The sequence below is a fragment of the Pinus tabuliformis genome, chromosome 1_1 (assembly GCF_031772625.1).
Source record: "Pinus tabuliformis cultivar Carrire ecotype Pingquan chromosome 1_1, CPIR1, whole genome shotgun sequence".
NCBI lineage: Eukaryota > Viridiplantae > Streptophyta > Pinopsida > Pinales > Pinaceae > Pinus > Pinus tabuliformis.
The window spans coordinates 378,413,688-378,702,045 of NC_142297.1; the positions used below are offsets into that span (position 1 = coordinate 378,413,688).

The 288,358-nt window shown below is 38.4% G+C and overlaps 2 pseudogenes; both read left to right on the forward strand.

Annotated features, from left to right (window-relative positions):
• The first annotated feature begins 21,293 nt into the window (after positions 1–21,293).
• Positions 21,294–180,389, forward strand: LOC149213217 (polygalacturonate 4-alpha-galacturonosyltransferase-like; annotated as a pseudogene).
• Positions 180,390–180,483: 94 nt separating this feature from the next.
• LOC149213218 (polygalacturonate 4-alpha-galacturonosyltransferase pseudogene) lies at positions 180,484–181,984 on the forward strand (annotated as a pseudogene).
• The last annotated feature ends 106,374 nt before the right edge of the window (positions 181,985–288,358 follow it).

The following is a 288,358-nucleotide window of genomic DNA, read 5'->3' on the forward strand; positions in this document are numbered from 1 at the left end:
GGGCTTGCCTATAAAAAGGAAAGGAGATCATTTGGCTATACACTTGACTTTCATGTTTCGACATAAAGAGATAAAGACATTCATAATTAGGGCAATTAGTTTTTCCACAACTCAAGGGAAAATATTTGACGAGAGCGGCATCTCATTTTTAGTTCTCCCTGTGCGGATATGGGGTGGGCGGGCTCACGCCCCAATGTCCTCCACCATGTCATATTACGCGCCAAGGCCCACGTGGGCAGTCCCCAAGTGGGCGGCACCAAAATGGTACCACCCAAAACCTTGTATGTCAGTACACCGCGCGGGGATTACGGGGCGGGCCGCCCAATGCGGACCCGACCCCCACTCATATATTTTTTTGCCTTTGTTCACGAGTTGAAATGTTTGCTGATGTACCCATGCAACCTTGGATGAAACATAGGCCGGTTTCGAACAATTTTACACTTTAATAAGATTTTGTGTTTAAAAGATGGTTTAATGGTTAGTCATGCATAGTGAATTAAGATTATTATATTTATTACTAGTAATTTTTTAAGTCTAACTATGTGTCTTGGAGAAATTGAATAAATTTGAATTAAGGATTAGTAGCTCTATTATGTTGTAGGTTATGTGTGGTATTCTATCCTTTCTTAAAGAGGTTTCATAAAGCCCTTCCTTTGACCCCTACAATTTTGTTTTTTAGGTAGGAGTTTGAGATTGTAAGTATTGTAGTCATTTTTAAAATTTCATGAATAAAGGTAGCCTTGATGATCTCATCCACAAATTAAGGCATTCTATTATGTAAGCTTATCCATGATTTGTAATTATTAGCACAAGACACCATAAAAATCATGTCAATAGTTGGCATCTTCAATATACAAGTCTCCATAAAATCTATTCACATGTTGGAAGTAAATCCAAGGATTAGACAAAGGCAAATATGATGGGATGATCAAATTCATGTATACTTTGCAAAGAAAATGTTGCAAGATATTTCAAAGATTAACAAGGTGTCACAATCATAACATAACCTTGCACTTGTTGAACCACACATGGTATGTTGAAGGAGAATGGTAGTTTTAAAAACCATTGGAAAAGCCTCCATGTACCACTCATAAATTGTTATGCCCCTGACTTGCAAGAAATTCTAGAATACCAAATATGAAATGAAATACAACCCAAAACATAGAAGAAAATGAGAAAAACAACAAGTATTCTATTATTAAGAGATGAAAGCAATGTTCACTTGCCTCTTCAAGGGGGAAACCTCCAACAGATCAGAGCTCGATTTCAAAATAAGACTCATTATTTCTCAATGGGGAGTCTTTATCCTTTATATAGGATTCATACTTACTGTGGCCTTCCCAAGCTATTGTCCTCGAATTAGAAATAATGTACATAGACTTTTAAAGAGACAACTAGTCATTGTTCTATTTCAGAGGAGTTATTCTTCTTAGACACCCATGCATTGTGGCTATAACTCCTCTTAGACACCCACTTACTGTGGCCTTGCCAAACTATTGTCCTCGCATTAAAAATAATGTACATAGACTTTTAAAGAGACAACTGCTCGCTGTACTATTTCAGAGGAGTTATTCTTCTTAGACACGCATGCGTTATGGCCATAACTCCTCCTAGACACCTTATATCGTGCCCTTGCCAAGCTATTGTCCAAAATACAATTTTTTTAGAATTTATTTATCAGTGTGCTAAACTCAAAAATATTTCTAAGCAAGCTATGATGTCCTCCTCAAAAAGCCATGACGTCTCATGATTGTTTCCCAATTACTTTTACTCTAACTACATCTCTATTTTCATTTTCAAAATGTCAATACTTTCTAAAAATACTTAAAAACAATGAAAATCCCTTGTCACAATATCTAAAACTCTAATAACAATTCAAGTAAAACACCTATTGTCTCATTATCTACTAAATGTAGTCGCTCCTCTTGAAATTGTCTTTCCTTTCAAAGTTTTCGTCCTCTCTGTTAGCTACCTATACCAATAGGTTTCATATTTCATGACTGGCAAGGGAAGGTCCAAATATGCTCTGCTTTGACTACACAAAGATCCCATATTTCCTAGAAGAAACAAGGTGTGTAAAGAGCTTCTCCTTGTTTTAATTTTGATGACCTTGGTTCAAATTTTGATGGATGATCCAACAGTTTAATCTGGATCATGCCAAGCTTTCAATTTTCAGTTGTAGATTAGAGAAAGAAATTCTGTCCAAACTGTCTAATCTTGGCAGACAAAGTAGTTCAGGTAGAGAAATTAAGGTTCCCAACAGCTTAATCTGGGACCTTGGAAGAAATAAGGGCAGAAGTAGATAGAGAAACAAAAGAAAAAGCCAAAGGAAAAGAAAAGGCAAGCAAGGGTCTGCAACTCCAAGTGCACCCTCCAAGAAGAAATAAAAAATGCTAGGCAAGTAGCTGGGTAAGTAGTTGGGGTTGCAGAAAGGTTATCTTTACCATTACAGATGTGTGAATTATGTTTTCCAAGGCAAAATCTATCAATGGACAAGGTGTTCATCTTCATCAAGTTACAGCAAGGAGCATGACTAACCTCCCTCTCCCCCTTCATTTCATTGCTAACATCCCCTCTTCAGCTAAGATCCATGGAAGAAGATCATGGTTTCATGGTGGTTCTTGTTCCTTTATAAACCGCATTCCCTCTGTAAACTTCTTTTCATTTTGATCTACTCTCTAAACTAAGTGAGTTTCAAACAAACTTAGTGAGATCCCCCTCATTTGCCCCCTTCATCCACATTAACCCCTAATTCTACTATATAACTCCCCTATCTTACCCTTTTCCCTAATAGTATTAACACCATGGTGTATAAACCCCCAAGTTTTTATAAATACCCCTCCCCTTGGCATTATAGCCATATGTTCTTTGAAAAGGGATCAAAATGACATCTGGTCACTTTGGTGAACCTATGCCATCTTACTCTCCCTTGCTACAGGTCAATCTACTCATTATACCCCTCATTTGCAGAAAAAACCATGTAAAAACCCATGTTACCCATAAAACCCTGTGAAAATGTGAAAAATGCCCGAAAACCCACTTTTTCCGCCTAAACCAAGTCGGGCGCGTATATTTGATTTTTCAAAAATACGTTTAAAAAACATTACAAACGCCTAGACCGTGACCTTTTCCCGCCTGGCGCGTTTTTCAAGAAAAGTATTATATTTTATTAAACCCGCCTGTCCGTATCTACCGGTCAACTCACTCACCCATCCGCCGTTAGATCGAGCCCATAAGATCTGACGGCCCACAGCGATATCGGGTTGGGCCCGACATCCGCCCGTTACCACCCGAGAAGATGACGAAGGGGTACGTCAGGCCTGTGCCACGCGTCCCCTTCTCGCTCTCTCGGGTCAGAGTCTGACACTAACCGTGCCGTATTTAAGCCGCCCCGAGAGACCGTGACGATTACAACACTTAACCGTAACCGCCACGGCTCTAGCCGCCTGATAGTTGGCCCACCTCAGCGCCACGTCAACTCCACGTCACCTCGCCTATGCCATTTCCTCCGTCCTTTGTCTGCCCCTTCGCCAACGTGGCTGCCACCTCATCGTCCCCCATGGATCAATGAGAACCCGCCATGTCACCCGATGATGTCAGCTGACGTCATCCGACCCTGACCCACCAATGACGTCATGCTGACGTCATCACAAAAGGGCGCCAAATTTGGGAAAAAGTCTATATTATGGCCAAAATTTGCGCTTTTACGTTCTTTTCGCTCTATTTTTCTTGCTCTGTTGCATGCCGTTCGCGTCCGATTCCTCGCCAACCTGCTAAAATCAACCAGGCGACCTCAAGAGTACCATTCCTGCCTGCTCATACAACCTCTGTTCGCTGTTCTACCAGGTATTTTTCGTCATTTTCCTCCGTACGCCTGCAGTGTCTATAAAATCTCACAGGAAGCTTAAAAGGACGTTAAACTCATAATTCACCGGTGAATTCCTCTACAGAACCTCTGTTTTCAACCACCACCTCGAAAAACACTAGCTGAGCCTTAAAATTCCCAAGTTTTGTCAAAACAATTGAGAAATGCTCGCGCAATCGTGAGGCAGTAGTTATATCCTTTAAAAAACTTGCTACAAGTGACAGAGGGAGGCCTGACAGTATTGCAGCCCCAATTCAAACAAAATTTCACTTGCTCTTGGATTAATTCCCCTCTGATACCTGTAGCTCACTTGCATTGTGATAAATCACCCCTGGACTGGTCTGCTCACTTCAAACAGTTCAATTACAGCTTAGAAGACTTAAAAACATCATGGAGACACCAATTGCACTCAATATCAAACCACTGAATGCCCCTCAAAGAGAATTGAAGTGGAAAGCATTGGGAGATGTGGATTACCAGATGATGGAGTGGTTTAGAATGGGTTCTAAGTACAACATTCATATGCTAAATGAACTGAAATCCCAACATCTGAGTGGAGCTGACATCCTGGGGATTTGGGACTCAAATTTACCCATATACAACCTTCCTCAGGCTATCCCTTTGCCTGAATTCATTCACAGATGCCAGGAGTGCTATGACCCCTGTCAAAGAGCTGTTTTGAGCCCCGCTGGCTGAATTCTATTTCATATTACCCCTGAGAGCATCAATGAGATGTTGCATTTCCATACAACAAAGCCATTGGCCCCTCTCTTCATGGAGAACTTGATAAGGAAGGGAACTAAATTGACAGATGATCAGATCATCAAAATCAATCAGTTGTTCATCACTCCAAGCTCTGAAACCATGAAAACTCTTCCCATTGGATATGTACACTTAAATGATTTGGGCAAGATGATGGTAGACTTGATCAGCTATGTCCTAGGGTTTAGGGGAGTGGAGGATGTGGATGACAGTATAATGGCAATGCTGTCCATATTTTCACCTGGAATGGCTCCTGCCATTCACTATGACTATGCCACATATATTGCAGACAGGATCCATGAGCAGCTAATAAATCTGCCAAGGGAAAGATTATTTAGGTATGCCTCATACATCTACCATTTGTTTCTGTTCTACCAATCAGATAGCTTCCCACTCCTCTTGAAGAAATTAAATGCCCAGGGGAGTCCAAGATCAGTTGTCTTCTGGACATCAGTTTTCCACTGCAGCTCAGTGTCACCATATACATATAATGAGTTTGTAGATTTGTTCATTCACCCAGCTTTGACACTATTGTATGGTGTCCCTCCTCCAAGATTGACTGATGATATGAGGAGAGTTCTCCATTTGTCTAAGAAATACAGCATTGGTGATTGGTACTTCTACCAACACCACACAGTGATCAGGATATATGGCTGTGTGTTAAAGCCATATAGATTGCCCAGGTATGTCCCAATGAGACTGTTTGCCTTGGAGTATTTCAGGCAATTTGGAAATGCTGACTGCCATCACTTTGAAAGCAAGAATAAGAAAGTACAGCTGAAGATAAGGAGCCAGCTCGGACCTTTCCTTTACAATAAGAGAGAGGAGGGATGGAAAGAGGCAGACAGAACCCTAGAGGGCCTCAGATTACAAACCAGTTTTTCTTGGGTACCCTATGACCCTAATCACTTCATTTCACTGAGAAGAATCAAATATAAACTAGGAACCTATGCACATGTGAGGCAGCCCGAGATTGAGCAGTATGCTAACACACTGAGATGGGCAGAGGGCACCTTAGAAGAGGAATTTAGTGAAGAAGAGTTGTTAGAAAAGGAAGCCAGAAACATTCAAAAGAATGCTGATCTGTAAATTGTGTACAGGTTCCCCTCACATACAGAAGGCAACTTGGGACAACAACTTCCTCATCAACAACACATCAGGCTGCCGAGGATATTACACACAGCAAGGGCAAAGAAAAGCAGGTGGAACAACCACCTCCTTTAATAGAAGAACAGGTAGAAACATTGCTGCAAGAACAGCAAGAAGAGATGGAAAAGCAAGCAGAAGGGCTGCAGCAAGAACAGTCAGGGCAGCAAGAGCAGCAACATCAAGAGCAACAAAGGCAGGAGCAACCTGCCCAGCAAGAAAAGACAGTGGAAAATCCTAAAACCACTGAGAAAATAGTGCCTCCAAGGCAAGATATTACAGCTGAGACATCAATCCTCCAGACCCCTCAGAGGGAGGATACATTCATCTTTAGGAAAAGAGACAGGGAGACTCCCCCCACAGCATCAACAACTCATGGGGAGAAAAGGCAAAGAATAAACCCCTTCTCTGAAGAAGAAATGCCAATGGGGCAGTCCTTTGGCATAGTTCCACCTAGCAGGGAAACATCAGCTAGTTCCTTCCAACAGGAACAAGATAGGACATTGGGAGGAGAGGTCAGCTCCTCAAGGCAGCAAAAGGAAGGTGGACTTGGCATTAAGCAACAGTTCATCGAAATCAAAAGGAGAAACGAGCCTATCAGGATATAGCTGTACAATCATCTGCTGAACATGGCTCCTACAAATCAGCAAAGGCTCATGTCTGCCTTTGATCTACAAGAAGGCAAAATGATCATGAGTCATTTTATGCCAACAGCACTTCAGCCACAATCTGGTTCAGATTATCTCAGGACTAACTTGGAAGTCCTTGCTAAAGACATCCACCCGATGGACAAGATTGAACTACACAAACAAACGGGTGAGATGGTCTATGCTTCATTAGCAGACCAAACCTTAGACAATTACAGGCTACATAATAGCCTTAATAATACAGCTGCTCAGTTGGAATTGGAGAAGGCATCATCCCAGGCAAAAGACAACAGAATAAGGACCTTAGAGGACATTATTATAGAGATTGGGCATGATCCCAAAGATATCAAAGGCATACAAGAGATCCTGAAATTGAGGGATGCAGATTTGGCAGCTTTAAGAAGGAAAATTAAACTCCCAGCCACTATTCACCCTCAGACTGACGATGTAGCCCAACAAAGACATGATGAACGGGCAAACACTCTGCTGGTAACCCTGTACAAGCAGTTGATGCAAACACAGGAAAAGCTAGGAGAGGCAGAAGCAGCACGGGCAGCATTACAGGCCACCTTGGCACAAAGAGAAGAAGGACAGACTTCCCAACCTCCTCCTGAAACTATCAATCTGGAAGAAGATGCCACTACTACTGCTCCTCCCTCTCAACAAACAGAAGCAACAGCACCGACTACATCAACAGCTTCACCAACAACAGAGCAGACTCATAGTCTGGATATGCAGAAGCTGCAAACGGAAATACAAGTCCTGGAAGCTCAAATGAAAGAGCTCAATGAAGTCAAAGAATCCCTAGCCAGTGTGAATGACAAGTATGATAAAAGCAAAAGAAATGTGGCTGAGAAAGAAAGGGATGTCAAAACTTTAAAGAGAAGAATAACAGAGCTGGAAAAGGAGCTCACGCTGGACAAAGTAACTGCTGAATTAAAAACTGTGCTGTGGGCCCATATTGGCCAATCCGTTACTAACCAATGGCAGTATATACAGACCATCCATGAGCAACTAGAGCTCATTCCAAGAGCACGAGCATAAATTCACAAAGCAAGGGCTACTCTAGGCAGCACGCCTGAAGTAGCAACAAGGATGATCAATGTGCTCAACCACAAAAGAAGCAGTCAGTTGGCTGTCATAGGCATATCTAACAGAACTGAGCACATCCAGTCGATTAAAAGGGTTCTCACACTCAAGAATTTGGTACAGACATTAGACAGGAGAACCCAAGACATGCAGACCAAGGTAAACAAATTTATGGAGAAGTTTCAAGTGTTGGAAAGCAGAGGGCTCCCTGGTTTACTGAACAACGCAGGGAGATTATACACCCTTGACCAATATGCCAAAAGGGTCAACACCTTTGCCACCAGCCAGATCAATGAAAGGCCCAGCAGCTCAGAGGAAACAGGGCCAGCTATAGGACAGACTATCTACAATAAGGTAGAAAGTCTATTTTTCATAATGAATGAGATCAATCATCTTTTTGATGCAGCTCCCAATTTTTTCAAGTATACAGAAGCAGAAGAGACCATGGGTGCAATCCTAAGGCATCAGTTACCTACTCAAGAATGGTGGACAAATGCCATACAAACTATTTTGTGAACAGAGTGCCATTCAACAACTTTTTGCTCATATAAAAGGTAAATACTTCCATACACATGACAGCTGCAAAGGGATCAGCATACAGTCAAGATTAAAAGCTGAGCCAACTCAGCAGAGATTTCGGCCAAAAGGAAAAATAAAAGCTACAGGTGTCCAGGCCGGCAATCTACAGCAACGCAGCTCCAAGAACGCATTATCACAGCAGTTATGCAGGTCACTCCAACCGACTTAGTAGCCTCTAAAGGCTAAAATATCTTCTGACAAAGCATAAAGACACATTTACTTTATATTCAATGCTGTAATAACTTTCTCATTTTAATATCTTAAGAGTTGGTGAGATTATTAAATCTGAGATAACTTAGAACTCAGATATTTTTGTAAAGACCGAGAGTATATATTTGCCCCTCACATAAGTTTGAGGGGTTGTTGTCGGTTTCATTTCGATACTTCAGTTGCTGTGTAATTCTCAGAAAGATAATACAAAGGGTGGATGGAATTTCTAAAGCTTTGCGTACCTTGATGCACTGTGATGGCTGGCTGAATGTTGCAGGATTCCCGCATGTTTCATAGCACAATAAGTCTTCTTTAAATCTCTGTGTTAAATGTTTTCGAGTCTTTTGTTCTCTTTCATTGTTTGAATGTTTTACACTTAATGGCAAAGTAGAAGAATAGTTCCAGGATTTAATCGCTGATTACCCTGAACTCAATCTAAGCTGTTATCCATGTTTTCTTCAGATAGAGTGAATAAGGTGTAATTCTTGATTGCTACACTTTCAAACTATATCTTTCGCTGCGATAGATATTCCCAGGAATTCAAGTTTGCTCCTGAGGCATCTATCTATTTCTCACACCCAGTTTAGTGAAAAATTCTTGAATACTTTTCACTGGTTGTTCACTTGTTCATATCATAATTTAAATTTTGTTATATGAAGTATCCAATTGGCCCTGTAACTTTCAGCAAATCACCTCAAGGTTTCTAGATACCTGTAGCCAAAGACTCCATTGCCCAATGATATTTTACTCTCTGAACACTATATCATAAGACCTGAAAGAAATCCTTCAACCAAAACACAACCAAAACCTGTGCATAATAGCTAGCCTAAAACACCATCATAACAGAGACAAATCATAAAGAGAGAGCCCTCTCTGATTACAGTTTGGCTAGAAACTGTAATCCAAAGATTGGTTAGTGGTTACCCCGGCCGTATTCCCTTGGGAGTCATAGGGAACAACCTGGGTGTTAACATAATTGGCGACTCCACTGGGGAAGCTTAAAATAATTATCGATTTCTATATATCTTCCATAGCTACTATCAAGCCTGAAATCAGTCAAGAGGCCTTAATCTGTTTCTCTATAACGTTAACAGTTTTAGGGAAGAGCTGCTTTGGGAATCTTCATCTTAGTTTTGAAATATATATAGCCATTCCAAAAAATCTTCATCCAGTCCTTTTAAATATAAAATTTCCTACAAAAATCCTAAAAAACAGTTGGAAGCTGGCTCCTAAGAAAAATCCACGGCATACTAGGGCAAATCCTGACCCTAATCCACCCATCATTGTTGATAATCCAAATACCATCCCAAGAAACATTAGGAGGTAGCAAAGGCAGGAGCAGCCTGCTGATTTGAGTCCTGAGACAGTTCATCCAAACCCTGTTCCCACTCCAATCAAGGTTTTATTTCGATCTACCCTTGATTCCCCTAGTTCCCCCTCTACACCTCAAAGCCCTCCTTTCACACCTTTATCCACTGCACATACTCCTTTAACCAACATCCTAGTTTCTACCCCTCCCATTAACCCTGTTATACCTGTTATCCCTAATGTCCCATTCGCCCCTGTCAATCCTCTAAACCCTGTAAATATGGCCAACAGATATGCACCACTGCAGATACCAGCTAATGCTGCAGCCCTACCCCAAGATTACCAAACCAAAATCTCATATTTCGACTCCACTGGCCCTTTGACAGCTGTTCAGCATGCCAAAAAGATGCAAGACCATTTTGAGACCTATGAAATAGATGATGACAGTGTGAGAATGAGGATCTTTGTCCAAAACTTAACTGGTGATGTGAGAACTTGGTTTAGATCCCTGAATGCAAACTCCATTACAACTCCTGATCAATTGTATCAAGCCTTTACTACTAGATGGGAGAAGAAGAAAGACCCCCTGCACATACTTGCTGAATATGAAACAATCAAGAGAGGTCCTCAAGAGACCGTTCTGGAGTATTGTGCTAGATTCAACAATGTGTACAACGCAATACCACAAAACTTAAGACCTCCTCCTGATTTGGCCTTATACAAGTTCCCTGATGGATTTGACCCTGACATGGCCTATCAGTTGAAGGAAAGAGAACCTGAAACCCTTGAAGACGCTCAAAAGGCTGCTGTCACAGTGGAAGCAAACCTGATTGCTAAGAGAAACAGAGCTAGGCTGGAAAAGAGGAACATTTACAAAGAAGAAACCTCAGGCTTTGATCAAAAGCTCGATGCAATACTAAATAGCATGAAGAGATTGGGTGAAAGAGTGGAAACAGTTGAGAGAAAATCATCATGGGAACCACCACCAAACAACCCTCCTAGGAATCCAAATTTTAGGAGAACTCAAAACCCAGGCATGGGCAAAACCACTGTTGATCAAGACATAAGACCCCCTTTCCAAGAAAATTATGCAGAAACTTCCACATCAACAGAACCCAATGAGGATCCTGAGATTAACTTGATGGGTCTAGATGGTGAGAGTCAAGTGTTCTTAACACAAGAAGATCATGAGGATGATGAAATCAAATTATTCCAAACTAAATCAGGTGAATCCTTTGACTTTAAGCAAGGCTATGACACTGCTGTTTATGAAGTCCATAAACAATACAAGCTGAGGAGCAGAATTGTGAATGTTAATCAACCTGAAAAGAAAAAGGATAATCAACAACCTGAAAAAGTTACAGTCATAGAACCTAATGACAAGATGACCCCATATACAGAAGAAGTAATTGTTGAGGAGATCACCGAACCACTGTCTTTAAAACATCAGCCTATGATTACTCCCCTTGCTCATCCTCAATCAACTCTTTCTCCTCAAGAAATGAGTAAAAAGGATAAGCCCCAAAGTCTAGACAAAAATCAAGAACAAGATCTAACGAACAAGGAAAGAACTGTCACCTATAACTCCAAGACGCAATCTGAAAAACCTTTTGATCTAGAAACAGAAATTAGCAAATTAAAGATAGCAATTCCTGTCTCAGAACTTGCTAAGCATGACATTTATAAACTACAGATCAAAAGGTCCCTTCAACTCACTAGTAACAAAGATGATGTCAATGTGATGGATGACACCCCAGAACTCCTGTTTGGTCCAGAAGTGGATGGAAAAACAATAGTCACAGGGGTACTGCCTTTTTATGTCAGCCTACATATTCATGACAAAATACTACATAATGCAATGTTTGATTCAGGTGCCTCTCATAACCTCATGCCGAAATCAGTAATGGAAAGATTGAATTTGGACATAACAAGACCATACAAAGACCTATTTTCTTTTGACTCCAGTCAAGTCAAATGTCTAGGTCTCATAAAAGACCTATGTGTGTCTCTAGTTCAATACCCAAACAAGACAATCCTAATGGATTTGGTAGTTGCTGATATCCCACCTAAATATGGAATGCTGCTATCAAGATCATGGGGAGCTAAACTCCAAGGTTCCCTACAATTAGACATGTCATATGCTACCATCTCTGTCTTTGGGCAACCAAAAAGACTGTACAGAGAAACGCTAATGAAATACATGGTCAGCAGTGAAGAAAAGCCTCAAAACTTTCCCATATATGCTATCCATTCGGACATAGACTCATACATTCTTTTCAATGACACCACAACTCCCCAAAAAAGTGAGGTTGAAACCAAGATATTCACACAAGAGGAAGATGCACATGAAGGTATTATCGCCCATGAAACAACAGCCAACCAAACACTAGATGTTGCTGCTGCCCTAAGTATTCAGAACATCCAATCAAATGCTAAGACCATCCTAGAAGACAAGCTAGAGAAAAACCCACAACTTCTACTCACATTGCCAGCCCATGAACAGATCATAAAGTCTCCTTCCCAACAGGATATTCTATGGTTCCTTGAATTTGATGGCTCAGTCAACAAATTAGGGGCTGGAGCTGGATTCTGGGTACACAATAAGGAAAATGGTCATGCAGAAGGCAGAGCTTATAGATTGAATTTCAGATGTACTAATAACATGGCAGAATATGAAGCCCTCTTACTAGGCCTCAAGTTAGTAAAATTCTTACAAACGACCAGGGTTTCAATTATGGGAGATTCTGATCTAGTGATTCAACAAGTAAAGGGAAATTTTGTCACCAATGACAAAAGGTTGAGGTCTTATAGGTCTGCTGTACTTGAACTACTGGACACTTTCTCTGAGTTCCTAATCACAAAAATTTCAAGGAGCCACAATCTCCATGCACATAGTTTGGCAACATTTGCTAGCACTTGCAAATTACCATTGGAACCCAATAATTGTTTTACAGCTGAAATAAAACACAGACCCTCCATTCCAAACAATGTCAAAGATTGGCAAGTATTTGAGGATGATATGCAAATAAACAATTTTTTAACCTCACAACAAGAGTTCGCAGGATTAAATATTGACACGGACAGAGCAAGTCAATCACAAATACTTGAGCCAGCAAGTCAATCACAAATACTTGACCAAGCAAGTCAATCACCACTACAATTTCAACAAATTTTTCATCCAATATCCCCTAGAACAGCAAAACAAATACTGAATCCAACCATTTTCAACAAGGAAAATATCTAGCAAATTCAACAAACTGACTGTGAAGAGATGGCCAGTATTGAAGCTGAAATCATAGAGCTAAAGGAAAATTTCCTTCCAACAGGCCTTACCCCACTAGAGGACATCTTTGACTCCAATGACATTCCTAGAAAGCCAAAAATGCAGCCCATAAATGCAGCCATTGAAGAATGCAACATCGGTACCATTGATAAGCCCAAAATAATTAAATTGTCTGCTTCCTTACCTCCTGACCAAAAGCCTAAATACATTGACCTCTTTAAAGAATTCCAAGATGTTTTTGCTTGGAGTTATGAGGACCTGAAGTCCTATGACACCTCTGTTATCCAACATACTATCCCTCTTAAGCCTGATCAAAAGCCCTTTAAACAAAAACTGAGGAGAATCAACCCAATGCTTCTCCCAGCAATGGAACAAGAGGTACAAAAAATGTTCAAAGTAGGCATTATAGCACCAATCATATTTTCTGAGTGGATCTCCAACTTAGTCCCTACAAGAAAGAAAACTGGGGAAATAAGGCTGTGTGTGGACCTAAGAAATCTGAACCAAGTGTCCCTCAAAGACAATTACCCCTTACCCAAGATGGATCACATTCTCCAAAGAGTGGTAGGGGCCTCAAGGATTTAATTACTGGATGGATTTTCAGGTTTCAATCAGATCTTGGTACACCCTGATGATCAAGACAAAACAGCATTCACCACCCCATGGGGAACTTTCAAATATGTGAAAATGCCTTTTGGATTAAAAAATGCAGGGGCTACATTTCAAAGAGCCATGGATATTGCTTTTTCCAAAGAGATTCATGACTTCTTAGTCACCTACTTAGATGACCTTACACCTTTCTCAAAATCAGACCAAGAACATCTTAAGCATTTGAGACAGATCTTCCTAAAATGCAGAAAATATGGAATTTCTCTAAATCCCAAGAAATCCCTGTTTGGTTTAGAAGAAGGCAAGCTCTTAGGACACATTATCTCAAAGGATGGCATAAGAATAGACCCAGACCGAATCCAAGCTATCCTACAAATGCCCCACCCAAGGAATGTCAAGGCGTTGCAAGGATTCTTAGGAAAAATCAATTTCTTGAGAAGGTTTATCCCAAACTTAGCAGAACTAATCAGATTATTAAACAACATGTTAAAAAAGGATTCAAAAGTAAAGTGGACTGTTGAAGCAAATAAAGCCTTTGAAGGTATAAAATTGGCCTTGACTCAAACCCCAGTGTTAACCAATCCTCAGTTTGACAGAGAATTTATCATTTTCTCTTTTGCCTCCCAGCATACTATTGCTGCTGTCTTATTACAAAAAGATGACCAAGGAAATGAAAAGCCAATTGCTTTCTTTAGCAAAGCTCTTAGAGATGCACCTCTGAAATACCAAATCATGGAAAAGCAAGCTTATGCTTTGGTCAAAGCAATCAAGGATTTTAGGATTTACATCCTTTATTCCCATGTCATAGCATATGTGCCAAATCCTATTGTAAAGGACATACTCACTCAAGAAAACCTAGAAGGCAGAAGAGGAAAATGGATTGCTAGTATCCTGGAATTTGATATTGAGATCAAACCTACAAAACTAATAAAAGGGCAAGGTCTGGCCAAATTAATGACAGAAGCAAATTTCCAAGCCCTAGATATCAATCAGCTGGACAGTGAAACAGAGCTGGCGACTCCAAAGATCAATGTAGCCTTTGAACAATCCCCCTGGTACTCTGATATCTGTTATGTGTTACAAAACCTGTGTGCTCCCCCAGGACTGTCCAAAACTAAGTGTAGGTTCCTAAAAATGAAAACATCAAGATTTTGTGTGATGGATGGCAATTTACTTTGGAAAAACCATGAAGGTATATTGCTGCACTGTTTAATGGAAAATGAAACTAACCATATCATGCAAGAGTTTCATGCAGGAGACTGTGGTGGACATTTGTACTGGAAGTCCACTGTGGACAAGATACTGAGGGCTGGTTACTACTAGCCCACCATGTTCTCTGATGTCAAGAAATTCACAACATCATGTCATAAATGCCAAATGTTTGAAGGAAAGAGACAACTGCTGCCACTTCCTTTAAGGCCTATAGCAACAGAGAGACCTTTTCAGCAATGGGGATTGGACTTCATTGGGGAAATTCATCCCTCATCTTCGGGACAGCACAGATGGATTCTAACAGCAACAGACTACTTCACCAAGTGGATTGAAGCTGCCCCATGTAGACAAGCAAATGATTCCACTATCATTCAGTTCTTGGAGAATAATATTTTGGCTAGATTTGGATGCCCGGACAAAATAATAACAGACAATGCTGCTGCATTCAGATCTAAGAAAATGGTGAACTTCTGCCATAAATTTCATATTACTTTGGGCCATTCTACTGCGTACTATCCCCAAGGAAATGGCCTTGCTGAATCATCAAACAAAAGCCTTGTAAACATTATAAAGAAGGTACTTGAAGAGAACAAAAAGAACTGGCACAAGAAACTAGTCAATGCCTTATGGGCAGATAGACTAACAACCAAGAGATCAATTGGGACCAGCCCATATGAATTGGTTTATGGACTAGAGGCCAGATTTCCCTCATCACTAGGGATACCTGTCATGAAGCTTCTTCAAGAAAGCCAAGCTGAACCAAATGATATGCAGAGAAGAATAAATCAAATCATATGCTTGCAGCAAACCAGAGACCAAGTTTTCAGCCGGGTTCAAGTGTTACAAGAAAAACTAAAGAAAGCCTTTGACAGAAGAACCAAGGCAGAAGATTTCAGTGTGGGAGACAAAGTCCTCAAGTGGGATGCAAGAAGAGAGGAAAAGGGAAAACATGGAAAATTTGATTCCCTTTGGAGAGGACCATTTGCGGTCCAAGCAGTACAAGGAAACAACACTTACTTCCTTAGGAGTCTCAATGAAACTGACTTGGATGAAGGTCCTGTGAATGGCAGGATGCTGAAGCACTATTTTGAATATTTCCCATGAGGGCAACCTGAGCTTCCCTTGTATATATGCAGATGTATATATTATTTTCTGTTTAGATTGTAAAAATGCAGTTTCCAAGTTTATTAACTGTTAGCAAAAGGCACATAGACTCAAAGATAAACCAAGGAGGAAAAGCACAGTTTTGGCATTTTAAAGCAGCATGTTTCAAGGTTTTGGCAAGAGCAGTCAAGAAGCAAGGCAATCTGACCTGCTGTTCTTGGTCTTTCAAATGAAAAACCATCCCCATGTGGAGCCACTGTTAGCTACCTATACCAATAGGTTTCATATTTCATGACTGGCAAGGGAAGGTCCAAATATGCTCTGCTTTGACTACACAAAGGTCCCATATTTCCTAGAAGAAACAAGGTGTGTAAAGAGCTTCTCCTTGTTTTAATTTTGATGACCTTGGTTCAAATTTTGATGGATGATCCAACAGTTTAATCTGGATCATGCCAAGCTTTCAATTTTCAGTTGTAGATTAGAGAAAGAAAGTCTGTCCAAACTGTCTAATCTTGGCAGACAAAGTAGTTCAGGTAGAGAAATTAAGGTTCCCAACAGCTTAATCTGGGACCTTGGAAGAAATAAGGGCAGAAGTAGATAGAGAAACAAAAGAAAAAGCCAAAGGAAAAGAAAAGGCAAGCAAGGGTCTGCAACTCCAAGTGCACCCTCCAAGAAGAAATAAAAAATGCTAGGCAAGTAGCTGGGTAAGTAGTTGGGGTTGCAGAAAGGTTATCTTTACCATTACAGATGTGTGAATTATGTTTTCCAAGGCAAAATCTATCAATGGACAATGTGTTCATCTTCATCAAGTTACAGCAAGGAGCACGACTAACCTCCCTCTCCCCCTTCATTTCATTGCTAACATCCCCTCTTCAGCTAAGATCCATGGAAGAAGATCATGGTTTCATGGTGGTTCTTGTTCCTTTATAAACCGCATTCCCTCTGTAAACTTCTTTTCATTTTGATCTACTCTCTAAACTAAGTGAGTTTCAAACAAACTTAGTGAGATCCCCCTCATTTGCCCCCTTCATCCACATTAACCCCTAATTCTACTATATAACTCCCCTATCTTACCCTTTTCCCTAATAGTATTAACACCATGGTGTATAAACCCCCAAGTTTTTATAAATACCCCTCCCCTTGTCACTATAGCCATATGTTCTTTGAAAAGGGATCAAAATGACACCTGGTCACTTTGGTGAACCTATGCCATCTCACTCTCGCTTGCTACAGGTCAATCTACTCATTATACCCCTCATTTGCAGAAAAAACCATGTAAAAACCCATGTTACCCATAAAACCCTGTGAAAATGTGAAAAATGCCCGAAAACCCACTTTTTCCGCCTAAACCAAGTCGGGCGCGTATATTTGATTTTTCAAAAATACGTTTAAAAAACATTACAAACACCTAGACCGTGACCTTTTCCCGCCTGGCACGTTTTTCAAGAAAAGTATTATATTTTATTAAACCCGCCTGTCCGTATCTACCGGTCAACTCACTCACCCATCCGCCGTTGGATCGAGCCCATAAGATCTGACGGCCCACAGCGATATCGGGTTGGGCCCGACATCCCCCCGTTACCACCCGAGAAGATGACGAAGGGGTACGTCAGGCTTGTGCCACGCGTCCCCTTCTCGCTCTCTTGGGTTAGAGTCTGACACTAACCGTGCCGTATTTAAGCCGCCCCGAGAGACCGTGACGGTTACAACACTTAACCGTAACCGCCACGGCTCTAGCCGCCTGATAGTTGGCCCACCTCAGCGCCACGTCACCTCGCCTATGCCATTTCCTCCGTCCTTTGTCCGCCCCTCCGCCAACGTGGCTGCCACCTCATCGTCCCCCATGGATCAATGAGAACCCGCCATGTCACCCGATGACGTCAGCTGACGTCATCCGACCCTGACCCAACAATGACGTCATGCTGACGTCATCACAAAAGGGCGCCAAATTTGGGAAAAAGTCTATATTATGGCCAAAATTTGCGCTTTTACGTTCTTTTCGCTCTATTTTTCTTGCTCTGTTGCATGCCGTTCGCGTCCGATTCCTCGCCAACCTGCTAAAATCAACCAGGCGACCTCAAGAGTACCATTCCTGCCTGCTCATACAACCTCTGTTTGCTGTTCTACCAGGTATTTTTCGTCATTTTCCTCCGTACGCCTGCAGTTGTCTATAAAATCTCATAGGAAGCTTAAAAGGACGTTAAACTCATAATTCACCGGTGAAATCCTCTACAGAACCTTTGTTTTCAACCACCACCTCGAAAAACACTAGCTGAGCCTTGAAATTCCCAAGTTTTGTCAAAACAATTGAGAAATGCTCGCGCAATCGTGAGGCAGTAGTTATATCCTTTAAAAAACTTGCTACAAGTGACAGAGGGGGCCTGACAGTATTGCAGCCCCAATTCAAACAAAATTTCACTTGCTCTTGGATTAATTCCACTCTGATACCTGTAGCTCACTTGCATTGTGATAAATCACCCCTGGACTGGTCTGCTCACTTCAAACAATTCAATTACAGCTTAGAAGACTTAAAAACATCATGGAGACACCAATTGCACTCAATATCAAACCACTGAATGCCCCTCAAAGAGAATTGGAGTGGAAAGCATTGGGAGATGTGGATTACTAGATGATGGAGTGGTTTAGAATGGGTTCTAAGTACAACATTCATATGATAAATGAACTGAAAGCCCAGCATCTGAGTGGAGCTGACATCCTGGGGATTTGGGACTCAAATTTACCCATATACAACCTTCCTCAGGCTATCCCTTTGCCTGAATTCATTCACAGATGCCAGGAGTGCTATGACCCTTGTCAAAGAGCTATTTTGAGCCCCACTGGCTCAATTCTATTTCATATTACCCCTGAGAGCATCAATGAGATGCTGCATTTCCATACAACAAAGGCATTGGCCCCTCTCTTCATGGAGAACTTGATAAGGAAGGGAACTAAATTGACAGATGATCAGATCATCAAAATCAATCAGCTGTTCATCACTCCAAGCTCTGAAACCATCAAAACTCCTCCCATTGGATATGTACACTTAAATGATTTGGGCAAGATGATGGTAGACTTGATCAGCTATGTCCTAGGGTTCAGGGGAGTGGAGGATGTGGATGACAGTATAATGGCAATGCTGTCCATATTTTCACCTGGAAGGGCTCCTGCCATTCACTATGACTATGCCACATATATTGCAGACAGGATCCATGAGCAGCTAATAAATCTGCCAAGGGAAAGATTGTTTAGGTATGCCTCATACATCTACCATTTGTTTTTGTTCTACCAATTAGATAGCTTCCCATTCCTCTTGAAGAAAGTAAATGCCCAGGGGAGTCCAAGATCAGTTGTCTTCTGGACATCAGTTTTCCACTGCAGCTCAGTGTCACCATATACATATAATGAGTTTGTAGATTTGTTCATTCACCCAGCTTTGACACTATTGTATGGTGTCCCTCCTCCAAGATTGACTGATGATATGAGGAGAGTTCTCCATTTGTCTAAGAAATACAGCATTGGTGATTGGTACTTCTACCAACACCACACAGTGATCAGGATATATGGCTGTGTGTTAAAGCCATATAGATTGCCCAGGTATGTCCCAATGAGACTGTTTGCCTTGGAGTATTTCAGGCAATTCGGAAATGCTGACTGCCATCACTTTGAAAGCAAGAATAAGAAAGTACAGCTGAAGATAAGGAGCCAGCTGGGACCTTTCCTTTACAATAAGAGAGAGGAGGGATGGAAAGAGGCAGACAGAACCCTAGAGGGCCTCAGATTACAAACCAGTTTTTCTTGGGTACCCTATGACCCTAATCACTTCATTTCACTGAGAAGAATCAAATATAAACTAGGAACCTATGCACATGTGAGGCAGCCCGAGATTGAGTAGTATGCTAACACACTGAGATGGGCAGAGGGAACCTTAGAAGAGGAATTTAGTGAAGAAGAGTTGTTAGAAAAGGAAGCCAGAAATATTCAAAAGAATGCTGATCTGGAAAATTGTGTACAGGTTCCCCTCACATACAAAAGGCAACTTGGGACAGCAACTTCCTCATCAACAACACAGCAGGCTGCCGAGGATATTACACACAGCAAGGGCAAAGAAAAGTAGGTGGAAAAGCCACCTCCTTTAACAGAAGAACAGGTAGAAACATTGCTGCAAGAACAACAAGAAGAGATGGAAAAGCAAGCAGAAGGGGTGCAGCAAGAACAGTCAGGGCAGCAAGAGCAGCAACATCAAGAGCAACAAAGGCAGGAGCAACCTGCCCAGCAAGAAAAGACAGTGGAAAATCCTAAAACCACTGAGCAAATAGTGCCTCCAAGGCAAGATATTATAGCTGAGACATCAATCCTCCAGACCCCTCAGAGGGAGGATACATTCATCTTTAGGAAAAGAGACAGGGAGACTCCCCCCACAGCATCAACAACTCATGGGGAGAAAAGGCAAAGAATAAACCCCTTCTCTGAAGAAGAAATGCCAATGGGGCAGTCCTTTGGCATAGTTCCACCTAGCAGGGAAACATCAGCTAGTTCCTTCCAACAGGAACAAGATAGGACATTGGGAGGAGAGGTCAGCTCCTCAAGGCAGCAAAAGGAAGGTGGACTTGGCATTAAGCAACAGTTCATCGAAATCAAAAGGAGAAACGAGCCTATCAGGATACAGCTGTACAATCATCTGTTGAACATGGCTCCTACAAATCAGCAAAGGCTCATGTCTGCCTTTGATCTACAAGAAGGCAAAATGATCATGAGTCATTTTATGCCAACAGCACTTCAGCCACAATCTGCTTCAGATTATCTCAGGACTAACCTGGAAGTCCTTGCTAAAGACATCCACCCGATGGACAAGATTGAACTACACAAACAAACGGGTGAGATGGTCTATGCTTCATTAGCAGACCAAACCTTAGACAATTACAGGCTACATAATAGCCTTAATAATACAGCTGCCCAGTTGGAATTGGAGAAGGCATCATCCCAGGCAAAAGACAACAGAATAAGGACCTTAGAGGACATTATTATAGAGATTGGGCATGATCCCAAAGATATCAAAGGCATACAAGAGATCCTGAAATTGAGGGATGCAGATTTGGCAGCTTTAAGAAGGAAAATCAAACTCCCAGCCACTATTCACCCTCAGACTGACGATGTAGCCCAACAAAGACATGATGAACGGGCAAACACTCTGCTGGTAACCCTGTACAAGCAGCTGATGCAAACACAGGAAAAGCTAGGAGAGGCAGAAGCAGCACGGGCAGCATTACAGGCCACCTTGGCACAAAGAGAAGAAGGACAGACTTCCAAACCTCCTCCTGAAACTATCAATCTGGAAGAAGATGCCACTACTACTGCTCCTCCCTCTCAACAAACAGAAGCAACAGCACAGACTACATCAACAGCTTCACCAACAACAGAGCAGACTCATAGTCTGGATATGCAGAAGTTGCAAACGGAAATATAAGTCCTGGAAGCTCAAATGAAAGAGCTCAATGAAGTCAAAGAATCCCTAGCCAGTGTGAATGAAAAGTATGATAAAAGCAAAAGAAATGTGGCTGAGAAAGAAAGGGATGTCAAAACTTTAAAGAGAAGAATAACAGAGCTGGAAAAGGAGCTCACGCTGGACAAAGTAACTGTTGAATTAAAAACTGTGCTGTGGGCCCATATTGGCCAATCTGTTACTAACCAATGGCAGTATATAGAGACCATCCATGAGAAACTAGAGCTCATTCCAAGAGCACGAGCAGAAATTCACAAAGCAAGGGCTACTCTAGGCATCACGCCTGAAGTAGCAACAAGGATGATCAATGTGCTCAACCACAAAACAAGAAGTCAGTTGGCTTCCATAGGCATATCTAACAGAACTGAGCACATCCAGTCGATTAAAAGGGTTCTCACACTCAAGAATTTGGTACAGACATTAGACAGGAGAACCCAAGACATGCAGACCGAGGTAAACAAATTTATGGAGAAGTTTCAAGTGTTGGAAAGTAGAGGGCTCCCTGGTTTACCGAACAACGCAGGGAGATTATATACCCTTGACCAATATGCCAAAAGGGTCAACACCTTTGCCACCAGCCAGATCAATGAAAGGCCCAACAGCTCAGAGGAAACAGGGCCAGCTACAGGACAGACTATCTACAACAAGGTAGAAAGTCTATTTTTCATAATGAATGAGATCAATCATCTTTTTGATGCAGCTCCCAATTTTTTCAAGTATACAGAAGCAGAAGAGACCATGGGTGCAATCCTAAGGCATCAGTTACCTACTCAAGAATGGTGGACCAATGCCATACAAACTATTTTTTGAACAGAGTGCGATTCAGCAACTTTTTGCTCATATAAAAGGTAAAGACTTCCATACACAGGACAGCTGCAAAGGGATCAGCATACAGTCAAGATTAAAAGCTGAGCCAACTCAGTAGATATTTCGGCCAAAAGGCAAAATAAAAGCTATAGGTGTCCAGGCCGGCAATCTACAGCAACGCAGCTCCAAGAACGCATTATCACAGCAGTTATGCAGGTCACTCCAACCGACTTAGTAGCCTCTAAACGCTAAAATATCTTCTGACAAAGCATAAAGACACATTTACTTTATATTCAATGCTGTAATAACTTTCTCATTTTAATATCTTAAGAGTTGGTGAGATTATTAAATCTGAGATAACTTAGAACTCAGATATTTTTGTAAAGACCGAGAGTATATATTTGCCCCTCACATAAGTTTGAGGGGTTGTTGTCGGTTTCATTTCGATACTTCAGTTGCTGTGTAATTCTCAGAAAGATAATACAAAGGGTGGATGGAATTTCTAAAGCTTTGCGTACCTTGATGCACTGTGATGGCTGGCTGAATGTTGCAGGATTCCCGCATGTTTCATAGCACAATAAGTCTTCTTTAAATCTCTGTGTTAAATGTTTTCGAGTCTTTTGTTCTCTTTCATTGTTTGAATGTTTTACACTTAATGGCAAAGTAGAAGAATAGTTCCAGGATTTAATCGCTGATTACCCTGAACTCAATCTAAGCTGTTATCCATGTTTTCTTCAGATAGAGTGAATAAGGTGTAATTCTTGATTGCTACACTTTCAAACTATATCTTTCACTGTGATAGATATTCCCAGGAATTCAAGTTTGCTCCTGAGGCATCTATCTATTTCTCACACCCAGTTTAGTGAAAAATTCTTGAATGCTTTTCACTGGTTGTTCACTTGTTCATATCATAATTTAAATTTTGTTATATGAAGTATCCAATTGGCCCTGTAACTTTCAGCAAATCACCTCAAGGTTTCTAGATACCTGTAGCCAAGGACTCCATTGCCCAATGATATTTTACTCTCTGAACACTATATCATAAGACCTGAAAGAAATCCTTCAACCAAAACACAACCAAAACCTGTGCATAATAGCTAGCCTAAAACACCATCATAACAGAGACAAATCATAAAGAGAGAGCCCTCTCTGATTACAGTTTGGCTAGAAACTGTAATCCAAAGATTGGTTAGTGGTTACCCCGGCCGTATTCCCTTGGGAGTCATAGGGAACAACCTGGGTGTTAACACTCTCAAAGCCTTCTAGAGAAGCAATTTTGGTTATTTCTTTCGTACTAGGATATTGTAGATGAAGCTATGTTGGGAATGATGGAATATATTTTTACTTAATTCCCCATTAAAAATGCATTATGAGAAATATAACTACTACGCTTATATGCATGCATGTTAGCCATTTATTTGGTATATGCATATTTGGATCTATATTTTGAACTTATACAAATTATCCTTAATTATGGAAGTAGGGTTCATTGAATATTTCATTTAAAAAGAAAAAATTGCAATGGACCTTAACCCCATTGTTAAATGGTGATAATTTTGTCAAAATATTAGAAAAACCATGAAGAAATTCTACTTGGCTTATAGGGCTCCACTAACATGCAAATATTGCATGATTGAATCCTGTAATATCCCAACATCAAAATTTTAATGAGATATGGTACACTCTAGGTGTTCTAATGAAATTACTATGGGCCAATGCCATGGGCAACTGCCACATTAAATACCATGGGAAGATTCCATCCACTTTGACCATATATATATATATATATGTATATATATATATATATGTATATATATATATATATGTATATATATATATATATATATATGTATATATATATATATATATGTATATATATATATATATGTATATATATATATATATATGTATATATATATATGTATATAGATATATATATATATATATATATATATATATATGTATATATATATACATATATATGTATATATATATACATATATATGTATATATATATACATATATATGTATATATATATACATATATATATATATACATATATATATATATATATATACATATATATATATATATATACATATATATATATATATATATATACATATATATATATATATATACATATATATATATATATATATATATATATATATACATATACATATATATATATATATATACATATATATATATATATATATATATATATACATATATATATATATATATACATATATATATATATATATATATATATATATATATATATATATATATTACAAATCCTCCTGCCCAAAGATTGTTTGCCCTCAGGTAATCCACTTCTATCCACAAAAGAAGCATTTGTATATTGATACCAAGATCCCATACAACCCAATGTGTTATTCCATGCCTCCATTCTAAATGATCATGAATGGATCCTTCGATACCTAAATCCAAAACAATCCTTTGGTCAATCCTACCCCCAATGGATTCTCCTAGATCCCAATGCCACCTAAGTCCTAGGACATGTTGGTTATGACACCACCTCAGCCCTCCATCATTGCTTGTGCTTGAGGGCCCAAGTTGCAATATGCCCTTGGCTAAGAGTATCCCATCAATAGAGTTCCAACTCATAATCTCTCATAAATCCATCTCGTGGGAAGTATATAATGCATGAATCCCTGCACATGGAATAAATCTACCATGCTGATGTTGCCTAATGCTCAACTCATGTTGCTCCACCTGATCACCCATCATGATCCATTTGTATAACTCTTCCTTACTATCCCCAATGTATAATGGCAAGTTGGTAGAGCTGCAAGCCTTATCTATGTACTCTTGTAGAGGGCTACTTTGCAACTCCCAAATGTACTCCTCTTCCTGCCTTGTGAGGGACTTGAGTCGTTCCTCAACACTAGACAACTGTGTCATTGATTCAACACATACCACTATGAGGTCCTCAAATTTTCTATTCTTCTGTAAGACAATGTCTCAGGCTACCCCAACTCTCTACTTCAACATCGTAAGATCTGTGTTGAAATGCATGATCCTTTCCCAAAAGTCCTCTACTAGAAATTCTTGTGCCCTACAGAATGTCTCTATATTTGACTGCACTAGGCACCCCATGACCATAAGTTTAACTTGGACCTTTGTTTGACCCTATAGAAATGGCTTATCATGCATACTATATTTTTCATGATACCCTGCATGATCATGCTCATCATGTTAGTTTATTATTATTGGCTCCACATTTGGTTCTCCTAGAATGTCTTCTTCCTGGCCTTTTTCACATGTGGGGATAAGTTGTCCACCCTCTTTGATTGTCAAACATGGTTGTATTGGTGGGCTGTTATCTATACCTGATTTTCCATACTATTTATGGATGTTCTCTTGGATATCTATAGATTCAACTACCTCATCATCAGGAGGAATTCCCTCCTTCCCTTCCCAATTTACTTTGTCAAGTTGATTGATTATCATCGACCTTTCCTATAAGTTTCTCTGAAAAACATGGTGTTGTTCCTCACCATTTCTACTTGACTGCTTCAATCCTTCATAGGTTCTCTTCTAAAAACCAGTGAAACCAACTATGGATGAATCTTCATGATCTTCCCTTGTTTCCTCTTATCACCTTGACATGAATGGTTAAGGGCCCAAGGTCCCTTGTAGATAAACCATAGTCCTCTGATCCTTAGTGTTACAGGGAAAAGTGTCTATGTAGAATTGCTAATCCCACTAAGGTGTGGTAGCTACCTTAGAAACAAACAAAGTAAAAAGTACTTTCGTTTTCCTTTATGAAAGATAGATGAGAGAAGAATAAAGGAGACCAACCTCTGTCTTACACTTGGTTCCTTGCTCGGTTCCTCTCTCTTCTGATAGTCCCTTGCTACTTGCTTTCTCCTATACCCAGCTTCACAGAGTACCTATAGAATCAAAGCAGCATAACACTATACAAGAACATGGATCTATTATCATAAACAATCTAGGATCAGATGTAAATTGACCATACAAATGCACAAAATATAGATTACACAAGAGTATGGAGGAAAACTTGAATAGCTTTATTGATAATCAAGAAAGAGCCAAGAGAATTACAACCAGTTGTTCTGACCTAGCATCATCCTCTCAGCAAGTAAGCCCTTCTTCACCTCATGCAAAGCTTAGATCACCCAACACTATGATGTTACCTCGAGAAACCAACAACAATTCCTTACAAGATGCAAAATTCCAGCCTCCTGGATCTCTGGGATGAGGGATCCATATATAGATATCTGTAAGGGAGATGAGTCAGCTTGTGATTTGATTAGTGTCTTCCCTCTGATAGTTCTTGCTTCCACTTGGAGATTGATGATCCCTTACTCATCCTTGGTCGAATTCAGAGAGGCAAGTGTCACAGGAGAAGTTTCTAGAAGATTCTATGCTTCTCCACCTCGCAGATTGACACTACCATTTGTCTCTTCTCACCCATCGCACCCCATAGAAGGGCTTTTTGAAATGCAACACACCCACTCAGTGTACTTAGGTGAGATGCAATGCACTTTGCCTATGGAGCAGGTGAAATGATCCTGTTTTGACCAGTTCTGAGTAGTTTTTCATGGAGAACTTATGGGAGAAGCTGTAATCAGTTGACCTTGTTCCTTTAGGGGTTCAAACAACACTTTTATGGACTTAGGAGCGCTTGGTTTATGGACATTTTATGCTTAGGGTTGCAGGGCCCAAAAATGTCTATAACAGTTGCCCCCAAAAATGTCGGGTGAAATGCTTTATCATGAGGATCCGAAGTTCTTTCAAGCTGGGAGGAGACCTATAATAAGATACAATACAATACATTATCTTCATAATATTTTCATGATCTAGCTGAGGTGGGCATTCCCATGCTCAGCTTTATAAATTCATTTTCATGTACATAGGATAGACAATCGTCTGAGTGTAGACTGATGATTCTGGTAGAGCCATCATCCCTTTGATTGGATGATTATCTGTGCAGCAATGATGTACATTTGATGTCTTTATTTTCCTGAATATATATCGCAGCCCAGATGGATGAAACTAGATCCGGGGTCTTCAATCTTGTTCGATCTTCACTCAAAGTACAAGTCAGTCCCTGTGAGATATGTTCTAGAGTCGAACATGGAAAGACATCGCCTGATTACCAGCCAATGATGTAAGCTGTTAACACGCGCGAGAGGAATCACCGTTAATGATAATGACTCTCAAGGTATTGCAGTATAATTCACATGGCGTGAATAAGGGACTTGGCGTTGAACACCATGTAAAATATTTCGGTCGAAGGCCGTTGATGCAAACCTTTCGCCGGAAGTGAGAAACTTGCCATTGAGGCATGCAAGCTTCAAAGTAATGAAAGGGGTGTTCCTAGATCGACTTCTTGGATAATGAGCTGATGTCGACAAGAAGCGATCCATCATAGGAGGGCCTTAATGAATCCTACATCGATGACACGGAACGAAGCAAATGATTTTAATGGAGGTGAAAACGGTCTGGTGATATAAGTTTCAGGGTGGCGGTCATGAAAGAATGGAGCGTAAATGTATTGCAGCGGGTGAGACACAGGTGAATTCTCTGAGTGACTTCTCTTAAACATATCGGTGACACTGACATGATGGATTGGTAGCATTAACCCCAAATGTGGATGGTGTGACGTGACCATGGTGATGTGACCGGTGAATGAAACAACCCAACCCGACTTGGATGCGAAGTGAAAGTCTCATGTTCAAGAGTGACTTGCTACCAACAAAGTTGCTTCAAGTTTTCTTCCCAATTTTTCCCCAGTCATTGCTAACCAGTGCCTCTTTATTTTTTTCAAGCTTGAGGAGGATAACATATGCTTGTTCTATAATTTGCCCTTCGGGCAAACCCATCGCTATGTTTTAACGAGCCTAGCGATAGTGAAACTCGTTCTTGTCTGCTATGGACAATTTTGTTGCTATTAGGTTTTTTAACAAGTTTAACGACAAAGATAACTCGGTCCTTTTCAATTTTAGAGAGTCTGAAAAGGGACGTAAAGGAAACTCCAAGACTCATTTTTCATCATCTAATCCCTTAAGTCTGAAAAAGTATAAAACAATATAGAAGGGATGAATTTTCGATACTTTTAATGAGCTGAACAAAAAAAGCGCTCGATCTTTTTTTGTAATAATCCCTCAGGTCCAAAAAGATTAAAATCTAAAGGAGGGATAGCACTTCCAGTCACTTTAACAAGCTGGAGAGGCCAATGGCTCGACAATCTTTTCATATTTTACGAGTCAGTTGAAAAGAGCTTAAAGGAGACTCGTCTTTGAGGAACGAGTGATAAAATTGGGTAGCAACTGATTCCAGGTAAGGTTTGGAATTTTCCAATCACGGCAGTGTCACAAGGATGGCTAATAGATCACTTTTCGTAGCTGTTCCTCAAAAGGGGTAAACAATCAAATGGAGGTGAACGATCGGCCAATACAGAGTGGAGGTGATGGTGAGAACACGACCAAGGCTTTAAAGGCTAAAGTACTACATTCACGATGGTTATTTACCGGAAATTGGTTCGTTTTTTTTAATTGAGCTTAAACACTAGGGGAAACATTTGCTTATGACTTATGTTTATTTTTTAACGAGCTTGAACTATGTCCTAAAACTGCTCGATTAATCCAGTCGTTTAATAAGAATGTCTCATTTAAAATGACAATTTTTCAAATCTTTGCCCCACATCCTTTCTTTATGCAAGTTTAGAAACGACCAATCCAAAAAAAAGATAAATGATCGCTCTTCGCTTGCATGCCAAAAGGTTTGCATGCCCCCAGGTATAAAATAGAGTTTCAAGGTCACCTCTTATTCTACCGACAAAACATTTGTTTTATCAGGAAAGGTCTACCTCTTACAGGTTACCAAAGATTGTTCTATTCACACCGCAAACAAAACACTTCTTCGGCGATGTCTACCGAAATAGACAAAGGCAAGTGGCACAGACGTGTCCACCCACATAACTTTTACAAGGGAATCTTATTCTAGTCCAACCCCCTTTTCCAATCACGGATGGGAGTATCAGACTAGTCATATATCTCTCGCGGAAACCTGCCCTATACCCGAAGTTTTCCTGCCGAAGCAGACCAGGGTGCATGCCCCCTGGGTTTCAGTCACGCCCCCGAATCACTCGCGCTCATCGGGCAGACGAACTAGGGATTGATGAGACATTCCTTGCATGAAAAGACCATTTAGGGATGGTATATGACTATTTGCCATGTGTGAACCGGGAAATGAAAGCTGGTCTACGAGCTTGACCACTCTTCCTTCGTGCAGAAAACACATTACTCTAAAGAGTGAGGAGACAATGGCTCCCATGCAATAAATATAGTCTCGCCCAAGGAGTAGATTATAATCTAGGGGTCCTTAGACTACCATTACGTTCATTTGAATGGTTTTCTTTCTCAATGTTATGGGCACATTGGGAAGGATCCCTAACAGTCGATTGGTTCTTTTGTCAAAGCCTGTTAGATTTCTCATCTCAGGAAAAAGCGATGGAAAACCAAGCGCTTTCCAAGCAGCCGAGGAAAGGATACTCACAGAAGCCCCTTCATCTATGATGGTACCAGCATGACCATTTTGTATATTTGAGTAATGATTCGAAACGGTACACTAGCCGGTAAACAGGGTTTGCCTAGTTGATTCCAATCGAAGGAAACAACTAGGTTGCTTGGAGGTGGGACCGAATATATGGCCGAGTACGACTCTAATGAACTTCCTTCCTGCGGTAAAGGAATGGGTAGATTGCCCCTATGTTCATCGGAGTCTGTGCTTACGAAAAGAATTCGGACGGTGTCATCCTTGTTCTCTTCGGTGACTGTATCATTTGAAGGTGGGACCTCTGAAGGCAAGACCGGGTCAGCTGCTGCCTCGACCTTTTGATTTTCATCTGGTGTGGATTCAGATGGTTTATCTTCAATGATAGATGCTTTGGACGACCACTTGGGCGGGTCAGCCGAATTTTCAACTAGTGACGGACTCGGCAAGAGTTTCTTATATCTAGGAGGAAGTCGTAACGATGAAACCGGACGATCGTCTAAATCTCTTTTAGCCTCGTCTAAGAAGGGAAAATAGTGGACGGCGTGATCACCTTCACACAGTTTACAAGGAAATCTATATTTTCCTTTTTGTCCAGTGGCTTCACTTTCACTAGTCGATGGTGTACTTTCAACATGATCATCAGAGGTTGACGACTCCAGATTGTGCAAACGAGGAGACCAGTCCCTTAAGATCCGAGGGATGCAGGGACAATCTCTATGATAGTGTTCCCCTTTGCAAATGACACATGGTGATTTAGGCCTGGTCGGTGTAGTGTGTAGATTTTCGCTAGACGACGCTTGGTTGCCCCCTTTCACCTTTGGCTCCTTCTTCTTCTTCTCTTTCTTCTTCTTTTCCTTCTTCTTCTCACGTACTTGATTTTTGGCTTTACTAGCCCCATCAAGCGAAGAGGAAGGAGGAGAGGAAGAATTGGATGAAGTGGAGGGTTGGGGGTAACTCTGGAATCGTCTAGTTGCTGACTCGATTGTTCAGGAATTGCGGTGCTCTGAGCGATAGAGGTTGAGAAGAGCCATACGGGCAAGCCTATTGTCAATCCTGGAAGTGACAATGTGGCCATATGGGGCACACAACCATCTCCCCAAGAGGAGAAGGGATTAGGATTCCCTCCAAGGGGAATTCCTTGGTTGGTGGACTCCATTTTCTCAACCTAAGACCAGCGTAGGGAAGGTGATGATTATTCCGTTTAAAATAAATTTTTAGACGCTTTGACACAACTTGTTTTTTCAATTTTAAAGAGTTGAGAAAAAACAAAAGATGACTGTAGTCGCCTTCGATTTTTAATGAGCCTGAAGTGACACGTGCTCAGATGGACCTTTTCCGTTAAGGAGTTTGAAAAGGAACGAAAGGGACTGCTCTGGAAATCTATGTAGAGGGATTACCAAACCAATCGCAGAACTGTAGAAGATTTTTTACGGTACGGCAGTCAATCTTCATGAATGCTGTGTTCAGTGCATTGCGATCGATAGGGTGGAAAGCATGGCTTCCTATGGATAACGGATAAAGCCTATTGTGGTCTCCCAAAATATACTTGACAGTATGTGGGAGCACAAGTCCGTATTGGCACTTGTCGTCTCAAAGTGGAGGAATCACCCAACCAACAATGAAAGCAACAGTTACCATGTTTTACGACGCCGGAACACGTCTCTAGCCTAGACTTCTAGATGTTGTGCGTTAGGTTCCAAAGCGCTGTTAGATTCATTAAATTTATTTTATAGTTGATCTTGCTTAAGAAATTTTCCTTTCAGGTTCACCACGTGATGTATATATACAATTCCTAAAATGCAATCTAAGATGATAAACAATCGTTTTATCTTCTTTATGCCATGAAAATCCTAGCTACTAAGGAAAGAGAGACAATATTCTTTCAACAAAGAGCAAAGAGCACACACTATATGCACTGTCCTAAATCAAACCAATCAAACAGTCTAAATGTAAATGCACATGCATGTATTTGTTTTCAGCCCTCTTAATATGTGAGTGATAAAAAGAAAGCTGATGCGCAAATCTGAATTATTTTCAAAGCGACAATTACTAACAAGATTCTTTTCAAAATCAAAATGAAGACAATGACAACACTTTGCGATTTGGAAATGAAAACTTGCTTTCGACACTAGGAAAACTACTAATTCAGATCAAATACAATAGTAACAGGGTAATCGACTATAAAAAGCAATCAGACTCTCTTCTATGACTGAAAATGACACTTGCGACACTTTCAAATCAAGAAACGACAGTACAATTACATTACTTCTTTGCAAAGGAGAACTGAAAATGACTTAACAAATACACAAAAACATTTACAGTTCTTTGCACAATGGAGCGGAATAACAGCAAGGAAAGGGGTTTCAAATAGAGGTGTACTAACTACAGGCAGCAAATCTCATGAATAAAACTGAAAAGAATGAACACAGAAACAAAAATTTAGGAACAAGGCCTTGTCTGTTCAGCGCACTTGTAACACAGTGAAACTGAAATGCAACACACCTTCTACGCTCGAGAAGTGCGCTGAATTTGAGATTCACAGAACAGAGAGTGCGCTGGACTAGGGACGAGACTTTGCTTGGGTTCCGAGTCACAGTTTGCAGTTCAGTTTAGGGATTTTGGCCGAGCAAGTGGTAATCAGTAAATCAACAACAGGGGTAGATCTAAGGAGGTTACTAGAGCCACCACAAGGGCAATTAGAGAGTTTGTAAATCAGTTGTTTAATTCATAAACAAAACCCAAAGATTGACTGAAGCGGCATTTATCTACTTTGCATTTGCATAGCAAATGCAGTTCGAAAGCTACCTGGCTCGACTTCAGGCTAGATCTGTAAGTTTATAAATTAAACAAATGTAGATAAACGATAAATCTAGTCGCTCCCCAGTGGAGTCACCATTTTGTTACAGGGAAAAGTGTCTATGCAGAACTACTAATCCCACTAAGGTGTGGTAGCTACCTTAGAAACAAACAAAGTAAAAACTACTTTTGTTTTCCTTTATGAAAGATAGATGAGAGAAGAATAAAGGAGACCAACCTCTGTCTTGTGCTTGGTTCGTCTCTCTCCTGATAGTCCTTTGCTACTTTATTTTTCATATACCCAGCTTCAGAGAGTACCTGTAGAATCAAAGCAGCATAACACTATACAAGAACATGGATCTATTATCATAAACAATCTAGGATCAGATGTAAATTGACCATACAAATGCACAAATTATAGATTACACAAGAGTATGGAGGAAAACTTGAATAGCTTTATTGATAATCAAGAAAGAGCCAAGAGAATTACAACCAGTTGTTCTGACCTAGCATCATCCTCTCAGCAAGTAATCCCTTCTTCACCTCATGCAAAGCTTAGATCACCCAACACTGATGTTACCTCGAGAAACCAACAGCAATTCCTTACGAGATGCAAAATTCCAGCCTCCTGGATCTCTGGGATGAGGGATCCATATATAGATATCTATAAGGGAGATGAGTTATCTTGTGATTTGATTAGTGTCTTCCCTCTGATAGTTCTTGCTTCCACTTGGAGATTGATGATCTCTTACTCATCCTTGGTCGAATTCAGAGAGGCAAGTGTCACAGGAGAAGTTTCTGGAAGATTCCATGCTTCTCCACCTCACAGATTGAAACTTCCATTTATATCTTCTCGCCCCATCGCACCCCATAGAAGGGCTTTTTGAAATGCAATGCACCCACTGAGTGTACTTAGGTGAGATGCAATGCACTTTGCCTATGGAGCAGGTGAAATGATCCTGTTTTAACCAGTTCTGAGTAGTTTTTCATGGAGAACTTCTGGGAGAAGCTGTAATCAGTTGACCTTGTTCCTTTAGGGGTTGGAACAACACTTTTAGGGACTTAGGAGCCCTTGGTTTATGGACATTTTATGCTTTGGGTTGCAGGGCCCAAAAATGTCTATAACAGTTAGTTAATTATTGATGCATATTTTGTTCTTTCTTCCTCCATGAATCCCTATCAACTCCTTCATAGTGACCAACCTTTTGAGTAATTTTATGTTTTTCCTATGTTGGGTTGTGTTATATTCTTTCCACATAGTTAATAGGGGGTTTAAGGGGCACCCGTAACCCCACTTTATGGGGTCTGGGGCAGTGCCCCGAAAAATTTGGATTTTGGACCTTATCTTCGGTTGGGCGGACCCACCTATGGTTTTATGCATGATTTCTGCACATGTTTTTTTGGATGTTATGGTTTTTGGTCCGTGGTATTCGACGCGATGGTTTTTTCAGTCCATGGTATTCGATGCTTCGGCATGTATAAATATGTATTATAACATTGAAAGGAACATAATGAAAAATCAAGTTGGTAGTCCCAGTTTTGGGATCCAGGGGAAAATCTCTATGTATATGTGTTTTATGTGTTATGCTCTCGCTATTGTTTATTTTATGTGTTTTAGAATTCGTATGCATGTAATTCTTGTACAGGGTTAAAACCTAGATCCGGTATCGGAGAAATTTCGGCTTCAAGGGGAGGCCTTTATTACTGAGGGGTTTTGCTCAGGCCTATGATAGACCCTGTTCAGTGGGAGATCTACGAGTTTGATTCTGGTGGTGAAAGAAGATGGCGAGCAATGGAAAGATAGAGATAGAGAAATTTAATGGTCAGGGTTCTGAGTTGTTGAAACTCAAGATGGAGAATCTGTTGGTGGACAAAGATCAGTGGATCACTGTAGATCTGGGTACTAAACCAACGGGAGCATCCACTGAAGACTAGAAGAAGTTGGATCAGAAGGCATAGAGCACAATAATATTGTGTGTTTTAGATTTAGTATTGCTGAATGTATCAGGGGAAGCTACGACGAAGGCTTTGAGGGATAAGTTAGGGACTTTGTACTAATCTAAGTCTCTAGTGAATAAACTATTCCTGTGGAAAAACCTATATAACTTGAGGATGAAGGATGGAGAATCGATGACAGAGAATCTGAATACATTTAATAATGTGGTAAGTCAGTTAGCATCTGTTGATATTAAAATTTTAGATGAAGATAAGTGCATTAGTTTGTTGTGTTCTCTACCAGATTCTTGGGATAGTCTAGTTATTGCAATAGGTAGCTAGAATGGTGATGCCTTGTCTGTACAAGGACAATCCCAAAACAGAAAAAAAAATAAGTCATACAGTGGGAGATCTAAATCTAGAGGGATATCTAAGTCTTCAGGAAAACCTATAGAGGTGGTATGTTGGAAATGCAAAAAGGAAGGGCACTACAAAAGGGACTGTAAATCTAAAGCTCTCAATAAAGGAAAGGGATTTGATGATGCTCCTTCTGCAGAGGTGAAAACTACCTCAGATGAAGTTGGGGATGTCTACTTGGCTTCTTCAAGTACACATGTAGATCATGAGGCATGGTTGATTGACTCAGGTGCATCCTTTCACTTCACTCCCCATAGAGAGTGGTTCTACAAGTATGAGAAATATGATGGTGGTGATGTCTTCCTTGGGGATGACAAGAAGGCTAGAATCATTGGTCGTGGAATAGTAAAGTTGAAGTTGCAAGGTGGAAGGGTTAGAACACTTCCGGGTGTTCTGCATATTCCTACATTGGCCAGAAATCTGATTTCTATAAGCAACCTGGATGATGCAGGTGTAAAGACAGTGTTTGACAAAGATACCTGCAAGATGGTTCGGGGAGCACTAGTATTGATGTGGGGAGTTCGTATTGGAACTTTGTACAAGCTGCAAGGTAGTATGGCTATTGATGGATGCAACAGTTCTATGGTTCCTGAAAGTGGAGCAGAAAATCTAGTGGTCTCTGGAGGGAAGACCATGCTGTGGCATCAAAGGCTTGGAGATATAGGAGAGAAAGGCCTTCGAATACTTCATGGTAAAGGTATGGTAGGAGGTATGAGAAATAGCTCTATGGATTTTGATTTCTGTGAAAATTGTGTAAATGGGAAGCAGAATTGGGTAAGTATCCACTTTGGTGGTAAGAGGGTGAAACATATATTAGAGTTTGTGCATAGTGATGTGTTTAGACCTTTGAAGGTTCCATCACTGGGTAAGTCTATGTACTATGTATCATTGGTAGATGACTTCTCAAGGAATACATGGATATATTTCCATAAGAAGAAATCTGAAGTCTTTGACAGGTTTAAAGAATTTAAGGCTCACGTGGAAAATTAAACAAAGAAGAAAATAAAGGTGCTGAGGACAAATAATGGTGGAGAGTTTTGCAGTAAGGAATTTGAAGAATCCTATAAGAAGTGTGGTATAGCACGATATAAGACTACTCCATGTACACCTCAGCAAAATGGAGTTGCAGAAAGAATGAACAAGATGTTGATGGAAAGGGAAAGAAGCATTCTCAGTGGTGTTGGGTTAGGACAAGAATTCTGGATAGAGGCGGTGGATATAGCATGTTACCCAGTCAATAGGTCACCTTCATCAGTGTTGGAGGATAAGACTCCACAAGAGGTATGGAATGGTAAGAAACCTTCTCTTTCACATTTGAGGGTATTTGGATGTGATGCATATGTACATGTTCCAAAGGAGAAACAAACCAAGTTGGATAGTAAATCTGAAAAGTGTATCCTTATTGGATATAAGGATGGTTTAAAGGGTTATAAGCTTTGGAACCGAGTAACAAGGAAGGTTTTTTACAGCCGAGATGTGGTTTTCAGAGAGGTGAAAGATGTTATTAAACATGAATCCTAACCAAAGGAACCTTAGAAGATAGAGTTTGAGCTAAAGGAGGAAGAATCAGACTCTACAACAAATGAGGAATTAGAAGATGAATAGCCATAAACTCCAGGTCTCAAAAGATCAGTTTGAGAAAGAAGGCAGCGAAAAAGGTATAATCCATCTACTTTTTCTTCAAATCTTTCTTTATCTATTACTAACGATAATACCAAAACTATGAAGGAAGCAGTAGATTTAGAGGATGGAAAACTCTAGAAAGAGGCCATGGTTGATGAAATGGCATCTTTGCACAAAAATGAGGCTTGGGATCTAGTGGAGTTGCCGGTTGGAAGGAAACCCATTGGTAGCAAATGGCTGTTCAAGAATAAGACAAATGCAGAATGAAAGGTGGAGAAATACAAAGCTTAGTTGGTAGAAAAGGATTATTCCTAGGTGCCAGGAATTGAATTTAGTGATATTTTTTCTCCTGTTGCCAAGGTGACTTCTACTAGATTACTTTTATCTGTTACTGCTTCTTTTGATTTTGAGGTAGAATAGATGGATTTGAAGACAATATTTCTTTAGAGGTATCTAGAAGAGGAAATCTACATGAAGAAACCTAAAGGCTTTGTGGTGAAGGGTAAGAAAGAACTAGCATGTAAGTCAAAGAAGTCTCTGTATGGGTTAAAATAGTCGCCAAGGATGTGTTTTCAGAAATTTGATACATTTATACGAGGTCTTGGCTTCAATAGAAGCAAAGAAGATCATTGTGTGTATTTTAAATTAATTTGTGACCGTGATATTTATTTTTTCTTATATGTGGATGATATGTTGCTGGTTGGAAATGACAAAGAAATTATCTAGGATTTGAAGACCCGATTATCCTTGAAATTCGACATTAAATATCTTGGTGCTGCAAACTATATTTTGGGCATGGAAATTAAAAGAGATCGGGCAAAGAGGAAGCTCTAGTTAAACTAGAGGAAGTATGTCGAGACAATACTGCATAGGTTTAATATGCAGGATAGTAAACCGGTGAAGGTTCCTATTCCTATAGGTGTGAGGTTATCTGCTAAACATTGTCCCAAGACATAAGAAAAGGAAAAGAACATGTCTTGTGTTCCATATGAAGGTGCAGTCAGTAGCCTGGTGTATGCAATGGTCCATATTAGACTAGACATTACACATGTAGTGGGAGTATTGAGCAGGTTTATGTCAAAACCAGGGAAGGAGCACTGGACAGCAGTGAAGCAGGTTTTTAGGTATTTTCATGGCACTAGTGACTATGGTTTGTGCTACCAAGGAAGACTATGATTAGACAGAATGTCGGATATTCATGGCTTTGTTGATGCAAATTGGGCTGGAGATCTGGATCAAAGAAGATCTATAAGTGGGTATGTGTTTAACCTATTTGGAGGTGCAGTCAGTTGGATGAGTAAGAAGCAATTTGTAGTGGCACTATCAACTACAGAAGAAGAATACATGGCATCCACTCATGCAAGCAAGGAAGTAGCTTGGTTGTAGAGATTGTGTTCAAGTATGGGGTTAGTACGAGGAGATATAAGGATAGACTGTGACAACCAAAGTGCAATTTTATTGGCAAAGAACCTCGCATATCATTCAAAGACAAAGCACATTGATGTTTAGTAACACTTTGTGAGGGATATGGTAGAAGACAAAAAGATTTTGTTGATAAAGGTGGAAACTTTGAAGATTACTGCAGATGCATTAATGAAATTTGTGAGCTCTGAGAAGTTCTCTCGGTGTAGAGAAACAATGGGCTTTGCAGGGCTAGATAAATGACTAAGCTCTCTTGTGGCCTGTCTGCGGAAAGAAGAAAACAAGTGAGAGAATGTTGGGTTGTGTTATATTCTTTCGACATAGTTAATAGGGGGTTTGATGGGCACTCGTAACCCCACTTTATGGGGTACGGGGCAGTGCCCCAGAAAATTTTGATTTGGGACCCTATGTTAGGTTGGGCAGACCCACCTATGGTGTTGTGCATGATTTCCGCACATGCTTTTTTGGACACGATGGTTTTTGGTCCATGGTATTGGATGCGATGGTTTTTTTGGTCCATGGTATTGGATTCTTCGGCATGTATAAATATGTATTATAACATTGAAAGGAACATAATGAAAAATCAAGATGGTAGTCCCGGTTTTGGGATCCAGGGGAAAATCTCTGTGTATGTGTGTTTTATGTGTTATGCTCTCACTATTGTTTATTTTATGTGTTTTGGAATTCGTATGCAACTAATTTCTTTACAGGGTTAAAAGATATATCCTAACAAACTTCTCGAGTAGATCATAGGATCCTTTTGATCCTTCCTTCAAATGGTCAACAATTTACATCTTAGTATCTTGCATATGTGAGCATAGCCTTCTAATAATAGAGAAACAATATTTTACATGCATGTTTTGACATGGTCTAAATGAGATGATGTAATACTAGTGTAAATGTTATGGAGCAACTAAAAGATCAACTCATCACATTCCAAATTTAGTATGAATGTGGGAAAGTTGAATTCTGCCATGATTGTTAAAATTTCTACATCGGTTCTAAAAGGTAAGAAGCATGATGTTATTCAACCCTTTAAGGCCTTCCACTATCAACTACAATATCTCCCTCATAAGATCGTTATTGCAAGACAATACTCGGGATGTTAAAGCTATGATCTTGCTGAGACAAGAAGAAAATGTCAGCTTGACCTATTGACAAGGATGCTCCGAGATTTTGGGTTTTAATAATGCAAGCATAGATGGCTTGAGATTCCGACCGAGTTTCCTCCATTCTGGTTGCCCCACCTCTAAGAGCCATGTGTCTAATTCCTCCAATTTCTAAAGGTGTATGGTTGACTTTGTTCATTGCAATTAAGATCCAAGTGCAAAGAACTTAACTCCTCTTCCTTGTCCTTCCTTCACTTCCCATGGGAATTTTTGTTGCATAATGGCATAAACCATTTTTGAGAAAGACTTTCTATTCTATTATAAAGTGGTATTGCTAAGAAAAGGCCCCATGCTTCTTTTATTTTATCTAGAATTTTGTCCAAAATTTTATGAGTGTTTTCTAGGGAAAGTCACATCTCTCTTCATACCAAAGCATGAATATAGTAATTCTTCAATGGATTTCACCCCAACATAAGGTAAATACAAACTTGATTGATAATAGTAAGATGATTTTACCACCTCCTTCCTTTCCTATTCCTCTACTTTTCTTTTAACACAAAATCTCTTTTCTATCGTCAAACTCCAAAATTTGACAAACCCCTTGTCAAATGATAAAACCAATCAAAATTTTCAAAACTATAAACATGGTTTAGTCCATAACCCACCATATTTCATGCTTCCACACTGAGATTTTCAAGTGGAAAATTTGTCTAGATGGAAAGAGAATTAGTTTTCAGGTAAAGACTTAGATCTTCATACACTAATAAAGATTTTGTGGACCCAATAATTATGCCCTTGCAAGTGATCAATGGATCATGTGTGACATTGAATTTGATGTTAGAGGTTTCAAATGTATAGGCATAAGACTATATTCAACAATGATAAACCTCTACACCAATCCAACCACATAATGCAACATACTATATAACGAAAAAATACATAGCATTACTTTATTTAATTATGGTGACCCGCCACAAAATATTTTGATGAAATATAATTTACTCAATTATGCAAAAGCACGGTGTCTTTGCCTCTATTACTAACGTGTGAGTGATCTTGATGTAGTGAGATCAATTTATCTGAAGTAATAAAACAAATACTTTGGCATGCACCCAAAGAGGACCATTGTTGGCTCCTTAACTGATACTACGGTAAAAATAATCTTGTCTCATTTATTAAGAGTGATGACAACCTTGGCTCCCGTAATGAATCGATGGTCAATGCCAGAACTCAAGCCTATGAAACTTGCTCGGCTCCTTCCTTTGCTTAGAGGGTTGTGGTGACAGTGCAATGCCTAAGCTATGTCCACTTCCTTTCGCCTGGAATAGATATGGGGATGCTCAACTCCTTTCTCTACTCAGACAGTTGTTGTGATAGTGTTTTGGTCCAACCAATGCTTTGGCTATATCAACTAATCAACATGTAACACTCATACTCCCTTTCGCCTTCCATTGAAACGAATTAGAGGTTGAAACCAATCTAACACCTCTACTCATTAGATGGCTCAGTGTTCATTTTAACACACAAAATTACCCTCCTCGCGACCTCGACTGCTACTGAGAAACATCACCCTTCAGATCAGCAATGTGACTGTTTGGTTATGAGTCCCTCGAATTCCCTTCTATCAGTGGTATAGTCCCATGTGATTGACTCGATGGGTCTGCGTGATTTTTGGCCGACCTCCTTGCTCTAGTGATTTGAATACTCCCTTTCATGGTGAGGTGCCTCCCGGAAGGTGAAACAGTGGATCAGACCATTGTTGACCTGATCCATGGCTCAACAATGTCGATAGAGTGTTTTGATGCAATCTATGCCTATGGCTATTGGTTCTATCCTCAATGGCCCTCAGATTCACTTGCTAAAGAAAAAATATTCCGCCCTCTCTCCCTGTTTAACTCAGTCCCCTTTGATGAAAGTGTTATCACCAAAAATTGATCATCTAGCCTAATTTACTAGATGGATCAAAGTACACCATGTAAAGTCAATTTTACCATACTAAAATTGCTTTCATTGTGAGAAATTACTTAATAAACCACCTTTGTTAAGTAATTTATAATTAAAACCATGAAGAATAATTAAATAAATCACTATTTATTTTATTTTCTTCTAGGAATAATTAATTAAACCATTGTTCAATTATTATTCCTTATCATATTTGAACCAATTATGAAAAATCAAAAGATAGATTATTAATTATCTTATTTTTCTCTAGGAATAATTAATTAGTCACTAATTAATTATTATTCCTTGTCAAATTTGACTAAATCCCTTAGGAATAATTAAATAAATCATTATTTATTTATTATTCCTTAACCAATTTCTTGAGATGATAAATAAATCATTTATTTATTTATTATTTCTAAATAAAAGTTTAAATACATTTTCCCTCCTAACCAAATATAATAAAATATTCCAAGTGGTTATTCCAAGAATGGGGTTAATAATATTTTATTATTGCTCATTATTCGAGGATAACTCAATATTTTGTTATAAATAGAAGGGTTTTCCATTCATTATTCACTTTTGATTATTTTCGTTGTTGCACTCATTGTTGTAACTCTTATTATTTTCATTGTCGCACACCATTTCTCTGCCATTTGAGTTCCATTAAGCTCAAACATTTTATTTGTTGGGTTTTCACATTATAGAGGAGAGAGACTCTACACAAGTTGAAGACATTTTAGGATAGACAAGAACCCATCCCATAGAGGGGGACTGGTAAAATTTATTTGTTCCCTTCACAAGTGTTATAATAAAATATATTCTTTGTATATCTGGTTTCCATTGGATGATTAGAGTTATTACTGTTTCTTTTTTCTTTTTAACTATGATTCTGTCATAGGTCAGGACTTTGTTAGGTTTTCTTTCTATCATTTGTTGCAAATCTACAATGCTTAGTAGCCATTTATAACGTTCAGATTGTTTGTCATCTGCAGTCTTAAGTGGGTTCTTTCCGTACATCTTTGAGACGAAAACACTACAACAAAATTGACGACTCCATTGGTTTTTTACTTCAGATCCGGAAACTTGGGTGACCTTGAGTTTTCAGGTTAGGTTTTCTTATTTGTTTAGACTCTTAATGTTATTTGCTAGCTTTCTAACCCTAGATATGTCAAATTTCTAACTTTTGCAAGTTTTCTGCTCTTTTTTGCAGTTCACAAGAACGAGTTGCGACAGAGATGGTAGTATTTTTTGAGATTTTCCAACCGGGAATCAATAATCAGAAATCACACTTTTTAGCCCAAAAAGTGCGATCTCGAGTCTAGAGTGCATATTTCACCCCAAAAACTGTGATCCCCGCAAAAATAGGTTAGTACCTGCGATTTTAGGGTTTCCAGGTTTTTATCAGATCTATTTCTAGGTTTTGTCGACAACTGTGTGTTGGGTTGTTTGACCTCTATCTCATCCTGCTTAGGCCTTGATCTACTCTGATTTACTCATCAAAGTGGAATTTATCCCCTTAGGGTTTCTAGTACGCTTCCACCTTTATAGGAGGAGTTTAGCTGAGTAATATGTCTGAGTTTCTCCAACACTTTCAGCCATATTTTCCAGATATGTACCCTTTTCTTTCAGATCTCCACAGATAGGTTGTTTCCATCCATGGTTTCATATTAAACCTTGTTTGGTCATTGGCCTTAGGGTCCCATCAGTTTCCCTAGGATTTATGCCCATCTCCCTATCTTTTTGTAGCAATCTTCCTCTCTGCTTTTTTGTTGTTGTTGCAGGACTTTCTAGAATCCAAAGCTCTAATACCAAATGTTATGAAACCAACTCAAGAGAAGATAGAAAAGATCGATCAACGCCTTAGAATTCAGCCTTTTTGAGGGGGGAACCTCCTTTACATTACATAAATGAACAATTCTTGGATGATACAAATGAAAATACCTCATTTCTATATATAGGAGTCTAAGGGGTCATAACATAATCAAAGCCGACATAACAATAATAATGTAAGTGCACAATAATAACAATAATGGGCTTCTATGGGGCACAATAGTAACAATATGGGCACTACATGGGTACATCAATATAATAAGTGGGTTATACTAATACAATAAGGGGTTACAGTAGTAGTATAGGAGCCTAACATGTCACCCTCCTTCAAAAACCGTTGTCCTCAATGCTTGAGTAGTTCTTGATGCTTCTGTATAAAATTCTTGTCCTCCCATGTCGAATATTCAGCGGGTAAGTTCTTCCACTTGATGAGATACTCTGAAATTGATCGATTTCATAGCTGTCGGGTTCTTGTTTCTGTGACTGCTCCAGGTTCCAATATGATTTTTCCTTCCTCTTCAATTTCTGGAAATATTGTTTGAATTGGGATCTTTTGCAACTTTTGAATAAGTGGCCATACTTCTTTGTCCTTCTTCCATTCATCCCTTACTTCGTTTATCCAATTTGGTTGGATAATATAAATAGCACAAAACAATGCTTCCACATCCTCATCCTTGAAGAGACTTCCCATTCGGTAAGGTCGCCATTTTTTAAGTGCATGTAGTATTGCCAACATTTCCTTCTCATAAATAACTTGCTTGAGATGTAGCAGTAAAAACACCCAATCACCTACATCAAAACATTTTTCACTACGATGTTTATCTACCTGTTGTTTCATTTGATTTTGCATCGAAGTGATCTTTTACTGCTTGAACCTTTTTCTTCTTGATATGTCCTTCTATCTCTAGAGTTTGAGGAGTGGTAATTTCTTCCAATCCTTTACAAGATATGGTTGGATTAATTTCTTGATGCTCGATGTGATCTTTCACTTCTTGAACATTTTTCTTCTTGATATGTCCTTCTATCTTGATAGTTTTAGGAGTGGTAATTTCGAATAATGAATTACAAGATATGGTTGGATTCATTTCTTCTTTCTCGATGTGATCTTTCACTTCTTGCACATTTTTCTTCTTGATATGTCCTTCTATCTTGAGAGATTGAGGAGTGGTAATTCTTGTCAATGCTTTACAAGATATGGTCTAATTCATTTCTCCTTTCTCTGGGGTGGGGTCCTGGCGTATATATTCTTGTTTTGATATTTCTTGATCCTTTTCTTCCTCCTCTTCATATTCTATGTAAAATAATTTCTTCTCAGCACACTTATGACCTTTAGTGCATGTGCTATCACAATTGTAACAAAGCCATTTTTCTCTTTCTTCTTCCAATTGTTGTAGTGTAACCCTTGTAGGTTGTGCAAGGCTAGGAGAAACAACACTTCCATGTTTATAGTTGTGAGGGGTAAACTTCTTGGTTTCCATAATTTTTCTTTCCACTATGTCACAAAGCCCTTTTACTCTTTCCAATTGTTGTGGTGTTGCTCTAAAGAAGGTGTTGCTCTTTGTATCCTCATAATGTGCTATCATTTCCTCCGTGAAAATTGACCACGTAACAAGTTGTTTACGAGAAAAGATCCCTTCGTACCATAAAAATTGATCTGGTTCTAAATCTGAAGATGCAATACATACCTTTTGTAACAGTTGTAGACCATGTAGATCAAAATATTGCTCCATATAAAGTATCCAATTTACCGGATCCTTGCCATCAAACTTCCTCATCTTTCTTTTTCTTGATTTTAGGAGCTCGACCTTGAAACGACTGTAACTCTGTACTTTCAAATCTTTAAGTTCTGAAATTGTGGCCTATAGTATCCCTCTAGGTCCTCTTTCCAATGCCACCAGTCTGATCCAAATTGGATTCTCTAAGAAAGAGTTATGCACAATCTCCCAAGATGACCTGATTAGAGACCTTTCCAGAAGAGCGAACTTGTATGAAGTGCCACGTGTCCCTGTTTCGACCTTTGGATCTAAAAAATGCATACAAGAAACTAGAGTCCGTCCTCTTTCTGTAACTTCTTATGCAATTTCAATCTGATCCTTAGAGAGAAAGTTATGACGATTTTCCCCAGGTCATCTGTTTGGAATGTAATTCAGGAGTTTGCAAAAAGACCAACTTCCTCAGATCATATCTCCGCAAATATCACGCAAAAAGCTCTGAAATTTAGACCCAAGGTTCAGCGCGATTTCTTATCAAATGGGTTTTTTTTGTGACTTCTAAAACGTCACAGAAAAGAAGTTATAGCGAAAATGCCACGATGACCTGTTTGGAGCAGCGAAACCCTAGAATCCAAAGCTCTAATACCAAATGTTATGAAACCAGCTCAAGAGAAGATAGAAAAGATAGATCAACGCCTTAGAATTCAGCCTTTTCGAGGGGGCAACCTCCTTTACATTACATAAATGAACAATTCTTGGATGATACAAATGAAAATACCTCCTTTCTATATATAGGAGTCTAAGGGGTCATAACATAATCAAAGCCAACATAACAATAATAATGTAAGGGCACAATAATAACAATAATGGGCTTCTATGGGGCACAATAGTAACAATATGGGCACTACATGGGTACATAAATATAGTAAGTGGGTTATACTAGTACAATAAGGGGTTACACTAGTAGTATAGGGGCCTAACATAGATCCCTTGAACTTTTAAGTGTGTTCTCAATCGATTTCACCACCAACAATCACAGTGTTTGAAAATTAATTTTGGGTGGGGTTTAGTTAATGGTTTTGTTCTTCATTTAATATTATAAATTTTAGTTTATTTTCAACGATATTTTTCTTTTTTACAAACACAATCTAGGCTTATCCAATAAATACACTTGCACACACAAGCACACCTTAAGCAAAGGGTGATCCGTTTACACCCCCAAGCCAAGACTAAGCATAATAAATTTATCTCCCCTCATCAAGTCAAAGTCATATTGTTGATCTCCCGTCACCATTTTCATGTCACATGTGTCTTACCACCATTGTGCCATCAAGGTATTTGTCACAGAGACTCTTATAGCTTCTTCCCCATTTTTCACTCGGGTATATTACTCCTCCCCACATGGTTCAAGTTCATAGCCCTCTGAGTCCCCATACCAACTCTTCTCCTGGTTCATCTAATTTCAAGCCTCCTTCACCACATATTGTCACCATGTTTGGACCAACAACTAGTGTAGGAACCCAAACTGGTGTTGGCTCCAGTTCTACCCTAGTGATCACATTTAGAGGAGAAATCTCATGAATCATTCAGAAAACTCCCATACTCCCTTTTATGGCTATCTTAATTCTCCTGGATTTTAGCTAGATTATAAATGACCCAATACACCACGATGCTGGTCGGAATGCTATGCCAACTAAGCTTCTCTCAAATATCCCAAAGTTTGAGGGTAATTCTAGAGATGATCCTACTGGTCATGTTTGATCCCTCCACATGTGGTGTTCATCCAACTCCATTACCGATGACTTCATTTGTTTTCAGCTATTCCAATGCACGCTCACTAGAGACACTACAACATGGTATGTAGACTAGCCCACCACATTTCATTCCATTCAGAATTCTAGCTACCTCTCCGATATGACACTGGTAAGAATATATTGACCTCATTTCTGTAGTCCTCTGCCACTCGCCTTTCTGACCATGTTCAAGAGTGGTGTAGAAGGAGGAGCACATGTCGTGCCCCGCACTTCGAAGACCGTGTCTATCTAGATTGGTTTCTCAGGAGCCTTTTAGCACCCATTGGAATTGGTTTCTCAGGAGCCTTTTAGCACCCATTGGAAAAGATTCCGCGTCCCATTTTCCTCAGATTGAGGAAGAAGCTCTCCAAACAGCTCTAAGATATGACCTGATTTATGTGCAATCCGGTTCTGTCTATACTGTCATTCCAAACCTTCCCCGTCCTGGAGGTTCCAATGCACTCGGGTAATCTCACGTTGCCAACGGTATCATTGGAACCTTTTCACATCCTTCACCATATACTCAACAAAGTTATGGACATCCACAGGGGGGCACCAGTTCCTCCAACACTTATGCCCCTCCTGCTAGCAACATGTTTTGAGGGCCCCAACCTATCTAAGAAACCATTTCTCCTCCTTATGAATAGTTGAGCACTCCAGCCCCTCAAGCATTAACACCGCAACCTCCCATGCATCCTCAGCCCCCACAGTTACTGCCCCCTTAGGGTCAACTATTTGCACAATACAGTGTAACCAATCCCCAAAATTTGAAGAAAAATAATAAAGGGAAGGGTAACAATGGTAACACGGGTAACTAGGGTAATCACGGTAATAAACCTAGTGAATCCCAGGGGAACCAGCCTAACACCAACAACCAACAACAAGGAAGCCAACCCAAGAAAAACAAGGCTATTCGTACGAACAAGCCTTGTGCATGTTGTGGTGTACATGGACATTATACACATGAGTGTCATATCTTACCCTAGATGCACCAAATGTGGGAAGCTCAAGCAGCTTCTAGAGGCCAACAATTGCCTCAGAATCCTACACCATCTCAACCGACAGTGCTTACAAATCCTTTCCCTCAACAAGGATTTGTTTCTTCTCAACCTCACCCAGGTCAAGTAGCCCACCCTCACCAACTTTCTGGTCCTAGTGATTACCAGATCCTCATGATGAGCTATGATGAGGTTAATCCCTCCAATATCATCTTGCAAACTCGATCACGTCAATATGATAAGCCATCAACTTCATCTGCCACTGAGTCCAAAGCCAAAGCTTCTACTGAGCCTCTTACGACATCAAATGTTCCATTACAGATCCCTCAACCTAAAGTTGAGGCAACTCCCAAGATCCCAAAGGGATCATTACACCATAACACGGCTTCTAACCAAGTTGCCCATACATATAGTGTAGTAGATGACTTGACACAATCAGCTGCTTCCATGTCGATGCTAGATGTAGTCCAGTCATGCCCATCTCAAAAGAAAGCTCTAATAACTTTTTTTGATGTAGTAGATCCCTCTAACAATCAATTGATTGTCTTCCCAGTCAATACATCAGAACATCCCCCATTTCCTTCCTCCATTGCTTTCGAGGTACTAGTCCGAGTCCGTAATGTCATCATCTCTCGATGCATTACTGACCATGGTGCATCCACCTATGTGATGTTTGCTACCATTTGGAGAAAACTTTAGTCACCTAAGTTGTCCCCCTTCACCATCACTTTGCATGCTTGGTAGAAGCACTCCTCCTAGCCTCTTAGCATGTACTGCAATTATCCAGTGACCCTTGTGGGCAAGACTATCCATGTAAATATTGAGGTTATTGATGCCCCTTTAGATTACAACATTTTCTTGGGTCGTAGTTACACATATGCCATGTCAGCTATCGCATCTACAGTTTTTCGCAAGATGTGCTTCCCCCATGAAGGGAAGATCATTACCATAGATCAGTAGAATTACTACGAGTTGGCATCTGTGACGTCCCCCAAGTCCATTATCTCATCAGTGTTAGATAAGAAGTCTTCAACTCCTCTCACTAGTGTTTCACCGAGAGTCTATAAATATTCATCATTGTTGGGTTCTTTCCCTGGTCCTCCCCCTGTCATCTTAGAGCCTAAATCTTTCAGCATCACGGGTTGTCCTCAAGTAGTCTGGTACATTCGATCCACAACAAGCTCCTCCACACCGTGCGGTTACCATCCCAGCCGAGCCATCCAGATCCACCCCCCAGGACCTCCTCCATTTGTGGGTGCCTCTCCTATCTTACCCCAAGAACTGTTCCTCCAGGTATCAACCATCCAGGAGTTGTTTCGCCGGGACATTACCTTGCAGGCCAGACACCTTTCTTATTTCCCCCTCCCGCAATATTTTATGTCCCTATCATGTCTTCGTTGGTCCTTCCTAACATGACTTTAGGGATCCCTGTATGGTACATTGACCCCCCTGAAAGCATTCTTCTTGGTTAGCTAAGACCTTATCATGCTCTGACCCTGGTTCAACTGGTCCCTATGGCCCCTACCACTACTTTAGTTCTATCACAACCTCAAGAGAAAATCACTCCTATTGCGAAAGCATCTGGATAGGGGGGAAAAGCTAAGAGGAAAGAACCTAAGGACAAGGCTCCCCAACCTCCTCTAGTCCCTAAGGCCCCAAAGTCGTCACCTCCATGCGCTTTGTGTAAAGTTGTGGGGCATGCGACCAATAATTGTCCTGAGCTTCCTCATCTCAAACCTTTGGTTCATGAAATGTTTCCTGAGTCAAATATCCCTAAAGTCCATGTTAACTTACCAGGTCCACCCAAGAAACTCACAGCATTACGCAAAAATCACCCTTGTGCCCTGTGTTATCATCATGGTGACTACTCCCATTGTTTTCCTCATCTCAACGAATCTTGTGATTTCCTTAATCCACTTCATGAATATGAGACCACTCGTAATGGATCACCTTCTCCTCTTCATGTGGATTTTTGTACCAATAGTAAACCAAAATAGGGAGAATCCAGTCCCACCATTGTGATCCCTTCCCCAGATTTCAGGATGACGGACACCACAGGCCATATCCTTTACCTATCATCATCCTTGAGTTCCTTGTAGGCAATCCTTTCTAAGGTTTCTGAACACGCTTCTATTCAACCTCTTTCAATAGAATCCCAGGTCTCAACATACATAGATCCTTCATCTACTATCTCGTCATCTACCATTCCATATGATGCGTATGTGAACCTTCTTTCTCAGATTGACACACTAGGTACCGCGCCGCATGATGTAGTCAATATTCGTCTCGTCCGCTCATCTTCCATTTTGATGAGGACATCATGGAAGCTATGTCTACCCCTAATTACCCTTGCACTTAGGCAAGGGGGAATATTTTTTGGAGGATTCTAAAGGCCATTTCCTTCCTAATAATCCCAATGCAATCTACCTAAAGAAATTTTTCTCATAGCTTATCTCTTTGATTTGCATGTCTTTATTTCTATCATGAAGTTAGGTAGGATGCATCATCTCATCTGTCATCTTTTGCACCTTTCATATGGATCCATCATCCACACCATATATCGGTCATGTTGATGGTGCAAGTTGCTTCTCTAGGAATATATCCTCGATAGCCTGGGCCATTTTTACCCCCTTGCATACATTAGTCCTTTCGAACGACGTGTGCATTAGATCTGCCACCAATAACTAGGCCGAATATGATGTAGTGATAGGTTTGTTAGTAGGTTCCCTTTCTCATCACATCCTTCATTGTTACACTCATATATGTATCAATCATCTAGCTCATGCCATCCGTGCTCAGAAACTCTGGTCAAGAGTACCCCACATCTACGGTGTAGATAAACGAGTAGCACACTATCCTCTGGACCTTGACAAGATGACGATGTTCCCCAATCTGCAGCCACAAGCACTGCAGCTCGTCCTGCATTTCTTGCCGGTTTTACTGGTGCTATGTCTACATACCACATATTTTACACTTAGTACCATATACATGTGATAAAAATATGAAATGTACCATAAAAATAGTAACCTAAAATTTACCGTTTGGTCCCCATGCTTGCCTGAGTGAATGTGGCAAGTTAGGATCTCCCTGATAGTTCATTCTATTATAAGGATAATTGGCAATCTAAAGGGGCATATGATACCAATGTGAAAATAATGCAGGTTGGAACACCTCTCCGACTCCTCGTCCTCCTCTCCACAGTAGCTGCTCCCAATGGTGGATCTTGGGCTCCTGTGGGCCCCAATATTGGATCTATACATAAGGAAGGATGGTGGGTATCTTCTCAAAGAAGAATGCGCAGAGTATTGCACCAGAAACATGGTCATGGCTCACCTATATAGACCTAAGTATCATTTCACCGATGATAGAATCATCTTGGCCCACCCATAGTAGGTCCTAGCCAAAACACTCTCAACCAGTACCATCTACCCCCTAGTGATGTGGTGGAATGCATGGCTGCCCAAGACTCGTAGCACAACTACGGAAACAACCTATGTCTCTAGATGGTCTAAATCATAAATAAGTATAGTCGTGCCCTTCACATGCACACCCTGCGTACAATGGAGCTCCACAAAATTTGTAATGTTCCTCTAACAAGGAAACACTAGATGTATATCCCCCACCAATCTGAGTGGAGGGAGTCCGGTGAAGAAATAAATATCCTGTAATGTGAGCTCAATATTGTGCCCCTGCACGACAAATACCTCATGGTTTGGATCCCAATAGCTCACAATTCTCAATAGCAAGGGCTCACCCGCCCTCATCAATGGGTTCTCTACCAACCTGAGAACCCCATAGCAAGCCAATGCCCCTCGAACCCCCTAATCCATCTAAATCTCAGATCGGAGAGTATCTAAGTCTCACTCACACCAGTTGATTTTTAGCTCTACCATGCCTGAAAAACACCACATGTCTTGTCAATTGAGAGAAGAAAATACTGGTCTACAATAATGAACCTACAACCCCCACCAAGTGAGCAAACCACCCCTCTTTTTAGCCCCAAATCACAGTTTTATGCCCAGAAAGTGTGAGCTCGTAAGTTTTCACCTATTTCCTATGATCCAAATTGCACTTCTAGGCACAAAAAGTGTGATTAGACCATGAAGAGGAGCAAGGGTCTCCCAGGGAGCTACCAGAAGCCAATTGTCCACTATGATCTCAACAAGATTTAGGGGCTTTCCCTCCTCTCCAAAATTACGATAACTCACTTAAAAAATGAATTCTAATTGGAGGGAAAATGTCCTTTCATAGAAAAGTCCACAATTTTTTTGTAGGCCACTTTGACCAAATGGTAGCTTAGCTTGAGAAACCATCAACATCATTGGAAATCTCCCATCGAGTACTATAATGAGTCTTTCTCAGTTTTGGATGATTTGAACCTTCACTAGGAAGCCATTTTTCCAAGAAGGGTCACTTCGTCGCGTCTCAAAATTGGATTTCTTTATATGCGACGCTTGTAATTTGGGGACCACCTTCCCTTGGAACTTGTCATCTCATGTGTCAATTTTCATCATGTGCAACCATCATTTACTCATTTTTTCATGGTCCCCATCAGGCCTATTCTATGTGGCAGTGTCATCGAGTCACCCTTGTTTAGAGCATCCGTGATGAGTCACCCTTGCATCCATGGAGTTTGTTTTGCATCCCATTATATCATATCATAGTATTCCATCCATATTTTGATACCATTCATCTTGTCTTTCCCATTTTGGCCTCCAATCATACTGTCCGCATCCCATTCGGAGTTTAGTCAGTTGCTGCCAGGTCAACCATGAACTTTATGCTCTGAGAAGAGATGTAGTTTATTTGTACTTCAATCCCTCATTTTCCATTATACCTGGTGTAAGTCCATCACTCACATTAGTATTTTACCTGATATCTTAGTTGACAATCCTCATTGCCTCGCCTATCGTGGGCCCTATTATGTTGACATCAGCTCATTTCTTCCTTAAGAATGAACTAGAGGGTGGTGTATCTTGGTTCCAGTTTCCATTCTTGTTCGGTACTTTGGATCAAGTAGAGAGACTCATTATTTCCCTTTGACTTGGTTGTTTCATGTTCATGATCCATACACTCGATGGTCCAATGATGCAGCAGATTGTACTAGTGGTTCCTAGGTGTGCGTGAGATGTTTGAGACCTCATGAGGGGGTGGCCCTTCAGGTAGCCCCCCACATGCTCGGATGCATTCCTATTATGCTACATCCTTAGATACAATTCCGCAAATATAATGGGTTCAGTTCCTACCAATCACAGTGTTCATAGCATGCACGTCTCCTTCAGATGATCCATTTAGCTTGTTCAACATGGCTTCTTTGGTTGTTCTACCCTCCCTCCATCCCATTTTTTGAGGGAAGGGCCATTATATATCATGTAATCAATTCATATTATATTCAATCCTAGCTCATATTTTTCCAAGTTCATTATATATATGGGACACATTGTATTATTTTCTGACTCAGTTATGCCAACATGTTATGTACCATTCGGCATGTACTTCATTGCATAGTTTGACGTTTCTCAGCAAACTATTATTTTTGTACTAAGTTATGTTAGCATGTATTTGTATGCCTCCCTCACCTCATTGAGGTCTGATACCACAACACAAAAGGTGACTTGCATTGGTCTTGCCCCCTTTGTCCCTATCCTCCTGCTTCAGCTCTATTCGTCTCTCTCTCTCTCTCTCTCTCTCTCTCTCTCTCTCTCTCTCTCACTCACTCCACTTTTTTGTGTAGTGATTATGTCGTTACAACATAGTTCGATCATATATTTTCCTCCTAACACTAGTATGTTCGAGGGAAATCTATTATCAACAAAATATTTATCATCTAGCCTAATTTACTAGATGGATCGAACTACACCATGTAAAGCGAATTTTACAATAGTAAAATTTCTTTCACTGTGAAAAATTACTTAATAAACCACCTTTGTTAAGTAATTTATAATTAAACTCGTGCAGAATAATTAAATAAATCACTATTTATTTGATTTCCTTCTAGGAATAATTAATTAAACCATTGTTCAATTATTATTCCTTGTCATATTTGAACCAATTATGAAAAATCAACAGATAAATTATTAATTATCTTATTTTTATCTAGGAATAATTAATTATTATTCCTTATCAAATTTTAAAAATCCTTTGGGAATAATTAAATAAATCATTATTTCTTTATTATTCCTTAACCAATTTGTTGAGATGATAAATAAATCATTTATTTATTTCTTATTTCTAAATAAAAGTTTAAATATTTTTTCCCTCGTAACCAAATACAATAAAATATTCCAGGTGGTTATTCCAAGAATGGGGTTAATAATATTTTATTATTTCTCATTATTCGAGGATAACTGAATATTTTGTTATGAATAGAAAGGTTTTCCATTCATTATTCACTTTTGACTATTTTCATTGTTGCACTCACTACTATAACTCTGATTATTTTCATTGATGAACTCCACTTCTTTGCGATTTGAGTTCCCATTACACTCAAACATTTTATTTGTTGGGTTTTCACATTATAGAGCAGAGAGACTCTAAAGAAGATGAAGACGTTTGAGGATAGCCAAGAACCCATCCCATAGAGGGGGATAGGTAAGATTTATTTGTTCTCTTCACAGGTGTTATAATAAAATCTATTCTTTGTATATATAGCTTCCATTGGATTATTTGAGTAATTATTGTTTCTTTTTGGTGTTTAAATATGATTGAGACATAGATTAGGACTTTCGTAGGTTTTGTTTCTATCATTTGTTGTAGATCTACAATTTTTAGCAGCCATTTATATTATTGATACTATTTATTATCCACAGTATTAAGTGGGTTCTTTCCGTACATCTTTGAGAAGAAAACACTTACAAGAGAAAGAATTCTACAAAATGTGTGGAGCAAGGACCCTTGAAATCGTCAGTCTTTGGAAAAGAAATGTGGCCTTCAAGTGATCAATATCCAAGTTTGGCTATGGCTCCAACCTTAATCCTAGGATGAGCTTGATTAAACAATTTATATTCTTCCTTGGGATCAAGTTTAGAAACTCAACCTTCCAACCTTTGCAATTTGACCTCTTTTACCTCCAATGAAATCAATCCACAATTATTTCAAGGAGACACTTTAGATCTATGAGCAAGTTAAAAATGGCATTGAAAGGTAGGGTCTTCTCCTTAGATTTAAATGATCCAACCTCTTTCCAATATAGATTACAAAAATATATTCATACCATTGATCTTGAAATGAAACGGATATAATCTGATATGATACTTGTGCTCAAAATTTAGCCTTTGAACCCTTGGTGTTTGACCCACTAGAAGGAGATGAACTCTTCCATTGGATTTCTATAGACCTGTAATCAAGTTATAGTCAAGATGGTAGTACTTCCTACAACAAATCTCATAGCCTTGCAATACAATTGAAAAGAGACCCTCAAATCTGATAGGGGTTAGATCTCAACCTCGTAAACTTGAATGGATAAATATGGTAAAGTAGACCTAGGTCCAATCTAAATATTTGGAAAAGTAATGTTTTCTCTTTTGTTTGTAATAAAATAATAACTCTCAAAATAATGCAGAAAATTCTCCTTCCAATCAACCGAAAAATAGGACCAACTAGGATGATACGAAATACCATCGAAGATGGAAATGTTGGCTAGGGTGAGCATAAATTCCACCAAAGTTCCTTGCATGAAACCTCCAAATAACCCTACAAATAATTTAGAATTTTCCAATAAAACCCTCAGGCTGGCAGGATGCACAGCTTTGATACCACTGTAATTTCCCAATCATCAAAATTTTAATCAGTTTTGGTACATTGTAGGTGTTCTAATAAAATTCTTGCAGTAAAAACACCGAACACAATAAAGATCTGAGAATGCAACATCTTATTTATGTAAATATAAATAAAATTACATGCCCACAAAAGCACTACTAAAGCTCGTGCCTTGGCATGTATGGCTTCCCATCAACAGAGAAATTAAAGATGTTGAAGCACAATCTTAGATCCTCGATGGATCCACCAGAAAAATTACTCCCATGGGGTTTTCATCCTTGGGATCAAGTACAACTTTCCTTGACAAGCTCTCAACAAAAGAAAAATAGATAAATAACTCTCGATTATTACATTGTTATGCTCCTATCCCCTTTTATATGCTTCATTGAATATCTAGAGACATTATTTTATTGTTTTCACTCGAAAAACAAAGGCAAATACCATGGGTCAATGCCATGGGAAACTACCACGGTAAATACCATGGGTAGATTTTGTCCACTTTAACCATATCCACAAAAAAAAGAATATTACAAATCGATCGCTTCTTATTTAGTCTAAGAAGTTTATGTTTAGGAATTCCCCAAGATCCATAAAAGCAGAAACTTAATAGAAATTACTCATCAACACCACAAAGTATGTTATTTTTATTGAGAATATTGAGCACATGGAAAGATTCTTGTTAAAGTGGATGTTAGAGAAATCCGTAATGCATAGGTCTAACAATAACAAGAATTGTGTTACCTTTTGGGTAATTTTCTTAAGAATCCTAACTATGTCTTAAAAATGTAGCTCAAGGAATTAAATTTAAATGATATTCCTTATTGATTTTGGGAATGGGATGAGAGAGAGATAGAAGATATTGTCTATTCTAAAAATAAACATCTTTTCACTTGTATCTTTTCCATGTATAATGTCTCTTCTTCATAAATTAAATGGACAACCTTCTTTCCTTAATTCTTCATGAGAAACCATCCTTCCAAGAGGCATTCAGGCCATTTCTAGACAAGTAAGGAAACCTACTAAGTCATAGATTCGAAATCCAATGACTCTACTACCATCTCACCAAGATTTAGTAACTCTTACTCTTCTCTAAATTCTCCAAAAAATCAATGTACAAATGAATTGGAATCAGGGGCAAGAAGACCTTTTATAGGAAAAACTCTAGCTTTTTTTAGCCATTACGAGTAAATTGTAGCTTGCTTTGACAAACCATTAGCACTATTGGAATTCTCTCACTAATCTCTACAATGGGTCTTCATGTTTCTCGTAATTTGAAACTTCGCCACAAAGCCATTTTTTCTATGAGGTATCACTTTGGTGCATTAAATCAAATCTCTTAATATGAGTTACATGTACTCTCGTACCACTATTATCTTGAACTTTTAGAATTATGAGTCAAGTTTTGTCATGAGTAATCACTATTTACTCATTCTATTATGGCGTGCTGCAGTCCTTTCCCATGTGGCAGCATCATATAGTCACCTTTCTTCAAAGCATTAGAGATGAGTCACCCCTACATCTATGGAGTCTGTTTAAAGTCCCATTGAGTCCTGTTACAATATATTATCCATCTATGTGTCACATTCATCCCATTTTTCTTATATTTGACCTCCATCTATCCTCATTTGCCTTTGAAAATCCTCCGTCCAAGTAATTGACCATCCCTTATGGAATTGTGTCATTGACTACAAATTCAACCTTGCATGTTATGCTCTGACAAGGTAAATCATAACTCCACGAGTCCCCATATCTTCCAATTATCATCCCCGGTGTTAGTTTTTATTAGCCATAATACTATGATCCTTGTGCCTTTGTTGAGGATTCATAATTGCCTAAACTCTGGTGGGCCTGCTTTTGTTAACATCAACACATTTATTCTAGGAGAGTAGTCTAGAGGATGGTGTACCTTGGTTTCATATTTCATCCTTTCTTGGTGCCTCTAATCAAGCAAAGTGAATCATTATTTCCCTTTTACTTGGTTTTTTCTCGCATGCTCAAATTCAACTCATTATTGCACAATCAAGAAACATACACTTGGTGGTTAGTGATCTAACAGATTTTCCTAGATTTTCTGAGGTGTGTGTGAGATGTTCTAGACCTCATGAGGGGATGTCCCTTTAGGTAGCCCCTCACATACCTAGATGTCAGAAAATTATGATCTAGCCTCAGAAGAAGTTATTTTTATTTGAATGGCTTTGTTTCTGCTGATTGCATAACTCACAACATGAACCTCTATTTAAAATTGTCCATTGAGATATTTAAATACCTCTCCTATTCATCAAGGCTTCTTTGGTTGTGATCTCTCCCCCCCCACCCTCCCTTCACCACACCAATGTGGGGGAATTATGTCTCATGTACTCAAATCAACATATTTAATTGTATCAATCCTGGCCACTATATTCGAGGAAATTATGTATATGGGGATCATTATATCAGTGTATCATTTTTTGCCCCATTGATGCCAGCATATCATGTATCATTTACTATGTACCTCAGACCTAGATTGTTAGGCACACCATTATCATTTGTACTTGGTTATCTCATAGGTATGTGTATATCTCCCCCACCTTATTGAGATCTTGTACTCGTCAATAAAGGAAACTTTTATCTCACAGGTAGGTTTTACCCCCTCGAACTTCACTCCTTACTATTACTTGAGTGATCTCTCTCTCTCCCTATGACTTCCCTTCGGTGTTTTACGAAAGTGAAGCTACAACATATTTCCATCATATGATGTGCTCCTCAAACTCTTATGTTGGGCAACAATTTGTTATCACCCAAAAAATGATCACCTAGTCATGTATTACTAGGTTGATCAAAATGCACCATGTAGGATAGGTTTCTACATATTAAAACCTTCTTTTACCTTAGGCAATAATTTAGTAAACCAATTTCCTAAAGTATGTCGTTGCATTCTAGACTACTACATGCATGGGAATTTTAAGACAATTTTTTAAGACAAAATAAATCTTTTGTCTTAAAATTTTCAATATGATGCGCTAATAAAAAAGGTAAAGGATTAGGGGTTCATCTTTACTCTATTCATGGTTTCTTCGGGAAGTAGAGTGATGGAGGTTGACAACAACTAATGGGATTTAGGGTGATGGAGGCTGAAAACAGAAGTGTGCGTCGTGAGAGGAGCGATGGAGGAACTTTTGAAGAATGTTAATGGGTGGTAACATAGTTGGAGTACATTTCGGGGTCTCCATCGATTGTGTTTTAATATGTGTTTTTTTATTGTTTTATTTATTTTGAACGCTACTTATATACATTAGTTGTTGTTATTACCAAATTGTTGTGCTAGATTGGCAATATGGATTAGATTCACTTGAAGGATTGTTGAAAAATGTGGCAAGAAATTCTCAATTTGATTTTTCCTTGATTAAATTGAGAAAATTTGAATTTCCACATCAGCAAACAACTTGGATGCAATTAGCTTGTATGGAATGGTTTGTGTTGCCCATTTTACTTAATCAATTCGAGTTGGAGGAGTTATAGTTCAGTTAAGCATGTGTGATTTCTAATTTGTAACAGTCAAAGTTAGTTATCTCAAGTTCTTTTCAGTTAAATTATGTCTAACAGTATGAAGAACTAGTGGAAGGCTAGTTGTGCAGTGAGACTTCAGTCAAATGCAATGATCATCTAGTTAAGTGATCAATCATCCCAAAATTTCTAGTGCATGCAAACAATTTGAGTTCCCTAGCTATGGTGGAGATTCCAAGGCAGTGTAATATTAGTTGTAGACTAGTCTTGAGCATACAGGTGTTGCATGCAGTCACATGATCAACCTTAGGAATTGTGCAATCCATTTTGGAAAAAACCTAAATAATAGGGGCCTAATTTCTCAAGGAATTACACAAGGAAATAGGGGCTCAAGCAGAGGTAGAAATTGACAAAGTTTGGGTTTGAGCTTCTTAGTGAGTAGAGGGATAGGTTATTCACTTACGGGTTGTGCACAGTTGAGTAAATCAATTGTAATACATATATATTCATAAGATTGATGCAAGAAGGCATTAGAGTTATTAGAAGATTGCTTTCCCCATTAAAAATATCGTGTGCATGTATTTTATTTCTTATTGCATGTTTGAATTTTTTGTTCTAAATTGTGAATTAACTTTCATAGAGTAGTAGAGTAGGTTTTTGTCTTATGATTTTTAAAAAACCTTCATGATGACTTGCAAATATACACCATAATTTCTACATCGTATCATAGTAGGATTCACATTACAACATGAATTTCATATTTGTTTCTCAGGAGGTTCAAATTTGCAGTTCAGTGTAGCAAGAGCTCTTAGGAACTGAAAATATGACCTTCAACAGGCTGAGGCTAGAGTATTCCTTGGAAGGAAACTCTAATTTCATTGACTGCAAGGATCGCATGGAGGAGGTATTTGATGACAATGGATTGCTCGAATACATAAAGAGAGATGTTACAAAACCAGCAGAATCCGATGCCATAAACCTTGCTCAGTCGAAGAAAGTTGTATCCAAGGTGTGGATAATAATATTGGAGGGAGTATGAGACCACATTGTTAGCAATCTCCATGGGAAAGAAAATTGTTATGGAATGTGGTAGGCACTCACAAATCTGTTCTAGAATAGTAGTGACCACAAAAAGTTGGTGCTCAAGGATAAAATTTGAAATATCAAGATGTAGAAGAATGACTTTACCCTGCAATATCTGAGGAGGTTCACACAAGTTCATGATGAGCTTGTAGGAGTTGGTGTTACTCTTTCAAAGGATGACTTGGTAAGAATATCCCTTCTGGGCCTTCCCAAGAGTTGGCATACCTATCAAGATTAAGTGAACGGGAGGGAGAAACTACTGAATTGGGAACACTTATGGTATGATTTGGTACAAGAGGAAATAAGGCAGAATACTAGAGATGGGACCTCATCCAAGGGCAAGGATGAAGAAAAATTTGCATTGGTTGGAAAGGGAAAGAAGGGAAAAGGGGAAGAAATCTCAAACCAAACCAGAATCCAACCAAGGGAGAAAGAAGAAAGATTTGTCAAAAATTAAATCCTTCCATTGTCACGAATACGAGCACTATGCCATGAAGTGCCCACAGAAAGAGGCAAGTGAGAAGACCTTAGGAGGAATAGTGGGTGAAGCCTTGGATTCATAGTTTGACCTTGACTTTACCCTTATCGCATGCATGTCCAACATAGTGATGGGGAGCGTGTGGTACTAGGACTCAGGTGCATTGTTCCACATGATAGGGTGTAGAGACTTTTCAGTGACTTGGAGGAGAAATATCTCCATATGTACATCAAGCTAGGGGATGATGGAAGGTACAACATGGCTAGTATTGGTACAGTCACCTTTCAAAGAGAGTCAGGCTCCCCTCTCAGGCTCAAGGATGTCATGTTTGTTCTAGGCCTAAAGAAAAATCTCTTTTCTGTTGCAGTTTTGGAAGACCATGGTTATGACGTGATCTTCAACAAAGGAAAAACATTCCTAAGACACATAGCCATGAGACAGGTGAAGAAGATCGAGGTTTTTGTGACAAATCTATATAAGTTAGATGTGGAAGATTGTGTTGCATTAAAAACTAAGGACGATAATGTCCAGGGCCATGATGTTGGTGAAATTTATCACATAAGCCTTGGCCATTTGCATCATGGCACCTCGAATAGTATACAACAAATATCCACTAGCCTCCCTAAAGGAGCACGTAAGCAACAAGATGTATGCAAAGGATGTACCTTGGGAAAGTACATAAAATCTGAATTTCATGATCAAGACAACAAAGCGCATGCAGTCCAAGAAAGGATCGTATTTGATGTCTGTGGACCTTTCTTTATAGCCTCCACTGCCCGACACAACTATTTTGTCCTTTTTATTGATTACTTCTCACATAAGTGTTGGATCACTTCATGCGGACGAAAGATGGGACATTCTCCAAGTTCATAGAATTCAAGGCACTGCTTGAGAAAGAAACCAAGAAGAAGGTGAAAGCTCTTTGGAGCAATAATGGAGGTGAGTATGTGTTGAATGAATTTAAAAATTTACGTGTGAAAGGAGGCATTCGATGAGAGTTGAAAACACCCCACAACCCACATACGACTAGGGTGGTTGAGAGAAATATCCGTAGCATTTTGGGAGCAACAAGGGTGATGTTGCATGACCAAGGCCTACCTCTGCATTTGTGGGTTGAGGCATGAAATACAACAGTTTATTTGCAGAACTGAAGTTCTCATTGGATTCTTGGCATGATATTACACCAGAGGAGGCTTTCTCGGGAAGAAATCCGGATGTGTCACACTTCAAGATTTTTGGAGCCTCTATTTACTGCCATGTCTCCAAAGAATCAAGGAAGAAGCTTTAGTCAACAACAAAATTTAGGGTATTTGTGGGTTACACAAAAACTCCCCACAACTAACATGTGTACTTGCCATCACTCATAATGATAGTTATGTGAAGGGATGTAAATTTTGATGAGGAGAAATCTATGTGGTGCTCTCTTGAGAGGGAGATTTAGATGCCACCAAAAGATGAGATTTTAGCTCAAAAAGAGGAACCTGAAGAAGTTGTAGAGAAACCAAAAATTGTGGAGTAGAGAGTGGAGACATTCACTAAAGAAAAACCTCCAGAGAAGGCAGAAAAATAACTAAGGAAGTTGATAGACTTGTGCAAGATGCGAGGGAGAATGTGGGATATCCTTCAAATTTGTGTAAGCAAAGGAGGTCACCTGAGAGGTAAACTGGCAACATGGCTCTTATGACTGAGCTTATAGAGATTGAGCCATCCTATTTTGAGGAAGAAATAGAGAAACCTATATGGGTTGATGCAATGGTGGAGGAATATGAATCCATTGCAAAGAACCGTGTTTGGGAAAGGATACCAAGAACAACATATAAATCAATACTGGGTTTTTGATGGATCTTCAAGGTGAAGCAGGCAACAAATGGAAGAATACGGAAGTATAATCCCATATTTGTGGCCAAGGGTTACTCTCAAGTTGAGGGAATTGACTATGAGGAGACATTTTCTCTTGTAGTAAGGTACTCATCCATTAGATCAATTCTTCGTCTCGCTACACAGATGGGGTGGAATATCCACCAGATGGGTGTAAAAACAACATTTCTGAATGGGGTTATTAAGGAGGAGGTGTACATAGAGTAACAAAAAGGTTTTGAGACATTTGATCAAGAGTCTCATGTGTGCAAACTCAAGTGAGCATTGTATGATCTCAAGCAAGCACCTCGTGCTTGGTACACCAAGATCAATAGTTATCTCACTGGTTTGGGCTTCACCATAAGTGAACCAGATGTAAACCTCATCACATATGGATAGAAGGTAAATTTCTTATTATTGTCTTATATGTTGATAATTTTATTTTAACTAGTGATGAGACGTTGATCATATCTTGCAAGGAGGACCTTGCAAGGGAATTTTAAATGAAGGACATGGGTCTCATGCACTACTTTCTCAGGTTGGAAGTATGACAAGGTGATGGGTAATTATTTGTCTCTCAAGGAAAGTATGAAAATGAGATACTGTAAAGATTATGCATGGAGAGTTGTAAACCCATGGAAACACCTCTGACAAACAACTAGAGGAAGGAGGATGCCATTTCAGGTGAAGTGGATGATACCATTTATCGACAGCTAGTGGGTCCACTCATGTATCTTGTGAACATATGACCAAATATGTGATGTGTAGTCAATGAGCTAAGACACACTATGGTTAGGTCAACCAAACTATTTTGGAAGGCAACTAACCATGTTTTATGGTACCTCACAGGAACTACCCAGTTTGGGCTATGGTATAAACGAGTAGAAGGAGAGAAGTCGTGTAGCTTCACAGATGCAGGTTGGGCATGAAGTCCATTACAACGAAAGAGTACATCAAGTGTAATTTTTAGTGTTGGGTTTTTAGTTGTTTCTTGGTACGAAAAGAAGCAAATATCTATGGTTCTCAACTACAGAGAAGGATAATACATGGCTACAAGTCAAGAAGCATGTGAGGCGATATGGATGAGAAAGATACTTGTTGGACTATTTGGTCAGATGATGGATCCAATTGTGATAATCAGAGTTGCATCAATCTCTCTGAGAATCTTATATTTCATGATCAATCCAAGCATATAGATATCCAGTATCACCATTTACGAGATTGTGTCTAGAGGTAGATGATGTTGCTACACTGCATTCTGATACAGGAGTAAAATGTTGACATTTTGACAAAATCTTTGTTAAGAGGGAAGTTTGAATTCCTTAGGTGCATGATAGGGGTGGTTGATAATCCCTTTCTTACAGATAGGGAGTCTTAAAAAATGTAGCAATAAATTATCAATTTGATTTTTTTTTTATTAAGTTAAGAAAAATTGAATTTCCACATCAACAAATAGCTTGGATGCAGTTAACTTATGTGACATGGCTTGTGTCACCTGGTTTACACAGTAAATTCGAGTTGGAGGAGTTATAGTTCAATTAATCATGTATGATTGTTAATTTGTAACAATAAAAGTCAGTTACCTCAAGTTATTTTCAGTTAAACTAGTTCCAACTGCTTGAGCAACTATGGAAGGCCAATTGTGCTTTGCGAATTCAGTCAAACTCAGTGATCATCCAGCTAACTAATCAATCAACCCAAAATAGCTAATTCATTGAGAATTTGAGTTCCCTAGCTATGGTGGAGATTCCAAGGTCGTGTAACATCAATTGTAGACTAGCCTTGAGTGTATAGGTGTTACATACAGTCAGATGATCAACCTTGGGAATTTCACAATCCATTTTGTAAAAATTCCTAAATAGTAAGGGCCTAATTTCTCAAGGAACTACGCAAGAAAATATGGGCTCAAGCAGAGCTAGAAATTTTCTAAGTCTGGCTTAGAGCTTCTCAGTGAGCATAGGGATAGGTTATTCACTTGTAGGTTGTGCTCAGTTGAGAAAATAAATTGAAATACATTTCTATTGATCATATTAGTGCAAACAAACATTAGGGTTTTAAGCATATTGTTTTCCTTAGGAAAAATTTTGTGTGCATGTGTGTTATTTCTTATTTCATGTATGAAATTTTGGTTCTAAATTGTGAATTAACTTCCAGAGAGCAGTAGAGTAGGCTTGTGTCTTATTATTTTGATTAAAACTTCATGAGTAGTTGCAAATCTACACCATAATTTCTACAAGGATGGTGGAGGAAAATTACAGAATATTCGTTAGTAGACAATATGCTTACCTCAAAATATCTATGACAACTTTTGTGAGAAGAAGATGTTGAGGATAAAAGATTGGATTTTCAAAGAATTAGTCACAAAATTCATAAGGGTGGTAATTTTGGTTGCAGGTGTGGAGGTAGATGGATTAAATGTAATTTTGGCTGCATGTATGTAGATAGACAAGACACAGTTACTCCTTTGATTTTTGTCGATGATGTGTTACTATTTGGTAGATTGACCTCTTTTAATTTGTCTTTGGACTCCTTATGAATAATATTAAATCTCATATGATTTATTCTTACCCAGATGATGCATTGGTATTGCAGATTTATCATATTTTTGGTGTTATCTCCACTACATTGGATGCAGATTTTAAATATCTTAGATTTATGCTCCAACCTAATTGTTATGGAATTAAGGATTCGAGCTGAATTATAGAGAAAATCCACTGTATAATTTTATCATGGGCACACAAGAGGCTCTCCCTAGGAGGCAAATTGACTCTAGTTCGAGCAGTCCTTCAGAGCATCTCTGTATATTGGCTTCATATTTTCACTCTACCTAAGAATATCAGTAAATGTATCTTTCTAGCTTCATCTTGGCATGGGACAATCTGTGTCGTAAAGGATAGAGTGGGCCTGGTTGTTGTTTACTCTGTATGGAGGCGACGGATGACCATAATCATCTATTTCTTTTATTCTCCAGAGTAAAATCAATTTGAAATGTTGTGTTTAATATGTTCCATTTACAGATAGATTAGAACTACTCTTTTGTGGTTTATTGTATTTGGCATTAGATTATTGAATATAAAACATTTGGACCACTTCCAATATACATTGGGGGTTTGACACAAAGGATGCATTACTGTCCCAAGCTCCTTTGTTGTGATACATCCACCTCCATCCTTGTCAAAAAAGCTAAAGGCCTCCCTGAACTTAGACATAACCTCGAACCCATATTCCTTTAGTAGATAAAACCCTTCTCTCATTTTCTGACCATGCCAATCTACCCTCCATCCCATATTCTCTCATGAGCCCTGTGTAAACCACCATTTAATTCAAGGATGGGGATTTTGATGCCTACTCTAACCATATTTTTTAGATACTTTCCCCCTTTTCTTGCTTATGATTTCTTGAGTTGGCCTCCTCTAAATATTCCCTACTCTCCTTAAATTATTTGAAAGGTATCCTTTGGTTACTAACCCCACTTTCCCAGAGATCCTTGACATGTCGCTTGAAATTTTGATTCGGCCCCATGAACTATTTTATGCCAGTGAGTTGAAAGCTTTAGATTTCTTTTCCACATATTCATTCATGACCAAACACTATACTGCTAGTTCTACGAATCTTGTGGTTACTATCACCATAATTAAGTATATTGTATTTCAGAGGAGATAACAATTGTATATTGCCCTTTGCGACACTGCAAAAATATTTTGATGCACCCTATTTGTCTAACACTCTAGTATACTTTATTACCTTAATTCTCGTTCCATGTTCATCCATGTGGATGATGTTCTAGGACAACCTAATGTCCTTTTCAACTCCCTCTCATCTTCCTTGTCATGTTTTCTAGGACTTGTGTATCCAACAAGAAATTTGGGAGATGAATGACATCAAGGTAGAAAATCAAGGGGTTTTCAAGTCATTTATTTAGGGTTCCCACTAGCATAGTCCCACCATATGATTCACCCAATCCCTAAATTGGGGTTTAGTGCTATTTCAATTAATTATTAGATGATCATGGTGGGCCATAATTCCAGGTTAAATGTTATGACTCTTCATAGGATATTATTGGAGATACTTTAGGAGACACCTCTTTGGCTAAAGGGTCAAGGAAGGATTTTGACTTCAATATCAAACCATCAACCATATCCTCAACATTTGTCCCATTAACCATATCCTCAACATATTGAAACAACAATCAAGAATCCTCTCTCTCCCATGTTTTTTAGGATATATATCAATCTATGAATGCCTCTACACTCCACCAACTGTGCATCAATAAAAATTTTGTTTGCCCCATTTTCCACCAAGATGGATACACATTGTCCCAACATTGTGCCTCTGATTGCCAAAATTGTAAAATTCGGATTTTCCATGTCAAAATTTTAATTCACGACTGACTATGCATTGGAAGGCCATTAAAACAAGATTAGGACATAAAAATTGAATAATTGACACAATAACAAATATAATACATACATTGAGTTTTGTCTCACAAGGTATCTAGATGCTAATTGAGCAAGTTCACATAAAGAGAGAAAGGCAATGTCATGATACATTGTTCAATTTGTAATCAAGAGCATTATCTTGGATAAGGGAGAAGTAACATTTATTTTCTTTCTCATATACAAAGGCAAAATTATGAATCAATGTCAAATGCCTTTTGTGAAGAAATGTTGTTGTAAAGGGTGTTAGAAATCTTTCATTGTAGGCAAGGCCCTCACACCATACTATATTGTTTCAACCAAAGCATGTTAACCATGTCCAAAGATCTAAAATTTCATGAGCATGTTCAGTGAGTGACCATAAATGAGGGGTGTCAGAGTGGCTAATAATCATAGCTTATAGTGGATGATTGTCATCGTACATAACATCTATGGTCCAAGTCATTTGTTTGGTGCCCAATATTGGTGAATCATTGTATTACATCATGGTAGCATATCTTGCCTTTTTTAAAGAAAAATGTATTGAAAATAAATTAAGTTATGTCTCATGCAGATATTCAATATTGTTGTGTTGTGAGTGGTTTTCATATTATATGTATCATATATCTATAATCACTTATTTCAAGCCTACCTTAAGAAATAAACGAAGAGGTGGAGGGCCTTTTCATAATAAGGACTCCCACCAACTCCTCTCCTCGTAGCAATCTTTCAAACGTTAGCCCATATATCAAACACATGCCCTTGTTTCTCTAGTTTGGAAACCCTTGGATGGATACGACAGTGAACTCCTCCCAACCACTTCTTTAACCATCTATTGAATGCCTTTGATTGGTATGTGTAAATGACTTTGATTGATTCTTGGAGAGGTGTGAAATCTAATTTTTCATTGACATAATACAAACACCAAACTTAACCCGTGGTAGCAAAAATTTCAGCCTTACAACTCTCTCATCCAATATTAAATACTTCACTAATTAGTCAAGGGGTAATCTCCTTAACAATATATTAAATATTAGAAGCATTCATATTAATTGAAAAAATAAGAATATTATTTAATATTAAGTTATAATGCAGGTAGCTGCCAAGTTGACATATGAGACTCCGTTGTTTGTGAGACAAGGGATGCCCTCCATTCAATGCTTTAACTATTTAATCTATGGATGTGTACATACCTTAATTTCCATTGGATTGAATCTCATGACCTTTAAGGAGGAAACAATTTAACACAAATCGAACATGTAAATACAAACTTAATTTGTGTATGTATCAAAGTTACTTTGAGAGTTGCATGGAATGCTTAATTCTGTATAGAAGCAAGGGAAAAATTAAAGGGTTGATCAAAACAAACATGTATGGTCAATTATGATTATCATAGGTATATTATTTTTGTTTTCCCAATCCAGAACTTGCACACTTTGTTACTACTGTTAAAGGCATGTCATGATGGTTTAATGGTGTAACATAATGTACATTTAGTTGTGTCTATTAAAGGAATGTTAGTTTAATGACAAAAAAAATCATTTGTCAACTTGGTCAGCTTAGTGAGCTATGTGTTAATCATCTCAATGAACAAGATATAACGTCAATTAGCTTAGCCATTGACATGCACATTCCATTTTCACTATTAGTGACATGTTAGGTTGGATATTAATATGTATTTTTTATTAACATTATCTAGGAGATTAACCGAATCAACATGCATGTTTGACTACAATTGTGGGAGATACGTTAGATAGGTCAACCTCATCAAAAACATTTATGTTCAATTGCACATGTTAGAGGCATGACACAATAGTCAATTGATTAGTAACATGTACAGTTTGGTTATCACTATTAAAGTTGTGTTACATTGGTTAACTTCTTCAATGACTTGTATGTTTGGTTACAATTATTAAAGCCTCACTTGATTGTTTAATGCAGTAAATGGAGTGTAAGTCTAGTTACCATTGTCGAAGGCATGTTTTGTTGGTTAAATTATTTAACATCATATACATTCAAATATAATTGTTAGAGCCATACCAAGCTATTAAACCCATTTAAAGTAGTGCATAAGATTGATGGCGGCTTGCTTATTTATAGTGTGTTATTTTTTTTTGTAAGTCAAATATTTTTCATTAAAAAAAAAGAATGTACAACGGCATCAAAACACATGGCTTATAATTATTTATATATTTTATGTAATATGCCTTTCATTAAGAAGAGGAAACAGACTTTGGGGGATAGGGGAAATGGAATTTTCTAGGGGAAACGTCGATCTCATCTATGTCATCTTCACTCTCCCTTCCCTATCATTAGAATCCCTCTCCCTTCTTTTTTATCCACAAACACTAATAATATACTTTTTGTTAAGAAGTAGCATTGGATGACTCAGGATGAGATTTAGAGCTCATATGTTTATCTTGGGTTTCTCCTTGGGGTTTCTGAGCTTGTGTATCTTGCTTTAAATTCTTCTTAAACATCCTAACAATATCCTTTCTCATCTCTTGTTCATGAAACTTCATTCATCCTAAATTTCCTTTGAAGATTCATGTAGCCATTTTATGTCGAGGCCTATTCCTAGGGGGGCGATTGGGAGGATCTACATTTGTCAAAATACCTTTTTATTGTTGTCCCATGCCGCCCCAAACATTATAGTCCATGTTTGTAGCTAAGATATACCCTCCTCCATATGTAAAATATGTATTAGATTGACAAAAAGAGAGGACTGAGCTCTTCCATGAGCTTTTATTTGAAGATGAGAATGACAGTGAAATGTTCATTTTTAACTGTACACCTAAACAAGCTTAGAGACCCTTCCACCTCACTGGCTTAAAATATGGACTCAAACCATGGCAGAATGTGACATTTTGAAGCTTGTCACTCTAGTCCCTTTAAAAAGGAGTGACATGACACCTTTTGTGAAAGAGAAACAAGAGATGGTGGCCTCTTGCCCCTTTGAAAGTGGTGAAACATTTTAGAAAATGGGTAAATGTCTTAAAACATCATGGGAAAAGGTTTCCAAAAATTTAAGAATGATTCCATTTTATTGAATCACTACTACAAGAGACTATCGCCTCTTCCCCCTTTGAAAAAGGTGAAACTTTCTAGAAAAAAAAATATATCTGAAAACATCATGAAAAAAAGTTTCCAAAGCATTTAAAAATGATTCCATTCCATTGAATCACTACTACATGAATTCATCTTAAAATTTCATTTTATTTATTAAATTTATCATAATCAAAATTCCCCATGGAAGATATTGAGAGGCATTAGAAGATATATATATATATATATATATTTCATAAGAGCTTGTTAAAACATACCATGGCAATTTAATAACTTTATTTAAGACAGTTTGTCTCCTACCAAATAAAATTTCGAGGTGGGTGATGCCATTTTTTTTCAAACCCTTAAGGAGCACCCTCGAGGTGCTTTCAAGAATGGAAGAAAAACAATGGGTGATGCAATTTTGTTCATACCCTGGATTTTTGAATTTTGGAGAAGGTTTCAACAATTTTCTTTAAACCATGAATTTTTGAATTGTGGAGGAGGTTTCAGCAATGGAGAGGAATGTTGTGCTACTAGTATCCTAATTTTCGATTCTATTTTGATAGCGGCAGGGGATTGTTGGGGTTTTGTGCAGGGAATGGGACATCTAACTGGAACTTGTGCAGCTCCTTGATTTCGCTATGGATCCCCAGACCCACAAAAGGTTCAAACAAAGCTTTTCCTTTCCTCTGTCACCCAAAAAATACCCCTCTCTCTATAGGTTCTCGCCTTCTCTTCCAACGCAATGAAAGAGGTTTATAGCCCTATTCCAGAAATTATGTACTCGAGTAACTAATGAAAAAGCTTTAGCTATTTGACATCCCCTTTGAAATCATACATTTTCCCTAGCACATGAAACAAAAACCCCTCTAAGGCTATTTCAGCAAAGGTCGTTGATAAATATGGGGAAGAGGGAAAAAAAAAATGGACCTTGTCAACCCACCAAGCCTTGGGAATGATTGGATCCATTTTCTCACAGCGGTAAGTCTCTATCTGACTCTAGTTCTATTATCGAATTTATGTCTTTGGAAGATTTGATGGTTATTAAAACCAAAGTAAATTAAAGGAAAGGAAAAACCATAGTAAATTAAATTCAGTTTGAATCCATCAAATAAAATAGACTTCTTTCACTAAGACTAATTCTATCCTAGCTTTAACTGATGGAATGCAAATTTGGCAGCTATGAAAAATAATGTGCAGCATGCAATGAGCATGGGTACTAGAAATTACTAATTAGAGTATATCAAGGTTTCTTAAACCAAAGAGGTAAAAACAATATAAAAAGTGATGGCTCTAGGTTAAACCCACATGTGTGTCCTGATTGCCTCAATGAGTTGATATGAGAAGAAATGTTGAGATGCATTTGGCTTAGACACCAATAACAGTCATACCTATTTAAATGAGATTTTAGAACATTGTGTTTCAGATTTCAAGATCCTTGAAATGATCTTTATTTGTCATGAACCCCCTTTCCTTGGATACCAGAATCTCAAAGACGCATGAATGTTGAACCTTTACCTTCAATAAGCATCTACCCAATGGAGAACCACGAACACTATTTTTCAAACCCTCTTGATTGATCTCCAAGGGCTGAGGATACTTCACCTTTGTAGCCTTTTATACTCCTTTGTGAGACAGACAGAGCCCTAATACAAGGCTGAAGGCATGTCAATGAAATCAAGAATAATATTATATATATGAGCTTAGATGCTAGGAAATTTATAGCTTCATATATGATGTTATATAAACCTGCAATAGAGAAGGAATTATGAGTAAGACACTATCTCCAAACCAAATTCAATTCAAGGGTGTTTTCATTATAAAATATTTGACCCTAAAGCAACGAAAGCTTTGTGGCTATAGTCATGACAAAAGGCCTTAGATATATATCATTTGACCAACAATTTAACAGAGAGCTCTATCGTAGAGATGCTTGATTGATGAGGCCTTGATCTCATTTCCTTTCTAGGATCTGCAACCTAGAATTTTTCAGTAGGATTTTCAGTGCTTCAAGATGATTGATCTTTGAAGAGGAAGGAGGTCAGCGTTGTCAAAAAACTTCTTGTGATTTCCTTGCTTGGGCTTGCCCTCACCTTAGCTTTGATACCTTGCCCTCACCTTAACTTTGATACCATTCTGGCGGGGCAAGCTAAACATGACAACAATAGTGGTAAGAAGTTGTAGATTCCTATGTTGTCTGTCTTTTAGCTTCTAGAACATCATATGTTTTATTGCCAATTTCTGCTAAATTTAAAATTGACACACTGATGTGAGAAGAGGGTTTGCAATGCTAATAACCTCTTCTTCTGTCCATGTTGGCACACTCGAGTCTTGTTAAAGGACCAACTGTTTCTTATGCAAAATTTGAAGTAGATGACAATATACAACATGTTTTCTGAGAATCAAAACAACTTCTAGAAGTGTTATGACATTAATCCAACACTATGTTTATAAACCGGTTCATACTAATGGACACAGGATGTGTAAAATGTATTCTTTAAAAAAAAAAATCTATGTCAGCTGGCTTAAAGCTTACATCCTTACTCCTATCTTGAAGAAAGGGTACCTGCTTCCCTTTCACTTCATAGGTATATGAAAACCCAGTTTTGTAAGAACCCATAACCATGAATATTATACCAACTCCCTTTGGTTAGTGCATCAATAATGTAAGTGTAACACTCATCCATGTGGCAGTCACAAGGCATTTAGGTAAGGTTTTACTAGCACTGGCATCCTAGACCATTAAGATCTATCCATGGCCTCAAAATGATGTATTTCCTTTACTCAATAGAACACTCATCATTTCTCTTCCACAATCATCAAATTTTTTCTCTTCATTCTGAACGAGAAATCAATCAACAAGTCACCACTTTAAATGTTAGATAATAATATGTTTCGCTTCATCCTTGCGATTGAACTCTAGTATTCTCGCAGCTTCAGAATCACGAATCTTAAACACAGTCTCATGATGTGCATTCACGAAGGCATAATTCACCCTTGCTTTGCATCAAATTACCCCCCTAGCATTCACTCTACCTTTACATGCATCAATGCAAGGCATGCCAAGCTGGTACCTGCTTAGTTAAATTAGTAAGTTGAGGGGCATCATATATACACAATGATGCATGCCTGTTCTTCCTCTTCCTATGTCATAGTGTATGAACAATCAGCTAGACTGGTGAGGATCCCCATTAATAATAACATCTATGTTGGCATCTGAATCCGAATGATGTGTTTCCCTTAATTATATGTTTTGGTTTTTTAACCAAAAAGGCTAACAAAGATAAAGACCCTCAAATCTGTCTACTTCTGGCCGCTATGCCCATTTCCATCTAGGTTTTTATGATGTTAATGTCACTTTCTTTCTCAAAACTGCATGAAATCAGTTGATCTATCCATTTTGTAATGCCTTTGGTAAATTTTTCTATCAAATGCTCTAAAGTATATATGAGATCTAAGGGTTTTTTTGGTTGTTGCTAACTTCATATATTTATGCTAACCATGATATGGGTTTGATATGGAGGATTATGATTGAGTAAGGGTTGCATTCCTTGATATTTGTTTAGGAGGAGGAGAAGGAGAAAAGTGGTGTTAGGTTTGAGAGCTAAAAATGCCTGTGAAAAGAGGAGGTGTGTGGAATGGAGGGTGGCAGGGCTACCAGCGTGATAGAAATGGAGGATGGGGAGGTCAGGGTTTTCATCATCGAATAGTTGTGGTGGGCTTCCTTGTTATCTTTGTGGTCATGCCATTGGTTTTTCTGGCAGTTAGGTTTCGTCACTCCACATCTACATCTGCAACTGGTAAGCTTCTTCCTTCCCTCCTCCCTCACTGGTAAGCTTCTTCCTGCCCTCCTCCCTCATTAGGTTGCTTATGTCTCTTTTTCTAGGGTGGGTCAGCATTTAATTTATCTTTATTGGCAAGCATGCCCTTTCTTAATCTGGTAGTATTACAATGAAGTGTAGACTTCTTACAAAATTCAAGTAAGATCTCCATTACAATGAAGTGTAGTCATATTATACTATTTTAGAAAGATCCCTTTCATTGAGAACCCATTGAACAATGTATTTATGTGATTTGAGCCTTGGCGGGGAATTATCATCACCCTCGGTTAACCATTGAACCAAGACCCCATGGACCTACTTTGAAATTTGATTTGCCTTCACCACCCCCGGTTAACCATTGAACCAAAACACCATGGACCTACATTGAAATTTAATTTTCCCTTTAGCTTTTTTACAGGATCTGAAAGCGTAGATGTTATCAAACTTACTTTCCTCACTTATTGTCAAAAGTTTAGCACCTATAGCATTTTTCCAGACATTTTGTGAGTTTTCTTTATAGTTTTCCTTTCATTTGATATGTGTGAAGCTGTGAACTCCATCTCTGCATTAACACTATACAATACCTACCAGGAGAAAGATTCAAAGTTTGTACCTCTCTCATGCAAGAGCAAAGGTTTTACCAACTTCCCCTAGGGTAATTTCCCTTGCCAAAGATAATGAAACCATTCATCCCGATAGCAAGAAATAACAATTCTCTTTCCATTTTTTAACAAAGGGAAATGCATATGACTAGTAAATTCACTGGGCAACTGCTCGATGAATTCACTGGGCACTCCCCATTCTGAGTAGGATGGTACTAAGTGTGCGTTGGATTCTGCATAAGCTGGATGGGTATTATAAAAATATATTTGTTAACGGTTCAGTTCAACATCTTACTCATGGGAATTGAATGTCGTGGGAATTGAAGCTGGGGTGGGAAGGGTAACAATAATTCTTCCCATCCACTCATTATCCAAGCTAGATCCACTTTCTATCCATAAAGCTAAATCCACTTCTCACCAGTCAAGCTAAAACTAGTTCTGATCCACCCAACCTAGACAAAATTCACAACGACAATCTTGTTCAGCAGCGACTTTCTTCTATACATATCATTTTCACACTGTTCCCACAGTGTTCAGAGCACATTGGCAAAAACAAACGATATATATTATACACACCATTTTATTATTGATGTGTAATGAAATCTCGATCTTAGCATATGCATGATAGCAAAGAAACCCCCTTTTTAGTGTTTCGGTATTTTTATAGATATTCTTCTCCATCAAGTCTTTCTACCTGATCTTTTATGCATTTTTTGTCATTTAAAACAATAAGGAACAACTTCTCAAGAGATGGATCTATTAGAATGGTATTCTCTTTCCACATCTCAAAAACCAATTCTTTTTTTCTATGGCCATTTTGTTCTTTTTCAGGATCTGGGCAATGCACTTGCACTTACGTTAGTCTAATCCCAGAAAATAAATAGTGTCCCTAAATTGAAATTTAATTGACTTGAGTGGATTGAAATAGAGATGAATTATTGAGGATACTGGAGCTTTGTCATATGCTGAAAATCACCCTTATCTATTTATGAGTGGGGTTCACTGGAACAGGTAGACGACTAGAGAAGACAGAGTTTAAGAGAGATTATTGACTCTCTCTTCCCAAGGGAGGCAAGTATAAGAAACCTGCTGTATTTGGATATCTTAAATTTGATTTCTCCAGAGAATTGAAAATCAATTTTATTTACTAGGCAGGTGATTGATTTCATAACATCTATCACAGAGGACTCGGGAACTCTAAACTTAAATATTATTAGAGATAATTACTTATATTCCTCGACGATATTAGAAAGTCCTCTGAGGTAAACCAAAGGGATATTACTAACTTTGAGGTATGAATATTTTGGTTATTTTCTCTGTTGAACATGTAAGGAAACCTATGTGATGATGATCTATGTAGTTGAGTAGGGTTGTATTAAGCAGGAAGTGAAAACTGACATTGGCAGGGGTGCTTCTCTATTTCTAACGGTGTACATCAAGCAGAGGCAAATGACTTCTGGAGACAGCTCAGAAAAGTTACATTCGCAACAAGATGGTGTGATCTTCAATGAAGAAGGAAAGGAAAATCCTGAGGGGGGTAAAATGAATGACAAGGTGCAGAAAAAACTTCCAATGATGAAGAACTTCTTATGAGGTTTCAAGAGGATGACACAAGAAGTGAACATCGAGACGTCAAAGAGAATGCTCTTGATGGTAAGTTTTGATTTTCCCTAGTTAACTGATCTATGATGTTGGTAGCCTAGTGTAAGGTAATGTCTAGTCAAACTCCTAGGAAAATGGCTGTTGTAATGTGGACCATTTGTTGCTTGAAGAAATTCCAACAAAAGTTTCACAGAGGGTAAAATTCTTTGCTGCACTAGATCGCTACTTTTTGTTCTCATGGAAAAGGGAATTGTTATATTATTTTCCAAAATCCTTTTTGAATGTTACTTCTCCAATAGAAAAAATTTATATTTCTTAGATTTTAGCATAGTATGCTTTAATTTATAGTAGTTTAATGCTTACAACAATTGAGACAAAAGAGGAGCGAGAAAAGGTCAACAGAGCTAATTCAACAGGATGAAGAAAAATGGGTTGAGTTTGAAAACACAGCAATTAAACATTCCAAGGAGGTAGATTCTATTGTCTTGGGAAAATACAGCATTTCGAGGTAGGAGAATGAGAATGAGAATTTAGACATCACTGTTAGATTGATGCGAGACCAACTCATCATGGCTAGTGTATATTCAAGCATTTCCCAAGGTAGGAATAATCTTGATTTATACCATGAATTGATGCTTCATATTAAAGAATGTTAGCATACATTGGGTGAGGCTAATGCAGATTCTGATCTACCTCAAAGGTAATAGTTTTCACATTGGCTACTTCTAAATCAAAAGTAGTAAGTGCTTCCATCTGCATTTACTATTCATATCCATTGTTTCTTTTAAGGTTGTAGTCTGTGTGTCAATCTTTCTACTTTTAATTCTCTTTTTCATGGCTGATAATTGATATGAATGTTTCAGTGCACCTGGGAAGATCAAGGCTATGGTTCATGTCCTATCCAAGGCTAGAGAACAATTTTATGATTGTGGGACAGTAACAAAGAAGTTGTGAGCCATGCTTCAATCTGCAGACGAGCAAGTAAGGACCTTGAAAAAGAAAAGTACATTTTTAAGTCAGCTGGTAGCAAAGATTGTTCCCAAGGGCCTGCATTGTCTGTCCATGTGATTGACCATGGATTATTACTTGCTTTCGCTTGAAAAGAGAAATTTCGTAAAAAGGACAAGTTGGAGGATCCAACTCTTCATCACTATGATTTATTTTCTAACAATGTATTGGCTGCATTTGTGGTTGTGAATTCAACTGTCATGAATGCTAAGGTGAAGAGTTATGAATTTAAAATACCCTAAAGTTTGGAAGTCCAACAATTTTGTTGCATTTTACATTTAATATTTGGATCTCATTGTAGGTGATTTACTTGTGTTTGTAGGAATATCACAAACATGTATTTCATCTCATCACAGACAAGTAAAATTCCGGGGCCACGAAAATGTGGTTTTTACTTAATCCCCCAAGGAAAGCTGCAATACATGTTGAAGATGTTGATGATTTTAAATGGCTCAATTCCTCCTATTTCCTTGTGCTTCACTAGGTTGAATCTGTAGCTGTGAAAGAGTATTATTTGAAGGCAGATCACTTGACTACACTCTCAACATGTTCCTCCAATTTGAAATATATAAATCCAAAATATTTATCGATGCTAAATCATCTTCATTTCTATCTTCCACAAGTTTATCCCGAACTAGACAAGGTCCTTTTCTGGGATGATGATATTGTGGTACAGAAAGATTTGACACCTTGTGGTCAGTAGATCTTCATGGAAAGGTTAATGGTTCAGTGGAAACTTCTGGAGAAATCTTTCACCGGTTTGAAAAATACCTTAAGTTTTCCAATCCACACATATCGAGGCACTTTGATCCTAATGCTTGTGGTTGGGCATATGGGATGAGTGTATTTGATCTCAAAGAATGGAAGAAACAAGATATAACTGGAATATATCACAAGTGGTAGAAAATGGTAAGTGTGTAGTGTGGTTTATTTATGTTAATTCGTGCAATGCCTAATTTAAAGTATTTGAAGTAAATTTGAAGTAATTAGCTAGAAAACTTAATCGGTTTTTCTTTGTTTGATTTCTAAGTTTTTCTTTTATTATATGTAAGAATGAGGATAGAGTGTTGTGGAAGCCTGGAACACTACCCCCTAGATTTTCACATTGGCTGCTTCTAAATCAAGAGTAGTAAGTGCTTCCATTTGCATTTGGTGTTCATATCATTTGTTTCTTTTGAAGTTGCAGTCTGTGTGTCAATATTTCTGCTTTTCATTCTCTTTTTCATGACCGATAATTGATATGAATGTTTCAGTGCACCTAAGAAGATCAAGGCTAGGGGTCATGTCCTATCCAAGACTAGAGAACAATTTTATGGTTGTGCGACAGTAACAAAGAAGTTGCAAGCCATGCTTCAGTCTGCAGATGATCAAGTAATGACCTTGGAAAGGCAAAGTAAATTTTTAAGTCAGGTGGCAACAAAGTCTGTTCCCAAGGGCCTGCATTGTCTGTCCATGCGATTGACCATAGATTACTACTTTCTTCCTCTTTCTGCATTCCTTGTTGTGAATTCAACTCTCATGAATGCTAAGGTGAAGAGTTATGAATTTAAAATACCCTAAAGTCTGGAAGTCCAACAATTTTCTTGCATTTTACATTTAATATTTGGATCTCATTGTAGGTGATTTACATGTGTTTGTAGGAATCTGAGGAACATGTATTTCATCTCATCACATACAAGATAAATTTTGGGGCCATGAAAATGTGGTTTTTACTTAATCCCCCAGGGAAAGCTGCGATACATGTAGAAAATGTTGATGATTTTAAATGGATCAATTCCTCCTATTTCCCTATGCTTCAACAACTTGAATTTGCAGCTACGAAATATTATTATTTCAAGGCAGATCACTTCACTACACTCTCAACACATTCCTCCAATTTGAAATATATAAATCCAAAATATTTATCCAGGGTAAATCATCTTCGTTTCTATCTTCCAAAAGTTTATCCCAAAATGAACAAGATCCTTTTCTTGGATGATGATATTGTGGTGCAGAAAGATTTGATGCCCTTGTGGTCAGTGCATCTTCATGGAAAGGTTAATGGTTTAGTGCAAACTTGTGGATAAAGCTTTCACCGGTTTGAAAAATACCTTAATTTTTCCAATCCGCACATAGCCAGGCACTTTGATCCTAATGCTTGTGGTTGGGCATATGGGATGAATGTATTTGAACTCAAAGAATGGGGGAAAAAGGTATAACTAGAATATATCACAAGTGACAGAACATGGTAAGTGCGTAGTGTGGTTTATTTATGTTAATTCTATGATGCTTACTTTAAAGTATTTGAAGTAAGTCTGAAGTAATTAGCTAGAAAACTTAATGGGTTTTTCTTTGTTCGATTTCTAAGTTTCTTTTATTGTATATCAAAATGAGGATAGAGTGTTGTGGAATCTTCGAAAACTATCCCCTAGATTGAACGTTTTTATGGCTTGACCCATCCTTTGGACAAGTCTTGGCATGTGCTGGGTTCAGGATACAATCATAGCATGGACTGTTCAGAGATTGACAATGCAGTGGTTTTTCATTACATTGGGAACATGAAACTTGGTTAGAGATGACAATGACGAAGTGCAGGCCTTACTAGACAAAATATATAAAATATGATCATCCTTTCTTACAATAGTGCAATATAAATGAATAATTGTGACCTCAATATTCATACTGCAATAGATTGTCAAATGTAAAGTGTAAATGCCCTTGATTTTGGTTGATAATTCATTCTAATTCATTTGTTTTTGGAGTTCCAAAGAAGGTTTCTAGTTTATGGCTTAATGAGACAGGTTTTTGGAGGTGAAATGGCCTAGCTAGGTTTAAGATTTACAAATTTTATGTCCTCATTGTATTCCTTGATAGTTAGAAGTAAACTCCTATAAAAGTATTCTTTTCTTTGTTAGTTAATATTTATGTTTCATCAAGTAATTACACAAATTGTTCTTCCAAGAACACAAAAAAGTATGAGACACAAATATTTAGGCTTTCAAGGCAGGGCAAAACCTCTCAATCGGGGAGAACCAAACAATCCTCCTCTTATTGAATTTATTCAAAATGAAATATTGAACACAAGACCAAAGATTCCCTCCAAGTTAGCCCTCCTCTTTATGTCAAGGTCAATAGTTGAGTCTCTGCCTAGTCAAAGTTAGAAGCAGCTACTGAATTTCTGTCCTTATTGCAGGTTTAGACTCTTATTATAATACAATGACTTCCAATTACAGACTCTTTGCCTTCTATTACTAATCTTTGGCTACTATAGCAAACCCTTGACTCTTTACCACAGATATTCAGATCCTGTTGCAAATAGATAGCTTTTGATTGAGATTCGGATTAGTCACAGACTTTGGTTTCTTCAAGTGTTGTAGACTTCTTTTTATCCTTAGTTTTTCTTCTCCCGTTGGATTACAAACTTTGAGCTTTTTCACTTTCTTGGTTGCTGCCCAAAAGAGGTCGAATATAGGCTAAAATGCCTAGATATCATTCTCCATGAGCTTTGACTTAACTAAAGAAAGAGTGACTATGCCTGGATTGTTGCCTTTGTAATGTTGAAATGTCCTGCAATATTTGCCTGTGACAAGATGCAATAGCCCTAATTGGACAACACTAAAACTAGCTCAATTCAGTGTTTAACTTCCATGACCAATTCCTTCATTTTCCCATAGCAACTATGCTGCAATAGTCTCACATGGAGTGAGGGTTAATTTGCACATGGACATCTCTCTTTTGACAATGAAGGAAATGTGCTAGGCTCTCATCTAATATATGTTCCTAAGATATAATAAACTTATGTTGTATGAGTTATCATCATTATTACTCCTTAGTTATATTATATGTGCTCCCTGTCTTTGTGCTTATGGTTGAAATAAATAACTCTCCATTGGATTTCTATTAGCATCATTCAGAAACTCTTGATTGATTGATGCTCTATGAAATGCATCAACTCTGAGTTACTCATAATCCACTTCCTTGTTGAGTTAGAGGTCAACTGCCACAGTTCTGGAGTTGTTCCATTTCCTCAAGGACTTGCTAATTTGGTTTTTGTACGACTGTTAAGAATTTGTCTCTCCTTACCTGGAGTGTTCTTAAGCGTTCTTGGGTGGATTTCTACTTACTGGAGTGATTTCTCTCTCTCGTGAGCATTCTTTTCATTTGCTAGGGTGAGTTTGAGCTCAATCTTGGTTGTCAAAGAGGCCATAGGTAATAGACAAGGCCATACATAACTATATGAGATCATTGGCTTTCCAATTTCCCTTCATTCCCCTAAATCCATCGAATACATGGGTGCTAAAATATACAAGGAAAATCATTCTTGATGTGTATTTATGGTAGAATGTAATTATATTAGAATGTCGTTAAATTGGGATTCATTACTTGAGTGATTCAAATTATATGCTGTTCCATTGGTATTGGGAATCGTTACATGAGAACCCATTAACTACAATTATTCACCAATACTATCTAGAGGTTGTTCTGTACTAGAATGATGATTGTCCAGTATGATGTATAAGGAGGATAAGGTTGAAGAAATGAATGAGGAGAAATCACATTCAAGGGGCAGTGTGGATGAAATTTGTACTGTAGAAAAAGAAAATACAACAATATGGACAAATATGGACAAATTCTGATGAAGAACATGCAACATTAGCCAACTTCAATGAAAACACAAAGTGTGAATAGTTTGAGTTGTCTAATTTCACACTTATTACATATTCAACTAGTGGATCTATATCTTCTTATATTGATAATATGGAATATGAAGATTACATACAACAATGTATACACACTTTTACCTTAAGGAAAAGTTTTAGGAAAAAGACCCTCAAAGAAATCTCCCCTGAGACAAGTATCAAGTCAGTGAGCAAAAATTGTTGTAAAGATGCTATAGTCAACTATCCAAGGGTGATTTTTGGATGCCCTCACAAGAACTAAAGATTGTATCCCACTATCCAAAGGATCTTCTCTCAACTAAAAAGGGTATGCTAATAAATGCTTCTATGAAAAGGCACAACACATTTATCTTAGGCTGCGACTTTATCCATATTACCTGTGATGTAAATAGTTATAATGTCATGTTGAGCAGATTGTTGGCACACCTTTAAGAAGGTATCATTATCGAATGGGGGCTAGAAATCTAAAATGTTATCCATTGAATTAGATATAGGATTATATTTGTCTAGATGGGAAGGTTGATATAGTTTGAGCTTGTAGGAATTAATTATTGGAGAATAACCTATTGCTGAGGAGGCTTTCAGTTGAATGAAATTTTATGAACCTACTATAGAATATGTGAGATAAATTTTTTATTTTTAATATATTTTTTCCTTACACTATTTCTTATGATGGATGGCATATGATATGTAGGAAGCTTTTCACTCTATAGAAGATATTTATGGCCTTGTGTATGGTCAAGAAGATTCCTAAATCTCAAATGATGACAACATGCTATTCAAAGTTAACAAAGATATTCTTGATATTAGAAACTCGTTTGTATCATGCTTATGCATGATACAAGCTCTATATCCTCTAGAAAAGCTACAAGAAATACTTATCATAGAAGGATTTGTAGCTGATGGCATCATCTGGATTGTTGGTTGCCATTGTGAAATGGGATGAGGGAATTGGGTAGAAAAATCATATTTTAGAAACCATTTATCTTTGGTTGGGAGCTTACCCATATTGCCAATGATGTAAATAGTTATAATTTCATGTTGAGTAGATTTTTGGCACTCCTTTAAGATCGTATCACTATCGAATGGGGGGCAGAAATCTAAAATGTTATCTATTGAATTAGATATATGATTATATTTGTTTAGATGGGAAGGTTGATATAGTTTGATCTTGTAGGAATTAATTATTGTAGAATACCCTATTGCAGAGGAAGCTTTGGGTTGAATGAAATTTCATGAACCTGTTAACACCCAGGTTGTTCCCTATGACTCCCAAGGGAATACGGCCGGGGTAACCACTAACCAATCTTTGGATTACAGTTTCTAGCCAAACTGTGATCAGAGAGGGCTCTCTCTTTATAATTTGTCTCTGTTATGATGGTATTTTAGGCTAGCTATTATGTTCAGGTTTTTGGTTTATGTTTTGGTTGAAGGACTTCTTTCTTTCAGTGCTTAAGATGTAGTGTTCAGACAGTAGTATATCATTGGGCAATGGAGTCTAGAGCTGTGAACTGTTTTGAAATGCTGGAGTGAGAATGTTCAGACTGTAGGGCCTATTTGGTATCTCAACAAAACAAAATTAAACTTAAGTGGTGATGTATGGTCAGCCAACGGAAAGCAATTAAGAATTCTCCATTAAGCTGGTGATGTGAAAGTGAAACATGTTGCTCAGGAGAAAACTTGAATTCCTGGAACAAAGGTCACTGTGAAAGATATATTCTGAAAGTGTAGCAATTAAGAATTACACTTATCAAGATTATAACTGAGGAAAAACATCCATTAACAACATAGATTGAGCTCAGGGTATTCCATGAATAAATCCTGAAGGCTATTCTTTTTCTTTGCTGTTAAACACTTGGAACTTAGAAACATTTATGGTTTGTAAAAGATTAAAACACAAAACGCAGAGAGTTACAGAAAACTTATTATATTATGAGATGCACAGGGATCCTGCAGACTTCAACAAACACCAGAACGCATTCAACACTTCAGAACTTTGAGAAATTCCATCACTTTGTTTATTAGACTCTGAAAAGATTACAGCATAAGAACTTCTTCAAAGAGAAATCAACAACAACCCCTACAAGCTTATGCGAGGGGCAAATATATACAAATGGTAATACAAAATATCTATGGCGTTGAGTCATCTGAGAAATAAATATTTCACCAACTTTGTACCTAACAACAGATAAAAAGTTATTGCTGTCTTTAATACATCATAAATGTTCATTTATATCAGTCAGAAGATATTTTGGCCTTTGGAGGCCACTGAGTCAGTTGGAATGATCTGCTTTAAATGCTTGAAAATGCGATGATGTGGCTACTCCGCTGTAACTTTTCGGCCCTGTCACCTGTAGCTGTCCATCTTGACTTGCTGGCCGAGAGTTCTGCTGAGTTGGCTCAGCTTTTATCTTTTCATGCATGCTGATTTTACTAGCTTTTCATGTGCATGCCACCTCGTATTCTTGATGAAAAAACTTGAAGAATGGCTTCCTGGTCTACAGGATCATCTGTATTGCCTTTGTCCACCATTCCTGTGTGGGTAGTTGATGCCTGAGAATTGCCTCCATAGTCTCATCTGCCTCTGTGTATTTATAGAAGTTAGAAGGCACTTCAAACAGGTGTTTTATCTCATTCATTATAAAATATAAATTCTCTACTCTGTTGTAGAGACTTTGCCCTGTAGCTGGCCCTGTTTCTTCTGAGGTGTTGGGCCTTTCAATGATCTGACTTGTGGCAAATGTATTGACCCTCTTGGCATACTGCTCATGGGTCAGCAGTTTCCCTGCACTGTTCAGTAAGCCAGGGAGACCTCGGTTCTGTAACACCACAAATTTGTCCATAAATCTGTTTACCTCGGTCTGCATGTCTTGGGTCCTTCTCTCCAATGTCTGCACTAAGTTTCTTAGTGTAAGGACCCTTTTTACCAACATAATAGTCTCAGTTCTGTTAGGAAACCCCATGGTTGCTAACTGAGAACTTGTTCTGTTATTGAGCACATTAACCATCCTGGTGGCAATCTTAGGCATATTGCCTAGAGCTGCCCTTGATCTCTGAATCCCCTTCTGTGCCTTTGTGATGAGCTCCAACTGCTCATGGATTGTGTCAATGTACTGCCATTAGTCAGTAATAGACTGGCCAATATTGGCCCATAGCACTGTCTTGACCTCGGCCACCACTTTATCCAGTTGGAGCTCCTTTTCTAGCTCCTTTATCCTGTCTTTGAGGGCTTTTATTTCCCTGCCCTTTTCTGCCACAGTCTGCTTGGACTTGTCATATCTTTCATTGACTTTGGCTAGTTTCTCCCTGGCCTCATTCAATTCTGTCATTTGTGCTTCCAAGGCCTGAATCTCACTTCTCAGCTTTTGCATGTCCAGGCTTGGGGCCTGCTCTGTTGTTGGTGGTGGTGCTGAGGTGGATGTTGCTGCCTGTTCTGTTTGTTGAGGAGGAGGAACAGTAGTTGGAGCAGCTTCCTCAAGGTTAATTACTTCGGGAGGAGGCTGGGAGGTCTGACCTTCTTCTCTTTGCTTCAAAGCTGCCTGTGAAGCCTCTGATTCTCCCAGCTTTTCTTGTGTCTAGATTAGCTGCTTATATAGAGACACTAGCAAGGCTGTGGCATTTTGATCATGCCTCTGCTGGGCAACTTCATCTGTTTGAGGGTGAATAGTGGCTGGAATCTTGATTTTTCTCTTCAAGGCTGCCATGTCTGCATCCCTCAACTTCAATATCTCTTGTATGCCCTTGATATCTTTGGGATCATGCCCAATCTCTATAATTATATCTTCTAAGGACCTAATTCTGTTGTCCTTAGCTTGAGAGGATTCCCTTTCCAACTCAAGTTGGGCAACTGTATTATTAAGGCTATTTTCCAGCCTATAATTGTCCAATGTTTTGTCTGCCAAGGAGGCATACACCATCTCACCCGTTTGTTTGTGTAGTTCAATTTTGTCCATTGGGTGGATGTCCTTGGCAAGGACCTCAAGATTGGTCCTTATAAAATCTGCAGGGGACTGGGGTTGTGCTACAACTGGCAAGAAATGACTCATGATCATTTTGCCTTCACTAACATCAAATGCAGACATCAGTCTTTGCTGGTTAGTGGGAGCCATTTTCAACAGATGATTGTATAGTTGTATATTTATTGGCTCATTCCTCCTCTTAATATCAATAAACTGCTGTTTGATCCCTCCTTCAGCTTCTCTTTGGTGGCTTGAAGAGCTGACTTCTCCTCCTATTGTTATGTCTTGTCCCTGCTGGAAGGAGCTAGCAGATGCTTCTCTACTTGGTGGGCCCATGCCCAGAGACTGCCCTATTGGCATTTCCTCCTCAGAGAAAGGATTCAATCTCTGTCTTTTCTCCCCATGACTTACTGATGTGGTTAAGGGAGTCTCTCTGTCCCTTTTCCTGCTTATATCCTCCTTTTGTGGAGTTTGGAGGATCGATGCTTCAGCTGATGTTTCTTGCCTAGGAGGCACCGTGTTTTGTGCCTGTTGTTCAGTGAAAATTGGGGCCTCAACTGCCCCTTCTTGCTGTGGGGGCTGCTCTTTGTCATGCTTCCCTTCTTGCTGTAATTCCTGTTGTTGTTGTTGTTCTACCTGCTGCTGTTGTTGCTGCACCTTCTCATGAGGTGGCTGTTCGGTCTCCATTTCCTTTTCCTTGCCTTTGCTAGATATATCTTCAGTGGCTTTGGGTGCTTGCTGATTTGCAGTCGAGGAGGATGCAACTACTCCCAATTGTGTGCTTGGAAGGGAAAACACCTATGAACAAAGTTCAAGGTCAGCCATCTTCTTTAGATTCCTCACCACTCTTTGATTCAGCTCTTCTTGTGTAACAGGCTCTTCTAAGGTACCTCTCCTCCATTTTATTTGGTTTGCATATTTTTCAATGTGAGGAATCTTCACATGATCATAGCCAGACAGCTTATATTTGAGCCTTCTGAAAGTTATGAAGTGGTTGGGGTCATAAGGTTTCCAGAGGAAACTGCTTTGAAGGCCAAGGGACTCAAGCATCCTGTCTGCTTCTCTCCAACCTTCCTCCCTCTGGTTATAGACAAAGTGCCCAAGTTGGTTCCTGACTTTCAACTGTGCTTTCTTGCCTTTGCCTGAAAAGTGAAGCACATCAACATTGCCAAATTGCCTGAAGTATTCTAGGGCAAACAGCCTCATAGGCACATATTTGGGTAGTCTGTAGGGAGGCAATTCACACCCATATATCCTGATGATGGTGTGGTTCTGGTAAAAGTACCAGTCCCCAATGCTGTATGATTTGGATAGCTGCAGGATCCTTTGCATGTCATCAGTGAGCCTTGGAGGAGGTGAGCTCATCAACATAGACATAGCTGGGTGGATAAAGAGATCTATGAACTCACAATAAGTATAAGGAGACTCGAATCTACAATGGAAAATAGAGGACCAATAGACTACTGATCTTGGATTGCCCTGGGCATCCGCTCTTTTTATTGGAAAAGAGAATTTCTGATGTTGATGATATAAGATTGAGTGGTAAATGTAAGAGGTGTATATGAACACCTTTTCCCTTGCCAGGTTCATTAATTGCTCATGTATCTTGTCTGATATATAGGTGGCTTAGTCATAGCAGATAGGAGACTTTCCAGGGGCAAACATAAGCATCATTACCAGCACAGTTTCATCAACAAACTCAATTGAATTGTAGCCCAAAGTGGGACTAATCATGTCTGCAAGATCTCTGCCCAATTGGTTGAGGTATACCTGATTGATAGGAGGATACATCATAGAGTCAGAGTCAATGTATAGCTGATTTAACTTAGTGATCTGAGCATCTGTCAATCTGGCTCCTTGATTTATCAAGTCTATGAGTGATAGAGGGACCAGTTTCTTCTCAGTCCTGAAGCAGAGCATCTCTTTGATAGCTTCTGGGGTGATATAAAACACAGCTGAGCCTGAAGGGTCAAGAACTGCCCTCTGAGTGGGGTCATAGTTTTCAGCACACAGGTGGATCAAATCAGGGAATTGTCTAACCTGAGGGAGCTTGAAAATAGGGAGGAAAGACTCCCATATGCCCAGCACATCTGTTCCAGTCTCATGCTTGGCCTTCAATTCATTGAGAAGGTGGATGTGGAACTTGGTCCTCATCAGCATTTCCTCTGAAATCTGATAGTCCATGTCTGCCAGAGGCTGCCATTCCAATTGTCTCTGAGGGGCATTCAATGGAGCAACGTTTAATGCCACCGGGGCCACTGGTGGATCCATGGTTTCTCCTAGGATTATAGATAGGTGTTGTTATGCAGAACAACACAAAGGAGTTTTCTTTATCAGAGAGATGTGAATTATTCAGGTTTGAAGGATAAATGATCAGCTGCAGCAATTGAAATACTGCTTTAAGGTGCAGATAAGACTATTGTCTGGTCTTAATCTTTCTCTTATAGCAGGCAGGTGTAGTTTGAGTGGCCGGTTCGCGATTGCGCGAACAGAGTGCGGTTTTTTGGTGAAATTTGGGCAAACAAGGCTCAGCTGATGATTTTCGACCTTTCAGTTGCAAATGGGTACTAGATACAGGGATTTTGCCGGTGAATTTGCAAGTTTCTTCGTCTTTTAAGCTTTTTGAGGGAATTCACAGACAAATTAGGCGCATGAAGGATTTATAAGGGTAAATACCTGGTAAACAGCGAGCAACGGTCACGAATGTATGTAGAAATGGCGCGCCGGAGGTCTCCAAATCGATTTCAGCAAGGTGGTGCAAGTTTGGACGTAAAAAACCATGCAGAGAAAGCAACAGCGCTTTGGCAAAAAGTATGAAAAACGCGAAAAATCGACCAAAATATGGATTTTTGGCATATTGGCGCGTTTTTTGGATGACGTCAGCATGACGTCATCAGGTGGGGTCAAGGTCGGATGACATCAGCATGACGTCATCGGGTGAGGTGGCAAGGTGTGATTGGTCCACGGGGATAATGAGGTGGCAGGCATATCAGCGCGGGGGCGGACGAAGGAGCTGACGCGACGGCGGGGTGGCACTGACGTGGGTCTGACGTGGTGGTGACGTTGGCCGGGCGGATCGACCGAAACCGGAAACGGTTAGCGGTTTCTCATCGCACCGCTTTTGATACGGAAGGGGAATTGTCAGGCGTACCTCCGATAAGCTGTGGGGATGACGCGTGGCGGAGGCCTGACGTCACCCTTTGACAGATATCGGAAGGTATTTGTTGGATGTCCGGGCCGGTCCGATATGGATGAGGACCGTCGGATCAAAGAGGTCCGATCCGACGGCTGACGGATCAGTGAGGTGATCGGACAATATGGAAGGAGGCGGGATTATTTTAATATTTCTTTCGGGATCTGCGCTCGGCGGAAACCTCTTGGGATATGATGGATTTGTAATGTTTTCCAATGTAAAAATAATGCGGCCCCGACACTTTGGATAAGCGAATAAAAGTGGGTTTTGATGTTTATTTTGCAATTTAAAGCGGGTATGGGTAAAAAAAAGGTCTTTTACAAGGTTTTCTTTAGCAAATGAAGGTTTTAATGGGCCAAATGAATTCAGAAGAGGGGAGGGGGGTTAGACTTAGGTTTATCAAAGTGACCAGATGTCATTTTGATCCCTGACAGAGAACATATGGCTATAATGCCAAGGGGAGGGATATTTATACAATGCTTGGGGTTTATACACCATGGTGTTATAATACTAGGGAAAGGGTAACATAGGGGGTTTATATAATAAAGTTAGAAATTAATATGGATGAAAGGAGTGGATGAGGGGAGATAATACTAAGTTTATTTGAAAATAACTTAGCTTAGGGAGTAGATCAAAATGAAAAGAGTTTTAGACAAGAAATGTGGCTTTTAAAGGACTAAGAACCACCATAAAACCACCAATTCTTCCATGAATCTCAACTGATGATGGGATATTAGTAATGAATGAAAAAGGGGAAAATTTGGGAAGTTAGACATGCTTCTTTGCTTGCTGCAACCTGATAGAGAAGAAGGACTTCTCAATCCATTGATTTTGCTTTGTGAAAATAGGTTAGCACACCTTCAACTGTAAGGAATGACACTTCTGCAACCCCATCTGCCTACCCATCTACTTGCCTAGCATTTTTTATTTCTTCTTGGAGGGTGCACTTAGGCTTGCAGACCCTTATTTGCCTTTTCTTTTCTTTGGCTTTTTCCTTTTGATTTTCTATCTAATTCTACCCTTATTGCTTCCAAGGTCCCAGATTAAGCAGTTGGGAGCCTTACTTTCTCTACCTGAGCTACTTGTCTGCCAAGATTAAACAGTTTGGACAGACTTCCTTCTCTATTCTACAACTGGAAATTTAAAACATGGCATGATCCAGATTAGGCTGTTGGACCATCCATCAAAATTGAGTCTATATCAAGCTATATGCACAGTTTGTCTTCTCTTGGAAATATGTGATCTTTGCATCATCAAAGCAGAGCATATTTGGACCTTTTCATTGCCAATCATGAAATATGAAACCTATTGATATAGGTAGATAACAGTGGCTCCACATGGGGATGGTTTTTCATTCGAAAGACCAAGAATAGCAGGTCAGATTTCCTTGGCCCTTGACTGCTTTTACCAAAACTTGAAGTATGCTGCTTTGAAATGCCAAAATTGTGCTCTTCTTTCTTGGTAGATCTCTGAACCTATTTACCTTTTGCTGATAGTTAGGAAGACTTGAGAAGCTGCATTTTTACATCTTAATAGAAAATAATATGTACATCTGAATATGTACAAGGGCAACTCAGGCTGCACTTATGGGTAGTAGTCAAAATAGTGCTTCAGCATCCTGCCATTCACAGGACCTCCATCCAAATCAATTTCATTAAGACTTTTAAGGAAATAAGTGTTGTTTCCTTGTACTGCTTGGACAGCAAATGGTCCTCTCCAAAGGGAATCAAATTTTCCATGTTTTCCTTTATCTTCTCTTCTTGAATCCCACTTGAGGACTTTGTCACCAATGTTGAAATCTTCTGCCTTAGTCCTTCTGTCAAAGGCCTTCTTTAATTTCTCTTGTAAAACTTGGACTCTGCTGTAGACTTGATCTCTAGTTTGCTGCAAGCATATTATTTGATTGATCCTTCTTTGCATATCATTTGGTTCAGCTTGGCTTTCTTGAAGAAGTTTCATGACAGGAACTCCTAGTGATGAAGGGAATTTGGCTTCTAAGCCATAAACCAACTCATATGGGCTGGTCCCAATTGATCTCTTGGTTGTTAGTCTATCTGCCCATAGGGCATTCACAAGTTTCTTATGCCAATTCTTTTTGTTCTCTTCTAGCACTTTCTTTATAATGTTTACCAGGCTTTTATTTGATGACTCAGCAAGGCCATTTCCTTGGGGATAGTATGCAGTAGAATGGCCCAAGGTAATGTGAAATTTGTGGCAGAAATTCACCATCTTCTTGGATCTGAAAGCAGCAGCATTGTCTATTATTATTTTGTCAGGACAACCAAATCTAGCCAATATGTTATTCTCCAAAAACTGAATGATTGTTGAATCATTTGCTTGTCTGCATGGAGCAGCTTCAATCCACTTAGTGAAGTAGTCTGTGGCTGTTAAGATCCATCTATGTTGGCCTGAAGATGAGGGATGAATTTCCCCAATGAAATCCAAGCCCCATTGTTGAAAAGGTCTTTCTGTTGCAATAGGCGTTAAGGGAAGTGGCAGTAACTGTCTCTTTCCCTCACACACTTGACATTTGTGACATGAGGTTGTGAATCTCTTGACATCAGAGAACATGGTGGGCCAGTAGAAACCAGCCCTCAGTATTTTATCCATAGTGGACTTCCAGTACAGGTGTCCACCACAGTCACCTGCATGAAATTCTTTTATGATATTGTTAGTTTCATTCTCAATTAAGCAGTTTAACAATATCCCTTCATGGTTTTTCCAAAGTAAATTTCCATCCATCACACAGAATTTAGAAGCTTTCATTTTTAGGAACCTACATTTAGTTCTGGACAATCCTAGGGGAGCACACAGGTTTTGTATTACATAACAGATATCAGAGTACCAAGGGGATTGTTCAAAGGCTACATTGATCTTTGGAGTCGCCAGCTCTGGTTCACTGTCCAGCTAGTTGATGTCTAAGGCTTGGAAGTTTGCTTCTGTCATTAATTTGGCCAAACCTTGCCCTTTTATCAGTTTTGTAGGTTTTATCTCAATATCAAATTCCAAAATGTTGGCAATCCACTTTCCTCTTCCACCCTCTAAATTTTCTTGGGTGAGAATGTCTTTGACAATAGGACTTGGTACATAAGCTATAACATGTGAATAGAGGATGTAGATCCTAAAGTCCTTAATGGCTTTTATCAATGCATAAGCTTGTTTTTCCATGATTTGGTATTTCAGAGGTGCATCCCTAAGAGCTCTACTAAAGAAAGCAATGGGTTTCTCACTTCCTTGGTCATCTTTCTGTAATAAGACAGCAGCAATAGTATGTTGGGAGGCAAAGGAAAAAATGATGAAATCATTATCAAATTGAGGATTTGTTAAGACTGGAGTTTGAGTAAGGGCCAATTTTATACCTTCAAAGGCTTGATTTGCTTCAACAGTCCATTTCACTTTTGAATCCTTCTTTAGCATGTTATTTAGCAATCTGATCAGTTCTGCTAAGTTTGGGATAAACCTTCTTAAGAAATTGATTTTTCCCAAGAATGCTTGCAATTCTTTGATATTTCTTGGGTGGGGCATTTGTAGGATAGCTTGTATCCTATCTGGGTCAATTCTAATGCCATCTTTTGAAATGATATGTCCTAATAGCTTACCTTCTTCCAAACCAAACAAAGATTTCTTGGGATTCAAGGAAATTCCATATTTCTTGCATGTTAAGAAAATCTGCCTCAAGTGTTTCAGATGTTCTTGGTCAGATTTTGAAAAAGGTGTGAGATCATCTAAATAAATGACAAGAAAGTCATGAATCTCCTTGGCAAAAGCAATATCCATTGCTCTTTGAAATGTTGCCCCTGCATTTTTCAATCCAAAAGGCATTTTTACATATTTAAAAGTTCCCCAGGGGGTTGTAAATGCAGTTTTGTCTTGATCATCAGGGTGTACTAAGATTTGATTAAAGCCTGAGAATCCATCAAGTAATGAAATCCTTGAGGCCCCTACCACTCTTTGGAGAATGTGATCCATCTTGGGTAAGGGATAATTGTCCTTGAGGGATACTTGATTCAAGTTCCTAAGGTCCACACAAAGCCTTATTTCACCAGTTTTCTTTCTTGTAGGGACCAAATTTGAAATCCAATCAGAAAACCTTATTGGTGCTATGATGCCTGCTTTAAACATTTTTTTCAATTCCTTTTCAATTGAAGGGAGGAGCATGGGATTAATCCTTCTCAATTTTTGTTTAAATGGCTTCTGATTAGACTTGAGAGGGATAGTATGCTGGATAACAGAGGTGTCATAGGATTTTAAATCCTCATAACCCCATGCAAAGACATCCTAGAACTCTTTGAAAAGGTCAATGTATTTGGGTTTTTGATCAGGGGGCAGAGATGCAGATAGCTTTATTATCTTGGGCTTATCAACCGTGCCAATGTTGCACTCTTCAATGGCTGCATTTAGGGGCTGCATTTTTGGTTTTCTAGGGATGTCATTTGAGTCAAAGATGTCTTCTAATGGAGTTAGGCCTGTTGGGAGAAAATTGTCTCTCAGCTCTATGATTTCATCCTCTACCATAGGTGCTTCCTCATGACTGGTTTGCTGAATTTTTTGTATGTTCGCCTTGTTGAAAATAGTTGGATTTAGCATTTGTTTTGCTGTTTTGGGTGATATTGGGTGGTTAGTCTGTTCAAACTGTATTTGTGATTGACTTGCTCCTTCAAGTATTTGTGATTGACTTGCTCTATCAGTGTCAATATTTAGTCCTGCAAATTCTTGCTGCAAGGTCAAAAAGTTGTTTATTTGTGCATCATCTTCAAATACTTGCCAGTCTTTGACATTGTTTGGGACAGAAGGTCTGTGTTTTACCTCAGCTGTAAAGGAGTGGTGGGGCTCAAAAGGCGACTTGCAGGTACTTGAAAATGTGGCTAAACTGTGGGCATGCAAGTTATGGGTTCTGGGAATCTTAATAATTTGAAATTCAGTGAAGAAGCTTAGTGTTTCAGCCACAGCAGACCTATAAGATCTCAGTCTCTTGTCATTGGTGACAAAATTGCCCTTCACTTGTTGGATGACTAAATCTGAATCCCCCATAATTGAGACCTTTGTGGCTTGTAAGAACTTTACCAGCTTGAGGCCTAGTAAAAGGGCTTCATATTCTGCCATATTATTAGTACACTTGAAATTCAGTCTATAAGCTCGGCCTTCTGCATGACTGTCTTGTTTATTATGTATCCAAACTCCAGCTCCTGCCCCTAATTTGTTGACTGACCCATCAAATTCAAGGAACCATAGGATCTCTTGTTCCAGGGAGAACATAATGACCTCCTTGTGTGCTGGAATTGTGAGTTGAAGCCGTGTTTTGCCATCTGGTTTGTTTTCTAGGGCAGTCTTCTCACTTGATGGAACCTATTCGCTTTCTTGAGCAGCAGCTGTGTTTAATGTTTGCTTAATCATTGTTTCTTGGGTAACAGTTTGATCATTGGTGTCTTCCTCCTGTATGAATGTCTTGGGTTCAACCTCCTTATCTGAGAGAGTTGTATTATCATTGAAGAGAATGTATGAGTCTATGTCTGAATGGACAACATATATGGGAAAGTTTTGGGGCTTTTCTTCACTGCTGACCATGTATTTCATCAATGTTTCTCTGTATAATCTCTTTGGTTGCCCAAAAACAGTGATGGTGGCATATGACATATCTAACTGCAGGGAACCTTGAAGTTTACCCCCCCATGACCTTGATAACAGCATCCCATACTTGGGTGGGATGTCAGCAACTACAACATCCATTAGAATTGTTTTGTTTGGGTATTGAACAAGAGACACACATAGATCTTTTATTAGGCCTAAGCACTTGACTTGGCTGGAATCAAAGGAGAACAGGTCCTTGTATGGTCTGGTAATATCCAGGTTTAGTCTTTCCATGACTGATTTGGGCATTAGGTTGTGAGAGGCACCTGAGTCAAACATTGCATTGTGTAATATCTTGTCATGAATATGCAGGCTGACATAGAAAGGTAAAATGCCTACACCTGTTGTCTTTCCATCCACCTCAGGGCCAAAAAGTAGCTCTGGGGTATCATCCAACACATTAACATCATCTTTGTTGTTAGTAAGTTGGAGGGATTTCGTGATTTGTTGTTTGTAAATGTTGTGTTTGGACAACTCTGAGAGAGGAATTGCTATCTTTACTTTACTAATTTAAGTTTCAAGGTCAAAGGGTTTTTCGGATTGGGTCTTTTGGCTATGGATGACATTTCTTTCCTTGTTCACTAACTCTTCTTCTTGATTCTTATCTTGATTTTGGGGCTTGCCCTTCTTGCTCAACTCTTGAGGAGTGACGCTTGGGTTAGGGTGCAAGGATGATGCATCCGTGGGCTGCTGTTTTGAAGAAGCTAGTTCAATGACTTCTTCAATGGTTACTTCTTTTGTAAGCGAATCTGTTGGGTCATTTGGCTCTGTAGCTATGGATTTTTTGGGCTGCTGATTATCTTTTATCTTTTCAGGCTGATTTACATTCACAGTTCTGCTCCTTAGCTTGTATTGTTTATGGACTTCATAAACAGCAGTGTCATAGCCTTGTTTAAAGTCAAATGATTCACCTGATTTGATTGGGAACAGCTTGATTACCTCATCCTCATGGTATTTTTGTGTCAAAAAGACTTGACTTTCACCATCTAGACCCATTAAATTAATCTGAGAATCTTCATTTGGTTCACTTGATGTGGAAGTTTCAGCATAGTTTTCTTGGAAAGGGGGTCTTATGTCTTGGTCAGCACTAGCCTTGCCAACGTTTGGGTTTTGAGTTCTCCTAAAATTTGGATTCCTAGGAGGGTTGTTTTGTGGTGCTTCCCATGAGGAATTTCTCTCCACCGATTCCACTCTATCCCCTAATCTCTTCATACCAGTGAGTATTGCATCCAGTTTTTGATCAAAGGCTGAGGGTTCTTCTTTGAAGGTGGTTCTCTTTTCCAACCTTGCTCTGTTTCTTTTGGCAATCAGGTTAGCTTCCACTGTGACAGCAACCTTTTGGGCCTCTGCAAGGGTTTGAGGGTCTCTTTCTTTTAACTGATAGGCCATGTCAGGATCAAAACCATCAGGAAATTTGTACAAAGCTAAATCAGGAGGGGGTCTTAAATTTTGTGGGATTGGGTTATATACATTGTTAAATCTTGCACAATATTCCAAAACAGTCTCTTGGGGACCTCTTTTAATGGTGTCATATTCCCCAAGTATGTGCAGAGGATCTTTCTTTTTCTCCCATCTGTTAGTAAAGGCTTGATACAGCTCATCAGGAGTTGTGATGGAATTTGCATTCAGGGATCTAAACCGAGTTCTTACATCCCCAGTTAAGATTTGAACAAACATTCTCATTCTCACACTGTCATCATCTATTTCATAGGTCTCAAAATGGTCTTGCATCCTTTTGGCATGCTGAATAGCTGTCAAGGGGCCAGTGGAGTCAAAATATGAGATTTTGGTTTGGTAGTCTTGGGGTAGAGCTGCAGCATTAGCTGGTATTTGCAAGGGTGCATATCTATTAGCCATATTCACAAGGTTTGGGGGATTTACAGGAGCAACTGGAATGAAAGGAACGATGTGTGCCATAGGGGTAACAGGTGTAGCAACACCTAGAGTGTTTTTCAAGGGGATATGTGCAGTGGGTGAAGATATGTAAGGAGGGCTTTGAGATGTAGATGGTGAACTGGGGGAGACAAGGGTAGACCTAAATAAAACCTTGATTGGGGTTGGAACTGGTTCAGGGTGGGTTGTCTCAGGAGTCAGATCAGTAGGGTTTTCTGCCTTTGCTGCTTCCTAATTATTCTAGGGATTATATTAGGATTCTCAGACACAGCTGGTGGATTTGGGTCAGGATTTGACCTAGTGTGTCTAATTTCCATTTTAGGAGCCAGCTTCTGAATTTGTTTTCGGTATTTACTAAGATATTTTTAGGATTTGTTTAAGGGACTATTTAAGCTTTTTAGAACCACTGTCTATGGATAGACAACAACTTGAAAATTATGCTTAACTCCCCAGTGGAGTCGCCATTTATGTTAACACCCAGGTTGTTCCCTATGACTCCCAAGGGAATACGGCCGGGGTAACCACTAACCAATCTTTGGATTACAGTTTCTAGCCAAACTGTGATCAGAGAGGGCTCTCTCTTTATAATTTGTCTCTGTTATGATGGTATTTTAGGCTAGCTATTATGTTCAGGTTTTTGGTTTATGTTTTGGTTGAAGGACTTCTTTCTTTCAGTGCTTAAGATGTAGTGTTCAGACAGTAGTATATCATTGGGCAATGGAGTCTAGAGCTGTGAACTGTTTTGAAATGCTGGAGTGAGAATGTTCAGACTGCAGGGCCTATTGGGTATCTCAACAAAACAAAATTTAAACTTAAGTGGTGATGTATGGTCAGCCAACGGAAAGCAATTAAGAATTCTCCATTAAGCTGGTGATGTGAAAGTGAAACATGTTGCTCAGGAGCAAACTTGAATTCTTGGAACAAAGGTCACTGTGAAAGATATATTCTGAAAGTGTAGCAATTAAGAAATACACTTATCAAGATTATAACTGAGGAAAAACATCCATTAACAACATAGATTGAGCTCAGGGTATTCCATGAATAAATCCTGAAGGCTATTCTTTTTCTTTGTTGTTAAATACTTGGAACTTAGAAACATTTATGGTTTGTAAAAGATTAAAACACAAAACGCAGAGAGTTACAGAAAACTTATTGTATTATGAGATGCACAGGGATCCTGCAGACTTCAACAAACACCAGAATGCATTCAACACTTCAGAACTTTGAGAAATTCCATCACTTTGTTTATTAGACTCTGAAAAGATTACAGCATAAGAACTTCTTCAAGAGAAATCAACAACAACCCCTGCAAGCTTATGCGAGGGGCAAATATATACAAATGGTAATACAAAATATCTAAGGCGTTGAGTCATCTGAGAAATAAATATTTCACTAACTTTGTACCTAACAGCAGATAAAAAGTTATTGCTGTCTTTAATACATCATAAATGTTCATTTATATTAGTCAGAAGATATTTTGGCCTTTGGAGGCCACTCAGTCGGTTGGAATGATCTGCTTTAAATGCTGGAAAATGCACTGATGTGGCTGCTCCGCTGTAACTTTTCGGCCCTGTCACCTGTAGCTGTCCATCTTGACTTGCTGGTCGAGAGTTCTGCTGAGTTGGCTCAGCTTTTATCTTTTCATGCATGCTAATTTTACTAGCTTTTCCTGTGCATGCCACCTCGTATTATTGATGAAAAAACTTGAAGAATGGCTTCCTGGTCTACAGGATCATCTGTATTGCCTTTGTCCACCATTCCTGTGTGGGTAGTTGATGCCTGAGAATTGCCTCCATAGTCCCATCTGCCTCTGTGTATTTATAGAAGTTAGGAGGCACTTCAAACAGGTGTTTTATCTCATTCATTATAAAAAAAAAATTCTCTACTCTGTTGTAGAGACTTTGCCCTGTAGCTGGCCCTGTTTCTTCTGAGGTGTTGGGCCTTTCAGTGATCTGACTTGTGGCAAATGTATTGACCCTCTTGGCATACTGCTCATGGGTCAGCAGTTTCCCTGCACTGTTCAGTAAGCCAGGGAGACCTCGGTTCTGTAACACCACAAATTTGTCCATAAATCTGTTTACCTCGGTTTGCATGTCTTGGGTCCTTCTCTCCAATGTCTGCACTAAGTTTCTTAGTGTAAGGACCCTTTTTACCAACATAATAGTCTCAGTTCTGTTAGGAATCCCCATGGTTGCTAACTGAGAACTTGTTCTGTTATTGAGCACATTAACCATCCTGGTGGCAATCTCAGGCATATTGCCTAGAGCTGCCCTTGATCTCTGAATCTCCTTCTGTGCCTTTTTGATGAGCTCCAACTGCTCATGGATTGTGTCAATGTACTGCCATTGGTCAGTAATAGACTGGCCAATATTGGCCCATAGCACTGTCTTGATCTCGACCACCACTTTATCCAGTTGGAGCTCCTTTTCTAGCTCCTTTATCATGTCTTTGAGGGCTTTTATTTCCCTGCCCTTTTCTGCGACAGTCTGCTTGGACTTGTCATATCTTTCATTGAATTTGGCTAGTTTCTCCCTGGCCTCATTCAATTCTGTCATTTGTCCTTCCAAGGCCTGAATCTCACTTCTCATCTTTTGCATGTCCAGGCTTGGGGCCTGCTCTGTTGTTGGTGGTGGTGCTGAGGTGGATGTTGCTGCCTGTTCTGTTTGTTGAGGAGGAGGAACAGTAGTTGGAGCAGCTTCCTCAAGGTTAATTACTTTGAGAGGAGGCTAGGAGGTTTGACCTTCTTCTCTTTGCTTCAAAGCTGCCTGTAATGCTGCCTGTGCAGCCTCTGATTCTCCCAGCTTTTCTTGTGTCTGGATTAGCTGCTTATATAGAGACACCAACAAGGCTGTGGCATCTTGATCATGCCTCTGCTGGGCAACTTCATCTGTTTGAGGGTGAATAGTGGCTGGAATCTTGATTTTTCTCTTCAAGGCTGCCATGTCTGCATCCCTCAACTTCAATATCTCTTGTATGCCCTTGATATCTTTGGGATCATGCCCAATCTCTATAATTATATCTTCTAAGGACCTAATTCTGTTGTCCTTAGGTTGAGAGGATGCCCTTTCCAACTCAAGTTGGGTAGCTGTATTATTAAGGCTATTTTCCAGCCTATAATTGTCCAACGTTTTGTCTGCCAAGGAGGCATACACCATCTCACCCGTTTGTTTGTGTAGTTCAATTTTGTCCATCGGGTGGATGTCCTTGGCAAGGACCTCAAGATTGGTCCTTATATAATCTGCAGGGGACTGGGGCTGTGCTACAGCTGGCAAGAAATGACTCATGATCATTTTGCCTTCACTAACATCAAATGCAGACATCAGTCTTTGCTGGTTAGTGGGAGCCATTTTCAATAGATGATTGTATAGTTGTATCTTTATTGGCTCATTCCTCCTCTTAATATCAATAAACTGCTGTTTGATCCCTCCTTCAACTTCTCTTTGGTGGCTTGAAGAGCTGACTTCTCCTCCTATTCTTCTATCTTGTCCCTGCTGGAAGGAGCTAGCAGATGCTTCTCTACTTGGTGGGCCCATGCCCAGAGACTACCCTATTGGCATTTCCTCCTCAGAGAAAGGATTCAATCTCTGTCTTTTCTCCCCATGACTTACTGATGTGGTTAAGGGAGTCTCTCTGTCCCTTTTCCTGCTTATATCCTCCTTTTGTGGAGTTTGGAGGATCGATGCTTCAGCTGATGCTTCTTGCCTAGGAGGCACCGTGTTTTGTGCCTGCTGTTCAGTGAAAATTGGGACCTCAACTGCCCCTTCTTGCTGTGGGGGTTGCTCTTTGTCATGCTTCCCTTCTTCTTGCTGTAATTCCTGTTGTTGTTGTTGTTCTACCTGCTGCTGTTGTTGCTGCACCTTCTCATGAGGTGGCTGTTCAGTCTCCATTTCCTTTTCCTTGCCTTTGCTAGATATATCTTCAGTGGCTTTGGGTGCTTGCTGATTTGCAGTCGAGGAGGATGCAACTGCTCCCAATTGTGTGCTTGGAAGGGAAAACACCTGTGAACAAAGTTCAAGGTTAGCCATCTTCTTTAGATTCCTCACCGCTCTTTGATTCAGCTCTTCCTGTGTAACAGGCTCTTCTAAGGTACCTCTCATCCATTTTATTTGGTTTGCATATTTTTCAATGTGAGGAATCTTCACATGATCATAGCCAGACATCTTATATTTGAGCCTTCTCAAAGTTATGAATTGGTTGGGGTCATAAGGTTTCCAGAGGAAACTGCTTTGAAGGCCAAGGGACTCAAGCATCCTGTCTGCTTCTCTCCAACCTTCCTCCCTCTGGTTATAGACAAAGTGGCCAAGTTGGTTCCTGACTTTCAACTGTGCTTTCTTGCCTTTGCCTGAAAAGTGAAGCACATCAACATTGCCAAATTGCCTGAAGTATTCTAGGGCAAACAGCCTCATAGGCACATATTTGGGTAGTCTGTAGGGAGGCAATTCACACCCATATATCCTGATGACGGTGTGGTTCTGGTAAAAGTACCAGTCCCCAATGCTGTATGATTTGGATAACTGCAGGATCCTTTGCATGTCATCAGTGAGCCTTGGAGGAGGTGAGCTCATCAACATAGACATAGCTGGGTGGATAAAGAGATCTATGAACTCACAATAAGTATAAGGAGACTCGAATCTACAGTGGAAAACAGAGGACCAATAGACTACTGATCTTGGATTGCCCTGGGCATCCACTCTTTTTATTGGAAAAGAGAATTTCTGATGTTGATGATATAAGATTGAGTGGTAAATGTAAGAGGTGTATCTGAACACCTTTTCCCTTGCCAGGTTCATTAATTGCTCATGTATATTGTCTGATATATAGGTGGCATAGTCATAGCAGATAGGAGACTTGCCAGGGGCAGACATAAGCATCATTACCAACACAGTTTCATCAACAAACTCAATTGAATTGTAGCCCAAAGTGGGACTAATCATGTCTGCAAGATCTCTGCCCAATTGGTTGAGGTATACCTGATTGATAGGAGGATACATCACAGAGTCAGAGTCAATGTACAGCTGATTTAACTTGGTGATCTGAGCATCTGTCAATCTGGCTCCTTGATTTATCAAGTCTATGAGTGATAGAGGGACCAGTTTCTTCTCAGTCCTGAAGCAGAGCATCTCTTTGATAGCTTCTGGGGTGATATAAAACACAGCTGAGCCTGAAGGGTCAAGAACTGCCCTCTGAGTGGGGTCATAGTTTTCAGCACACAGGTGGATCAAATCAGGGAATTGTCTAACCTGAGGGAGCTTGAAAATAGGGAGGAAAGACTCCCATATGCCCAGCACATCTGTTCCAGTATCATGCTTGGCCTTCAATTCATTGAGCAGGTGGATGTGGAACTTGGTCCTCATCAGCATTTCCTCTGAAATCTGATAGTCCATGTCTGCCAGAGGCTGCCATTCCAATTGTCTCTGAGGGGCATTCAATGGAGCAACATTTAATGCCATCGGGGCCACTAGTGGATCCCTGGTTTCTCCGAGGATTATAGATAGGTGTTGTTATGCAGAACAACACAAAGGAGTTTTCTTTATCAGAGAGATGTGAATTATTCAGGGATGAAGGATAAATGATCAGCTGCAGCAATTGAAATACTGCTTTAAGGTGCAGATAAGACTATTGTCTGGTCTTAATCTTTCTCTTATAGCAGGCAGGTGTAGTTTGAGTGGCCGATTCGCGATTGCATGAACAGAGTGCGGTTTTTTGGTGAAATTTGGGCAAACAAGGCTCGGCTGATGATTTTCGACCTTTCAGTTGCAAATGGGTACTAGATACAGGGATTTTGCCGGCGAATTTGCAAGTTTCTTCGTCTTTTAAGCTTTTTGAGGGAATTCACAGACAAATTAGGCGCATGAAGGATTTATAAGGGTAAATACCTGGTAAACAGCGAGCAACGGTCACGAATGTATGTAGAAATGGCACGCCAGATGTCTCCAAATCGATTTCAGCAAGGTGGTGCAAGTTTGGATGTAAAAAACCATGCAGAGAAAGCAACAGCGCTTTGGAAAAAAGTATGAAAAACGGGAAAAATCGACGAAAATATGGATTTTTGGCATATTGGTGCATTTTTTGGATGACGTCAGCATGACGTCATCAGGTGGGGTCAAGGTCGGATGATGTCAGCATGACGTCATCGGGTGAGGTGGCAAGGTGTGATTGGTCCACGGGGATAATGAGGTGGCAGGCATATCAGCGCGGGGGCGGACGAAGGAGCTGACGCGACGGCGGGGTGGCACTGACGTGGGTCTGACGTGGTGGTGACGTTGGCCGGGCGGATCGACCGAAATCGGAAACGGTTAGCGGTTTCTCATCGCACCGCTTTTGATACGGAAGGGGAATTTTCAGGCGTACCTCCGATAAGCTATGGGGATGACGCGTGGCGGAGGGCTGACGTCACCCTTTGACAGATATCGGAAGGTATCTGTCAGACGTCGGGGCCTGTCCGATATGGATGAGGACCGTCGGATCAAAGAGGTTCGATTCGACGGCTGACGGATCAGTGAGGTGATCGGACAATACGGAAGGGGGTGGGATTGTTTTAATATTTCTTTCGGGATCTGCACTCGGTGGAAACCTCTTGGGATATGACGGATTTGTAATGTTTTCCAATGTAAAAATAATGCGGCCCCGACATTTTGGATAAGCGAATAAAAGTGGGTTTTGATGTTTATTTTGCAATTTAAAGCGGGTATGGGTAAAAAAAAGGTCTTTTACAAGGTTTTCTTTAACAAATGAAGGTTTTAATGGGCCAAATGAATTCAGAAGAGGGGAGGGGGGTTAGACTTAGGTTTATCAAAGTGACCAGATGTCATTTTGATCCCTGACAGAGAACATATGGCTATAATGCCAAGGGGAGGGATATTTATACAATGCTTGGGGTTTATACACCATGGTGTTATAATACTAGGGAAAGGGTAACATAGGGGGTTTATATAATAAAGTTATAAATTAATATGGATGAAAGGAGTGGATGAGGGGAGGTTATACTAAGTTTATTTGAAAATAACTTAGCTTAGGGAGTAGATCAAAATGAAAAGATTTTTAGACAAGAAATGTGGCTTTTAAAGGACTAAGAACCACCATAAAACCACCAATTCTTCCATGAATCTCAACTGATGATGGGATATTAGTAATGAGTGAAAAAGGGGAAAATTTGGGAAGTTAGACATGCTTCTTTGCTTGCTGCAACCTGATAGAGAAGAAGGACTTCTCAATCCATTGATTTTGCTTTGTGAAAATAGGTTAGCACACCTTCAACTGTAAGGAATGACACTTTTGCAACCCCATCTGCCTACCCATCTACTTGCCTAGCATTTTTTATTTCTTCTTGGAGGGTGCACTTAGGCTTGCAGACCCTTATTTGCCTTTTCTTTTCTTTGGCTTTTACCTTTTGATTTTCTATCTAATTCTACCCTTATTGCTTCCAAGGTCCCAGATTAAGCAGTTGGGAGCCTTACTTTCTCTACCTGAGCTACTTGTCTGCCAAGATTAAACAGTTTGGACAGACTTCCTTCTCTATTCTACAACTGGAAATTTAAAACATGGCATGATCCAGATTAGGCTGTTGGACCGTCCATCAAAATTGAGTCTATATCAAGCTATATGCACAGTTTGTCTTCTCTTGGAAATATGTGATCTTTGCATCATCAAAGCAGAGCATATTTGGACCTTTTCATTGCCAATCATGAAATATGAAACCTATTGATATAGGTAGCTAACAGAACCTACTATAAAATCTATGAGCTAAATTATTTTTATTTTTAATATTTTTTTTCCTTATACTATTTCTTATGAAAGATGGCATATGATATGTAGGAAGCTTTTCAGTCTATAGAAGATATTCATGGTCTTGTGTATGGTCAAGAATATTCCTAAACCTCAAATGATGACAATCTACTATTCAAAGTTAACAAAGATATTTTATATATTAGAAAGTCATTTGTATCATGCTTATGCATGGTGCAAGCTCTATATCCTCCAGGAAAGCTACAATAAATACTTAGCATAGAAGGATTTGCAGTTGATGGCATCATCTGGATTGTTGGATGCCATTTCTATTATTCCCTATGATCACAAGCATGGGGCTCACCATTTTCAGCTGAAGAATGAGAAGGAAAGAAGTTCAAGAATGGCTAGTCTTCTAAGTTTTGGGATTTAGTTGGGATTCTAAAATGGATACCAGAGAAGTGGTAAGTTATTTAAATGGAAAGGCCTAAGCTCATCTGTCACTGTTTGAGATGTTTGCATTTGTGTAGGTTTTTCTAGTATAAATATTATATTTTATGCTTAGCTCAAGGAGTTTTCTTCCAATATGTCTAATAATAATATACTTTTTGGCAGTTGTCGCACTCAACACTTCTATCTGAAGTGGTACGTAATAGGTACAGAGATTATTAAAGAGTTTATTTTTGAAATTAAGTCTTCCCTTGATGCTGCTGAGAAGTCAGAGCACGCATATATTCTTCTAAGCAATTTTTATGCTTGTACAGGTTACCTCCCATATGTCTTTCCATATGTACCTTGTACCTTGTTACCTCCCAATGTACCTTGTTACCTCCAAACTTGCAAGTAAACTATTACCTTCCATATGAAGAATTATTAGCCACTGAGACAGAAATCAATGTTTCACCTGCCAAAGGTCCCAATGTTCAACATTGTAAGATCTGTCTTGAAATGCATGATCCTTTCCCAAAATTTCTCTACTAGAAATTCTCGTGCCCTGTAGAATGTCTCTATATTTGACTGCACCAGATGCCCCATGACCACAACTTTAACTTGAACCTTTGTTTGACCCTCTAGAAATGGCTTATCCTGCATACTATATTTGTCATGATACCCTGCATGATCATGCTCATCATGTCGGTTTATTATTATTGGCTCCTCATTTGGTTCTCCTAGAATGTCTTCTTCCTAGCCTTTTTCACATGTGGGGATAAGTTGTCCACCCTCTTTGATTGTCAAACATGGATGTATTGGTGGACTGTTATCTATACCTGATTGCCCATACTCTTTATGGATGTTCTCCTGGATATCTATAGACTCAACTACCTCATCATCAGGAGGAATTCCCTCCTTCCTTTCCCGATTTACTTTGTCAAGTTGATTGATTATCATCGACCTATCCTGTAAGTTTCTCTGAAAAATATGGTGTTGTTTCTTACCATTTGTACTTGATTACTTGCTTCCTTCATAAGTTCTCTTCAAAAAACCAGTGAAACTAACCATGGATGAATCTTCATGATCTACCCTTGTTTCATGTTATCACTTGGACATGAATGGTTAAGGGCCCAAGGTCCCTTGTAGATAAAGCATAGTCCTCTCATCCTTAGTTCATTATTGATGCATATTTTGTTCTTGCTTCCTCCATCAATCCTTATCAACTCCTTCATAGTGAGCACCATTTTGAGTAATTTTATGTTTTTCCTGAAAAACTTCTTGACTAGATCATAGGATCCCTATGGTCCTTCCTCCAAATGGTCAACAATTTACATCTTAGTATCTTGCATATGTGAGCATGGCCTTCTAATAATAGAGACACAATCTTTTGCATGCTTGTTTTGACATGGTCTGAATGAGCTAATGTAATATTGGTGTAAAAGTTATGGAGCAACTAAAAGATCAACTCATCACATTCCAAATTCAGTATGAATGTGCCAAAGTTGAATTCTTCCATGACTGTTAAAATTTCTACATCGGTTCTAAAAGGTAGGAAGCATGATGTTATTCAACCCTTTAAGGCCTTCCACTATCAACTACAATATCTCCCTCATAAGATCATTATTGTAAGACAATACTTGGGATGTTAAATCTATGATCTTGCTTAGACAAGGAGCAATTGTGAGCTTGACCTCTTCACAAGGATGCTCCGAGAGTTTGGGATGTATTAATGCAAGCATAGATGGCTTGAGATTCCAACTAAGTTTCCTCCATTCTGGTTGCCCCACCTCTAAGAGCCATGTGTCTAATTCCTCCAATTTCTTAAGGTCTATGGTTGACTTTGTTCGTTGCAATTAAGATCCAAGTGCGAACAACTTAGATCCTCTTCCTTGTCCTTCCTTCACTTCCCAGGGGAATTTTTGTTGCATAATGGCATAGAGAAAAGGCCCCATGCTTCTTTTATTTTATCTAGAATTTTGTCCAAAATTTTATAAGTGTTTTCTAGGGAAAGTCCGATCTCCCCTCATACCAAAGCATGAATACACTAATTCTTCAATGGATTTCGCCCCAAGGTAAGGTAAATACAAACTTGATTGGTAATAGTAAGATGATTGTATCACCTCCTTCCATTCCTATTCCCTTTTTTGTTTAACACAAAATCTCCTTTCTATCGTCAAACTCCAAAATTTGAAAAACCCCTTGTCAAATGCTAAAACCAATCAAAATTTTCAAAACTATAAACATGGTTTAGTCCATAACCTGCCATCTTTCATGCTTCCACACTGAGATTTTTGAGCGGAAAATCTGTCTAGATGGAAAGAGAATCAATTTTCAGGTAAAGACTTAGATCTTCATATGCTAATCAAGAGTCTGTGGACCCAATAATTATGCCCTTGTGAGTGATCAATGGATCATGTGCGACATTGAATTTGATGTTAGAGGTTTCAAATGTATAGGCATAAGACTATATTCGACAATGATAAACCTCTATGCCAATCCAGCCACATAATGCAACATACTATATAACGAAAAAAGGCATAGAATTACTTTATTTAATTATGGTGACCCACCACGAAATATTTTGATGAAATATAATTTACTCGATTCCGCAAAAACACGGTGTCTTTGCCTCTATGACTAATGTGTGAGTGATCTTGATGTAGCGAGATCAATTTATCTAATGTAATAAAACAAATACTTTGGCGTGCACCTAAAGAGGACCATGGTTGGCTCCTTGACCGATGCTACGGTAAAAGTAATCTTGTCTCTACTATTAAGAGTGATGACAACTTTGGCTCCCATAATGAATTGATGGTCAATGCCAGAACCGAAGCCTATGAAACTTGCTCGGCTCCTTCCTGCACTTAGAGGGTTGTGGTGACAGTGCAATGCCCATGCTATGTCCACTTCCTTTCACCTAGAATAGATATGAGGATGCTCAACTCCTTTCTCTGCTCAGACAATTGTTGTGATAGTGTTTTGGCAACGCGACCAATGCTCAGGCTATATCAACTAATTAGCATGCAACACTCGTACTCCTTTTCACTGTCCACTAAAACGCATCAGAGTCTGAAACCAATATAACACCTATATTCATTAGATGGCTCAGTGTTCATTTTAACACACAAAATTATCTTCCTCGCGAACTCGATCGCTACTAAGAAACATAATCTTTCATATCAGCAATGCGATTGTTTGGTTATGAGTGCCTCGAATTCCCTTCTATCAGTGGTAGAGTCCCATGTAATTGATTCAATGGGTCTTCGTGATTTTCGGTTGACCTCCTTACTCTAGTGATTTGAATACTCCCTTTCATGGTGAGGTGCCTCCCAGAAGGTGAAATGGTGGATGAGACCATTGTTGACCTGATCCACAGCTCAGCAGTGTCGGTAGAGTGTTTTGATGCAATCTATGCCTATGGCTATTGGTTCTATCCTCAATGGCCCTCAGATTCACTTGCTAAAGAAAAAATATTTTGCCCTCTCTCGCTATTTAACTTGGTCCCCTTTGATGAAAGTGTTATCACCAAAAATTGATCATCTAGCCTAATTTACTAGATGGATCAAAGTACACCATGTAAAGTCAATTTTACCATAGTAAAATTGCTTTCATTGTGAGAAATTACTTAATAAACCACCTTTGTTATGTAATTTATAATTAAACCCATGAAGAATAACTAAATAAATCACTATTTATTTTATTTTCTTCTAGGAATAATTAATTAAACCACTGTTCAATTATTATTCCTTGTCAAATTTGATTAAATCCCTTAGGAATAATTAAATAAATAGTTATTTATTGATTATTCCTTAAGCAATTGCTTGAGATGATAAGTAAATCATTTATTTATTTATTCGTTATAAATAAAAATTTAAATACGTTTTCCCTCCTAACCAAATATAATAAAATATTCCAAGTGGTTATTCCAAGAATGATGTTAATAATATTTTATTATTGCTCATTATTCGAGAATAACTCAATATTTTGTTATAAATAGAGGGGTTTTCCATTCATTATTCACTTTTGATTATTTTTGTTGTTGCACTCATTGCTGTAACTCTTATTATTTTCATTGCCGCACACCATTTCTCTGCCATTTGAGTTCCCATTAAGCTCAAACATTTTATTTGTTGGGTTTTCACATTATAGAGGAGAGAGACTCTACACAAGCTAAAGATGTTTTAGGATAGACAAGAACCCATCCCATAGAGGGGGATTGGTAAAATTTATTTGTTCTCTTCATAGGTGTTATCATAAAATATATTATTTGTATATCAAGGTCCCATTGGATGATTGGAGTTATTACTATTTCTTTTTGTTGTTTAACTATGATTGTGTCATAGGTGAGGACTTTGCTAGATTTTGCTTATACCATTTACTGTAAATCTAAAATGTTTAGTAGCCATTTATATTGTTCAAACTGTTTGTCATCTGTAGTCTTAGGTGGTTCTTTTCATACATCTTTGAGACGAAAACACTACAACAAAATTGGCAACTTCATTGGCATTTTACTTAAGATCTAGAAACTTGGGTGACCTTCAATTTTCAAGTTAGGGTTTCTTATTTGTTTGGACTATTAATGTTATTTACTAGCTTTCTAACCCTAGATATGTCAAATTTCTAACTTTTGCAAGTTTTCTGGTCTTTCCACATGTCACAAGAATGAGTTGCGACAGAGACGACAATTTTTTCTCATTTTTGCAACCAGGATTCATGGATCAAAAATCACACTTTTTAGCCCAAAATGTGTGATCTCGAGTCTAGAGTGCATATTTCACCCCAAAAACTGTCATCCCCGCTAAAATTAGCTTAGTACTAGTGATTTTAGTGTTTCCGAGATTTTATCAGATCTGTTTCTGGGTTTTGTCTCGTGTGTTGGGTTGTTTGACCTTTGTCTCATCCTACTTAGGCCTTGATATACTCTGATTTACTCGTCAAAGTTGAATTTATCCCCTTAGGGCTTCTAGTACGCTTACGCCTTTATAGGAGGAGTATAGCTGAGTAAGAAGTCTGAGTTTCTCTAGCACTTTCAGCCATATTTTCTAGATATTTACACCCATCTCCCTATATTTTTGTAGCGATCCTCCTCTCTGGTTTTTTGTTGGTTCTACACCAATTTCCAGTAGCCTAGCGTCATTTCATCCCAGTCACACCAACACTTAGATCCCTTAAAATTTTTAGTGTGTTTGCAAATTCATTTTGGGTGGGGTTTAGTTAATGGTTTTGTTGTTCATTTACTATTGTTAATTTTAGTTTATTTTCAACAATATTTTTTGTTTTTTACAAACACGATCTGGGCTTAATCAATAAATACATTTGCACACACAAGCACACCTTAAGCGAAGGGCAGTTGGTTTACACCCCAAAGCTAAGACTGAACATAATAAATTTATCTCCCCTCATCGAGACAAAGTCATATTGTTGATCTCCCTTCACCATTTTCATGTCACATGTGTCTTACCACCATTGTGCCACCAAGGCGTTTGTCACAGAGACTCTTATAGCTTCATCCCCATTTTCCACTCGGGCATATTACTCCTCCCCACTGGGTTCGAGTTCATAGCCCTCTGAGTCCCCATACCGACTCTTCTCTTGGTTCATCTAATTCCAAGCCTCCTTCACCACATATTGTCACCATGTTTGGACCCACAACTGGTGTAGGAACCCAACCTAGTGTTGGCTCCAGTTCTACCCTAGTGATCACATATAGAGGAGTCATCTCATGAACCGTTCAGAAAAGTCCCATACTCCCTTTTATGGCTGGCTTAAGTCCACTGGATTTTAGCGAGTTGATAAAGGACCCAATACACCACGATTGTGGTCGGCATGCTATGCTGACTAAGCTTCCATCAAATATCCCAAAGTTTGAGGGTGATTCTAGAGAGGATCCTACCGACCATGTTCACTCCTTCCACATGTGTTGTTCATCCAACTCCATTACTGATGACTTTATTCGTTTTTAGTTGTTCCAACGCACGCTCACTAGAGATGCTAGAAAATGGTATGTAGACTAGCCCACCACATTTCATTCCATTTTCATGATGCTTGTTAATTGTTCCTCTCATATTTCTAGCTACCTCTCTGATACGACACTGGTAAAAAGATATGGACCTCATTTCGTCAGTCCTTTACCACTCGCCTTTCCAACCATCTTCAAGAGTAGCATAGAGGCAGGAGCACATGTTGTATCCCATACTTTGAAGACCGTGTCTATCTAGATTGGCTTCTTAGGAACCCTTTAGCACCCATTGGAAAATATGTCGTGTCCCATTTTCCTCAGACTAAGGAAGAAGCTCTCCGAACCACTCTGACATATGACCTGATTTATGTGCAATCTAGTTTTGTTTATACCATCATTCCAAACCTTCCCCATCCTGGAGGTTCCAATGCACCGGGGGAATCTCACGTTGTCGATGGTATTGTTGGAACCCTTTCACATCCTTCCCCATACACTCAACAAATTTATGGCCATCCATAGTGGGGCACTAGTTCCTCCAACACTTATGACCCCCCTGCTAGCAACATGTTTTCAGGGCCCCAACCTATCTACCAAACCATTGCCCCTCCTTATGAACAGTCGAGCACTCCAGCCCCTCAAGCATTAACACCATAGCCTCCCATGCATCCTTAGCCCCTGCAGCTACTGCCCCCTTAGGGTCAGGTGTTTGCACAACAGAGTGCAACCAATCCCCAAAATTTGAAGAAAAATAATAAGCGGAAGGGTAACAATGGTAACAAGGGTAACCAAGGTAATCAAGGTAATCAACCTAGTGAATCCCAAGGGAACCAGCCTAACACCAGCAACCAGCCACAGGGAAGCCAACCCAAGAAAAACAAGGCTATTTGTATGAACAAGCCTTGTGCATGTTGTGGTGTACATGGCCATTATACACATGAGTGTGCTATCTTACCCCAGATGCACCAAATGTGGGAAGCTCAAGCAACTTCTAGAGGCCAATAATTGCCTCAGAATCCTACACCATCTCAACCGACAGTGCTTACAAATCCTTTCCCTCAACAAGGATTTGTTTCTTCTCAACCTCACCCAGGTCAAGCAACCCACCCTCCCCAACCTTCTAGTCCTGGTGACTACCAGATCCTCATGATGAGATCTGATGAGGTTAATCCCTGCGATATCAACTTGAAAACTCGATCGCATCAATATGATAAGCCATCAACTTTGTCCGTCACTGAGTCCAAAGCCAAGGCTTCTACTGAGCCTCTTACGACATCAAATGTTCCATTATAGATCCCTGAACCTAAAGCTGATGCAATTCCCAAGATCCCAAAGTGACCCTTATGCCATAACATGGCTTCTAACCGAGTTTCCCATAAATATAGCATAGTAGATGACTTGTAGCAATCACCTGTTGCCATGTCGACGTTGGATGTACTCCAGTCATTCCCTTCTCAAAAGAAAGCTCTAATAAGTACTTTGGGTGTAGTAGATCCTGTTGACGATCATTTGAAATCCTTCCTAGTTGATACATCAGAACATCCCCCATTGCCTTGCTCCGTTGCTTTCTAGGTACTAGTCCGAGTCTGTAATGTCATCATCTCCCGATGCATTACTGACGATGGTGCATCCACCTATGTGATGTACACTACCATTTGGAAAAAACTTTAGTCACCTGAGTTGTACACCTCTACCATCACATTGCATGCTTGGGATAGACACTCCTACTAGCCTCTTAGCATGTACCGCAACTATCCATGACCCTTACGGGCAAGATTGTCCATGTAGTTATTCAGGTTATTGATGCCCATTTAGATTACAACATTCTCTTCGGTCGTAGTTACATATATGCCATGTCAGCTATCACATCTACGGTTTTTCACAAGATGTGCTTCCCCCATGAAGGGAAGATCGTTACCATAGATCAGTTGACTTACTACGAGCCAACATCCATGATGTCCCCTAAGTCCATTATCTCATTGGTGTCAGATAAGAAGTCTTCAACTCCTCTCATTGGTGTTTCACCAAGAGTCTATAAAGATTCCCCGTTGTTGGGTTCTTTCCCTCGTCCTCCCCCTCTCATCTTAGAGCCTAAATATTTTAGTGTCATGGGTTGTCCTCAAGCAATCTAGTACATTCGATCCACAACGAGCTCCTCCACACCGTTCAGTTACCATCCTAGTCGACCCATCTAGATCCAACCCCCAGGACCACCTCCATTTGTGGGTGCCTCTCCTATCTTCACCCAAGAACTGTTCCTCTAGGTCTATACTGTCCAGGAGTTTTTCCGCCAAGACATTACCTTGCAGGCCAGATACCTTTCTTATTTCCCCCTCCCGCAATATTTTATCTCCCTGTCATGGCTTCATTGGTCCTTGCTAACATGACTTTAGGGATCCCCATATGGTACATTGATCCCCCTGTAAGCATTCTTCCTGGTCAGCTAAGACCTTATCGTGCTCTGACCCTGGTTCAACTGGTCCCTATGGCCCCTACCACTACTTTAGTTCCATCACAACCTCAAGAGAAACTCACTCCTGTTGCGAAAGCATCTGGACAGGCGGAAAAATCTAAGAGGAAAGAACCTAAGGAAAAGGCTCCCCAACCTCCTCCAGTCCCCAAGACCCCAAAGTCGTCACCTCTGTGCACTTTGTGTAAATTTTTGGGGTACACGACCAATAATTATCCTGACCTTCCTCATCTCAAACCTTTGGTTCATGAAATGTTCCTTGAGTCAAATATCCATAAAGTCCATGTTAACTTACCGGGTCCACCCAAGAAACTCACAACGTTATGCAAAAATCACGCTTGTGCCCTGTGTGATCATCATGGTGACTACTCCCATTGTTGCCCTCATCTCAATGAATTTTGTGATTTCCTTAAGGCACTTCGCGAATACAAGGCCACTCATAATGGATCACCTTATCCTCTTCGTATGGTTTTTTCTACTAATAGTAAACCAAAATAGGGGGAATCTGGTCCCACCATCGTGATCCCTTCCCCAGATATCGAGATGACGGACACCACGGGCCATATCCTTTACCTGTCATCATCCTTGAGTTCCTCGTAGGCAATCCTTTCTGAGGTTTCTAAGCACGCTTCTATTCAACCTCTTTCGATAGAATCCCAAGTCTCAACATACATAGATCCTTCATCTACTATCTCGTCATCTACCATTCCATATGATGCATATGTGAACCTTCTTTCTCAGGTTGACGCACTAGGTACCGTGTCGCATGATGTAGTCAATATTCCTCTCATCCACTCCTCTTCCATTTTGATGAGGACATCATGGAAGCTATGTCTACCCATAGTTACCCTTGAACTTAGGCAAGGGGGAACAATTTTTGGAGGATTCCAAAGGCCATTTCCTTCCTAATAATCCCAATGCAATCTACCTGAAGAAATTTTTCTCATAGATTATCTCTTTGATTTGCATGTCTTTATTTGTGTCATGAAGTTAGGTAGGATGCATCACCTCATCTATCGTCTTTTTCACCTTTCATATGGATACATCATCCACACCATATATCGGTCATGTTGATGGTGCAAGTCGCTTCTCCAGGAATATAGCCTTGACAGCCTAGGCCATTTTTACCCCCTTGCATACATTAGTCTTTTCGAACGACGTGTGCATTGGATCTACCACCAATAACCAGGTTGAATATGATGTAGTGATAGGTTTGTTAGTCGATTCCCTTTCTCATCACATCCTTCATCTTCATGTTCATTTATATTCATTGATACTTGTCATGCAATTGAATGGTGTGTATCATGTGCATAACCAAGTCATATTTAGAAATATTTGCATGTTAAGCTATTGGTATGTGAATTTGAAACCATTACTTTTAGTCAAGATCCTAGTGCCAAAAACAAGTATGTGGATACCATTGAAAATAACATTCTAGATTGGGATTTATCACATGTATACCACAAAATACAACCATAAACAAAACATGTGGTGAACCATCATCGTCATATAGAAATGCATAATCATATTATGTATCATATAAGTGTTCGGAGCCCATAGCTCTAAATACATCTGACATGCCTATAACATGTTACAAAAATCAAAATCAAAGGGACCCACATGTCCCCATATCTAGTCACTATCCAAAGGATCACACACCAAAGGCTCTACCCCACCTGCATGTAGATGATGTACTGCATGACCAGCCATCGCCATGTAATGCATGATACCTCACCACTCTAAGGGAAGGTCATTACAATCATATATGTATTGATTGTCTAGCTCATGCGATCCACGTTCAGAAACTCTGGTCAAGAGTACCCCACATCTACGGCGTAGATAAACGAGTAGCACACTATCCTCTGGACCTTGACAAGATGATGATGTTCCCCAATCTATAGCCACACGCACTGCGTCTCATCCTTCATTTCTTTCCAGTTTTACCAGTGATATGTTTGCATACCATATATCTTACACTTAGTACCATATACATGTGATAAAAATATGAAATGCACCATAAAAATAGCAATTTAACAATTACCGTTTGGTCCCCATGCTTGCCTGAGCGAAAGTGGTAAGTCAGGATCTCCCTGATAGTTCATCCTGCTATAAGGATAATCATCAATCTAGAGGGGCATCTAATCCCAATGTGCAAAAAATGCGGGTTGGAATACCCGTCCGACTCCCCATCCTCCTCTCCACAGTAGCTGCCCCCAGTGGCGGATCCTAGGCTCCTGTGGGCCCCCATATCGGATCTATACATGAGGAAGGATGGTGGGTATCTTCTCAAAGAAGAATGCACATAGTACTGTACCAAAAACATAGTCATGGCTCACCTGCATAGACTTAACTATCATTTCACTGATGACAGCATCATCTCAGCCCACCCATAGTAGGTCCTAGCCAAAACACTCTCAACTAGCATCATCTGCCCACCAATGATGTGGTGGAATGCATGGTTGCCCAAGACCCGTAGCACAGCTGCGGAAACAACCTATGTCTCTAGCTAGTCTAAATCACCAATCGGGATAGTCGTGCCCTTCACATGCACATCCTATGGACAATGGTGCTCCACAAACTTTGTAATGTTCCTCCCACATTGAAACACCATATGTATATCCCACACCACTCTGAGGGGAGGGAGTGCGGTGAAGAAATAAATATGCTATAATGTGAGCTCAATATTGTGCCCCTCCCCGACAAATACCTAATGGTCTAGATCCCAATAGCTTACAATTCTCAATAGCAAGGGCTCACCTGCCCTCATCAATGGGTTCTCTACCAACTTGAGAATCCTATAGCAAGCCAATGCCCCTCGAACCCCCTGATCCATTTGAATCTTGGATAGGGGGGTATCCAAGTCTCACTCACACCAGTTGATTTTTTGCTTTTCCATGCCTACAAAACACCACATGTCTTGTCAGTTGAGAGAATAAAACACCGGTCTACGCTAATCAACCTACAACCCCCACCAAGCGAGCAAACCACCACTCTTGCAGCCCCAAATCACAATTTTATGCCTAGAAAGTGTGAGCTCATAGGTTTTCACTTATTTCCTGAGATCCAAACTACACTTCAAGGCACAAAATGTCTGATTAGATCGTGAAGAGTAGCAAGGGTCTCCCAGGGAGCTGCCAGGAGCCAAAAATCACGAAATAAATAACTGAAATTGTAGAGATGAGTAAGGAAACTTACCTGAAAGTCACAGATCCTGATTCTGATGGCTGGTTTGTCTGCTATAATCTCCACAAGATTTAGGGCCTTTTCCTCCTCTCCAAATTTATCACAACTCACTTAAAAAATGAATTCCAATTAGAGGGATAATGTCCTTTCATAGAAAAATCCACAATTTTTCTATCACCCGGTTTGAGCAAACAGTAGCTCAACTTGATGAACCATCAACATCATTGGAAATCTCTCATCGAGTACTATAATGAGTCTTTCTTAGTTTTGGATGATTTGAAACTTCACTAGGAAGCCATTTTTCCAAGAAGGGTCACTTCGTCACCTCTCAAAATCAGATTTCTTCATATGCGATGCTTGTAATTTGGGGACCACCTTCCCTTGGAACTTGTCATCTCACGTGTCAATTTTCATCATGTGTAACCATCATTTACTCATTTTTTCATGGTCCCCACCGGGCCTATTCTGTGTGGCAGCATCATCAAGTCACCCTTCTTCAGAGCATCCGTGATGAGTCACCTTTGCATCCATGGAGTCTATTTTGTATCCCATTATATCATATCATAGTATTCCATCCATATTTTGATGTCATTCATCCTGTCTTGCCCATTTTTGCCTCCAATCATACTATCCGCATCCCATCCAAAGTTGAGTCAGTTGCTGCCAGGTCAACCATGCACTTTATGCTCTGATAAGGAAAGTCATCTATTTTTCCCTCAATCCATCATTTTCCATTATACCTAGTGTCAATCCATCAATCACATTACTATTTTCCCGCATACCTTAGTTGAGTATCCTCATTGCTTGACCTATCGTGGGCCCTATTTTGTCAACAACAGCTCATTTATTCCATAAGAACGACCTAGAGGGTAGTTCATCTTGGTTGCAGCTTCCATTCTTGTTAGGTACTTTGTATCAGGTAGATGGACTCATTTTTTCCCTTTGACTTGGTTGTTTCATGTTCGTGATCCATACACTCGATGGCCCAATGATGCAACAGATTGTACCAGTGGTTCCTAGGTGTGCATGAGATGTTTGAGACCTCATGAGCGGGTGGCCTTTCAGGTAGCCCCCCACATGCTCAGATGTGTTCCTATTATGCTACAACCTTAGATGCAATTTTGAAAATATAATGGGTTCGGTTCCTACCAATCACAGTGTTCATAGCATGCACATCTCCTACAGATGATCCATTTAGTTTTGCAGATCCCTTCCTTGTTCAGCATGGCTTATTCGGTTGTTCTACCCTCCCTCCAACCCATTTTTTGAGCGAATGACCATTATATCTCATGTAATCAGTTCATATTATACTCAATCTTGGCTCATATTTTTCCATGTGCACTATATCTATGGGACACATTGTATTATTGTTTGACTCAGTTATGCCAAGATGTCATGTACCATTCAGCATGTACTTCATTGCACAGTTTGATATTTCTCAGCAAACCATTATTTTTGTACTAATTTATCTCCGTGGGTATCCGTATGCCTCCCCCGCCTCATTGAGGTCTGATACCACAACATAAAAGGTGACTTGCATTGGTCTTGCCCCCTCTGTCCCTATCCTCCTGCTTTAGTTGTATTGGTCTCTCTCTCTCTCTCTCTCTCTCTCTCTCTCTCTCTCTCCACTTTGTTGTGTAGTGATTATGTCTTTACAACACAGTTCGGTCATATGTTTTCCACCTAACACTCGTACATTGGGGGGAAATCTATTATCACCAAAATATTGATCATCTAGCCTAATTTACTAGATGGATCGAACTACACCATGTAAAGTGAATTTTACAATAGTAAAATTTCTTTCACTGTGAAAAATTACTTAATAAACCACCTTTGTTAAGTAATTTATAATTAAACTCATGCAGAATAATTAAATAAATCACTATTTATTTGATTTCCTTCTAGGAATAATTAATTAAACCATTGTTCAATTATTATTCCTTGTCAAATTTGAAAAATCCCTTGGGAAAAATTAAATAAATCATTATTTTTTTATTATTCCTTAACCAATTTGTTGAGATGATAAATAAATCATTTATTTATTTATTATTTCTAAATAAAAGTTTAAATATTTTTTCCCTCCTAACCAAATACAATAAAATATTCCAAGTGGTTATTCTAAGAATGGGGTTAATAATATTTTATTATCGCTCATTAATCAAGGATAACTCAATATTTTGTTATAAATAGAAGGGTTTTCCATTCATTATTCACTTTTGACTATTTTCATTGTTGCACTCACTATTGTAACTCTGATTATTTTCATTGATGCACTCCATTTCTCTTCCATTTGAGTTCCCATTAAGCTCAAACATTTTATTTGTTGGGTTTTCACATTATAGAGGAGAGAGACTCTAAAGAATATGAAGACGTTTGTGGATACCCAGGAACCCATCCCATAGAGGGGGACAGGTAACATTTATTTGCTCCCTTCACAGGTGTTATAATAAAATCTATTCTTTGTATATATAGTTTCCATTGGATTATTTGAGTTATTATTGTTTCTTTTTGTTGTTTAACTATGATTGTGGCATAGATTAGGACTTTCGTAGGTTTTGTTTCTATCATTTGTTGTAAATCTATAATTTTTAGTAGCCATTTATATTATTGATACTGTTTATCATCCACAATCTCAAGTGGGTTCTTTTCGTACATCTTTGAGAAGAAAACACTACAAGAGAAAGAATTTTGGAAAATCCATGGAGCAAGGACTGTTACACAGTAATTTGTCACCGCCTTCACTTCCGGTTCTGTCCACTGTGTCATGTCTAAAGTCAAACATGCTCATGATAGACAAATGCTCTCCTAAATTGCCGATTGACCCACTTTTCCAAAGTTGTCTGCCTCATCATTGTTATAGACATTTTTGTGCCTTGCAGCTATAAGCATGAAATGTCCATAATCTAAGGGATCCAAAGTCCCTAAACATGTTGTTCCTACCCCTAGAGGAACAAGGCTAACAAACCATAGCAATTCACAGAAGTTCTCCACCAGAAACTGCTCAAAAACAAGTCAATTCAGGATCAATTCAGAGGCTCCACTAGCTGTCTGCGCTGAAATGGAAAGTCTGCACTGGCTACCTGAACTGCAACGCAGGTAGAAGCACTACCAGGGTGCGCTGAGCGGGAATTGACAAATGGCAAGTTCATTCAACAAGGTATGAAGACCCTGGAAGCTTCCAGAATCTTCCTCAATGACACTTGCCTCAGTGAATTCGACTAGTGATGAGTAAGAGGTTCTCAATCTCCAAGTGGAAGCAAGAACCTCGAAGTGGAAGCAAGAACTGAAAGAGGGAGAGGACACTAGTCAGATGTCAAGCTGACTCATCCTCTCTCCAAACATCTATATATGGATCTCTCCTCCATGAGATCTAGAGGCTGGAATTTTGTTATTGCAAAGAATTGTTGTTGGTTTGAGACTGGAATCATTGGGTGCTTAATGCTTTGAAGGAAGGTGAAGATAGGAATTTCATTTGCTGGGAAGGAGATGCTGGATTGGAGCCCTCTGGGTTGTATCTCTTCCTGAACCTTGTTATTCATCAATAAAGCTATCTTGGTTTCTCCTATATGCTGATGTGTCTTTGATGTATGATTGCATTAGTATGTTTAGTTTATTTCTAATCCTGAACTAGTTATGAATATGAATCTATGTCTTTGTGTAGTGTTCTCTTCTTGTGATCTTGCAGGAACCTGTTGAAGCTGGGCGAGTGAGAAGGCAAGTAGCTGGGAACTCCCAAAGAGAAGAGAAACCGGATCGAGGGACAAACGGAAGACACCGGTTAGTCCATCCATCTCTCTTCATTCTTAATTCATAAAGGAAGAATACTAGAATAGCTGTTTCTGTTTGTTGCTAAGGCACTGTCACACCTTAGGTGGATAGGATCGTCCTACATAGGCATTTTTCCCCACAACAAATTGGCGACTCCGCTGGGGAAATCTGTTTAGTCATTTTATTTGTGTTTCCATCATTGTTTGTTTCATAGACTCAACAGCAACAATCGAACTGCATCTGCTATTCTCAGATGCAAAGTAGACAGCTGCTGCTTTGATCCAATCACTGGATTTGTCTATGATCTGAACAATGGACTCACAAATGATTTGATGATCCTATGTGATAGATCTTAGCCCTTCTTCAAAGCATCCCTTTGATTGTACCTTGCTTGTTGCTTTTATTTGGCCTGAAACCGTAGATTAATCAGCAAACTGTGACCCAGTGAGAAACTCTCGTTTCTCCTTCAGCGCAGACCCTGTGAAAAGGTTATGCATTTCAACGCAGGTCCCGTGAAGGCTACCTGCGCTGAATGTCAAAAACTCTGTGTTGAGGGTGCGTTGATCCAGTTAGGCCTTGTGCAGCTGGGGTTCTCTGCTCTGTTTTGCATTGTTTTGATCTTTGATTTTTGCAGCTTGTAACCAGCATAGGTACTTGTCTGATAACTCCTTTTCTCTGCTTAAATTCCACCTCCTTTTGTACAAAAAGACTGTGAGTGTTTTTATGTGTTTGTGGCGTCATTTATAGTTTTCCTTTGCAAGAGTGAAATAATCATCCTGTAGCCCTTGATTCAGATCTGTTGATTGTGATCTTAGGAGAGAGTTCATTGGTTGTTTGCAGTTGATTGTACATTTACTTTTTCTTTTGGTTTGAGTTTGTCTCTTTTAAGTGTCGAAACAAGTGTTCATTTCGAAAAATCGTTAAGTGTTGTAATCTCTTCTACCCTTTCTGATTTTGAAAAAGTAAACTTGTTTGTATTTGTCATTTAAAATCAAATTCAAAGTTGTACAAAAAGCTTTCTTTTTAGGCATCAATATTAAGAGAGCAGAAAAAAAACACCTGCATTGTGCATTTGCATCTTGATAGTTTGCATGTTTGATTTAGGAAAAGTGCATTAGAGTGTGCTGATTGCTCTTCGAGAAAAGATGGTGTCTTTCTTTTCCCTTTGTAGCTAGGATTTTCATTGTTGAAAAGATATAAAAGCTTGCTTATCATCTTTAGACTGCATTTAGGAATTGTATCATACATCTCGTGGTGAACCTCAAAAGGCAAACTTCTAAAAAGATCAACCTAAAATAAATTGAATGAACTTAACAACGCTTTGTAACTTAACGCACAACATAGAGGTCTAGGCTAGAGACGTGTTCTGGCGTCGTAAAGCCTGGTGACTGTCGATCTCGCTGATGGTGGGTGATTCCTCCTGAGGGACGATAGTGCCAATACGGATTGTGCTCCCACGTACCGTCGAGTATATATTGGGAGACCCCTATAGGCATAAAACCTTTATCCTTAGGAAGCCGTGTCGGCCGCCCTACTGATCGCAATGCACTGAACACAGCATTCAGGAAGATCGACCGCCCGTACCTTAAAAAATATTCTGCGGTTTTGCGAAAAGTTTGGCACACCCTCTACCTAGAACTCCAGAGTAGTTCCTTTTGGCCTTTTTCAGACTCTATAACAAAAAAAGTCCATCCGAGCATTTGTCACTTCGGGCTCGTTAAAACATTGAAGGAGACTAGAGTCATCTTTAGCTTTTTCTCGACTCTTTAAAAGTGAAAAAGCAAGTTGTGTCTAAAAGCGTCTAAAAAATTCATTTAATTCGGAAACACACTTTCCCCTTTTTTATTTTGGTTGATCGAGTAATCCGCAACCGTGGAAGAAAGTCAATTGAAACCCCGTCATTCGTGGAGGCTTACGAGTCAACCGTCTTTGTCTCCGGAATCGAAAACAGTACGGACAAAGCGAACTCGTTTAACCGGTTCGAAATCTCCTATCAAAGTTAGAACAATTGTTCCAATGACATCTGAGATTCTGGTTACTCCAAACATTTCTGGAAACCCTGCCTCTACAGAAGAAGTTCAACAGCCACAGAGGGACAGTGATACTGATCCTAGTCTGAGAACAAACACTTGTGTTACTGAACCAGTTCCATCTGTAACCGGTTCAGAGAGTCTTGTTCTTCAAACATCTGTCGCTGTTGATTCAACCCCTTCTTCGGCACCAGAAATATTTTACGGACCTGACGGTCTTCCCCTTCCACCTGGTTTGATTGTGATAGAGGAAATTGTAGAAGATCCGCAAGCAAGTACTCCAACACATTTTGGAGTCGGGGTCACTCTATTTCCTTCGACATCAGAAGTTAGTCTACCACCAGTGGAAGTTCCTGTAGAATCGCTAGGTAATCTCTTGGATAGACTCAAAATGTCTGAACAACCGTCAACATCTAGGACTGTGTCGAATGACACAGCGACAGCAGAACTCCCTGCCATCACTACGACAATGTTTGCCGGCATACCATCTGTCCCGACTAGCTCTCAACTGCTAGAAGGAGTCCACCCAGGGACTATTTCGACAGTGTGGTCCGTTCCAGTTTGTTCCTCCGGAATAATATCCGGCAACTCTTATGTTGAAACTCACCAAATTGATCCATTTGGAGGTCAATTTGGGCAATCCAGTCCCAAAGGACAAACAATCCCCTTGAGTTCCAGATTGCCACCATATGGGGGGCAGTATGCCCTTTCATTACCCCCTCCGGGAGGGTATCCATACGGGAGTTCACAACAGTATTCAGGTTATATTGGAGTTACATCAAGTGGTTGGGTACCTATGCTACCTCAACAACCAAGGGTTGTGTATTCTATGCAACAATGTATACCTATGTCGAACATCCTGACCACACCGGTTATTGTGACAGTGTCGCAAGTTCAAACGTTGCCTGTTGTATGTCAACCTCAAATTTCTCAGGTTGTAATGAAACAACCACTTGACCCTGTGACTCAACCACAATCGCCTACTGGTGGGGCGACACAGGTCCAAATGGGTACAATTACCCCACACCTTGGTCCAATGGTTAGTATAGCACAACAGAACATGGCTTCGCAACCGTGGCTGGTGCAATATCAACAACCACAATTCCAGCAAGTATACCAAGGTTTTGAGCAGCAGATCTTTGCGAACAGTGGACAACCGTACATTCAAAACGGTCAAAATAAACCACTTTACAGTGGTCAAGTCCACCAACCGTATCAGTCAAACCAACATCAATTGCATTATGCTGGTATGCAAAGGCCAACTGCTTAGGCAATTCCATCGTACCCTGGGTATGCTTCACCTAACCTGAATCAACAGTTACCATTCATGGCAACTTTAGAGTTACCCGATTTACACCGGTTAACAAACGATCCAATTTCTTACGCCCCTTGGTGGCCAGCGATTCCTCACAAACTTCCTTCAGACATTCCTAAATTTAATGGAAATCTGGGTGAAGATCCATCGAATCACGTGATGACCTTTCATTTATGGTGTTCATCAAACACTTTAAACGATGATTCGATAAGGCTTCGCCTCTTTCAGAGGACGTTAACGGGTCCAGCGGCTAAATGGTATATTGAATTACCTAGAGCTTCATTCGACAATTTCAGCACCTTAGCCACGACATTCTTAACCCATTTTCAATTACTGATAAGGTATGAAATGGGAATGGAAATCTTAACCAAATTCAAACAGACAACGGCCACTCACATATCTGATCATATACATGAGTGGCGACGTCATCGTAGGATGGTAAAAACGTACATTCCCAATCAGTTATTAGCTGAATGGTTTATCAAGTTGTTACTTCCTGCTATAACGAAAGATGTGGCAAAGGGGGGAGTCGTAACGGAAGAGCAAGTTATCGCTCGTGCGCAGTATCTAGACTTGGTCTATAGTCAGTCTGGCACGCTCTATGAAAAAATACCTGACGCCCCTAGACCGGAATTTTCAATTCCTCCTCCTCCTAAATCAAACAATGACTCTCATGCCGGTGATGGCGTGATTGGCACAACAAATGCGAAATCAACAAAGGCCAAATCCAAGAAGGCCCGTAAGATTTCAGATCAAAATGCAAAAGACGAAATTCTTGCTTCGGAAGTAAATGCCGTATCAGCAGATAAGGGCAAAGAAACCAAACAACCAGGAAGCAAGAAAAAGCAAAACAAAGGGAAGAAGAAGAAATAGGGGGAGTCATCTCCTGAAAAATCTTCTTCAAACCCTCATGGAGATAGGAAACCCCCCTTCGGGTGTCAGATATGTGATGAGAATCACTGGACGAGAGATTGTCCGTACAAAGCTGAGCTTAAAAGGTTCTTTAAGAGTTCACAAACCTCAGCTGTGTTAACTGATCCGTTTCCAAATCCAGGACAAAATCTGGTTGATAGTGGAAATGCTTCCCCGTCGCAAGTGCTTATGTTGTCGATTTCCAAGCAACAAAATGATGCTTTGATTTCGACAAGGAACAAAGATTACGGGAATCCGCAGCTGTCGAACGACAAGGAAAAAGATCAACCAAGCAGTTCGACAACAACTTCGACAGAAGTTGTACCACCCATCATTCCTGAATTAACAATAAAACCGCCAAAGGGAGTAGTACACAAGTCGACATTTAATCCTCGCGCCAGAGCAGCGCAGCATTATAACATAGTGGAAGATCTGGCCCAATCGCCATCCGCTATGTCGACTCTTGAAGTACTACAAAATTGCCCATCCCAAAGGCGGGCTTTGTTATCAGCCATTGGTGGGGTTGATCCTAAGGATTCCAATCTTGTATCCTTTGACCACAAAGGATATGATCCTCAGTTACCAGCTCAACTAGCTTTCCTTATCCAAGTGAAAGCCCTCAACAAAACTGTTCATTGAACAATTATTGATGAGGGGGCATCTACATGTATTATGTCGATGAATTGCTGGAAATCTTTACGATCTCCAACCTTGTCGCGATCTTCGACGACATTAAAAGCATTCGACGAAAGGACATATACCCCGTATGGTATCCTAAATAACTTGAAGGTTGAACTAGGGGGAAAAACAGTAGAAATAGATGTTGAAGTCATCGATGGGAATCTTGATTACAACATCCTACTGGGAAGACCGTGGATCTACGCCATGGCAGCTGTTGTGTCGACCTATTTTAGAAATATCGCATTCCCCTTTCAAGGAGGAATTACGATTGTCGACCAAAAAAACTTCCTCCCTAATGGTTCTCAAGTTACGGGAAGCATTCCAATGATCCATGGGAGCAACAATTTGCTTCAAGATATTGGAGTAGGCCTACTAAAAGACCCCACATTAACGGGGACTTTCGCACTTCCACCTCCAATCTATATAGGAGGGGTAGCGTTGGTAGGGGCCTGCAATATGATATCTTCCACGAAGATCTCAGAAGACGATATCGACATGGATCATGCAATGGTTTTGCCCCCAAGCCCAATGGAAATATTGTAGCAATCAATGTTTCTGGCATGGGAGGCGAACCCAAATCAACGCTCATCAAGCGTTTGGGTAGACAGGTCTAGAGAATATGGTACCCCATTAGATCCTTGGTCGCGAGTGCATGGAACCGACGAAGGAATTCTACAATCAATGTTGATTGAGGGGGCACCATGGAATGATTGCCACCATCGTTCCCTTCTTCCGGATTATGAAGAAGATACTCAACATGACCTTTATCACCCTTCAGTTTTTGAATTCCTATCAAATACTGTAAATACGGTGGATTCCGAGCGAAACTTATCCAATATTGAAGAGACTATAGCCATAAATATCTCGACTAAAACAAATGTTGTAGAGAATATTTATGTTGGCAAAGGTTGTTCTCCTTCAAAACTAGAAATATATAACGCTCTTTTTCGCGAGTTCAAAGATGTCTTTGCTTGGTCATATGATGAAATGCCAGGCATTGACTCGAGTATCGTTGAACACGAAATTAAGATGTATCCAGATGTCAAACCAGTAAGACAACGACTCAGGCAGGTGCACCCCAAGAAATCCACTGCCATTAAGGCAGAAGTTGAAAAGCTTCCCCATGCTGGTTTCATCTACCCGATTCCTCTAACCGATTGGGTATCGAAAATTGTCCCTGTTATGAAGAAACAAGGGACAATTAGAGTGTGTGTCGATTATAGGGATGTAAACCAAGCTTGTCTGAAAGACAACTACCCTACGCCCTTCATCGACCAGATAATTGATGAATGCGCCGGATGTGAAATCTTTTCATTCATGGATGGATTTTCCGGGTATAATCAAATAAATATCCGCCCACAGGACCAGTCAAAGACTGCATTCATTTGTCCGTGGGGCACATTCGCTTATCGAAAATTACCCTTTGGTTTAAAGAACGCAGGGGCGACCTTTCAGAGGGCAATGAATTATGCCTTCCATGACATCAAGAACATCGTTCAACCATACCTCGATGACCTTCTGGCTCATTCGCGAAAGCGGACTGATCATCCGCAGCATTTAAGAGCGATATTTCTACGTTGCCGACACTACAAGATAAGACTCAATCCGCACAAATGTGTATTTTGCGTCGGTTCTGGTCGTTTACTTGGCTTTGTAGTCTCTAAGTATGGGATTCGTCTCGACCCTTGCAAGGTTCAGGCAATCATTAATTTGCCTCCACCTTCAAATTTGCTTCAGATTCAGAAACTCCAAGGGATAGCAAACTTTCTGAGGAGGTTCATTCCAAATTACGCAGAACTTGCTAAAGGTTATACTCGTCTTTTGAAAAAGGATGTACCTTTTGTCTAGGATCAGGTGGCGCAAGCTTCTTTTGACGCTCTAAAAGAGTCTCTAGTAAGAGCATCATTAATGTATGCCCCAGACTATCAAAGAGATTTTAACCTGTATCTGGCTACAGCGGATATGACCATTGCGATTGTTTTAGTTCAAGAAGTCGATGGAATTGAACATCCTATATATTATTTAAGTAAAAACTTGAATGATACAGAAAGAAAATATTCTTACGTTGAAAAGCTAGCACTCGCTGCTGTTCAAGCGATACAAAGATTTCGACATTATGTCCCCTTTCGGAAAACTACCATTCTATCAGATTGCAACCCCATGACTTATATATTGTCGCGACAGTTGCTCGGGGGAAAATATTCAAAATGGATAGCGATCCTTCAAGAGTTTGATCTGGAATTTGTAAAATCCAAATCAAAGAAAGCTTTAGTTTTCGTGGAATTATTGTGCAATCTCCCATCGTCGTCCAACGATGAAACATCCGAAGAATCAATCGTGGACGAAAGTTTGTTTCTGATATCCACAAGCGATGAGTGGTATGGAGATATAATCGTTTATCTCCAAACCCAAAAATTCAGGCCTAACACCTCTCACTCAGAACAGAAACGTATACGATACCAAGCAAAAGACTACATGATCGTCGGTGATACGCTTTACCGTCGTGGTATCGATACAGTTCTGAGAAGGTGCCTCACCCATGAGGAGGCCGAAAAAGCCCTGAATGAGTGTCATTCAGGCGCGTGTGGGGGGCATCAATCTGGATATGCTACAGCATAGAAAATCTTACGAGCAGGATACTTCTGGCCAACCATGTTCAAAGATTGCATAACCGCAGTCAGAAGTTGCCATGCTTGTCAAATTTTTGATAGCAAAACCAGAAGACCACCCGCACCTTTACAGCCAATAGTTGTTGTTGGGCCTTTCACCAAATGGGGCATCGATTTCATGATGTGTAACCCCACCTCGACCAGGGGGCATGGGTATATTATAGTCGCCGTTGACTATTTTACCAAATGGGCCGAGGCGATGCCTACATTAGATAACAATGGTGAAACAGCTGCCCTTTTCTTTTTCAATCATGTAGTTTCCCGATTCGGCGTACCACAGGCTATAGTTACGGATCATGGATCGCATTTTCGCAATCACATGATGGTTGAATTAGCTGCCAAGCTAGGGCTATCTCATGACAGCTCTACCCCGTATTATCCGCAAGCCAACAGACAGGTTGAAGCGATCAACAAAGTCCTGAAGTGTATGTTGCAAAGGATGATCGGAGTTCACAAAAGAAGGTGGCACCTAATCCTGTACTCAGCCTTGTGGGCTTACCGAACATCGGTAAGGAATGCGACCGGATTCACACCTTTCCAACTAGTGTATGGCCTGGAAGCAGTCCTACCAATCCAGTGTGAAATCTCGTCTCTTAAACTTGCAATTGATCTCCTCCCCGGAACTTCAGAAGAAGAGGCCCGTTTCTTGGAATTAATCCAATTGGATGAAACCCGTCGTGATGCTGCTTTGGCTAATGAAGCCCATAAGAAACGAGTCAAGGCGCAGTTCGACAAAAATGTCAAACCCCGTGTCTTCTCAGAAGGTGACCTGGTCTTGCTTTATGACCAAGAATAATTGGGAGCAGGTAAATTTAATTCTTTATGGATGGGTCCCTATATTGCTAAACGAGTGTTAGCAAAAGGAGCCTACGAGTTAATGGATTATGACGAAATTCCACTGGCGCAGCCCCGTAATGGGTTGTACCTCAAGCGTTACTATGCTTAAATAGTAACCTGTATGCTTTTGTTGTATTTTGTTTTCGCTAAAGTGTTTGTTTTGGTCGAGTAATCCACCTTTTTTACATTCATTGCAGATGTCAAACCTTTCGGAGATATGTGTTGAATATGTCGACGAAGCGAGTCATAGTTTGCGGAACCTGTCCTCCGCAGCCTGGGCCATTTTTGATCCAAGTGGCGAGTTAGTAAGTTTTAGAGCTGTATGTATCGGGCAATCAACGAATAATATCGCTGAGTATAGCGCGTTGATAGAACTACTCTCTGATTCCATCACCCATGGCATACGCCGACTAATCTTCAGGCTAGACTCACAACTTGTAATTCTACAACTCAATGGTATATATTCCATCCGCAACCCAGCTATTTATCGTATGTTCCTAAGGGTTAAGATTTCGGAAAGATGGTTTGATTTAATTCAATACCAACATATTTCCAGAAACTTAAACACATTAACCGACTCATTAGCAAACTATGTGTTAGACAGACATTTGCGACATTTATAAAAAGAAACACATCATCAATGTTGTACATATGGATCATATAACTCAACCAGAATAAACCCCGCAAATCAAAATATATATATATAAGTTGTTTATCGTTTACACATAATGTTCTGTAACCAAGACAAAAATCGGTCACATGACCCAAAAACTCAAAATGTTAGGGGGCACGCTAGCCTAGTGATGCTCATGATAGCACGTCACGGCTTGTGCAATCATGCGTAAGAGACGAGTCTATCGTCTAGGCACACCAGTAGTATGCCGCTGCAACTGTAGAGGTAACTCGTCGATCCTAACATCCGGAATGCCAAGAGTAAGGCTCTCAACCTGCTCCTGCACAGCTGTAAGGGTCTCGGCCACATCAAGGTCGCGAAGAATAACCCTCCCAGCAGTCTCCCCTGCTGGGGCAGCGACTGGCACTCTCGGGCGAATTGCTGGACGAACGCGACCAACATCTCCATGCACACATGAGTTTGATTAAAGTCTCGATAGAATAAAGCACAAGGACATTACAGATAAAAACAGTAAACAGTCATATGGTCGAAGATTTTACCAATAGCGCCCCACTGTTCGCCATCTGGCAGTACCAAATCCGGATCACCTCGGAAATCCATCCCAACATATGGATACTCGGAATAGACCATCTCCTGACGCTCGAACCACCTAAAGAAGGTATCAGTGAAATAAATCTGAGAATGACCAACATGCCTAGACATGTGATCAACCCATCTCTGCATGCATGGCTCGGTAGGAGAAGGCAAGTCGAGTGCAATGTACTGAGGCTGCATCAGTGGTATCTTCTCCAAGGCAAAGGCAGTCAAAATAGAACCAAATCCAAAGTTCTTCAACTTCCCGTCCTTTACCTTGGTCAACTGACTTTTCATCTGAAGAAGTACTGCATCACACCAGTTGAATATTTTCGGTTGGAGGCACTCCAAGGCGTGCTGCACATAGGATCTGTTGGCAACATGAAGAGATGCACTACCGGCCATCCTACCAATAATATACAGAATGGACATGAGAGACCTGTCAGCAATCTCACGGATAACTATCTTGCCGTCTCTGCTCGGCTGAGATCCTTCCCTGCAATACTGGCGGACATAATCTCTCACAAAGTCACTCCCTCGGGCCGAACCTGACAAAGAAATGGGGGCACCCTGCCTCGACAAGCCAGTCAAGAAGTAAATGTCTACCACGGTCAAAGGGATAGATTTGCTCCTAATCTGAAATACTTGGTTGATAGGATCCCAAGCATCAAGCATATACTGCAATAAGGAGATCTGCTGTCTCATACTAGAGATACGGAAGAACTTCAGCAGACCACAGTTCCGCAGCGCGTTCACCGTGACAGGGTCATGTAAGGCAATCATGTCCTCTTCTTCATGTTCTCATTCTCGCCATGTAAGGGTCATTTTGCTCCAATAATCTCTGAAAAACAAACATGAGAGGAGTTAGATCCTGGATTTGATGAGAAACGGGCAAAATTTTCATCAAAAACTGTGCAACAAAACTATTTTTCTATGCCCAGCGCAACTAGCCAGTGTTCCACCTGCGTTGAAGGTCAAACTGCCTTCAGCAGCTTGACATTCAGCGCAGGTTTTGAGTGAACTAGGTGCGCTGATGGCAGAGTGACCCAATAAAACCCCAGGAGCTCAGGAAAACAAGAAAACAAGCACAGAATGCAGAAAAGAAACCATGAAATGAAAGAGCTCAAGTTTAGCTCCTACCTGGTCCAGACGGTGCCGAAAATTGTCCGCAGAATCTCCCGGAATCAGCTGATGAAAATCAAGGGGAATGAGGCACCTCCAAAGCTCCAACAAACCAAGTTCAAATGAAATGGTAAAATGAGAGGTAAAAACACTTTTTAATTGCTTTTTACGTAGTTCAAAGCGAAATATTAGGGTTTAATCTCATTTTCAAGCAAATGTTATTCATTTCTAACTAGTTTGATGCAGCAATTGAGGATACTGTACTATCTTTGAAAAGGGCAAAGCTAGTCATGGTAAAAAATCAAAATTTGGCCATATAATCGAGCAGTTTTAGCACACAATTCATGCTCGTTAAAAAATAAACGCAAGATCCGAGCAGTTTTATCGTATAGTTCATGCTCGTTAAAAAATAAACATAAGATCGAGCAAGTGTTTCAATCCGTGTTTAAGCTCGTTAAAAAATGAACTACCCGGTAAATAACCACCGTGAATGAAATATCAGCAGCCATTAAAGCCTTGGTCGTGTTTGCCCATCACCTCTACTTTTCCATTGGCCGATCGTTCACCTCCATATGATTGTTTACCCATTTTGAGGAACAACTGCGAAGAGTGATTTCACTAGCCATCCTTGTGACACTGCCGTGATTGGAAAATTCCAACCCGTACCTGGAATTAGCTGCTAACCCGTTTTATCACTCGTTCCTCAAAATACGAGTCTTCTTTAAGCTCTTTTCATCTGACTCGTAAAATATGAAAAGATTGCTGAGTTTTGGCCTTCCAGCTCGTTAAAGCGACCAGAAGAGCTATCCCTCCTCTAGATTTTAATCTTTTTGGACCTGAGGGATTATTGCACAAAAAGATCGAGCACTTGTTTTGTTCGGCTCGTTAAAACTATCGAAAACTCATCCCTTCTGTATTGTTTTATATTTTTTCGGACTTAAGGGATTAGATGACGAAAAAGGACTTTTGGAGTTAACTTTATGTACCTTTTTAGACTCTCTAAAAATGAAAAGGACCGAGTTATTTTTGTCGTTAGACTCGTTAAATGCATTAAATAGCGACAAACTTGTCTTTAGACGAGAACGAGTTTCACTATCACTAGGCTCGTTAAAACATAGCGATGGGCTTGCCCGAAGGGCAAGTTATAGAACAAGCATATGTTGTCCTCCTCAAGCTTGACAAAAATAAAGAGGTACTGGTCAGCAATGACTGGGGAAAATTGGGAGAAACTCAAGAAAACTTTGATGGTAGCAAGTCGCTCTTGAACATGACACTTTTCCTCCGTACCATAATCGGGTTGGGTTGTTTCATTCACCGGTCACATCACCATGGTCTCGCCATACCATCCATATTTGGGGTAATGCTACCAATCCATCGCATAAGTGTTGCCATATGTTTAAGAGAAGTCGTTCAGAGAAGTCAACCATGTCCCATCCACTGCCGTACATTATCCTTCATCCTTTCATGACCGCCACCCTGAATCATATGTCATCATATCGTTTTCACCTCCATCAAAATCATTAGCTCCGTTCCGTGTCATTGATGTGGGATTCATTAAGGCCCTCCTTTGACGGATCGCTTCTTGTCGACATCAACTCATTATCCAAGAAGTTGATCTAGGAACAACCCCTTCAGTACTTTGAAGCTTGCACGCCTCAATGGCAAGTTTCTCACTTCCGGTGACAAGTATACATCAATGACCTTCGACCGAAAGATTTTGCGTGGTGTTCGACGCCAAGTCCTTTATTCACACCACGTGAATTGTACTGCAGTACCTTGAGGGTCATTATCATTATCGGTGATTCCTCTCATGCTTGTTAACGGTTTACCTCATTGACCAGTAATCAAGTGATGTCTTTCCATGTTCGACTTCAGAACATTTCTCACATGGATGGACTTGTACTTAGAGTGAAGATCGAACGAGTTTGAAGACCCCGGATCTAGTTTCATCCATCCGGGCTGCGATATATATTCAGGAAAGATAAAGACATTGACATGTACATCATTGTAGTAGATAATCATCCTACCCAAAGGATGATAATTTCATCAAAATTATCAGTCTACCATCAGACGATTGTCTGTTATATGTACAGAAAAATGAATTTATAAAGCTGAGCATGGGAATGCCCGCCTCAGCTAGATCATGAAAGCAGTATGAAAAATAATGTATTGTATTGTATCTTATTATAGGTCTCCTCCCAGCAATGAATGAACTTCGGATCCTCCTGATAAAGCATTTCACCTGATAAACGTCCTCATACTTTAGGGGGCAACTGTTATAGACATTTTTGTGCCTTGCAGCTATAAGCATGAAATGCCCATAATCTAAGGGATCCAAAGTCCCTAAACATGTTGTTCCTACCCCTAGAGGAACAAGGCTAACAAACCACAACAATTCACATAGGTTCTCCACCAGAAACTGCTCAAAAACAAGTCAACCCAGGATCAATTCAGAGGCTCCACTAGCTGTCTGCGCTGAAATGCAAAGTCTGCACTGGCTACCTGCACTGCAACGCAGGTAGAAGCACTACCAGGGTGCGCTGAGCGGGAATTGACAAATGGCAAGTTCATTCAACAAGGTGTCAAGACCCTGGAAGCTTCTAGAATCTTCCTCAATGACACTTGCCTCAGTGAATTCGACTAGTGATGAGTAAGAGGTTCTCAATCTCCAAGTGGAAGCAAGAACCGACAGAGGGAGAGGACACTAGTCAGATCTCAAGCTGACTCATCCTCTCTCCAAACATCTATATATGGATCTCTCCTCCATGAGATCTAGAGGCTGGAATTTTGTTATTGCAAAGAATTGTTGTTGGTTTGAGACTGGAATCATTGGGTGCTTAATGCTTTGAAGGAAGGTGAAGATAGGAATTTCATTTGCTCGGAAGGAGATGCTGGATTGGAGCCCTCTGGGTTGTATCTCTTCCTGAACCTTGTTATTCATCAATGAAGCTATCTTGGTTTCTCCTATATGCTGATGTGTCTTTGATGTATGATTGCATTAGTATGTTTAGTTTATTTCTAATCCTGAACTAGTTATGAATATGAATCTATGTCTTTGTCTAGTGTTCTCTTCTTGCGATCTTGCAGGAACCTGTTGAAGCTGGGCGAGCGAGAAGGAAAGTAGCTGGGAACTCCCAAAGAGAAGAGAAACTGGATCGAGGGACAAACGGAAGACACCGGTTAGTCCATCCATCTCTCTTCAATCTTAATTCATAAAGGAAGAATACTAGAATAGCTGTTTCTCTTTGTTGCTAAGGCACTGTCACACCTTAGGTGGATAGGATCGTCCTGCATAGGCATTTTTCCCCACAACAATCATGGATATTGGTTTAATAAGCACGCTGAAAGGCACACATGAACGGACTGATCACGCTGCCGGCACGAAAGTACATGTGATTCTCATGATGGCTCGATTTTATGCACCAACACGGTCTATGTGGTCTCTTCAGCGATGATATGACTATCTACACTGATCATTTGCAATGTCACTACCGAATATCAGTTTTGTGCTCGCGATGATCCAGATTGGGTGAATTGTTCCAACTGTCGGCCTTCCAAATGACTCCAGACCTAGTTTTTGGCCTTGTTTATGTCGCCCTCCCTTCCCTGGTGTGCTAGTTACATCAATTGGGCTACCTTCCGTGATGATAAGCTCACTCTTCCACCTTTCATGGAGGCTCCTCCTCCTATTTAAACACTCACCTTTGATATGATCAGCTAGTTGGCTTGTTGATAGTTGGGGAACTCTTGATTGTATAGCGTTGTTAGTGCTTTGATAGGTAGCTGGTGTGAGTGTGATAAGTGTGAGAGTGTTGTTTGAGGAAGGTTTTGAAGTGCACTTGATTCCATGTCAAACTTGTGAGAGAGAGAAACTTGTTTTGGGAGATTTATCATCCAAGAGTGAATGCTTGAAGAACATGCTGGCTGGACCCTCTTGAGAAGGCTTTTGACATCAATACTTTGGTTGTAAGATTACTCTTATTTTATTATTAATTAAATTAATGATGTTTTCCTATGTATCGTATGCAATGTACTTGATAGATCATGACTTCTTGACTTTGTGAGTAAATGGTTTATTGTTGTTGCCAGATTACGTGCTTTGTTGCATTTCCTTTACTTTGTTTCAGGTTGATTACTCATTGAGGAAGCGGATGCTGGAGTAGTGCAACAGAACTCCATTGACCAACAGTTGAGGTAGGCCTCCAACTTGAACTGTTTAAGGAAAGCTATCGTTGATCTGTCCTTGTTTGTGACTAGACCCACTCTAGGGCTAGAGGGGTTGCCTCTGTCGACAGAGGGAACACTTTCCTGCATCACAAATTGGCGACTCCACTGGGGAGTCTATCCTATGTTCTTCTCTTTTCTCTTTTTTTGATTTTGATTTTGGCCTCCCTTGAATTTTGGGGATTAATTATTAGTATTTTGAGTTTCCTGGGTTGATCTGGGAAATACCTCTACTTGATTGAAGGATTGATTGTATTTGATTCGGGACTTTTGATTTTCGTATCATTGCTTTTGAACATCATCACAAAAATAATCCTAACAGTTGCGATGTCATCGCAAATTTGTAACCTTTTTACCTGCGATGATCGACAACTCTTGAAATTGCATCGCGGAAAATAGATGTTTTTCTGTGATCATCTCGATTTGACTATGTAAAACTTGTGTTGATCATCTCGGGTTGTCAGTGTATGGCTTGTGATGATTCCTGAAAAGTTGTTTTTATAACTTTACCTCTTGAATTCATCAATCTTGTTTATCCCCTGTTGTTTCTTGTCTCTCATTAGCTTGTTTTAATTGCCTTTGGTTAGGGTATTGTCTCTTTGATTTCACTGAGTGAGTCTTGTGTTATTTTTTTACTATGTGACATAGTCCTTTAGAAGTTCCATCGAGAAACCATTTTCTTGGGTTACTTTTCTGTTCAAGGTTCATCCACAACCTTCTTGTGATTTTCTTGAGGCTCTTTCGCTGCTTGTTTTCTTGCTGGTTGATTTTTAGTGTCGATTATTGAACCAATTTTTTATGTTGATTCAATTTCTTCACTACCAAGCATAGATCACAATTGTTTTGATCGATCAGTTCACACTTGCTTGTTTGCTTCTTTGAATTTGAAACAAAATGAAAATAAATTTTTTTCATTCATTTAGCATATGAAAGTGAGAGTACATTTACATTATGAATTTTCATGTTTGAAAAATTGAAAAGTGAATGAATAAATCTTTCATTAGTAGTATCGATGCATCGTGAGATTAGTGTACTGATGCATTGTGTTTCTTAGTGTTTGCACTCACTTGTTTTGGTTTTCTTGGTTTGGGAATGGTCTCTCTACCCTCCCGTAGGTAGGTGTTCATCGAAGGAAAAGGATTTTTCATCCATGCTAGCTGCATCCTAGGATTTATTATATACATACAGTAAGGCTTGAAAACTAAAACATAATACAAGGTCAACTTTAAAATGAACTAAATGAATCTAAAAATGCATTAGAACATAACACACACTATTTAGAGGTCTAGGCTAGAGACATGCTCCGGCGTCATTATACCTAGTCACTTTTGTTTCCACTCAAGGTTGGGTGATTCCTCCTTCTATGACTCAATAGTGGTCTAGTATGGACTTGTGCTCCCATGTACTGTCAATTATATGGGGAGACCCCACTAGTTAATCATCCTTTATCCATAGGAAGTCGTAACTGCCTTACAAGCCGTAACGCACCGAACATAGCATTCGGGAAGATTGACTGTCGTACAGAAAGTCCTTGGTTTTCATACGACTGCCAAGGTGTATATGTAGCTTTACAGATTATCTAGTAAACCTTCTTCCTAGTTCTCCATAATCACTTTCACTCCTTTTTAGACTCCCTAAAAGAAAAGGTTCATATGAGAACTTGTCTTTTCAGGCTCATTAAGCCTCGAAAGAGATAGAGTCACCTTTCATCCTTTTCTCGACTCTTGAAACATGAAAAGGTCAAGTTTTATTCCTGCGTCACAAAATTTACTACCCATGAAATATTCCTCGTAAAAGTTCGAGTTCTTGGTTGTGATAAGTGTGTTTTTCAGGCTCGTTCTCGATGCAACATTCCCTGAGTCTACTAGCCAAGGTTTTCCCCAAGATGGAAATCCTGGTCTATTTCCTTCATTTGGAAATGTCGGTGCTCTGTATATGGCAACAATGTGCTTGCCTCGGTTGACCATCAGTTTACTTGTATGGTTGTTTTCAACCTTGGTGGTCCCAAGTGCCATAACTCCTATTCCAGCGTCTCCTTCATTTGAACCATGACATGTTGATTCCAAGGCTGAGCCTACACCTTCTTCTCATGTTCCTTTCTCCTCCTCTCCTCCTTCACCTGGTGAAAGTTTCACATCTAGTAACCAGGAGACTAAGAAGAAGAAGAAGATGATGAAGAAGTAGAAGAAGCCTAATAAGCATGAGGCCACCTCTGCAGTTACTGCTCCAAGTCCATCTCAGGTTAGACCACCTTCTGCTCCTCCGCGGAAGGTTAAGTTTCCTTGTAAATTGTGCAAGGGTGACCATCTTCTTTGTGATTTTCCTTGCATTACTAGGATCTTAAAAGTATGGTTTCACGATCTGACTCATCCCTCATTGTCCTCTAAAGCTCATGATGATGCTACCCTATCAACTTGAAATGGTAAAAAGAAAGGGAAGATCTCTTCAGACCCTCCGCCCATTAACAAAGAGATTGACTTAAATTCTTCTCTTGTCCATTCTCCTCTTTCTGAACCTGTCTATGCTAAGCCTGGTCCAGACCAATCATTGGTCAGTGAGAGTATCAACTTGGGTTCACCACTTGTTGATCACCCTATTTCGGAAGAGTTTCATGCTCGCGTTCTTCTAATCTCATCAGATTCTCCCGAGTCTGAAAATGACCCTCCTATCCCCGCTGGTCAGAAGGGTCCTTTCTTGGTTCCTGTAGAGCAGGGGGTGATCATATGATTCCCCCACTGAGTAGTTCAGTTGTTTCCTTTGACTGGAGTCATTTGACCGCCTTCCACCTTCCATCCCATGTGCCTTTCCAGATTACACTACATGCCTACGATAAGGCAGTACCTGGCACTGTCTTGGATGAGGGTGCATCTGTTAGTCTTATGCCTTCCAATAGTTGGCAAACTTTGGGCTCCCCACAGCTTGTGCCAATCACACAGAATCTGTTAGCATTTGACAGAGGAACCAGTTAACCGTTAGGGATCCTTCCTAAGTTCCCTATTACTTTGGGAGGCAAAACCGTCTATATAGATGTATTGGTAGTCCAGGGTGCTTTAGATTTCAGTCTTCTCCTTTGCCGTGACTATATTTATGCCATGGGGGCCCTTGTCTCTTCAATTTTCCATGTGGTCTATTTTCCACACAGTGGAAGAATGGTGAATATTGATCAATTGTCATTCTTTAGTCACTTGATGCCTCCTGCACCACCATCATCCCCTCTTGGTTCTTGCTCGTAAGCAGTACCTTCTTTGCCATAGGTCAATTATGTGGCTACCCGTTTTGTCTCGGCCTCTGCTGATGATCATGCTGATGGTATCATACATCATGTACTGGGGGCATTGGAACCTGATCTGTCATTAGTGCCTCATGACATGTATTCCTCCCAAAGTGTGGTTCTTCCATCCCGCGAAGACCTCTTGGGAGCCATGTTCTCATAAGGCCCATGAATAGGTGTCTGAGGATAGTTTTGATCTCGTGTCAACGTCATTTAAAAATGAAGCAAGGTGTCCGAGGATAGTTTGTTCCTATCTGTTATAGACATTTTTGTGCCTTACAGCTATAAGCATCAAATGTCCATAATCTAAGGGATCCAAAGTCCCTAAACATGTTGTTCCTACCCCTAGAGGAAGAAGGCTAACAAACCACAGCAATTCACAGAAGTTCTCCACCAGAAACTGCTCAAAAACAAGTCAATTCAGGATCAATTCAGAGGCTCCACTAGCTGTCTGCGCTGAAATGCAGAGATTACATTGGCTAGGTGCACTGCAATGCAGGTAGAAGCACTACCAGGGTGCGCTGAGCGGGAAATGATAAATGGCAAGTTCATTCAACGAGGTGGAAAGACCCTGGAAGCTTCCAGAATCTTCTCCAATGACACTTGCCTCAGTGAATTCAACTAGTGATGAGTAAGAGGCTCTTAGTCTCCAAGTGGAAGCAAGAACTGATAGAGGGAGAGGACACTAGTTAGATCTCAAGCTGACGCATCCTCTATCCAAACATCTATATATGGATCTCTCCTCCATGAGATCCAGGAGGCTGGAATTTTGTTATTGCAAAGAATTGCTGTTGGTTTGAGATTGGAATCATTGGGTGCTTAATGCTTTGAAGGGAGGTGAAAAAAGGATTTCATTCGCTGGGAGGTAGATGCTAGATTGGAGCCCTCTTGGTTGTATCTCCTCCTGAACCTTGTTATTCATCAATAAAGCTATCTTGGTTTATCCTATATATTGATGTATCTTTGATGTATGATTGCATTAGTATGTTTAGTTTATTTCTAATCCTGAACTAGTTATGAATATGAATCTATGTCTTTGTGTAGTGTTCTCTTCTTGTGATCTTGCAGGAACTTGTTGAAGCTAGGCGAGCGAGAAGGCAAGTAGCTGGGAACTCTCAAAGAGAAGAGAAACTGGATCGAGGGACAAACGGAAGACACCGGTTAGTCCATCCATCTCTCTTCATTCTTAATTCATAAAGGAAGAATACTGGAATAACTGTCTCTGTTTGTTGCTAAGGCACTGTCACACCTTAGGTGGATAGGATCATCCTGCATAGGCATTTTTCCCCACAACAAATTGGCGACTCCACTGGGGAGATCTGTTTAATAATTTTATTTGTGTCTCTATCATTGTTTATTTCATAGACTCAAGAGCAGCAATCGAACTGCATCTGCTATTTTCAGATGCAAAGTAGACAGCTGTTGCTCTCATCCAATCACTGGATTTGCCTATGATCTAAACAATGGACTCACAAATGATTTGATGATCCTTTGTGATAGATCTTAGCCCTCCTTCAAATCATCCCTTTGATTGTACCTTGCTTGTTGCTTTTATTTGGCCCGAAACCGTAGATTAATCAGCAAACCATAACCCAGAACCCAGAAACAACTCTCGTTTCTGCTTCAACGCAGACTCTGTGAAGAGGTTCTACATTTCAACGCAGGTCCCGTGAAGGCTACCTGCGCTGAATGTCAAAACCTCTGTGTTGGGAGTGCGCTGATCCAGTTTAGGCCTTGTGTAGCTGGGGTTCTCTGCTATGTTTTGCCTTGTTTTGATGTCTGATTTCTACTGCCTGTAACCAGCACAGGTACCTGTCTGATAACTCCTTTTCTCTGCTTAAATTCCTCCTCATTTTGTACAAAAAGACTGTGAGTGTTTTTATGTGTTTGTGGCGTCATTTACAGTTTTCCTTTGCAAGAGTGGAATAGTCATCCTGTAGCCCTTGATTCAGATCTGTTGATTGTGATCTTAGGAGAGAGTTCATTGGCTGTTTACAGTTGATTATACATTTACTTTTGCTTTTGGTTTGAGTTTGTGTCTTTTAAGTGTTGAAACAAGTGTTCGTTTCGAAAGTCGTAAAGTGTTGTATTCTCTTCTACCCTTTCTGATTTCGAAAAATTAAACTTGTTTGTATTTGTCATTTAAAAGCAAATTCAAAGTTGTACAAAAAGATTTCTTTTTAGGCATCAATATTAAGAGAGCGGAAAACAAACACCTGCATTGTGCATTTGCATCTTGACAGTTTGCATGTTTGATTTAGGAAAAGTGCATTTAGAGTGTGCTGATTGCTCTTTGAGAAAAGATGGTGTCTTTCTTTTCCCTTTGTAGCTAGGATTTTCATTGTTGAAAAGATATAAAAGCTTGCTTATCATCTTTAGACTGCATTTAGGAATTGTATCATACATCTCGTGGTGATCCAAAAAGGCAAACTTCTAAGAAAGATCAACCTAAAATAAATTGAATGAACTTAACAACGCTTTGTAACTTAACGCACAACATAAAGGTCTAGGCTAGAGACGTGTTCCCGCGTCGTAAAGCCTGGTGACTGTCGATCTCGCTGATGGTGGGTGATTCCTTCTGAGGGATGATAGCGCCAGTACGGATTGTGCTCCCACGTACCGTCAAGTATATATCGGGAGACCCCTATAGGCATAAAACCTTTATCCTTAGGAAGCCATGTCAGCCGCCCTACTAATCGCAATGCACTGAACACAGCATTCAGGAAGATTGACCGCCCATACCTTAAAAAGTATTTTGTGGTTTTGCGAAAAGTTTGGCACACCCTCTACCTAGAACTCCAGAGCAGTTCCTTTTGGCCTTTTTCAGACTCTATAACGGAAAAAGTCCATCCGAGCATTTGTCACTTCGGGCTCGTTAAAACATCGAAGGAGACTAGAGTCATCTTTAGCTTTTTCTCGACTCTTTAAAATTGAAAAAGCAAGTTGTGTCTAAAGCGTCGTTAAAATTTATTTTAAACGGAACAATCACCCCTTTTTCCTTGCGTTGATCTTTAGGTTGAGAAAATGGAGCACACCGACCAAGGAATTCCCCTTGGTGGAAATCCTAGTCCCTTCTCCTCTTGGGGAGATGTTGGTGCGCCCCATATGGCCACATTGTCGCTTCCAGGACTGACAATTGGCTTGCCGGTCTGGCTCTTCTCAACCAATGTCGTTCAGAACACCACTATTCCTGAACAGTCGAATCAACAGTTAGAGCAGACCAGAGTTACCCACTAGCCTTCTACTTCATCTAATTCTTCCTCTCCTCCTTCCTCTTCGCTTGACGGAGCTGGTAAAACAAGAAACAAAGTTCCTAAGGAGAAGAAGGAAAAGAAGAAGAAAGAGAAGAAGAAGAAGGAGCCAAAAGCGACTGGGGGCAAACAAGTGTCATATGACAAAAATCCACACACAGCACTGACTAGGCCTAAATCGCCATGTGTCATATGCAAGGGAGACCACTTCCACAGAGATTGTCCCTGCATCCCTCGGATACTAAGGGACTGGTCTCCCCGTTTGCACAATTTGGTGGTGTCAACCTTTGATAGCCATGTTGACAGCACACCGTCAACTAGTGAAAGTGAAGCCACATGACAGAGAGGGAAAGCTAGATTTCCCTGTAAACTGTGTGAAGGCAACCATGCCATCCACCGTTGTCCCTTCTTAGACGAGGCTAAAAGAGTTTTGGAAGATCGCCCGGTTTTACCAGTGCGACTTCCTCCTGGATATCAAAAACTCCTGCCAAGTCCTTCACCAGTTGAGAACCCGTCTGGCCCGCTCAGGTGGTCAGATGAAGCACCTATCATTGAGGATGAACCGTCCGAATCCATACCTGACGAAAGTCAAAAGGTTGAGGCGACAGTTCACCCGGTATTGCCTTCAGAGGTTCTATCTTCGAATGATACCATCACAGAAGAGAATAAAGACGACACTGTCCAAATTCTCTTCATCAACACAGACTCCAACAAACAAGGGGGCAATTTGCCAATTCCTTTATCGCAGGAAGGAACTTCGTCAGAGTCATACCCGCCCATATATTCGGTCCCACCACCAAGCAACCTAGTTGTATCCTTCGATTGGAACCAACTAGGCAGACCCCGGTTGCCAGCAAGCATACCATTCAGAATTATCGTTCAAATATACAGAATGGTAATGGCTGGCACGATCATTGATGAGGGGGCATCTATGAGTATCCTTTCCTCTATTGCTTGGAAAGCGCTTGGTTCGCCAGTGCTTTTGCCTGAAATGAGAAATCTGATAGGCTTTGATAAAGGAACCAGTCGACCTTTAGGGATCCTCCCCAATGTGCCTATCACATTGAAAGGGAAGACCGTTCAAATGAACGTGATGGTCGTTCAAGGACCCTTGGATTATAACCTACTCCTTGGACGAGACTATATATATTGCATGGGAGCCATCGTCTCCTCACTCTTTAGAGTAATGTGTTTTCCGCACGAAGGAAGAGTGGTCAAGCTCGTGGACCAGCTTTCATTTCCCAGATCACGCGTCGCAAATAGTCATATACCTTCCCTAAATGGTCTCCTCACGCAAGAAATGTCTCAACCTATGGTCCGTCCTCCTGATGAGCGCGAGTAATTCGGAGGGATACGACTAGAACCCAGGGAGCATGCATCCTGGTCTGCTTCGGCAGGAAAACTTTGGGTATAGGATAGGTTTCCGCGGGAGAATATGACTAGTCTGTACCCCGCCCATGCTAGAAGAGGGTTATTCTAGAATAAGATTCTTTTGTCAAAGTTATGTGAGTTGACAGATGGAGTCTCTCACCTTTGTCTATTTCGGTAGACATTGTCGAAGAAGTGTTTTGTTTGAAAGATTAATAGAACAATCTTTGGGTAACCTGAAAGAGGTAGGCCTTTCCTGGTAGAACAAATGTTTTATCTGCAAATTGAGGGGTAACCTTGAAATCATACTTTATGCCTGGGGGCATGCAAACCTTTTGGAGTGCAAGCAAGGGGCGACTATTTATTTTTTAAATTTTTAGGTCCTCCCTTTAAACCTGTAGGTCTAACCCTTTAAACTCGTAGGATTAGTTGTTTCCGAACTTGCATAACGAAAGGATGCGGGGCATAGATTTGGTAAGGCGCAAGCTCCATAAAAAATGGCATCTTACGTGAGACATTCTTATCATATGACTGGATATTCGAGCAGTTTTAGCACACAGTTCATGCTCGTTAAAAAATAAACGCAAGATCCGAGCAGTTTTAGCACATAGTTCATGCTCGTTAAAAAATAAACATAAGACTGAGCAGTGTTTTTCCGCGTTTAAGCTCGTTAAAAAATGAACTATCTTCCGGTAAATAACCACCGTGAATGTAACATTATCAGCCATTAAAGCCTTGGTCGTGTTTGCACCGTCACCTCCACTTTTCCATTGGCCGATCGTTCACCTCCATATGATTGTTTACCGATTTTGAGGAACAGTTGTGAAGAGTGATTTCACTAGCCATCCTTGTGACACTGCCGTGATTGGAAAATTCCAACCCGTACCTGGAATCAACTGCTAACCCGTTTTATCACTCGTTCCTCAAAAGACGAGTCTTCTTTAAGCTCTTTTCATCTTACTCGTAAAATATGAAAAGATTGTCGAGTTTCGGCCTTCCAGCTCGTTAAAGCGACCGGAAGTGCTATCCCTCCTCTAGATTTTAATCTTTTTGGACCTGAGGGATTATTGCACAAAAATATCGAGCGCTTGTTTTGTTCAGCTCGTTAAAACTATCGAAAACTCATCCCTTCTGTATTGTTTTATACTTTTTCGGACTTAAGGGATTAGATGATGAAAAAGGACTTTCGAAGTTGACTTTACGTACCTTTTTAGACTCTCTAAAAATGAAAAGGACCGAGTTATCTTTGTCGTTAGACTCGTTAAAAGCATTAAATAGCGACAAACTTGTCTTTAGACGAGAACGAGTTTCACTATCGCTAGGCTCGTTAAAACATAGCGATGGGCTTGCCCGTAGGGCAAGTTATAGAACAAGCATATGTAATCCTCCTCAAGCTTGACAAAAATAAAGAGGTACTGGTCAGCAATGACTGGGGAAAAATTGGGAGAAACTCAAGAAAACTTTGATGGTAGCAAGTCGCTCTTGAACATGACACTTTTCCTCCGTACCACAGTCAGGTTGGGTTGTTTCATTCACCGGTCACATCACCATGGTCTCGCCATACCATCCATATTTGGGGTAATGCTACCGATCCATCGCATAAGTGTCGCCATATGTTCAAGAGAAGTCGTTCAGAGAAATCACCTGTGTCCCATCCACTACCATACATTATGCTCTTTCATGACCGCCACCCTGAATCATATGTCATCAGATCGTTTTCACCTCCATCAAAATCATTAGCTCCGTTCCGTGTCATTGATGTGGGATTCATTAAGGCCCTCCTTTGACGGATCACTTCTTGTCGACATCAGCTCATTATCCAAGAAGTTGATCTAGGAACAACCCCTTCAGTACTTTGAAGCTTGCATGCCTCAATGGCAAGTTTCTCACTTCCGGCGACAGGTATACATCAATGACCTTCGACCGAAAGATTTTGCGTGGTGTTCGATGCCAAGTCCTTTATTCACACCACGTGAATTGTACTACAGTACCTTGAGGGTCATTATCATTATCGGTGATTCCTCTCGCGCTTGTTAACGGTTTACCTCATTGACCGGTAATCAAGCGATGTCTTTCCATGTTCGACTTCAGAACATTTCTCACATGGATCGACTTGTACTTAGAGTGAAGATCAGACGAGATTGAAGACCCCGAATCTAGTTTCATCCATCCGGGCTGCGATATATATTCAGAAAATAAAGACATTGACATGTACAACATTACAGCAGATAATCATCCTACCAAAAGGATGATGATTTCATCAAAATCATCAGTCTACGATCAGACGATTGTCTGTTCTATGTACAGAAAAATGAATTTATAAAGCTGAGCATGGGAATGCCCACCTCAGCTAGATCATGAAAGCAGTATGAAAATAATGTATTGTATTGTATTGTATTACAGGTCTCCTCCCAGCATTGAAAGAACTTCGGATCCTCCTAATAAAGCATTTCACCCGATAAACGACCTCATACTTTAGGGGGCAACTGTTATAGACATTTTTGTGCCTGACAGCTATAAGCATGAAATGTCCATAATCTAAGGGATCCAAAGTCCCTAAACATGTTGTTCCCACCCCTAGAGGAACAAGGCTAACAAACCACAGCAATTCACAGAAGTTCTCCACCAGAAACTGCTCAAAAACAAGTCAATTCAGGATCAATTCAGAGGCTCCACTAGCTGTCTGCGCTGAAATGCAGAGATTACACTGGCTAGGTGCACTGCAACGTAGGTAGAAGCACTACCAGGGTGCGCTGAGCGGGAAATGAAAAATGGCAAGTTCATTCAACGAGGTGGAAAGACCCTGGAAGCTTCCAGAATCTTCTCCAATGACACTTGCCTCAGTGAATTCGACTAGTGATGAGTAAGAGGCTCTTAGTCTCCAAGTGGAAGCAAGAACTGACAGAGGGAGAGGACACTAGTCAGATCTCAAGCTGACTCATCCTCTCTCCAAACATCTATATATGGATCTCTCCTCCATGAGATCCAGGAGGCTGGAATTTTGTTATTGCAAAGAATTGTTGTTGGTTTGAGATTGGAATCATTGGGTGCTTAATGCTTTGAAGGGAGGTGAAGAAAGGATTTCATTCGCTGGGAGGTAGATGCTGGATTGGAGCCCTCTTGGTTGTATCTCCTCCTGAACCTTGTTATTCATCAATAAAGCTATCTTGGTTTCTCCTATATACTGATGTATCTTTGATGTATGATTGCATTAGTATGTTTAGTTTATTTCTAATCCTGAACTAGTTATGAATATGAATCTATGTCTTTGTGTAGTGTTCTCTTCTTGTGATCTTGCAGGAACCTGTTGAAGCTGGGCGAGCGAGAAGGCAAGTAGCTGGGAACTCTCAAAGAGAAGAGAAACTGGATCGAGGGACAAATGGAAGACACCGGTTAGTCCATCCATCTCTCTTCATTCTTAATTCATAAAGGAAGGATACTGGAATAGCTATCTCTATTTGTTGCTAAGGCACTGTCACACCTTAGGTGGATAGGATCGTCCTGCATAGGCATTTTTCCCCACAACACTATCTCAACCTCCTTAAAAAATGGTAACAAAGGTCACAAGCATAGTTCTCGTTCCTGTCTCAACCTCGTTAAAAAATGAAATAAGGTGCCTGAGGATAGTTATGATCTTATGTTGACCTCATTTAAAAAACGAAACAAGGAGTCATGAGGATAGTTTGTTCCTGTCTCAACCTCGTTAAAAAAATGAAACTAGGTGTCTTGAGGAAAGTTCTTGATCTTGTGTCGACCTCGTTAAAAAATGAAACAAGGGTTCTGAGGATAGTTCTTTTACTGTGTCAACCTTATTAAAAAATGAAACAACTCCCTTTCCAAATTGAGTCTTTGTTTAAGATCTTGTAAAATCCAAGTCAAGTCTTTCCAAGATCTCGAAAGTAAACCTTCATTCCATCCACCTCATTGAATGCAATGAAGCTTGGGGGGACATGTACCTCGATTTGAGTCATTATGCTGGGGGCATGCAACAAGCATAGTTTCAAGATTGTGTAAACATGAACCAAAATCCAAGCAGAATTCTCCATGGTTCAAGCTTGTGTAAAAATGAACCCCTACCTAATTTACATCTCGTGATTGCCGTTTATTAGCTAAATTCTGCCAAATGAGCCTTGGTCGTTTTTCCATTTCCACCATCTCTTTGGCCGACCAGATGCTTTCACTTGGTTGTTTTTCCTTTCCTAAGGAACTGTAACGATGAGTGGTTTTATTAGCCAGCCTCTTGACCATTACATGTTTTGAGCAGTTCCACCATTGCCAGAACTAGTTGCTACCCTTTATACCACTCATTCCTCCAGGAAGAGTTCCCTTTAAGCTATTTTCTAACTCGTAAAATATGAAAATATTGCTAAGTATTTTTCCCTTTTTGACTCGTTAAAGAGAATAAAAATGGAGATCTTCTTTCAGCTCTTTTTTTACCGTTTAAAGATGAAAAGATTTTCGAGTTTTTCCCTTTTGACTTGTTAAATGAAGTAAGAGGCGGTCGCCTTTAAGCTCTTTCCCGACCATTTAAAAATGAAAAGATCGTTGGGCCCTTATCGTTTCAGGCTTGTTAATGGTTATGAAACAACGTGATTTTGGTTGCTTTTTTACTTTTTCAGGTCGAAGTCACTAATCATGAAAAGTACTCCTTGATCGTAATGATCGGGTGGTTCTTTCGAGCATCGTTTTATACTTTTTCGGGCTCGAGAGACACAAATCTACAAAAAAGGACCCCCCCTGGAGTTTTCTTTTCTGTGTCTTTTTCAAACTCCCTACACCTGAAAAAGTCTTCGAGTTTTACCTATGTCGGACTCATTAAACCCTGACGACATTGGACTCATCACCATGACGAGACACGAGCTTCTCCTCCCTAGGGCTCGTTAAACTATTACTAGGTTGGATTCAATAATAGGTTTATCATTGATTGTCTGTGGAAATGAGTCACTCTTGAACATCAACACTTCTGCTTCTTGTCGGGTTGGGATATCCATACGTCGTCGCTTTGCCTTCCACCAGTTGGGTTATCATTTAGCCTCATTCCATTTGTTTCATGTCGTTGTCATTAAGCCTCTGATCCCATGGTCCCCAAATGCTGCCACCCTCCAGAGTCATGTTGTTGATATGTTCAAGAGTATAATCCTTCTGCAGTTTACACCTATGTCTCCTTCCTCGATACTCTGTTTCACCATCTACCTCTTGTTCCTCGTCTCACGTCATTGATGGGGGAAACATTATGGCCCTCTTGTGACGGATTGTCTCCTGTCGACATCAGCTCATTATCCTGGAGATTGATCTAGAGATCCCTTTTTGTACCTTGGATCTTGCATGCCTTAATGGCAAGTTCTTCACACATGACAGTCGACTTCCATCATTGGTCATCGATTAGGTGATTCCGCAAGCGTTCAACTTCAACTCCTTCTTCATGCTTCCTGGATTGGTGGTTTCTCTCGTGCTTCTTAATGGTTTACATCATCTACCGGTAATCAAGCGATTTTCTCTCATGCTCGACTTTAGTACCCTTATTTGCGTGTTAGAAATTTTACCTTGGTCGGTTGAGTTCAAGACCCCAGGCACAGATTACACATGCTCAGGCCGTGTGGATTGGTTTGTGATTACATGACTCATTGATGGATGGCTACGCTTATGCCTGAGTCTTCATGGATGGTTGCGACCATACCGCTATCATTTTCATGGTCTCATTAGCTGGTTGGCTGTGTCCATACTACAGACCTCTTTATACGTCTTGTGGATGGAAACACCCATGCCTAGATGACATGTACTTCACTATCAGAGATATTGTACTTGTGCCTATAGGTTCTTCCAGATGGTGTTCCAGCTCAGTTGTTTTGTAAAGCATTTCACGCCTCCCACTCTCTCGGGCTTCATACTTTAGGGGGCATCTGTTACATAGTAATTTTTCACCGCCTTCACTCCCTATTCTTTCCACTGTGTCATGTCTAAATTCAAACATGCTCATGATAGATAAATGCTCTCCTAAACTTCCGATTGACCCATTATCCAAAGTTGTCTGCCTCATCGCAGATATTGGTTTAATAAGTGTGCTGAAAGGCGTGCATGAACGGACCGATCGCACTACCAGCGCAAAAGTACACGTGATTCCCATGATGGCTCGATTTTATGCACCAACGCGGGTCTATGTGGTCTCTTCAGCGATGATCTGACTATCTGCACTGATCACTTGTGATGTCAGTGCCCAATATCAGTTTTGTGTCCGCGCTGATCCAGATTGGGCAAATTGTTCCAACAGTCGGCCTTCTAGATGAGTCTAGACCTGGTTGTTGGCCTTGTTTATGTCACCCTCCCTTCCCTGGTGTGGCAGTTCCACCAATTGGGCTACCTTCCTTGATCATAAGCTCACTCTTCCACCTTTCATGGGGGCTCCTCCTCTTATTTAAACACTCACCTTTGATATGATCAACTAGTTGGCTTATTGATAGTTGGGGAACTCTTGATTGTATAGTGTTGTTAGTGCTTTGATAGGTAGCTGGTGTGAGTGTGAAAAGTGTGAGTGTTGATTGAGGAAGGTTGTGAAGTGCCCTTGATTCCATGTCAAACTTGTGAGAGAGAGAAACTTGTTTTGGGAGATTTATCATCGAAGAGTTAATGATTGAAGAACATGCTAGCTGGACCCTCTTGAAAAGGCTTGTGACGTCAAGACTTTGGTTGTAAGCCTACTCTTATTTTATTATCAATGCAATCAATGATGTTTTCTTATGTCTCGTATGCAACGTACTTGATAGCTCATGACTTCTTGACTTTGTGAGTAAATGGTTTATTGTCGTTGCCAGATTACATGCTTTGTTGTATTTCGTTTTCTTTGTTTCAGGTTGATGACTCATTGAGGAAGCAGACACTGGAGTACCGCAACAGAACTCCATCGACCATCGGTTGAGGTAGGCCTCCAACTCTGAACTGTTTAAGGATAGCTATTGTTGATCTGTCCTCGTTTGTGACTAGACCCCCTCTAGAGCTAGAGGGGTTGCTTCTGTTCCCAGAGGGAACACTTTCCTGCATCACAAGGACCCTTGAATCCCTCAGTCTTTGGAAGAGAAATGTGGCCTCCAAGTGATCAATCTCCAAGTTTGGCTATGGGTTCAACCTCAATCCTAGGATGAGCTTGATTAAATAATTTATATTCTTCCTTGGGATCAAGTTTAGAAACTCGACCTTCCAACCTTTGCAATTTGACCTCTTTTACCTCCAATGAAATCAATCCACAATTATTTCAAGGAGACACTTTAGATCTATGAGCAAGTTAAAAATGGCATTGAAAGGTAGGGTCTCCTCAGATTTAAATGATCCAGCCTCTTTCCAATATAGATTACAAAAATATATTCATACCATTGATCTTGAAATGAAATGGATATAATCTGATATGATACTTGTGCTCAGAATTTAGCCTTTGAACCCTTGGTGTTTGACCCACTAGAAGGAGATGAACTCTTCCGTTGGATTTCTATAGACTTGTAATCAAATTATAGTCAAGATGGTAGTACTTCCTACAACAAATCTCACAACCTTGCAATACAATTGAAAAGAGACCCTCAAATCTGATAGGGGTTTGATCTCGACCCCGTAAACTTGAATGGATAAATATGGTAAAGTAGACCTAGGTCCAATCTAAAAATTTGGCAAAGTAATGTTTTCTCTTTTGTTTGCAATAAAATAATAACTCTCAAAATAATGCAGAAAATTCTCCTTCCAATCAACCAAAAAATAGAACCAACTAGGATGATACGAAATACCATCGAAGATGGAAATGTTGGCTAGGGTGAGCATAAATTCCACCAAAGTTCCTTGCATGAAACCTCCAAATAACCCTGCAAATAATTTATAATTTTCCAATAAAACCCTCAGGCTGGCAGGATGCACAACTCTGATACCATTGTAATTTCCCAATCATCAAAATTTTAATTAGTTCTAGTACATTGTTGTTGTTGTAATAAAATTCTTGCAGTAAAAACACCGAACACAATAAATATCTAAGAATGCAGCATCTTATTTATGTAAATAAATATAAACAAAATTACATGCCCACAGAAGCACTATTAAAGCTCGTTCCTTGGCATGTATGGCTTCCCATCAACAGAGAAATTAAAGATTCTGAAGCACAATCTTAGATCCTCGATGGATCCAGTAGAGAAATTACTCCTATGGAGTTTTCGTGCTTGGGATCAACTAGAGCTTGCCTTGACAAGCTCTCAAAAAAAGAAAAATACATAAATAACTCTCGACGATTACATTGTTAGGCTCCTATCCCCTTTTATATGCTTCATTGAATCTCTAGAGACTTCATTTTATTGTTTTCAATAGAAAAACGAAGGCAAATACCATAGGTCAATGCCATGGGCAACTACCATGGTAAATACCATGGGTAGATTTCGTCCACTTTAACCATATCCTCAAAAAAGAGAATATTACGAATCGATTGCTTCTTATTTAGTCTAAGAAGTTTATGTTCAGGAATTCCCCAAGATCCATAAAATCAGAAACTTAATAGAAAGTACCACAAAGTATGTTATTTTTATTGAGAATATTGAGCACACGGAAAGATGCTTGTTAAAGTGGATGTTAGAGAAATCCCTAATGCATAGGTCTAACAATAACAAGAATTGTGTTACCTTTTGGGTAATTTCCTTAAGAATCCTAACTATGTCTTAAAAATGTAGCTTGAGGAATTAAATTTAAACGATATTCCTTATTGATTTTTGGATTGGGATGAGAGAGAGATAGGAGATATCGTCTATTTTTAAAATAATCATATTTTCACTTGTATATTTTCGATACATAATGTCTTTTTTTGGAAATAATACAAAGAGGGGGGGTGAATTAGTATTATCAAATCAATTATTTTTCATTTCACAATCAGATTTGTATATGCTACTTCAGTTATGGGAAATTGTGTATATACGATACTGTGTCTAAAGCAGCCAACGTATATCAATAAACTTATGATTCATTAAAAGTTGATATTTAATCAGTGCATCAGAACTTCATTAACCATAAGAACAGTAAACAAGTGTAGTAAAATAGAACAGATCATCACACACATGGACACAAGATATAAGGTGGAAACCCAATGTGGGTGAAAACAACTTGCTGCAATTTGTCTCTATCTTCTTTTAATAAGAAACTTCATTTTACAATATTTGTGTACTAGTGCAGTCTTATACCAATATGCGGGCTTCTACCTGCAAAAGGCTACTACCTTCTCTCGTTCTCCAGCTTCTCCTCGAAGGGAGCTACAACCCCCTTAGCTCTTGTACAAGCTGATGTACTAGTATGTAGGTGCTGACCTACAGAAGGCTACAACATTCTCTTTTCTTCGAGGGACCAAGTTTCATAAATTTTCAGACTGGATCCATGAATAACATCAATCAAACATCAAATATATCTACATCAACCAATCTCATTTGCACGAACCAAAAACTGATTCAAACAATCACTTATTTGAATGTTGTACCATGAAAACAGTAACAGTAACTAGACACCAATCCTGAACCCAGAACACTATAGCAATAAACAGAAGTAGCTAAAACATATTTTATGAGACATACGCTACTTCAATATGTATAACCTACGTGCATACATGAGTTTATTAAGGAAAACCTGGATATATGTTATTTTGACTTACTAAACTAGCGTGTATATGTGCCTTTTCTGTGTTGAACCTGTATATAGATCTATAAAAGATAATTTACCCTTTTCACTTATTCAAACATCAGTTATACCCAGATTATCATATTTATAGATCAAGTCATGCACCAAATATAACAGATTGAAATCACAAAGAGATACTACTATTCAAACCTCAAGATCTTGACCCAACAATAAAAATTACGCTTCTTCTAGTGCTCAGGTTCCTCCTTCGTTCAGATCTAGTTATGCACCATAACCCAATTCTAGATCTTGCTCTTCATAAGATATTAAATACTTAAGTGAATTCCTTTACCTAATGATCTCTTCTCCCTTTTATAGTCTTAGACCTTATTCCATACCATGCTCCAAAACCATAGAGAATCAATACCATGGTCCCAATACCTGGGTTCAACACTTTGGAGAAGATGCCATGGTCTAGAACCATAGGTTGAAATACCAAGGAATAAATACCATGCAGCAAAATTTTTTTTTCCCACATGTACACGTTTTTCCTTTCATGAAAATGAGTGCATACATATACGCGCCTTTTGATCATCTAACTCGCGTGTATACGTGACTTGGTTAAGAGGAACCTGCGTATATCTCTTTTTCTTTCATTCTGAGAGCCTGAACAGTGATTTGTTATTTGAGTGATTTGCCATCAAGGACAACACCTATGTCATAGTGCCAAACCTGTGTCATAATGCCAACAATCTCCCCCTTTGGACTTGATGGTAACCCCAAGTCACTCAAAGTCATTCTCCCCTCTTTCATCAAGTGCAAAGGGTTATGCTCCTCCTGACTATAGGCAAGGTCTACAAGAAGATGTTCTACAAGAAGAAACATGACTTTATACATCATAAATGACCTTCCTATCATCAAATACTCATACATACATCCATCTCCCAACTAAGTGGGGATATACCAATATTGACTCAACTACCCAACCAAGTGGGGATACACCAAACGTTTACACAAGATAAAACAAGAACATTACATCATCCATCCCAGGCATAGGGGGAAACCAAAGTAGGTCATTACATGACCTTGATAAGAAAAGAAATACATGACATAGAGACGAAATATCTACAACAAGACTATGATAGTTATCAACATCTGTCAATCATCATTAAGACCAACAACCATGTTCTCCCTCGGCACCTGTTCCACATGAAACCAAAAACAACTGTGAAATTAAACCAAGATCATCTAAGATAATGCAAAAAATGCATTATTAGAAGAATATATGCTCCCCCTGAACTTGTGCCAGACAGTCTCTGTCAGACCCATATCAGACTCTTTTCATCCTGAGCCTGGCCCACTGTTTGTCTTCAAACCAACATATACGCGACTGTATCCACATAAACTAGCGTATGTACATGGGTCCTCCTCATGAAACTCGTGTACAACCACTTTTCTCTGAAACAGACAAGTTTCAACAGCAGGATGATGCATTAACTACTCCTAGCTTCTGTCTGAGGTATTCAAATGTCTCCCTGGGCAATGGTTTGGTGAGTATATCAGCAACCTGTTCCTTGGAGCGAACATACTCCAATTTGACCTTTTTTTCAAGCACTTGTTCTCGGAGAAAATGATATTCGATAGGTATGTGCTTGGTCTTTGAATACATGACATGATTCTTTTAAATATTTATTGCACTTATGTTATCACATAAAATGGAGATAGGTGGAGTACAAGTGATTTGAAAATCTTGCAAAGTTTGCATCATCCAAAGGAGTTGTGTGCAGCAAGATGCAGCAGCTACATATTTTGCTTCAGCTGTAGATAAAGCAATTGAACTTTGTTTCTTGTTGAACCAAGATACTAATCTGGAACCCATAAAGAATGCACCACCACTAGTGCTTTTTCTGTCATACACGCTTCCTGTCGAGTCTACATCTGTATATGCATGAAGTGTGATATCTGTATCTCTAGGATACCATAAGCCATAGATTTTTGTTCCTTGAAGATATTTGAAAATCCTTTTAACCGCCTAAAGATGTGCTTCTTTTGGATTTTCCTGGAATCTTCCAACTATTCCTACTGCGTGCATGATGTCTGGTTGGGTACCTGTCAGATAGAGTAGACTACCAGTCATGGATCTATTGGTTGGTTGATGTAGTGCTACTGAATCGTCATTTGCGCTGAGGTTACATCATTTAACCATAGGGGTACATACTGGTTTCAAATATTCCATGCCATATTTCTTCAAGATCTACTTGAGGTACTTCGTTTGTGATAGAAAGATACCATCTTTATTTTGTTGGACTTGTAAACCAAGAAAGTATGTCAGCTCACCAAGCAAGGACATTTCAAATTCTCTCTTCATTACCAAAGCAAAGTTTTGACTCATGGCTTCTTCATTGCTACCAAAGATGATATCATCAAGATACACAACAAGTATTAGCAATTTATCATTATCGATTTATATATATAGATTGCCATCTATTGATCCTTTTGAAAAGCCTTGTTGATGGAGATATTTTTCCAACCAAAAATACCAAGCCCTGGGAGCCTGTTTAAGACCATAGAGTGCCTTCTTAAGTTTGCATACAATTTTTGGATCATTTCCATGGATGAATCCATCTAGTTTCTCAATATACACTTCTTCTTCTAAGTCTCCATTTAAAAACGCAGATTTCACATCCATTTGAAATACTTTGAACTTCTGAAAGCTAGAAATAGCAAGGAACATTATTATCTCTTCAAGTCTTGCAACTGGTGCAAATGTTTCTTCAAGTCTATACCTTCTTATTTAGCATACCCTTTACAAACAAGTCTACCTTTGTTTCTAATAACATCTCCATTTTCATTCATCTTGTTTTTGAATATCCATTTTGTTCCCTATGGAATCCTTATCATTTGGTCTAGGAACCAACTCCCAAGTATTATTCTTTTCAATCTACTCAAGTTCTTCATTCATGACCTTGACCCAACATTCATCTTTGTACACTTCATTTACATTTCGTGCTTCAGTGGAGGAAAGTAATTGTAGATAGCTTGAAGCTTCTAAGATAGTTCTTCTTGTTTGTACACCTACCTCTTTCTTCCCCAATTGAGTTTCTCGATGATTCTTCTAAACTTACCTAGATGGAGTCTTTTCTTCTACCCTTATCTGTTCTTTTGGTGCCTCATAGGTTTCTTCTTGAAGGATAGTCCTCATCATCTTCGAAATATTCAAATTTTACCTGCCTATGAATGTTTCCTTCTTCATCAACCACTACATCAATGCTTTCAACAATTTTTCAAAGTATTTTATTGTAACGCTTATATCCTTTGTTATCGGGAGAGTAACCAAGGAGAATGCCTTCATCTGATCTACCTTCAAACTTCCCAAGGTTTTCATCAGTCCTTTTGATGTAACATTTGGTACCAAAAATTTTGAAGTATTTTACCGTAGGAGTCTTACCATAGCAAACTTCATGAGGAGTCCCAGTGTTGTTCACTCAGACATTTGTCTTCTTGAGAATAGTAATGGCAACAAATGCAGCTTCACCCCAGAAGGTTGTGGGAGTTCCAGAGTCATCAAGCATAGCATGAACCATTTGTTGAACCGTTCTATTCATCCTTTCCACTACTCCATTTTTCTAAGGAGTCCTTGCAGTAGAGAATTCCCTTGTTATTCCATGTTCTTCACAAAAATAAAAAAATCCATTCGAGGTAAATTCCCCTCCTCGATCAGACATGAGGCATTTGATTTTGTGATCTGATTCTTTTTCAACCAAGGCTTTGAATGCTTTGAACTTTTCAAAAGCTTCATATTTACGCTTCAAATTCCTATCCAACACATCCTGGAAATGTCATCAATGAACAATATGAAGTATTCTTCTCCTCGAGGTCACCTTTTCCTGGATGCATCACATACATCAATATCGACAAGTTCAAGTGGCATACTAGTTGATCCTTCCTTCTCAGGGAAGTTAGTTTTGGTTTGCTTGCCAAACTAACATGATTTTCATATTGTATTGTCTAGAATTTTGATGTCATGGAGATCACAAACCGCCTGATATTTGCATGATTTCTTTATCTGAGAGAATCTTATATGCCCCATTCTTCTGTGCCATAGTCAGTGTTCATCATTACTGCTTAGATAGCATCGTTGTTGTCCTCCCTTAAGAATATCTAAATTATTTGGAGTTCTTATGCCTTTGATCACTATTTCTTCTGTGTCAAGCTCACAAACAATAGATCCATTTGATCAAAATATTACCTCATTTCCTTGATCACACATTTGACTGACACTCAATAGATTATGCTTTAAGCCATCAACATTCATAACATTTCCATCTTTGACCTTTTCTTTAAAAATAACAGAACCTTTACCTTTTATGGTTGCAGGGGTATCATTTCCAAATGAGACCTTCCTTTCCTTTTCTAAGGCACTATACGACTGAATTTTTTCTTTATCACCTATCATATGTTTCGAGCATCCACTATCAATGTACCACTAATTTTCCTATCCTTCCGTATATAAGGCTATACCACATGTTTCTGGTTGCGGTTCTTTCTCTCTCCATGTTTTGGGACATAGTGAAGCTTGCTCCTTCTGAGTTGTTTACCAAAACCTATTCCTGCATTCAGAATATTCATGACCAAAGTTGCTACAAATAGAACATTCTATTTCATTTTCAAGAGAAAAAAAATTATTGTAGGTCCTTTTCATGATCCGAGTGACACTCCTTTGATTTTGTGCTTCTCTAGTCATGATGGTCTTATAGGCAACACATTGAGTAGCTTTTTGTCCAAAGTTCTGACAAGAGAAAGATTGGACATTGAATAAATTCCTGCGATTATCAAACCTACCATCCAAGTGATTGTAGTTTCCATAGGTAGAATGATTTACCTGCGGTTGATTGTAAATTTTGTTCATCCTTGAAGTAGATTGCCCCCTATTTACTTGGTCATCTCCGTTCATCCTTTAAGTAGATTGACTCTAATTTACTTGGTGATCTACTTTATGCCTTTGTTGTCGATTGTCGACCTATTCACTTCTCCTTGCTGCATCTAGATAACTTTTGGAGGTGGATGGCTTTTGTGCTTGAGATGCTTCTTCAGAATATCCAAGACCTGTATTGATTAGAGGAGAGGGTTGCACTTTGATAATCTCATCTAAAGTTTCAGATCCTTTAGCAAATGTAAGATTAAGAGCTTTTGTTTTCTCAATATCTTTTCTAAGTCCCGCAATTTCACATTCTAACTTTTCATTTTGTTTTTCCCTTTCAGCAAGTTAGAATGTCAGAGTATCTATGATCATACTCTTTTCTTATAAACATATTTTAAGTTTAGAAATTTCTTCATAGAGATCATCTTCATCTATAGCATCCAAGAAATCATCATCTTCAAAAGCCATCAAAAGTCTATAATCATTACATTGTTCATCTTCATCACTAATTGAAAATTCATCACTGCCTTCATGTGTATAATAGCTCTTCTTACTTACATTTTGTTTTCTGTTCCATTTAACTGGTTCCTTACCTTTGTCAAACTTATCTTTATGAGCACACTTGGCTGCATAGTTACTGGCTCTTCCACAAGAAAAACATTTGAAAGATAGCTTACCTATGAATCTTCCAGAACCTTGTTTAAGGTTCTTGACAAAGTTTGGTTCTTCGTCTCCTTTTGAAAAATGTCCTGAATCATTGTAATCTGCTTTTCCTGAAGCTTTGAATGTAGCTTCTCTCCTATTTGTTGGTCCCCCTTTTCTCATTTCGAAAGCAGTTAGGATCTCATGCAGCTGTGACATGGTAATACTCTGTAGCTTCTGATTTTCTTCTATGGCAGAAAATTTTGATTCAAACTTAGAAGACAAAGATATTAGAACTTTTTCAACCAAAGTAACTTCTTTTATGTCTTCACCCAAATTTTTCATACGATTAACAATATCGTCTATAAGTAAGAAATAGCTAGGCATACTTTCATCATTGTGCATTCTGAGATTTTCATATTGAATTCTGAGAGATTGTAGTTTTGCACGTTTTACTTGATCATATCCTTCATAGCTCAGAACGATCTTGTCCCATATTTCTTTTGCGGTTTTGAGCTGCATAACCTTGATGAATTCTGATTGAGATAAACTCCCTAATAGAGTATTAACAACATTTGCATTTGTTTCATTCTACTTTTTACCAGTCGTATCTATAGGAGTTGCTCATGGAAATGTGTATCATGCGTCCATGATATCCCAAGCTTCTGTACCAGGAGGTTGAAGATAGGCTATGATTCTTACCTTCTAATAGACAAAGTTGCTTCCATCAAAGATTGGTGGCCTGATAGATGCCTTCTTTTAGTAGTTTCTCACGATGATAGATCTTCCTTCAAGTGATCAAGCTTTTTCTGAAGTAACTGCTCTGATACCAATTGTTGGAAATATTACTGAGAGGGGGGGTTGAATCAGTATTATCAAATCAATTATTTTTCATTTCACAATCAGATTTGTATACGCTACTATGTCTAAAGCAACCAGCGTATATCAATAAACTTATGATTCATTAAAATTTGATCTTTAATCAATGCACCAGAACTTCATTAACCATAAGAATAGTAAACAAGTGTAGTAAAACAGAACAAACCATCACACACATGGACACAAGATATAAGATGGAAACCCAATGTGGGTGAAAACCACCTGTTGCAATTCGTCTCTATCTTATTTTAATAAGAAACTTCTTTTTACAATATTTCTGTACTGGTGCAGTCTTATACCAGTACGCATGCTTCTACCTATAGAAGGCTACTACCTTCTCTCGTTCTCCAGCTTCTCTTGGAAGGGAGTTACAACCCCCTTATCTCTTGTACTAGCTAATGTACTAGTACATAGGTGCTAACCTACAGAAGGCTACAACCTTCTCTTTTCTTCCAGGGACCACGTTTCATAAATTTTTAGACTGGATCCATGAATAACATCAATCAAACATCAAATATATCTACATCAACCAATCTCCTTTGCCCCAACCAAAACCTGATTCAAACAATTGCTTCTCTGAATGCTATAACCAGAAAACATTAATAATAACTAGACACCAATCTTGAACCTAGAACACTGCAGCAATAAATAGAAGTAGCTAAAACATATTTTATGAGATGTACGCTACTTCAATATGTATAACCTGCGTGCATACGTGACTTTATTAAGGCAAACCTACTTATACGCTGTTTTGACTTACTGAACCAGCGTGTATACGCACCTCTTCTGTGCCGAACCTATGTACAGATCTATAAAAGATAATTTACCATTTTCACTTATTCAAACATCAATTATACCCATAATATCATATTTATAGATCAAGTCATCCGCCAAATATAATAGATGAAAATCACAAAAAAATACTACTATTCAAGCCTTAAGATCTTGACCCAACAATAGAGCTTATGCTTCTTCTAGCGCTCAGGTTCCTCCTTGGTTCAGATCCAACTATGCACCATAACCCAATTCTAGATCTTGCTCTTCATAAGATATTCAATACTTAAGTGAATGCATTTGCCTAATGATCTCTTTCCCTTTTTATAATGTTAGTCCTCACTCCATACCATGGTCCAAAACCATAGAGAATCAATACCATGGACCCAATACTTGGGTTCAACACTTCGAACAACATGCCATGGTCCAAAACCATAGGTCCAAATACCAAGGACTAAATACCACGAACCAAAAATAAATTTTCCCACATGTATGCACTTTTCCTTGCATGAAAATGCATGCATAGGTATCCACACCTTTTGATCGTCTAACTGGCATGTATACACGACTTGGTTAAGAGGAACCTACATATATCACTTTTTCATTCATTGTAAGAGCTTGAATAGTGATCTTTCATTTGAGTGAGTTTCCATCAAGGAAAACACCTGTGTCATAGCACCAAACTTAAGTCATAATGCCAACATCTTTTTCATAAATTAAATGGACAACCTTCTTGCCTTAATTCTTCATGAGAAACCATCCTTCCAAGAGGCATTAAGGCCATTTCTAGACAAGTAGGGCCACCTACTAAGTCATAGATTCAAAATTCAATGACTTTGCAATGAGCTCACCAAGATTTAGTACCTCTTACTCTTCTCTAATTTCTCCAACAAATCAATGTATAAATGAATTGGAATTGGGGGCAAGAAGCCATTTTATAGGAAAAACTCTAGTTTCTTTTTGCCATTAGGAGTAAATGGTAACTCAGTTTGACAAACCGTTAGCACTGTTGGAATTCTCTCGTCGATCTCTACAATGGGTCTCCATGTTTCTCGTAATTTGAAACTTCGCTACAAATCCATTTTTTCCATGAGGTCTCACCTTGGCGCATTAAATCAAAATATGAGTGACATGTACTCTCGTACCACTTTTCCATTGAACTTTTAGAATTATGAGTCAAATTCTGTCATGATTAATTACTATTTACTTATTCTATTATGGCACGCTTCGGGCCATTCCCATGTGGAAGCATCATATAGTCACCTTTATTCAAAGCATTAGAGATGAGTCAACCCTACATCTATGGAGTCTATTCAAAGTCCCACTGAGTCCTGTTAAAAACAATTATCCATCTATGTGTCACATTCATCCCATTTTTCTTATATTTGACCTCCATCTATCCTCATGTTCCTTTGAAAATCCTCTGTCTAAGTAATTGACCATCCCTTATGGAATTATGTCAGTCACTATGAGGTCAGCCTTCCATGTTATGCTCTAACAAGGTAAATCATAACTCCACGTGTCCCCATATCTTCGAATTATCATCCCCAGTGTTAGTCGTTATTAGCCATAATACTATGATCCTTGTGCCTTTGTTGATGATTCATAATTGCTTAAACTCTGGTGGGCCTGCTTTTGTTAACATCAACACACTTATTATAGGAGAGTAGTCTAGAGGATGTTGTACCTTGGTTTCATCTTTCATCCTTTCTTGGTGCCTCTAATCAAGCAAAGTGAATCATTATTTCCCTTTTACTTGGCTTTTTTCTCACATGGTCAAATTCAACTCATTATCGCACGATCATGAAACATACACTTGGCGGTTTAGTGATCTAGTAGATTTTCCTAGATTTTCTGAGGTGTGTGTGAGATGTTCTAGACCTCATGAGGGGATGTCCCTTCAGGTAGCCCCTCACATACCTAGATGTCAAAAAATTATGATCTAGCCTCAGAAGAAGTTATTTTTATTTGAATGGCTTTGTTTCTACTGATTGCATAACTCACAACATGAACCTTTATTTAAAATGGTCCATTGAGATATTTAAATACCTCTCCTATTCATCGGGGCTTCTTTGGTTGTTATCTCCCCCACCCCCCTCCCCCCACATTTCAGCACATCAACGTGGTGGAATTATGTCTCATGTCCCCAAATCAACATGCTTAATTGTATCAATCCTGGCCATTGTATTCAAGGAAATTATGTATATGGGGGTCATTATCTCATTACATCATTTTTTTCCCCATTGATGCCAGCATATCATGTATCGTGTACTATGTACCTCAGACCTATATTTTTATGCACACCATTATCATTTGTACTCGGTTATCTCGTAGGTATGGGTATATCTCCCCCGCCTTATTGAGATCTTGTACTCATCAATAAAGGAAACTTTTATCTCACAGGTAGGTTTCACCCCCTCCAACTTCACTCCTTCCTATTACTTGAGTGATCTCTCTCTCTCCCTATGACTCCCCTTCAGTGTTTTGTGAAAGTGAAGCTACAACATATTTCCATCATACGATGTGCTCCTCAAACTCTTATGTTGGGCAACAATCTGTTATCACCCAAAAAATGATCACCTAGTCATGTATTACTAGGTTGATCAAAATGCACCATGACATAGGATAGGTTTTTACATATTAAAACCTTCTTTTACCTTAGGCAATAATTTAGTGAACCAATTTCCTAAAGTATGTCATTGCATTCTAAACTACTACATGGAGGGGAATTTTAAGACAATTTTTTAAGACAAAATAAATCTTTTGTCTTAAAATTTTCAATATGATGCGCTAGTAAAAAAGGTAAAGGATTAGGGGTTCGTCTTTACAGTATTGATGGTGTCTTCGAGAAGTAGAGTGATGCAGGTTGAAAACAACAAATTGGATTTACGACGATGGACGTTGAAACGGAGGTGTACATCATGAGAAGAACAGTGGAGGCACTTTCGAAGAACGTTAACGGGTGGTAACATAGTTGGAGTACTTTTCGGGGTCTCCATCGATTGTGTTTTAATATGTGTTTTTTTATTGTTTTATTTATTTTAAATGATACTTATATACATTGGTTGTTGTTATTAGCAAATTGTTGTGCTAGATTGGTAACATGGATTAGACTCACTTGAAGGATTATTGAAAAATGTGGTAAGAAATTCTCAATTTGATTTTTCCTTTGATTAAACTGAGAAAATTTGAATTTCCACATTAGCAGACAACTTCGATACAATTAGCTTGTATGAAATGGTTTGTGTCACCCATTTTAATCAATCAATTTGAGTTGGAGGAGTTAGAGTTCAATTAATCATGTGTGATTTCTAATTTGTAACAGTCCAAGTCATTTATCTCAAGTTGTTTTCAGTTAAACTAGGTCTAACTGTTGGAGGAACTAGTGGAAGGCTAGTTGTGCAGTGAGACATCAATAAAATGCAATGATCATCTAGTTAAGTGATCAATCATCCCAAAATTTATAGTGCATGCAAACAATTCGAGTTCCATAGCTATGGTGGAGATTCCAAGGCAGTTTAATATTAGTTGTAGACTAGTCTTAAGCATACAGGTGTTGCATGTGGTGAGCTCCAGTATTGTAGCAATAATGCTACAACTCCTGGGGCTTCCGGTCTCTCATTTTATCAACCCGGTAGTTCGTACAAACTTGGAAGCGACGGTGCTATATGCACAAGTACTAGATCTTGTCGCAGCTGTCACTTGGTCAGCTGGCACAAGTCTGCTAGGGCTCAAGCCAACTTCTATAGGCTCTCAGAAGAAGCTTGCTAATTGATTGACGAAAGCTATTCTCAAAGGAAAACTACTCTACTTGACAAAATGGACTGAAAGCAAATCAAAGCATGTAAACCTAGGAAACCCTAATTTAACTAGTCTAACCTCTACAATGCAAGAAATGTGAATGAAACTTCTACCAATGCTGATGTTACCTCTAATAAGTGCAAATGCATGGATCTAAACTACTTGCATCATGAAAGATATGTTTTTGTATTTTTCCTTTAAGTGTGTGGAATGATTGTGATCTTGTGCTAACTAGGGTTTGGTTGTGCAGATGGGATGGAGAAGGAAGGAAAGCGTGGGACAGGTTGGGGAGGCTAGGAGAGGTCCCTAGGGATCCTTATCATCCATCCACAGAGGTTACTCGCATTCAGATGCTCAGCAACCGAGAGAGTGGCCTCCTACAGGATGGCTGCAGGGGATCCTACAAGATACTCTGGTTTCTACAGGATGTCTACAAATGGCTACAGGATGACCTACCGTGAGCGTTTGGAGTGATGGAGGAGTAATGGAATGGTAGGGGGAGATGTGTAAGGTAGGAATGAGGCTGGTGATGGCTGTAGAAGTGGAAGAATAGGATAGGGAGTGGATGTAGGGAGTAGGTTGGAAGATAGAGGGCTAGGTCAATGAAAGGGCTAGAGAATGGAAGTACGTGAGGAGTGAAAGACTTTGGGAGATAACAGAGCGGAGCAGGGGTCAAAGATATGGTTGCATGCGTGATCAAGATGGAGGACGAAGTGATGGAATGAGAGAAAGCAGTGTAAATGGAACAAATGCTTATGACTGTCACCAAACCGAAATTGCATTAACCTAAACTACCTGTGCCGTGAATTCACTGAACAGCAATCCAAAACGTGGAGAGAAAGGTGTATGAAGTTGTGATGAAGGTGTGTGGTGCAGGTGTGAATGACAAGGAAGCATCTAACATGACCGTGACTATATTGCAGCAATCATCAAGTAAAGAAATGCGTGTTTTTGGTGGCTAGTCATGGACTGCACTCCAATCCCAGATGAGACGGCAGTGAGCCTTAACAACCTTTTTGTTGGAGCTCCAATCGATTATATCTATCCTCTGCTACACTACGCAAGTGGAAACAAATTCACCATAAGCAACTCCTATCTAACTCATAAAAAAGACCAACTTAACAACCTGTAATTCGAATTGCATGTGCAAATGAAAAGCTCAAAGTGCTGAAATGAAATGGAAACAACACTACAGCAGAGGGGACCTATGGCTCTCAGGTTGGGCCCTAACCTGAGAGCTATAGTCTCCTTAAGAAACTCAGAACTAGATCACAAACTGCCTTCTTTATTCATAATCTGATGTCATGCCAAATTGGCTTACAAAAAGGAACGAAAACTGAACTGTGCTCCAAAATTACAATAGCAATACGAGAGTTTCAACAACCTATCTAAGGCTAAGGCCTCTATACTTATACAAAAACGATGATCCAACAAGTGTCCTTGATTTTAGGAGCTCGGCTGTCCAACTAGAGTTTAACTGCTGATCCTGTAGGATAGTCATAACTACTGTTCCTGTAGAACAATTATAACTGTTGTTCCTGTAGGACAGCTGGCTGCTTCTTAAGCTCGGAGGGGAGATGGATTGGAGCTCGGAGTTCTTGGTGGGAATCACGAGGAATGTCCCAAGACCGTGGACATCCTCTCCTAAAAACCAGTAGTGCCACCTCATTGTCTCCTTATCTCCTTTTTCGTTGTCTCTTGCTCCCTTTTAATGCCAAAACCTGGAATCACAATGCATTAGTCACATAGATAGAGTGCCTACCCTTCTTCCTACAAACAACATGAATAAACTAAGAAATGCATGCATAAGCAATAAAAAATGAATGGTTTGAGCAAGTAGAATAGGCCAAAATGAGCCCAAATTGTACCAAGATTGGGGCTCATCAGCATGCAGTCACATGATCAACCTTAGGAATTGTGAAATCTAGTTTGGAAAAATCCTAAATAATAGGGGCCCTATTTCTCAAGGAATTGCATAGGGAAATAGGGGCTCAAGCAGAGGGATATGTTATTCACTTACGGGTTGTGCACATTTGAGTAAATCAATTGTAATATATCTATATTCATAAGATTGATGCAAGAAGGCATTGGAGTTATTAGAAGATTGCTCTACCCATGAAAAATATTGTAGGCATGTATTTTATTTCTTATTGCATGTCTAAATTTTTTGTTCTAAATTGTGAATTAACTTTCGTAGAGTAGTAGAGTAGGTCTGTGTCTTATGATTTTGAAAAAACTTCATGATGAGTTGCGAATCTACACCATAATTTCTACATTGTATCATAGTAGGATTCACATTAGAGCATGAATTTTGAATTTGTTTCTTAGGAGGTTCGAATTTGCAGTTCAGTGTAGTAAGAGCTCTTAGGAACTGAAAATATGACCTTCAACGGGCTAAGGCTAGAGTATTCCTTGGAAGGCAACTCTAATTTCATTGACTACAAGGATCGCATGGAGGAGGTATTCGATGACAATGGATTGCTAGAATACATCAAGAGAGATGTTACAAAACCAGCAGAATCTGATGCCCAAAACCTTGCTCAGTCGAAGAAAGTTGTAGCGAAGGTGTGGATAATAATATTGGAGGGAGTACAAGACCACATTGTCAGCAATCTCCATGGGAAAGAAAATCCTTATGGAATGTGGTAGGCACTCACAAATCTGTTCTAGAATAGTAGTGACCACAAAAAGTTGGTGCTTAAGGATAAAATTTCAAATATCAAGATGTATAAGAATGACTTTACACTTCAATATCTGAGGAGGTTCACACAAGTTCATGATGATCTTATAGGAGTTGGTGTTACTCTTTCAAAGGATGACTTGGTAAGAATATCCCTTTTGGGCCTTCCCAAGAGTTGGCATACCTATCAAGATTAAGTGAGCGGGAGGGAGAATCTATCGAATTGGGAACACTAAGCATGCTTTACGGTACCTCATAGGCACCACCCAGTTTGGGCTATGATATAGATGAGCAAAGACAGTGAAGTTGTGTGGCTTCACAGATGCAAGTTGGGCACAAATTCCATTAGAATGAAAGAGTACATTAAGTGTAATTTTTAGTGTTGGGTTTCTAGTTGTTTCTTGGTATGACAGGAAGCAAAGGTCTGTGGTGCTCAGCTAGACAAAAGAATAATACATGGTTGCAAGTCAAGAAACATGCGAGGCAATATGGATGAGAAAGATACTCGTTGGACTATTTGGTCAGATGATGGATCCAATTGTGATAATCAGAGTTGCATCAATCTCTCTGAGAACCTTATATTTCATGATAAATCCAAGCATATAGATATCCAATATCACCATTTACAAGATTGTGTCTAGAGGCAGATGACGTTTCTACACTCCATTCTGATAGAGGAGTAAGATGTTGACATTTTGACAAAATATTTGTTGAGAGGGAAGTTCCAATTCCTTAGGTGCAGGATAGGGGTGGTTGATAATCCATTTCTTGCAAAGAGGGAATCTTAAAAGATGTAGCAAGAAATTTTCGATTTGATTTTTCCTTGATTAAATTGAGAAAAATTGAATTTCCCCATCAACGGATAGCTTGGATGCAATTAGCTTGTGTGACATGGCTTGTGTCACCTGGTTTACACAGTAAATTCGATTTGGAGGAGTTATAGTTCAGTTAAGCATGTATGATCATTAATTTGTAGCAATCAAAGTAAATTATCTCAAGTTATTTTTAGTTAAACTAGTTCCAACTACTTGAGGAACTAGTGGAAGGCCAATTGTGCAGTGGGACTTCATTCAAACTCAGTGATCATCCAGTTAGCTAATCAATCAACCCAAAATAGCTAATTCATGGAGAATTCGAGTTCCCCAGCTGTGTTGGAGATTCCAAGGCAGTGTGACATCAACTTTAGACTAGCCTTGAGTGTAAAGGTGTTTCATACAGTCAGATGATCAACCTCGGGACTTTCGCAATCCATTTTGTAAAAATTCCTAAATAATAGGGCCTAATTTCTCAAGGAATTGTGCAAGGAAATATGGGCTCAAGTAGAGGTAGAAATTTACTAAGTCTAGCTTAGAGCTTCTTAGTGAGTAGAGAGAGAGGTTATTCACTTGTAGGTTATGCTCAGTTGAGAAAATAAATTGCAATACATTTTTATTGATCATATTAGTGCAAACATACATTATGGTTTTTAGTATATCATTTTCGTTAGGAAAACTTTTGTGTGCATCTGTGTTATTTCTTATTCCATGTATGAAATTTTGGTTCTAAATTGTGAATTAATTTCTAGAGAGTAGTAGAGTAGGCTTTTGACTTATGATTTTGATTAAAACTTCATGAGTAGTTTCAACTCTACACCATAATTTCTACAAGGATGGTGGAGGCAAATTACAAAATATTCATTAGTAGACAATATGCCTACTTCAAAATATCTATGACAACTTTTGCGAGAAGAAGACATTGAGGATAAAAGATTGGATTTTCAAAGAATTAGTCACAAAATTCACAAGGGTGGTAATTTTGGTTGCAGGTGTGGAGGTAGATGGATTAAATGTAATTTTGGCTGCATGTGTGTAGGTAGACAAGTCATAGTTACTCCTTTGATTTTTGTCGATGATGTGTTACTATTTGGTAGATTGACCTCTTTTCATGAGTGTTTAGACTCCTTATGAATAATATTAAATCTCATATGATTTAATCTTACCCAAATGATGCATTGGTACTGGAGATTTATCATAGTTTTGGTGTTATCTCCACTGCATTGGATGTAGATTTTAAATATCTTAGATTTATGCTCCAAACTAATTGTCATGGAATTAAGGATTGGAGTTGAATTATAGAGAAAATCCATTATATACTTTTATCATGGGCACACAAGAGGCTCTCCCTAGGAGGCAAGTTGACTCTAGTTCGAGCAGTCCTTCAGAGCATCTCTGTATATTCGCTTCATATTTTCGCTCTGCCTAAGAATATCAGTAAATGTATCTTTCTAGCATCATCTTGGCATGGGACGGGCCTGGTTGTTGTTTACTCTATATGGAGGTGATGGATGACTAGAATCATCTATTTCTTTGATTCTCCAGAGTAAAATCAATTTGGAATGGTGTATTTAATATGTTCCATTTACAGGCAGATTAGAACTACTCTTTTGTGGTTTATTGTATTTGGCACTAGATTATTGAATATAAAACATTTGGACCACTTCCAATATACATTGGGGGTTCAACACAAAGGATGCATTACTATCCCAAGCTCCTTTATTGTGATACATCCACCTTTGTCCTTGTCAAAAAAGCTAAAGGCCTCCCTGAACTTAGACATAACCTCCATCCCATATTCCTTTAGTAGATAAAACCCTTCTCTCATTTTCTGACCATGCCAATCTACCCTCCATCCCATATTCTCTCATGAGCCCTGTGTAAACCACCATTTCATTCAAGGATGGGGATTTTGATGCCTACTCTAACCATATTTGTTAGATACTTTCCCCCTTTTCTTGCTTATGGTTTCTTGAGTTGACCTCCTCTAAATATTCCTTACTCTCCTCAAATTATTTGAAAGGTATCCTTTGGCTACTAACCCTAGTTTACCTGAGATCCTTAACATGTCCCTTGAAATTTTGATTCATCCCCATGAACTATTTTATGCCAGTGAGCTGAAAACTTTAGATTTATTTCCCACATATTCATTCATGACCAAACATTATTCCACTAGTTCTAAGAATCTTGTGGTTACTATCACCACAATAAATTTATATGGTATTTTAGAGGAGATAAGAATTGTATATTCCCGTTTGGGACACAACAAAAATATTTTGATGCAGCCCATTTTTATAGCACTCTAGTATACTTTATGAACTTAATTCCCATTCCATGTTCATCCATGTGGATGCACTTTATGATGTTCTTGGACAAGCTAATGTCCTTGTCAACTCCCTCTCATCTTCCTTGTCATGTTTTCTAGGACTTGTGTATCCAACAAGAAATTTGGGAGATGAATGACATCAAGGTAGAAAATCAAGGGGTTTTCATGTCATTTATTTAAGGTTCCCACTAGCATAGTCCCACCATATGATTCACCCAATCCCTAAGTTGGGGTTTAGTGTTATTTCAATTAATTATTAGATGATCATGGTGGGACATAGTTCTAGGTTAAATGTTATGACTCTTCATAGGATATTATTGGAGATACTTTAGGAGACACCTCTTTGGCTAAAGGGTCAAGGAATGATTTTGACTTCAATATCAAACCATCAACCATATCCTCAACATATCGAACCAAAAATCAAGAAGACAACTGAGGTGAATCATGGGAATCCTCTCTCACCCACGTTGTTTAGGATATTTATCAATCTATGGATGCCTCTACACTCCACCAACTTTGCATCAATAAAAATTGAGTTTTCCCCATTTTCCACCAAGATGGATACACATTGTCCCAACATTGTGCCTCTGATTGGCAAAATTGTAAAATTGGGATTTTCCATGTTAAAATTTTAATTCAAGACTAACCATGCATTGGAAGGCCATTAACACAATATTAGGACATAAAAATTGAATAATTGACACAATACCAAATACGATACATACATTGAGTTTTGTCTCACAAGGAATCTAGATGCTAATTGAGAAAGTTCACACCAACAGAGAAAGGCAATGTCATTATACTTTGTTCAATTTGTAATCAAGAGCATTATCTTGGATAAGGGAGAAGTAACATTTAGTTTCTTTCTCATATACAAAGGCAAAATTATGAATCAATGTCAAATGCCTTTTGTGAAGCAATGTTTTTGTAAAGGGTGTTAGAAAGCTTGCATTGTAGGCAAGGCCCTCACACCATACAAGATTGTGTTAACCAAAGCATGTTAACCATGTCCAATGATCTCAAATTTTATGAGCATGTTCAATGAGTGACCATAAATGAGGGGTGTCAGAGTAGATAATAATCATAGCTTATAGTGGATGATTATCATTGTACATAACATTTGTGGTCCAAGTAATTTGTTTGGTGCCCAATATTGGTGAATCATTGTATTACATCATGGTAGCATACCTTGCCTTTTCTAAATAAAAAATATATTGAAAATAAATTAAGTTATGTCTCATGCAAATGTTCAATATTTTTGTGTTGTGAGTGGCTTTCATATTATATGTATCATATATCTATAATCACTTATTTCAAGCCTACCTTAAGAAATAAACGAAGTGGTGCAGGACCTTTTCATAATAAGGACTCCCACCAACTCCTCTCCTCATAGCAATCTTTCAAATGTTAGCCCATAAATCAAACACATGCCCCTATTTCTCTAGTTTGGAAACCCTTGGATGGATATGACAGTGAACTCCTCCCAACCACTTCTTTAACCATCTATTGAATGCCTTTGATTGGTATGTGTAAATGATTTTGATTGATTCTTGGAGAGGTGTGAAATCTAATTTTGCATTGACATAATACAAACACCTAACTTAACCTGTGGTAGCCAAAATTTCAGCCTTACAACTCTCTCATCCAATATTAAATAATTCGCTAATTAGTCAAGGGGTAATCTCCTTAACAATATATTAAGTATTATAAGCATTCATATTAATTGAAAAAATAATAATATTATTTAATATTAACCTATAATGCATGTAGCTGCCAAGTTGACATATGAGACCCCCTTGTTTGCGAGACAAGGGATGCCCTCCATTCAGTGCTTTAACTATTTAACCTATGGATGTGCACATACCTTAATTTCCATTGGATCAAATCCTGTGACCTTTAAAGAGGAAACACTTTAACACAAATCGAACATGTAATTACAAAATTAATTTGTATATGTATCAAAGTTACTTTGAGAGTTGCATGGAATGCTTAATTTTTCATAGAAGCAAGGGAAAACTTGAAGGGTTGATCACAACAAACATGTATGGTAAATTATGATTATCATAGGTATATTAGTCTGGTTTTCCCAATCCAGAACTTGCACACTTTGTTACTACTATTAAATTCATGTCATGATGGTTTACTGGTGTAACATCGTGTACATTTAGTTGTGTCTATTAAAGGCATGTTAGTTCAATGACAAAACCAATGGTTTGTCAACTTGGTCAACTTAGTGAGCTATGTGTTAATCATCTCAATGAACAACATATAAGGTCAATTAGCTTAGCCATTGACATGCACATTCCATTCTCACTGTTAGTGACATGTCAGGTTGGATATTAATATGTATTTTTTATTAACACTATCTAGGAGATTAATAGAATCAACACGTATGTTTGACTACAATTGTGGGAGATATGTTAGATAGGTCAAACCCATCAACAACATTTATATTCAATTGCACATGTTAGAGGCATGACAAAATGGTCAATTGATTAGTAACATGTACATTTTTGTTATCACTATTAAAGTTGTGTTAGGTTGGTTAGCTTGTTCAACGACTTATATGCTTGGTTACGATTATTAAAGCCTCACTTGATTGTTTAATGCAATAAATGTAGTGTAATTCTAGTTACCATTGTCAAAGGCATGTTTTGTTGGTTAAATGAGTTAACATCATATACATTAAATAATGATTGTTAGAGCCATCTAAGGCTATTAAACCCATTTAAAGTAGTGAATAATATCAATTGGAGCTTGCTTATTACATTGTGTGTGAGTATAGTGTGTTATTTTTTTTTTGTAAGTCGAAGGTTTTTCACTAATAAGAGGAAACAGACTTTGGGGGATAGGGGAAATGGCATTGTCTAGGGGAAATGTCAATCTCATCTATCTCATCTTCACTCTCCCTTCCCTATCATTAGCATCCCTCTCCTTTTTTTCTTTATCCACCAACACCAATAATAGACTTTTTGTGAAGAAGTAGCATTGGATGACTCAGGACGAGGGTTAGAGCTCATATGTTTATCTTGGGTTTCTCCTTGGGGTTTTTGAGCTTATGTATCTTGCTTTAAATTCTTCTTAAACATCCCAACGATATCCTTTCCCATCTCATGTTCATGAAACTTTAGCTTGCGAGCACAATATTCATCCTAAATTTCCTTTGAAGATTCATGTAGCCATTTTTCACTGAGGCCTATTCCTGGGTGGGAGATTGGGAGGATCTACATTTGTCGACAAACCTTTTTATTGTTGTCCCATGCCACCCCAAACTTTATATCCCATGTTTGTATCCAAGATATACCCTCTTCCATATGTAAACTATTTATCAGATTGATAAAAAGAGAAGACTGAGCTCTTCCATGAGCTTTTATTTGAAGATGATAATGATAGTGAAATGTTCATTTTTAACTGTACATCTAAACAAGCTCAGAGACCCTTCCACCTCACTAGCTTAAAATCTAGACTGAAACGATGGCAGAATGTGACATTTTGAAGCATGTAACTCTTGTCCCTTTGACAAGGAGTGACATGACACCTTTTGTGAAAGAGCAACAAGATATTGTTGGCTCTTACCCCTTTGAAAGTGGTGAAATTTTTTAGGAAAAGGGTAAATGTCTAAAAACATCATGGAAAAAGGTTTCCAAAAATTTAAAAATGATTCCATTTTATTGAATCACTACTACAAGAGGCTATCGCCTCTTCCCCCTTTGAAAAAGGTGAAACTATCTAGAAAAAAATATATCTGAAAACATCATGAAAAAAAGTTTCCAAAGCATTTAAAAATGATTCCATTCCATTGAATCACTACTACATGAATTCATCTTAAAATTTCACTCTATTTATTAAATTTATCATAATCAAAGTTCCCCATGGAAGACATTGAGAGGCATTAGAAGATATATATATATCTAGATATATATATATATATATATATATATATATATATATATATATATATATATATATATATAGATATATATATATATATATATATATATATATATATATATATATATATATATATATATATATATATATATATATATATATATATATATATATATATATACATACATATTTTCATAAGAGCTTGTTAAAACATACCATGGCAATTTAGTAACTTTATTTAAGACATTTTGTCTCCTACGTACCAGTCACCAAATAAAATTTCAAGGTGGGTGATGCCATTTTTCTTCAAACCCTCAAGGAGCTTTCAAGAATGGAAGAAGAACAATGGGCGATGCAATTTTGTTCATACCCTGGATTTTTGAATTCTAGAGAAGGTTTTAGCAACTTTGTTCAAACCATGAATTTTTGAATTTTGGAGGAGGTTTCAGCAATGGAGACCAACATTTTGCTACGAGTATCCTATTTTTCCCTTCTAGTTTGATAGAGGTAGGGGATTGTTGGGGTTTTGTGTAGGGAATGGGACACGTAACTGGAACTTGTGCGGCTCCTTGATTTCCCTATGGAACCCCAAACCCACATAAGGTTCAAACAGGACTTTTCCTTTCCACCGTAACCCAAAAAATGCCCATCTCTCTCTATAGCTTGTCGCCTTCTCCTCCTAGGAAATAAAAGAGGTTGATATACCTATTCCATAAATTCTGGACTCGAGTAACAGATGAAAAAGCTTCGGTTCTTTAAGATCCCCTTCAAAATCATACATTTTCCCTAGCACATGCAACAAAAATCCCTCTGAGGTTGCTACAACAAAGGCCATTGATAAATCTGGGGAAGAGGGAAAAAAATAAATGGAGCCCGTCGACTCACCAAGCCTTGGGAAAGAACTTTCAACTGTATCCATTTCTCATAGCGGTAAGTCTCTATCTGACTCTAGTTCTATTATCGAATTTCCATATTTGGAAGAATTGATGGTTATTGAAACCAGATTAAATTAAAGGAAAGGAAAAACCATAGTAAATTAAATTCAGTTTGAATCCATAAAATAAAATAGACTTCTTTGACTAAGTCTAATTATATCGTAGCTTTAACTGATGGAATACAAATTTGGCAGCTATGAAAAATAATATGCAGCATGTACTGAGCATGGGTACTAAAAATTACTAATTATAGTATATAAAGGTTTTTTAAACCCAAGATGTAAAAATCATATAAAAGGTGATGGCTCTAGGCTAAATCCACGTGTGTGTCCTGATTGCCTCAATGCGTTGATATGAAAAGAAATGTTGAGATGCATTTGGCTTAGACATCGATAAAAGTCATACCTATTTAAATGAGATTTTAGAACATTGTGTTTCAGATTTCAAGATCCATGAAATGATCTTTATTTGTCATGAATTCCTTTTCCTTTGATATCAGAATCTCAGAGATGCATAAAGGTTGATCCTTTAACTTCAGTAAGCATCTACCCAATTGAAAACCATGAACACTATTTTTCAAACCCTCTTGAATGATGTCCAACGACCAAGTATACTTCACCTTTTGTAGCCTTTTATACTTATCTATGAGACAGACAAAGCCCTAATACAAGACTTAAGGCATGTCAATGAGCTCAAGAATAATATTATATATATGAGCTTAGATGCTAGGAACTTTATAGCTTCAAATATGATCTTACATAAACCTACAACAGAGAAGGAATTCCAACTGAGACACTATCTCCAAACCAAATTCAATTCAAGGGTGATTTCATAACAGAAGATTTGACCCTAAAGCAACCAAAGCTTCCTTGCTATAGTCATGACAAAAGGCCTTAGATATAGAACATTTGACCAACAATTTGATAGAGAGCTCTATCCTAGAGATGCTTGATTGATGAGGCCTTGATCTCATTTCCTTTTTGGGATCTCCAACCTAGAATTTTGCAGTAGGAGTTTCAGTGCTTCACAATGACTGATCTTTGAAGAGGAAGGAGGTCAGTGTTGTCAGAAAACTTCTTGTGATTTCTTTCTTCCTTGCTTGGGCTTTCCCTCACCTTAGCTTTGATACCTTGCCCTCACCTTAACTTTGATACCATTCTGGCGGGGCAAGCTAAACATGACAACAATAGAGGTAAGAAGTTGTAGATTCCTGTGTTGTCTGTCTTTTAGCTTCTAGAACATCATATGTTTTATTGCCAATTTCTGCTAAATTTAAAATTGACATACTGATCTGAGAAGAGGGTTTGCAATGCTAATAACCTCTTCTTCAGTCCATGTTGGCACACTCAAGTCTTGTTAAAGGACCAACTGTTTCTTGTGAAAAATTTGAAGTAGAGAACAACATACAACATGTTTTCTGAGAATAAAAAAAAAATTTAGAAGTGCTATAACATTAATCCAACATATGTTTATAAACCAGTTCACATTAATGGACACAGGATGTGTAAAATTTATTCTTTAACAAAAATTTTCTCTGTCGGTTGGTTTAAAGCTTACAACCTTACTCATATCTTCAAGAAAGGGTACTTGCTTCCCTTTCACTTCATAGGTATATGAAAACCTAGTTTTGTAAGCACACATAGCCATGAATATTATACCAACTCCCTATGGTTAATGCATCAATAGTGTAAGTCTAACACTCATTATCAATTTTTTTTCTCTTCATTTTGAATGAGAAATCAATCAACAAGTCACCATTTTAAATGTTAGATCATAATATGTTAGGCTTCTCTCTTGTGCTTACACTCTTGTGAATCTTAAACACAGTCCCATGATGTGCATTCAGGGAGGCATAATTCACCCTTGCTTTGCATCAAATTACCCCCCTAGCATTCCCTTTACCTTTACCTGCCTCAAGGCAAGGCATTCCAAGTCAGTACCTGCTCAGTTAAATTAGTAAGTTGAGGGGTGTCATATCTACCCAATGTTGCCTGCCTATTCTTCCTCTTCCTATGTCGTAGAGTATGAACAGTTAGCCAGATTGGTGAGGATCCCCATTAATAATAACATCTATGTTGGCATTTGAATCAGAATGACATGTTTCCCTTAATTATCTGTTTTTATTTTTTAACCAAAAAGGCTAATAGAGATAGAGACCCTCAATTTTGTCTAATTCCGGCCCCTGTGACCATTTTCATCTAGGTTTTTACCATGTCAGTGTCCCTTTCTTTCTCAAAATTGCGTGAAATCAGTTGATCTATCCATTTCGTAATGCCTTTGGTAAATTTTTCTATCAAATGCTCTAAAGTATATATGAGATCTAAGGGTTTCTTTGCTTGTTGTTGAATTCATATATTTCGACTAACCTTGATATTGGTTTGATGTAGAGGATTATGATTGTGTAAGGATTGCATTGCTCGATATCTATTTAGGAGGAGGAGAAGGAGAAAAGTTGTGTTAGGATTGAGAGTTAAATATGCCTATGGAAAGAGGAGGTGCCTGGAATGGAGGGTGGTAGGGCTACCAATGTGGTAGAAATGGAGGATTGGGAGGTCAGGGTTTTCATCATCGAATAGCTGTGGTGGGCTTCCTTGTTATCTTTGTGTTTATGCCATTGGTTTTTTTGGCAGCTAGGTTTCGTCACTCCGCATCAACATCTGCAACTGGTAAGCTTCTTCCTTTCCTCCTCCCTTGCTGGTAAGTTTCTTCCTATCCTCCTCCCTCGCTGATAATCTTCTTCATGCCCTCCTCCCTCTCTAGGTTGCTTCTATCTCTTTTTTTGGGGTGGGCCAATGTTTAATTTATCTTTCTTAGCAAGAATGCCCTTTCTTAATCTGGTAGTATTACAATGAAGTGTAGACTTCTTACAACATTCAAGTAAGATCTCCATTACAGTGAAATGTAGTTGTCTTATACTATTTTAGAAAGATCCCTTTCATTGAGAACCTATTGAACAATGTATTTATGTGATTTGAGCCTTGGCGGGGAATTATCATCACTCTTGGTTAACCATTGAACCAAGACCCCATGGACCTCCTTCAAAATTTGATTTGCCTTCACCAACCCTGGTTAACCATTGAAACAAAACCCTATGGATCTACCTTGGAATTTGATTTTCCTTTTAGCTTTTTCACAAGATTTGAAGGCGCAGATGTTATCAAACTTACTTTGCTCACTTATTGTCAAAAGTTTAGCACCTCTAGCATTTTTCCAAACATTTTGTGAGTTTTCTTTATAGGTTTCCTTTCATTTGATCTATGTGAAGCTGTGAACTCCATATATTCAATAACACGGTACAATACCTACCAGGAGAAATATTCAAAGTTTGTACCTCTCTCATGCAAGAGCAAAGGTTTAACCAACTACCCCTAGGGTAATTTCCCTTGCCAAAGATAATGAAACTACTTGGTGAATTCATTGGGCACTCCTCATTCTGAGTAGGATGGTACTAAGTGTGCGCTAAATTCTGCATAAGCTAGATGGGCATTATAATAATATATTTGTTAAGAGTTCAGGTCAACATCTTACTCATGGGAATTGAATCTGGGTGTGAAGTGTAACAATCATTCTTCAGGTCCACTCATTATCCAAGCTAGACCCACTTTCCATCCATAAAGCTAAATACACTTCTCATCAATCAAGCTAAAACAAGTTCTGATCCACCCAACCTAGACACAATTCACAACAACAATCTTGTTCAGCAGCTACTTTCTGCTATACGTATCATTTTCACACTATTCCCACAGTGTTCAGACCACATTGGCCAAAACAAATGATAGATATTATACACACAATTTTATTATTGATGTGTAATGAAATCTCGATCTTAGCATATGCATGATAGTAAAGCAACCCCATTTTTAGCGTTTCAGTATTTTATAGATATTCTTCTCCATCAAGTCTTTCTACTTGACCTTTTATGCATTTTTTATCATTTAAATAGCAGGGCACAACTTCTCAGGAGATGGATTCTTTAGAATGGTATTCTCTTTCAACATATTGAAAACCAATTCTATTTTTCTATGCATATTTTGTTCTTTTTCAGGATCTGGGCAATGCACTTGCACTTACGTTAGTCTAATCCTAGAAAATAAATAATTTCCCTAAACTGAAATTTAATCGACCTGAGTGGATTGAAACAGAGAGGAATTATTGAGGATATTGGAGCTCTGTCATATGTTTAAAATCACTCTTATCTATTTAGTTGTGGTGTTCACAGGAACAGGTAGATCATTGGAGAAAGTAGAGTTTAACAGAGAGCATTGTCTCTCTCTTCCCAAAGTAGGAAAGTATAAGAAACCTGCTGCATTTGGATATCTTAAATTTCATTTCTCCTCTATTGAGAAGAGAATTGAAAATAAATTTTATATACTGGGTAGGTGATTGATGTCATAATAGATACCACAAAGGACTCGGGAACTCTAAACTTAAATATTGTTGGACAGAATGACTTATCTTCCTTATGGGTATTAGAAAAGCCCTTCGAAGTAAACCAAAGGGATATTACTAACTCTGAGGTATGATTAGTGAATATTTTGGTTATTTTCTCTATTGAACATGTAAGGAAACCTATGTGATGATGATATATGTAGTTGAGTAAGGTTGTATTAAGCAGGAAGTGAAAACTGACATTCGCAAGGGTGCTTCTCTATTTCTAATGGTGTACATCAAGCAAAGGCAAACGACTTCTGGAGACAACTCAGAAAAGTTACATTCGCAACAAGATGGTGTGATCTTCAATGAAGAAGGCAAGGAAAATCATGAGGGGTTTAAAATCAATGAAGAGGTGCAGAAAAAACTTCCCATGACAAAGAACCTCTTACGAGGTTTCAAGAGGATGACACAGGAAGTGAACATCGAGACGTCAAAGAGAATTCTCTTTATGGTAAGTTTTAATTTTCCCTAGTTAACTGATCTATGATGTTGGTAGCCTACTGTAAGGTAATGTCTAGTCAAACTCCCAGGACAATGGTTGTTGTAATGCAAACCATTTGAGACTTGAAGAAAGTCCAACAAAAGTTTCACAGAGGGTAAATTCTCATGGAAAAGGGAATTGTTATATTATTTTCCAAAATTATTTTTCAATGTTATTTCTCCAATAGAAAATTTTTATATTTCTTATATTTTAGCATAGTATGCTTTAATTTATAGTCATTTAATTCTTACAACAATTGAGACAAAAGACGAGGGAGAAAAGTTCAACAGAGTTGATTCAATAGGATGAAGAAAAATGAGTTGAGCTTGAAAACGTAGTGATCAAATGTTCCAAGGAGGTAGATTTTGCTGTCCTGGGAAAATATAGCATTTGGAGGCGAGAGAATGAGAACAAGAATTATGACTCCACTATTAGATTGATGCGAGACGAACTGATCATGGCTTGGGTGTATTCAAGCATTTCCCAGGCTAGGAATAATCTTGATTTATACCATGAATTGATGCTTCGTATTAAAGAATGTCAGCGTACATTGGGTGAGGCTAATGCAGATTCTAATCTACCTCAAAGGTAATAGTTTTCACATTGGCTACTTCTAAATCAAGAGTAGTAAGTGCTTCCATTTGCATTTGGTGTTCATATCCTTTGTTTCTTTTAAAGTTGTAGTCTGTGTGTCAATCTTTCTGCTTTTCATTCTCTTTTTCATGGCCGATAATTGATATGAATGTTTTAGTGCACCTGAGAAGATCAAGGCTATGGGTCATGTCCTATCCAAGGCTAGAGAAAAATTTTATGACTGTGGGATAGTAACAAAGAAGTTGTGAGCCATGCTTCAGTCTGCAGATGAGGAAGTAAGGACCTTGAAAAAGAAAAGTACATTTTTAAGTCAGCTGGTAGCAAAGACTGTTCCCAAGGGCCTGCACTATCTGTCCATGCAATTGACCATGGATTATTACTTGCTTGCCCTTGAAAAGTGATATTTCCTAAGAAGGACAAGTTGGAGGATCCAACTCTTTATCACTATGCATTATTTTCTGACAATGTATTGGCTGCATCTGTGGTTGTGAATTCAATTGTCATGAATGCTAAGGTGAAGTGTTATGAATTTAAAATACTCTAAAGTTTGGAAGTCCAATAGTTTTGCTGCATTTTACATTTAGTATTTGGATCTCATTGTAGGTGATTCACTTGTGTTTGCAGGAATCTTAGAAGCATGTATTTCATCTCGTCACATACAAGTTAAATTTTGCGGCCCCGAAAATGTGGTTTTTACTTAATCCCACAAGGAAAGCCATGATACATGTAGAAAATATTGATGATTTTAAATGGCTCAATTCCTCCTATTGCCCTATGCTTCACCAACTTGAATCTGCAACGATGAAAGACTATTATTTCAAGGAAGATCACTCGACTACACTATTGGCAAGTTCCTCCAATTTGAAATATATAAATCCAAAATATTTATCCATGCCAAATAATCTTCGCTTCTATCTTCCACAAGTTTATCCCAAACTAGACAAGATCATTTTCTGGGATGATGATATTGTGGTGCAGAAATATTTGACACCCTTGTGGTGAGTAGATCTTCATGGAAATGTTAATGGTTCAGTGGAAACTTGTGGAGAAAGCTTTGACTGATTTGACAAATACCTTAATTATTCCAATCTGCACATAGCTAGGCACTTTGATCCTAATGCTTGTGGTTGGGCATATGTGATGAATGTATTTGATCTCAAAGAATGGAAGAAACAAGATATAACTGCAATATATCACAAGTGGCAGAACATGGTAAGTGTGTAGTGTGGTTTATTTACGTTAATTCCTATGATGCTTACTTTAAAGTATTTGAAGTAAATCCGAAGTAATTAACTAGAAAACTTAATGGGTGTTTCTTTGTTTGATTTCTAAGTTTTTCTTTTATTGTATGTCAGAATGAGGATAGAGTGTTGTGGAAGCTTGGAAGACTACCCCCTAGATTTTCACATTGGCTACTTCTAAATCAAGAGTAGTAAGTGCTTCCATTTGCATTTGGTGTTTATATCCTTTGTTTTTTTTTAAGTTGTAGTCTGTGTGTCAATCTTTTTATTTTTCATTCTCTTTTTCATGACCGGTAATTTATATGAATGTTTCAGTGCACCTGAGAAGATCAAGGCTATGGGTCATGTCCTATCCAAGGTTAGAGAACAATTTTATGGTTGTGCGATAGTAACAAAGAAGTTGCAAGCCATTATTTAGTTTGTAGATGAGCAAGTAAGGACCTTGGAAAAGCAAAGTAAAATTTTAAGCCAGGCAACAACAAATTTTGTTCCCAAGGGCCTGCAATGTCTGTCCATACGATTGACCATTGATTATTACTTTCCTCCTCTTGAAAAGCAATAATTTCCTAAAAATGACGAGTTGGAGGATCCGAGTCTTTATCACTATGCATTATTTTGTGACAATGTATTGGCTCCATCTGTGGCTGTGAATTCAACTATCATGAATGCTAAGGTGAAGTGTTATAATTTAAATTACTCTAAAGTTTGGAAGTCCAATAGTTTTTCTACATTTTAAATTTAATATTTGGATCTCATTGTAGGTGATTTACACGTGTTTGCAGGAATATGAGAAACATGTATTTCATCTCATCACAGACAAGTTAAATTTTGGGGCCATGAAAATGTGGTTTTTACTTAATCCCCCAGGGAAAGCTGCAATACATGTAGAAAATGTAGATGATTTTAAATGGATCAATTCCTCCTATTTCCCTATGCTTCGACAGCTTGAATCCATAGCTATGAAAGAGTATTATTTCAAGGAAAATCATTCGATTACACTCTCAGCAGATTCCTCCAATTTGAAATATATAAATGAAAAATATTTATCCATGCTAAATCTTCTCCGTTTCTATCTTCCATAAGTTTATCCCAAAATGGACAAAATCCTTTTCTTGGATGATGATATTATGTTGCAGAAAGATTTAACACCCTTGTGGTCAATAGAACTTCATGGAAAGGTTAATGGTTCAGTGGAAACTTGTGGAGAAAGGTTTCGTCAGTTTGACAAATACCTTAATTTTTCCAATCGGCACATAGCCAGGCACTTTGATCCTAATACTTGTGGTTGGGCATATGGGATGAATGTATTTGATCTCAAAGAATGCGAGAAATAAGATATAACTGGAATATATCGCAAGTGGTAGAACATGGTAAGTGTGTAGTGTGGTTTATTTATGTTAATTCCGATGATGCTTACTTTAAAGTATTGGAAGTAGATCTGAAGTAATTAGCTAGAAAACTTAATGGGTTTTTCTCTGTTTGGTTTCTAAGTTGTTCTTTCATTGTATGTCAAAGTGAGGATAAAGTGTTGTGGAAGCTTGGAAAACTACCCCCTGGATTGAACGTTTTATGGCTTGACCCATCCTTTGGACAAGTCTTGGCATGTGTTGGGTTTAGGATATAATCCTAGTGTGGACTGTTGAGAGATTGACAATGCAGCTATTGTTCATTACAATTGGAACATGAAACCTTGGTTAGAGCTGGCAATGACGAAGTACAAGCCTTACTAGACAAAATATATAAAATATGATCATCCCTTCTTACAAAACTGCAATATGAATGAATAGTTGTGACCTCAATATTCATACAACAATAGATTGTCAAATGTAAAGTGTAAAGGCCCTTGATTTTGGTTGATAATTCATTGTAATTCATTTGTTTTTGGAGTTCCACAGAAGGTTTCTAGTTTATGGCTTAATGAGTAAGGTTTTTGGAGTTGCAGTGGCCTAGCCAAGTTTAAGATTTACAAATTTTATGTCCTCATTATATTCCTTGATAGTTGGAAGTAAACTCCTATATAAGTAATCTTTTCTTTGTTAGTTAATATTTCTATTTCATTAAGTAATTACACAAATTGTTCTTCCAAGAACACAAAGAAGTACGAGATACAAAGATTTAGGCTATCAAGGCAGGGTTAAACCTCTCAACAGGGGTTTCATGCGGAAAGAGTCGATATTGCAGACAAAACCGGCCTCCCTAGAAGCTAAGGCTTTCTAGTGACAAAGAAGACAAGTAAACACTACCTTTCTCTAAATATGCATTTAGAATACAAGTAATCAGGTGATAATAACATACCTTTAGTCCAATGCTTTGTAGTATTCCAGCCTTGCCGATCCGGATGAGCTCCTCCTTCTCTTCAAAACCTGCATTCACTAACAAGCCAAAAGATTAAATAGCACCTGATAAAATTAGAAAATAACACATATTCATCATACAGACCAAGGAGTATATGAAACAAATCATGAATAACAATCTGTTGAGAAAAATGAGTTCATTTGTATTAAGTGGAAACAAAAGAAACCATTACAACCTGAGCCTTGGTGTTGTGCAGGTCCCTCCTAGGGTCCAGCAAGAGTTTTCCTTTACTTTGATCAGCTCACCCACTTCCAAATAAGGCTAGGAAAGGATGGGAATCTCTCCTCTCAAGCTTTACAAGGGAGTCCTAATTCCAGCAGCATCTACCCTTAGGAATTTTCAGCTTTTAACCTCCCCTCCCTCTGGCCCAATGCCTGTATTTATAGTGTTCTAGAGGAAGTTAATCAGGTCCACCATCAATGGGATAAGCCCCTCTTTGGATGGGATAGCTCCCCTCTTGATGGGATAAGTTCCTCTTTCATAGGGATACATGAACCATCTAGAGGCGCTCCATACACATCAAACAAGCTTCTAGAATGCTCTAGAAATGACCACAAGTAACATTTTTGGAGTGAAAATTGCGCCTTTTGACCTTTACAGGAGTACGCACCCTCACCTTTACAGACAGAGCGTACAAGTACGCAGGTATTGTGAACTTGGGGTGCGTACACGCAGGTAAGGCTAAGAGAAACTGCGTACCCACAGATATATAGATTTTTAAAGACTTTCTCTCTTTCTTGGAGTTTGACATGGAGAGCAGAGGTATGAGACTTGCCAAGGAGGATAGTATGACAGTTGATGGAGCCATACTAACTGCAAATAGTCATGGTGACAAATTTTAGTGTAACAGATTGCCCCCTAAAGTGCGAAGCCTGTAGAAGATAAAGGTTTCATATCATCTAGGAAGGGTGAAGTACTTTATCATTTCAAGGATTATCTTGTGGAGAGCCTAGTCGGAACCTGCAAGTATTCAACACAAAATACATATATAAGATCATATCATCACTGAGGTAGGCATTCCCATACTCAGATTGAAAACTTTAACTAACAAACTATCTACTGCTTCGATACAGGAATGATTTTGCAGTACATCATAATCATAGACTTTGTAGGCACAGTATGGGCGCAGCCATTTGTTTATGATTAGTCTACTGTATAATGAATACAAAACTCCTCGCAGCCTGGATGGTGGAAACTAGATCCAGGGTCTTCATTTCTACTTCCCGAACAGGTACGATTCTATCCATGCGAATAAATGAGTTGATGTCGAACATGGTAGAAACCACTTGATTACCAGTCAATGATGTAAACTGTTAACAAGCATGAGAGAGACCACCAGTGATGTCAATGGTTCTCAAAGTACCCAGTACAGTGCATGAGATGTGAATGAGTGAGTTGATGTCAAACATTTCACGGAATCCTTCGATCGAAAGTCAATGATGTAAGTCGTCGTCAAAGGCGAGAAACCTGCCATTGATGCATGCAGATTTCAAGGTACTGACGATTTCTAGGTCATATTTCTAGATATTCTGCTGATGTCGATAGAAAGCGACCGGTTGGAGGCAAGCCCACAACACGAAATCATAGATCAAGTTGAAGAAATGTAGCTATAAGGACTGACTCAGGGATGGTCGAGATGGACGACGGGTATTTTGTAGATGAATGGTTTATATGTAGTGACCTCTTGAACACATAACGACACAACAGATGGCTTGGTGACATTTGACCCAAAGTTAATACCCGGCTGAAGACTTTCAATGTGGTTTGATCAACTGTGAGGCAAAGGATTTCCCAACCCAGGTGAATGAAAAGTGTCGTGTTCAAGAGTGGTGATAAGGCTTCTTCTGAGACAAAGGATAACAAATAGGCTCATTTTTCTCTCTTTTCCCCCACCATTTCTGGCAAGTACCTCTTTATTTTTTACAAGCTTGATGAGGATAACATATGCTTGATTATAAGCTCATCCTTCGGATGAGTCCAACTTAGTTTTGATTCGAACCCTAAGAAGGAGTGGTCCGTTCCTATTTGTAATCGAACAGGTCCTTTACTGTGAAATTTTAACGAGTCCAGTATAGGAGAAACTCGGCGTTTTTCATTTTTAGAGAGTCTGAAAAAACTTAAGAAGACTCCAGGTTGAACTTTTTCGTAAAGTTGTGTCTCCCAAGCCCGAAAAAGTATAAAATAATACTTGAGAGAACCGCTTGATCTTGCGACCAAGGAGTACTTTCATGATTAGTGTCTTTGACCTCAAAAGTAAAAAGCGATCAAGGAAACGTCATTTTATTTCCAGTATCGAATTTGAAACGACAAAAATCCGGCAATCTTTTCCTGTTTTTACGGTCAGAAAAGGGCTATAAGGGGACCGTCTTTTAATTCCGTTTTAACGAGTGTAAAAGAAACGCTCGGAAATCTTTTCATATTTTAGGAGTCAGAAAAGGGCTTAAAAGAGAACTCCAAGGTTTCACTTTTTCGTAAGTTTTAGCGAGTTCGAAAAAATGATAAAAATGTACTCATGGTTTTCATTTTTTCGTAGGTTTTAATGAGTTCGAAAAAATGATAAAAATGTACTCATATGGCCGACTTTCAATTTAATTTATGAGCAGGAAAAGAAGGAAAGAACTCGGCATTTTCATTTGTTTTACAAGAATGAAAGATAGAAAAATAATCTCGGTATTTTCATGAGTTTAAAGAGTCTTGAAAACAACTGAAATTGACTCGAGATAGGTTTCATTTTTACAAAAGCTTGAAACAGATAAAAACTATGCTTCAAAGTAGTTTCATTTTTGCACAAGCTTGAAACAGAAAGAAAACTGTGCTTGATGCTCCCTAAGCATAACTGCTAGAGCGCATGCCCCCCAGCTTCATTTCATTCAACGAGTTGGATGAAATGAAGGTTGAGTTACAAGATCATTTGAAAGACTCGAACTAAACTGTAAGAAAATTATGCAAAACACAGAAATAACTAACCTAAATATACAACTTAACATTTATGAGATCTAGCCAAACTCTCGACTCAATTAGAGCGGGATTTGTTTCATTTTTTAACCAGCTTGACACAGGAAAAGAACTATGCTCGGATTCGGTTTCATGTTTACGCAAGCTTGAAACGAAAAACTATGCTTGTTATAAGTTCACATGCCCCCAGCATAATGACGCAAAACGAGGTACATGCCCCCAAGCTTCATGGCATTTTATGAGGTGGATGGAATGAAGCTTTACTTTCAAGATCTTGGAAAGACTTGTGGGAGTTGTTTCATTTTTTAGTGAGGTTGACACAGGAAAAGAACTATCCTCAAAACCCTTGTCTCATTTTTTAATCGAGCTTGACACAAGATAAGGAACTATGCTCATAACTACTCTCTACAATCTACTTAACAAATAACTATACTCTAAAAACCTTGATTCATTTTTTAACGAGCTTGACACAAGACAAGGAACTATGCTTTAAAATCATTGATTCATTTTTTAATGAGCTTGACACAAGACAAAGAACTATGCTCATGACTACTCTCTACAATCTACCTACTTAACCTACCCTTGTTTCATTTTTTAACGAGCTTGACACAAGACAAGGAACTATGTTCAAAAAGTTCGCATGCCCTTAGTATAATGATGCAAAGCGAGGTACATGCCCCCCAGGCTTCATTGCATTCAACTAGATGGATGGAATGAAGGTTTACTTTCAATATTTAACTTGAAAAGGGAGTTGTTTCATTTTTTAATGAGGTTGACACCAGAAAAGAACTATCCTCATACCTGATTCATTTTTCTAACGAGGTTGACTCAGTAACAGGAACTATCCTCAAAATCCTACTTTGTACTTGATTCATTTTTTAAAGAGGTTGACTCAGTAAAAGAACTATCCTCATACTAGCCTGTTTCATTTTTTAACGAGGTTGATACAGGAAAAAACTATCCTCGTACCCACTGATCATGGCTTCCAACTGGAAGAAAGACATGTCAATGGACACACCTTGATCATGGCTTCCAAGAGATCTTCATCAGAAGGAAGAATAGTTCTCTGGAAGGAACACATGTCAAGGGACTCAAAAGGGATAAGAACATCATGTTCAAATAATCCCATAGATTTTTCCATGTCAATTACCAGATCTAAATCAACAGTGAGAGGCTCACTTACATCGGTAACTGAAAACATGGGACCAGTTGCCACATAATTAACCCGTGGCAGGGTAGATACCACTTTAGAATCAGGAACATTTAGGGGTGTTATATTATTGGTAGTTGAAACAAGACTAGGGAATGAAAGCTGGTCTACAGTCACAATACTGCCATTGTGAGGGAAAGACATCACGCGAAAGAGTGTCGATACGACAGCTTTCATTGCATAAACATAGTCTCGCCCAAGGAGTAAATTGAAATCCAAGGGACCTCGAACTACCATAACATCAATACAGACAGTTTTACCTTCCAAGGTAATAGAAAACTTAGGAAGGATCCCTAAAGGTTCACTAGTGGTTCTGTTAAAAGCTTTCAGATTCTGCGTAATAGGCGCAAGCTGAGGGGAACCCAAAGCTTTCCAAGCAGTTGAGGATAAAATACTAACAGAAGCACCTTCATCTACCTGTGTGCGATGCATGTCCCTACCACCAGCCTTGACAATGATTTGGAAAGGGATGGAGGAAGGAAGACGAGGTTCTGTCAGTCTATTCCAATCAAAGGAAAAGACCTCAGTACTTGGAGGGGGTTTTGTAGAAACAAGTGAAATGCCCCCCGGCATAGATGGTGGAAACTAGATCCAGGGTCTTCATTTCTACTTCCCGAACAGGTACGATTCTATCCATGCGAATAAATGAGTTGATGTCGAACATTTCACGGAATCCTTCGATCGAAAGTCAATGATGTAAACCGTTGTCAAAGGCAAGAAACCTACCATTGATGCATGCAGATTTCAAGGTACTGACGATTTCTAGGTTATCTTTATAGATAATGTGCTGATGTCGATAGAAAGCGACCGGTTGCAGGCAAGCCCACAACAGAAATCATAGATCAAGTTGAAGAAATGTAGTTGTAAGGACTGACTCAGGGATGGTCGAGATGGATGACGGGTATTTTGCAGATGAATGGTTTATATGTCATGACCTCTTGAACACATAACGACACAACAGATGGCTTGGTGACATTTGACCCAAAGTTAATACCCGGCTGAAGACTTTCAATGTGGTTTGATCAACTGTGAGGCAAAGGATTTCCCAACCCAGGTGAATGAAAAGTGTCGTGTTCAAGAGTGGTGATAAGGCTTCTTCTGAGACAAAGGATAACAAATAGGCTCATTTTTCTCTCTTTTCCCCCACCATTTCTGGCAAGTACCTCTTTATTTTTTACAAGCTTGAGGAGGATAACATATGCTTGATTATAAGCTCATCCTTCGGATGAGTCCAACTTAGTTTTGATTCGAACCCTAAGAAGGAGTGGTCCGTTCCTGTTTGTAATCAAACAGGTCCTTTACTGTGAAATTTTAACGAGTCCAGTATAGGAGAAACTCGGCGTTTTTCATTTTTAGAGAGTCTGAAAAAACTTAAGAAGACTCCAGGTTGAACTTTTTCATAAAGTTGTGTCTCCCAAGCCCGAAAAAGTATAAAATAATACTTGAGAGAACCGCTTGATCTTGCGACCAAGGAGTACTTTCATGATTAGTGTCTTTGACCTGAAAAGTAAAAAGCGATCAAGGACACGTCGTTTTATTTCTAGTATCGAATTTGAAACGACAAAAATCCGGCAATCTTTTCCTGTTTTTACGGTCAGAAAAGGGCTATAAGGGGACTGTCTTTTAATTCCGTTTTAACGAGTGTAAAAGAAACGCTCAGAAACCTTTTCATATTTTAGGAGTCAGAAAAGGGCTTAAAAGAGAACTCCAAGGTTTCACTTTTTCGTAAGTTTTAACGAGTTCGAAAAAATGATAAAAATGTACTCATGGTTTTCATTTTTTCGTAAGTTTTAATGAGTTCGAGAAAATGATAAAAATGTACTCATATGGCCGACTTTCAATTTAATTTACGAGCAGGAAAAGACGGAAAGAACTCGGCATTTTCATTTGTTTTACGAGAATGAAAGATAGCAAAATAATCTCGGTATTTTCATGAGTTTAACGAGTCTTGAAAATAACTGAAATTGACTCGAGATAGGTTTCATTTTTACAAAAGCTTGAAACAGATAAAAATTATGCTTCAAAGTAGTTTCATTTTTATACAAGCTTGAAACAGAAAGAAAACTGTGCTTGATGCCCCCTAAGCATAACTGCTAGAGCGCATGCCCCCCAGCTTCATTTCATTCAACCAGTTGGATGAAATGAAGGTTGAGTTACGAGATCATTTGAAATACTCGACCTAAACTGTAAGAAAATTATGCAAAACACTGAAATAACTAACCTAAATATACAACTTATCATTTATGAGATCTAGCCAAACTCTCGACTCAATTAGAGGGGGATTTGTTTCATTTTTTAACGAGCTTGACACAGGAAAAGAACTATGCTCGGATTCGGTTTCATGTTTACGCAAGCTTGAAACGAAAAACTATGCTTGTTATAAGTTCACATGCCCCCAGCATAATGACGCAAAACGAGGTACATGCCCCCCAAGCTTCATTGCATTCAATGAGGTGGATGGAATGAAGCTTTACTTTCAAGATCTTGGAAAGACTTGTGGGAGTTGTTTCATTTTTTAGTGAGGTTGACACAGGAAAAGAACTATCCTCAAAACCCTTGTTTCATTTTTTAAACGAGCTTGACACAAGATAAGGAACTATGCTCATAACTACTCTCTACAATCTACTTAACAAAAAACTATACTCTAAAAACCTTGATTCATTTTTTAACGAGCTTGACACAAGACAAGGAACTATGCTCTAAAATCCTTGATTCATTTTTTAATGAGCTTGACACAAGACAAGGAACTATGCTCAGGACTACTCTCTACAATCTACCTACTTAACCTACCCTTGTTTCATTCCCCAGCGGAGTCGCCATTTTGTCATGCGGAAAGAGTCGATATTGCGGACAAAACCGACCTCCCTAGAAGCTAAGGCTTTCTAGTGACAAACAAGACAAGTAAACACTACCTTTTTCTAAATATGCATTTAGAATACAAGTATTCAGGTGATAATAACATACCTTTAGTCCAATGCTTTGTAGTAGTCCAGCCTCGCCGATCCGGATGAGCTCCTCCTTCTCTTCGAAACCTGCATTCACTAACAAGCCAAAAGATTAAATAGCACCTGATAAACTTATAAAATAACACATATTCATCATATAGACCAAGGATTATATGAAACAAATCATGAATAACAATCTGTCGAGAAAAATGAGTTCATTTGTATTAAGTGGAAACAAAAGAAACCATTACAACCTGAGCCTTGGTGTTGTGCAGGTCCCTCCTAGGGTCCAGCAAGAGTTTTCCTTTACTTTGATCAGCTCACCCACTTCCAAATAAGGCTAGGAAAGGATGCGAATCTCTCCTCTCAAGCTTTACAAGGGAGTCCTAATTCCAGCAGCATCTACCCTTAGGAATGTTCAGCTTTCAACCTCCCCTCCCTCTGGCCCAATGCCTGTATTTATAGTGTTCTAGAGGAAGTTAATTAGGTCCACCATCAATGGGATAAGCCCCTCTTTGGATGGGATAGCTCCCCTCTTGATGGGATAAGTTCCTCTTTCATAGGGATACATGAACCATCTAGAGGCGCTCCATACACGTCAAACAAGCTTCTAGAATGCTCTAGAAATGACCACAAGTAACTTTTTTGGGGTGAAACTTGTGCCTTTTGACCTTTACAGGAGTACGCACCCTGCCCTTTACAGACAGAGCGTACAAGTACGCAGGTATTGTGAACTTGGGGTGCGTACACGCAGGTAAGGCTAAGAGAAACTGCGTACCCAGAGATATATAGATTTTTAAAGACTTTCTGTCTTTCTTGGAGTTTGACATGGAGAGCAGAGGTATGAGACTTGCCAAGGAGGATAGTGTGACGGTTGATGGAGCCATACTAACTGCAAATAGTCATGGTGACAAATTTTAGTGTAACAAGGGGAAAACCCAACAATCATCCTCTTATTTAATTTATTCAAAATGAGATATCTGGCACAAGACCAAAGAGTCCCTCCAAGCTAGCCCTCCTCTTTACGTCAAGGTCAATAGTTGAGTCGTTGCCTAGTCAAAGTCAAAAGCAGCTTCTGAATTTCTATGCTTATTGTAGGTTTAGTCTCTTATTATAATACAATGACTTCCAATTACAGACTATTTTCCTTCTAATACTAATGTTTTTCTACTACAACAAACGCTTGACTCTTTACCATAGATATTCAAATCCTACTGCAAATAGATAGCTTTAGATTGAGATTCAGCTTAGTTACAAACTTCGGTTTCTTCAAGTGTTGTAGACTTTTTTTTTATCCTTACCTTTTCTTCTCCCATTGGATGACAAACTTCAAGCTTTTTCATTTTCTTGTTTGCTACGCAAAAGAGGTCGAATATAGGCTAGAACGCCTAGATATCATTCTCCATGAGCTTTGACTTAACTAAACAAAGAGTGACTATGCCTGGATTGTTCCCTTTGTAATGTTGAAATGTCTTGCAATCTTTTCCTGTGACAAGATGCAATAGCCCTAATTGGACAACACTGAAACTATCTCAATTCAATGTTTAACTGCCATGATCAATTCCTTCATTTTCCCATAGCAGCTATGCTGCAATAGTCTCACATCGAGCGAGGGTTAATTTGGACATGGACATCTCTCTTTTGACAATGAAGGCAATGTGTTAGGCTCTCATCTAATATATGTTCCTAAGATATAATAAAATTATGGTGTATGAGTTATCATCATTCTTACTCGTTAATTATATTATATGTGCTCCCTGTCTTTGTGCTCATCACTGAAATATATAACTCTCCATTGAATTTCTATTAGCATCATTCAGAAACTCTTGATTGATCGATGCTCTATGAAATGCATCCGCACTGAGTGACTCATAATCCACTTTCTTGTTGAGTTAGAGATCAACTTTCATGGTTCTAGAGCTATTACATTTCGTCAAGGAGTTGCGAATTTGGTTTACGTATGACTGTTAAGAATTTCTCTCTCCTTACTTGGAGTGTTCTTAAGCGTTCTTGGGTGGATTTCTACTTACTAGAGTCGTTTCCCTCTCCCCTGAGCATTATTTTCGTTTGCTTGGGTGAGTTTGAGCTCAATCTTGGTTGTCTAAGAGGCCATAGGTACTAGACAAGGCCATAAATAAATGTAGGAGATCATTGGCTTTCTAATTTCCCTTGATTCCCATAAATCCATCGAAGGCATCGGTGCTAAAATCTACAAGGAAAAGCATTCTTGATGTCTACTTATGGTAGAATGTAATTATATTATAATTTTGTTAAATTTAGATTCATTACTTGAGTGATTCAAATTATATGTTGTTCCATTGGTATTGGGAATCATTACATGAGAACGCTTTAACTACAATTATTCACTAATAATATCTAGACGTTGTTCTATACTAGAATTATGATTGTCCAATATGATGTATAATGAGGATAAGGTTGAAGAAATGAATGAGGAGAAATCACATTCAAGCGGTAGTGTGGATGAAAGTTGTACTGTAGAAAAAGAAAATACAATAGTATGGACAAATATGGACAAATTCTAATTAAGAACATGCGACATCAGCCAACTTCGATGAAAACAAAAAGTGTGAATAGTTTGAGGTATCCGATTTCACACTTATTTCATATTCAACTGGTGGATCTGTATCTTCTTGTATTGATAATATGGAAGATCAAGATTACATAAAACAATGTATACACACTTTTACCTTAAGGCAAAGTGTTGGGAAAAAGACCCTCAAGGAAAACTCCCCTGAGACAAGTATCAAGTTAGTGAGAAAAAACTATTGTAAAGATGCTAGCAGTCAATTGTCCAAGGGTGATTTTTGGATGCCCTCACAAGAACTAAAGATTGTATCCCACTATCCAAAGGATCTTCTCTCAACTAAAAAGGGTATGCTAATAAATTCTTATGGGAAAAAGGCACAACACATTTATCTTTGGTTGGGAGCTTACCCATATTTCCAATGATGTAAATAGTTATAATGTCATGTTGAGTAGATTTTTGGCACACCTTAAGAAGGTATCATTATCGAATGTGGGCTATAAATCTAAAATGTTACCTATTAAATTAGATATAGGATTATATTTTTCTAGATGGGAAGGTTGATAAAGTTTGAGCTAGTAGGAATTAATTATTCGAGAATACTCTATTGCAGAGGAAGCTTTGGGTTGAATAAAATTTGATGAACCTACTATAGAATATGTTAGCTAATTTTTTTATTTTTAATATATTTTTGCCTTATACTATTTCTTATGACAAATGGCATATGATATGTAGGAAACTTTTCACTCTATGGAATGTTGGCATTATGATTCTGGTATGGCTTTATGATACATATGTTGTACTTGATGGCAACCCACTCATCTCAGATATTAAATTATAGTGTAGAGAAAAGTTCACGCACTTTTATGCAGAGAAAAGTTTATTTCATGTAGAGAAACGTTCACGCACTTATATGAACATAAAAGTTTATTTCATGTAGAGAAAAGTTCACGCACTTTTATGCTGATAAACGTTTATTTCATGTAGAGAAAAGTTCACGCACGTTTATGCAGAGAAAAGTTTATTTCATGTAGAGAAAAAGTTCACGCACTTTCATGCAAGGAAAAGCGCGTATATGTTGGAGAACTTACCTTTGGTCCATGGTAGTTAGTCCTTGGTATTTGAACCTCTGAGGAAAAGCGCGTATATGCTGGAGAACTTACCTTTGGTCCATGGTGGTTAGTCCTTGGTATTATTGAGCCCCATGTTTTTGGGCCCCTTGTATTGGTTATCTATGGTATTGATCCATGATTTTAGGAAGAAGCTTGCCTATATAAAGCAAAGGAGATCTCTTGGCTAATTAATCCTTGCAATTGAATATCTTAAGATCTGAAATATTGGGTTATTGTTTTGAAAGTTTGATCTATGAAAGTGAAGTTGAAAGTGAATCTGTGAAGGGTGATCTCTCAAGTGCTGCAGCTGCAGAAGTGCAGAGGCGCCACAGAAGGCGCAGTGCGGAGGCGCCACAGAAGGCGCAATGCGGAGATGCCACAGAGGCACCGCAGAAGGCGCAGTGCGGAGGCGCCACAGAAGGCATAGTGCGGAGATGCCACAGAGGCACCACAGAAGGCGCAGTGCGGAGGCGCCACAAAAGGCGCAGTGAAGAGATGCCACAGAGGCGCCACAGAAGGCGCCATAGAAGGCGCAGTGTGGAGGCGCCACAGAAGGCGCAGTGCAGAGGCGCCACAGAAGGCACAGTGCGGAGGCGCCACAGAAGGCGCAGTGTAGAGGCGCCACAGAAGGCGCAGTGCGGAGACGCCACAGAGGCGCCACAGAAGGCCCAGTGCAGAGGCGCCACAGAAGGCGCAGTGCGGAGGCGCCACAGAAGGCGCAGTGCGGAGACACCACAGAGGCGCCACAGAAGGCGCAGGTGCGGTGGTCGCGGCGCCATAGAAGGCGCAGGTGCGGAGGTAGTACAGATATCCGCAGATCTATACTAGTGAAGTTGCGATCCCTGCTTAAAATTTGTTTTAACTGCCTTTGACTATTCTGTAGGGTTTTGGGTGCATAACTGATGTTTGGTTACTGGTATTGAGTTCAGATAACAGCATGATTAATGACTTATCTTTATGTACTAGATCTGGTTGATAACTCTCATAATATCATTGTATATGTATGGATCTGGTGATTAGGTGATTTAGAAGGTTGTTTGATTATGAGCTTCAATGTTGTTGTTGGGTCCAGTATGAAAATTGGATGAAAAGTGGCCTTTCAGATTATGTGTTGTGCTTCAGTGTATCCAGTCTGAAAATTGATGAAACGTGGTACCTGGAGGAGAGAAGATTGTAGGCCAGCGCCTATGTACTAGTATCTAAGCTAATACAAAAGCTAAGGGATATCTTTGGAGCATTGTAGCAGGTAGCAGCCTGCGTACTAGTAAATGGATCAGCTAGTACAAGAGTAAAGGGGGTTGTAGCTCCCGTACTGGTATAAGACTGCACCAGTACAAATATTGTAAAAGGATTTTCTTATTAAGAAGAAGATTGAGATGACTTGCAGCAGGTGGTTTTTCTCCCGCATTGGGTTTCCACCTTATATCATGGTGTTCATGTGTGTGCCTTATGTGTGATGATCTATTCTCTATTACTACATCTGTTATCTGATAATATGGTTGATAATGTTCTAATGCACTCATTGAAGATCAATTAACTTAATCATAAGAAGTTGTGGAAGTAGCATATATGAATCTGATTATGGAAATGAAAAAGTTTTATTAATGCGATAATACTGATTCACCCCCCCCTCTCAGTATTATTTCCAACAATTGGTATCAGAGCAGGTCCTTTGATAGAAGCTTGATCGCTTGAAGGAGATCCGTGGAACAATGGGAAAGAAGCTTAAGAAGAAAGCACCTAAGAAAAAGAAGTCATCTCAGAAGAACTATGACAGTGGGAGAATCGATTGGGGATTAGGTATAAGAAGCTCTTCACATTCAGAATCAGATTCAGAATCATTATCAGTTATGAATATATTATCCTCTGATGTTCCAGCTATCTGTCCTTTTGGAAGAGATGAAAGTGATAGCGAAACTACTGAATTTGCTCTTATGGGTGAACAAGAAAGATATCAAATAGAGGCAGAATTTAAAAGGCTGACAGACAAAATTAGAGATCAACAAGATCTATTGAACAAAAGGGAATGTGATTTCAAAGAAGAAGCTACCAAACTAAAGGCCCAACTAGAAGAAGGAAACAAGGTAAGAAAGCTACTCAAGGACAAGGAATACCAATGTCAAAAATTGCAGCATGAAGTGACATCATTAAGAAAAGAAGTCAACGAAAGAAGCACAACCATCAAGAAACTCAAAGATAGATCCAGCTACTATGAAAATCTTGAAGCTACAATCCTCTCACTAAAAGGAGATCTTGAAGAATCAAAGAAGCAGAATACAGATCTACTCCAATCTATTGCAAAACAAGAAAACGAAGTCACCAGCTTAAAATCTCAACTAGAATGTGCCTTCCGAGTTCGTCAAATGCAGCAGGATCTGAATGAAGAACAAGAAAAGGAGATTCTCAAACTAAGGGAACAAATGGAAGAAGGAAGGAAAGTTGAAGAAGATTTGAAAAAGCAATCTCTTGAAAAGGAATAACAGCTTCAGGTTGAGGTAAATATCTTGAAAGGTAAACTAGAAGAAAAGGATAAGCTTTTACGATTTCAAGATAGTTCTAAAGTCTTGGATGATATTCTTAGTAGTCAAAGGTCTCCTGCTATAAAGACTGGTCTTGGTTTCCATGAATCTGTTGAAGGTGAATCTAGTTCACAAGGTGAGGCAAGGAACTCTAAAGAGAAATCTAAAGTGATCAACGAAGAAATGAAAGATCAATCTCATCATCAACCAAGAAAAGAGATTCCTCAAAGAAAATCCTTTACTCCTCCTATGAATAATGTTCAATGTTATGTATGTCATAATCTTGGACATGTTGCAGCTAGATGTAGAAGAAGAAGGGTTCAAGACCATTATGCAGAAAGATCATCACATTCAAGGTACTTTTATGGATATTGCTTTGCTTGCAATATGTTTGTTCAGAAAGCTGCTGATTGTTACAGGAGGAATATGAAACATGTAAGATGTTATGCATGTAACAAGCTTGGACATATAGCTAAGGAATGCAGGAACAAAGTGTGGGCACCGTATCAAAAGGAGAAAATGTCATCATCACGCTTGAAGATATGGAGGAAAAAGGAAGCACAGACAGAAAAAGGCGGCACTGCACAATGTACAGACATACCAGAATCAGAGGGAGCTGAAAGTACAAAACTTCAGTGTCCTGAATCTCATATGCAAACTCCATAAAGGAAAGTTGCATATATACGCGAGTTAGTTACTGCACAGTCGCGTATATGATTGTTTGAAGAAAGGCAGTAGGGACAGATTCAAGAGAAGGATCAGTTTTTCTCTAGTTAATAATAATGATGTGTGGATATGATGGTTAGAATTGTTTTGGTTCTAACTTGATATTGATGATGTATTGATACTTCTTATTGATATGCATGATCAAACATATGGCACAGGTTTAGAGGGAGCATATGGACTTAATGCATTATTGGCATTATGGTTAATAGTCCTTGGTGATGATACTTATATGGATAAATGATTCATCTTGCTATAGTTATGAGTTGTTCACATGGTTCTTGGATCAGATTTATGGTTGATTCTCTAATGATGCTTGCATGGGAAGCACTTAGCTTGAACTCACATCTTCTTGATGTTGAGTCACTCATATGCTGCTGTCATCATATGCATAAAGATCATATATTACAGTTATGATTCCTTTCATTCTTGGCACAAATGGATGAGGATTGTTGGCTGGATACAAGGATGATTATTCAAAGTTGCATTGTTGGAGACATGATGATAATGATCTCTTATCTATATGATGATAGGATTGTTTCATACATATGTTGATTAATGCAGATATTCCCAATTGATGATGCTTGATTCATGTAGATTTGGATGGCTATTATGTTTCTCACATAGAATGTGAAATTCTGTTGATGAGGACATACCTTGATGATTCATGCACTAATACAAGTTGTTGGTCTAGTTGCTGTTGACAGATACTATGGAGCAGATCATACAGTGTTGTTGCTGATGTTCATCTTATTTAGGTGATGTCATATCAAGACTCATGATGTAATAGTGTCATCTCTTCAGGTCATGTAACGACCTATGTTGGTTTCCCCACTATGCCTGGGATGAAGATGTAATGTATTTGGTTTTCATTTTTCTGATATATCCCCACTTGGTTGGGTGATGGATGTATGTATTGAATCTTTTAGGAAGGTCATTTGTGATGTAGAACATCCTTTTGCAGACCTTTCTTACAGTAAGGGGGAGCCTGAGCATGAACAACACTATATAGCAGAGTAGACATTTCAGCTTGTTCTCAGAAAGAGCATGATCAGATTGGTGCACCATGACATATACAAAGGGGGAGCTCATTCAGAGATTTCAACAGGTACTCAAGGGGAGCTTATAATGCATTGTTGGCATTATGGACGACGTACAGAAGGAGATCTTGGATGCTGGTCTGATTATTGCTGCAATCTATCCCTTTCACGGTCATTTATGGTGTTTGGTGGATTATGTTTCTTCTTTACAGATCTGGTTCATATTTAGGGGGAGCATGCTCTTAGGGGGAGCATAACCCTTTCCCCTTGATGTCAAAGGGGGAGAATGAGCTGAAGGTTTTGAGGTTGCCATCAAGTCCAAAGGGGGAGATTGTTGGCATTATGATTCTGGTATGGCTTTATGATACATATGTTGTACTTGATGGCAACCCACTCATCTCAGATAATAAATTATAGTGTAGAGAAAAGTTCACGCACTTTTATGCAGAGAAAAGTTTATTTCATGTAGAGAAGAATTTATTTCATGTAGAGAAAAGTTCACGCACTTATATGCAGAGAAAAGTTTATTTCATGTAGAGAAAAGTTCACGCACTTTGATGCAGAGAAAAGTTTATTTCATGTAGAGAAAATTTCACGCACGTTTATGCAGAGAAAAGTTTATTTCATGTAGGGAAAAAGTTCACACACTTTCATGCAAGGAAAAGCGCATATATGTTGGAGAACTTACCTTTGGTCCATGGTAGTTAGTCCTTGGTATTTGAACCTATGAGGAAAAGCGCGTATATGTTGGAGAACTTACCTTTGGTCCATGGTGGTTAGTCCTTGGTATTATTGAGCCCCATGTTTTTGGGCCCCTTGTATTGGTTATCTATGGTATTGATCCATGATTTTAGGAAGAAGCTTGCCTATGTAAAGCAAAGGAGATCACTTGGCTAATTCATCCTTGCAATTGAATATCTTAAGATCTGAAATATTGGGTTATTGTTTTGAAAGTTTGATCTATGAAAGTGAAGTTGAAAGCGAATCTATGAAGGGTGATCTCTCGAGCGCTGCAGCTGCGGAAGTGTGGAGGCACCACAGAAGGCGCAGTGCGAAGGTGCCACAGAAGGCGCAGTGCGGAGACGCCACAGAGGTGCCATAGAAGGCGCAGTGCGGAGGCGCCACAGAAGGCACAGTGCGGAGACGCCACAGAGGCGCCACAAAAGGCGCAGTGCAGAGGCGCCACAGAAGGCGCAGTGCGGAGGCGCCACAGAAGGCGCAGTGCGGAGGCGCCACAGAAGGCGCAGTGCGGATGCGCCACAGAAGGCGCAGTGCAGAGGCGCCAGAGAAGGCGCAGTGCAGAGGTGCCACAAAAGGCGCAGTGCGGAGGCGCCACAGAAGGCGTAGTGCAGAGGCACCACAAAAGGCGCAGTGCGGAGACGCCACAGAGGTGCCACAGAAGGCGCAGTACGGGGGCGCCACAGAAGGTGCAGTGCGGAGGCGCCACAGAAGGCGCAATGTGGAGATGCCACATAGGCGCCACAGAAGGCACAGTGCGGAGGCGCCACAGAAGGCGCAGGTGCGATGGTCGCGGCGCCACAGAAGGTGCAGGTGCGGAGGTAGTACAGATATCCGCAGATCTATACCAGTGAAGTTGCGATCCCTGCTTAAAATTTGTTTTAACTGCCTTTGACTATTCTGCAGGGTTTTGGGTGCATAACTGATGTTTGGTTACTGGTATTGAGTTCAGGTAACAACATGATTAATGACTTATCTTTATGTACTAGATCTGGTTGATAACTCTCATAATATCATTGTATATGTATGGATCTGGTGATTGGGTGATTCAGAAGGTTGTTTGATTATGAGCTTCAATGTTGTTGTTGGGATCAGTATGAAAATTGGATGAAAAGTGGCCTTTCAGATTATGTGTTGTGCTTCAGTGTATCCAGTCTAAAAATTGATGAAACGTGGTACCTGGAGGAGAGAAGATTGTAGGCCAACGCCTATGTACTAGTATCTAAGCTTGTACAAAAGCTAAGGGAGATATTTGGAGCATTGTAGCAGGTAGCAGCCTACGTACTAGTAAATGGATCGGCTAGTTCAAGAGTAAAGGGGGTTGTAGCTCCCGTACTGGTATAAGACTGCACCAGTACAAATATTGTAAAAGGATTTTCTTATTAAGAAGAAGATTGAGATGACTTGCAGCAGGTGTTTTTTCTCACGCACTGGGTTTCCACCTTATATCATGGTGTTCATGTGTGTGCCTTATGTGTGATGATCTATTCTCTATTACTACATCTGTTATCTGATAATATGGTTGATAATGTTCTAATGCACTCATTGAAGATCAATTAACTTAATCATAAGAAGTTGTGGAAGTAGCATATATGAATCTGATTATGGAAATGAAAAAGTTTTATTAATGTGATAATACTGATTCACCCCCCCCCCCCCCCCCCCCCCCTCTCAGTATTATTTCCAAAATGGAAGATATTCATGGCCTTGTGTATGGTCAAGAAGATTCCTAAACCTCAAATGACGACAATCTTCTATTCAAATTTAACAAAGATAGTTTGGATATTAGAAAGTCATTTGTATCATGCTTATGCATGGTAGAAACTCTATATCATCCAGAAAAGCTACAATAAATACTTAGCATAGAAGGATTTGTAAATGATGGCATCATCTGCTTTGTTGCTTGCCATTGTGAAATGGGATGAGGGAAATGTGTAGAAAAATCATATTCTAGAAACCATTTATCTTTCGCTGGGAGTTTACCCATATTTCCCATGATGTAAACAGTTATAATGTCATGTTGAGTAGATTTTTTGCAAACCTTTAAGAAGGTATCACTATCGAATGGGGGCCAAAAATCTAAAATGTTATCTATTGAGTTAGATATAGGATCATATTTTTCGAGATTGGAACGTTGATATAGTTTGATCTTGTAGGAATTAAATATTGGAGAATACCCTATTGCAGAGGAAGCTTTGGGTTGAATGAAATTTCATGAACCTACTATAGAATCTGTGAGCTAAATTATTTTTATTTTTAATATATTTTTTCCTTATACTATTTCTTATGATAGATGGCATATGATATGTAGGAAGCTTTTCACTCTATAGAAGATATCCATGGCCTTTTGTATGGTCAAGAATATTCCTAAACCTCAAATGATGATAATCTACTATTCAAAGTTAACAAAGATATTTTAGATATTAGAAAGTCATTTGTATCATGCTTATGCATGGCACAAGCTCTATATCCTCTAGAAAAGCTACAATAAATACTTAACATAGAAGGACTTGTAGCTGATGGCATCATTTGGATTATTGGATGCCATTTCTATTATGCCCTATGATCACAAGCATTGGGCTCACCATTTTGAGCTCGAGAATGAGAAGGAAAGGAGTTCAAGAATGGCTAGTCTTCTAATTTTTGGGATTTAGTTTGGATTCTAAAATGGATACCAGAGAAGTGGTAAGTTATTTCAATGAAAAGGCTTAAGTTCATCTATCACTATTTGAGATCTTTGCATTTGTATAGGTTTTTGATCCGGATTTAAATAGGAACGCAATAGATTACAGAGATAACCATAAATACAGAGATGCGATAACCATAAATATAGAGATGCAGCAGAAATAATATTTCATTTCATTAATGGAAAATACTGAAATACGCTTACAACTAGAAATGGAAATAAACCAGCTAGGGCAATGGTAGCTTATCTATGAGAAGAGATGTGGCGGATACATGCCTCTGAACTATTCTCCACTGTGTTACAATGAGGCTCGAAGGCCTATTTATTATTGAGAAACAATGGAAAACCCTTCACATTCCAAAACCTAACCCTAGAAGATGAAATGCCAAATTGTGGGCCCCATTTTGGGGTGAGTTGGACAACCAACTTCCCGGGGTCGCAAATTGGTCGTATTATCTCCGTTTGACGTGTATGATAGCCCGTTGGAAATATCTCTCTGAGGAATACAACGGAAAAGATTATTTTTTGATGGAAAATGTCATTTAGGGCCTCAAAACGGCTCTGGAAGTTTAGGACCCGAAAAACGGCTAAAAATATTAAATTGCACTATAATTAAGGAAACTGAAAAACTGAAAGAGACAATTGTGGGTGTCCAAATGGGATAGGTGGGTGGCCACCAACATCCACCTGGATCATTCCTCCCCCCTTAGTAAGCAATGGTCCCCATTGCGTTGAGTTCCTCCCTGAGATGAGGAAGCTTTTGTTAAGCTGGGTCTCTGGTGAGCTGTTCTGCAATCTCTGATGTGTCCAGAAATGGTGGGGAGCATGGTCGGCGATGGTCCACATTGAACACTCGGTGCAAGCGAAGGAATGGAGGAATGTTTTGCTTCAAAGCATTGTTTCCCGTAGCCTTGTTACTGGTGTAAGGACCATGTCAAAGTGGTCTGAGTTTCTGATGGGTTCTGGTAAGGCGCTCTCTCTACAAATGTAACCAAACTTTTTCGCCCACCTCAAACTTGTGTGGTACCCCTCTGGGTAAGGAGAAGTTGTTCCTATGTTCTGTCATGACTGTATCCCTCTGTTGCTGCTGCTGCATGGAGGAACCCTTTGCGGGGATCATGGATGTAGCAACGATCTTCCCCTTACTTTGGGAGCGGACCAGAGAGAAAATAAATTTCCTAGTCTGTGAGATGAGCTTGCTGCCTTTCTTAGCAGTGATCAAAGAGGTGGCGTAGGTGGAGCTACCTTTGGTATCCTGTATAATGAATTATCGAAATAGATAATGACAGCACGAGGCCTTGACTCATACACAGCATGTCGCCTCCACAAGTATGGCTGGCCTAATAGTACATCGCAAACATCCAGAGGTGTAACATCACACAATACCTCATCTGTGAAGAGCTTGATGTTGTAGGGAAGGCGGCTCTGCTGGTGAACTTTGAGATCTCGTCCTTCGTGAAGCCACCTGATACTGTATGGTTGTGGGTGTGGTGTAGTTGGTAGGACCAATCGCTTCATGACCTCCGCTGAAATGAGGTTCTTTTGGCTGCCACTGTCGACAATGAATTGCAGCGGTGAACCCTTCACCCACATCTGTGAGTGGAAAATATGTTCTCCCTCCTCTGGCTCTTTGGGCTCATTCTTCTGGATCTTGGTAGAGGCAACAGTGGCGCTAGGATCCGCATGAATGATCCACTTCCCTTTGCCATTCCCCTTGTCGAGTTCTGGCTCAAGGTCGAAACATGTATCTGATTCGGAAGCCTTCAACTCGGCCACCAGAGACTACGTGGTCCGACACTCACTTGTGTTATGAGTGGGACTCTTGTGGAATCCACACTAGTTTCTTGTGTCCTTCTTCTGCTTCGTGGTGTTGTTCTTTTCTTGCTGCTTTGATGGGCTGTCTTGGGTCACCCCGCCTTGCCTTTGTCCTTTGGGCTTCGGATTTGCAGATCCAAAGTCTTACTTCTTCTATTTGAACTTCTGCTCGATTTTGACAGCGTATTGGTATGCTATGCCGAGTGAGGAGATGTTCAAGAACTCCATCTCTTCCTGGATGTATCTGTGTAGGTAGCCACAGTATTTGAGTACGAGATGCAGATCAGAATCTTTGATACCCAACTGTGTGTGAAGGGTACGAAAGTTGTTTGTGAACTCCGGCACATCTTGGTCTCGTCCCTGTCGCAGTGTGGTCCATTTGAGGTATTTGTCCTCATAACTTTTGACAGGGTAGTATTGCTCATTGATGGCATCCCAAAAGTCATTCCAAGTGGGTGCGGCTAAAAATAGTGAGTCTGTACTTTCATCCTTCTGCTCACAGTAGGTTTGACGTGGGGGGTTTCTTTCAGAAGAGCGAAAAAAATATTTTCCCGACTTGAAAATTCATGAATAGAAAAATACCCATCTAGCAGATTTAACCATTTATCTACAGCATCTGCATCTATTTGACCCTCGAAGATGGGGATTTGGAAATTAACTTGTACCTTAAACGGTGTGGCGTTCCCAGAGTAGCTATTGGAAGCCGATGCGTCACCTGTGGGTAGCTGCTGAAGGATCTACGCAAAGCTATCCATGATCGCGTTCCTTTGTCGCTCGAGGGCTTCATCGAGCAAGATTTTGATAGGATCTCCTGCCCTCTCGTCCTTCTTCTCATCTGCCATGGGAGGCCGTCGGGATTTTCGAGGCTGGTCTTGCAAAGGTTCAACCAGTTCAAGCCCTAACTCCTTATATCCCGACCTCGTTGGGGACATGCAAAGAAAAAAAGAGAAAAAGCAGACCGCTCTGATACCACTGATCCGGATTTAAATAGGAATGCAATAGATTACAGAGATAGCCATAAATATAGAGATGCGATAACCATAAATATAGAGATGCAGCGGAAATAATACTTCATTTCATTAATGGAAAATACTAAAATACGCTTACAACCAGAAATGGAAATAAACCAGCTAGGGCAATGGTAGCTTGTCTCTGAGAAGAGATGTGGCGGCTACATGCCTCTGAACTGTTCTCCACTGTGTTACAATGAGGCTCGAAGGCCTATTTATTATTGAGAAACAATGGAAAACCCTTCACATTCCAAAACCTAACCCTAGATGATGAAACGCCAAATTGTGGGCCCCGTTTTGGGGTGAGTTGGACAGCCAACTTCCCGGGGTCGCGAATTGGTCGTATTATCTCCGTTTGACGTGCATGATAGCCCGTTGGAAATATCTCACCGAGGAATACAACGAAAAAGATGATTTTTTGACAGAAAAAGTCATTTAGGGCCTCAAAATGGCTCTGGAAGTTTAGGACCCGAAAATATACTAAAAATAGTAAATTGCGCTATAATTAAGGAAACTTAAAAACTAAAAGAGACAGTTGTGGGGGTCCAAACGTGGTAGGTGGGTGGCCACCAACATCCACCTAGATCATTTTTTCTAGTATAAGTTTATATCCAAGGAGTTTCCTTCCAATATGTTTAATAATAATATATTTTTTTGGCAGTTGTCATGCTCAACACTTCTATCTGAAGTGGTAAGTAATAGGTACAAAGATCATTAAAGAGTTTATTTTTGAAATTAAGTCTTTCCTTGATGTTGCTGAGAAGTCAGAGCACACATATATTCTTCTAAGCACTTTTTATGCTTGTACAGGTTACCTCCCATATGTCTTTCCATATGTACCTTGTACCTTGTTACCTCCCAATGTACCTTGTTACCTCCAAACTTGCATGTAAATTGTTATCTTCCATATGAAGAACTATCAGCCACTGAGATAGAAATCAGTGTTTCACCTGCCAAAGGTGCCAATTTTCAATCAAAAGCAGTACCCATAGCAACAACTCCACCTCTTGTCCTAGATCTTCTTGGTTATTTGATAGGTTTAGGCAATGCACTTGTCCCTAGAGATTAGTGAGTAGTAGGCTCTGGGTGGGTATTAGATAGTCAATTCCATTTCATTTTGTAGATAAAAAATGGAAAAAATTGGCTTTATTTTTGTTAGATGTGAATTGTATTTACTATGATAAGCGTCAACCTGATTAAAGCAACTTGTGATATTTGGTTATTGCTTTGTGCATGCCTCGATTTCCTATTTTACTTGCAACATCAGTATGTCAAGGCCTTCAGATCAATGGGAAACTTATATGGTGTGATGGCAAATTTTTTTATAGCTTGAAGCTTTAGAATAACTCTTTTGGTCTTGCAACTACTGGACCTCTACAGGTACAGTTCATATAATGTGAAAGTAGTTGAGATATTAGTTCTATTTACTGTAAATATTGCTAGTTTAATAGGATGTAGATGCACATCTATTTTGAGTCCTTTTCCTAAGTTTCATTCCTGGTAAATTAGGTGTCACCATTATAGCCTGGTAGCTTATAGCCTGGTAGCTTAGCACACGCACTGCTACCAATGGTACTATTTCAAAACATATCTCCTGGACTGGCAAATGCTCTTTTGTAGGTGGAAGTAAAAAATAATCAACAACTTGTTTGGTATTTTAATGATAATATTTCATTTGAAGTTTTCTTCACTGAGGATGGTAGGATGGAGCGTGCAACATTTCTGGATGTAATAATGAATGATAGGATCTAAATTTTAAGCTTTGGAAGTTTTCTTCATTGAGGATGGCAAGATGGAGTGTGCAATGTTTCTAGAGGTAATAATGAATGCTAGGACCATTCTCTCTCCACCACTTTTCCTATGCCTTCAACTCTATTGGATATTTAGGACCTTTGGGTCAGAAGGACTGGGCAATATGGACAAGTCTAAGAGGTCAAAAGCGGAAGAGAAAGAGCACATAGATGGTGAGCTTGTTCTCTCCATTGAAAAGCTGCAGGAAATCCAGGATGAGCTTGAGAGGGTAAGTTCTCATGCACTTTGAAAAATTCTTTTTGGGGTTATTTTATTTTATTTATTTATTTTTAAATTGGTTTTTTCTTATCTTTTTTTAAAACATTTTTCCCATTCCTTTCACTATGTATTATTTTTTTCATTTATTGGTGCATCTGTGGATTGATTGAATTTTTTCTTGTCCATGGGCTACTTGAGAATGATTTGTTACAGCCCTTAAGAGCGGGTTTGAAGAAAAGAGCGTTTTTTTCACTAAACCCACACTTCATCTTCATATTCTTTCACTCTTTTGGATATGGACATTTTGATTGGTTTACATATATTTTTTTCCTGAGAGTGTAGGGTAAATTATTTCAAGGAAAAATTGAAACTACAACATCCTCAAATTACTTATTTCAATTTTTTTGCCATATCCATTTATTTTTTGGGCGTGAGTTGGTAAAGCTTGGGGTTCAACAAATGTAATATTTTATGCGACAATTCTTCATCAGTTATAGTCTACCTGTTTACGATTAGGTTCATAATGACCTGGTGACCTGAGGCTCTCTCAATGTAGTATGCCATACTCCTAAATCCCTTTTTGTCTCAATTATAGCCTTCATGTTTATGATAAGGTCATAGTGGCCTGGTCACGTGGGTTACTCTCGGCCTAGTCATTGCCCCCAAAGGATCTAACAAGGTTGTTAGAATTAATGGCAAAAGCTCGAAATTCTATTCGACGCCCTCCCTTAGGGAAGGGTAGACCTACCTTACCTATATGGTTGTTGACAGTTGGCTTATTCTTACGTTCATCTTTTTATTAGTTTCTAGAAATATTTCTTGGAGGAATTAGTGGATAGAGTTTAAGTTGGATTCTAGATGACAATCAAAGTATTCCTACATTACATATTTGTAATTTCACAGTTTCATTCAATTGAGGAAGAACCAAATTCATTGTATCACTTTTGTTTTCCCTTTCCCCACTTATATGGCAATGTTGTAGCTTTGGATTTTATTTTTTCCTTCTACTTGTTCTCTCTGAGATTGAATCTAAATTTTCCAATACCTAGCAAAGCCTTTTTCTCTTCTATCATAGGATACATATGTGTGTAAACCTATGTAGTTGATGAAATAAGTTTGGAGTGGATTGAAATAGTGAGATTTTTCTATGGCGGTGGTGATGAATCATTTTTTCAGTTGAGCATAACATGTCTATATGATATAATGGATAAAAATGGAAAACAAAGTGAAATTTTTAAGGGTGCTTTGAACTGCTATCTTTTGGCTATTCATCTCCAGTTATGTTGAATGTTAGAAATGGGCGCCAACTTCAAAAGATTTTTTCTTTCATGAGACTGCAGAAATCGGTCTTCGAATGAATTGAACATGTCCTGGTGCACTCTAGGTTATTTTATCACTAGTCTTACATGGGATGTTTGTATTCAAATCATTCAAGTTATTATTTTCTTTAGTTATTATATGATGTCCAACTGTGTGGGGCCTTCTACATGGGTAAATTGCAATTGGGTATTATGGATAGTTGAGTCCTCAATTATTTTTGTGCTTTTCCTTTCACTATAGGGTCTTTAACGTTCATTACTGTTTGATACGCTAAGCATTAAATATCATCTGCCCTTCAACATAAACCATAAAAAATAAGGCTTTCTTTATATATAATTTATTTGAATGAAAAAAAGGGAGAGAGTTGTTGTTTCAATTTCTCTAGTGTGGCATACACCAAACTGTGAAACACATAATTTCTATTTTAACAGAATAAGCATGTAGCTCATCGAATTAAAAATTGAATTATATCAAAGCTACAAATCAGAACACCCATTTTTAAACATCCCCCTATCAGGGAACAACTTGGAAATATGCTTATTTCCGTTAGAATCGTGTGCCAAGGCTGTGATATGCAGCTTAATGTTATGAACATTGTAGCATGTTTACATGAGATCGCCATTGTGAGCAAATGGCATTCTAGGAAGGGATGTCTTCCTTGTGTAAAATCTGAAACAAGATCTTCATTAGATATATCAAATTTTCTGATAATACAACATTCAATAATCATTTCATTTTGGATCCTATGAATAGTAATAATGGGATACATAGGACTAATAATTGACCCTGGTTGGCAATGTTTAATCTCAGTAATTAGGTAGGGAAGACTGCAACTAAAGAAGGTGATGATAGCAATTTGCAACAGAAGGCCTTTGATCTAGGTCTTGCTCCAAGCATCTATTCTGTAAATTCCTCAACAGCATAGACACATTCAACCCACTTGTCCTGATAAGGTGTCCAGTACTCCACACATCAACTTTAACCCCATGAACACCCCTACACATCACAGGAGCATGGTTCAAGCCACTAAGATTATGAGGGTAAATATGAGGTGCACCAATGGCATCCTAAAAATCTATTATAAAACACTCATCTAATTCAATGTTCTTCATCACGTTATCTCACCTAAGATCCCTATGAATAAAAAAAGGTTGTGCAAAGACACAAGTGCTTGGTCACAAATTTCAGAGCTTCCACAAGCTGTTTGGGTTTGGTGTTTGGGTTTGTTCGTAGTTTTTAATTTTTATCTTTTTTCTTTAATTTAAAATCAACGACTATAAATGTAATTCTAAGGATTTCCATAACTCTTCACTTGGTTTGGTGTTTGGGTTTGTTCGTAGTTTTTAATTTTTATCTTTTAACTTTTTTCTTTAATTTAAAATCAATGACTATAAATGTAATTTTAAGGATTGGCATAACTCTTCACATAATTTTTTAAAGTGTGCTAGCTCAATGGAAAGCATCTGCTTTAGGAGGTAACTTGAATTAATCAATGATTTTGTAGTTCATTTTAATTAAATTTTTTTATATCGATTTATTTCAATGGTGAGATATTTTTGGGTCCATTGTTTTATATTGTCTCTAGAGAGACGAAAGTGATCTTTAAATAAATCTTTTATCATCTCTAGAGAGACAATAGCTAGTATTAAAGACATATTGTCCCTAATGCAAGTGTTGTCTTTAGAGAGACAAAAATGAAATTGTCTCAAGTGAGACAAAAATGAAATTGTCTCCTAAGAGACAATAATGGTTGTGTTATACACTCTCTTTATAGAGACTATTTTTTAAGAAAATAATCTTTAAAACAATATACTTTAAGACAATATTTTTTAAGGCAATAATATTTAAGACACTATTTTTTAAGACAATAATCTTTAACACAATCATTTTTGAGACACCCGCTGAAAGAGAATATTTAAGACAATAGACAATTTTTTGTGTCTTAAGTTAAGATAATTTACCCAAAAATTGTCTCAAATATTGTCTTAAAACCCTCCTTTACGTAGTAGTGTAGACTAACTGTATATCAACACATAGTCAGTCCTAGATAAATCGATAATATTGCACTGCATTTATTCTTTCCCATACCTACCATGCAATAATAATGTACTTAACCAAAACCAAAAGAAAAGAAATCGATGACACCTTTGTGTAGACCAAAAAGAAAGCAAAATCATCAACCATGACATATTTGTGCATATACTACACTGAGGAAATATTTAACTACATGTACTGCACTGAAGAAATATGAAGCAAGATATCACATAAATATCTATAAATATGTAACAATAGGTACACTTAAATTTAATTAGATACATTTAAATGAATATATACATTAAATTTAATTTTGATTGATAATTTTTTATTTAATTTGTTTATTTAATTAATTATTCAATTAACTACTTATTAGGAGATATCACGACCTGACCATAAAATCATTAAAACAAAGTAACCAGGTAGGCAGGTTTTGCTCATACATAAATCAGAATTACAATATACCAGCGTCCATCTTCTTCTATTTATAAGTAAATAGAGTATTTGGCTCTAAACTAACTATATATCAACACATAGTCAGTCTTAGATAAACAGATAATCTTCGACTACATTTATTCTTTCCCATACCTGGCATGCAATAATAATGTACTTAACCAAAACCTTGAATTGATATGGGAATGCCTTATAAGTAGACTATTTGGCTATAAAATAATTATATATCAACACCTAGTCAGTCTTAGATAAACAAATAATCTTGGACTGCATTTATTCTTTCCCATACCTGCCATGCAATGAAAATGTAATTAACCCTAAGGGAAAGAAATTCATGACATATTTAATGCCAAAATTATTAATGAGGACATATTTGTTCATATAGTGTAGTAGTGAAGCAAAAGCAATGCATAAATTTCAGATGGGAAAGCAAAAGCCACTTAGTATAGGTTGGTCTAGTTAAGTTGCCATTACATGGTGTCATAAGTTTCTCTACAATTTTTTGGTGGACTTCTACCATGTGAATTTAGGTATCACATGTCGCTTTATACTCCGGAAGGAAAATCTAGTGTGGTTATGTGAAAATCTAGTCTATGTGGTATACTTTTTAGTTATTATTAATAATAAGGTAATCTTGCATTGAATTTAGGTATCACATTTAGCTCTATACTCCGAAGGAAATGTATGTTTGGTATATTTTTTAATTATTATTAATAATGAGGGTCTTTTATGTAAGATAATAATATGTTTGTTTATGTAAGATAGGTGTTGGTAGTCTTGTCTATATATATATATATATATATATATATATATATATATATATATTTAAACTTTTTGAGAATTTATTTCAATATAATCTCTCAAATCATTATTTTCTTAGAAACGTATTTTTGCGGTTAATATTATTAAGAATCCATATAGTTTTATCTAGTATAAATTGCTTTCATGTAATAATATTAGTTGGATTCATAATAAGATTACTACTATAGATATTCGGTGGTTATTGAAAATATCTTTAAGGAAAAATAATTGAGTTCAAAATTGGAGGATTTATCTCTCAAATCAGTTGTGATGAATCTCTCATAGTACTTTATAAACCATTCATTTGAGCTTAAGCTAGGGTGGTGGAGAACCTATGGCTTTCCTCCTTATATTTTGTTTCAAGTTGAAAAGTGGTTTCATAAAGCCTTTCCTTTGACCCCTACGATTTTGTTTTTAGGAAGGAGTTTGAGATTGTAAGTGTTGTAGTCACTTTTAAAATTTCATGAATGAGCTAGCCTTGATGATCTCATCCACAAATTAAGGCATTGTGTTATGTAAGCTTATCTATGATTTGTAGTTATTAGCAAAAGACACCATTAAAATCATGTCAATAGTTGGCATCTTCAATATACAATTCTCAATAAAATCTATTCACATGTTGGAAGTAAATCCAAGGATTATAGAAAGACAAATGTGATGGTATGGATGACCAAATTCATGTATACTTTTCAAGGAAAAGGTTGCAAGATATTTCAAAAATTAACAAGGTGTCACAATCATAAGATAACCTTGCACTTAATGAACCACATATGGTATGTTGAAGGAGAACGGTAGTTTTAAAAACCATTGGAAAAGCCTCCATGTACCACTCATAAATTGTTATGCTCTTGACCTGCAAGAAATTCCAGAATACCAAATATGCAAAGAAATACAACCCAGAACATAGAACAAAATGAGAAAAACAACAAGTATTTTATTATTAAGAGATGAAAGTAGTGTTCACTTGCCTCTTTGAGGGGGAAACCTCCAACATAGCAGAGCTCAATTACAAAATAAGACTCAATATATCTCAATGGGGAGTCTCTATCCTTTATATAAGATTCATAAATACAATACCATGGGTCATTACCATGGTTCTCTCAATACCATCTATCTAATACCATGGCTCGTTTGCAACTAACTATGGTCCCTTTCTTAAATGTAGGTCAACCACTTACAATTATTAATACGAGCTTTATTGACTCTTTGACTAACTATAACTATGACTCAACCCTATTACATAAATAAAGGGGTTAGGGTTGGACCCTAACATAAATCCCAATGAGGTTTCTTGCAATCCTTATACAATGGTTGGAAAAGTAATTAGTGATGACTTGATTTTCAACCAAAATAAATAAAAAAGGGGAATTTATCTAAATGACAAGGGAGTATTAATCCCAACTAATTATGTCCAATGGAAGTTCAAGTTCATGGTTTGAAAATATCATCTAGAAAGTTATTATTCATGGAATTCCATTAAAATTTACAAGCATAGAACTTGCCAAAATTTGGAGCCCCATTTCAAATATCAAGCATTATCCACTACCCCAAAGTTGTAAAATATTCACATATGCTTGTTTTTCTACTTTCATTTTACATTTTGAATTAGTTGTAGGATTAATAACATTTCCTATGGCTTCCAAAGAAATATGTTGTTCCTTCTAAAAACCATTTCTCACAACCCTAAATATGAGAGCCTAATTCACCATGAACTATATATTTTCACAACCTACGTTACTAGGGAAACACCATACAAGATTTTCAATGTAACATTTGGAAAATTCTAGGATTCTTGTGATTGAATTCCCACCTAGGATTGTGTCTCTCTATGTGCCAAAATTGATAATCCTTCTCAGCAAGCCATGATGTCCATTGCTTATTCTTGAATTATGTTTCCTATAACTGCTACATTTATTTATCAGATGTCAATACTATATAAGAATGTTGCACACTTGGACAATGAAAATCCTTCATCGCAATATTTAAAACCATAAAAAAAAAATCAAGTAAAACACCTATTGCCTCATTGCCTCTGAAAAGGAGTCCCTCTTCTTGAAATTATCTTTCCTTTCCAAATCCTTCTAGAGAAGCAATTTTGGTGATTTCTCTCATACTAGAATATGATGATGATGATACTGTAGATGAAGCTACCTTGGGAATGATGGAAAATATTTTTTGCTAACTCCCCAATTAAAAACACACTATGAGAAACATAAATACCATGCTTATATACATGTTAGGGATTTATTTAGTAGATAAATATAGTGCATAAACACTACCTCTTGGATTTATATCTTGAGCATATCATATTATCCTTAATAGTGGAAGTAATGTTTCTTGAATATTTTACTTAAAAAATGAAATTGCAATGGACACTAATGGTGAGAATTCTATCAAAACATTATAGAGTATCTTAAGAAATCCTACTTGGCTTATAGGGCTCTACTAACATGCAAATATTTTATGATTGGATCATTGCTTTCTATTTAGTCTAAGAAGTTTATGATTAAGAGCTTTCCAAGATCTATAAAACCACAAAGTTAAAATAAATTACTCATGAAGATCACAAAGTATGCTACCCTAATTGAGAATATAGATTTTTCACTTTATCTCTTAGCAAATGCAAATATGTATGTTAATTTGGTTGATAGAGACAAATCCCTAATTCATAGATCTAATTATAACTAGAATTGTGATACCTTCTCCATAAATTTCTAAAGAATCTTAACTATGCTTTAAAAATGTATCTCCAAGCATTAATGTTGTACAAGATATTACTTATTGATTTTGGGCTTGGGATGAGAGAGATAAAAGAGATATTGACCATTCTCAAAGTAAACACTCACTTTTCCATACATAATGTCCCTTTTTTACCTCGCACCATGTACCAATTTTTTCTAATAATATTATAAAGCTTTTCATGTGCATAAATAGGGCATATATCAAAAGGTATAATGGACCAATGAGTTAGGAAATCTTCCATAGGGAATATCTTGGAAAGTATAGAAAATCAATGGATAAAAGTTTTACCTCATGTAACATGAATATCTTACTTTTATCTCCTCAAATTTTCAATGTCTAAAACATCACAAAATGGAAAAATGACTCATTCACTTCCTAAACCAAATTTTTGCTCCACTTTTAAAATGTCAATAGTATTCCCTAGGTTCTTTTGCACACTTTGAATCTCTTTGAGCTTAGATGTTTTTCAATTATACTCAAGTCACCCCTACTTGTAAAATTGGGTGAGCTAACTCATACTACATGGCCTAGTCAACTTGACGTAATCTTATTTCATATGTCCTCATTGTGTTGGAGTTAGCACGAGCAACATATATCAACATATACCATTGGAAATGTCCAAGAATAATCATTTGATCCATATATCCTATGCTCCCATTTAAACTAGATATTTAGAGTAAAAATGAATTCAAATATAAGATAACCAATCTAGGCATCAAAAGCCCAACAACAATATTTCCAACAATCGTCATCTTAAAATCTTTATCTTCAACATCTATCGTCTTCCCATATCTTTCACATTAATTAAAATAATATTTCCAGCAATCTTTGTTGGAGAAATGACATGAACCCACGATTTCCACAATTTCTATCTTGAGGACTGGGCTTAAATGGATATCAGGCACATTAATGTCAACTAAAGAGCAACCCCTAAACATGAAATACTTTAGGATAGTTTTTTGGGATTTTTACACATAACATTAGGAATTTCCCATGGTAAAAGTAGGTTGTTTGTTTGAGTTGAGCCTAATGTAAAACTATAAATAAGTATGCAATGTTCTATGATAGGTATGGCTAATAAATGGACCATGTGAAACAAACATTCCTGTAGATTAACTATTTTTGTCAATTTACAACAAGTGCACCAAGGACCTGGTTTTATGAAGGCTTCTAAGGTTAACAATATTGGGGCCTTTGGGCCTAATAAAGTATTACAGGTGCTTATCATTGAGTTCGTGATTTAGGCCTTATGCCTTGTCCTCAAGCCTTTCAGAATTAGAAAAAGCACTATAAGAACTATTAAAAATGGTGCTCGAATGTCTTAGTAATCATTTCTAGCATTGAAGCCATGATAAGTGAATTTCACCAAATTGGTCACCCAAGTAAAACTCAAACCTCAACTAAAACCTATGAATGCCATATTTATGTCAGGAAATGATTTCAGAGCGATAATAAGGTCAGAATATTATATCTCTCATGCAATGGAATTAAGGATGATGGCTCAATGTTTTATTGATGCATATATCATCGTTAATGGAGTAGGTAGACTACATTACTCCTCTAATGGGCTTCCTAATATGCCTGTAAAATTGATAATGGATATAAGTCCTATTTAATGTGCACAAACTCGAAGTAAATCCATTTACATAGAGAATTAAATAAATCAAATATTCCAAATAGTTCATATAGGCTTATTCCAATTTATGATTAGCTAGAGGATTAATTCGTAAGCAATGGGAGCCATACTGAGAGATTTAAGGCTACTGATATCGTCCAATGAATCACATTATGTAAAAAAGTTCATTGATTTTGTGTTGCATAGTTTTCTCCTTTGTAAGCTCTAATTCATTTAATGGTGTTCACAAATTCCGAGATAGAATTAGAGGATACTTTCTATATAGTGTAACAATGTCAAAGGAGAAATTGTTAATTCTCTACAAATTTATTAGTTTTTTTTTTTTTTTTAGTTAAGACTATCCTAAGTACCCATGGGGGATTTGAACTGGTGACCTATCGCAAGGAGTGTCTTAACAAGGCACCCATTCATCGTCAATCCAAAGCCCTGTGGGCTCTACAAATTTATTAGTTATGAAGGTAGGTATGAAACTATTTTTTTCTACCATATTAGGATTTTGATGCATTTTCTAAAGGGGAAGGAGATAATTTTAGCCTACTAGTTGATCAGTAGCCCTAAAATAATGGCATTTAATATCTAGAAGAATTCTAGGAATCTTGACAAAGCCTTATATTAGTTTGGGTTAATCAAAATTCTTGTTGTTGTTGAAAAAAAAATTAAGAAGTGACAATTGGGAACCTTGTTTAGTAATAAATTATTTTATTGAGGCATTAGAAGAAAAAAATATTTTTCCAAAGAGAAAAGGAAGAAGAGGTAGGGTTTTTTCAAACCCTCACCCTCAAGAAGAAAATAAAGAAGCCAAAGAAACTCTAGTAGAGAGAGGACACTAAAATCGTAGAGACAAAAGAAATTTTAAGACTAGAGTCTATGATGATATTGGAAGACGAAGATGCTACTGAAATAGAAGATACCATAAAATCAATGCTACTTTAGAAAGGATAATTTTTGAAAATAAGATATGAAAGGAAGAAGAATAAAAAGGATCATGCTAGGACCAAAAAGAAAGGTGACAAAAGAAATTACGAAGAATCCACGAGAAACTACAAAAACGACCATTGTGATATCTGAACTGAAGTAAAAGAGCATTAAAAGGAAGATTCTGTAAGGAATGAAAACACCAGAATACAAAAGAAATGTAGAAGCATCACATGGAGCATGAAAAAGGTAGACAATGTTGTTTCATTTGAGAATTTGAAAGCTACAGAGCTAAAAGAATCGGAAAGATTAGCGACAAATCCTAAAAGAAAAGGTTCAAAGGTCTATGAAACTTAGCAACATATCTATTATTATTTTGATAGTCTGGATCAAGAAGCACAAAAAGAAGAGGTAAAGGATCCCTCTCCTAAAGTCTAACGGTCAATGGAATTTAGAAACATATCTATTTTTTTTTATTGTTTGGATCAAGAAGCACAAAAATAAAAAGTGAAGGATCCCTTTGCTACTCTTGAGTGTACATTCAACAATGATATTCTAACACCTACCATTCACAATCCTATACATAATAATGATTTAACTTTTTCTAGGGATAAAGATAATATTATAAAATTAAAAGAAGAAATAACTCAATTAGAAATCCTAGAGAAACATGTGAAAGGGGAAAATGAGAATCTCAAAGAAAACAATCATAAGATACTAAAGTGAATGTATTATTGGTATCACAAAAACTCTAGGCTAAAGAAGACAAATAAAGTACTCGAACAAAAAAACAAGGGTTTAAAGACAAAGATGTTAATGAAGAATCCAATGTGGTCCATTTCCATGATAAAGAAAGGAGCCATAAGTAACTTGGATATTTTGATCCAAGCTGCTAAAACTATCTTCTGAATTGTAGTATTATCGAAATTTTTAAAAACTTTCTAACTTGCATGTGGGCTTGCAACACCCTAAGAACTGAAAATGTTGGAAAATGTTGATAGAAAAAAAATGACCTCAACAACATCAAGGAGTGATCCAGGTGGCTCGAGAGAGACACATAGGACAAAGAGGGCTTATGAACGCTCGAAAATAAAAGTTCTTAGAATTACTTCAACCCAAGACCAGAGCGTAGACTTCGTCATCTTGATCGTGGAGGTGTGAATGGTTCGTCAATCCAAGCTCGTATGAGGGAGAACAAGCCAGTCAAAGTTTTGGTCAAAGTTGGGGTGTGGGCCAGGTTTAAGTGTCCTACAATTTGACCAACCCTGAGGCATAAACCTAGCTCCCGGAATCGGTCGAAATTGAGGCCTTATTAATTTTCCCAATGACCCTTATTTTCTAAAAATTTAAAAACAACCCCCTCATTATAAATATAAAAAAAAAAAAAGAAAAAAAAATCATAAATGAGGTGGCCGGCCACCACCCCCGCCACCCCAAAATTTCATAACAAAAATATTTAAAAAATGACATTAAATTATATATTAATTATTTAAATATAGTCTCAACTATCTTATGTACTGAATTAGTGTTTATATTAATAAAATATATTCTAAAACTAAAATAAAAGGATAAAAATTTATATATTAATAATTTATTTTAATATCAATGTTAAAGATAAAAGTGCAATAATTATCATTCTATATAAATTTTGAAATTGAAGTATATAAATTTATAATATTAAAAATCGCGTAGTCTAAGAAGGTGGAGGAGTTGCCTCGAAACTGATGGAAATTCCGATTATATTTAGAGAAAATCTAGCAAGGATTTTTGTAAATCCATATTATCATTGTTAAACTTCGAAATTTTAGGTGTCCTAGATGTTTTTGATGGTGCTAAATCCATTTCCACCATCAAAAACAAGATTCAAACACTGCCTCTACAAGATTTTTTGAATTTTTTTTTGTCGGATTTTGGCCACTTTTGGCCGCCCAGGTAATTCCTTCGCCTCATTAGATGACTCCATTAAAAATTCTAAAATACGTTGATAAATTATAACTACTAACTTGTATTCTTTAAAATATCTATTAATAGTTTATGAGATTTTAGATAAACAATGATGGATGTAGTACACCGCGTGGGGATTATGGGGGCAGGCTACCCAATGCTCGACAGAAGAGTTATTTCTGCACACACAATGTGACCGAGGAGTTAGTTTACTTGGGCGAAAAAAAAAAAAGAAAAAAAAAAGAATTGAAATCTTTGTTATTATTAGAGTGAAAAATGCAAATATTTTTAAAAACAATCTATATTCAAATTAAAGTGAAAAATGTAAATATTTTTAGTTTTTAAAAATAAGGTACATTTTTAACTTTTTGTGATTATTGTTTAGAAAATTATGACACAGATCATTCGGAGTACTATATTCAGAGTACTATATTTATTTCATGAATAAAGGTGGCCTTGGTGATCTCATCCACAAATTAAGGCATTGTGTTATGTGAGCTTATCCATGATTTGTAAGTATTAGCACAAGACACCATTAAAATCATGTCAATAGTTGGCATCTTCAATATACAAGTCTCAACAAAATCTATTCACATGTTGGAAGTAAATCCAAGGATTGTCGAAAGAAAAATGTGATGGAATGATCAAATTCATGTATACTTTGCAAAGAAAAGGTTGCAAGATATTTCAAAGATTAACAAGGTGTCACAATCATAACATAACCTTGCACTTGTTGAACCACACATGGTATGTTGAAGGAGAATGGTAGTTTTAAAAACCATTGGAAAAGCCTCCATGTACCACTCATAAATTTTTATGCTCTTGACCTACGAGAAATTCTAGAATACCAAATATGCAAAGAAATACAACCCAGAACATAGAACAAAATGAGAAAAACAACAAGTATTTTATTATTAAGAGATGAAAGCAGTGTTCACTTGCCTCTTCGAGGGGGCAACCTCCAATAGAGCAGAGCTCGATTACAAAATAAGACTTGATATATCTCAATGGGGAGTCTTTATCCTTTATATAGGATTCATACTTATTGTGACCTTCCCAAGCTATTGTCCTCGCATTAAAAATAATGTACATAGACTTTTAAAGAGACAACTAGTCACTGTACTATTTCAGAGGAGTTATTCTTCTTAGACACCCATGCATTGTGGCCATAACTCCTCTTAGACACCCACTTATTGTGGCCTTGCCAAGCTATTGTCCTCGCATTAAAAATAATGTACATAGACTTTTAAAGAGACAACTACTCACTGTACTCTTTTAGAGGAGTTATTCTTCTTAGACACCCACGCATTATGGCCATAACTCCTCTTAGACACCACTTATTGTGGCCTTGCCAAGCTATTGTCCAAAATACCATTTTTTAGAATTTATTTATCAGTGTGCTAAACTCAAAAATCTTTCTAAGCAAGCTATGATGTCCTCCTCAATAAGCCATGATGTCTCATGATTGTTTCCCAATTATTTTTACTCTAACTACATCTCTATTTTTATTTTCAAGATGTCAATACTTTCTAAAAACACTTAAAAACAATGAAAATCCCTCATCATAATATTTAAAACTCTAATAACAAGTCAAATGAAACACCTATTGTCTCATTACCTCCTAAAAGCAGTCGCTCCTCTGGAAACTATCTTTCCGTTAGAAGTTTCCGTCTTCTCAAAGCCTTCTAGAGAAGCAATTTTGGCTGTTTATTTCATACTAGGATATTATAGATGAAGCTATGTTGGGAATGATGGAATATATTTTTTGGCTAATCCCCCATTAAAAACCCAGTATGTGAAATATAACTACTATTCTTATATGCATGCATGTTAGCTATTTATTTGGTATATGCATATTTGGATCTATATTTTGAACTTATACAAATTATCCGTAGTTATGGAAGTAGTGCTCGTTGATTATTTCATTTAAAAAGAATAAATTACAATGTAACTTAACCCCATTATTGAATGGTGATAATTTTGTTAGAATATTAGAAAACCCATGAAGAAAGTCTACTTGGCTTATAGGGCTTCACTAACATGGAAATGTTGCATGATTGAATCCTATAATATCCCAACATCAAAATTTTAATGAGATATGGTACACTCTAGGTGTTCTAGTGAAATTATTTCACTAAAAACACCTAGCACAATAAAGATCTAAGAATGCAACCTCTTCTTTATGTAAATAAATAGAAACAAAATTACATTCCCACACAAGACCTACTAAAGCCGGCGCCTTGGCATGTATGGATGCTCATCAGCAAAGAAATTAAATATATTGAAGCACAATCATAGATCCTAGATGGATCCACTTCACAAATTACTCCGATGGGTTTGCATACCTAGGATCAACTAGAGCTAGCCTTCCCAAGTTCACAACAAAAGTGAAATAGATAAATAACTCTCCTATCCCCTTTTATAGTCTTGATTGACTTTTTAGAGACTATATTTTATTGTTTTCCCTCGAAAAACAAAGGCAAATACCATGGGCCAATGCCATGGGCAACTGCCACATTAAATACCATGGGAAGATTCCATCCATTTTGACCATATCCAAATATATATATATATATATATATATATATATATATATATATATATATATATATATATATATATATATATATATATATATATATATATATATATATATATATATATATATATATATATATATATATATATCTATATATATATATCTATATATATATATATATCTATATATATATATATATATATATATATATAGATATATATATATATATATATATATATATTACAAATCCTCCCACGCAAAGATTTTCTGCCCTCAGGTAGTCCACTTCTATCCACAAAAGAATCATTCGTATATTGATACCAAGATCCCATACAACCCAATGTGTTATTCCATGGCTCCATTATAAATGATCATGAATGGATCCTTCGATACCTAAATCCAAAACAATCCTTTGGTCAATCCTACCCCCAATGGATTCTCCTAGATCCCAGTGCCACCTAAGTCCTAGGACATGTTGGTTATGACACCACCTCAGCCCTCCATCATTGCTTGTGCTTGAGGGCCCAAGTTGCAATATGCCCTTAGCTAAGAGTATCTCGTCAATAGAGTTCCAACTCATAATCTCTGGTAAATCCATCTCATGGGAAGTATATAATGCATGAATCCCTGCACATGGAATAAATATACCATGTTGATGTTGCCTAATGCTCAACTCATGTTGCTCCACCCGATCACCCATCATGATCCATTTGTATAACTCTTCCTTGCTCTCCCTAATGTATAATGGTATTTTGGTAGAGCTGTTAGCCTCATCTATGTACTCTTGTACAGGGCTGCTCTGTAACTCCTAAATGTACTCCTCTTCGTACCTTGTGAGGGACTTGAGTCATTCCTCAACACTAGACAACTAGGTCATTGATTCAACACATAGCCCTATGAGGTTCTCAAATTTTCTATTCTCCTGTAAGACAATGTCTCAGGCTGCCCCGACTCTCTACTTTAACATCGTAAGATTTGTCTTTACATGCATGATCCTTTCCCAAAATTCCTCTACTAGAAATTCTTTTTCCCTGCAGAATGTGTCTATATTTGACTGTAGCTTGCTCCATGAATACAACTTTAACTTCGCACTTTTTTGACCCTCCAGAAATGGCTTATCCTGCATACTATATTTGTCATGATACCCTGCACGATCATACTTGTCATGTCAACTTATTATTATTGGCTCCTCATTTGGTTCTCCTAGAATGTCTTCTTCTTGGAGTTCTTCACATGTGGGGATAAGTTCTTCACCCTCTTTGATTGTCAAACATGGATGTATTGGTGGACTGTTATCAGTACCTGATTGTCCATACTCTTTATGTATGTTCTCCTTGATATCTATAGACTCAACTACCTCATCATCAGGAGGAATTCCCTCCTTCCTTTCCTGATTTACTTTGTCAAGTTGATTGATTATCATCGACCTGTCCTATAATTTTCTCTGAAAAACATGGTGTTGTTTCTCACCATTTGCACTTGACTGCTTCGATCCTTCATAGGTTCTCTTCTGAAAACCAGTGAAACCAACTATGGATGAATCTTCATGATCTTCCCTCGTTTCCTCTTATCACTTGGACATGAATTGTTACACTAAAAAATGTCACCATGACTATTTGAAGTTAGTATGGATCCATCCACTATCATACTATCCTCCTTGGCAAGTTTCATGCCTCTGCTCTCCATGTCAAACTTCAAGAAAGAGAGAAAGTCATTAAAAGTCAATTATCTCTGGTACGCAGTTTCTCTTAGCCTTACCTGCGTGTACGCAACCCAAGTTCACAATACCTGCGTACTTGTACGCTCTGTATGTAAAGGGGTGGGTGCGTACTCCTGTAAAGGTCAAAAGGCGCAAGTTTCACTCGAAAAAAGTTACTTGTGGTCATTTCTAGAGTCTTCTAGAAGCTTGTTTGACGTGTATGAAGTGCCTCCAGATGGTTCATGTATCCCTACCTAAGAGGAACTTATCCCATCAAGAGGGGAGCTATCCCATCCAAAGATGGGCTTATCCCATTGATGGTCGACCTGAATAACTTCCTCTAGAGCACTATAAATACAGGCATTGGGCCAAAGGGAGGAGAGGTTGGAAAGCTGAACATTCCTAAGGGTAGATGCTGCTGGAATTAGGACTTCCTTGTAGAAGCTTGTGAGGAGAGATTACCATCTTTACTTGTTTCCATTGGGAGGTGGGTGAGCTGATCAGAGTAAGGGAGAACTCTTGTGGACCCTGGGAGGAGCTTGCACAACACCAAGGCTCAGGTTGTAATGGTTCCTTTTGTTACCTTTTAATACAAATTAGTCCATTCTTCTCAACAATTTGTTATTAATGAGTTGTTTCATATACTCCTTGGTCTATATGTTAAATATGTTTTATTTTATGTGATATTCAGGTGCTATTTAATCGTTTGATTGTTAGTGAATGCAGGTTTCGAATGGAAGAGGAGCTCATCTGGATGAACGGATCTGGACTACTACAACAGCGTTGGATTACAGCTAGGATCTAAACACTTGATTTCTCATATTATAAAAGCATATTTAGGGAAGGATTCCTCTTATTTATCTTGTTTGTCATTAGAAAGTCTTAGGATTCTAGGAAGGTCGGTTGTGTCCACACTAACAACTCTTTCCGCGTGACAAAATGGCGACTCCACTGGGGAATCCATGAATGTGTTTGAGTTCTTTTTGATTTGATATTTTGGTCTGAGAAAAATCGCTTGTTTTCTGATTTTTGGCTGTCTAACTGTGTATTTGGGTGGGTTAGCTTAGAGTCAATTTAGATTTTTATTTTTCTTAGCTTTGCCAGCAGTACGCAGTCTCTGAGTTTGACACAGTGCGTACTTGTATGCACTGCGTCTTTGTGCACAGGGCGTACCCGCGCCTGTGTCAACAGATCACCTGCGTACCCCTGTCAAATTTGAGAAAATTCCATTTTTCCTCTTTTGCTCTTTAGATTTTGTTTTTACTTTGTTTTTACTGCCCAGATCCATTAGTTTACTGTCAAAGATCTTCACCTGAACTTGTCCTGTTAGTGTCGAGGGTTTTGGTGGAATTCATAGGGATTTTGCCTTAGGGTTTGATTTTTAACTGGTCCTGTAGTGACTTTGGCGTTAGAGGTTGTCAAACTTTGGATCTCCTTGGTTTTGGTCAATCCTGTTAGGAGTCGGGCCTGTCGTAGAAGTCACCCTTGTGAGAGACCTACCTTTGTGTCTTCTCTTTGCGAATCTCGAAAAGTTTTTTTGTTAAAGCCTTGAGTTCCATTCTTGAGAAAAAAGAACAAAAACATTTCGATTTTGTTTTTTGGTTAGTTTATGATTCTGCATGAACTGATCCTTAGTTGCATTTTGACTGAGTAAAACATCCGGGAATCATCTTTGTAGGCTTTTGTCCTCATTATTTTTTGCTTTTAGGTAAATTTACTTTTAATTTTCTCTTGAGTGAATTTGATTTGATTGTATTAGATTTGTTAAATTTGATTTGATAAAATAGTTTTACATGCTTTATTAATCTAGGAAAAACACAAAAGTTCTTTTGGAAAAAGTTTGCTTTGGTAGCATTTGTAGACTTTTGGGAGAAAAAGGAAATTTCGTAGCGTAATTAGTGGTCATGAGTTGTGTGTTTTGAAAAGATAAAGAGAATTGTTTCTTTGATTGTCTTTACTAAGAAAGTTGTTTTCTATAAAATTTGCATTTTCCAACTCTCTTAGTTAGGAGATTCATTGAAAAAGAAAAGTAGTGTAAATCATCTTAGGTGCATCTTTGTAGTGGTTGCGAGTCGAGTCTACACACCACCAGTTTCATCTCCACTACCTTTTGTCTTTAAGAAAAACCATAAAATTAACGCTTAAAGTAAAATCAACTTAGTAACTTTTATTTACTAGGGCTCTGAAACACCAATTTAGATCAGGCTAGTGTCTTGGAGTAGGAGAGTAATTAACTCTCCAAGACAACAAAACCAAACAAGTAGCTTATCTTGTGATAGAATAAATCCAATTGTTTCATTTGTACTCTGGGAAAGCTCCTCTTAAAGGAGAAGCACGAGCTCGTGTCCGAACCAGTGAGGGGATCAATCCTCCCTCGTTGGGAACGATGCCAGACACGCACGTATTACAAACGGTAAACCTCGGATTAACCATTGTCGAGGAGCCAGGGGTCACTTGTCGGTAAACCTTGGATTATTGTCAAGGAACCGGCAAGGGGATTGAGCTTGATACTCTGCCCTTGCGTGCTGTCGGAGTGTAGACTGTTCCCCCAGGTGCATTTGTTGCGGTTGGTAACCTTAGTGACCATTATCTTTAGGATTCTACCGAGGTGACGGTGGAGGGAAGATCCCACTGTACCTGGAGCAGACGTCGGCTAGACTCACTTGGATTTTCCGGGGGGTTCACTTCACTCGAGACGGTTAAAGTGGAGGAACTTGTGCCGGTCTATTCATTAAGCAGGTTGCCGGGTAACTGTTCCACCCGCCACTTCTGTACTGAATTCGGCGATGTTGGGTTTCATCTCCAACTAGCGTTTTCGGTCTGGAAGGCTACTGTTTGTGCTTGGTTTGACGCCCTAGATTCTTTAGGCGTGTGATTCAAATTTGTTTGGTTCTTTAGAGACTTTAGGTGGTTTGCTTTGAGATTTTACTTTGTTTGCGTGTGCAGTAGTTAAAAGTTTTTAACTGTGGCGGAATTACCGAGACAGTCCCGTAGACTTCGGGGCAAGTCTCCTGAGGTTGTTTCTGTGGCCGAATTGTTGAGGAAATCCCGTAGACTTCGGGTGAACCTCCTCAAGACGTCCCGAGTCATTACGAAGGTTTAAAGGTCCTTGTAACTCCTCCTAGTGGCAGTAGAGTAGGTTCACCTGAAGAAGGAGAGTCTTCGTTGGTAGTCCACCAAGATTACCAAAGTCTAGAAACAGGTTATAATCTTGGTAGTTTTTCATCTACTAGTGATATAGGCGAAGAACCTGAAATATCTGAACCTGTTACTCCAACTTCTAGTGTACCAGATTCACCTAGGGTAGAAAGAGTCATCACCGAAAATCTTCCTACTGGTTTGATAGCTATTGAAGAACTTGCTCCAGAGGAAGAATTAGGCGTATCTATCCTTGAAGATCAACCTACTATTGATCTAAGGGAGCGTGAATCTATCTTTTACAGTCCTCCTAGAAGTACTACTTGGTACCTTTCGTTAACCAATTATTTAGACAACTCAGGGGTAGTTTTTTCTCCACCTCGTACTCCTTTTCCACCTGGAGGTATTTATACTCCTGTAAATATGTCTGGTCAGTCGTCCGTGTTCACTCAATCTCCTGAATCTTTCTTACATGGCGGTCCTTCTGTTCCCACCGGGTATCAGTCACTTTCTGGTACCTTTGCGGGGGCATCTCCTCAACCCATTGATCATGGGTTATTAGCTGGAAACAATGGTAATAAACCGTTGGGTGTAGGGGACATTTACATGATGTCAGGTTCAGTTCCCGTTTCTCAACCTCAAGGTGGTCAATTACCGCCTGGGGGGCAGCCTCAATTAACGCCTGGGGGGCAACCTCAAGGTACACAAATTGTGTCTGGGGGGCAACCTCAAGGCCAGTATGTACCCATAGTACAATACATGCCTCAAGGTCAACCCCAGCCTCAATATGTACCCCAGGGTCAACCTCAGTATCAATATTTACCTCAAGAGTATCAACCCCAAGGGTATCAACCTCAAGGGTATCAACCTCAAGGTCAAGGTCAACCCCAGTATCAGTATTTACCCCAAGGTTATCAACCTCAAGGTCAATACTCGAGTCAAGGTTATCAACCACCTCAAGGTCAGTCATATGTTCAAGGTATGGGAACTGTGCCTTTCAGTTATCAATCCTATCCTCAATCCGGTTATGGATCTCAGTATCCTCAACCTGTTACGGGTCAATACCCCGGAATGATAGTGTGGGATCCATCACAAGGTCAACAGGTGTTGCAGCCAAGTATACAGTTGTTACCTCAAACTGGACAACCCGTAGTTTCTGGTTCACCCCAGCAACCGCAACCTGTCCAGTCAAATGTTCAAACTTCTGTAACTTCGGTAGTTACTCAGCCGCCAATTGCACCTAGTACTCCATCTCAAACGACTGCTGCAACTACCGCAACATCTACCGCACTTACTTCTGGAGTATCGACAGCTCCGGTTTCTACTGTCTCTGCAACCACTCCTCAGACATCTTTACCGTTGTCTGGATCTACGATTCAAACCACGGTCCAGATGCCTGTAGGGCAGCCTGGTTTAAGTACTGTTGTAACAAGTCAACCTCAATTTACCTACCAACAGTACCAGGGACAGTACCAACTCGGTCCTGCTGTCCAACAACCGGTTTACCAGTATCAACCGTATCCTGGGTACACTTATCAACAACCTCAACAACCCCAGTACGGTCCGGTTAATCCTGGTTTTCCAGGAGGATATAATATCCCGAATGCGATTCCTGTTCCAAGTTATCCTGGATATCCTCCTCCTGGGACTGGTCTTGTGACCCAGAGTTTTAGAGATCCTAATCGGCAGTTACCGTTTATCGCAACTTTGGATTTACCAGACTTGACGCGCCTAACGAACGATCCAATTCAATATCTTCCGTTCTGGCCGCCAATGCCAAATAAGTTGCCCAGTGATATACCCAAGTTCGAAGGTAAGTCTGGAGAGGATCCGTCCAATCACGTGATGACTTACCACCTCTGGTGTGCTTCAAATTCTATCTCGGATGATTCGATCCGCTTACGTCTTTTCCAGCGTACGCTCATTGGTCTCGCGGCCAAGTGGTACATTGAGTTACCACGGGCCTCTTTTTACAATTTTAGCCAGTTAGCTACCTCGTTCCTAACTCATTTTCAGTTGCCGGTCAGATACGATAACGGCACGGAGCTATTAACTTCATTAAAACAGTCGACCTCCACTTATATTTCCGATCATATTCATGAATGGAGACGTCGAAGACGTTTAGTGAAAGTTTTTATCCCGGACCAAATCTTAGCTGAATGGTTTGTAAAATCATTATTACCGAAGATTACTGAAGATGTAGCTAAGGCCGGAGTAGTTACTGAGGAGCAAGTCATTGCTCAAGCCCAGTACCTTGACTTAGTTTACACTCAGTCGGGTACGTTGCACGAGAAGATCCCAGATCTTCCTAAGTCGAATCAAATCGCTGCTGCTCCTTCGGGGTCTCATGCTGCTGATGGCATGATTGGTACGGTGAATACTAAAAGTAAGAAGAAATCCTCAAAGAATTCTTCTCCAATAATAACCTTACCAGACTCCCCGACAGGAGAGTCTTCTCCTGAAATTACCGCCGACATTCACGCTGTAGAGTCATCTACGGCTAAATCAAAAAACGGTGGTAAGAAGAAAGGCAAGAAGAAGGATAAAGCAGACAAGGCTCCAAAGGAGAAAAAAGAGAAGTCGGAATCTAACGACGAAAAGCGCAAACCTCGCTATCCTTGTTTAATTTGTGAAGAAGATCATTTCACAAGAGATTGCCCTCATCGGGCAGAGGTTGTGAAAATCGTTAAAGGTTCCCCAACTCCTGCTGTTTTGAAAGATCCATTTCCGAAGCAGGAGAGTAAAATGATAGGTTCTTCCTCGAGTGCCAGTGAAGAACCCATATTGATGATGTCTCATGTACGGATTGCGACTCGATCGCAAGATTATGGTAGTAAGAATCCTGTTGATGGTAAAGAAGCAGAATCTTCTCATTCTAATCCATCAACCTCAGCTCCCGGTTCCGATCCACTACAGATCGAGAAACCTAACCCGGACTTGGTAATCAAACCGCCCGCCAAGGGTATACTTCGAAAGTCTGCTTTCAATCCACATGCGAGAGCAGCTCAGAATTATAACATTGTTGAGGATTTAGCTGTTTCACCCTCAGCAATGTCGGCTTTGGAAGTGCTGCAATCATGCCCAGCACAACGAAAATTACTCTTGTCGGCTATAGGAGCTGTTGATATTCAGGACCCGAACCTGATAATCTTTGATCTAGAAAATAGTACACCGCGTCTCCCTCATCAAATGGCTTTCCAGATTCCAGTGATAGTCAAAAACAGGCCTATTCATCGGACTGTAATTGATGAAGGAGCTTCTACGTGTATTATGTCGATTCAGTGTTGGAGATCGCTTGGTTCTCCTTCACTGAACCAATCCCCGACGATTCTTAAGGCCTTTGATGGCCGTGGGTTCCATCCGTTTGGCATTCTACAGGATTTGCCTATAGGGGTTGAAGGAAAAACCGTTAGTCTGGATGTGGAGGTGGTTGATGCCCCTCTAGACTACAACCTTCTTTTGGGTCGCAGTTGGTCTTACGCTATGACAGCGGTCGTGTCATCGGTCTTCAGAGTTATAAAGTTTCCACATAATGGTAAGATCGTGACGATAGACCAGCTGGCTTACTTTTCATCCGACCCAGCCTCTTCAGAGAGTATCCAGCATGTCGGTAAAACGACTATCCCTTACAAGGATGTTGGTGTAGGATTAGTTAAAGATTCCGGTTTACTGGGAACTTTTCCTTTTCCTTCGATCAATGCAGACCCTTCATTCGCATCCATTCATATGATTACTTCAGACACTATTATTTACGATGATCCTTGGATTGTCCCATCTGAATCTGAGATAGACTCATTCGGTAATGCAATGCCTTTGAGTCCATATGAAATTGCTTATGAGGCCGTGCAGTCTTTTTCCGACTCCAGTTCAACCCAATTCGACCAAATGAATGTGGTCCGTGAGGAATCACTTTTCACATCAACCTCAGAACGGATAACGTTTCCTGAAGTCGTGTCATCTGACGAACAACTTCGCGAAATCCTAAGTGTAGACGATCTACCATGGGAAGATCTTCATCATAGATCTTCGTTTTTACCTGAGGGTGATGACTTTGAAAATGATTTTTCATCAATTTTTACAGCTGAATATGTCAAGGACGCTCAGAATCCCATGAAACATCCTGATTCAGAGTTGAATTTGGGAAACATTTCCCAAACTATTGCCATTGACATTTCAGTCAAAACCGGAGTTATTGAAAACATTCATATAGGTGCCTCGTGTACAGATAACGAAATTCAAACATACAAGGTCCTATTTCAAGAATTCCGCGACGTGTTTGCCTGGTCCTATGAGGAAATGCCAGGAATTGATCCCTCCATTGTTGTTCATGAAATCAAGACCTACCCGGACGCTAAACCCGTTCGGCAACGTCTGCGTCAGATACACCCTAGGAAAGCGGCTGCGATTAAAGCAGAAGTCGAGAAGCTGTTGAAAGCAGGTTTCATTTATCCGATCCCGTTAACGGATTGGGTATCGAATATTGTTCCGGTTAACAAGAAACAAGGAACAATAAGAATATGTATCGACTATAGGGATATAAATCGTGCTTGTCCAAAAGACAACTATCCTACGCCCTATATCGATCAAATAATTGATGATTGTGCCGGCAGTGAAATATTTTCCTTTATGGACGGTTTTTCCGGTTACAACCAAATCAATATTCTACCTGCCGATCAACCAAAAACGGCTTTCATTTGTCCTTGGGGGACATTTGCTTACTGCAAATTACCTTTTGGACTTAAGAATGCCGGAGCCACTTTCCAACGGGCAATGTCTTACGCGTTTCACGACATCAAGCACATTGTGCAACCGTATCTCGATGATTTGCCTGCTCATTCTTTACATCGAGCTGATCACCTTGTCCACTTACGCGCTATTTTTATGAGGTGTCGGCATTATCGAATTCGGTTGAACCCACACAAATGTGTCTTCTGCATAGAAGTGGGACGATTGCTAGGATTTGTCGTTTCAAAAGCCGGTATCCGCGTCGATCCCTCGAAGGTCGAAGCCATCATCAAATTGCCTCCTCCTTCGAGTTTGCGCCAACTCCAAAGTTTGCAGGGGAAAGCAAACTTTTTACGTCGATTCATTCCTAACTACGCCGAGGTTACAAAGGGTTTCACCCGGTTGTTGAAACAAAACGCTCAATTTTCTTGGGATGAGATAGCTCAGAAATCTTTTGATGCACTTAAGCACGCGTTGACCCATGCACCGTTGCTGCATCCTCCCAACTACAACCAGGACTACTTTTTGTATCTCGCCGCCTCCCACTCCACCATTGGAATGGTCTTAGTTCAGGAAGATGAATTCGGAACGGAACATGTGATATATTATCTTAGTAGGACGTTAAATCCCACTGAGCTAAAATATTCGCATGTGGAGAAATTGGCCCTGGCAGCTGTTCAGGCTGTCCAGCGTTTTCGTCATTACATTCTTCTCCGTAAAACTACAGTGATTTCGGATTGCAACCCTATGATCTATATTTTGACTAAACAATTGCTAGGGGGCAAGTACTCCAAATGGATTGTTATCCTGCAGGAGTTCGATTTGGAGTTCGAGAAGTCCAAGTCTAAGAAATCCTTAGTTTTTGCGGAATTGATGTGTGACTTCCCGCGTGCTGACACGGAAACTGTGGCAGAGGAACCCATTGCGGACGAATCTCTGTTTCTTATCAGCACTTTAGATCCGTGGTATGGGGATATAATCGTCTATCTCCAAACCCAATCCTTTCGGCCCGAAGCTTCAAAGTCGGAACGCCGGAAAATTCGATTCCAGTCCCAACAGTACAGAATTATTGGAGATACTCTTTATCGTCGTGGGGCGGACTTGGTTTTTCGTCGTTGCTTAACTCATGAAGAGGCAGAAAGGGTTCTGAATGACTGTCATTCTGGAGCATGTGGCGGTCATATGTCTGGGTATGCCACAGCTCAGAAGGTGTTGCGTGCTGGCTATTTCTGGCCGTCCATGTTTAAAGATTGTATCATTGCGGTCCGGAAATGCCACAACTGTCAAGTGTTTGATCGCAAGATGCGCGCACCACCTGCTCCTCTCCACCCTATAATTGTCGTTGGTCCTTTTGCTAAATGGGGTATCGATTTTATTACATGTAACCCTCACTCGGCCGGGGGGCATGCGTATATCATCCTTGCGGTTGATTATTTTACTAAGTGGGCCGAGGCGATGCCTACATTCGAGGCAAGCGGCAAGACAGCAGCGATTTTCGTATTCAATCATATTATTGCTAGGTTTGGTGTCCCACAAGCGATAATCACTGACCATGGGCGCCATTTTCGAAACATTATGATGACAGAACTTACAAGCCAGCTTGGTTTACGTCATGATAGTTCTACTCCTTATTATCCTCAAGCAAACGGTTTGGTTGAATCCATCAACAAAGTTCTAGTTATCATGATCCGACGAATCATTGGTATTCATCGGTCGAATTGGCATAACATGTTATTTTCAGCGCTTTGGGCATACCGAACCTCAGTAAAAACATCAACAGGGTTCACTCCTTTCCAACTAGTTTATGGTTTGGAAGCAGTGTTGCCCATTGAATGCGAAATCCCATCACTTCAAATGGCTATCGAATTACTCCCAGCTACTTCCGAAGAGGAGAAGCGTCTGTTATACTTAGCTAAATTAGATGAGACTCGACGTGATGCTGCTTTGGCAATCGAGACTCACGCAAAAAGGATGAAAGCTCAGTATGATCGTAACGTGACCCCTCGTAATTTTTCGGAAGGAGACCTAGTGCTATTATATGATCAAGCTAACGATAAATTAGGTGCTGGAAAATTCGTTCCCATGTGGCATGGGCCCTACATTGTCAAGCGAAAGCTAGCAAAAGGGGCCTATGAGCTGGTAGATTTTGATGGGGACTCTTTGGGTAAGCCCAGAAATGGACTTTACCTAAAGAGGTATTATGCTTAAATGGTGGGTATGGAGATTTAGTTAGTTTAGTTAGGTTAATTTTTCTTTCTAGCTGGTATGTTTGCTTAGTTTAGACTGTGTGCTTAGTTTAGAGAGTGTGTTTTTTGTCGTTATTCTGGCTTATCTTGGTTTTACTCTTGATATTGCAGATGTCGACGCCTCTCCAAACGTACATTGGATTTGCTGATGGTGCTTGTCGTAGTACACGGAATATCTCTTCCGCAGCTTGGGTTATCTATTCGCCCTCTGACGAGTTAGTTTCTATGCATGGGGTGAGCCTCGGTCAAACAACAAACAACATTGCAGAATACAGTGCAGTGATTGAATTATTATCTGAATCTATTTCATTTGGGATTCGGAGTTTGATAGTGAGGTTAGATTCTGAACTCGTTGTATTACAGCTTAATAGAGTCTATGCCATTAGAAATCCAGTGTTATTAAGATTGTTTTTGAGGGTGCGTCTCTTGGAACGTGAATTTGATTACATTGAATATCAGCATATTCCAAGGTCTTTAAATACATTAGCAGATGCAATGGCGTCTCGAATGTTAAATAGACATTTGTAACAATCATAAATGTAAATTTATAAACATTTCATCACACATGTTTAACAAAATAAGCCGGTAATAATGATATATATAGATAGGAGTGTGTCAAAAATATACATCGTCTTCGATCATAGGTTGAAAAACACCTTATGATCGGCAAAAATGATAAGTACAAAAAACCAAAAATGTCACATGTGTCTACAAAAGTGACTAGCCAATCACTGGTGGTGCTCTCTATACGAGACCACTGCCCGCGCTACCCTACACAGGAACCTCCTGAAAGGTCCTGGGACTGCGACCACGTAGCGCTGAAGTCGGATAGGAATGTCATCTATAGTGGTCTCTGGTATACCCGCCGTCAGACGCTCTAGATCCTGTTCCAGCTCGGCTAAGGTCTCTGCGGCCGCATCCTGTGGGGCCGGTGCTGGTACAGCTGGTACTCTTCTCTCAAAAGCCCGGAGATTGGCCGGACGCCGTGGACCTACATCTGCATTTTGAAAATTTGTGCTGTCAGTTTTGAGACGATATATAAAAAACAAAAAAAAATAGATAATTTAAAAACTTGTGAAAAATGAAATACCTCTGTCGTCCCATTGTTCTCCCTGTGGAAGAACCATGTCCGGATCATTGCGAAAATCCATTCCGGCATAAGGAAAATCCTGAATCGCAAAGACCTGGCCCTCCAGCCAGTGAAAGTAACCATCAGGAAATCGAACAACTGCTGCTCCCTCATCAGGATGCCGGGCCATTACCGCAACCCATCTCGTCAACTTAGGCTCCCGAGGAGCCCCAACTGGAACTGTAAGATGCTGGGGGATCAGCATTGGAACTCTCTCTAGGGCAAAGCTCACAACTAAAGGCCCATATCCAAAGGTCTTCAGTTGTCCGTTCTTTGCCCTGGTTAGTTGGCCCTTCATATTGGCCAACACAGCATCGCACCAGTTGAAAATGGTGCCTCGGAAGCAATCTATAGCCATCCGCATTTGGGAACCAGTGGCTATGTGCAAAGCGGCAGCACCGCAAAGTCTGGTAACTGTAAAGGCAATTACCATAAGTTCAGGTCGGGATATGTATTTGATTTCTATCCCCTTCTCCTGGTTTTGATTGTTGCACCACTCTAGCCGGAGACTAGCAAGGGATTGGCCACCCGGCCTAGTCCCGAATAGAGAGAGTTGCTCGCCCCTGTTAGGCAAGCCAGTGAGAAAGTATATGTCGGAGGACTCTATCTCGAGCTGGTGTTCTCCGATGTAAAAACATTGATCCTGAATGTTCCACCTTTCAACCAGCCACTCTAAGAATGGCACCTGGGCCCTCATGCCAGGTATGGCCCAGTACTTGTAGAGACCGCATGCCTTTAAAGCATCAATGGAAGGTTGATGACCTATTGCGGCCAAATCGACATCTTCGTGTTCTCTTTCACGCCAATCTAGCATGGTGGGCAATCTACACACCAAAAAACATTAATTAGAATTCATAAAATAAAATTTGATGGTTGATTTTTGTGTTTGGGGTTTGAAAATCCGCTTTGCGCGGAGTACGCACCCCGCGTTCAGAAAACAGAGCGGCGGTACGCAGCTGTTCTGAAGGTGGGCTGCGTACTCCGACCATTTTCCCATATACGAAAATGTCGGGGTACGCAGGTCGCCCATGGGGCACCTGCGTCCCCCGAAAGGCGGACTCTAAAACCCTAAACCCTCCAAAAAATCAAACTAAAACTTGAAATGAAATTCTAAACGGATGAAATTGAAGAGGAGGATGTTGTGAAATACCTGAAAGAGACGGCGCTCGATTCTGACGGTCGGATTCTCCGCAAAGTCCACGGGAAGTTTCTTGTCAAAAGCCCTTTTCTCAACCTCAACAGTAAAATGGTAAAAATGACATGGTAAAAAGTCTTTTTATAGGTTTTTTGGATGAATGAATGCTAAGTTTGTTTATTTTTCACCATGAAAGGATATTTTTCAATGTATTTTTGCCCATCTTAAACAGGTATGAGTAATGTGTTGTTTTTGTGCAGGACAAAAGGACTTTAGGGTAAAATCATCATTTTTCACGAACCAAGACATCAGAGTCATCTTTTAAGCCCTTTTCTGACTCCTAAAACATGAAAAGATTGCCGAGCGTTTCTTTTACACTCGTTAAAACGGAATTAAAAGACGGTCCTCTTACAGCCCTTTTCTGACCGTAAAAACACGAAAAGATTGCCGGATTTTTGTCGTTTCAAATTCGATACTGGAAATAAAACGACATGCCTCTGATCGCTTTTTACTTTTCAGGTCAAAGGCATTAATCATGAAAGTACTCCTTGGTCGCAAGATCAAGCGGTTCTCTCAGGTATTATTTTATACTTTTTCGGGCTTGGGAGACACAAATTTACGAAAAAGTTCACCTTGGAGTCTTCTTTAGTTTTTTCAGACTCTCTAAAATGAAAAACGCCGAGTTTCTCCTATACTGGACTCGTTAAAATTTCACAGTAAAGGACCTGTTCGATTACAAACAGGAACGGACCACTCCTTCTTAGGGTCCGAATCTAAACTAAGTTGGACTCATCCGAAGGATGAGCTTATAATCAAGCATATGTTATCCTCCTCAAGCTTGTAAAAAATAAAGAGGTACTTGCCAGAAATGGTGGGGGAAAAGAGAGAAGAATGAACCTATTTGTTATCCTTTGTTACAGAAGAACCTTATCACCGCTCTTGAACACGACACTTTTCATTCACCTGGGTTGGGAAATCCTTTGCCTTAAAGTTGATCAAACCACTTTGAAAGTCTTCAACCGTTTCCGGGTATTAACTTTGGGTCAATCGTCACCAAGCCATCTGTCGTGTCGTTATGTGTTCAAGAGGTCTCTGCAAATAAACCATTCATATGCAAAATACTTGTCATCCATTTGACCATCCCTGAGTCAGTCCTTACAGCAACATTTCTTCAACTTGAACAATGATTTCGTGTTGTGGGCTTGCCTGCAACGGGTCGCTTTCTATCGACATCAGCACATTATCTAGAAAGATGACTTAGAAATCGTCAGTACCTTGAAGTCTGCATGCATCAATGGCAGGTTTCTCGCCTTTGACGACAGTTTACATCATTGACTTTCGATCAAAGGATTCCGTGACGTGTTCGACATCAACCCATTCATTCACATTTCATGGATTGTACTGGGTACTTTGAGAACCATTGACATTACTGGTGGTCTCTCTCACACTTGTTAATGGTTTACATCATTGACTGGTAATCAAGTGGTTTCTACCATGCTCGACATCAACTCATTTATTCGCATGGATAGAATCGTACCAATTCGGGAAGTAGAAATGAAGACCCTGGATCTAGTTTCCACCATCCAGGCTGCGAGGAGTTTTGTATTCATTATATAGTAGACTAATCATAAACAGATGGCTGCGTCCATACTGTGTCTACAAAAGTCTATGATTGTGATGTACTGCAAAATCATTCTTGTATCAGAGCAGTAGTTAGATTGTTAGTTAAAGTTTTCAATCTGAGTATGGGAATGCCTACCTCAGCGATGATATCATCTTATATATGTATTTTGTGTTGAATATTTGCAGGTTCTGACCGGGTTCTCCGCAAGATACTCCTTGAAATGATAAAGTACTTCACCCTTCCTAGATCATAAAAACCCTAATCTACTACAGGCTTCGCACTTTAGGGGGCAATCTGTTACACTAAAAAATGTCACCATGACTATTTGCAGTTAGTATGGCTCCATCCACTGTCATACTATCCTCCTTGGCAAGTCTCATGCCTCTGCTCTCCATGTCAAACTTCAAGAAAGAGAGAAAGTCATTAAAAGTCAATTATCTCTGGTACGCAGTTTCTCTTAGCCTTACCTGCGTGTACGCAACCCAAGTTCACAATACCTGCGTGTACGCAACCCAAGTTCACAATACCTGTGTACTTGTACGCTCTGTATGTAAAGGGGTGGGTGCGTACTCCTGTAAAGGTCAAAAGGCGCAAGTTTCACTCCAAAAAAGTTACTTGTGGTCATTTCTAGAGTCTTCTAGAAGCTTGTTTGACGTGTATGAAGCGCCTCCAGATGGTTCATGTATCCCTACCTAAGAGGAACTTATCCCATCAAGAGGGGAGCTATCCCATCCAAAGAGGGGCTTATCCCATTGATGTTGGACCTGAATAACTTCCTCTAGAGCACTATAAATACAGGCATTGGGCCAAAGGGAGGAGAGGTTGAAAGCTGAACATTCCTAAGGGTAGATGCTGCTGGAATTAGGACTTCCTTGTAGAAGCTTGTGAGGAGAGATTACCATCTTTACTTGTTTCCATTGGGAGGTGGGTGAGCTGATCAGAGTAAGGGAGAACTCTTGTGGACCCTGGGAGGAGCTTGCACAACACCAAGGCTCAGGTTGTAATGGTTCCTTTTGTTACCTTTTAATACAAATTAGTCCATTCTTCTCAACAATTTGTTATTAATGAGTTGTTTCATATACTCCTTGGTCTATATGTTAAATATGTTTTATTTTATGTGATATTCAGGTGCTATTTAATCGTTTGATTGTTAGTGAATGCAGGTTTCGAAGGGAAGGAGGAGCTCATCCGAATCAATGAAGCTGGACTACTACAACAGCGTTGGATTACAGGTAGGATCTAAACACTTGATTTCTCATATTATAAAAGCATATTTAGGGAAGGATTGCTCTTATTTGTCTTGTTTGTCATTAGAAAGTCTTAAGCTTCTAGGAAGGTCGGTTGTGTCTGCACTAACGACTCTTTCCACGTGACATGAATGGTTAAGGGCCCAAGGTCCTGTGTAGATAAACCATAGTCCTCTCATCCTTAGTTCATTATTGATGCATATTTTGTTCTTCCTCCCTCCATCAATCCTTATCAACTCTTTCGTAGTGACCACCCTTTTAAGTAATTTTATGTTTTTCTTGACAAACTTCTCGACTAGTTCATAGGATCCCTGTGGTCCTTCCTCCAAATGGTCAATAATTTACATCTTAGTATCTTGCATATGTGAGAATGTCCTTCTGATAATCGAGACACAATATTTTTCATTCTTGTTTTGACATTGTCTGAATGAGCTGATGTAATACTAGTGTAAAAGTTATGGAGCAACTAAAAGATCAACTCATCACATTCCAAATTTAGTATGAATATGCCAAAGTTGAATTCTTCCATGACTGTTAAATTTTTACATCGGTTCTAAGAGGTAGGAAGCATGATTTTATTCAACCATTGAAGGCCTTCCACTATCAACTACAATTTCTCCCACATAAGATCATTATTTTAAGACAATATTCGGGATGTTAAAGCTATGATCTTGCTAAGACAAGAAGCAATTGTGAGCTTCACCTCTTCGCAAGGATGCTCTGAGAGTTTGGGTTGTATTAATGCAAGCATAAATGGCCTGAGATTCCAACTGAGTTTCCTGCATTCTGGTTTCCCCACCTCTAAGAGCCATGTGTCTAATTCCTCCAATTCCTGAGGGTCTATGGTTGACATTGTTCGTTGCAATTAAGATCCAAGTGCAAATAACTTAGCTCCTCTTTCTTGTCCTTCCTTCACTTCCCATGGGCATTTTTGTTGCATAATGGCATAGAACATTTTTGAGAAAGACTTACTATTCTATTATAAAGTGGTATTGCTAAGGAAAGGCACCATGCTTCTTTTATTTAATCTAGAATTTTGTCCAAATTTTTTTCAGTGTTTTCTAGGGAAAGTCCCATCTCTCCTCATACCAAAGCATGAATACACTAATTCTTCAATGGATTTTTCCCCAATATAAGCTAAATACAAACTTGATTGGTAATATTAAGATGATTGTACCACCTCTTTCCTTTCCTATTCCCTTATTTTTTAACACAAAATCTCCTTTCTATCGTCAAACTCCAAAATTTGACAAACCCCTTGTCAAATGCTAAAACCAATCAAAATTTTCAAAACTATAAACATGGTTTAGTGCATAGGCCACCATCTTTCATGCTTCCACACAAATATTTTCGAGCATAAAATCTGTATAGATGGAAAGAGAATAATTTTTCAGGTAAAGACTTGGATCTTCATACGTTAATCAAGAGTCTATGGACCTAATAATTATGCCCTTTTGAGTGATCAATGGATCATGTGCGACATTGAATTTGATGTTAGAGGTTTCAGATGTATAGGCATAAGACTATATTCAACAATGATAAACCTCTACACCAATCCAACCACTTAATGCAACATACTATATAATAAAAAAAAACATAGCATTACTTTATTTAATTATGGTAACCTGCCATGAAATATTGTGATGAGATATAATTTACTCGATTCTACAAAAACACTAATGTGTGAGTGATCTTGATGTGGCGAGATCATTTTATCTAATTTAAGCAAATAAATACTTTGGTGTGCACCTAAAGAGGACCATGGTTGGCTCCTTGACTGACGCTACGGTAAAAATAATATTGTTTATGCCAAAACTGAATCCTATGAAACTTTCTTGTCTCCTTCGTGTGCTTAGAGGGTTGTGGTAATAGATATGGGGACGCTCAACTCCTTTCTCTACTCAGGAAGTTGTTGTGATAGTGTTTAGGCAATGCGACCAATGCTCACGCTATATCAACTAATCAGCATGCAACACTCATACTCCCTTTCGCCTTCCATTGAAATGAATCAGAGGCTGAAACCAATCTAACACCTATACTCATTAGATGGCTCAGTGTTCATTTTAACACATAAAATTACCCTCCTCACGACCTCGACTGCTACTGAGAAACATCACCCTTCATATCAGTAATGTGACTGTTTGGTTATGAGCGCCTTGAATTCCCTTCTGTCAGTGGTATGGTCCCATGCGATTGATTCGATGGGTCTGCATGATTTTCGGCCGAACTCCTTGCACTAGTGATTTGAATACTCCCTTTCATGGTGAGGTGCCTCCCGGAAGGTGAAATGGTGGATTAGACCATTCATGACCTGATCCACAGCTCAACAATGTCGGTAGAGTGTTTTGATGCAATCTATGCCTATGGCTATTGGTTCCATCATCAATGGCCCTTAGATTCACTCGCTAAAGAAACAATATTATGCCCTATTTCCATCTAACTCGGTTCCCTTTGATGAAAGTGTTATCACCAAAAATTGATCATCTAGCCTAATTTACTAGATGGAACCAAGTACACCATCTAAAGTCACTTTTACCATAGTAAAATTGCTTTCATTGTAAGAAATTACTTAATAAACCACCTTTCTTAAGTAATTTATAATTAAACCCATTAAGAATAATTAAATAAATCACTATTTATTTGATTTTCTTCTAGGAATAATTAATTAAACCATTGTTCAATTATTATTCCTTGTCAGATTTTACCCAATTATGAAAAATCAAAAGATAAATTATTAATTATCTTATTTCTCTCTAGGAATAATTAATTAATCACTAATTAATTATTATTCCTTGTCAAATTTGACTAAATCTCTTGGGAATAATTAAATAAATCATTATTTATTTGTTATTCCCTAACCAATTTCTTGAGATGATAAATAAATCATTTATTTATTTATTATTTCTTAATAAAAGTTTAAATACATTTTCCCTCCTAACAAAATATAATAAAATATTCCAAGTGGTTATTCCAAGAATGGGGTTAATAATATTTTATTATTGCTCATTATTCGAGGATAACTCAATATTTTGTTAGAGGGTTTTTCCATTCATTGTTCAATTTCCATTATTTTTGTTGTTGCACTCATTGCTGTAACTCTTATTATTTTCAGTGTTGCACACCATTTCTCTTCCATTTGTGTTCCCATTAAGCTCAAACATTGTATTCGCTAGGTTTTAACATTACAGAGGAGAGAGACTCTACACAAGCAAAAAACATTTTAGGATAGTCAAGAACCCATGCCATAGAGGGGGATTGGTAAAATTTATTTGTTCCCTTCATAGGTGTTATAATAAAATATATTCTTTGTATATCTGGTTTCCATTGGATGATTGGAGTTATTACTGTTTCTTTTTGTTGTTTAACTATGATTGTGTCATAGGTCAGGACTTTGCTAGGTTTTGTTTCTATCATTTGCTGCAAATCTACAATGTTTAGTAGCCATTTATATTGTTCAGACTGTTTGTCATCTGCAGTCTTAAGTGGGTTCTTTTCGTACATATTTGAGACGAAAACACTACAACAAAATTGGCAACTCCATTGGTTTTTTACTTTAGATCTAGAAACTTGGGTGACCTTCAATTTTCAGGTTAGGGTTTTTTATTTGTTTAGAATCTCAAGGTTATTAAGTAGCTTTCTAACCCTAGATATGTCAAATTTCTAACTTCTGCAAGTTTTCTGCCCTTTTCTGCAGGTCACAGGAAGGAGCTGCGATAGAGACGATAGTTTTTCTAAGATTTTCCAACCGAGAATAAAGGATCAAAAAATCACACTTTTTAGCCCAAAAAGTACGATCTCGAGTCTAGAGTGCATATTTCACCCCAAAAACTTCGATCCCCCCTAAAAATAGTTTAGTACTTGCGATTTTAGGGTTTCCGTGTTTTTAACATATCTGTTTCTAGGTTTTGTCGAGAGCTATGTGTTGGGTTGTTTGACCTCTATCTCGTCCTGCTTAGGCCTTGATCTACTATCATTTACTCGTCAAAGTGGAATTTATCTCCTTAGGGCTTCTAGTATGCTTCCACTTTTATATGAGGAGTTTATCTAAGTAAGAAGTCTAAGTTTCCTGAACACTTTCAGCCATATTTTCCACATATGTACTGTTTTCTCTTAGCTCTCCAAAGATAGTTTGTATCCATCCATGGTTTCATATTAAACCCTATTTGGTTATTGGCCTTAGGGTCCCATTGGTTTCCCTAGTATTTACACCCATCTCCCTATTGTTTTGTAGTGATCTTCCTCTCTAGTTTTTTCTTGTTTCTACACCACTTTCTAGTAACCTAGTGTCATTTCATCCCAGTCACATCGACACTTAGATCCCCTGAACTTTTTAGTCTGTTTTTATTTGATTTCACCACCAACCAGCATAGTGTTTGCAAATTCAGTTTGGGTAGGGTTTAGCTAATGGTTTTGTTGTTCATTTACTCTTGTTAATTTTAGTTTATTTTCAACAATCTTTTTTCTTTTTGACAAAAATGATTTTGGCTTAATCAATAAATACACTTGCACACATAGGCACACCTTAAGTGAAGGGCAGTTGGTTTCCACCCCCAAGCCAAGATTGAACATAATAAATTTATCTCCACTCGTTGAGGCAAAGTCATATTGTTGATATCCCTTCACCATTTTTATGTCACATGTGTCTTATCACCATTGTGCCACCGAGGCATTTGTCAAAGAGACTCTTATAGCTTTATCCCCATTTTTCACTCTGGCATATTACTCCTCCCCACTGGGTTTGAGTTCATAGCCCTCTGCGTCCCCATACTGACTATTCTCCTGGTTCATCTGAATGCTAGCCTCCTTCACCACATATTGTCACCATGTTTGGACCCACAGCTGGTGTAGGAACCCAACCTGGTGTTGGCTCTAGTTCTACCCTAGTGATCACATCTAGAGGAGCAATCTCATGAACCGTTCAAAAAACTCCCATACTCCCTTTTATGGCTAGCTTAAGTCTCCTAGATTTTAGCGAGTTGATAAATGACCCAATACACCACGATGTTGGTTGGCATGCTATGCCGACTAAGCTTCCCTCAAATATCCCAAAGTTTGAGGGTAATTCTGGAGAGGATCCTACTGATCATGTTCACTCCTTCCACATGTGGTGTTCATCCAACTCCATTATCGATGACTTCATTCACTTTCGGTTGTTCCAATTCACACTCACTAGAGATGCTACAAAATGGTATGTAGACTAGCCCACCACATTTCATTCCATTTTCGTGATGCTTGCTAAATTTCTCCTCTCATATTTCTAGCTACCGCTCTCAGACAACACTGATAAAAAGATATTGACCTCATTTCATCAGTCCTCTACCACTCACCTTTCCGAGCATGTTCAAGAGTGGCATAGAAGGAGGAGCACATGTCGTGCCCCACACTTTGAAGACCGTGTCTATCTATATTGGTTTCTTAGGAGCCTTTTAGCACCCATTGGAAAAGATGTCGTGTCCCATGTGTAATCTGGTTCTGTCTGTACCGTCATTCTAAGCCTTCCCCATCCTAGAGTTTCTAATGCATAGGGGAAATCTTACGTTGCCGACAGTACCATTGGAACCCTTTCACATCCTTCCCGATATACTCAACAATGTTATGGCCATCCATAGGGGGGCACCAGTTCCTCCAACACTTATGCCCCTCCTGCTAGCAACATGTTTTCAAGGGCCCAACCTATCTACCAAACCATTGCTACTCCTTATGAACAATCGAGCACTCCAGCCCCTCAAGCATTAATATCGCAGCCTCCACAGCTACTACCCCGTTAGGGTCAGGTGTTTGCATAGCAGAGTGCAACCAATCCCTAAAATTTGAAGAAAAATAATAAGGGGAAGGGTAACAAGGGTAACAAGGGTAACCAAGGTAATCAAGGTAATCAACCTAATGAATCCTAGGGGAACCAACCTAACACCAACAACCAGAAACAGGGAAGCCAACCCAATCAAAACAAGGCTATTCATACGAACAAGCCTTATGCATGTTGTGGTGTACATGGCCATTATACACATGAGTGTGCTATCTTACCCCAGATGCGCCAAATGTGGGAATCTCAAGCACCTTCTAGAGGCCAACAATTGCCTCAGAATCATGCACCATCTCAACTGATAGTGCTTACAAATCCATTCCCTCAACAAGGATTTGTTTCTTCTCAACCTCACCCAGGTCAAGCAGCCCACCCTCCCCAACCTTCTAGTCCTGGTGACTACTAGATCCTCATGATGAGCTTTGATGAGGTTAATCCCTTCGATATCAACTTGTAAACTCAATCACGTCAATATGATAAGCCATCAACTTCATCTACCACTGATTCGAAAGCCAACGCTTCTACTAAGCCTCTTATGACATCAAATGTTCTGTTACAGATCCCTCAACCTAAAACTGATGCAATTCCCAAGATCCCAAATGGACCATTACGCCATAACATGCCTTCTAATTGAGTTGCCCATACATACAGTATAGTAGATGACTTGGCGCAATCACTTTCCGCCATGTTGACGCTAGATGTACTCCAGTCATGCCCATCTCAAAAGAAAGATCTAATAACTTCTTTGGGCATAGTAGATCCTTCTAAAGATCATTTGATTGTCTTCCCAGTTGATACATCAAAACATCCCCCATTACCTTGCTCCATTGCTTTCTAGGTACTAGTCCGAGTCCGTAATGTCATCATCTCCTGATGCATTACTGACGATGGTGCATCCACCTGTGTGATGTCTACTACCCTTTGGAAAAAACTTTAGTCACCTGAGTTGTCCCCCTCCACCATCACTTTGCATGCTTGGGACAGACACTCCTTCTAGCCTCTTAGCATGTACTGCAACTATCTAATGACCCTTGCGGGCAAGACTCTCCATGTAGATATTGAGGTTATTGATGCCCCTTTAGATTGAAACATTCCCTTGGGTTGTAGTTACACATATGCCACGTTAGCTATTGCATCTTAGGTTTTCTGCAAGATGTGCTTCCCCCATGAAGGGAAGATCGTTACCATAGATCAGTCGGTCTAGTACGAGCTGGAATCCATGACGTCCCTCGAGTTCATTATCTCATCAGTGTTAGATAAGAAGTCTTCAACTCCTCTCACTGGTGTTTCACCTAGACTCTATAAAGATTCCTCATTGTTAGGTTCCTTCCCTGGTCCTCCCCCTCTCATCTTAGAGCCTAAATCTTTCAGCGTCATGGGTTGTCCTCAAGCAGTTTAGTACATTCGATCCACAACGAGCTCCTCCATACTATGCGGTTACCATCCCAGCTGAGCCATCCAGATCCACCCCCTAGGACCTCCTCCATTTTTGGGTGCCTCTCCTATCTTCCCCTAGGAATTTTTCCTCCAGGTCTCAACCATCCAGGAGTTGTTTCGTCGGGACATTACCTTGTAGGCCAGGTACCTTTCTTACTTCCCCCTCCTGCAATATTTTATATCCCTATCATGGCTTCGTTGGTCCTTACCAACATGACTTTAGGGATCCCTGTATGGTACATTTATCCCCTTGCAAAAATTCTTCCTGGTTAGCTAAGACCTTATTGTGCTCTAACCCCGGTTCAACCGGTCCCTATGGCCCCTACGACTACTTTAGTTCCATCACAACCTCAAGAGAAACCCACTCCTATTGCTAAAGCATCTGCACAGGGAGGAAAAGCTAAGAGGAAAGAACCTAAGGACAAGGCTCCCCAACCTCCTCCAGTCCGCAAGGCCGCAAAGTCGTCACCTCTGTGCACTTTGTATAAAGTTGTAGGGCACGCGACCAATAATTTTCCCGAGCTTCCTCATCTCAAACCTTTGGTTCATGAAACATTCCCTGAGTAAAATATCCCTAAAGTCCATGTTAACTTACTAGGTCCACCCAATAAACTCATAACGTTACACAAAAATCACCCTTGTGCCCTGTGTGATCATCATGGTGACTACTCCCATTGTTGCCCTCATGTCAACAAATTTTGTGATTTCCTTAAGGCACTTCGCGAATATGAGACCACTCATAATGGATCACCTTCTCCTCTTCCTATGGATTTTTGTACCAATAGTAAACCAGAATAGGGGGAATCTGGTCCCACCATCATGATCCCTTCCCTAGATGTCGAGATGATGGACACCACGTGCCATATCCTTTACTTGTCATCATCCTTGAGTTCCTCGTAGGCAATCCTTTATCTACTATCTTGTCGTCTACCATTCCATATAATGCGTACGTGGACCTTCTTTCTCAGGTTGATGCACTAGGTACCGTGCCGCATGATGTAGTCAATATTCGTCTCGTCCGCTCATCTTCCATTTTCATGAGGACATTATGGAAGCTATCTCTACCCCTAATTACCCTTGCACTTAGGCAAGGGGGAATATTTTTTCCAGGATTCTAAAGGCCATTTCCTTCCTAATAATCCCAATGCAATCTACCTAAAGAAATTTTTCTCATAGCTTATCTCTTTGATTTGCATGTCTTTATTTCTGTCATGAAGTGAGGTAGGATGCATCATCTCATTTGTCGTCTTTTACACCTTTCAGATAGATCCATCATCCACACCATATATCGGTCATGTTGATGGTGCAAGTCGCTTCTCCAGGAATATAGCCTCAGCACCCTGGGCCATTTTTACTGCCTTGCAAACATTAGTGATTTCGAACAATGTATGCATTGCATCTGCCACCAATAACCAGGCCAAATATGATGAAGTGGTAGGTTTGTTAGTGGATTCCCTTTCTCATCACATCCTTCATCTTCATGTTCATTTATATTCCTTGCTATGTGTCATGAAATTGAATGGTGTGTATCATGTGCATAACCAAGCCATATTTAGAAAATATCTGCGTGTTAAGATGTTGGTACGTGAATTTGAAACCATCACTTTTAGTCCAGTTCCTAGAGCCCAAAATAGCTTTGTAGATACCATTGCAAAAAACATTCTAGATTGGCATTTATCACATGTATACCACAGAAGACAACCATAAGCAAAACACATTGCGAAACATCATCGCAATATAAAAATGCATAATCATATTACGTATCATATAAGTGTTCAGAGCCCATAGCTCTAAATACATCTGACATGCCCATAACATGTTACAAAAATCAAAATCAAAGGGACCCACATGTCCCCATATCTATTCACTATCTAAAGGATCACGCACCAAAGGCTCTGCCCCAGCTACACATAGATCACATACTACATGACCAGCCATCGCAATGCGCCGCATGATACCTCGCCACTCTAAGGGAAGGCCATTACACTCATATATGTATCGATCATCTAGCTCATGCCATCCACACTTAGAAACTCTGGTCAATAGTACCCCACATCTATGGTGTAGATAAACGAGTAGCACACTATCCTCTGGACCTCGACAAGATGATGATGTTCCCAAATCTATAGCCACAAGCACAGCAGCTCGTCTTACTTTTCTTACAGGTTTTACTGGTGCTATGTCTACATACCACATATTTTACACTTAGTACCATATACATGTGATAAAAATATGAAATTCACCATAAAAATAGCAACTTAACAATTACCGTTTGGTCCCCATGCTTGCCTGAGTGAAAGTGGCAAGTCAGGATCTCCCTGATAGTTCATCCCACTATAAGGATAATCGTCAATCTAGAGGGGCATCTGATCCCAATGTGAAAAAAATGTCAGTAGGAACACCCGTTCGAATCCCCATCCTCCTCTCGGCAATAGCTACGCCCAGTGGCGGATCTTGGACTCCTGTGGGTCCCCATATCGGATCTATACATGAGGAAGGACGGTGAGTATCTTCTCAAAGAGGAATGCACATTGTACTGTACCAAAAACATAGTCATGGCTCACCTACATAGACTTAACTATCATTTCACCAATGATAGCATCATCTCAGCCCAACCATAGTAGATCCTAGCCAAAACACTCTCAACTAACATCATTTTCCCACCAATGATGTGGTGGAACACATGGCCGCCCAAGACCCGTAGCACAACTGCAAAAAAAACGTATGTCTCTAGATGGTCTAAAATGGCCTCCAAAAACTTTATAATGTTCCTCCCACAAGGAAACAGCAGATGTATATCCCCCGCCACTCTAAGGGGAGGGAGTCTGGTGAAGAAATAAATATCCTTTATTGTGAGCTCAATATTGTGCACCTGCAGGACAAATACCTCATGGTCTGGATCCCAATAGCTCAAAATTCTCAATAGGAAGGGCTCACCTACCCTCATCAATGGGTTCTCTTCCAACTTGAGAACCCCATAGCAATCCAATGCCCCTCGAACCCCATGATCCATCTGAATCGAAGATCGAAAGATATCCAAGTCTCACTCACACCAGTTGCTTTTAAGCTCTGCCATGCCTGCAAAACACCACATGTCTTGTCAGTTGAGAGAAGAAAACACTGGTCTACACTAATCAAGCTACAACCCCTACCAAGCAAGAAAATCACCCCTCTTTTCAACCCCAAATCACAAATTTATGCCTAGAAAGTTTGACCTCATAGGTTTTCACTTATTTCCTGTGATCCAAATTGCACTTCTAGGCACAAAAAGTGTGATTAGACCATGAAGAGGAGCAAGGGTCTCCCAGGGAGCTGCCAGGAGCCAAAAATCATGAAATAAATAACTGAAATTGAAGAGATGAGTAAGGCCACTACCTGAAAGTCACAGATCCTGATTCTGATGGCCAGTTTGTCTGCTATGATCTCCATAAGATTTAGGGCCTTTTCCTCCTCTCCAAATTTACCACAACTCAAATAAAAAATGAATTCCAATTGGAGGGAAAATGTCCTTTCATAGAGAAATCCATAATTTTTCTGTCACTTGCTTTAACCAAACAATAGCTCAGCTTGATGAACCATCAACATCATTGGAAATCTCTCATCGAGTACTATAATGATTCTTTCTCAATTTTGGATGATTTGAAACTTCCCTAGGAAACCATTTTTCTAGGAAGGGTCTCTTCGTCGCCTCTCAGAATCGGATTTCTTCATATGCGATGTTTTTAATTTCAGGAACACCTTCCCTTGGAGCTTTTCATCTCACATGTCAATTTTCATCATGTGTAACCATCATTTACTCATTTTCTCATGGTCCCCACCGGGCCTGTTCTGTGTGGTAGCGTCATCAAGTCACCCTTGTTCAGAGCATCTGCGATGAGTCACCCTTGCATCAATGGAGTCTGTTTCACATCCATTATATCATATGATAGTATCCCATCCATATTTTGATATCGTTCATCCTGTCTTGCACATTTTAGCCTCTAGTCATACTGTCTGCATCCCATCCGGAGTTGAGTCAGTTGCTGCCAGGTCAACCATGCACTTTATGCACTGACAAGGGAAGTCATTTATTTGTCCCTCAATCCCTCATTTTCCATTATACCTGGTGTGAGTCCATCAGTCACATTACTATTTTCCCTCATACCTTAGTTGAGGATCCTCATTGCCTCACCTATCGTGGGTCCTATTCTATCGACATCAGCTCATTTATTCCATAAGAATGACCTAGAGGGCAGTGTATCTTGGTTCTAGCTTCTGCTCTTTTTTGGTACTTTGGATCGAGTAGAGGGACTGGATCAAGTAGAGGGACTCATTATTTCCCTTTCACTTGGTTGTTTCATGTTCATGATCCATACACTCGATAGTTGAGTGATTCTGTAAATTGTACCAGTGGTTCCTAGGTGTGCGTGAGATGTTTGAGACCTCATGAGGGGGTGGCCCTTTAGGTAGCCCCCCACATGCTCGGATGCATTCCTATTATGCTACAACCTTAGATGCAGTTCCACAAATATAATGGGTTCAGTTCCTACCAATCACAGTGTTCATAGCATGCACATCTCCTTCAGATGATCCATTTAGTTTTGCAGATCCCTTCCTTGTTCAACAGGGCTTCTTCAGTTGTTCTACCCTCCCTCCAACCCATTTTTTGAGGGAAGGGCCATTATATCTCATGTAATTAGTTCATATTATATTCAATCCTGGCTGATATTTTTCCAGGTGCATTATATGTATGGGACAGATTGTATTATTTCTGACTCAGTTATGCCAACATGTCATGTACCATTCAGCATGTACTTCATTGCACAGTTTGGTGTTTCTCAGCACACCATTATTTTTGTACTAAGTTATATCGGTGGGTATATGTATGCTTCCCTTGCCTCATTGATCTATGGTACCACAACATAAAAGGTGACTTTCATTGGTCTTTCCCCCTCTGTCCCTATCCTCCTGCTTCAGTCGTATTAGTCTCTCTCTCTCTCCACTTTAATGTGTAGTGATTGTGTCTTTACAACATAGTTTGGTCATATGCTTTCCTCCTAACACTCGTACGTTGGGAGGAAATATGTTATCACCAAAATATTGATCATCTAGCCTAATTTAGTAGATTTATCGAACTACACCATGTAAAGCGAATTTTACAATAGTAAAATTTCTTTCACTGTGAAAAATTACTTAATAAACCACCTTTGTTAAGTAATTTATAATTAAACTCATGCATAATAATTAAATAAATCATGATTTATTTGATTTCCTTCCAGATATAATTAATTAAACCATTGTTTAATCATTATTCCGTGTCATATTTGACCCAGTTATGAAAAATCAACAGATAAATTATTAATTATCTTATTTTTCTCTAGGAATAGTTAGAACTTATTATTCCTTCTCAAATTTGAAAAAACCCTTGGGAATAATTATAGAAATCATTATTTCTTTATTATTCCTTAACCAATTTTTTGAGATGATAAATAAATCATTTATTTATTTAATATTTAGAATTAAAATTTTAAATATTTTTTCCCTCCTAACCAAATACAATAAAATATTCCAAGTGGTTATTCCAAGAATAGGGTTAATAATATTTTATTATTTCTCATTATTCGAGGATAACTCAATATTTTGTTATAAATAGAAGGGTTTTCCATTCATTATTCACTCTTGACTATTTTCATTGTTGCACTCACTACTGTAACTCTAATTATTTTCATTAATGCACTCCATTTCTCTACCATTTGAGTTCCCATTAAGCTCAAACATTTTATTGTTGGGTTTTCATGTTATAGAGGAGAGAGACTCTAAAGAATATGAAGAAATTCGATGATAGCCAAGAACCCATCCCATAGAGGGGGACAACTAACATTTATTGTTTATTTTTGTTGTTTAACTATGATTGTGGCATAGATTAGGACTTTCACAGGTTTTGTTTCTATCATTTGTTGCAGATCTACAATTTTTAGCAACCATTTATATTATTGATACTATTTATCATCCACAGTCTTAAGTGGGTTCTTTTCATACATCTTTGAGAAGAAAACACTACAAGAGAAATAATTTTGGAAAATGTGTGGAGCAAGGACCCTTGAAACCCTCAGTCTTTGGAAAAGAAATGTGGCCTCCAAGCGATCAATCTCCAAGTTTGGCTATGGGTTCAACCTCAATCCTAGGATGAGCTTGATTAAACAATTTATATTCTTCCTTGGGATCAAGTTTAGAAAATCAACCTTCCAACCTTTGCAATTTGACCTCTTTTACCTCCAATGAAATCAATCCACAATTATTTCAAGGAGACACTTTAAATCTATGAGCAAGTTAAAAATGGCATCGAAAGGCAAGGTCTCTGCCTTAGATTTAAATGATCCAACCTCTTTCCAATATAGATTACAAAAATATATTCATATTGTTGATCTTGAAATGAAACAGATATAATCTGATATGATACTTGTGCTCAGAATTTAGCCTTTGAACGCTTGGTGTTTGACCCACTAGAAGGTGGTGAATTCTTCCATTGGATTTCTATAGACCTGTAATCAAATTATAGTCAAGATGGTAGTACTTCCTACAAAAAATCTCACAGCCTTGGTTTGACAAACTATCAGCACTGTTGGAATTCTCTCACCAATCTCTACAATGGGTCTCCATGTTTCTCGTAATTTGAAACTTCGCCAAAAAACCATTTTTTCCATGAGGTCTTACTTTGGCGCATTAAATCATATCTCTTAGGGGTGATTTTAGGGGCGAATGTTCGCCCTTTGGCGAAATTAAGGGGTTTTAAATTTTTAGTGGGCGAATATTTTGTATCATAGTACATTTTTACAAATCACCTCAAATAGCCCACCTTATTTTAAGGGAGAGGGTAAAAAAGGTAAATTTAGCCCTTGAAATTAGGAGTTACAACCTTCCATTTCCCATTTTCAAGAATAGGTTTTATTTAAGTAAATCCTATGCGCCAAAGGCCCAAATACGATATTTATGAAAGAGGTATGGTAAATTAAGAAAAATATAAATAAATGAGAGGTATGGTAAATAAATAAAGCATTTTTTATATTTACTCCATAAGTCACCTTATATACATGCAAGGGTGTAAACAAATAAAAATATAAGTAAAGTGGAGGTATGGTAAATAAATAAAATGTCTTTTTATACTTACTCAAAAGGTATGGTACATAAATAAAAATATAAATAAACTAGATGCATGTTAAATAAATAAAACCTCTTTTTATATTTAGTCCATAACCCTCATTCTATTTATGAAGGCTCAAGAAAAAGGTTTTATTTAAGTGAATCCTATGGGCCAAATACCATATTTGTAAAAGAGGTATGGTAAATTAATAAAAATATAAATAAGCGAGAGGTATGGTAAAAAAATAAAACATTTTTTTATATTTACTCCATAAGTCACCTTGTATTTATGAATGGTATGGTAAATTAATAAAAATATAAATAAAGGAGAGGTATGGTAAACAAATAAAACATTTTTTTATATTTACTCCATAAGTCACCTTATATTTATACTATGGGACAAATACCATGGACTAGATTGTTATTACTACCATGCAAAAAAACATTATTAACCCTAATATTAGTATTAATCAAAATAAAAATGGCACATGGTATTGACCCATGGTATTCACCAAAATGGCACATGGTATTGACCCATGGTATTCACTTGGAATGTAGCCTATTTAAATGGGGGAATTAAACCAGCATAGATCCATCTTTACTCTGGATCTACTAACCCCCGAGAGGTATCAAATATCATGATATGCAAATTAGCATAGAGTGAAAAAATATTTGATCCGATCAAGAATAAAAATGGATGTTGTAATTTAATGTATGTTAAACATTTTAGCTTGGTTAAAATAAAAAATAAAATAAAAATAAACTATTAATTTTATTAATTTGTATAAATTACTAATAGTAATTTTTAAGCTCCAGGTTTATGATAACCCATGGTATTGACCCATGGTATTCATGTGAGCATAGACTATTTAAAGGGGAAATTCTATCTTAGATCCATCTTAATTCTGGGTCTACCAAGTGCTCAGAGGGATAAATAGATTTCATCCCCCTAAGAGTGGTAGAGGTGGAGTTAAGATGGATATAGGTTGCTTTTTATGATAATGATGATATTAAATAGACTTAGGAAATTATATTGTAAAAACATCTTAAGGTGAATGGTTAAAGCATAGACATTGGACAAGTATATTTGTATACTTCTGTTTTAAACTGAAACAAATCCAGGGCTAAAAGGAATGGATTGATTGCACTAGTCATCCTTCTATAACTTTCCGACATATGCTGGAGTAAACAGATTGTAATTTGGGTAATTTTTCTAATTGCAAATGAGAACATACTTGTGTATTGGCAGGGTGGTTACAAGGTCCCTAGAAGTGGAGTAAACAGATTGCAATTTGGGTAATTTTTCTAATTGCAAACAAGAACATGCTTGTGTATTGGCAGGGTCGTTACGAGGTCCCTATAAGTGATGAATTTGAATTTTTCTTGGTTTTATATATAGTATTAGGTTTTTTCTCATGCTTTCTGTGAATGGCACAGGTGAATTTTATCCTACACCCACTAGGTTATCGATATGTAATTTCAGTAATTTTGATTTCAAAAGATATTTTAAAGAAATGCAATGATTTCATTTGTGTATTCAATAAACACAAGATTTGTTATGAAACCAGCTCAAGAAAAGATAGAAAAGAAAGATCAACGCCTTAGAATTCAGCCTTTTCGAGGGGGCAACCTCCTTTACATTACATAAATGAACAATTCTTGGATGATACAAATGAAAAGACCTCTTTTCTATATATAGGAGTCTAAGGGGTCATAACATATCAGAGCCGACATAACAATAATAATGTAAGGGCACAATAATAACAATAGTGGGCTTCTATGGGGCACAATAGTAACAATATGGGCACTACATGGGTACATCAATATAATAAGTGGGTAATAATAATAACAATAAGGGGTTACACTAGTAGTATAGGGGCCTAACATGCCCCTCTCCTTCAAAAAGCGTTGTCGTCAATGCTTGAGTAGTTCTTGATGCTTCTGTATAAAATTCTTGTCCTCCCATGTGGAATATTCAGCGGTTAAGTTCTTCCACTTGATGAGATAATTTGAAATTGCTCGATTTCGTAACTTTCAGGTTCTTGTTTCTGTGACTGCTCCAGGTTCCAATATGATTTTTCCTTCCTCTTTAATTTCTAGCAATATTGTTTGAATTGGGATCTTTTGCAACTTTTGAATAAGTGGCCATACTTCTTCGTCCTTCTTCCATTCATACCTTGCTTCGTTTATCCAATCTGGTTAGATAATATAAATAGCACAAAACAATGCTTCCACATCCTCATCCTTGAAGAGTCTTCCCATTCGGTAAGGTCGCCATTTTTTAAGTGCCTGTTGTTTAATTTGATTTTGCACCGAAGTGGCGTTATCCTTTAAAAGATGGAGAACTTGTTGTTGATTCTCGATGTGATCTTTCACTGCTTGAAACTTTTTCTTCTTGATATGTCCTTCTATCTCTAGAGTTTGAGGAGTGGTAATTTCTTCCAATCCTTTACAAGATATGGTCGGATTTATTTCTTGATGCTCGATGTGATCTTTCACTTCTTGAACATTTTTCTTCTTTATATGTCCTTCTATCTTGATAGTTTGACAAGTAGTAATTTCGAACAATGAATTACAAGATATGGTTGGATTCATTTCTTCTTTCTTGATGTGATCTTATTGCACCTTTTTCTTCTTGATATGTCCTTCTATCTTGAGAGTTTGAGGAGTGGTAATTCTTGCCAATGCTTTACAAGATATGGTCTGATTCATTTCTTCTTTCTCTGGGGTGGAGTCCTGGCGTATATCTTCTTCTTTTGTTGTTTCTTGATCCTTTTCTTGCTCCTCTTCATATTCTATGTAAAATAATTTCTTCTCAGCACACTTATGACCTTTAGTGCATTTGCTATCACAATTGTAACAAAGCCCTTTTTCTCTTTTTCCTTCCAATTGTTGTGGTGTAACCCTTGTAGGTTGTGGAAGGCTAGGAGAAATAACACTTCCATCTTTATAGTTGTGAGGCGTACACTTCCTGGTTTCCATAATTTTTCTTTCCTCTATGTCACAAAGCCCTTTTACTCTTTCCAATTGTTTTGTTGTTTCTCTAAAGAAGGTGTTTCTCTTTGTATCCTCATAATGTGCTATCATTTCCTCCGTGAAAATTGACCACGTAACAAGTTGTTTACGAGAACAAAGCCCTTTGTACCATAAAAATTGATCTGGTTCTAAATATGAAGATGCAATACATACCTTTTGTAACAGTTGTACACCATGTATATCAAAATATTGCTCCATCTGAAGTATCCAATTTACCGGATCCTTGCCATCAAACTTCCTCATCTTGCTTTTTCTTGATTTTAGGAGCTCTACCTTGAAATGACTATAACTCTGTACTTTTGGATCTTTAAGTTCTGAAATTGTGACCTGCAGTATCCCTCTATTTCCTCTTTCCAATGCCACCAGTCTAATCCAAATTGGATTCTCCAAGAAAGAGTTATGCACAATCTCCCAAGATGACCTGATTATGGACTAGTTCAGTAGAGCGAAGTTGTATGACGTGCCACGAGTCACTGTTTCAACCTTTAGATCTAAAAAAATGCATAAAAGAAACTACAATCTGTCCTCTTTCTGTACCTTCTTATGAAATTTCGATCCGATCCCCAGAGAGAAAGTTATGACAATTTTCCCCAGGTCACCTGTTTTGAATGTAATTCAGGAGTCTAGGAAAAGACCAATTTCCTCAAATCATATCTCCATAAATATCACATGAAAGGCCCTGAAATTCAGACCCAAGGTTCATCGTGATTTCTTCTCAAATGGGTTTTTTTTGCAACTTCTGAAACATTAGAGAAAAAAAGTTATAGCGAAAATTCCACGATGACCTGTTTGGAGCAACGAAACCCTAGAATCCAAAGCTCTGATACCAAATGTTATGAAACCAGCTCAAGAAAACATAGAAAAGATAGATCAACGCCTTAGAATTCAGCCTCTTCGAGGGGGCAACCTCCTTTGCATTACATAAATGAACAATTCTTGGATGATACAAATGAAAAGACCTCCTTTCTATATATAGGAGTTTAAGGGGTCATAACATAATCAAAGCCGACATAACAATAATAATGTAAGGGCACAATAATAACAATAGTGGGCTTCTATGGGGCACAATAGTAACAATATGGGCACTACATGGGTACATCAATATAATAAGTGGGTTATAATAATAACAATAAGGGGTTACACTAGTAGTATAGGGGCCTAACAAGATTTTATAATTGAGTAAAATATTCGCCATGCCTGGTGAGAGATTCGCCAAAAAATTATATATATATATATATATCATATTATTGATAAAATCGCCTTTCATTTTTCCTATATACCATGGAGATTCGCCCATTTATTATACATGTAAATTTAGGGGGGGTTCTTAAAATTTTCCTTGATATCTCTTAATATGAGTCACATGTACTCTCATACCATTTTTCCTTTGAACTTTTAGAATTATGAGTCGCTGTCACAAGTAATCACTATTTACTCATTCTATTATGGCGTGCTGCGAGCCTTTCCCATGTGGAAGCATCATATAGTCACCTTTCTTCAAAGCATTAGAGATGAGTCACCCCTACATCTATGGAGTTTGTTCAAAGTCCCATTGAGTCCTGTTACAATATATTATCCATCTATGTGTCGCATTCATCCCATTTTTCTTATATTTGACCTCCATCTATCCTCATGTGCCTTTGAAAATCCTCCGTCTGAGTAATTGACCATCCCTTATGGAATTGTGTCAGTCACTACGAGGTCAACCTTGCATGTTATGCTTTGACAAGGTAAATCATAACTCCACGAGTCCCCATATCTTCCAATTATCATCCCCAGTGTTAGTCATTATTAGCCATAATACTATGATCCTTGTGCCTTTGTTGAGGATTCATAATTGCCTAAACTCTGGTGGGCCTCCTTTTGTTGTGATCTCCCCCCTGCCCCCTTCACCACACCAACGTGGGGGAATTATGTCTCATGTCCTCAAATCATCATACTTAATTGTATCAATCTTAGCCACTATATTCAAGGAAATTACATATATGGGGATCATTATCTCATTGTATCATTTTTTTTCCCAATGATGCCAGCATATCATGTATCATGTAGTATGTACCTTAGACCTAGATTGTTAGGCACACCATTATCATTTTCACTTGATTATCTCGTAGGTATGGGTATATCTCCCCTACCTTATTGAGATCTTGTACTCATCAATAAAGGAAACTTTTATCTCACAGGTAGGTTTCACCCCCTCCAACTTCACTCCTTCCTATTACTTGAGTGATCTCTCTCTCTCTCCCTATGACTTCCCTTCGGTGTTTTGCAGAAGTGAAGCTACAATATATTTCCTTCATACGATGTGTTCCTCAAACTCTTATGTTGGGCAACAATATGTTATCAACCAAAAAATGATCACCTAGTCATGTAACAATGTAAAATTTGAGACGAGAACTGATACTGTTACCCGTTTTGTAGAGATAGCAAAAGAGTGACCCGATTTTGGAAAGGTGGGATGCAGAACACACATATTTTTTTAGAGCATAGTTTTGGGCACTTTAATTTTTTTTATGTACATTATGTTTTAGAATGTTAGTAATATGCATGCTGATTTAAAAAAGTGGTGATTCTACATCAAGCCCTTTTTTTAAAAGATCTATTTTTTGACTTTAAATTTTCTAATGTATGAAATGTAAATAATTATTTTCTAAATTTAACAAATTTTAACACTTTAAATTTTTTATTATATATATATATATATATATATATATATATATATATATATATATAAAGGAGAAAAAAAAACATAAAATATATATACATATATCTCTGTATGTGTGTGTCAACCATAAAAAAAAGTTGGCAAGAAAAAAAAATTAAAAAACTATAAAATTAGGTAACTAAAAATAGAAAAAATTTAAAAAGCATTACAAAAAACTACAAAAAAATAAAAAATAAAAATAAAAAACAAACTAGATTAAGAAAAAAAAAGAAAAAAGAAACCAATAAAAATCTTAAAAAGCTATCAAAATAAAGATTAAAAACATAAAAAAGCCCTAAAAAACAAAATATACTCAAATTAAAAAAAAAAAAAAAAAAAAAAAAAAAAAAAAAAAAAAAAACCAAAAAACAATTAAAATTTAATATATATATATATATATATAAACACATTTGAAATTTAATATATACATATGTGTGTGTGTGTGTGTGTGTGTGTGTGTGTGTGTGATTTAAAAAAAACGTCCCGGGAAGTCCTGGTTACCGGGTGCAAGCCCCGAAAGTGATGATTGACGCTATGCGATTTATTTCACCAGTTTCAATCCCACTTCTTCACCCCTGTGAGCATCACCCGATGCAATGAGTGCTAAGTGAACTATTCAAATCATGAGAAATTAGTCACTTACGACTACCTCTCATGGAAATGGTCATACATGAATGACTTACTTAACGCAGTTGAATCCCAAAAATGATATCTAACATTTAAAACTTTAAAAAACATATATTTACGCTTAAAACTTTAAAAAATATATGTACATGCAGCTTCGCCACCCAGGGCCACACCCCCACGAGTGACTGGGCGGTGGCTATCCGTTTCCGAGAATCGGATAGCCACCCCCATGGTCAGTTGGGCGGTGGTTATCTGATTTCGAGAATTTGATATCCACAGCCTGACTACCTATGGGGGTGGCTATCTGATTCTCGTAATTGGACAGGCACCACCCTGCCACCCCCATGGCCGGCCAAGCAGTGGCCATCCGATTCTAATAATCTGATAGCCACTACCTGGCCACCCCCACGGGTGGCTAGGTGGTGGCTATTTGATTCTGAGAATCGGATAGCCACCCCCATGGCCAACTGGGTGATGGCTATTCGATTCCGAGAATTGGACAACCACCCCCATGGGCATCTGGGCGATGGTTATTCGATTCCAACAATTGGATAGCCACTCCCATCGGTGGTCAGACGATGGCTATTCTATTCCAAGAATCGGATAATCACCTCGACCGGTGGTCAGTCAGTGGCTATCCAATTCTCGAAATTAGATAACCACCACCTGACCGCCCTTGAGGTGGATATCTGATTGTCATAATCGAATAGCCACAATTCGGCCACCCATGGCTATCCGATTCTGAGACTCAGATAACCACCACCCAGCCACCACCACAAGCGGTTGAGTGGTAGCTATCTGATTCCGAGAATCGGATAACCACTGCCCAACCACCCTTGGGGGTGGCCAAGAAGTGGCTATTTGATTCTCGGAATCAAATAGTCTCCGCTTGGCCTCTCGTGGGGGTGGTGGCTGATAAAATTGTTTTTTAAATAAAAAACAAATTTTGTTTTTTTTTTAAATACAATAAAAATATTTAACAAAATTTATTTTTTATTTAAAAAAAATAATTTTATCAGCCACCGTCCCCATGAGCAGCCGAGTGATGGCTACTTGATTCTGAGAATCGAATGGCTTTTCGAAAATGTTTTTAATCATACTTTTTGTAGTTTTTTTTTTGGTTATTTTTCTATTTTTTTTTAATCTAGTTTGTTTTTAATTTAATTAAATATTTTTTAGTTTTTCTTAATGCTTTTTTAAAATTTCCTATTTTTACTTAATTTTATAATATTTTTTATTTTTTCCAAATTGTTTTATGGTTTACCACATTAAAAAAATGTTATTTTTTTGAAAATATGTTTTTCTTATTATTTATTTCTTTAAATTTTTTGAATTTTTTAGTTCTTATATTTTATAGATTAATTTTTTATTTTTATTTTATTTTTTACATTTTTATGATTGATTCTTTTTTTTTAATTTTATGTTTTGTTTTTAACATATATTTTTATTTACATTTGGGTATTTTTTTTAACTTCTTTTTGTGTTTATTTTTTATTATTTATTTTTTATTTTTAATTTTATGTTTTCATTTTTTTATGTTTTATTTTAATGTTTTTCAGAGTCATAACAAAATCTTTTACACCATTATTTCGAAATGTTGAAAATTTACCAAAAAAAAAAAGTGTTATTCCAGCATCAACACTTTTCGTTTTGAAGGTATTTTTTGCACAATTTTTGTACATAAAAATTTGGTTTTACTGCCTTTTTTTAAAATGTTGGAAATTGACCCTAAAAAAAAAAATCCATTGTTCCATTATTAGCACTTTTGATTTTCCGTTTGTTTTTTGCACAACTTTTGCACAAAAAATTCATTCTCACTGCAGTTTTTAAAACATGTTCAAAATTGACCCTAAAACAAAAACCATTATTCTAGTATACACACTTTTCCTTTTTAGTATTGTCTTTCACGTTTTTTCGGGGTTTTCTAGGCAGAGCTCTCATTTTGAGTTTATAGCTCCCATTTCAAAGTTTACATTGTTATAATAGGTTGATCAAAATGCATTGTGTAGGATAGGTTTTTACATATTAAAACCTTCTTTTACGTTAGGCAATAATTTAGTGAATCAATTTCCTAAAGTATGTCATTGCATTCTAGACTACTACATGGAGGGGAATCTAAAAACAATTTTTTATGACAAAATAAATCTTTTGTCTTAAAATTTTCAATATGATGCGCTAGTAAAAAAGGTAAAGGATTAGTGGTTCGTCTATATGCTATTGATGGTTTCTTCGGGAAGTAGAGTGATCGGGGTTGACAACAACTAATGGGATTTAGGGTGATGGAGGCTGAAAACAGAGGTGTGCATCGTGAGAGGAGTGATGGAGGCACTTTTGAAGAACATTAATGGGTGGTAACATAGTTGGAGTACTTTTTGGGGTCTCCATTGGTTGTGTTTTAATATGTGTTTTTTTATCGTTTTATTTATTTTGAACGCTACTTATATACATTGGTTGTTGTTATTAGCAAATTTTTGTGCTAGATTGGCAACATGGATTAGATTCACTTGAAGGATTGTTGAAAAATGTGGCAAGAAATTCTCAATTTGATTTTGCCTTGATTAAATTGAGAAAATTTGAATTTCCACATCAGCAGACAACTTGGATGCAATTAGCTTGTATGACATGGTTTGTGTCACCCATTTTACTCAATCAATTCGAGTTGGAGGAGTTAGAGTTCAGTTAAGCATGTGTGATTTCTAATTTGTAGTAGTCAAAGTCAGTTATCTCAAGTTGTTTTCAGTTAAACTAGGTCTAACTGTTGGAGGAACTAGTGGAAGGCTAGTTGTGCAGTGAGACTTCAGTCAAATGCAATGATCATCTGGTTAACTCATCAGTCATCCCAAAATTGCTAGTGCACACAAACAATTCGAGTTCCCTAGCTATGTTGGAGATTCCAAGGTAGTTTAATATTAGTTGTAGACTAGTCTTGAGCGTACAGGTGTTGAATACAGTCACATGATCAACCTTAGGAATTGTGCAATCCATTTTGGAAAAAACCTAAATAATAAGGGCCTAATTTCTCAAGGAATTGCACAAGGAAATAGGGGCTCAAGCAGAGGTAGAAATTGACAAAGTTTGGGTTTGAGCTTCTTAGTGAGTAGAGGGATAGGTTATTCACTTACGAGTTGTGCACAGTTGAGTAAATCAATTGTAGTACATCTATATTCATAAGATTGATGCAAGAAGGCATTCGAGTTATTAGAATATTGATTTCCCCATGCATAATATTATGTGCATGTATTTTATTTCTTATTGCATGTCTGAATTTTTTTGTTCTAAATTGTGAATTAACTTCCGTGGAGTAGTAGAGTAGGTATGTGTCTTATGATTTTGAAAAAAATTCATGATGAGTTGAAAATCTACACCATAGTTTCTACATTGTATCATAGCAGGATTCACATTAGAGCATGAATTTCGAATTTGTTTCTTAGGAGGTTTGAATTTGCAGTTCAGTGTAGCAAGATCTCTTAGGAACTAAAAATATGACCTTCAACGGGCTAAGGCTAGAGTATTCCTTGGAAAGCAACTCAAATTTCATTGATTGCAAGGATCACATGGAGGAGGTATTTGATGACAATGGTTTGCTAGAATACATAAAGAGAGATGTTACAAAACCAACAGAATCTGACACCCAAAACCTTGCTCAGTTCAAAAAAGTTATAGCCAAGGTGTGGATAATAATATTGGAGGGAGTACGAGACCACATTGTCGGCAATCTCCATTGGAAAAAATATCCTTATGGAATGTGGTAGGCACTCACAAATTTGTTCTAGAATAGTGGTGACCACAAAAATTTGGTGCTCAAGGATAAACTTTGAAATATCAAGATGTAGAAGAATGACTTTACCCTGCAATATCTGAGGACATTCACACAAGTTCATGATGAGCTCGTAGGAGTTGCTGTTACTCTTTCAAAGGATGACTTGGTAAGAATATCCCTTCTAGGCCTTCCCAGGAGTTGGGATACCTGTCAAGATTAAGTGAACGAGATGGAGAAACTACCAAATTGGGAACACTTATGGTACGATTTGGTACAAGAGGAAATAAGGCATAATACTAGAGATGGGACCTCATCCAAGGGAAACAATGAAGAAAAATTTGCATTGGTTGGAAAGGAAAAGAAGGGAGAAGGGGAAGAAATCTCAAACCAAACCAGAATCCAACCAAGGGAGAAAGAATAAAGATTTGTCAAAAATTAAATCCTTCCATTGTCACGAATACGAGCACTATGCCATGAAGTGCCCATAGAAGGAGGCAAGTGATAAGACCTTAGGAGGAGCAGTGGGTGAAGCCTTGGATTCATAATTCGACCTTGACTTTACTGTTATCACATGCATGTCCAACATAGTGATGGGAAGTGTGTGGTATTAGGACTCAGGTGCATTGTTCCACATGACAGGGTGTAGAGACTTTTCAATGACTTGGAGGAGAAATATCTCCATATGTACATCAAGCTAGGGGACGACAGAAGGTACAACATGACCAGTATTGGTACAATCAACTTTCAGAGGGAGTTAGGCTCCCCTCTCAGGCTCAAGGATGTCATGTTTGTTGTAGGCCTAAAGAAAAATCTCATCTCTGTTGTAGTTTTGGAAGACCATGGTTATGACATGATCTTCAACAAAGGAAAAACATTCCTGAGACACATAGCCACGAGACAGGTGAAGAAGATCGAGGTTTGTGTGAAGAATCTATATAAGTTAGATGTGGAAGATTGTGTTGCATTAAAAAATAAGGAAGAGAAAGTGCAGGGCCATGATGTAGGTGAACTTTAGCACATAAGCCTCAACCATTTGCATCATGGCACCTTGAATAGTATACAACAAATATCTACTAGCCTCCGTAAAGGAGCACTTGAGTAGTAGGATGTATGCAAAGGATGTACGTTGGAGAAGTACATAAAATCCGAATTTCATGATCGGGACAACAAAGTGCACACAGTCGAAGAGAGGATCCACTTTGATGTCTGTAGACCTTTCTTTATAGCCTCCACTACTCGACACAAATATTTTGTCTCTTTTATTGATGACTTCTCACATAAGTGATGGATCTCCTCATGTGGAAGAAAGATGGGAGATTCTCCAAGTTCATAGAATTTAAGGCACTGTTTGAAAAAGAAACCAACAAGAAGGTAAAGGCTCCTTGGAGCAATAATGGAGGTGAGTATGTGTTGAATGAATTTAAAAATTTATGTGCGAAAGAAGGCGTTTGATTAGAGTTGAAAACACGCAACAACCCACATCAGACTAGGGTGCCTGAGAGAAATATCCATAGCATTTTGGGAGAAAGAAGGGTGATGTTGCATGACCAAGGCCTACCTTTGCATTTGTGGGTTGAGGCATTCAATACAATAGTATGTTTGCAGAACTGAAGCTCTCATTGGATTCTTTGCATGATATTACACCGAAGGAGGCTTTCGCGGGAAGAAAGCCAGATGTGTCGCACTTCAAGATTTTTGGAGCCTCTATTTACTACCATGTCTCCAAAGAATCAAGGAAAAAGCTTTAGTCAACAGCAAAATTTGGGGTATTTGTGGGTTACACAAAAACTCCCCACAACTAACATGTGTACTTGCCATCACTCATAATGATAGCTATGTGAAGGGATGTAAATTTTGATGAGGAGAAATCTATGTGGTGCTCTCTTGAGAGGGAGCTTTAGATGCCACCAAAAGATGAGATTTTAGCTCAAAAATAGGAACCTCAAGAAGTTGTAGAGAAACCACAAATTGTGGAGCAGAGAGTGGAGACATTCACTAAAGAAAAACCTCCAGAGAAGGCAGAAAAAGAACTAAGGAAGTTGATAGACTTGTGCAGGATGCGAGGGAGAATGTGGGATATCCTTCAAATTTGTGTAAGCAAAGGAGGTCACCTGAGAGGTACACTGGCGACATGGCTCTTATGATTGAGCTTATAGAGATTGAGCCATCCTATTTTGAGGAAGAAATAGAGAAACCTGTATGGGTTGATGCAATGGTGGAGGAATATGAATCCATTGCAAAGAACCGTGTTTGGGAAAAGATCCCAAGAACAACATATAAATCAATAGTGGGTTTGAGATGGATCTTCAAGGTGAAGCAGGCAACAAATGGAAGAATAGGGAAGTATAAGGCTAGATTTGTGGCCAAGGGGTACTCTCAAGTTGAGGGAATTGACTATGAGGAGACATTTTCTCTTGTAGTAAGGTACTCATCCATTAGATCAATTCTTCGTCTCACTACACAGATGGGGTGGAATATCCACTAGATGGGTGTAAAAACAACATTTCTAAATGGGGTTATTAAGGAGGAGGTGTACATAGAGTAACAAAAAGGTTTTGAGACATTTGATCAAGAGTCTCATGTGTGCAAACTCAAGTGAGCACTGTATGATCTCAAGCAAGCACCTCGTGCTTGGTACACCAAGATCAATAGTTATCTCACTGGTTTGGGCTTCACCATAAGTGAACAAAATGTAAACCTCATCACGAATGGATAGAAGGTAAATTTTCTATTATTGTCTTATATGTTGATAATTTTATTTTAACTAATGATGAGATGTTGATCATATCTTCCAAGGAGGACCTTGCAAGGGAATTTTAAATGAATGACATGGGTTTCATGCACTACTTTCTCGGGTTGGAAGTATGACAAGGTGATGTGTAATTATTTGTTTCTCAAGGAATGTATGAAAATGAGATACTAAAGAGAGTCTACATGGAGAGTTGTAAACCCATGGAAACACCTCTAACGAACAACTAGAGGAAGGATGATGCCACTTCAGGTGAAGTGGATGCTAACATTTATCGATAACTAGTGGAACCACTCATGTACCTTGTGAACACGTGACTAGATATGTGATGTGTAGTCAATGAGCTAAGAAATGCTATGGCTAGGTCAACCAAACTATTTTGGAACGAAACTAAGCATGTTTTATGGTACCTCACAGGCACTACCCAATTGGGGCTATGGTATAGACGAACAGAGGGAGTGAAGTTGTGCGACTTCACAGATGCAAGTTGGCAATGAAGTCCATTAGAACGAAAGAGTACATCAAGGGTAATTTTTACTGTTGGGTTTGTAGTTGTTTCTTGGTACAACAGGAAGCAAGATTTGTGGTGCTCAGCTAGACAGAAGCATAATACATTGCTGCAAGTCAAGAAACATGTGAGGCGATATGGATGAGAAAGATACAGTTTGTTGGACTATTTGGTCAAATGATGGATCGAATTGTGATAATCAGAGTTGCATCAATCTCTCTGAGAATTTTATATTTCATGATCAATCTAGGCATATAGATATCCAATATCACCATTTACAAGACTGTGTCTAGAGGCAGATGGTGTTGCTACACTACATTCTGATAGAGGAGTAAGATGTTGACATTTTGACAAAATCCTTGTCAAGAGGGAAGTTTGCACGATAGGGGTTGTTGATAATCCATTTCTTGCAGAGAGGGAGTCTTAAAAAATGTAGCAAGAAATTCTCAATTTGATTTTTCCCTGATTAAATTGAGAAAAATTGAATTACCACATCAACGGATAGCTTGGATGCAGTTCACATCTGTGACATGGCTTGTGTCACCTGGTTTACACAGTAAATTCAAGTTGGAGGAATTATAGTTCAGTTAAGCATGTATGATTGTTAATTTGTAGCAATCAAAGTCAGTTATCTCAAGTTATTTTTAGTTAAACTAGTTCCAACGGCTTGAGGAACTAGTGGAAGGCCAATTGTGCAGTGGGAATTCAGTCAAACTCAGTGATAATCCAGTTAACTAATCAATCAACCCAGAATAGTTAATGCATGGAGAATTCAAGTTCCCCAGCTATGGTGGACATTCCAAGGTAGTGTAACATCAACTATGGACTAGCCTTGAGTGTATAGGTGTGGCATAAAGTCAGATGATCAACCTTGGGAGTTTTGCAATCAATTTTGTAAAAATTCGTAAATAATAGGGGCCTAATTTCTCAAGGAATTGTGCAAGGAAATATGGGGTCAAGCAGAGGTAGAAATTTACTAAGTCTGGCTTAGAGCTTCTCAATGAGCAAAGAGACATGTTATTCACTTGTAGGTTGTGCTCAGTTGAGAAAATAAATTGTAATACATTGCTATTGATCATATAAGTGCAAACAGACATTGGGGATTTTAGCATATTGTTTTCCTTAGGAGAATTTTTGTGTGCATGTGTGTTATTTCTTATTGCATGTATCAAATTTTGGTTCTAAATTGTGAATTAACTTTTGGAGAGCAGTAGAGTAGGCTTGTGTCTTATGATTTTGATTAAAACTTTATGAGTAGTTGCGACTCTACAACATAATTTCTACAAGGATGGTGGAAGAAAATTATAGAATATTCGTTAGTAGACAATATTCCTACTTCAAAATATCTATGAAAACTTTTGCGAGAAGAACATGTTCAGAATAAAAGATTGGATTTTCAAAGAATTAGTCACAAAATTCACAAGGGCGTTAATTTTGGTTGTAGGTGTGGAGGTAGATGGATTAATGTAATTTTGGCTGCATGTGTGTAGATAGACAAGTCATAGTTCCTCCTTTGATTTTTGTCAATGATGTGTTACTATTTGGTAGACTGATCTCTTTTGATCAGTCTTTGGACTCCTTATGAATAATATTAAATCTCATATGATTTATTCTTACCCAAATGACGCATTGGTACTAGAGATTTATCATATTTTTGGTGTTATCTCCACTGCATTAGATGCAGATTTTAAACATCTTAGATTTATGCTCTATCCTAATTGTCATCGAATTAAGGATTGGAGCTGAAATATAGAGAAAATCCACTGTATATTTTATCATGGGCACATAAGAGGCTCTCCCTAGGAGGAAAGTTAACTCTAGTTCGAGCAGTCCTTCAGAGCATTTCTTTATATTGGCTTCATATTTTTGCTTTGCCTAAGAATATCAATAAATGTATCTTTTCGGCTTCATCTTGGCATGGGACAATTTGTTTTGTAAAGGATAGAGTGGGCGAGGTTGTTGTTTGCACTGTATGGAGGTGATGGATGACTAGAATCATCTATTTTTTTGATTCTCCAGAGTAAAATCAATTTGGAATGGTGTATTTAGTATGTTCCATTTACAGGTAGATTAGAACTACTCTTTTGTGGTTTATTGTACTTGGCACTAGATTATTGAATATAAAACATTTGGACCACCTCAAATATACATTGGGGTTTTGATCGAAAGAATGCATTACTGTCCCAAGCTCCTTTTTTGTGATACATCCACCTTCGTCCTTGTCAAAAAGCTAAAGGCCTCCCTAAACTTAGACATATCCTCCATCCCATATCCCTTTAGTAGATAAAACCCTTCTCTCATTTTTTGACCATGCCAATCTACCCTCCATCCCATATTGTCTCACGAGCCCTATATAAACCACCATTTTGTTCAAGAATGGGGATTTTGAAGCGTACTCTAACCATATTTGTTAGATACTTTCCCCCTTTTCATGCTTATGGTTTCTTGAGTTGGCCTCCTCTAAATATTCCCTACTCTTCTTAAATTATTTGAAAGGTATCCTTTGCTTACTAACCCCATTTTACCAAAGATCCTTGAAATGTCCCTTGAAATTTTGATTCAGCACCATGAACTATTTTATGCCCGTGAGTCGAAAGCTTTAGATTTATTTTCCACATATTCATTCATGATTGAACACTATACCACTAGTTCTAAGAATCTTGTGGTTATTATCACCACAATAAATGTATATTGTATTTTAGAGGAGATAAGAATTGTATATTGCTCTTTGGGACACTCCAAAAATATTTTGATGCACCCTATTTGTCTAACACTCTACTATACTTTATGACCTTAATTCCCATTCCATGTTCATCCATGTGGATGCAATTTATGATGTTCTAGGACAACCTAATGTCCTTTCCAACTCCCTCTCATCTTCCTTGTTATGTTTTCTAGGACTTGTGTATCGAAAAAGAAACTTGGGAGATGAATAACATCAAGGTAGAAAATCAAGGGGTTATCAAGTCATTTATTTAGGGTTCCCACTAGCATAGTCCCACCATATGATTCACCCAATACCTAAAGTGGGGTTTAGTGCTATTTCAATTAATTATTAGATGATCATTGTAGGCCATAATTCCAGGTTAAATGTTATGACTCTTCATAGTATATTATTGGAGATACTTTAGGAGACACCTCTTTGGCTAAAGGGTCAAGGAAGGATTTTGAATTCAATATCAAACCATCAACCATATCCTCAACATATCGAACCAACAATCAAGAAGACAACTGAGGTGAAGTAAGGGAATCATCTCTCGCCCATGTTTTTCAGGATATATATCAATCTATGAATGCCTCTACACTCCACCAACTGTGAATCAATAAAAAATTTGTTTTCCCCATTTTCCACCAAGATGGATACACATTGTCCCAACATTGTGCCTCTGATTGCCAAAATTGTAAAATTGGGATTTTCCATGTCAAAATTTTAATTCAAGACTAACCATGCATTGGAAGGCCATTAACACAATATTAGGACATAAAAATTGAATAATTGACACAATACCAAATACAATACATACATTGAGTTTTGTCTCACAAGGTATCTAGATGCTAATTGAGCAAGTTCACACAAAGAGAGAAAGGCAATGTCATGATACATTGTTCAATTTGTAATCAAGAGCATTATCTTGGATAAGGGAGAAGTAACATTTAGTTTCTTTCTCATATACAAAGGAAAAATTATGAATCAATGTCAAATGCATTTTGTGAAGCAATGTTTTTTTAAAGAGCGTTAGAAAGCTTTCATTGTAGGCAACGCCCTCACACCATACTAGATTTTGTTAACCAAAGCATGTTAACCATGTCCAACGATCTCAAATTTCATGAGCATGTTCAATGAGAGACCATAAATGAGGGGTGTTAGAGTGGTTAATAATCATAGCTTATAGTGGATGATTGTCATCGTACATAACATCTGTGGTCCAAGTCATTTGTTTGGTGCCCAATATTGGTGAATCATTGTATTACATCATGGTAGCATATCTTGCCTTTTTTAAAGCAAAAATATATTGAAAATAAATTAAGTTATGTCTCATGCAAATGTTCAATATTGTTGTGTTGTGAGTGGTTTTCATATTATATGTATCATATATCTATAATCACTTATTTCAAGCCTACCTTAAGAAATAAACAAAGAGGTGTAGGGTCCTTTCATAATAAGGACTCCCACCAACTCCTCTCCTCGTAGCAATCTTTCAAATGTTAGCCCATAAATCAAAAACATGCGCTTGTTTCTGTAGTTTGGAAACTCTTTTATAGATATGGCAGTGAACTTCTACCAACCACTTCTTTAACCATCTATTGAATGCCTTTGATTGGTATGTGTAAATGATTTTGATTGATTCCTGGAGAGGTGTGAAATCTAATTTTGCATTGACATAATACAAACACCAAACTTAACCCGTGGTAGCCAAAATTTCAGCCTTACAACTCTCTCATCCAATATTAAATACTTCACTAATTAGTCAAGGGGTAATCTCCTTAACAAGATATTAAATATCAGAAGCATTCATATTAATTGAAAAACTAAGAATATTATTTTATATTAAGTTATAATGTAGGTAGTTGCCAAGTTGACATATGATACCCCCTTGTTTGTGAGACAAGGGATGCCCTCCATTCAATGCTTTAACTATTTAATCTATGGATGTGTACATACCTTAATTTCCATTGGATCAAATCCTATGACCTTTAAAGAGGAAACACTTTAACACAAATCGAACATGTAAATACAAACTTAATTTGTATATGTATCAAAGTTACTTTGAGAGTTGCATGGAATGCTTAATTTTGTATAGAAGCAAGGGAAAACTTGAAGGGTTGATCCCAATCTAGAACATTCACACTTTGTTACTACTGTTAAAGGCATGTCATGATGGTTTACTAGTGTAACATCATGTACATTTAGTTGTGTCTATTAAAGGCATGTTATTTCTATGACAAAACCAATGGTTTGTCTACTTGCTCAGCTTAGTGAGCTGTGTTAATCATCTCAATGAACAACATATAAGGTCAATTAGCTTAGCCATTGACATGCACATTCCATTGTCACTATTAGTGACATGTTAGGTTGGATATTAATATGTATTTTTGATTAACATTATCTAGGAGATTAACCGAATCAACATGCATGTTTGACTACAATTGTGGGAGATATGTTAGATAGGTCAACCCCATCAACAACATTTATGTTCAATTGCACATGTTAGAGGCATGACACAATGGTCAATTGATTAGTAACATGTACATTTTTGTTATCACTATTAAAGTTGTGTTAGGTTGGTTAACGTTTTCAATGAGTCGTATGTTTGGTTACAATTATTAAAGCCTTACTTGATTATTTAATGAAGTAAATGGAGTGTAAGTATAGTTACCATTGTCGAAGGCATGTTTTGTTGGTTAAATTAGTTAACATCATATACATTCAACTATGATTGTTAGAGCCATCCAAGGCTATTAAACCCATTTAAAGTAGTGCATAACATCAATGGGGGCTTGCTTATTGCATTGTGTGTGAGTATAGTGTGTTATTTTTTTTGTAAGTCGAAGATTTTTCATTAATCAAAAATAATGTACAAGGGTGTCAAAATGCATGGCTTATAATTATTTATATATTTAATGTAATATGCCTTTCATTAAGAAGAGGAAATAGAATTTGGGGGATAGGGGAAATGGTGTTGTCTAGGGGAAACGTCAATCTCATCTATCTCATCTTCACTCTCCCTTCCCTATCATTAGCATCCCTCTCCTTTTTTTCTTTATCCACCAACACCAATAATAGACTTTTTGTGAAGAAGTAGCATTGGATGACTCAGGACGAGGGTTAGAGCTCATATGTTTATCTTGGGTTTCTCCTTGGGGTTTCTGAGCTTACGTATCTTGCTTTAAATTCTTCTTAAATGTCCCAACAATATCCTTTCCCATCTCTTGTTCATGAAACTTCAGCTTGCGAGCACAATATTCATCCTAAATTTCCTTTGAAGATTCATGTAGCCATTTTGCACCGAGGCCTATTCCTAGGGGGAGATTGGGAGGATCTACATTTGTCAACAGACCTTTTTATTGTTGTCCCATGCCACCCCAAACTTTATAGCCCATGTTTGTAGCCAAGATATACCCTCTTCCATATGTAAACTATTTATCAGATTGATAAAAAGAGAAGACTGAGCTCTTCCATGAGCTTTTATTTGAAGATGAGAATGACAGTGAAATGTTCATTTTTAACTATACACCTAAACAAGCTTAGAGACCCTTCCACCTCACTGGCTTAAAATCTGGACTCAAACCATGGCAGAATGTGACATTTTGAAGCATGTCACTCTAGTCCCTTTGACAAGGAGTGACATGACACCTTTTGTGAAAGAGCAACAAGAGACTATCGCCTCTTGCCCCTTTGAAAGTGGTGAAACTTTTTAGAAAAAGGGTAAATTTCTAAAAACATCATGGAAAAAGGTTTCAAAAAATTTAAGAACGATTCCATTTCATTGAATAACTACTACAAGAGACTATCACCTCTTCCCCCTTTGAAAAAGGTGAAACTGTCTAGAAAAAAAAATATATCTGAAAACATCGTGAAAAAATGTTTCCAAAGAATTTAAAAATGATTCCATTCCATTGAATCACTACTACATGAATTCATCTTAAAATTTCATTTTATTTATTAAATTTATCATAATCAAAATTCCCCATGGAAGACATTGAGAGGCATTAGAAGATATATATATATTTTCATAAGAGCTTGTTAAAACATACCATGGCAATTTAATAACTTTATTTAAGACAATTTGTCTCCTATGTACCAGTCACCAAATAAAATTTCGAGGTGGGCGATGCCATTTTTGTTCAAACCCTCAAGGAGCACCCTCGAGGAGCTTTCAAGAATGGAAGTAGAACAATGGGCGACACAATTTTGTTCACACCCTAGATTTTTGAATTATGGAGAAGGTTTCAGCAATTTTGTTCAAACCATGAATTTTTGAATTTTGGATGAGGTTTCAGCAATGGAGACCAAATTTTTGCTACGAGTATCCTATTTTTCCCTTAAAGTTTGATAGAGGCAGGGGATTGTTGGGGTTTTGTGTAGGGAACAGACACCTAACTGGAACTTGTGGGGCTCCTTGATTTCGCTATGGAACCCCAAACCCACATAAGGTTCAAACAGGGCTTTTCCTTTCCACCATCACCCAAAAAATGCCCCTCTCTCTCTATAGGTTGTCGCCCTCTCCTCCAAGGCAGTGAAAGAGGTTGATAGACCTATTCCAGAAATTTTGTACTCGAGTAACTAATGAAAAAGCTTCAGTTGTTGGACATCCCCTTCGAAATCATACATTTTCTCTAGCACAGGCAACAAAAGCCCCTTTGAGGCTACTATAGCAAAGGCTCTTGATAAATTTAGGGAAGAGGAAAAAAAAAAAAATCATGGAGCCCGTCGATCTGCCAAGCCTTGGGAAAGAACATTCGACTGTATCCATTTTTCATAGTGGTAAGTCTCTATATGACTCCAGCTCTATTATCGAATTTCTGTCTTTAGAAGATTTGATGGTTATTGAAACCAGAGTAAATTAAAGGAAATGAAAATCCATAGTAAACTAACTTCAGTATGAATCCATAAAATAAAATAGACTTTTTTAACTAAGACTAATTATATCCTAGCTTTAACTGGTGGAATGAAAATTTGGAAGCTATGAAAAATAATGTCCAGCATGCACCAAACACGGGTACAAGATATTACTAATTAGTGTATATAAAGGTTTTTTAAACCCAAAATGTAAAAATCATATAAAAAGCGATGGCTCTAGGCTAAACCCATGTGTGTGTCCTGTTTGCCTCAATGAGTTGATATGAGAAGAAATGTTGAGATGCATTTGGCTTAGACACCAATAACAGTCATACTTATTTAAATGAGATTTTAGAACATTGTGTTTTAGATTTCAAGATCCTTGAAATGATCTTTATTTGTCATGAACCCCCTTTCCTTTGATACCAGAATCTCAGAGACACACAAAGGTTGATCCTTTACCTTTAATAAACATCTACCCAATGGAAAATCATGAACACTATTTTTGAAACCCTCTTGATTGATGTCGAACGGCCGAGGATACTTCACCTTTTGTAGCCTTTTATACTTATCTATGAGACAGAAAAAGCCCTAATACAAGGTTGAAGGCATGTCAATGAGCTCAAGAGTAATATTATATACATGAGCTTAGATGCTAGGAACTTTATAGCTTCATATATGATTTTATATATACTCGCAACAGAGAAGGAATTTTGAGTGAGTCACTATCTCCAAACCAATTTCAATTCAAGGGTGATTTCATAATAGAAGATTTGACCCTAAAGCAACCAAAGCTTCCTGGCTGTAGTCATGACAAAAGGCCCTAGATATAGATCATTTGACCAACAATTTGACAAAGAGCTCTATCCTAGAGATGCTTGATTCATAGTGCCTTCATCTAATTTTCTTTCTGTGATCTGCAACCTAGAATTTTGTAGTAGGAGTTTCAATGCTTCACGATGACTAATATTTGAAGAGGAAGGAGGTCAGTGTTCTTAGAAGACTTCTTGTGATTTATTTCTTCCTTGCTTGGCCTTAGCCTCATGCTAGCTCTAATACCTTGCCCTCACCTTAACTTTGATACCATTCTAGTGGGGCAAGCTAAACATGACAACAATAGAGGTAAGAAGTTGTAGATTCCTGTGTTGTCTGTATTTTAGCTTCTAGAACATCATATGTTTTATTGGCAATTTTTGCTAAATTTAAAATTGACATACTGATCTAAGAAGAAGGTTTGCAATGCTAATAATTCTTCAGTGCTTGTTAGCACACTCCAGTGTTGTTAAAGGACCAACTATTTTTTGCGCAAAATTTGAAGCAGATGACAACATACAACATGTTTAATGAGAATCAAAACAACTTCTAGAAGTGCTATGACATTAATCGAACACTATGTTTATAAACCAATTCATAGTAATGCACACACAATGTGTAAAATGTATTCTTTAACAAAAAATTTCTCTGTCAGTCGGTTTAAAGCTGACAACCTTACTCTTATCTTGAAGAAACGGTACTTGCTTCCCTTTCACTTCATAGGTATATGAAAACCCAGTTTTGTAAGAACCCATAACCATGAATATTATACCAACTCCCTATGGTTAGTGCATCAATAATGTAAGTGTAACACTCATCCATGTGGCAGTCATAACACATTTAGGTAAGGTTTTACTAACACTAGCATCCAAGACCATTAAGATCTATCCATGACTTCAAAATGATGTATTTCCTTTACTCAATAGAATACTCATCATTTCTCTCCCCCAATCATCAATTTTTTTCTTTTCATTCTGAATGAGAAATCAATCAACAAGCCACCATTTTAAATGTTAGATGATGATATGTTTAGCTTCTCTATTGTGCTTACACTCTAGTATTCTCGCAGCTTTAGAATTGTGAATCTTAAACGCAGTCTCATGATGTGCATTTAGGGAGGCATAATTCACCCTTGCTTTGCATCAAATTACCCCCTAGCATTCCCTTTACCTTTACATGCCTCAATGCAAGGCATGCCAAGTCGGTACCTGCTCAGTTAAATTAGTAAGTTGAGGGGTGTCATATATACCCAATGTTGCCTGCCTGTTCTTCCTCTTCCTATGTCGTAGTGTATGAACAGTCAGCCAGACTGGTGAGGATCCCCATTAATAATAACATCTATGTTGGCATATGAATCCAAATGATGTGTTTCCCTTAATTATATGTTTCGATTACTTAACCAAAACGGCTAACAGAGATAGAGACCCTCAAATCTGTCTACTTCTAGCCCCTATGCCCATTTTCATCTAGGTTTTTACCATGTCAGTGTCCCTTTCTTTCTCAAAACTGTATGAAATTAGTTGATCTATCCATTTTTTAATGCCTTTGGTAAATATTCCTATCAAATGCTCTGAAGTATATATGAGATCTAAGCGTTTTTTTGGTTGTTGTTGACTTCATATATTTCTGCTAACCATGGTATGGGTTTGATGTAGAGGATTATGATTGAGTAATGGTTGCATTGCTCGATATATATTTAGGAGGATGAGAAGGAGAAAAGTGGTGTTAGGGTTGAGAGCTAAATATGCCTGCAAAAAGAGGAGGAGTGTGGAATGGAGGGTGGTAGCGCTACCAGCGTGGTAGAAATGGAAGATGGGGAGCTCGAGGTTTTCATCATTGAATAACTATGGTGGGATTCCTTGTAAGCTTTGTTGTCATGCCATTGGTTTTTCTGGTAGCTAGGTTTCGTCACTCCGCATCTACATCTGCAACTGGTAAGCTTCTTCCTTCCCTCCTCCCTCACTGGTAAGCTTCTTCCTACCCTCCTCCCTTGCTGGTAAGCTTCTTCATGCCCTCCTCCCTTGTCAAGTTGCTTCTGTCTCTTTTTTTGGGGTGGGTCAGCGTTTAATTTATCTTTATTGGCAAGCATGCCCTTTCTTAATCTGGTAGTATTACAATGAAGTGTAGACTTCTTACAACATTCAAGTAAGATCTCCATTACAATGAAGTGTAGTCATCTTATACTATTTTAGAAAGATCCCTTTCATTGAGAACCCATTGAACAATGTATTTATGTGATTTGAGCCTTGGCGGGGAATTATCATCACCCCCAGTTAACCATTGAACCAAGACCCCATGGACCTGCTTCGAAATTTGATTTTCCTTCACCACCCCTGGTTAACCATTGAACCAAAACCCCATGGACCTACTTTGGAATTTGATTTTCCTTTTAGCTTTTTTCGCAGGATCTGAAGGTGCAGATGTTATCAAACATACTTTCCTCACTTATTGTCAAAAGTTTAGCACCTCTAGCATTTTTCCAGACATTTTGTGAGTTTTCTTTATAGGTTTCCTTTCATTTGATCTGTGTGAAGCTGTGAACTCCATCTTTGTGTTAACATGGTACCATACCTACCGGGAGAAAGATTTAATGTTTATACCTCTCTCATGCAAGAGAAAATGTTTTACCAACTACCCCTAGGGTAATTTACCTTGCCAAAGATAATGAAACCATTCATCCTGAAAGCAAGAAATAACAATGCTCTTTCCATTTTTTAAGAAAGGGAAATACATATGACTAGTAAATTCATTGGACAACTACTCGGTGAATTCGTTGGGAACTCGTCATTCTGAGTAGGATGGTACTAAGTGTGCATTGGATTCTACATAAGCTAGATGGGTATTCTAAAAATATATTTTTTAAGAGTTCAGTTCAACATCTTACTCATGGGAATTGAATCTGGGTGGGAAGGGTAACAATCATTCTTCCGGTCCACTCATTATCCAAGCCAGACCCACTTTCCATCCATAAAGCTAAATCCACTTCTCATCAATCAAGCTAAAACTGGTGCTAATCCACCCAACGTAGACCCAATTCACAATGACAATCTTGTTCACCAGCTACTTTCTACTATACATATCATTTTCACACTATTCCCATAGTGTCCAGAGCACATTGGCCAAAACAAATGATATATATTATACACACCATTTTGTTATTGATGTGTAATGAAATCTCGATCTTAGCATATGCATCATAGCAAAGCAACTCCCTTTTTAGTGTTTCATTATTTTTATAGATATTCTTCTCCATCAAGTCTTTCTACCTGACCTTTTATGTGTTTTTTGTCATTTAAAACAACAGGGCACAACTTCTCAGGAGATGGATCTATTAGAATGGTATTCTCTTTCCACATCTTGAAAACTAATTATATCATTTATGCCCATTTTGTTCTTTTTTAGGATCTGGGCAATGCACTTGCACTTACATTAGTCTAATCCCATAAAATAAATAGTGTCCCTAAACTGAAATTTAATCGACCTGAGTGGATTGAAATAGAGAGGAATTATTGAGGATACTGGAGCTCTGTCATATGTTTGAAATCACTCTTATCTATTTATCTGTGGGGTTCATAGGAACAAGCAGATGACTGGAGAAAGCAAAGTTTAACAGAGAGCATTGACTCTCTCTTCTCAAAGGAGGCAAGTATAAGAAACCTGCTGCATTTGGATATCTTAAATTTGATTTCTCCCCTATTGAGCAGAGAATTGAAAATAAATTTTATTTACTGGGTAGGTGATTGATGTCATAATAGCTAACACAGAGGACTCAAGAACTCTAAACTTAAATATTGTTTTATAGAAAGATATATCTTCCTCATGGGTATTAGAAAAACCCTCTGAAGTAAACCAATAGGATACTACTAACTCTGAGGTACGATTGGTGAAGATTTTGGTTATTTTCTCTATTGAACATGTAAGGAACATATGTGATGATGATCTATGTAGTTGATTAGGGTTTTATTAAGTAGGAAGTGAAAACTGACATTGGCAGGGGTGATTCACTATTTCTAACGGTGTACGTCAAGCAGAGGCAAACCAATTCTGGAGACAACTTGGAAAAGTTACATTCGTGACAAGATGGTGTGATCTTTAATGAAGAAGGCAAGGAAAATCCTGAGGAGGGTAAAATGAATTACGAGGTGCAGTAAAAAAATTCCAATGATGAAGAACTTCTTATGAGGTTTCAAGAGGATGACACAGGAAGTGAACATCGAAATGTCAAAGAGAATGCTCTTGATGGTAAGTTTTGATTTTCCTTGGTTAACTGGTCTATGATGTTGGTAGCCTACTGTAACATAATGTCTAGTCAAACTCCGAGGAAAATGGTTGTTGTAATGCAAACCATTTGTAGCTTGAAGAAAGTCAAACAAAAGTTTCACGATTTTAAATGGCTCAATTCCTCCTATTTCCTTTTGCTTCGCCAATTTGAATCTGCAGCTATGAAAGAGTATTATTTCAAGGCAGATCACTTGACTACACTCTCAGCACATTCCTCCAATTTGAAATATATAAATCCAAAATATCTATCCATGCTAAATCATCTTCATTTCTATCTTCCACAAGTTTATCCCAAACTAGACAAGATCCTTTTCTGGGATGATGATATTGTGGTGCAAAATGATTTGACTCCCTTCTCGTCAGTAGATGTTCATGGAAAGGTTAATGGTTCAGTGGAAACTTGTGGAAAAAGCTTTTTCTAGTTTGACAAATACCTTAATTTTTCCAATCCGCACATAGCCAGGCACTTTGATCCTAATGCTTGTGGTTGGGCATATGGGATGAATGTATTTGATCTCAAAGGATGGAAGAAACAAGATATAACTGGAATATATCACAAGCGGCGGAACATTCTAAGTGTGTGGTGTGGTTTATTTATGTTAATTCCTGTGATGCTTACTTTAAAGTATTTGAAGTAAATCTGAAGTAATTAGCTAGAAAACTTAATGGGTTTTTCTTTGTTCGATTTCTAAGTTTTTCTTTTATTGTATGTCAGAATGAGGATAGAGTGTTGTGGAAGCTTGGAACACTACCCCTTGGATTTTTGCATTGGCTGCTTCTAAATCAAGAGTAGTAAGTGCTTCCATTTGCATTTGGTGTTCATATCCTTTGTTTCTTTTAAAGTTGCAGTCTGTGTGTCAATCTTTCTTCTTTTAATTCTCTTTTTCATGACCGATAATTGATATGAATGGGTCATGTCATATCAAAGGCTAGAGAGACATTTTATGGCTATGCGATAGTAACAAAGAAGTTGCAAGCCATGCTTCAATCTGTAGATGAGTAAGTAAGGACCTTGGAAAAGCAAAGTAAATTTTTAAGTTAGGTGCCAACAAAGTCTGTTCCCAAGGGCCTGCACTGTCTTTCCATGATATTGACCATGGATTATTACTTTCTTCCTCTTGAAAAGAGATAATTTCATAAAAAGGACAAGTTGGAGGATTCAACACTTTATCGCTATGCATTATTTTCTGACAATGTATTGGTTGCATCTGTAGTTGTGAATTCAACTCTCATGAATGCTACAGTGAAGTAATATTAATTTAAGTTAATATAAGGTTTGGAAGTCCAACAATTTTTCTGCATTTTATATTTAATATTTGGATCTCATTGTAGGTGATTTACATGTGTTTGCAGCAATCTGAGAAACATGTATTTCATCTCATCACAGACAAGTTAAATTTTGGGGCCATGAAAGTCTGGCTTTTACTTAATCCCCCAGGGCAAGCTATGATACATGTAGAAAATATTGATGATTTTAAATGGCTCAATTTCTCCTGTTTCCGTATGCTTCACCAACTTGAATCTGTAGCTATGAAAGAGTAATATTTCAAGGCAGATCACTCGATTACACTCTCAACACATTCCTCCAATTTGAAATATATAAATCCAAAATATTTATCCATGCTAAATCATCTTCATTTCTATCTTCCACAAGTTTAACCCAAAATGGACAAGATCCTTTTCTTGGATGATGATATTATGGTGCAGAAAGATTTGACACCCTTGTGGTCAGTATATCTTCATGGAAAGGTTAATGGTTCAATGGAAACTTGTTGAGAAAGCTTTTGCTTGTTTATCAAATACCTTAATTTTTCCAATCCGCACATAGCTAAGCACCTTGATCCTAATGCTTGTGGTTGGGCATATGGGATGAATGTATTTGATCTCAAAGAATGGGAGAAACAAGATATAACTAGAATATATCACAAGTGGTAGAACACAGTAAGTGTGTAATGTGGTTTATTTATGTTAATTCTTGTGATGCTTACTTTAAAGTATTTCAAGTAAATCTGAAGTAATTAACTAGAAAACTTAATGGGTTTTTCTTTGTTTGATTTCTAAGTTTTTCTTTTATTGTATGTTAGAATGAGGATAGAATGTTGTGGAAGCTTGGAACACTACCCTTTGAATTGAACGTTTTATGGCTTGACCCATCCTTTGGACAAGTCTTGGCATGTGCTGGGTTTAGGATATAATCCTAGCGTGGATTATTCAGAGATTGGAAATGTAGTTGGTGTTCATTAGAATGGGAACATGAAACCTTGGTTAGAGCTGGCAATGATGAAGTGCAGCCTTACTAGAAAAAATATATAAAATATGATCATCCCTTTTTACAACGGTGCAATATAAATGAATAGTTGTGACCTCAATATTCATAGTGCAATAGATTGTCAAATGTAAAGTGTAAAGGCCCTTGATTCTGGTTGATAATTCATTCTAATTCATTTTTTTTTGGAGTTCCACAGAAGGTTTCTAGTTTATGACTTAATGAGTCAGGTTTTTGGAGGTGCAGTGGCCTAGCCAAGTTTAAGTTTTACAAATTTTGTGTCCTCATATATAAGTATTCTTTTCCTTGTTAGTTATTATTAATCTTTCATCATGTAATTACACAAATTGTTCTTCCAAGAACACAAAGAAGTATGAGACACAAAGATTTAGGCTTTCAAGGCAGGGCAAAACCTCTCAATAGGGGAAAACCCAACAATCCTCCTCTTATTGAATTTATTCAAAATGAGATATCCAACACAAGACCAAAGAGTCCCTCCAAGTCAACCCTCCTCCTTAAGTCAAGGTCAATAGTTGAATATCTGCCTAGTCAAAGTCAAAAGAAACTTTTGAATTTTTGTCCTTATTCTAGGTTTACTCTCTTATTATAATACACTGACTTCAAGTTACAGACTCTTTGCCTCCTATTATTGATCTTCGGCTACTATTGTAAACCCTTGACTCTTTACCATAGATATTCAGATGCTGCTGCAAATAGATAGTTTTAGACTGATATTCGGCTGAGTCACAAACTTCGGTTTCTTCAAGTGTTGTAGATTTCTTTTTATCCTCGGCTTTTCTTCTCCCATTGGATTACAGACTTCGAGCTTTTTCACTTTCTAGGTTGCTACCCAAAAGAGGTCAAATATAGGCTAAAACATCTAGATATCATTCTCCATGAGCTTTGACTTAACTAAACAAAGAATGACTATGCCTGGATTTTTGCCTTTGTAATGCTAAAATGTCTTGCAATCTTTGCCTATGACAAGATGCAACAAACCTAATTGGACAACACTGAAACTAGCTCAATTAAGTGTTTAACTGTCATGACCAATTCCTTCATTTTCCCATAGCAGCTATGTTACAATAGTCTCACATGGAGCGAGGGTTAATTTGCACATGGACATTTCTCATTTGACAATGAGGGAAATGTGCTAAGCTGTCATCTAATATATGTTCCTAAGATATAATAAACTTATGGTGTATGAGTTATCATCATTCTTACTCCTTAGTTATATTATATGTGCTCCCTATCTTTGTGCTCATGGCTGAAATAAATAACTCTCCATTGAATTTCTATTAGCATCATTCAGAAACTCTTGATTGATTGATGCTCTATGAAATGCATCAGCTCTGAGTTACTCATAATCCACTTTCTTGTTGAGTTAGAGATCAACTGCCACGGTTCTGGAGATGTTGCATTTCCTCAAGGAGTTGCTAATTTGGTTTCTGTACGACTGTTAAGAATTTGTCTCTCCTTACCTAGAGTGTTCTTAAGCGTTCTTGGGTGGATTTCTACTTACTAGAGTCATTTCCCTCTCCCCTGAGCATTATTTTCATTTGCTAGGGTGAGTTTGAGCTCAATATTGGTTGTCTAAGAGGCCATAACTACTAGACAAGGCCATACGTAACTATAGGAGATCATTGGCTTTCCAATTTTCCTTCATTCCCATAAATCCATTGAATACATGGGTGGTGAAATCTACAAGGCAAAGCATTCTTGATGTCTATGTATGGTAGAATGTAATTATATTATAATGTTGTTGAATTGAGATTCATTACTTGAGTGATTCAAATTATATGTTGTTCCATTGGTATTGAGAATCGTTACATGAGAACCCATTAACTACAATTATTCACCAATAATATCCAGAGGTTGTTATGTACTAGAATGATGATTGTCCAGTATGATGTATAATGAGGACAAGCTTGAAGAAATGAATGAGGAGAAATCACATTCAAGGGGCGGTGTGGATGAAAGTTATACTATAGAAAAGGAAAATACAATAGTATGGACAAATATGGACAAATTCTGATGAAGAACATGCAACATCAACCAACTTCAATGAAAATGCAAAGTGTGAATAGTTTGAGTTGTCTGATTTTGCACTTATTGCATATTCAACTGGTGGATCTGTATCTTCTTGTATTGATAATATGGAAGATCAAGATTACGTACAACAATGTATACACACTTTTACCTTAAGGAAAAGTGTTGGGAAAAAGACCCTCAAGGAGAACTCCCCTGAGACAAGTATCAATTTAGTAAGCAAAAACTGTTGTAAAGATGCTAGCAGTCAATTGTCCAAGGGTGATTTTTGGATGCCCTCACAAGAACTAAAGATTGTATCCCACTATCCAAAGGATCTTCTCTCAACTAAAAAGGGTATGCTAATAAATGCTTATATGAAAAAGGCACAACACATTTATCTTTGGTTGGGAGTTTATCGATATTGCCCATGATGTAAATAGTTATAATGTCATGTTGAGTAGATTTTTGTCACACCTTTAAGAGGGTATCATTATCAAATGGGGGTTATAAATATAAATTGTTATCAATTGAATTAGATATAGGATTATATTTTTCTCGATGGGAAGGTTGATATCGTTTGAGTTTGTAGGAATTAATTATTGGAGAATACCCTATTGAAGAGGAAGCTTTGGGTTGAATGAAATTTGATGAACCTACTGTAGTACATGTGAGCTAAACTTTTTATTTTTAATATATTTTTGCCTTATACTATTTCTTATGATGGATGACATATGATATGTAGAAAGCTTTTCACTCTATAGAAGATATTCATGGCCTTCTGTATGGTCAAGAAGATTCCTCAACCTCAAATGATGACAATCTTCTATTCAAAGTTAACAAAGATATTTTGGATATTAGAAAGTCATTTGTATCATGTTTATGCATGGTACAAGCTCTATATACTCCAGAAAAGCTACAATAAATACTTAGCATAGAAGGATTTGTAGTTGATGCTATCATCTGGATTGTTGGCTACCGTTGTGAAATGGGATGAGGGAAATGTGTAGAAAAATCATATTCCATAAACCATTTAACTTTGGTTGGGAGTTTACCCATATTCTTTATGATGTAAATAGTTATAATGTCATGTTGAGTAGATTTTTGGCACACCTTTAAGAAGGTATCACTATCGAATGGGGGCCAGAAATCTAAAATGTTATCTATTGAATTAGATATAGGATTATATTTGTCTAGATGGGAAGGTTGATATAGTTTGATCTTGTAGGAATTAATTATTGGAGAATACCCTATTGCAGAGGAAGCTTTGGGTTGAATGAAATTTCATGAACCTACTATAGAATCTGTGAGCTAAATTATTTTTATTTTTAATATATTTTTGCCTTATACTATTTCTTATGACAAATGGCATATGATATGTAGGAAGCTTTTCACTCTATAGAAGATATTCATGGCCTTATATATGGTCAAGAATATTCCTAAACCTCAAATGATGACAATCTACTATTCAAAGTTAACAAAGATATTTTAGATATTAGGAAGTCATTTGTATCATGCTTATGCATGGTACAAGCTCTATATCCTCCAGAAAAGCTACAATAAATACTTAGCATAGAAGGATTTGCAGCTAATGGTATCATCTGATTGTTGGATTCCATTTCGATTATGCCCTATGATCACAAGCATGGGGCTCATCATTTTGAGCTGGAGAATGAGAAGGAAAGAAGTTCAAGAATGGCTAGTCTTCTAAGTTTTTGGATTTAGTTTGGATTCTAAAATGGATACTAGAGAAGTGGTAAGTTATTTCAATGAAAAGGCTTAAGTTCGTCTGTCACTATTTGAGATGTTTGCATTTGTATAGGCTTTCCTATTATAAGTATTATATTTTATGCTTAGTTGAAGGAGTTTTCTTCCAATATGTCTAACAATAATATGTTTTTTTTCGCAGTTATCACACTCAACGCTTCTATTTGAAGTGGTAAGTAATAGGTATAGAGATCATTAAAGAATTTATTTTTGAAATTAAGTCTTTCCTTGATGTTGTTGAGAAGTCAGGGCACACATATATTCTTCTAAGCACTTTTTATGCTTGTATAGGTTACCTCCCATATGTCTTTCCATATGTACCTTGTACCCTGTTACCTCCCGATGTACCTTGTTACCTCCAAACTTGCAAGTAAATTGTTACTTTCCATATGAAGAATTATCAGCCACAGAGAGAAATCAATGTTTCACCTCCCAAATGTCCCAATGTTCAATCAAAAGCAATACACATAGCAACAACTCCACCTCTTGTCCTAGATCTTCTTGGTTATTTGATAGGTTTAGGCAATGCACTTGTCCTTAGAGATCAATGAGTAGTAGGCTCTGGGTGGGTATTAGATAGTCAATTCCATTTCATTTTGTAAATAAAAAATGGAAAAAATTGGCTTTACTGTTGTTAGATGTGAACTATATTTACTATGATAAGTGTCAACTTGATTAAAGAAACTTGTGATATTTGGTTAATGCTTTTTGCAGGCCTCCATTGCATGTTTTACTTGCAACATCAATATGTCAAGGCCTCCAGATCAATGTGAAACTTATATGGCACGATGGTAAATTTTTTTACAACTTGATGCTTTAAAATAACTCTTTTGGTCTTGTAGCTACTGGAACTCTACAGGTACAGTTCATAAAATATGAAAATAGCTGAGATATTAGTTCTATTTACGGTAAATATTGCTAGTTTAATAGGATGTAGATGCACATCTATTCTTAGTCCTTTTCCTAAGTTTCATTCTTAGTAAATTAGGTGCCACCATTGCAGCCTAGTAGCTCATCACACACACTGCTACCAATGGTACTATTTCAAAACATATCTCCTGGACTGGGAAATTCTATTTTGTAGGTGGAAGTATAAAATAATCAAAAACTTGTTTGGTATTTTAATGATAATATTTCATTTGAAGTTTTCTTCACTGAGGATGGTAGGATGGAGCATGCAACATTTATGGACGTAATAATGAATGATAGGATCTAAATTTTAAGCTTTGGATTTTTTCTTCATTGAGGATGGCAAGATGGAGTGTGCAATGTTTTTGGAGGTAATAATGAATGCTAGGACCATTCCCTCTCTGCCACTCTACCCATACCTTCGACTCTGTTGGATTTTTAGGACTTTTGGGTTAGAAGGACTAGGTAGGATGGACAAGTCCAAGAGATCAAAAGGGGAAGAGGAAGAGCACATAGACGGTGAGCTTGTTCTCTCCATTGAAAAGTTGTAGGAAATCTAGGATGAGCTTGAGAGGTTAAGTTCTCATGCACTCTGAAAACTACTTTTTGGGGTTATTTTATTTTATTTATTTATTTTTAAATTCGTTTTTTCTTATTTTTTCTAAATATTTTTCCCATTCCTTTCTCTATGTATTATTTTTATTTATTTATTGGTGCGTCTATGGATTGATTGAATTTTTGCTTGTTCGTGGGTTGCTTGAGAATGATTTGTTACAACCCTTAAGAGTGGGTTTGAGGAAAAGAGTAGTTTTTCAGTAAACCCATACTTCATCTTCATATTCTTTTAGTCTTTTGGATATGGAAATTTTGATTGATTTACATATATTGTTTTTCCAATAATGTCGGTCAAATTATTTCAAGGAAAAATTGAAACTAGAACATCCTCAAATTAGTTATTTCAGTTTTTTTTCCATATCCATTTATTGTTTGGGCATGAGTTTGTAAAGCTCGGGGTTCAACAAATGTAATATTTTATGTGACAATTCTTGATTAGTTACAGTCTGCTTATTTACGATTAGGTTCATAATGACTTGGTGACCTGAGGCTCTCTCAATATAGCATGCCACACTCCTAAATCCATTTCGCTCTCAATTACAGTCTGCACATTTATGATAAGGTCATAGTGGCTTGGTCACTTGGGGTACTCTAGGCCTACTCACTGGCCCCAAAGGATCTCACAAGGTTGCTGGACTTAATGGAAAAAGCTTGCAATTCTATTCGATACCTGCCCTTAAGGAAGGGTACACCTTCCTTACCTATATGGTTGTTGATAGTTGGCTTATTCTTACATTCATCTTTTTATTAGTTGTTGGAAAGCTTTCTTGGAGGAATTAGTGGAGAGAGTTTAAGTTGCATTCTGGATGAGAATCAAAGTATTCCTACATTACATATTTGTAATTTCATAGTTTCATTCAATTGAGGAAGAACCAGATTCATTGTATCACTTTTTTTTTCCCTTTTCCCACTTATATAGCGATGTTGCAGCGCTATATTTTATTTTTTCCTTCTACTTTTTCTCTCTGAGATTGAATCTAAAGTTTCCAATACCTAGCAGAGCCTTTTTCTCTTCTATCATAAGATGCATATGTGTGCAAACCTATGTATTTAATGAAATAAGGTTGGAGTGGATTGAAATAGTGAGATTTTACTATGGCGGTGGTGATGAATCATTTTTTCAATTGAGCATAACATGTCTATATGATATAATGGAGAAAAATGGAAAAGAAAGTGAAATTTTTAAAGGGTGCATTGAGCTGCTCTCTTTTGGCTATTCATCTCTAGTTATGTTGAATTTTAGAAATGGGGGCCAACTGCAAAACTTTTTCTTGTTTCATGAGACTACAGAAATCAGTCTCCAAATGAATTGAAAATGTCCTTGTGCACTTTTGGTTGTTATATCACTAGTCTTACATGGGATGTTTGTATTCAAGTCATTATTTTTTTTAGTTATTATATGATGTCCAACTGTGTGGGGCCTTCTACATGGGTAAATTTCATTAGCGCATTATGGACAATTGAGTCCTCAATTATTTTGTGTGCTTTGCCTTTCACTACAGGGTATTTAACATTCATTACTGTTTGATCCGCTGAGCATTAAATATCATCTTCCCTTCTTTGTGCTTTTCCTTTCACTATATATATAGATTCTTTAACATCCAATACTGTTTGATACATTGAGAATTAAATATCATCTGTCGTTCACCATAAACCATAAAAAATAAAGCTTTCTTTATATATAATTTATTTGAATGAAAAAAAGGGAGAGAGCTGTTGTTTCAATTTCTCTAGCGTGGCATACACCAAATTGTGAAACACATCGTTTCTATTTTAACAAAATAAGCATACAGTTCATCGAATTAAAATCAAATTATATCAGAGCTACAAATCAAAACACCCATTTTTAAAAATCCCCCTATCACTAAACAACATGGAAATATGCTTATTTCCAGTAGAATCGAGTGTTAAGGCTATGATATGCAGCTTAATGTTATGAACATTGCAGCCTGTTTACATGAGATCTCCATTGTGAACTAATGGCATTCTATGATAGGGTGTCTTCCTTGTGTACAATCTGAAACAAGTTCTTCGTTAGATATATCAAATTTTCTGATAATACAACATTCAATAATCATGTGATTCTGGATCCTATGAGTAGTAATAATGGGATACATAGGACTGAGAATTGACCATGGTTGGCAATGTCTAATCTCAGTAATTAGGTAGGGAAGACTGCAACTAAAGAAGGTGATGATAGCAATCTGCAGCAGAAGGCCTCTGATTTGGGTCTTGTTCCAAGCATATATTCTGTAAATTCCTCAGTAGCTTAGACACATTAAGCCCATTTTTCCTGATAAGGTGTCCAGTACTCCAGACATAAACTTTAACCCCATGAACACCCCTAGACATCTCAGGAGCATGGTTCAAGCCACTAAGATTATGAGGGTAATCCTCAAAATCTATTCTAAACCACTCATCTGATTGAATGTTCGACATCGTGTTATCCCACCTGAGATCCCCATGCATAAACAAAAGGGTGTACAAAGACACCAATGCCTTGGTCACAAATTCCAGAGCTTCCACAACCTGTTTCGGTTTGTCCATAGTTTTTAATTTTTATCTTTTTTCGTTAATTTAAAATCAATGACTATAAATGTAATTTTAAGGATTGCCATAACTCTTCACTTGGTTTGGTGTTTGGGTTTGTTCCTAGTTTTTTATTTTTATCTTTTAACTTTTTTCATTAATTTAAAATCAATGATTATAAATGTAATTTTAAGGATTGGCATAACTCTTCAAATAATTTTTAAAAATGTGCTAGTTATATCGAAGAGCGTCTGCTTTAGGAGGTAACATGAATTAATCAATGATTTTGTAGTTCATTTTTAATTAAATATTTTTTATATCGATTTATTTCAATGGTGAGATATTTTTGGATTCATTGTTTTATATTGTCTCTAAAGAGACAAAAGTGATCTTTAAATAAAAAATTTATCGTCTCTAGAGAGACAATAGCTAGTATTAAAGACATATTGTCTCTAATCCAAGTGTTGTCTTTAGAGAGACAAAAGTGAAATTGTCTCCAGTGAGACAAAAATGAAATTGTCTCCTACGAGACAAAAATGGTTGTGTTATATACTGCCTTTATAGAGACAATATTTTTTAACCCAATAATCTTTAAAAAAATATACTTTAAGACAATATTTTTTAAGGCAATAATATTTAAGACACTATTTTTTAAGACA